Here is a 288,358-nt window from a genome sequence, read left to right as displayed (position 1 = left end):
TAGATTAAAATTACCTTATGTTTGACAACACAATCTGTGTCTAATCATTTATTTCATTCTTGACTAGTTTAATTTATAAACCATAATGTATGTATGTAGTAATGTATCTAATATTGTTTTTTTTTTTAGTTTGCTTCTAACACGATAAATAAATAAAATAACATGGAAACTAATTACTGTACAAGAACATAACTTGGTAGCATTAATGTCAAGGACATGGGGAAGAGAGATAATGCAGAATCAATTCAATTGAAACACTTTTAATGTGCTGCTACAGTACACCATACCATTACATACCAGTACCATTACTGGTGACGGTGATGGAGGCTGTTATGAAAAGCTTGCAATATTATTCAAATCTGATATGGCAAGTTAACAGAACTTTTGATCCATGTGAGTAAAATTATTGTGTAAAATCGATAGTGCAGCTTCTTACAGAAGTCTCTTCAGGGCCTTCGGAGTCTTTCACTTACATGTCAACATATTTACTCCCTAATAGTATTTGTTGTCCATAATAGGGGTAATTTTACTCTGTTCAGTGAAATGAACTTGCAAAATACTGGAAGGAAATGGAATTTCACATTCTGATTGAAAGTCTTTAAGAGGTTGCTGCAAGACATCAGGCAGCAAACTGAAAATCTTAAGATATTAATAAAATACAAAGTAAAAAAATTATTTTACTAGCCTCTCCTTCTATAATTATAATTAAACGTAATGTTCTTACTCAAGGATGCATATGATAGTTAACATTATGGTTCAAATTAACAGGGTTTTAATGTTACCATTATATGTAGAGCTGCCAGTACTCATTGTAAAATTCTGAAATGCTTTGTACAAAGTATGAGAGAAACAGCACTTGAATAAAAAAAACCATTTCTAGCTTTCAGGGTTGTGGCGGCAGCACCGTCCAACGCACGCAGGGCTGAACTACGGCACTGCCGACACAAGTAGGGGCAGCTGTACCGTTACGCGGAATTCCGGCAACGGTGCGTCGCACACCGGACCGCACGGGAACAAAGCTGCCCCCAGTGCGAGCTAGTCGACGGGACGCGACACACGTCTCCCCAGTTCTTCCGCCGCGGACCACGTGCGTCGAGTCAACGTGACTCCGCCGTAAATACGCACGCGCGGTCGTGAACGCAGTCGCCGTTGAATTGCCTTTCGTTTCTTCGCGGACGTTACGGCGCCTCCGGTCGCGCCAGGAGCAGAACATTCGGTGACGCGGCCTTTTTGCCTCGTTCGGTCCACGCGGTCGCGCCACGGCTCGTCACTGGAGTGTACACCCTCCGGGATCGGTGACCGAGCCGTGCCGTCAGTGCAGCGCACCCGTATAGACGAACATCAGCGAAGATTGTTATGTGACATTTATTGTAGCGGTAAGAAAAATAAATGTGTCCTGTCCAGAAACCGCTTTAACCGCTTATTGCCACAAAGCCTCTCCCATGAGCATAGTGCGTGGGCGCGGCGGTAAATGCCGGTTCACTGCACATGGGCGACTGTAAGTGGGAAAACCACACGTTCCCGCTTCACTGGTGACCCCGACGTGATCTGAGGCTAAAAAAACACGTGGTGACGAACGTTCGTCGGTACGAGAGACGTGGAACCGCGAGTAGGCTTGCGCGTATACGCCCGCGCCGAACAGTGCTCCGTAGTATAATTTTTTTTAACTAACTTTTTTTGTATTGTTTTTGTGTGCGTATATTTTGATCGCGGACTGCTTAGTGTTATTTTTTTTCGTGTGTTTCCCTTGTGTTATTTTCGCTGTGTACTTTCCTCTTGTACGAGGATTCGACTCTGAACTAAGATGGCGACACTAGAGGAGTTGCAAAAGACCATCGAAGAACTGCTCGCACGCAACACGAGGCTAGAGAGTGAGCTCAGTGTAGTCCCAGCTCAGGTGCAGGCAGCGATAGCCGCAGAGACGGAGATGCAGCTGGACGCCGTCGCTAACTTGGCCGACAGGGTGCACGACGCGCTGACAACGGCGCCTACCACCGCGGCTGCGGCAGCTTACGACTCCGTCCCCCCACCTCCGTGGCGGCAAGCGCCTCCCGCACCCGCATCGGATGCCGACCTGCACCAGCTAGTGCAACACTTGACCGCACAGGTGGCAGCTCTCTCGACGCAAGTCGACCGGTTGGCGCGCTCGCAGCAAGAGGGCAGCACGCGCCGCAGCGGCAGCAGACCGGGCGACAGGCGGCGCGGCTCGCGCAGCCGGCAACGCAGCAACAGCCGCTCCAACGGTACCCCGTCGACGTCACAGCACACACAAAGCGGCTACTGCTGGTACCACGCCCGCTTCGGCAACGAAGCAAACAGGTGCCGCGCTCCTTGCTCGCACCCAAACGCCAGCTGCGACCGGACCTAGGCGCACCCGGCTGCAGTATGATATCGAAGCGTCTGTTTATTGCGGAACGGGGGGCAGGCGTGAGGTACCTCGTCGACACGGGCTCGGACCTCTCGATATTCCCCCGTTCTATGTTACGAGACCGCAGGCGGGCCGAGGCACTCTGCCTTACAGCGGCGAACAATTCCGCTATTAAAACCTACGGCACACACAGCCGCAATATAGATCTAGGCCTACGGCGCACGTTCTCGTGGACTTTTACCGTGGCCGACGTCAATGAGCCGATCCTGGGCGCAGACTTTCTCGGCCACTACGGGCTGCTAGCCGACATCGCAAACGGCCAGCTCATCGACGCCACAACTAATTTAAAGATAGCGGGACAGCGCCGGCAGGCTGCATACTACAGCGTTAAACCCGTGAAGTGCCCCGGACCGTACGCCGACATTCTGGAACAATTCCCCGACCTCACCCGCCCAGCCGGTGCACCGAGAGACATCAAACATTCGACGGTGCACCACATAATAACCACACCCGGACCCCCCACATCGTGTCGCCCACGTCGACTCGCGCCGGACAGACTCGCAGCAGCAAAGGCAGAGTTCGAGGCCATGCTGCGGCAAGGCATCGTGCGACCATCGAGCAGCCCATGGTCATCGGCGTTGCATTTAGTGCCCAAGAAAGACAATTCGTGGCGCCCGTGTGGGGACTATCGCGCCCTTAATTCGCGAACGGTGCCGGACCGATACCCAGTCCCACACCTTCAAGACTTCAGCTACGCCTTGGCGGGCTGCGCGGTGTTCAGCAAGATCGACTGCGCAAAGGCGTACACCCAAATTCCGGTGGCGCCCGAAGACATCGAAAAAACAGCCATCGTAACGCCCTTTGGGCTTTTCGAAAGCCTGTTTATGACTTTCGGTCTCCGGAATGCTGCCCAGACTTGGCAGCGGTTCCTGGACGGCGTCTTGCGAGGCTTGCCATTTTGCTTCGCGTACCTCGACGACATCTTGGTGTATTCCAAGTCGCCCGAACTCCACCGCCGCCACTTAACTACCATATTTCAGCGCCTGAGTGAAGCCGACATCGTCATTAACCCCGCTAAATGCGAGTTCGGCGTGACGGAAATTGAGTTCCTCGGCCATTTAATTACGCCCACCGGATCGACACCGCTACCGGAGAAAGTGAAGGCAATACAGAACATGCCACGTCCGCAGACGCACAAAGAATTACGACGTTACCTCGGCATGTTGAACTTTTATCGTCGACACCTGCCCAACGCCGCAGCCGTGCAAGAGCCGCTGACTAAGGCGTTACAAGGTCCTACCTCAAAAGGAAAGACCCTCGTGAATTGGACAGACGCAATGGAGCAGAGCTTCACGGACTCAAAAAGGAATCTCGTGGAAGCGACGCTGCTCGCGCACCCTGTACATGACGCGGACTTAGCTGTAGTCGTGGACGCCAGCCAGGCCGCCATCGGCGCGGCGTTACAACAGCGCGTCGGCGGGAGTTGGCAGCCTCTCGGTTTTTTCTCCAAAAAGCTTTCCGATTCGCAACGTGCTTGGAGCGCTTACGACCGAGAGTTGCTTGCGGTGTACGCGGCGGTGAAATACTTCCGACCGTCCATCGAAGCCCGACGGTTCATCATTTTCACCGATCACAAACCCATTACACACGCGTTCGAGAACAACCACACTAAGTGTTCACCGCGCCAACTCCAGCAGTTAGAGTACGTGTCGCAATTCACGACTGACATTCGACACATTTCGGGGATAGACAATATCGTCGCCGATTGTTTGTCCCGAGCGTGTGCCGTTATTTCACCCCCTGTGAACTTTGAGGACGTGGCCCAAGTACAGGAGAGTGACGAAGAACTGCACCGCTTCCGTCACGACACTTCCAGCGGCCTGCAACTGGAGCTGGTGCCTGTCCCCGGCTCCGCACGGAAGATTTGGTGTGACACCTCAACCGGCACGCACCGACCGTTCCTCCCGGAGAAATTCCGGCGCAGTGCCTTCGACCGTGTCCACGGACTGTCACACCCCGGCACCAACACCACTGCGACGCTCGTGGCTGCGCGTTTCGTCTGGCCCGGGCTTCGGAAGGACTGTCGCGAATGGGCGCGCACTTGCACCGCATGTCAGCGCGCCAAAGTCGGGAGGCACACCCACGCACCCGTGGGCACCTTCCCGGACGCGACACGCCGATTTGCGCACGTCCACGTGGATCTCGTCGGCCCGCTTCCTCTCTCACAAGGCAAGCGGTACCTCCTAACGATGGTGGACCGCTTCACTCGCTGGCCGGAAGCAACGCCCGTCGCGGACGTCACAGCCGAGACCGTCGCCACAGCATTCGTCGACACCTGGGTGGCACGCTTCGGATGTCCCAGTCACGTGACAACTGATCGCGGCCGCCAGTTTGACTGCGCGTTGTTCACGCACGTCGCCAGACTGTGTGGCACCCGGTTACACAGGACAACCAGCTACCATCCGGCGTCGAATGGCATGGTCGAACGGTTACACAGGACTCTCAAAGCCGCTCTAACCTGCCACGACACCTCATGGCCAGAGGCGCTTCCACTGGTGCTGCTCGGCCTGCGAGTCACGCCGAAGGAGGAGATCGGCGCGTCACCTGCCGACCTCGTTTACGGGCAATCTCTGACAATCCCGGGCGATTTTGTCGAAGATATAAGACTCCCACGCGACGCCGTGGCACCCACTCTGGCGGAACGTCTGCGCAGTCACATGGCCGGCCTCCGAGCGCACGCACCGACGCGGCACGGCACCGGGAAGATATTCGTCCACGCCGACCTGCAGCGCTGCACGCACGTCATGTTGCGTACCGACGCAGTACGGCCACCTCTCCGACCGCCCTACAGTGGACCGCACCGCGTGATCGCCCGAGGAGACAAAACGCTGGTCATCGAGTGCAACGGAAAGCCGTCGACAGTGTCAATCGACCGCGTCAAACCTGCCTACGTCTTGCCCGCTCCATCAGCCACGCATTTCTTCGACCCGGCAGAAGATCTGATCACGGACGACACTCCCTCTGCCAGCGGTCAGACGGAACCCGCACCCGGAGCCGCCGGTGACGCACAGCTGCAGCCTGCTGTCATCGCGCCGCCACGTGCGCCTCCCACCACCACGCCCAGGCCGCTGGTACGGCCGCCCGGACCGCGCCCACCACAGGCGCACCGGTCGCCCCCACCACAGCCGCCAGCGGACTACGTCACGCGCGCCGGCCGCCGCGTCCGATTCAAACGGCCGTGCTGCGTCGCCAGCGCGCCACGACACCCAAACCGGCAATCACGCGCCCGAGCCGCCGAACGCCGTCAGAATTCGGCGCCCACGAGCCGCCGTCCGCTGTAGAGACCCGACCTCCAGCTGCAAGTGCCTTCGGCCGGTAACTCCAGTCGAGCTCCGGACACCGTCTCCTGCGTTCGTCACAGCTCCTGGACCCGCGTTCGCGTCGTTTGCCTCCGCCGCGTCGGGCGTTGAGGCCGGTTCGGCATCCGCGTCAGCTTACCGCATTCACTTCGCCGTCGAGCTCCGGACATCGCGCTCCACACCGCCCGGCTTGTCCGTAGTAGCTCCCGGACCCGCGTTCGAGTTCCGACGGCAACGCAGTCGCGCAAGCGCCTTCGAGACGTCACCACCAATGACCTGCAACGCGCGCCTTCACGCGCATCGCTACGGACAGTCGCAGCCAGTGCCTGCTGCCGCTGTCACTAGCCGCCAGCGCGAGGACACGCCCACCGCACGCTCGCCGGTCCGGCGCGCTGACGTCACGGGCTGCCGCCCTTCCGACGCCGACCGACCCCCACCAAAGCTGCCGCACTGCCATCACGCAGCGCGCGAACTTTAAACACACGCGCGCCACAGAACGATCGCCGCGTTTTCGCAGCTACGGAGCTCCGCTCTCCAAGGGGGGATCTGTGTGGCGGCAGCACCGTCCAACGCACGCAGGGCTGAACTACGGCACTGCCGACACAAGTAGGGGCAGCTGTACCGTTACGCGGAATTCCGGCAACGGTGCGTCGCACACCGGACCGCACGGGAACAAAGCTGCCCCCAGTGCGAGCTAGTCGACGGGACGCGACACACGTCTCCCCAGTTCTTCCGCCGCGGACCACGTGCGTCGAGTCAACGTGACTCCGCCGTAAATACGCACGCGCGGTCGTGAACGCAGTCGCCGTTGAATTGCCTTTCGTTTCTTCGCGGACGTTACGGCGCCTCCGGTCGCGCCAGGAGCAGAACATTCGGTGACGCGGCCTTTTTGCCTCGTTCGGTCCACGCGGTCGCGCCACGGCTCGTCACTGGAGTGTACACCCTCCGGGATCGGTGACCGAGCCGTGCCGTCAGTGCAGCGCACCCGTATAGACGAACATCAGCGAAGATTGTTATGTGACATTTATTGTAGCGGTAAGAAAAATAAATGTGTCCTGTCCAGAAACCGCTTTAACCGCTTATTGCCACAAAGCCTCTCCCATGAGCATAGTGCGTGGGCGCGGCGGTAAATGCCGGTTCACTGCACATGGGCGACTGTAAGTGGGAAAACCACACGTTCCCGCTTCAGGGTCATTACTTCCTTCCTCTGGGAAGATGAATATGTTTTGTGACTGGAAATGAGGGGAAGATCACTTAGACCACCCGTATCGAACACTTATGTGACACATTCATGAGTACTGCTCCAAAGTTTGAGATCCATGTCAGATTTAAGCAACACATTGAAGCAACTCAGAGGCTGGATGCTAGATAGGTTACCAATAGTTTCAAACTATGTGCGAGTATTATTTTGTATAACACTATTGAGAAAATTTAGAAGGCATGAGAAATCAGGGCTCGGATGATAGACAGCCTTTCTTCCCTCTCTCTATTTGCGAGTGGAACGGTACCATTTGGTTGCTTGTGTAGTATGTATATACATAAAAATACGGAAGAAAATTGTGACTGCCTACTACATTAAGAAGTAATAGTTGAACTAACCTAAAGCTTCGTGATTTACTTCAAATGTTTTGTTCCAATGACACTCTGACAATCAGTGACTTCCAGCTATAGCAGTCTTACAATTTGGAGATGTCAGTATTGCTTCGATCTATTAATATTCCCTCATTGAGCTCTTTTTATTTTAAGATCACATAAACTGGATTTTTGAGAAACTACATACAGGAAGATGTGATTGGCATATAGCTGTTTGTTTACAGAAAAACAACGATCAAAATTTAAGCATATCGGTAACGCACACAGGGCAAGAGCACATATCTGGGCACGAGCACTATACTGGATTACGCCCCCTTTTCCCTAGAAACCTTGACTGGAGTAATAACTTTATTTGTAGCATAGTCTGAGGTCTACATTAGGTTGAAAAGCGATAATTTCGTTGACAGTTGTGGAACACAGCGAATGAGAAATAAAGGTTGTGGTAACAGACAGACGTGTGTCTTTGCCTAATATTTGTTTGTGGCATATTTAAATGCACTTTCCCACATTTAACGCATTTCTCATAATAAAAAAAAATAAAACTACTAGGTCATCCCCAAAAAACATATATTAGAAAATGAACAAGAATCCGACGTGTTTTGGTGCATATTACGTACAGATATCGTACACAAACTGAAAAAAATGCAATGGGCGTTCCACTACGCATCCTTTACCATATTTGATTCGTTTTTCCGCATTTGCTACTGCTGGTATGGGTTCAAAGACAAATTCGTGCTGCAAACGTCTCAGTGGTAGTTAGCCTACATTAGTAAGCAGCAGTTAATGCGTTAAAAACATTTAGACACATTGTCCGCAATTTGTAATATGTGTTATGCTATAAATCACTCTGCCTTTCGACCAATAATTTGTAATGAGTTGGTTTCAATCGTACGGCTCTAATATGTAACCTTGACTACGCTGCGGATTTATCATGTCACCATAATACAGATTATTCGCATTTAAACCTTCTTTCTACATTTTATTCTGTTAACGGAAGCTTCATTCAAACAATCTGGATTCATTTGACATTCCAAAACAACAGCTGAAGCCTGAAGGCAAGTCTGTATAAACACTGTAGCCAACGTGTGACGTCACTTACGTCAACAGCGTTGTTTACAGGTCTAGTCCCCAGGCAGCGCTGTCACGATTTCAGCCTTGTTGATGACGTCATGAAGCGATTCCTCGGGGCCCGCGAGACGCACGTGCGAGACGCACGTTCAGTGTGAAGGCTATTTTCTTTTGATATCTTTGGCTGGCATCTGTATCTCTGGCTGACATCAATATCTTTACATGAAATCTTTCTTGCATGTGGTTTATTTACGTTTTGACAATACTAACATATGTTGGTAGGTGGAAGATTGAATTCGCAAACGTTTACGTGGTAGTCAAAATTTATATACGTAACAGGTGGTGGGAAAACTGTGTTTAGGAAACGGAGGTTTTATGGAAATCTTTTTACCAATAAAAAAAGAGGAAGCAGCTCGAAATAAGAATATAAACTCTAAGCTTCAGTATCGAAAATTTGGACAGAAGAATTGTACAAGTGTGTGACTGATGTTGTCATGGATTCCACTGAATTCAGACTTACTTATTTAGAGTTTCTCTGCCAGGTTGGAAAGTTTTCATGCTCATGTGTTAGCTGTAAAAATACAGAATGCATGATTGTCTCTGAATAAAGAATAGTGGGAATAACGAGTTATTTTAAATTACTCTGTAATTCGTGTGGCTATGAATTTTCATTTTCCTCCTCCAAAATAACACACTGTTACTTATGAAACCCATTTTAGATTAGCAAATGATCTGAGACGCCTTGGGCAGGGAAGGAGGTAATCATTTATTGTGTGGTTTTCTGAACATGCCTGATGGTATACACAATACTGCCAAAGTTTCTATGAAGGAACAGTGGAGGAATTGGTGGAAATAAACAAAAAAAAAAATAGATCATGGGGTAGATACGCACGACAGTGAAATGACAGTACTAATGTTACTGACCTGTGTGTGTCTGTAGGTGGGACCTGGATGAAAAGGGGTCACACATCTCTGTATGGAGCTGCATCTGTTACTGGTATTGACTCTGGTAAAGCTTTAGCTGTATCAAAAAAAGCATGCTCTAAAAATTATAGTGGCTCAAGTGGGGGCTGCCGCACTTGTGAGGATGTTCTCCAGATCTGAGGACCAGTATGGTGTTAGATATACTAAATAACTTGGTAATGGGGACTCCTCTTCATTCCAAACTGAAACAGATAAAAATCCATACAGTACAACAATAAAAAAGTTGAAATGTGTTGGCCACATCCAAAAGAGGCTTAGTGGTACACTTTGTCGCTTGCTGAAAGAGAAACAATGTGAAGTACTTGAAGATGGTAAACCAGTAGGAGAAAAAGGCAGACTTACTCTGAAAGAAATTGATACCCTTCAGTTATTTTATGGGAGAGCTATCAGGAAAATGAGGCGTGCTGTGTGGACAAATATTTTCCACAAACTATCCACTGACCAAACACCAATACATAATCTGTGTCCGAAAGACGATTAGCGTAACTGCAACAACAGAAATGAGATGTATTCACATAAACACTTATTACTGGAACCTGTTATGAATGCAATTAAAAACACACATTCAGGTTTCTTGCAAACCCTGATTTATTGAGGAAGTGTCTTCATGAAAAGACACAACATGCAAATGAAAGCCTCAATAATTTAATTTGGATTAGATGCTCAAAAAGAACATTCTGTGGATTTGAAGTACCCAAAATAGGTGTCTATGATGCAGTTTTATTACCTTTATTACCAATTCTATGTCATTCATTAGCCACAGCTGGACAGACAGCGTCAAGATACATTATCAGAACACATGAATACAACTCTACTATGATAGTAATTTAATAGATTACAATAATATCACAACTCTAAGATAGATACAAGTATATAATGAAATTAAATATAATGGTTGCTGTTGGAGTCATGGAACTGAGCTGCAGCTCAGGTAAACACTGTGGTATTACTAGAGAAGAATTCTTCAATATTGTAGAAGGGTTGCTCTTTTAGCTTACACAAAATAGTAGTTTTAAACTGCTCCCATGGTAAAGACTGAATGTGATCAGGTTGAGCATTAAACAATTTTAGAGCCACCATTTGGAAGCTGTTTTGTGTCTTTGCTAATAGACACCTTGGCATGTCGATACTGTCTTTGTTGTAAGTTCTGTATTTCCGCATTTGCTAATGCTGGTATGGGTTCAAAGACAAATTCGTGCTGCAAACGTCTCAGTCGTAGTTAGCCTACATTGGTAAGCAGCAGTTAATGCGTTAAAAACATTTAGACACATTGTCCGCAATGTGTAATATGTGTTATTCTATAAATCACTCTGCCTTTTGACCAATAATTTGTAATGAGTTGGTTTCAATCAATCACGTACGGCTCTAATATGTAACCTAGACTACGCTGCGGATTTATCATGTCACCATAATACAGATTATTCGCATTTAAACCTTCTTTCTACATTTTATTCTGTTAACGGAAGCTTCATTCAAACAATCTGGATTGATTTGACATTCCAAAACAACAGCTGAAGCCTGAAGGCAAGTCTGTATAAACACTGTAGCCAACGTGTGACGTCACTTACGTCAACAGTGTTGTTTACAGGTCTAGTCACCAGGCAGCGCTGTCACGCTTTCAGCCTTGTTGATGACGTCATGAAGCGATTCCTCGGGGCCCGCGAGACGCACGTTCAGTGTGAAGGCTATTTTCTTTTGATATCTTTGGCTGGCATCTGTATCTCTGGCTGACATCAATATCTTTACATGAAATCTTTCTTGCATGTGGTTTATTTACGTTTTGACAATACTAACATATGTTGGTAGGTGGAAGATTGAATTCGCAAACGTTTGCGTGGTAGTCAAAATTTATATACGTAACAGGTGGTGGGAAAACTGTGTTTAGGAAACGGAGGTTTTATGGAAATCTTTTTACCAATAAAAAAAGAGGAAGCAGCTCGAAATAAGAATATAAACTCTAAGCTTCAGTATCGAAAATTTGGACAGAAGAATTGTACAAGTGTGTGACTGATGTTGTCATGGATTCCACTGAATTCAGACTTACTTATTTAGAGTTTCTCTGCCAGGTTGGAAAGTTTTCATGCTCATGTGTTAGCTGTAAAAATACAGAATGCATGATTGTCTCTGAATAAAGAATAGTGGGAATAACGAGTTATTTTAAATTACTCTGTAATTCGTGTGGCTATGAATTTTCATTTTCCTCCTCCAAAATAACACACTGTTACTTATGAAACCCATTTTAGATTAGCAAATGATCTGAGACGCCTTGGGCAGGGAAGGAGGTAATCATTTATTGTGTGGTTTTCTGAACATGCCTGATGGTATACACAATACTGCCAAAGTTTCTATGAAGGAACAGTGGAGGAATTGGTGGAAATAAACAAAAAAAAATAGATCATGGGGTAGATACGCACGACAGTGAAATGACAGTACTAATGTTACTGACCTGTGTGTGTCTGTAGGTGGGAACTGGATGAAAAGGGGTCACACATCTCTGTATGGAGCTGCATCTGTTACTGGTATTGACTCTGGTAAAGCTTTAGCTGTATCAAAAAAAGCATGCTCTAAAAATTATAGTGGCTCAAGTGGGGGCTGCCGCACTTGTGAGGATGTTCTCCAGATCTGAGGACCAGTATGGTGTTAGATATACTAAATAACTTGGTAATGGGGACTCCTCTTCATTCCAAACTGAAACAGATAAAAATCCATACAGTACAACAATAAAAAAGTTGAAATGTGTTGGCCACATCCAAAAGAGGCTTAGTGGTACACTTTGTCGCTTGCTGAAAGAGAAACAATGTGAAGTACTTGAAGATGGTAAACCAGTAGGAGAAAAAGGCAGGCTTACTCTGAAAGAAATTGATACCCTTCAGTTATTTTATGGGAGAGCTATCAGGAAAATGAGGCGTGCTGTGTGGACAAATATTTTCCACAAACTATCCACTGACCAAACACCAATACATAATCTGTGTCCGAAAGACGATTGGCGTAACTGCAACAACAGAAATGAGATGTATTCACATAAACACTTATTACTGGAACCTGTTATGAATGCAATTAAAAACACACATTCAGGTTTCTTGCAAACCCTGATTTATTGAGGAAGTGTCTTCATGAAAAGACACAACATGCAAATGAAAGCCTCAATAATTTAATTTGGATTAGATGCTCAAAAAGAACATTCTGTGGATTTGAAGTACCCAAAATAGGTGTCTATGATGCAGTTTTATTACCTTTATTACCAATTCTATGTCATTCATTAGCCACAGCTGGACAGACAGCGTCAAGATACATTATCAGAATACATGAATACAACTCTACTATGATAGTAATTTAATAGATTACAATAATATCACAACTCTAAGATAGATACAAGTATATAATGAAATTAAATATAATGGTTGCTGTTGGAGTCATGGAACTGAGCTGCAGCTCAGGTAAACACTGTGGTATTACTAGAGAAGAATTCTTCAATATTGTAGAAGGGTTGCTCTTTTAGCTTACACAAAATAGTAGTTTTAAACTGCTCCCATGGTAAAGACTGAATGTGATCAGGTTGAGCATTAAACAATTTTAGAGCCACCATTTGGAAGCTGTTTTGTGTCTTTGCTAATAGACACCTTGGCATGTCGATACTGTCTTTGTTGTAAGTTCTGTATTTGTGAACTTCATTTCTCTTTCAGTAAATATCATGGTTTCTCTTTATGTGGAAGAGGCAGTTCAATATATACTGGCTGTAAACAGTCAGAACTCATAACCTGTTGAAAATTGGTTTACAGTGGTCTCTCTTTTTTTTTGCTTGAAGTAATGATCCTCATTGCTTTCTTTTGCAGTAAAGGCACATTCTTGCAGGCTGCAGAATGGCCCCTCAACAACAGCCCCTAACTGATGTGGCTGTGGAACATTGCATAGTACACAGTTAGAAGGTATTGTTCTGGTACTATACTTTTCAGCTTCCTCAAGAGGTACAGGACCCATGAAAGTTTGGAACATACATGTTTGGTGTGCTGTTGCCAGGTTCATTTGGTATCAATGAGAAAGCACAGAAGTTTAACATCTGCTGCATTACCCAGTGCTCCAGTATTGCTGAGGCTACATATCATCCTCTGAGTTTTTTCTTCATTAATTTTCATTTTGTTCATGATAAACCAGGCCTTAGCTTCATTGAACAAGACTTCTGCTTGTTGGACTGCCTGTTCAACGTTCTCTCTTTTTGAGAACAAGGTTGTTTCATTTGCAAACTGCAAGGTGGGCCCATTGGAGCCTATGTCATTTAAGAAGATAAGGAACAGCAGGGGACCTTTTACCGATCCCTGTGGCACACCATGCTGTAGCTTCTTCTCACCTGAATCAGCTACTTGCACGGAGACAATCTGTCGTCTGTTTCTCAGGTAGGATTCAAGAGTTTGCAGGACAGATCCCCCTATATCATATGTTTTTAGCTTTCTGAGCAGGGCCTTATGTGGGGTGCAGTCAAATGCCTTATTAAGGCCACAGAGTACTTGTGCTATGGACAGTCTTCAAAACCCTGACTTATGTTTGTAACTAAGTCAAGTACAGCTTGTGTTGTTGACCTGCCCTTCCGAAAGTCATGTTGCTCATCATAAAAGAGACTATTTCCTTCATAGAAACTTAATAGTTGTTCTTTCATTATCGATTCGATAGATATGGGCCTGTAGCTTGACACTTCATGTGGACTGCCTTTTTTGTAAACAGGCACTGTGTGTGCTACTTTCAGAAAGTCTGGAAATTCCCCTGCACGAATTCTTTTATTTATTACTACTGCTAATGGCTGTGCTATTACACTGATTACAGTATTTAACATAGTAAAGGACATGCCATAAGTATCAGGGCTCCCTGAAGATTTGTAGCTCCAGAATAAAAAACGTTTTATCACAATGTTCTTCGGCCATATACTGTGGTCCATTATTTTATCTTTTAGGTCGAATTCAACACCAATTTTGAAGCTATTATTTACTCCCTTTGTTTCCAGTTTTTCAACTGTAAAATTGTTGTAATTTGGGAAAGTGTTCTGTAAGAAGTTAGTTACAGTTTCAGCTGTGGTGCCACCTCTTAGCTTACTTAGGTGGAACCAGGCTTTTTTGTCACCATACAGCATTTCTTTTTCATCGCCAATACCTATTATGGCTTTATTTCTGTTTTTAGTACTGTCATTCACAAACATTTGTATAGTGGGCCTCAAACACTGTTCACCCGATTTTCCATTTTGTAGCATTGTCTTTGTTTTCTTTTCCTGTGTCTTCAGTGGTTTTGGCCAGTTCATGTCCTCGTTTCGCTACAGTCGAATTTCTTCTGCCTCCTCGCTTGTTTTTCACTTCTTGCCAGTCTGTATTGACGCCTTCTGAAGAGTTTTCATCCATCAGATTGTTTATTGCTGTATTTGGTTTATTTTTAATGTGGGGTTGAGATTCACTGACACACTCATTCTTTACATTTGTACTAGAAGCCACTCTAGCAATGTTTGGGTCTTCAACGTTATTTCTCGTTATAAATTACCACATGACGAATTTGTAGGCTTCTTGCTGCTGTTGTGATTGGTGATGGTGGTAGGTGCTGCTTCTCTGACACACTCCAGACCAGTATTTGAACTTCGCCTGGATTAGCGATGTTTACTTCTTTATTTCTGGCTGTAATACATGGCATGTTGTTTTCTACATCCTCTGCACACTGTCTTGCTGTGTTTCTCGATGATTGAGATGCTTCTTCACTTTGTGATACCAATATTTCTAACTTAGAGTTTGTGGCAATCACAGTGTCTAGTTTTTCTTTTGTTTGTTTGTTATCACTGGCAAGTTTTCTCACAATTTGCGTAATATTATTCACTGAAGCAACTAGATCAACACTGAATTGCTGCTTAGAGTACAAGATTTGTTCATGTTTCGCTGTATTAATGTCATCTGAGATTTCGCCAGCTAACCTCACTTCACAGTTGTCACAAACGTATTTTAAGCGACCTTTTGAGCACTTTAGAATGCTGTTGGTGAGCCCGATACATTCCGTGTGAAACTATTTTCCACACCACAGTCCACACAAAACACTGAACTCCTTATTTTTAACGTTTTTCTCGCACTTAGCACAAAGGATGCTTTCACTGGACGCCATCTTGGAACTGTTACAATTAGTGGTGGGCAGGAAATCGCGTATCTGTTAGAAATCACAGTGACTGAGAAGTCACAGATATCACAGTAGCAACTTTACAGAATCTAACTGTGATTTCAGTCACAGTTAGCAGTCGCAAGTAGTATTTTTCATTCAAAGACGTGAGCCATTTATTGGTCGAATTTAGCACTGCTTTCTGCGATTTCAGTGACAAGTCGCAACTAAAAGTCGCAAGTAGCATCTAAAAAGCGCGGTTAACAGTGGCATCTGTTGGCCAAAGTTCGTACTACGTCCATCTCTGCGGTACGCTATGGAGTCCAACTGCGATTTCCGTGACAAGTCGCAACTAAGAGTCGCAAGTAGCAACTAAAAAGCACAGTTAACAGTGCCATCTCTTGGCCGAATTTCGTACTACATCCATCTCTGCGATACGGTATCGAGTCAAACTGCGATTTCCGTGACAAGTCGCAACTAAGAGTCACAAGTAGCAACTAGAAAGCGCGGTTAACAGTGCCATCTGTGGGTCAAAGTTCGTACTACGCCCATCTCTGCGATACACTATTGAGTCAAACTGCGATTTCTGTGACAAGTCGCAACTAAGAGTCTCAAGTAGCAACTAAAAAGCGCAGTTAGCACTGCCATCTGTTGAGCAAAGTTCATACTACGCTATTCGCTACCGAGTCAAACTGCGATTTCTGTGACAAATCGCAACTAAGAGTCGCAAGTAGCAACTAAAAAGCGCAGTTAACATACTTTTCCTAGTGCCGTCTGTTGACCGACGGACGTACTTCGTAATGAGAGCCTTGTGCCTCACGAGATCGATGTGCTATGTGTGCATATGAAGGGCTTATTTCAATAGTGGTACAAGTCCATTTTTGTTCATTTTGAGATACAGAGTCGTAAAGTTAAATGAGCGCTGAAAAATCTGCAGTTGAGATACCAGAAATATTCAAGCATATGGCTTCTTGCTAGAGACGAACCTTTATTTATGTTTGCTTGGATCATTAATTTCAGAAGCATTATAGACAGAAAAGTGGAGGTAATGGACTTGTACCACTATTGAAATAAGCCTTTCATATTATATGACGACATGCACATTCAGCATCAGTTATGGTTGGTCAAATACTGCTGTGACTCTGAATCTATTATATTAATAAGAAGCAACATTGCCTTTTTCTCCTGAAAATATCAAGTAACGTAACAAATGTGTTTGATTCTGCTTCCAATGCGACAGTTTTGGTTAATACTCCACATGCCTACAGGACTTTGCAATGTTAACACAGCAGAACTCAGACACCTGTATAAGTGTAGTGAAATGAAAACAGTCATATGAATGCCTCACTTTTGTTCCGACACAGTTCAAGACTCGGGAGAAAAGTTTTACACCTGGTGTTCTACATGGCAACTTCACACACAAGAACTTTTTGCCGACACTACTACCACCCACATAAGTAAGCTTTTCCTGTGTTACTTTCAAGTAATGCACTTAAGCTATTCCCGATTTAACTGGAAGATCTGTACTTCCCACTTTCACATCAAAAGCCTCAAAATGCATATTGTAGACTTCAGGATATGTTACAGGTCAGTGTCACACCAAGATTGTGGAGAAAGGGGGGGGGGCGGCATGTCATTCTCCAACAAGTGTTTACCAATAAGTAAGTGGCGGAAAATTACAGGTATTGGACGGCTTAACATGTGGAAAATAGGATTTTTATTATTCACTCATTGTATTTAACATTTATTATGCCTTTAAAATCGCACAACAACTTCAATAAAACACAGTTTAATCATTCACACACTTATTTCACAATTATTTCACTTTTAAACAGCAAATCCTCTAAGAGCTGTCTTGAATCTTCACGAATCTCTCTCAACAGCCTTGATGTGGATAGATACGTACAGCAACCAGTAATCAGAGTCAGAACTGCGTCTGCAAAAACACAAGGATTATTAAACAATTTTTGCTGTCACTAATTACTAGCAATATAATTGACAGAGTAGATTGCTAATATTTGCTATAATGAATGTCACATTTTCAAAAACGATCTCACTGAAGTAATTAAGTCCATCGAAACGCTTAGAAACTAACCTCTCGTCTGACGAAAACGGCCTAAAGATCTGCTGACAATGATATTTTGAGTTATCACTTTACTGAGTGACTGAAATGTAGTTCAAGTGCCTGTGAACATAACAATATGTTAGAATTCATTTTCTAAACACGAACTATTACGGTACTGTACGGCTACTTACATATTAATTACACTATTAATATTTTCACAGTTGTTTCTTTAATACAAAATTAAAGCCAACAGAAGAAAAAACGTAAAACATACTTGTCAATGACAGGTTTGTTGCGATGCAATTTTCTGTGTTGACAGATGTAACTTTTTCATATGGTGGTAAGTCGCAGAAATCGCAGGAGTCACAGAAATCGCAGAAGTCACAGAAATCGCAGAAGTAGCAGAAATTGCAGAAGTCACAGAAGTAGCAGAAGTCACAGAAGTAGCAGAAGTCACAGAAGTAGCAGAAGTCGCAGAAATCGTGGAAGTAGCAGAAATCGCAGAAATAGCCGTGGCGGAGGGATACACGACCTATGTTCCTTAACTGCGACTCTTAACTGCGACAAATCGCAGTTAAGAATAACTGATACTGAAAAGTAGCATTCACTGAAATCACTGATATCGGAAAATCGCAGTTTAGCCCATCACTAGTTACAATAACGGAAATAATGGCAGAATTGAAGTGCTGAAGAGAGTTGGTATAGATCCTGGTGTATTTACAACAAAAGCATTTTACACCATCGACGAGAGCAGGGTCAAGAAAGCTAACAGATGAGTGTCTTACCTGCAAATACAGACCAGTAGATTCGAAGACGAGAGAAGAGAATCCTGGAGGATAAGGAGTATTAGTATGGAGGATTTTAAAATTGATGTAAGCTCATTAGATTTAGGAGTATGAGAAGAAAATCTTTGAACCTCATTTTCTCTGTTTTACATTATTTACGTTATTAGAAGCATTTCTCAAAACGTATATGTGCAAATGCTATGAAATTTTCAGGAACTGTTCACAACATGTTGCTGTCTCCCTGGTACTAAAATGTACGACATCCTTTAGGTACACTCTGATTTTTAGATGATTGTATGTAGAAAAAAAGTTAATTTGGGATGTGCAAAATTATACAATTTGTACCATAAATTAATAACTGTAGTACAGTGGTCTTATAACCTTCTCAGGACACTACAATAAAATTTTCAGATTAATTGCATGATTAGAATTTGAGTTATGACTTTTTATAAAAAGAGAATAAAAAATTAAAAATTCAAGTTTCTGGCAAAATATTAATCCTGAATATTTTATTACATTTTTTCCGTTAAAACACAGCTCTTTTGCTTTACACATACGGATGTGTATAACTGTAATGATTTTTTGAATAAATGTTCTCATGTTACATCGCCCTCCTTAAAGCACACTGTGTGAATGGCGAATATCCGACATCACAAAAACTGTCACAATTATAATTGAAAATATTGGTTTCAAAGATAGCACTTCCTCAATATAAATAACTTTAAAAGACGTTGGTTTCGATTATGCTGAGAAGAGAGTTTTTAGTTGAAACAAGTGACGCAGGTGCCTCACAAACTAAATCCACTATAAAGATGCGCAATACAAAAGGAGGCAGTTCAACAGTGTATTACCTTGATGAAACGTGGGTGAATCAGAATCTTTCCAGGAGGACCTGCTGAAAAATGGGTGCTGGTACTGACGGTTTTGAAGTTCACATAGGAATAGGTTCTCAGATTTATTCTGAATCATGGATCTTCTGGTTTTGTTCCTGAGAGCAAACTTGTATTTTAGGTGTAAGAAAAACAGAAGTGATTACCATCTGGAAGTGAGCGCTGGCAGCTTTGTGAAGTGGTTCCCTGAACAGTTCTTGCTATACCTTGCTTGAATAACGGTCATTTGAATGTACCATGCTAGTTATCACATAACTGTTACCACTTAAACACTAAGCACAAACACCAGGAAAGCGGATATTATGTCTTTGCTAAAAAATAAAAATATTTCACACAGTGTAAACCAGGCTCAAGTTGAACTCCTGCAGCTCATTAATTTATATAAATGACATGGTCATCCAATTTTGCATTTACACACACATCAGTCAGTATAATCCCATGGAATTAATTTAGGTGAGGGTCGAAGGCTATGTCGGACAAAAAACATATCATTTAAGATAACAGACACAACATCCCCCCTTCAGCATGGGCACAGTCTGTGCAGCATGCTGAAAACAAGAAGACTTTCATAGTGATGTGAAGATGGATATAGGTCTTTACCTATCATCTTAATTTAAAATCAGAAGGGGCTAGAGAGCAATGACTGTGGTGTTACTATGGAGACTTTGTAATAAAGAAAAGTAATAATGTTTCTCACTTTGAATGGCTCATGGTTTAAAAAATGTGTATGTTAACATATCAGCTGCATATATAGCATACAAGAATTTCCTAGGCTTTATTTCTTAGCAATTGGCATCCTATGAAGTATGCAGACTATATTATTCAACATACTGCCAAGGAGGAATTAAGCTCAAAAAAATGGTTCAAATGGCTCTGAGCACTATGGGACTCAACTGCTGAGGTCATTAGTCCCCTAGAACTGAGAACTACTTAAACCTAACTAACCTAAGGACATCACAAACATCCATGCCCGAGGCAGGATTCGAACCTGCGACCGTAGCGGTCTTGCGGTTCCAGACTGCAGCGCCTTTAACCCCACGGCCACTTCGGCCGGCGAATTAAGCTCTTCCCAGCGTGTTGTATGCTGTAATAACTTGCGAGAATGTGGCTGGATAAATTTGTCAAAAACTCCAATACTTCCATAGGGAAACCCCTGTCGTTTTCAAGGTACGAATTGAAAAATGCCATAAAATGACAGGGGCGGTTACCTGCCGAGATGTCGGTGGTTTTCGATGTTATCGATCAGCATTCCCTTGGGTTGTTTGCAGAAGGCGATTTATTTTTACTTGTTCAATAGATTAAAACGCCGTCTCTCACTGTAATATCGAACGAGTTAGTTTACACTCATGCCACCCATTCACAGCGAAAAATATGACAACTCACTGGCCATTTTTACAATAGCTTTTTATATTAGTCATTTCTAAGAGTAATTTTTTTGTGTACAGTGGTTACATTTAACTGCAATCAAATGGTTCAAATGGCTCTGAGCACTATGGAACTTAACATCTGTGGTCATCAGTCCCCTAGAACTTAGAACTACTTAAACCTAACTAACCTAAGGACATCACACACATCCATGCAGGGTTCGAACCTGCGACTGTAGCAGTCGCGCGGTTCCAGACTGAGCGCCTGGAACCGCTAGACAACCGCGGCTGGCAACTACAATCAAACAAACCCGCATACTCGCCTTATGCACTGTTTTAAAAATTCTATGGAATATAAGCATTTGCCAAGCAAAAATGATTTCAGTTTGTGCTTGAAGTTTATTTCGTTGTGTATAACATTATTACTTACAATAAAGTCCAAATTGCAATAAATGATAATTATTGCAAGCAGTATTAATGGCCTTGTCGATAGACAGTTATAATTTTGTACTTGACGTCTCCACAGAGCTGTGTCAGCTGTTCTCGCCTTCCAACATCATGAAGACTAAAACTGTACAGCAGTGGATGCAACATTGTCAATATGTGAAGTAAGATTTCTCAAGATGACTGTTCGCTATCGGTTTTAGAATTTATTATTCCCCTCACACATTTGAACATAACATACAGTGTACCGTAGGCAAATAAATCCGATTGTTGTCTGCAGCAACACAGTTCGAAAATGTGGAACTTGTTTGCCCGATCTGTGCTGCCACGCATACGCAGATCTCACCCCCTCCACGCTTCTCCAACCATTCTGCCTCTATGCCTGGAAGCGCCATACTACGTGATGCAGGCTATAGTCCAATAAAATTGCATATTGCACCATGCAAAAGCTTGGGTAGTTTTAATTTTTGGGTTTGTTGCATATTATCAGAGTCTGATTAAAAAACCCAACTTCAGCGTACTGCTTCGGGCACTGTCCAACCTTTCACATGGAATTCCCATTCTGTTCGATTTTAATGGATAATATTCTGACCTGGGTGTTTTGTCTGATTCGCATTTTTAAAAGAATGAGCATCTGAACCTCCAGATGTTGGTGTTTCATTGCTTGATAAACTGTGCAATTTAAGATGCCTAATCATGCTAGTTGTATTTTTTGAAACATTACTGAGCTTTTTAGAACGAGTCATGAAACGAACGTTATCTCTATCCTCTGTAAATTATTGCCAGCTCTATGACTTTCTTTTTTGTGTACCGGTATCCATATTGATTAGAATCATAACTTTATTCGAATGAAACCTAATACATACAAGCATAGTGAGCTGTGAATATGTTTGTGTGGATAGGTGCACACTTCTTGGGCCACATAGATACTTGCTTTGGCCACATATGACCCACGGGCCACGAGTTAGACATCCCTGGTCTAGTGTGAACATTCACTTCCAACAGTAATCGCGGTGCATGGTGCAGTCAACTAACGCACAGTACCGCGCACGATCAGCCACAACTCGCCATCCCATCACTATTGTTCGCGTCATGTAAGATGGCGGCACAATTTTCAGCCGTTCTGCCCCCCCCCCTCCCCCTACACTAGCCACTGGCGGCCAATAATATTCATTCTCTTTCAAAGCAGCTAGCAGAGAGGTACAGCTAGAGAACGAGAATCGCACTCCTACATGCTGCACTGTTGCTGCACTTTGCGACAACCGAATTATTCATTCAACTATGTATTTTTTTAGTTTCCTATCTTTTTCTTGCAGCAGTGTAGCTGTGAATGTATATCTTGTAAATGTTTAAGTCCCATTTAAAAAAAAGTCCGGTGATGGCAATAAACTTGAAGTGCTTCACAAGCTACTGTTGACATTGGAAAACACAAGAACGGACTCCAGAACCATGTGGTGTTGGCTAAGAGAAGTCTAAAGTGAATTGTACAGGAAAGTGCCAGAGCTGTAGGAACCATAGAAATAGTTGATTTCATGTCGCCTGGAAGGCATCGAAATCGTAAGGAACCTGTGACAATGATGTTTTAAATGGCTCTGAGCACTATGGGACTTAAACTTCTGAGGTCAACGATGTTTTAAAGTGCTCCATGTGAATGATGAATGCCCGACATAATGTGTTACAGTTATGCAGGCTTCACAGGTAAGCACTTTGCTGAGATAAAGAATTTTAAAAGATATTGGTTACAGATATGTTAAGGAGAGAGTTTATAGTTCTAAGAAGTGACCTTGGTGCAGTATGAACTATATCCCATTTAAAAGATTCACGATACAAGAGAAGGAGGTAGCTCAACAGTGTATTACTTTGATGAAACATGGGTCAATTAGAATCATTCCAAGAAAATGAGTGACAGTACTGGTGGTTTTAAAGTTCTCATTGGGATAGGTCCTCGGTTATTATACTGCATGCTGACTCTTCTTCTGGTTATATTTCTGAGTATAAACTTGTATTTACGCGCAAGAAAAACAGCAGTGATTACCATTCAGCAATGAACATTGTCAGTTTCGTGATTCACAGTTCTTGTCATACCTTGCTTTGAAGTCGGTTAGAGTCAGTTATAATTCCACTCTTATAGAGAAAAAAATCAAGAACAGATACCAAAAAAGGGAAAATTTTTCCCCAGCTCAAACATAAAAATATTAACCACTGTATAAACCAGACTCGGGCCGATCTTCTGCAGCTCGTTAATTTATACTGTACAAATCACATGGTGGAATGTACAAACTTGACTTCCTTGCACATGAATGGAATCACACAGTTTTGCGTTTACCCACGCATCACTGTCATTGTAGCCCCATAGAATTAATTTGGGCAAAGAGTTTTAAGGCTATGTGGGAGAAAAAAAAATTAGACATAACATAAAGTGAATCGCTTGTGCATGAGGCAATAGACAATGAGGCAACAGACAATGTCCCACTTGTAGCTTGGGTACAGAATATGTGGCATGCTGAAAAGCTTCAGAAAGAAGAATATGACAAGGAAGTCATGATGCATATTAGCCTTGAACCTATCGCTGCAAATTTAAAATCAGATTGTTCAGAAACAGACTCAAGTAGAAGCGACGATGGTATTATGGTGTAGACTTTGGAACAAGGTAATAATACTTCTTAGTTTTAAAGACTCGTGGTTTAAAAAATGTGTTTGTCAACATATCAGTTGCATACATAATAATGAGAACTTCCTAGCCTTTTTGATTAGGACTTTGTATCCTTTTAGTTATGCAGACTATAATGTTCAACATATAGCGCAAGGAGAAGGTAAGCTTCTCCCACCATGTTGTACACCTCTATCATTTTCAAGGCACGAACTGGATAAGGCCCTAAAATGACAGTAACTGTTACTTGTAGAGATATCGGTGGTTTAGATGTTTTCGGTCAGATTCCCTGGAGTTATTCGCAGATGACAGTTAATTGTTTGTTAGTTCAATGGATAATAAATGCGGTCTCTTACTGTAATATCGAACGTGTTAGTTTACACTCATAATGCCCGTTATCAACGAAAAATATGACAACTTACTGACCATTTTCACGATACTCTTTTTCATCAGTCTTTTCTACCAATAATTCTTTTTTATACGCAGTGATTACACTTAACTATCGTCAAACACACACACACACACATTACACATTTTAAAAAATTCTATTGCTTAATGTCGTTTTGAGAAAAATTGTACTTCGCGTCTTCACAATGCTGTGTCAGCTGTTCTCGTCTCTCGACGTCACGCAGAGGTAATCTGCGGAGATGAAGTAATGACGTGAATTAATATTTCTCTCACGACGATTGATCGAAATTGGTTTTAATATATATTATTCCTCTCACAGATTTGAATGTATAATAGAATGTACCGTATGCAAACGAGACTGATTGTTAACCACAGCAATGCAGTTCGGCAACTTGTTGCCCGCTCTCTGCTGCCGCGCATGTGCAGTTCTCATCCCCCCATCCCCCCAACCCCCCTGTACCTTTCCATTACGCCCCTACGCACGGAAGCGCCGTCCTAGGTGATACGGGCTTTAGTGGATTTTTTTTGGATTGTTTGGGTGAGGAGACCAGACAGCGAGGTCATCGGTCTCATCGGATTAGGGAAGGACTGGGTAGGAAGCCGGCCGTGGCCTTTCAAAGGAACTATCCCAGCATTTGCCTGGAGCGACTTAGGGAAATCACGGAAAACCTAAATCAGGATGGCTGGACGCGGGATTGACCCGTCGTCCTCCCGAATGCGTGCTTTAGTGGAGTGTGCACTGTTGTGCTTGCCAACAAGTGGAATGCAATTTGTGTCATTCACCCTTTATTTTCCTGCTGAGAGAGACTGTTCGCACCGTAGGAAATTACCTTGTTGCTTGTTCTGTCAAATTGTTTACCCATTCTTTTTACATCTATCTGTTGCTCGCGTGGTGATACTGCATTTCGTTATTCAGGTGTAACAGACAAGTATTCTTACCAACTTGACTGTTGCAGAACGAGCACAGGAGGAGCAGAGTTTTTTTAAAGGATTTTGTGGTTCCCTCTTGAGTTTTCTTTCATGATCTTTAAAATCCGTATTTGCATTATCGCAGTTCATCTGTACAAACACAGAAATCACTAATATACAAAAGGAAAAGCAATTGTCCTTCGTGTAGTCAAACAACCACCACTTAAGTGTATAACAGAGGACACTCTTCTTAAAACGTAGTAGTACTGCTGTGTACTGGACAACGAACTGTCATTTTTGGTTTGCAATGACGGTATTTACACCTTTTTACGATTCAATATAACGGTGTTAAGGTAATACTGCATTTATTGTTTGGATGGAGACAGCAGGAGAGACTGAGTCAAGTTGATCACTGGGGCAAAATGAAAAATGATTTAGTTTAAATTCCCATATCTAGGTAGCAGCACAGCATGCAAGTAAAATATAGTGCACTGACGCCGCTCGTGTCGTATCGTTCCTTGCTGTACTCTGATCGAGAATTTTCTGTGATGTACTGCAATTTTCTACATCTCTGAATTGAGACTTCGCAGACAAACAGGTAAGATATTGCTTTATACTTTGCCATACACGAGTAACTTAAACAATGTGCTTTCCATAAAGACTGTGTATATGGAACTCATTATTCTTTAAACTGCCTCAATAGTGGAAAGTTTGTAACGTTGTCGTTTGGGGCAAGTTGGCTGGGGCAAGTTGACGTGTGTGTGTGTGTGTGTGTGTGTGTGTGTGTGTGCCTGCGTATGTGTGTGCATCTGTATGTCTGTGCGTGCACACGTGCATGTGTCTGTGTGTGTGATATTTAGCCTATATAGGGCCTAGATCCTATAATAAATAGGCCTACCATAACATAACAATATTTAGAGACTATGTAGGACCTGGTGTCAGGTCGCTTATTTATTTTTAATTTTCATAGGAACGACCTGTTCGTGGTGGACGATTTAGAGAAGTTTTTAATGAAGTGAAACTAAAAGATCTATAGGGCTATGTGACAACAATAGATAAAATGTGTTTTGGAATAACGAAGCAGCAATGTAGAAGGCTTGTCTTTGATTACTCAGAGCAGTGTGGGATATTCCATCCATTCAACCCTGTTACCAGGATGGTTATCAAATTTCATGAAAAAATTTAAATTCAGTTTACAGAAACCAGAGGCAACCTCGATTGCTACTGGAATGTGTTTTAACAAGCCAAGTGTTGATAAGTTCCTCTCAATATTGAAAGAAGTGGGAAGAAATATAAAATTACTGCTTCTGCCATTTACAATGCAGATGAATCTGGACTCTCCACTGCGCCTAATAAGTTACCAAACGTCATTTCACCCACAGGAACTGCTGCGCTAATATTAGTCTTAGTAGCAGAAAAGGGGAATTTTGCTTAAATTCAGTAAAGGCGCGGTTGGGAGATAAAGTCTGGGGCCGCTGGCAGTGTGTAGTAATAGTCAGCACCCAGTAGGCCAGGCAGAGTAAACATGGCCTGGAGCTGTAGCGGCGTATTGCATGTACGCTTTGGAATGAAGCAACAGCAAGGCAGGGAACTGCAGTGTTGATTGAAGTTATTGCGATGTATGAGGCAGGGCACTAGGCCAGAGCCAGGAGTGCGGTGTATAAATGGCTGACGTACAGGAATTTACCCCTGCCATAGTTTCTGTCTCTCTCTGACACTACGTCAGAAGCAAGGGAAAAAGCAGTATAAATAGATGGGCAATTTTAGCTAAAGACAAGTGTGTGCCAGCTCAGTTTAGAGGCGGGACGGACCTGTGCTGGTCTACGCTTATAGGGGACAGTCTGGCAGCGATATTGCAAATATTCTGTGTACCTGTACTTTATTTCCTTGTACTTGTTCGGGCTGTATTCCGCCTCTGGGGACGCAAAACTGGGTTGGGATGGAAAGGAAGCCAGATACTTGGAGACTGCACAGTCTGCCTGAAGGAGGGCAGTGACAGCAGTCTGCATCAGCTCCAAGACGGGCCAAGTTCACTTCCCACCTGACGTACCAGGGTCCGGGCGAGCTATACGCTGTGGGAAGCGCTGCAGCGGCGCCAGAGGCGGTGGTGGGTGTTGCCATCTGGCAAGCACCACTAGCGACAAGTTGCGGCACCGCATCCAGGAGGCCGCGGGTTCGAGTCCAGTCCTGTCCTGGGAGCAGCGGCGGCCTGACAGCCCTGAGTGGCTAGTACAACCACATTCGTCCCACGGTCGGGCAGAGCAGACATGGATCAGGGACTGTAACATTCTCCGGAATCACAAGCAGCTACGCGGCTCAAGACGCGACGCCTCGCCGAGTGGCGACCGGGCGAGCGCGGCCGAGTCCCAGCTGAGCCGCCTTGTTGACAACAGCAGCAGCGTCAGCATACCAGGAGTTGCTGAGCTGGTTGGACTCGGAGAACAGCGCGCGGGCGGAGCACCGACATTAAGCTTCTGTAAATAATGTGAATAAAGCAATGCTACAAAAAACCGCTATATCACTCTGCACTGCCCCTTGACGCTATCGAACTTGCTCAGCCTCCTGACAAAATACAGCCCGGTGGGTCCCAGCTTCGGCTTGGCCATCTGGAGTCCAGGTTTCGACTATCGACGCCCCGCAACAGAACTAAGAGAGTCTTCAAAATGTGTCAGTGGAGAGAGGAAGGAATGTTACCATAATTTGTTGCATTACTGCCACCATTTTTGATTTTTGGAAGAAAACGGATGCGACCTGAGCTTGTGCAAAGAGCACCACCAGGAACAATTGGACACTACAGTCACAATGGATGGAGCAATGGAGATACATTTGTGATGTTTTTGGAGCATTTTAATTCTCATGTTAAGTCAACTTCGGAATCACCAGTTTTGTTGCTGGTTGACAAATCTCACATAACGCTGGAGTCTATCAAATTTTGCAGGGAACATCATACACTCCTGGAAATTGAAATAAGAACACCGTGAATTCATTGTCCCAGGAAGGGGAAACTTTATTGACACATTCCTGGGGTCAGATACATCACATGATCACACTGACAGAACCACAGGCACATAGACAGAGGCAACAGAGCATGCACAATGTCGGCACTAGTACAGCGTATATCCACCTTTCGCAGCAATGCAGGCTGCTATTCTCCCATGGAGACGATCGTAGAGATGCTGGATGTAGTCCTGTGGAACGGCTTGCCATGCCATTTCCACCTGGCGCCTCAGTTGGACCAGCGTTCGTGCTGGACGTGCAGACCGCGTGAGACGACGCTTCATCCAGTCCCAAACATGCTCAATGGGGGACAGATCCGGAGATCTTGCTGGCCAGGGTAGTTGACTTACACCTTCTAGAGCACGTTGGGTGGCACGGGATACATGCGGACGTGCATTATCCTGTTGGAACAGCAAGTTCCCTTGCCGGTCTAGGAATGGTAGAACGATGGGTTCGATGACGGTTTGGATGTACCGTGCACTATTCAGTGTCCCCTCGACGATCACCAGTGGTGTACGGCCAGTGTAGGAGATCGCTCCCCACACCATGATGCCGGGTGTTGGCCCTGTGTGCCTCGGTCGTATGCAGTCCTGATTGTGGCGCTCACCTGCACGGCGCCAAACACGCATACGACCATCATTGGCACCAAGGCAGAAGCGACTCTCATCGCTGAAGACGACACGTCTCCATTCGTCCCTCCATTCACGCCTGTCGCGACACGACTGGAGGCGGGCTGCACGATGTTGGGGCGTGAGCGGAAGACGGCCTAACGGTGTGCGGGACCGTAGCCCAGCTTCATGGAGACGGTTGCGAATGGTCCTCGCCGATACCCCAGGAGCAACAGTGTCCCTAATTTGCTGGGAAGTGGCGGTGCGGTCCCCTACGGCACTGCGTAGGATCCTACGGTCTTGGCGTGCATCCGTGCGTCGCTGCGGTCCGGTCCCAGGTCGACGGGCACGTGCACCTTCCGCCGATCACTGGCGACAACATCGATGTACTGTGGAGACCTCACGCCCCACGTGTTGAGCAATTCGGCGGTACGTCCACCCGGCCTCCCGCATGCCCACTATACGCCCTCGCTCAAAGTCCGTCAACTGCACATAAGGTTCACGTCCACGCTGTCGCGGCATGCTACCAGTGTTAAAGACTGCGATGGAGCTCCGTATGCCACGGCAAACTGGCTGACACTGACGGCGGCGGTGCACAAATGCTGCGCAGCTAGCGCCATTCGACGGCCAACACCGCGGTTCCTGGTGTGTCCGCTGTGCCGTGCGTGTGATCATTGCTTGTACAGCCCTCTCGCAGTGTCCGGAGCAAGTATGGTGGGTCTGACACACTGGTGTCAATGTGTTCTTTTTTCCATTTCCAGGAGTGTATAATTATGGTTGGATTTCGACCTCACACTACCCACTGGATGTTTCATGTTTTGGTCCTTTAAAGAGCTATTATAGCCATGCGTGTGATAACTTTATGGTCATTCATCCTGGGCAGGTGGTTACTGATAAAAATGTTGGTGGGCACTGCCTATGAGGCCCTGCCTATTGCAAAGCAGTCACTGCTGGGAATGCCGTTAAGGGATTCAGAAAATGTGGAATCGAGCCTTATGATCCTCTGGTGTTTGATGAGGACGATTTTGCTGCAGCAGACATTACAGACCATGCTCTTGCTTCCGACAGTCCTACTGAACATGTAAATCCTGCAGCAGACGTCACTAACCATGCTCTTGCTTCAGACAGTCCTACTGAACATGAAAATCCTGCAGCAGACGTCACAGACCATGCTCTTGCTTCAGACAGTCCTACTGAAAATCCTGCAGTTCAGAGTGAAGAACCTAATGTCCATTCCTGGAAAAAGCTGAATGAAGAAGCACGACCTTCAAGTAGTGCCCATACAGACAAACCAAAATTATGCAGAAGTATTTTTTACTTAAAACCAGTGCCAAAAGAAAAACCAAACATGAGGAAACGTAGAACTCACAAACAATGGGCATATGTTTTAACAATCACGCCTATGAAAGACAGTTTAGTGCAGGAAGAAGCACAGAAGATGGAACAAGAACTTCGAAAGCAACAACGGCGACAGGCTCGGAATGCAAGAAATAGAAGTTTTACTAAGAAACTATCGTTTTCCTATTGTGATGTAAAGAAAAAACCCAGAGTTTCGATAAAATCAACCAATACTTCCCAAGAAAGTTTAGTTCAGTGTCCTGGATGTGACGAGATATGTGAAGACCCTCCATCAGAAGACTGGATACAGTGCTGTAAGTGCTTTAGATGGTGGCATGAAGACTGCTCAAACTGTGAAGGAGGGAAATTTGTATATGAGTTTTGTTGATGTACGTACAACAATGTATTAATATTTATAACAATAAAAATGTATTGCAGTTTTATTAAGTGTCATCTTGCTGTGGTCAAAGTCATCTTGCCCCAGTACTGGGGCAAGATGACAGTTTGCATTACTTTCTAAAACTAACAAATAAATTCGGATAACATTACAATAATATGATATACAGTTACGAACATTGCAATACATACCAGTGTAATAATATTTGCAATGAAAAAATTTTTCATAAAAGAAATGAATTTATTAAAAACTTTTAATCGTTAACATCGCCAACTTGCCCCAGTCTCCCCTACGTATAATTTCGTACATATAAATGACACATAATGCTACATAAATTATGGTCAAAGGAATAAACAGATAAGTCAAAACAGGGTACAATCCAATAACATTTACACCATTTGACTTATTCACTAAAAATAACGAAAGTTCAACTAATAGCTGGTCTCGAAAAAAAAAAGGGAAAGCTCCAGCTCTGAGATGTTGAGCAGATTGTGCCTTTAACGTGTGGGAAGGCAAAACAAGTCTCTACTAAATTAAATGAGAGACCACTGGAAACCTTAGTTCAAAATCCGTGTATATCAGTTCAAACACAAACTGGCAACATATTGACTGTTTCCACAGCTCCAAATTCAGGCTCAATTGCACCTGGTACTGCAGGTACTGCAGACATAGCTGATATATCAGGTAACATAGCAAGAGCCAGTCATGATACTGTTGCTCAAAGGTTGTGGACTGATGAAATAAATGAAACCACAACCATGTCAGATAATTCAATAAGAAGTGAATATGATTTGGACTCTTATTAACTTCAATCAATTTAGAGTAAATGGAAGTAACCGTGAAACTAATAAAAGCGGCGTAGCATGAAACTTTTTCAATAATAAAGAATAGCGATTTTGAATATTAATAGTATTGGTAGTTCCCTAAAGTTATACAGTTCGAAAGTTTTTTTATATTACAGACATTCACATTATTTTAATGCAGGAGGTGACAAACATCAAATTAGATGACATCTGTGGATGTAATGCTACAGTAAACTTAGGGGCAGGTAGAGAATTAGGACTGTGATACTCACTAAAGAGGGGATGATCATCACCCAAATGGAAACACACTGAAGCTGCACGGATATTGCTGTCAATGAGCAGAACAATAAGGTTATTAAAATTTCTGCAACATGAGGAATTGGTAGAAGACACAACAAAGTGAGTTTTATATAAAAAAAAGATTTCGTTACCATCTTTGGAGTGCACTAAAAAAATTTAATTTTATCGAGAGATTTTAACTGTGTCTTAAATGCAAAAGCTCAAATCCCCAATGTTAGCATATCACCAGAATTAACCTATTTAAACAAGTAGATGAATTTATCTGATGCATTGGAACATAAGAATGGAAATGTGCCTGGTTTCACATTTATCATGAACATATCTGCAAGTCGGCTAGATACAATTTATATCTCTAACAACAAGGATAAACGAATCTTACAAACTGAAATGTAACTCATTAGTTTCATGGATCATGCAACATATATCTTAAATCAGACATGTAAAAAGAAAACCTATCAAGTAAAAGATACATGGAAACTGAATGCTGCACATTTGCAAGATGGTGAATGACGAACATTCGAAGAATTTGAACAAAAATACGTTTTGAATAATTCTACAATAACCGAGGGGCTCAAATGCAACCAACCCAAAATACATAAAATGTTAATGAATTACCCATATAAAAAATTATGGTTCAAGAAAACGAGTGAATTTTACTTCCAATGTCTTTGAGACCTTTACAGACTAGATACCCCAGTTATTGGGAATTACGAGAAGATCAAGAAAATAAAATCCAAAATTTTTGCACTGGAGTGTAAACATTTATAAAGATACAAAATCTGGTTGAAAATGCGTGGTTATGTACACCATGAAGAAACCTCAATATACCACATTTTGTATGAAAGAAAGAGTTCATAAATGAAAATATTGACAGAAATTAGAGGCGAAGATGGGACCACACTAAATACACAGTATGAAATACACTGAAGCGCCAAAAGAACTGATTCAGGCATGTGTATTCAAATACAGAGATATGTACACAGGCAGAATACAGTGCTGCGGTCTGCAACGCCTACTTAAGACAACAAGTGTCTGACGTAGTTATTAGATCGCTTACAGCTGCTACAAAGGCTGCTTATCAAGATTTAACTGTGTTTGAACGTGATGTTATAGTTGGCGCACGAGCGATGGGACACAACATCTTTGAGGTAGCGATGAAGTGGAGTTTTCCCATAAGACCATTTCATGAGCGTACTGTGGATATCAGGAATCTGGCAAAACATCAAATCTCCGACATCACTGTGGCTGGAAAAAGATCCTGTAAGAATGGGACCAACGACGACTGAAGAGAATCGTTCAACGTGACAGAAGTGCAGCCCTTCCGCAAATTGGTACAGATTTCAATGGCGGGCCATCAACAAGTCAGGGTACAAACCATTCAACGAAACATCATCGATATAGGCTTTCGATCCCGAAAGCCCACTTGTGCACCCGTGATGACTGCATGACACAAAGCATTACGCATCGCATGGGACTATCAACATCGACATTGGACTGTTGATGGTTGGATACGTGTTACCTATCGGACGAGACTCGTTTCAAACTGTATCGAGTGTATGGATGTGTACAGGTAGACAACCTTATGAATCCATGGATCCTGCATGTCAGCAGGGCACTGTTCAAGCTGGTGGAGGCTCTATAATGTTGTGAGGCATGTGCAGTTGGAGTGATATGTCTGGATACGACTCTGGCAGTTGACATTTACGTAAGCATCTTCTCTGATCACCTGCATCCATTAATGTCAATTGTGCATTCCAACAGATTTGGGAAATTGCAGCAGCATAATGTGACACCCCACGCGTACAGAATTGCTACAGAGTGATTCCAGGAACACTCTTTTGAATTTAAACGCTTCCCCTGGCCACCAAACTCCCTAGACATGAGCATCATTGAGCACGCCTTGCAACTTGCTGATCAGAAGAGATCTCCTCCCTCTCACGCTCTTAAAGATTTATGGTCAGCCCTATAGGATTCATGGTGTCAGTACCCTCCAGCACTATTTCAGACATTAGTGGAGTCCATGCCTCATCGTGTTGCTATACTTCTGCATACTCACACACACACACACACACACACACACACACACACACACACACACACACACATATATATATATATATATATATATATATATATATATATATATATATATATATATATATATATATATATATATAGGGTGAGTCACCTAACATTACCACTGGATATATTTCGTAAACCACATCAAATACTGACGAATCGATTCCACAGATCGAACGTGAGGAGAGGGGCTAGTGTAATTGGTTACTACAAACCATAAAAAAATGCACGGGAGTATGTTTTTTAACACAAACCTACGTTTTTTTTAAATGGAACCCCGTTAGTTTTGTTAGCACATCTGAACATATAAACAAATACGTAATCAGTGCCGTTTGTTGCATTATAAAATGTTAATTACATCCGGAGATATTGTAACCTAAAGTTGACGCTTGAGTACCACTCCTCCGCTGTTCGATCGTGTGTATCAGAGAGCACCGAATTACATGGGGATCCAAAGGGAACGGTGATGGACCTTAGGTACAGAAGAGACTGGAACAGCACATTACGTCCACATGCTAACACCTTTTTATTGGTCTTTTTCACTGACGCACATGTACATGTACATGAGGGGTGAGGTACACGTACACACGTGGTTTCCGTTTTCAATTACGGAGTGGAATAGAGTGTGTCCAGACATGTCAGGCCAATAGATGTTCAATGTGGTGGCCATCATTTGCTGCACACAATTGCAATCTCTGGCGTAATGAATGTCGTACACGCCGCAGTACATCTGGTGTAATGTCGCTGCAGGCTGCAATACGTTGTTTCATATCCTCTGGGGTTGTAGGCACATCGCGGTACACATTCTCCTTTAACGTACCCCACAGAAAGAAGTCCAGATATGTAAGATCAGGAGAACGGGCTGGCCAATTTATGCGCCCTCCACGTCCTATGAAACGCCCGTCGAACATCCTGTCAAGGGTCAGCCTAGTGTTAATTGCGGAATGTGCAGGTGCACCATCATGCTGATATCACATACGTCGACGGGTTTCCAGTTGGACATTTTCGAGCAACGTTGGCAGATCATTCTGTAGAAACGCGATGTATGTTGCAGCTGTTTGGGCCCCTGCAATGAAGTGAGAACCAATGAGGTGGTCGCCAATGATTCCGCACCATACATTTACAGTCCACGGTCGCTGTCGCTCTACCTGTCTGAGCCAGTGAGGATTGTCCACAGACCAGTAATGCATGTTCCGTAGATTCACTGCCCCATGGTTTGTGGAACCCGCTACATCGGTAAACAGGTAGAACTGCAACGCATTCTCTGTTAATGCCCATTGACAGAATTGCACTCGATGATTAAACTCATCACCATGTAATTGCTGATGTAGCGACACATGAAACGGGTGAAAGCGGTGACGATGCAGTATGCGCATGACACTATTTTGACTCAGTCCACCGGCTCTCGCAATGTCCCGTGTACTCATGTGTGGGTTCATGGCAACAGCAGGTAACACACCAACTGCAACCGCTTCTCCTGTGACAGGGCTGATACGGACCCGTTTGTGTGCTACGACCATACCTGTTGCATACAGTTGGCGGTAGATGTTTTGCATTGTGCGGCACGTTGGATGCTCTCTGTCGGGGTACCGTTCTGCATACACCCTGCAGGCTTCAGCTGCATTTCCTCGACACTCGCCATAGATGAGTATCATCTCCGCCTTTTCAGAGTTCGAATACACCATGGTCACAGTTCCTACAACACTACACTATCACAGACGTCTGGTAACACAGTGTACTACAGATGGTCTCCGTGCAGAGACGAATGCAGAATAACATTAGCAGCAAGTGCTACATGCGGACACTGCGATAGCTAGACCAAACCACAACAGTGCACTACAGCCACACTCGTAAACACGGTCGTCATCGTAAACATGTCCCTGCAGATGCTGCTCGCCGACCGTGGCCCGTGTTTGCTACAACACGCAACTGAACGTCGGAGGTTTCAAGCGTCAACTTTTAGTTACAATATCTCTGGATGTAATTAACATTTTACAATGCAACAAACAAACTCATTACGTATTTGTTTATATGTTCAGAAGTGCTAACAAAACTAACGTGGTTCCATCTAAAAAAACTTAGGTTTGAGTTAAAAAACATAATCCCATGCATTTTTGTATGGTTTGTATTAAACAATTACACTAGCCCCTCTCCTCACGTTCGGTCTGTGGAATCGGTTCGTCAGTATTTGATGTGGTTTACGAAATATAACCAGCGGTAAGGTTAGGTGACTCACCCTATATATACACTCCTGGAAATGGAAAAAAGAACACATTGACACCGGTGTGTCAGACCCACCATACTTGCTCCGGACACTGCGAGAGGGCTGTACAAGCAATGATCACGCGCACGGCACAGCGGACACACCAGGAACCGCGGTGTTGGCCGTCGAATGGCGCTAGCTGCGCAGCATTTGTGCACCGCCGCCGTCAGTGTCAGCCAGTTTGCCGTGGCATACGGAGCTCCATCGCAGTCTTTAACACTGGTAGCATGCCGCGACAGCGTGGACGTGAACCGTATGTGCAGTTGACGGACTTTGAGCGAGGGCGTATAGTGGGCATGCGGGAGGCCGGGTGGACGTACCGCCGAATTGCTCAACACGTGGGGCGTGAGGTCTCCACAGTACATCGATGTTGTCGCCAGTGGTCGGCGGAAGGTGCACGTGCCCGTCGACCTGGGACCGGACCGCAGCGACGCACGGATGCACGCCAAGACCGTAGGATCCTACGCAGTGCCGTAGGGGACCGCACCGCCACTTCCCAGCAAATTAGGGACACTGTTGCTCCTGGGGTATCGACGAGGACCATTCGCAACCGTCTCCATGAAGCTGGGCTACGGTCCCGCACACCGTTAGGCCGTCTTCCGCTCACGCCCCAACATCGTGCAGCCCGCCTCCAGTGGTGTCGCGACAGGCGTGAATGGAGGGACGAATGGAGACGTGTCGTCTTCAGCGATGAGAGTCGCTTCTGCCTTGGTGCCAATGATGGTCGTATGCGTGTTTGGCGCCGTGCAGGTGAGCGCCACAATCAGGACTGCATACAACCGAGGCACACAGGGCCAACACCCGGCATCATGGTGTGGGGAGCGATCTCCTACACTGGCTGTACACCACTGGTGATCGTCGAGGGGACACTGAATAGTGCACGGTACATCCAAACCGTCATCGAACCCATTGTTCTACCATTCCTAGACCGGCAAGGGAACTTGCTGTTCCAACAGGACAATGCACGTCCGCATGTATCCCGTGCCACCCAACGTGCTCTAGAAGGTGTAAGTCAACTACCCTGGCCAGCAAGATCTCCGGATCTGTCCCCCATTGAGCATGTTTGGGACTGGATGAAGCATCGTCTCACGCAGTCTGCACGTCCAGCACGAATGCTGGTCCAACTGAGGCGCCAGGTGGAAATGGCATGGCAAGCCGTTCCACAGGACTACATCCAGCATCTCTACGATCGTCTCCATGGGAGAATAGCAGCCTGCATTGCTGCGAAAGGTGGATATACACTGTACTAGTGCCGACATTGTGCATGCTCTGTTGCCTGTGTCTATGTGCCTGTGGTTCTGTCAGTGTGATCATGTGATGTATCTGACCCCAGGAATGTGTCAATAAAGTTTCCCCTTCCTGGGACAATGAATTCACGGTGTTCTTATTTCAATTTCCAGGACTGTATATAGTTACTAGGCAGAAGCTAGTGATTGTAAAGAGAACAATTCCCGAATATATTACTTCAACTGAATTCTTAAACACAGTTGATGTTCTGTACCAATCAGTAAGCACAATGCTGAAAACTGGATAAAAGGAAGTACAATACACTATATACTGACAGAAGAAAATAAAACCAAGGATGATTTCTAGCCATATATCACTACACAGTATTACAACCTAAGGAAAACCAAAAACATATAAGGAAAAGTCGCAAATTTCTTAAAACTTACCATTATATAACAAAAAATTAGCTCATTGAAATCGATTAGAAAAAAGAAAACTGAATAAAAGTTAACCTGGAAAGTATCAACAGATTTCCACAAATCTAACAGTTCTTTGGCCTTGGAGATGCATGAATAGCTGATGACTTTTTACAACTACATACCGTAATAAAACAGACAAAGTGTTTTCCCACAACTATCCATACTTACAGCTCAAATGTGAATGTCTTACAATGTGCTAAACGTTTCATAAACTGATTATCATGTTCTGTGCTGCTACAAGACAGTTATGTAACGAGACTCCAATATAAGGCCGATATCTCAAAAATAAAATCTTTGGTACCGAAGTAAAGTTATATATCCAATATGAAACACATGCAAGTTGCTAATCGTAATATGCAAGTATTATTTCAGATAAATGATTGTGAATCAAATTTCAAACATTGCACCAAAATAAATTTGTATTATTTCTCAAAATGTGTAACATTTCAATTACAACATGTACTTAGCACTAATTCATAATTTAATTATTCTATAGTATTAGAAAAAAAACACAATACTTGCACAGTGAAGCTACTGATAAAAATTTACAAGTTTACCAGTAGTTGTTCAGGACTAAAGTTTGATTTTTGCACCTTACTTTGCAACACAGTTGACTTTCAAATTAAATTTCTCCACTTGCCTGTGTAACTTGTTAAATACATGAGCCTTACTTGTTGATACTACTGCAATAAATTGTGAGTTAGCAAATGAAAATAGTTCTATCTTTGTAGTACACATCCAATTCATCTAAAAACATAAAATTGGTTATGTAACATTTCAAAACTCAGATGGTAATTATTACTGCATTAACTTGCAGTTTAAATTGTGTTGTTCCATGAAGATGAGTGAAGTAAAGAAGGTTATCTTACATGTAAATTAGTTAAAAATTTGTCTGATGTCAAAGTAAGTCAAAAATTATAGTGACACAATTTTAGGGTATGACCTAGTGGTTCAAAGCATTTGTCATATTCTGCTGTTACAAAGTGGAAACTATGTGACACTTTGATGAAATAGCATACTGAACAGACATTAATATAGGCAATAAATGAGGATGGCTATGCTTTCAAAGTCACCCAAATACTATAGCGCCTCCAAGCTAGGGTATTAATTGTGTAGTGCCGGCAGACTTGTCAACACTACGCACACTAATTGAAAGAGGCGGCCAAGATGCACGCGATAACTCACGAAGGATGGAGTGAGGTCTGAAACAGGAGACTTAATGAATGTGATAAAGAAAATACGTATCTTTGGAATATACTTAACTTTTAATACATCCTTGTATACATCGTTCTTGATGAGACATCTGGAGATTGTGGCGATACAAGTGACTCTTTATATACAAGCTATTTAAGGCTAATGGCGCCTTGCTAAGTCGTAGCCATTAAGTTAGCTGAAGGCTATTCTAACTGTCTCTCGGCAAATGAGAGAAATGGCTTCGTCCGTATAGTCGCTAGCAACGTCGTCGTACAACTGGGGCGAGTTCTCGTACGTCTCTCGAGACCTGCCGTGTGGTGGCGCTCGGTCTGCGATCACACAGTGGCGACACGCGGGTCCGACATGTACTAATGGACCGCGGCCGATTTAAGCTACCACCTAGCAAGTGTGATGTCTGGCAGTGACACCACAAATTGCACCTTGAAGTACAAACCATAAACAGCGGAGAAAGTATTGACAGAAACAATACGCATCCTGAACTGAGATAGTACTCTGCAGAGTGAGTACCACGATCCTGAGTGAGTATACATACACATCATGGCATGACCACATTTAAAGTTGTTAGCAACTACTTCTGTATAGAGGCGGTTTGAAACACTGCGCCGACGCGGACTCTTCGAGTATTTGCTGCACTAAATAATTATAAAAAGCGTTGTTATTAAGCTATTTTTAAACGTGTACAGGTGTTATAAATATAATATATGTGTTGTTGAATTAGTGGAAGTGTTAGTGAAGTATAAAATAAGATTAAACGGGGTAAGAAGCGTATTTTTCTTCTCGCGCCTTTAGCACGAATCCTAGGCCTAATTTCACGCGCGCGAATCGTAAGTAAGCAGTAATATAACTTATAGATAAACGTTTCCAGTTGGTATAAATATAATATAAGTGTTGTTACATTAGTGGAAGTGTTAGTGAAGTGTTAAAGAAGATATAACGGGGTAAGAAGCTTATTTTCCTTCTCACGCCTATAGCACGGATTTTAGGCTTAATTTCACGCGCGCGTATAGTAAGTAAACAGTAAGTTATATGTAATCACCAGTTTCTTTATTCAGTACTCTTTCAATTTATTTATATCTGCCTGAATAGTTTCTAGGGTCCTTTGTTTACGTTTTAGTCACTACTTAAATCAGCTTATACGATTTCTGTTTTTACCATGAGTGAGAAGTGTGTGACATGCCGTAGGATCGTTAGTTCCGGGGTATGGTGTGATGGGTGCTGTAGTTTCTTTCATTGGGGCGAATGTAGTGGCGTGGGAAATGGGGATATAAATGAGGCTCACCAGTGGTATTGCAGGATCTGCAGTAGAGATAGGAAAATACTGGAACAGGAAGGGAAAAATGCAGCTCTTCAAGCTGACCTAGACAAGGCAAGGGAGGATCTGGACAGGTTAAAGAGGGAGAAGGGTGAACAGAGGTGGGAAGTGGCAACAGGTAATAGGGGGAACAGGCAAAGGAGAGCATCAGACAGATTTGTCATAAAGCTTGAAAATTGATTTGACCTGTTGCCTCAGTCAGAATCGAATCAACCTCATGTAGCTGAAGCTGTAGAAAGGGCACAACAAGCTTTCAAGGACTTGAAAAAGGTAGGGAAATTTGTAAAGAGAAAGAAAGTTCTGTTGTGAGGTAGTTCCCATGGTAGAGGTGTTGGCCAACTACTGCAGGAAAATCTAGGTCCAGAGTACCAGGTCACAAACTTTTTCAAGCCTAGTGCAGATCTGGGTCAGGTAACAGAGGATGTAGGTGCTTTATGCAAGGATTTCACAAAGGAGGATGCCGTGGTTATAGTGGGTGGTCCGGGAAATAGCATTGGCAGAGACTCCAAATATGGGAGCACCTGCAGGAAATTATAATCGATTTTTAGATCATCTAGAAGCTCTTTTGGGTTATTTAATAGGAAGAAAGAAAGAAATTTTGATTGCTGGTGACTTTAATACAGATTTCCAATGCAATCTTCCAGTAAACATTCACTGCAGTTAGTAATGTCCTTCAATCTAACTCACACTGTAAACTTTCCAACTAGGATCACTAAATCCTCAAGGACAGCCATTGATAACATTTTTATAGACAAATCAAAAGAACAAAATCATATCATAAAACCTGTTATAAATGGACTATCAGACCATGACATGCAGCTCCTTGTTTTAGATGTAAATTCTAAGCAGATTATCCAGACTGCTAAATCTGAGTACAGGAGAGTAGTCAATCAACCAAAAATTGAGTGTTTTAGAAAACTGTTCAAAGATATGAACTAGAAAGTTGTTTATAGTGCTCATGACATGAATGAAAAATATAACACATTCATGAACAATGTCAGTTCCATGTTTGAAAACTGTTTCCCTCTAAAAGTTACTCAAATTAAACAGAAGTCTATAATAAAACCATGGATTACACAAGGAATAAAGATTTCCTGTAAGACAAAAAGGAAAATGTATCTGTTGACCAAGAATAGCTCCAATGCTGATGATTTAGCTAAATACAAGGAATACTGTAAAGCATTAAAAAAAGTAATTCAGACGTCTAAACAAATGCACTACGAGAAGAAAATAGCAATGTCAGGGAACAAAATAAAAACAATATGGGATATAGTGAAAGAGCATACTGGTAGAACCAGAAAGGAACAGGAGCAAATAGCACTAAGGGTAGATGACACATTAGTAACTGATGGGCATTGTGTAGCAAATCTATTTAACAAACACTTTATATCCATTACTGATAGAATGGGACTTTCAGGATCAGTAAATAATGCCCTTGAATATCTGAAACTAGCCTTCACAACTAGCTTCAAGTACATGAATATATCACTCACTTCACCAAAAGAAATAACTTCCATAATAAAATCTTTAAAAACAAAGCATTCTAGTGGGTATGATGAAATATCAACAAAGTTAATTAAGGCATGTTCTTGTGAGTTTAGTACAATTCTAAGTTACTTGTGTAACCAGTCAATTATAACTGGGACATTTCCTGACTGGCTAAAATATGCCTCTATTCAAGAAAGGGGATAAAGAGATACCATCAAACTACAGACCGATTTCACTTTTGCCAGCATTCTCAAAAATTTTAGAAAAAGTAATGTACAGGCAGCTGCTCAACCATCCGACCATAAATAACATATTATCAAGAACACAGTTTGGATTTCTGAAGGGTTCTGATATCGAGAAGGCTATTTACACCTACAGTGAAAATGTACTTAATTCATTAAATAACAAATTACAAGCAGCAGGTATTTTCTGTGATTTGTCAAAGGCATTTGATTGTGTGAACCACAACATCCTTTTAAGTAAATTAGAATTCTATGGTGTCACAGGCAGTGCTGCAAAATGGTTCAAGTCATACCTCACTAACAGGAAACACTCTGGGATGATCAATAGATGTCGAGCTCAGTTGGTTGTTGTATTTTTGGCGCGCGATTCAAATTGTTGGAGCAACACGGGCTCTAGTATTACTAGACCCGTGTTGCTGGAAAATTCACTTCCGGTGCGATAGCGGGAGCTGATAAGAGTCCACATCCGCTGCGTGCGCCAGGACTAATGCTATAAATAGCACACTGTTCTGTCTAGCGCATTCACTCGGTTTGAGTGAATAGCCACTGAGGCACTGCTTCTTACAATGATGCGTAAACGTTGTTTTCGTCGTCGCCGGCGAATGCCGATTTACAAATCACTTGTCAATGTGGACGGCACTCTTGGTGCTTCGACATCTTCTGCGAAGGGTAAAAAGAACGAAATAAGAGGAGTTGGTAAAACTACTCAATTTGTTCTTATTCATGGACCTACTTTATTTTGTGGTGCGAAGTTAAATTTTTCTTTAATGAAAGTTTCTTCTTCCTCCAGTTTGGGTAACAGATGGCTAACTGTAGCTTTCGTTGCTTGTAACAATGCTGGTAGAGCCGGTTTGGAATCCTTTGAAAGTCGGGAAATCTTAGCTTACCGTACTATACCGGTTTCTGAGATTATTATTGCTAGTGAGGGTTCCTACCTATTTCCGCACGGGAGTTTGTCTTTGTCTTGTCGTAGACGTTGTAAGATAAATTCTGATTGTAGCGTTCACTTATGGGTGAAGGCTAGTGGTCTTCCTTCTTTGGTGATTTGGCCAGATATAGTACTTCACATATTAAGTGGCGTAAGGTTCACAGTATAATGACGTACAGGTTTTATCATTATTTTAAGCCTCAGACTTCGTGTGATTTGGATACTGTTTGCAAAGAAGCAAATACAATTGCTGCTATAGAGCGTAATTCTAAAGTTCTTGTGAATAATCAGTTGTATTTAAATGATTTTGATGATTATTATTATGGTATTATGCTTGAGGGTACAGAACCAGGGAAAACTAGTGATAATATTCTTAGAAAGACTTTGACTTGTTATTTGAAAGTTGATTTGTATTATACATTTTGTACCAGAGAACTTGGCTCAGCTTGTTCTTAAATTGTGTTTTCAGAAATAAATGACTGCAAGAGATTTCTTTGAGTCAAATTGGGGACGCATTGTTGAATTTATACCTGTCATCCGTGATTCCCTCCTCAATCCCAAAGCACCGAACGTCGGAGAAGAGTATATATTTAATTGTGCATTGTTGTTTTATGGCAATCGCATCAGCGAAGGTGCTGCGTTACTTGTGGACGGCACTCTTGGTGCTTCGACATCTTCTGCGAAGGGTAAAAAGAACGAAATAAGAGGAGTTGGTAAAACTACTCAATTTGTTCTTATTCATGGACCTACTTTATTTTGTGGTGCGAAATTAAATTTTTCTTTAATGAAAGTTTCTTCTTCCTCCAGTTTGGGTAACGGATGGCTAACTGTAGCTTTCGTTGCTTGTAACAATGCTGGTAGAGCCAGTTTGGAATCCTTTGAAAGTCGGGAAATCTTAGCTTACCGTACTATACCGGTTTCTGAGATTATTATTGCTAGTGAGGGTTCCTACCTATTTCCGCACGGGAGTTTGTCTTTGTCTTGTCGTAGACGTTGTAAGATAAATTCTGATTGTAGCGTTCACTTATGGGTGAAGGCTAGTGGTCCTTCTTCTTTGGAAGATTGTCGCATTGTGGGTGATTGTACTCTATATAATCATTGAAAGCAGTTGTCAATAAACGGCCCTTTTAAGGGCCACAAATACTACACATTGATCTTGTCAAAAGCCGAGAAGTGATTCTTCTTGAATCTCCAAAAGTTTCTTCCTTCTAGTACTCAACACAAATGGCATACTGGGAACAAGTGTACCATATGGAACTTTTGCTAAGAGTCCTGTTGTCTCTGCTACACTCCATGTCTTCCATGTAAGAATATTTGCATCTGGAAATGCTTCAAGGCCACCATAATCACAATGATTGCCCCATACTACAGCAAGTGTAAGCCATGTACTACCACCAAACACGGCTTGTACATCACATGTAAAGTTCAAACGGAGTCCACGAAATACGTTTGGACCTCCAATTAATTGTTGTTTATTGAACTGTCCAGAAAGATCAATGTCTATCGCCTTCAAAGCACGATATACAGGAACGCTGCGCCGCCAGCGACGATGGTAACCTCGTCGCAGAGGCATTGCTGTGGCACGTTAACAAATATGAACGTACCAATTGAGCTGATTGTTTACATCTTAGTTAGTACATCATTGCTATAATATTCAAGAAATAACAGTGAGAGAACTGTAACATTTTTAAAATATCCATTAAAAATGTGAGGATTGCAGTTAATTTAAGAATTACTGTTACAACACTAATAGCATCATAAATTACACAATATTTCTTGTTGACAGAAGATGTAGACAGCCAGGGAATGTGCACCTGTACTTGGCTAGAATAATACCAATTAGGTCATTAACACTTCCATATAAATTAGCTCTTACAAAAGCAACTCGTATGTACACTATGTTTATTGTAGCTCTTAATTTATATAACTTTTCGTCATTTTCGAGACTCTTATGGTTTATGTGTGATGCAAGGGAATTCAGTCACTGTCTTAGAACTGTTGGAAGCTGGATTGACCACAGCTGTCATACTTTAGGCTGCTGCCGTGAACTACCAAGGTACTGAAGCACCTCTGGTGAAAGATGTAGCACATCTGGTGCCCAGAGTACCACTCAATAATACCATATGGCTAGATCACACTAAATTGACATATCCAGGCACTACTGAACACTGGCTCCCTCAGCCCATTTATCCTAAACCTCTGTCCTAGTTCCAAAACATCTCAGGAGCTGAGAGAGCAATCCTCAAGAAAGGACTTGGGTGAGTTCAAGTCATGACCCAACATACAGTTTGATGTCCTACGAAATTTAAAATTGAACTCACTCCATTATCGAGTGAAAGATCCATTCTGTAAACTAAAAAATATTGATAAACAATGTTTGTTACCCACCAAACACATGAATACTATCAGTTTGCGATAGATACTGAAAAACCGCAATGTTCTTGCCAGAGCTAACCTCTAACAGTAATTTTGAAGTGTTAACTGGAAATTTGTGTATAACTTTCTCTTCCACGATCTAGGTTTTCTTTCATAAATTTTCGACACGTGTTCATCATATGTAATTCAATCAGCCTTTCTTCTCATATAGTCTTGTTAAGCCATGCTCAAAATTGAGAGTATTTCTTCAAGGTGAGGAAAAGGAAATTTATTTCATGAAATGAGTCAACGACTTTGTATTCCTTAATTAGCCTTTAGGTGCATTCATCTTCCACATATTACGAAAAACGTCCAGTTCTCTTGTGATATAATCAAACTCATAAAACAGTTCAAACAATTCTGCAGCCTTATAAAATTATGTAATATCGGTTTTTCTCATGCGTAACACTTGAAGTTTTGTTAACATAAAAGTTTTAGTGTTTTATTGGGATAATCGAATACTTAATAATGACACAACATAATCTAGTTTGCTTCAGTAGCTGAGTCGTCAGGACAGCTGACCGACATGTGGTTCAAGTTTACCTGGAAGTACACTATGGAATGAAAAGTATCCGGACACCCCCAAAAACATATGTTTTTCATATTAGGTGCAATGTGCTGCCACTTGCTGCCAGGTACTCCATATCAGTGACCTCAGTACTCATAAGACATCGTGAGAGAGCAGAATGGGGCGCTCCTCGGAACTCAAGGACTTCGAATGTGGTCAGGTGATTGGGTGTCACTTGTGTCATATGTCTGTATGCGAGATTTACACACTCTTAAACATCCCTAGGTCCACTGTTAGCGATGTGATAGTGAATTGGAAACGTGAAGGTACACGTAGAGCACAAAAACGTACAAGCTGATCTCGTTTATTGAATGATAGAAGCCGTCGACAGTTGAAGAGGGTCGTAATGTGTAATAGGCAGGCATCTATCCAGACCATCACACAGGAATTCCAAAATGCATCAGGATCCACTGCAAGTACCATGACAGGTAGATGGGAGGTGAGAAAACTTGGATTTCTCGGTAGAGCGCCTGCTCATAAGCCATACGTCATATCGGTAAATGCCAAACGACGCCCTGCTTGGTATAAGGAGTGTAAACATATGACAACTGAACAGTGAAAAAACGTTGTGTGGACTGACTAATCACGGTACACAACGTGGCTACTCGATGGCAGGGTGTGGGTATAGCGAATGCGAGATGAACATCATCTACCAGCGTGTGTAGTACCAACAATAAAATTCGGAGGCAGCGGTGTTTTGGTTTGGTCGCGTTCTTCATGGAGGGGGCTTGCACCCCTTGTTGTTTTGCGTGCCACTATCACAGCACAGGCCTTCACTGATGTTTTAAGCACCTTCTTGCTTCCCACTGTTGAAGAGCAATTTGGGGATGGCACCTTTCAACACTATCGAACATCTGTCCATCTGGGGCAAGATGGCCGCCGAGTAAGTGACGCCAGAAACCATTTCCAGAAAGTTAAGTGATTTAGACAGGAATATAATTTAGTTTAACGCCGACAACAAATTAAATACGTGAATTAGTGTATCGTTTAGTCTTGCCGTTAAAGGTTTGACTTTTCTTTGCGTATTTTTTCAGAAAACACGAAAAGATCGTAACTTCGCGAAGTCGCGCTTAGGCTTAAATTTTGTAAACGTGTTTATTTCTTGTTTCACAGTAATTTAACTAGTTTCTCGGTAACAAATAAGTAAACTACCGTAAATAGCGAATAACTTCATTGTTTTACTACAGATTTCAGAAAAACAGCGTAACTTTATATCAGAAACTTGCTTATATACATTTGTTTATATACATTTGTTTATAGGTCTCATTAAAACTAAAAACAGTCTTGTAAACTGGCATTCTGCTCCTCCTAGCATATCTCCTACGGCGGTACGGCATGGCTGTGTGCTGCGTGCGGCTGCCTGCAGTCGACTGACGCAGAGACAGGAAGTGCGCCTGGACCCCAGCGCTGGCCTTATCGCTCCGTCACTTCCTGCCCGGATGTTTCGCAAGTTTGATTATAGTGCAACACGGGCCTAGTAATACTAGGGCCCGTGTTCCGCGGCTGCCTCGCTCAGCGGCTAAGTCCCACTCAAGGACACCCGCCTATAAGGCGGCGCACACAGCCACGGGCTAAGTAATACTAGAGCCCGTGTTGCCCGGCTGCCTCGCTCAGCGGCTAAGTCCCACTCAAGGACACCCGCCTATAAGGCGGCGCACACAGCCACGGGCTAAGTAATACTAGAGCCCGTGTTGCCCAGCTGCCTCGCTCAGCGGCTAAGTCCCACTCAAGGACACCCTGCACAGAAAGGGGTGAAAATAAAAAAACACAAAAAAATAAAGTTGTTATATTAACTTAAGTATGTTGTCAAATTAACCTAATTATGTCATGTATTGGAAAATTCGACTCGTTCCACATCATTACGAAATATCGTATCCATGATCCATGGAACTTGTATTAATCTAGTCTAATCTAATCTAATCTAATGCACGGCCTATGGCGAAGAGGCTACATGACAATAACATCCCTGTAATCTACTGGCCTGCACAGAGTCCTGACCTGAATCCTATAGAACAGCTCTGTGATGTTTTGGAACGCCGACTTCGTGTCATGCCTCACCGACCAACATCGATACCTCTCGTCATACAGGAATCTGTGAAGAATGGGCTGCCATTCCCCGAAAAACCTTCCACCACCTGATTGAACGTATGCCTGCGAGAGTGGAAGCTGACATCAAAGCTAAGGGCGGGCCACCGCCATACTAAATTCCATTGTAATGGCGCCACAAACTTGTAAGCCATTTTCAGCCACGTGTCAGGATACTTTTGATCACATCATGTTACTTATTCTCCTTTATCGAGAGCTTTTAAAACTACGTCTGTAAATATTGGTACAGCAGCTTCTGATCCCTTTCAAAACCTGGAATCAACTGATCATTGCACAGAAGTTGGTATTTATTTAGATAATCCATAAGTCGTTTTTTCGAAATACTTTCTGTTATTTTTGAAAAGGAAGACAGTTACGAAACTGGTCTGTAATTCTCTATATTTTCTTTATCATCTTTTTTTATGCTTGGGAATGTTTTACATGCTGCAGATAATCAGGGAAGCAATCTGATTGGAATGATATATTTGTATTGTTTGTTAAGGGTGTTTTTATGCTGCTAATGCAGTCTTTTAATAGACGCATTGGAACTTCATATAGCCCCATAGGGAGTTTACTCTTAAATGCATGTGCAGTCCTATCGATTTCCTCCCTATTGGTGGATAGAAGCAGCATTTGGTAAAGCACATAGTTATTTGTAGCTGTGTGTTGTATTTTTGGAAGCTTTTCTTGCAATTTGGTTGCTGTATTAGTAAAGTAGTTTTTTACGATGTTGTAAGGGCCTTACAGTTATCTATTGAACTATCTGTGTTTCTAATTCGAGAGTGTCAGAGAATTTTCTAATATTGTTCACTACCTAGTTCTTTCTACCACATTTTCCAATATAATGCACTACCTTAGGAAATGCATCCTCAAATTTTTGTATGAATACATTCATATATATATTTGTTGAGTTTTTCATTTACATGTGTTCTTTAATATACTTCTGACCATGTCTGGCTGATCATCTGCATTGCAGACTTCCACTTTCATGATTTCAGAAACAACCTTTGTAGCTAAGCACTCTTTTTGTTTCTTTGTGAATATTTTAAGTTCTGCAAGTTGACCAAAATGGCGTGATAGCCCAAGGTTTTAAACCGGTACCTTACAATGTTTATCTTGATATCTGTTAGAAATGGTCAATAATTGAAGATGCATTTTTGGTTATTGTTGTGGTATTTGTTACCCATTGTGAGATGCCATAAATGTACACGATATTCAAGAATCTGTTGCTGACTTCATCCAAATTCAACATACCAATATTTAAATCTCAGCAAATAATAATATTTCCTTTGTGATTACATATCTTGTCCAGCACTTGTATCAATTTAGTGAAAAATGTTTTGACATCATCATTAGGAGATGTACATAAGCACAATTTAAACTGTTTTTAAGTGTATATTGTTATTTTAATTCCACTACTGGGAGATCAAAATGTTTTTCTTCACTCAAAGAAATCATGTCACTTCTTACTATGAACTGAAGCCTTCTTTTAACATAAGTACATGAGCCTTCACACCTCATTAATGTTCTGCAGTTGTGACAAGATAATTCATAAAAAGGTAAAACTATGTACACAATTTCAGTTCCTTTGCGCCAGTGTTCTGTTATGCAGACAACCAAGCCATCTATGCCTTCCAGTTCAAGTTACTTATCTTGGGCGCTTCGTATTCCTTCCTTCCATTCAAAAATCCTTTAGCTGGGAAGAAGGCATTATCTTCCTTTCACTCACACTGCTACATGCTAATTCTTCTACAGTTGTGCTGCTACTGCTAGTGCTACAGCAGCTGTAGTTGTTTATTTCTGCTCTGCTTGTTGTAATGTATTACTTCCTCCACCATAGTTCTTCTCCTTTTATCCACTTCACTATGTCCAGGATCTTCTGTTGCAACTGTTTTTACAGTTCTTGTTGTTACTCTTGTTGTTGTAGGCATTGATACTGACGCTGATCCCTCTTCTGTCAGTATTATTATAGCTGTTTCATTTGCAACTGTTGCTTCTGTGCCATCAACATGCAGGAGGCCCAGCTTATCTTCAACAGGCAGTTGCTGGTTTCATTCTTGCGTAGAGCCTCTTCTGTGTGAGTATACTGTTGTCTCCAGCGGAACTCGATTATTTATTTCACTCTTTATATAAATCGTTTTCATTAGCTCTCCAAGGCTTTTACATAGATAAGATTTGCCTTTATTGTTTAAGTGGATTCCATGTTTTGTGATGCACATTCTCTCCAAATTCATTGTATCAAGAAAGAAAACATTACCCATCGATATGCAGATTTATTTGGTAAACCATGTTGACTTTCTGGATTTCCTTGTTTACACAAGACCATTCTGTTAAATCATGCAAGTGAGTTAAGCCTATTCCAATAGCTTTTTGATTTTTAATTCTGTTTAAGAGTATCTTAAGTGCTCGAGTAACTTCAATTATCTAGTTTTTATTTAAGTCATTTGCACCATCAAATATTACTATCCACTGATTTTGTAGTGCCTGTTTACTATAATTACACTCTTTTCAAATTTCTTTCGTACAGGCACTCCTGCTGATAAAACCTGTAGCTTTGAGTACTTCCTGATATCATAGGGTTTCAGCTAAGTCTCTTCCACTACTATATACCTAGAGGACAACATCCATCATTTTATTATTCACTACTTCTCGTCTTAATTTATCTCCATTAATATGCGTTTCACATCCAATTTGTCGAACGGAGTGATTGTTTCCATTATGAGAATTCTTTAGATATATTTTCACACAATGCGAAGTTTTTGTCTCCATCATACATAGGTGGATTAAGCGTCCTTTTGAACGATCATGACCAGGAAAATTACATTTTCTATTATTCACCGTTTTATGATTAATTTTACTGTCTTCACATAGAAAAATAACTTTCTTTTTGCATGTTAAAACACTGTTGTTTTGCTAATTATTTTGGTTCAAATAATTTTTTGTGCTACCGGTACTGCACTAGTTGTGTTCTTTTGAGTCTTTCTCCACAAGTTTCGGATAAACATTGTTGTTGTTGTTGTGGTCTTCAGTCCTGAGACTGGTTTGCTGCAGCTCTCCATGCTACTCTATCCTGTGCAAGTTTCTTCATCTCCCAGTACCTACTGCAACCTACATCCTTCTGAATCTGCTTAGTGTATTCATCTCTTGCTCTCCCTCTACGATTTTTACCCTCCACGCTGCCCTCCAATGCTAAATTTGTGATCCCTTGATGCCTCAAAACATGTCATACCAACCGATCCCTTCTTCTAGTAAAGTTGTGCCACAAACGTCTCTTCTCCCCAATCCTATTCAATACCTCCTCATTAGTGACATGATCTACCCACCTTATCTTCAGCATTCTTCTGTAGCACCACATTTCGAAAGCTTCTATTCTCTTCTTGTCCAAACTATTTATCGCCCATGATTCACTTCCATACATGGCTACACTCCATACAAATACTTTCAGAAACGACTTCCTGACACTTAAATCTATAGTCGATGTTAACAAATTTCTCTTCTTCAGAAACGATTTCCTTGCCATTGCCAGTCTACATTTTATATCCTCTCTACTTCAGCCATCATCAGTTATTTTACTCCCTAAATAGCAAAACTCCTTTACTACTTTAAGTGTCTCATTTCCTAATCTAATTCCCTCAGCATCACCCAACCTAATTTGACTACATTCCATTATCCTCGTTTTGCTTTTGTTGATGTTCATCTTATATCCTCCTTTCAAGGCACTGTCCATTCCGTTCAACTGTCCTTCCAATTCCTTAGCTGTCTCTGACAGAATTACAATGTCATCGGCGAACCTCAAAGTTTTTACTTCTTCTCCATGAATTTTAATACCTACTCCGAATTTTTCTTTTGTTTCCTTTACTGCTTGCTCAATATACAGATTGAATAACATCGGGGAGAGGTACAACCCTGTCTAACTCCTTTCCCAACCACTGCTTCCCTTTCATGCCCCTCGACTCTTATAACTGCTATCTGGTTTCTGTACAAATTGTAAATAGCCTTTCGCTCCCTGTATTTTACCCCTGCCACCTTCAGAATTTGAAAGAGAGAATTCCAGTTAACATTGTCAAAAGCTTTCTCTAAGTATACAAATGCTAGAAACGTAGGTTTGCCTTTTCTTAATCTTTCTTCTAAGATAAGTCGTAAGGTCAGTATTGCCTCACGTGTTCCAACATTTCTACGGAATCCAAACTGATCTTCCCCGAGGTCGGCTTCTACCAGTTTTTCCGTTCGTCTGTAAAGAATTCGCGTTAGTATTTTGCAGCTGTGACTTATTAAACTGATAGTTCGGTAATTTTCACATCTGTCAACACCTGCTTTCTTTGGGATTGGAATTATTATATTCTTCTTGAAGTCTGAGGGTATTTCGCCTGTCTCATACATCTTGCTCACCAGATGGTAGAGCTTTGTCATGACTGGCTCTCCCAAGGCCATCATTAGTTCTAATGGAATGTTGTCTACTCCCGGGGCCTTGTTTCGACTCAGGTCTTTCAGTGCTCTGTCAAACTCTTCACGCAGTATCTTATCTCCCATTTCGTCTTCATCTACATCTTCTTCCATTTCCATAATATTGTCCTCAAGTACATCGCCATTGTATAGACTCTCTATATACTCCTTCCACCTTTCTGCCTTCACTTCTTTGCTTAGAACTGGGTTGCCATCTGAGCTCTTGATATTGATACAAGTGGTTCTCTTCTCTCCAAAGGTCTCTTTAATTTTCCTGTAGGCAGTATCTATCTTACCCCTCGTGATACACGCCTCTACATACTTACACCGAGCAAGGTGGCCCAGTGGTTAGCACACTGGACTCGCATTCGGGAGGACGACGGTTCAATCCCGCGTCCGGCCATCCTGATTTAGGTTTTCGGTGATTTCCCTAAATCGCTCCAGGCAAATGCCGGGATGGTTCCTTTGAAAGGGCACGGCCGACTTCCTTCCATAATCCAATGAGACCAATGACCTCACTGTTTGTTCTCTACCCCCAAACAATCCAATCCAATCCAATCCATCCTTACATTTGTCCTCTAAGTCATCGCTGCTTAGCTATTTTGCACTTCCTGACGATCTCATTTTTGAGACGTTTGTATTCCTTTTTGCCTGCTTCATTTATTGCATTTTTGTATTTTCTCCTTTCATCAGTTAAATTCAGTATCTCTTCCTTTACCCAAGGATTTCTATTAGCCCTCATCTTTTTACCTACTTGATCCTCAGCTGCCTTCACTATTTCATTTCTCAAAGCTACCCATTCATCTTCTACTGTATTTCTTTCCCCCATTCTTGTCAATCGTTCCCTAATGCTCTCCCTGAAACTCTCTACAACCTCTGGATCTGTCAGTTTATTCAGGTCCCATCTCCTTATATTCCCACCTTTTTGCAGTTTCTTCAGTTTCAATCTGCAGTTCATAACCAATAGATTGTGGTCAGAATCCACATCTCCCCTGGAAATGTCTTACAATTTAAAACCGGGTTCCAAAATCTTTGTCTTACCATTATATAATCTATCTGATACATTTTAGTATCTCCAGGATTCTTCCAGGTATACAACCTTCTTTTATGATTCTTGAACCAAGTGTTAGCTATGATTAAGTTATGCTCTGTGCAGAATTCTACAAGCCGGCTTCCTCTTTCATTTCTTCCCCCCAATCCATATTCACCTGCTATGTTTCCTTCTCTCCCTTTTCCTACTGACGAATTCCAGTCACCCATGACTATTAAATTTTCGTCTCCCTTCACTACCTGAATAATTTCTTTAATCTCGTCATACATTTCATCAATTCCTTCATCATCTGCAGAGCTAGTTGGCAAAAAAACTTGTACTACTGTAGTAGGCATGGGCTTTGTGTCTATCTTGGCCACAATAATGCGTTCACTATGCTGTTTGTAGTAGGTAACCCACACTCCTATTTTTTTATTCATTATTAAACCTACTCCTGCATTACCCCTATTTGATTTCGTATTTATAACCCTGTAATCACCTGTCCAAAAGTCTTGTTCCTCCTGCCACCGAACTTCACTAATTCCAACTATATCTAACTTTAACCTATCCATTTCCCTTTTTAAATTTTCTAACCTACCTACCCGATTAAGGGATCTGACATTCCACGCTCCGATCCGTAGAACACCAGTTTGCTTTCTCCTGATAACGACATCCTCTTGAGTAGTCCCTGCCCAGAGATCCGAATGGGGGACTATTTTACCTCCAGAATATTTTACCCAAAAGGACGCCATCATCATTTAATCATACAGTAAAGCTGCATGTCCTCGGGAAAAATTACGGCTGTAGTTTCCCCTTGCTTTCAGCCATTCGCAGTACCAGCACAGCAAGGCCGTTTTGGTTAATGTTACAAGGCCAGATCAGTCAATCATCCAGACTGTTGCCCCTGCAACTACTGAAAAGGCTGCTGCCCCTCTTCAGGAACCACACGTTTGTCTGGCCTCTCAATAGATACCCCTTCGTTGTGGTTGCACCTACGGTACGGCCGTCTGTATCACTTAGGCACGCAAGCCTCCCCACCAACGGCAAGGTCCATGGTTCATGGGGGGAGGGGGGGATAAACATTGTCTCATGTAATTCAATGTTTCAGCATATGCTGTAATACCAAAAACCTCCTGTGGTCGTTCACATTCACATATCATGTTGACTTCCAAACCGTTTCCACATTTTTCTACTGCTGCCTCACAACTCGTGCTGTAGTTTTCACAGTCACATGAAAAGTGTTTTCGTTCCAGATGAGCGAAACAGTATGCATCACGACATCTCTGTGTTGCTGAACATAGCCTACTACCTTTAGATACAATATTACCACAAGAATGACATTCAATTGACTCAAAGTAGTCGCACGTTACAGAGAGATGTTCTACACCTTTGTTTCTCGTCACCATCTCATATTCAGTTTCTCTTATTGTGCCAATCCTTTTCTTTAATACTTCGAATTGTTTACAGTACTTATAGATTTTCTACCAGCAGCTTCTCGTTCTTTAATAGTATAGGATTTTACACACAAACAATTTTTGCAACTTGTCTTCAGCAGTGGCAAATAGGTAAGTTTTCGATTTCTTTTTCGTCAATAGCTCATCTGGCGATGTAGATGCTACACACATGACCTCTTTTACATTGTTTGTCTTGTTTACATAGGGTTCTCCCACTGATTCTTTATAATAGTGAAGGAAAAATACTTCCTATCATACTTAGCATTAAATCTCGCACTTGTTGATCGCTTTTTTCCGCTGTTTTTAAGTTAAGTCTCAAGGAAACACAATCTAAACTCTCACTTGGCTCCATCTTGAAAAAGTTGTTGCTCATCAAAAATACTTGGCGGTGTATTTTGGAAAATATCCTGATTTCCAACTGTGTGGTTAGGCAGGAACCTAGAGCTGGGTTCACATACGCAACAAAAGTGCCACCACAGCTCGTAGCATACTGCAGCTGCAAAGAAACTGTATGCGTGATCTCTGGGTTTTCAGAGGTGCAATTTAAGAAACGCAACTTTGTCATGCTGCAAACAGTTCACCTTGGTTGTACTTCGTTACGTCACTTTTCTTCCACCACTTCTCCCTGGTGGCTTTACTTCGAAACATGAGCACTCTGTCACACTTATCGTGGGGTAATAGCTGCTGTACTCCATTCTATTACAAAGTATTTTCTTTTCGTTACTGAAAAAACTGAAGATATCTCACAATCTTTAAAGATTTTCGGAAGCCCAAATACTTGACGGTGTATTTTGGAATATATCGTGATTTCCGACTGTGTGGTTAGGCAGAAACCTACAGCCGGGTTCATACACGCAACAAAAATGCCACCACAGCTCGTAGCATACTGCAGCTGCAAAGAAATTGTATGCGTGATCTCTGGGTTTTCAGAGGTGTAACTTAAGAAACGCAACTTTGTCATGTCGCAAACGGTTCACCTTGGTTGTACTTCGTTACGTCACTTTCCTTCCACCACTCTTCCCTGGTGGCTTTACTTTCAAACATGGGCACTCTGTCACACTTATCGTGGAGTAATAGCTGCTGTACTCCATTCTATTACAACGTATTTTCGCTTTGTTACTGAAAAAACTGAAGATATATCACAATCTATAAAGATTTTTGGATGAGCAAATTAAATGAATTAACCGCTACGTTTACTTGCGACACATCTTCCAAATGACGAAACCCGAAATTTGGAAACTGTTTCTCGCTGGACTCATACATGCACCACCACAGCAAGTGGCAAACTGCAACTGCAATTCCTTTGCATGCTTGTACTCCCAGTTTCCAGTGGTGCAAATAAAGAGACGCAACTTTTATCATGCCACAAAAAGAACAGCTTGGTTGCACTTTGTCACGCCACTTTCCTTCCATCACTGCTCTCTGGTGGTAGTATTTCGAAACATAAGCACTCTGTCACAGTTATCGTGGAGTCATTGCTGCTATACCCCATTCAATTTCACTGTATTTTCGTTTCATAACTGGAAAAATTGAAAACAGTAATTTGTCAGGCACACTTTCGCAGCTTCTGGAACTACAAGAACAGCAACCTATGTTTGGTTTTCTGCAGCAGTGTGCATATGTGTGTGGGCAATATTTGCAAATCAGTGATGTATCCCAAATGTTAAAAGATGTTTGGATGAATAGATAAGTAAAATTAATATATGTAACGAAAAAATTGTCAAGCATTATATAAATTGTATATATAAATTGTACTGTATGTAGCTGCATATAGCAGCAAATACACTCCTGGAAATTGAAATAAGAACACCGTGAATTCATTGTCCCAGGAAGGGGAAACTTTATTGACACATTCCTGGGGTCAGATACATCACATGATCACACTGACAGAACCACAGGCACATAGACACAGGCAACAGAGCATGCACAATGTCGGCACTAGTACAGTGTATATCCACCTTTCGCAGCAATGCAGGCTGCTATTCTCCCATGGAGACGATCGTAGAGATGCTGGATGTAGTCCTGTGGAACGGCTTGCCATGCCATTTCCACCTGGCGCCTCAGTTGGACCAGCATTCGTGCTGGACGTGCAGACCGCGTGAGACGACGCTTCATCCAGTCCCAAACATGCTCAATGGGGGACAGATCCGGAGATCTTGCTGGCCAGGGTAGTTGACTTACACCTTCTAGAGCACGTTGGGTGGCACGGGATACATGCGGACGTGCATTGTCCTGTTGGAACAGCAAGTTCCCTTGCCGGTCTAGGAATGGTAGAACGATGGGTTCGATGACGGTTTGGATGTACCGTGCACTATTCAGTGTCCCCTCGACGATCACCAGTGGTGTACGGCCAGTGTAGGAGATCGCCCCCCACACCATGATGCCGGGTGTTGGCCCTGTGTGCCTCGGTCGTATGCAGTCCTGATTGTGGCGCTCACCTGCACGGCGCCAAACACGCATACGACCATCATTGGCACCAAGGCAGAAGCGACTCTCATTGCTGAAGACGACACGTCTCCATTCGTCCCTCCATTCACGCCTGTCGCGACACCACTGGAGGCGGGCTGCACGATGTTGGGGCGTGAGCGGAAGACGGCCTAACGGTGTGCGGGACCGTAGCCCAGCTTCATGGAGACGGTTGCGAATGGTCCTCGCCGATACCCCAGGAGCAACAGTGTCCCTAATTTGCTGGGAAGTGGCGGTGCGGTCCCCTATGGCACTGCGTAGGATCCTACGGTCTTGGCGTGCATCCGTGCGTCGCTGCGGTCCGGTCCCAGGTCGACGGGCACGTGCACCTTCCGCCGACCACTGACGACAACATCGATGTACTGTGGAGACCTCACGCCCCACGTGTTGAGCAATTCGGCGGTACGTCCACCCGGCCTCCCGCATGCCCACTATACGCCCTCGCTCAAAGTCCGTCAACTGCACATACGGTTCACGTCCACGCTGTCGCGGCATGCTACCAGTGTTAAAGACTGCGATGGAGCTCCGTATGCCACGGCAAACTGGCTGACACTGACGGCGGCGGTGCACAAATGCTGCGCAGCTAGCGCCATTCGACGGCCAACACCGCGGTTCCTGGTGTGTCCGCTGTGCCGTGCGTGTGATCATTGCTTGTACAGCCCTCTCGCAGTGTCCGGAGCAAGTATGGTGGGTCTGACACACCGGTGTCAATGTGTTCTTTTTTCCATTTCCAGGAGTGTAGTTCCTGAGTGTGATGTTTAGCAGTTAATCTAAAAATGAGCTATTCGAAAAGCCTATATCAACCAATACAAGAAGATACTAAAATCTTGAAAGAATTGTGAGTCTGCATATGATATTTACATACCAGCAGTTGGTTAGTTTGCCATAGCAGACAGCATTTTCGTCTTCATGTGATATTTCTTTAATACATGTGTTTGTGTCACTGATATATCTCTGTGTGAAATCTATTTTCAGATCCAATATTTGGGTTTCATCTTCCCTGTATGTACTTCTTCTCACAACTCTAATGACACAGCCTGAACTATAACTAGCCTATATGATTTCAGTTGACATTATATTCAAACCTGTAGAATTTGTAGCATCCTGTGTGAGTGATAACTCAGAATTCTACTACCAAAAAACACGAGCTGTGGTGCCACATTAGTTGCAGTTTCTGATTAAGTCTCTTCACTTAAATTTTAGAGATAGGCATTTTCATGTTCAATCTAATATTTCTCGTTCTCCTTGATTGATTGATTATTCATCTTTAGAACAATATACATTGTAAACATTCTTCTTGCAGTACCTACTGCACAATAAGTAACCCTGTTCATATTAGTCGAGTATTTTGAAAACAAGTCGTAACCTGACAATTGTAAATACGTTTCAAAAACGGTTATTTGTTTACGTAAGAGCGAAAATCGATTGTGGAAATGGAAACTGGCAGCTAGAAATGGATTTCCTGAATCGATTTTGGAGTGTTGAGACCAACCAGAAAATGAGTGTTTGTTTCCCCAGCCTAAAATACATTCCATTTCAAAGATATTTGCTTCACATCGCAGTCAGACAATGACGACCGAGGTTACTATCAGCCAATGAAAACATTCTGTTTTCAAATACGAGCGGATTATTTAGCACGCATAAAGAACCCCATAAAAGATAAAATCGCTCTTCTGTAGCATGGATTTGCCAAGCAAACCTGTATACATTCAAACAATGTTTGTCTGTTTAACCTAACTGCGAAGCAAATGCAAATCGGGTTCGTGTATATTTTGAGAATAGCGTAACTACAAAAACGCAGACAAAGCAGTCCTGGCATTGACTTTGGCAATGTGTTTACAGAATGAAAAGAAAACAAGGCTCTGGTCCAGGGAATAACTTCAGATTTACTCTTAGAATCCGATGGTTACATCAACTTTCTTCGAATGTAAAATGAAACTTTTTAAAACTTATAAAAGCCATCGTACAAGAAAAAACTTGCGTGTCAAGTTTGCTCTTACTTACCTACAGATGTATCAAACAAGCTTGTATACATATTTAGAAACCTTGTCAATTTAACCACATTTCTGAAGCAGATACTTGTCTTATATGCTGTGTTTTGGCAAAAGTGGGAATTGTTACAAATGCAGATAAAGTTTTTTTAACATTTCCTCTGACACTGTGTTTAGAGAAGAAGAAATAAGACGCTGATTCAGCGAATGGTATAAAAAGAGAAACATACAACTGGAAACTTGTTAATGGAAATGTTTCACCAAAAACCTGATTATAACGTGGATGGACATTGAAATATTTAATAACTTGTTTAGCTTTTCCATCATCAGAGGTTCATTTACATGTAGGCCCAATAGGCATGAGCCTAGGGGCGAGAGCTTCAGAGAGCGGAAATTTTTGCACAGTATTTAATTTAAGATTTTACGTTTTACAACAACTGAGCTTACAAATGACAAAAATTATTAATGTTATGGAATAATTAGGTAGTTTAAACAAGCTGTGAGGTCGATAACCGACGCTATATGCTTTTAAATATTATTAGTTTACTTGGTGACTGAATAGAAATTCAAATTCTCAATTTCCGTCTGAGAGCAATGAGAGAAGCATTCAACGAATTCGAACATAAAACATTGGCAAACAATCTAAACAAGAACCCTAAAAAGTTTTGGTCATATGTAAAATCGGTAAGCGGATCTAAATCCCCTATTCAGTCACTCGTTGACCACGATGGCACCGAAACAGAGGACGACCGAAGAAAGGCAGAAATACTGAATTCAGTGTTCCGAAACTGTTTCACTGCGGAAAATCGTAACACGGTCCCTGACTTCAGCCGTCGCACGGACGCCAAAATGGAAAATATTGAAATAAACGATATCGGAATTGAAAAACAACTGCTATCACTTAGTAGCGGAAAAGCATCCGGACCAGACGAGATACCCTTAAGATTCTACAGTGATTATGCTAAAGAACTTGCCCCCTTTCTATCAGCAATTTATCGTAGATCTCTGGAAGAACGTAAAGTACCTAGCGACTGGAAGAAAGCACAGGTCGTTCCCATTTTCAAGAAGGGTCATAAATCAGATGCGAATAATTATAGGCCTATTTCACTTACGTCAATCTGTTGTAGAATAATGGAACATGTTTTGTGTTCTCGTATTATGACGTTCTTAGATAATACAAATCTCCTTCATCATAACCAACATGGATTCCGCAAACAGAGATCATGTGAAACCCAGCTCGCCCTATTTGCCCAAGAAATTCACAGTGCCGTAGACACTGGCGAGCAGATTGATGCCGTATTCCTGGACTTCAGGAAGGCATTTGATACGGTTCCGCACTTACGTTTAGTGAAAAAAATACGTGCTTACGGAATATCGGACCAGGTTTGTGATTGGATTCAGGATTTCCTAGAAGAAAGAACACAACATGTCATTCTTAACGGTTCAAAATCTGCAGATGTAGAGGTAATTTCGGGAGTACCGCAAGGAAGCGTGATAGGACCTTTATTGTTTACAATATACATAAATGACTTAGTTGACAACATAGGTAGCTCCGTGAGGCTATTTGCAGATGACACGGTTGTCTACAAGAAAGTAGCAACATCAGAAGACTCGTACGTACTCCAGGAAGACCTGCAGAGGATTAATGAATGGTGCGACAGCTGGCAGCTTTCCCTAAACGTAGATAAATGTAATATAATGCGCATACATAGGGGCAGAAATCCATTCCAGTACGATTATGCCATAGGTGGTAAATCATTGGAAGCGGTAACGACCGTAAAATACTTAGGAGTTACTATCCGGAGCGATCTGAAGTGGAATGATCACATAAAACAAATAGTGGGAAAAGCAGGCGCCAGGTTGAGATTCATAGGAAGAATTCTAAGAAAATGTGACTCATCGACGAAAGAAGTAGCTTACAAAACGCTTGTTCGTCCGATTCTTGAGTATTGCTCATCAGTATGGGACCCTTACCAGGTTGGATTAATAGAAGAGATAGACATGATCCAGCGAAAAGCAGCGCGATTCGTCATGGGGACATTTAGTCAGCGCGAGAGCGTTACGGAGATGCTGAACAAGCTCCAGTGGCGGACACTTCAAGAAAGGCGTTACGCAATACGGAGAGGTTTATTATCGAAATTACGAGAGAGCACTTTCCGGGAAGAGATGGGCAACATATTACTACCGCCCACATATATCTCGCGTAATGATCACAACGAAAAGATCCGAGAAATTAGAGCAAATACGGAGACTTACAAGCAGTCGTTCTTCCCACGCACAATTCGTGAATGGAACAGGGAAGGGGGGATCAGATAGTGGTACAATAAGTACCCTCCGCCACACACCGTAAGGTGGCTCGCGGAGTATAGATGTAGATGTAGATATCATGTTTATAAAATTGTTCAATAATATTTTAAAGTAAGGTGACCGTCAGAGTATCGCCAATTCGAGCTTCAAACGTCACTATTCCGATAATGCAGTCGGCTTCTATCTTCTGTTCATTGAGATTAGAGGAAGAGGTGAAATGAAATTATTTTGCATTGTCATCCTTGTCTTAAAGATTTTCTTTCATAGCATTGTTTGGCCAAGTAATGCAAGCTAGTCAGTGGATCACTGTGGTGTTTAAAGGAAAAATCTTTATGCTCACGACTTGTGTGGTACGATTTTGAACTGGTTACTTATTGTTTGCAAACTTATTTTCTTTTGTATTGGTGTTTGTTGACAATTTTGTGTCTTTAACTTAAATAAGTGTGACAAAAACAAATGAGCAAAAAAAGTGGGGCGAAATTCGGATATTAGCGATGGAAAAGCGAGAATGAGAAGGTCATGTTCTAATAAACGGTTGGCAGAGTGGACAACTTTTTCACAAAAATGTTGCTGGCTCGACTTTGAGTTCAAGCAGTACTGATGATAGGTCTAGCACTACAGCTGTAGTGAAAGAAGTAAATGAGAACGAAAAAATAGTTAAAATCAGGCAAAATAAAATTGTCCTTCAATTCAAGTCTCACAAAAAACTAAGAATCAAATCAGATATTACAAAGAGAAGTAACCACATTAGTGATGATCATGTAGAGTGGTCTGGTAATGGATCATCAATCTACATTTTTTTACACTATGGCATTAACCAAATTTGCATTGGTGATTTTTCTAATTCACGAAGATCAAAAGGTGTTAAAGCGAGATATTTGAACCAAAATTTATTTTATCATAACCTTTTAAATTGTGAATCAACTTTTTGTGAATATTTAGTACACTCCTGCAGCACAAGCACTATTTTTTGAGAACCATGTAAATTGTTTGGAGGTGAGACTGTAGTTGCTACTGTTAGCATTTCAAATTGGAGAAATATTTCTAATGTTTTTATGTCATAATGAAAATTCACTTTGAACACAAACATTTTGAGTTATCACTTTTAACAATAAAAAAATCACATAGAATGGATAGAATGGTAGAAAAAGATTTTGAATCATATGTTGAGACTTAAAAAAGATGTATCAGTGCAATTTGTTGAAAAGGGTGTTTGAAGCAGTGAAGAAGCTAACAAGTCATTGATTTCCCCTATGTGGGCACAATGAAAATTTTCATTCATTGCATAATAGCCAATTTATTATGTCTATTAACCTTATAGCCCAGTTTGATCCTTCCCTCATAAAGCACATTGAACGATATGGACATACTGGGCAGGGACATACATGTTATTTATCTTCAACAATCTGTGATGAAATAAAAAGCTGCTTTCTGAGAGAAAAAAAAGAATTATCATAAGTGATATCAAACAAGCCAAATATTTCTCTAAATATTAGATTCTACTGCAGACATTTCACATACTGATCAATTATCATTCGTATTAAGACATATGAACGAGAATGATGAGCCTATTGAATTTTTTGTTATGTTTTTACTAAACCTGGGACAAAAATCTGAAAACCTAGCTGAGGCCAAACTGAAATTCTGTCCACAAATTCCATTGATATTACTGACTGTAGAGACCAGTCATATGACAGTACAAGCAACTTGCAGGTGGCTACACTGGTTTGCAGGCACACATTAAAAAACGAGATCCGAATACGCATTATGTCCATTGTGCAGCATATTGTTTGAATGTATATGCCTGAGGCAGGATTCGAACCTGCGACCGCAGGGATCCGCACGGTTCCAGATTGTAGTGCCTAGAACCGCTCGCCACTCTGGCCGGCAAGGAAACGAAAACTTCAGGTTAATGAGTTAGTGGACTGTGAACAAGTTCTTCTGACTGGCAGGGAGAAATTTAGAGTTGAAACATTTTTCCCAATACTCGACAACTTGTACACTAAATTTGCTATGTGGGAAGAAAATTATAAAACACTATTAAACTCCTTCATTGTTTTCAGTATACGTAAGAATAGTTCACCAGAAATTATTTCTGAATGCACAGCAATCTCTAAGCATCATGTGAAACTGGTTTAGAACCTTCCTCCCCAAGTAATGTGTACATTTGGCAACACTTCTGAACTTTTGTGGGGTCTTTGACGAACCAGTCGAAATGAGTAAATTTGTACGAAAGGAGCGGTTGCAGTTCAGTTTTCCGAATGTTAACATTGCTCTTGGTATGTTTCTATGAACAGCACTTACAAACTGTTCAGCAGAATGCTCGTTTTCGGGTCTTTAAAGCCTGAAATAATGATATTCTGCATTCTAGTCAGAAATTGTTTGTTTCACACCACACAAATTAAACTACCATGAATGCACACATAATATATCATTTTTAATATCAGTTGCAATGTAGACAATAAACAGATAAACAAAAGACTAGTTACCCCAATATATATATATATAGTGTCCCTTGCACCCACATATTTCTCCCTACCCAGTGATAATGCAGCACTTCCAGAATGTGTAGTTTGTTGGGTGGGATGGATACAATCTGGAGTATTGGTGACTGGAGCTGGTTGTTTACGTGCGGCTGAAACAAGTAATCTGGGATCCATAGTCTTCTTATGAAATGTTGGCTTGAGTCTGTAGATGGAGATCGTCTTCTGACCAAGAGACGTTTCAGAAACAAAGCCTTTTTTTAATGTACCTGTTATGGTCCATTATAGATACATTGTACAGTTTTTCTCTGTGCATCAAGTGTTATGAGTACACGCAGAGAAGTCATGAGTTAAGGATGGATGAAGACAGATATTGTAGCATGATGTCTAACATTAATTGGTTTAAGCGACACCACATTCTGTGTCGAGTTGAAAATGGAAGTTGCAATGTCATATTCCACTGGTGTAGTATCAAAGAAATCGGCTGGAATTCTAGTTGTCATGATGTATGTCATTTCTGCAGCAATGGTATTATATTCTGGAATCAAGTAAGTACAGAGACCCATTAAAATTTTTGGTAAATTGTCAACCAAATCATCTGAAAGTCACGCACTTAATACTGTCTTCATTTTGCGATACCAACTTTGCTATTTGACACTGGATGTTAAGCAGTGGTTTTGATGTGCTATATATGTAGGGTCTTTGTGAAGAGAATTAATAATTGATACTCAAACTGCAGTCCTCTGCCATTGGGAGTGACAATATTTGGGACTCCAAAAGGTGTGATCCATCTACATTTACATTTACATCTACATCTATACTCTGCAAACCTCTGTGAGAAGCATGGCAGAGGGTATGTCCCATAGTAACAGTTATTAGGGTTTCTTCCTGTTCCATTCAAGTATGGAGCATGGGAAGAGTGATTGTTTATATGCCTTGTGCATGCAGTAATAATTCTAACCTTATCCTCATGGTCCATATGTGAGCGATACATGGTGGACCATAGTATAACCCTAGAGCAATCGTTTAAAGCCGTTCTTGAAACTTTTTTAATAGACTTTCTCAGGATGGTTTACATATGTCTTCAAGGGTCTGCCAGTTCAGTTCCTTCTGTATTCCATGACACTCTCCCATGGATAAAACAAACCTGTGACCATTTGTGCTGCCCTTCCCTGTATACCTTCAGTCTTCCCCCTTAGTCCATCCTGATATGGGTTTCCACACACTTGAGCAGTATTCTAGAACTGGTCACATTAGTAATTTGTAAGCAATGACTTTTATAGACTGATTGCATTTCCCCAGTATTCTAGCAATAAAACGATATCTACCATCTGCTTTACCCACAATGTTTCCAATGTAATCATATCCTTGTAAAGTATTACAACCAGGTATTTGTATGAGTTGGCCACTTCCAACAGTTACTCAGTATCATTATAATCATAGGATAATACAGTTTTCGTTTTGGAGGATTTGCACAATTTTACATTTCTGATCATTTAAAGCAAGTTGTTAATATCTGCACTACACTGAAATCTTATTACGATCTGACTGAATATTTATGCAGCTTCTCTCACATGGGACTTCATAACTGCTTCATCTGCAAAAAGCCTGATTTTCTTATTAATATTGTCTGCAAGGTCATTAATATACAATATGAACAGCAAGGGTCCCAACACACTTCCCTGGGGCACATCCGAAATTACTTCTACATCTGATGATGACTCTCCATCTAAGATAATTTGTTGTGTCCTCCCTGCGAAAAAGCTCTCAATCCTGTCACAAATTTCACCTGATACCTCATATGGTCGTACTTTTGACAATAAGTGTAGGTGTGGGAATGCGTCAAATGCTTTTCGGAAATCAAGAAACATTGCATCTACCTGGTTGCCTTAATCCAAAGCTTTCAGGATATCATGTGAGAAAAGTGTGAGTTGGATTTCAGACGATCGATGATTTCGAAACCGATGCTGGCTGGCACTGAGGAGGTCATTCTGTTCAAGATACCTCATTATGTTTTAGCTCAGAGTATGTTTTCAAATTCTACGACAAGTCAGTGTCAAAGAAATTGTACGGTAGTTTTATGGATCACTTCTTCTACCGTTATTATAAATGGGTGTGACCTTTGCCTTTTTCCAATAACTGTGCACGGTATTTTGCTCGAAGAGGGGCTAATTGAGATGCAAATTCGGTATAGAATGTGACAGGGATTCCACTTGGACCTGGAGCTTTGTTCAGATGTGACGATTTCAGTTATTTCTCAACGTCACTGTCACTATTGCTTATTTCATTCAGCTTTTCGGGGATAGTAAGAGAGAAACTCTTCCTGCATAATGCTGTCAACACTTTCTGCAGAGGTGTCCTTCAGTGGAACTGCCTCTGGCCAACGTGTAGGCCTGTCTATCATTGTTAAGAGATAGGTGAACCCCTGAGAGCAAGGTATTAGTACCACTAGATTAACATGTAAATGCAAGAACTGACTGTCAACTTCACTGAAAGGTCCACAATCACTGAATGTATGTTTCGAAATTTTTGCTCATTGACAGTGTACACTTATTCTTGCCCACAGCTTTACATCTTGTTACAGTGGAAGCCAAATGAAGTGATGTCGGATCATCCACTGTCCCTTTGATGCCAGGATGAACCAAGTCATGTAGGACAAGAGAGACTTGTTGTCTATAGGATAGAGAAACATATGGCCTGAGTTTACCAGTAGAAGTATCACAAAGTTGCTTTGATCCGTAAGGTAACAATACTGTTAGGAACACTAAGGACCAGGGATATGAATTCATCACTTTGGCCAGTTCTGGGTCACTGCTTTGTGTCTTTGCAATATCTTCATATGAAATGCTGGCTGGTAACATGATGCCCGCAATTTTCGAACATTTATCAGCAGGAATGGTCTCTCATCCAGGAAGATATAGTTTATCTGTGGTAAATTGAGCGAGAAATTCCACATGTCACAGCTACCTGGGTGTTGCTTTTTCTGAATAGAAGGAAATTGTAATGGCTTGTGATCTGTGAGTATTGTGAATTCTCTGCCTTCGAACAGATAATGAAAATGTTTGACTGCTGCCAACATTTCATGGTCGTAGGTGCTATAGCTAAGTCATGTGTCGGTGAAAGACCTGGAGAAAAACGCAAGTGGTTCAGGTGTGCTTTCTTGCTGCTGATATAATGAATCACCTATTGCATTGTCCAGAGTTCTTCAGTAGCACTATGGCCCCTTGGTGAGCCTTGGCTTCTTCAACAATCTTCCTCCACACTTCTCGGTTATTTGCTGTTCTTTTCACCCCCGGACTCCCAAGCTGGTGATATCCATTATTACCTAGTCAATCCATCTTCTTCTAGGTCTCCCTTTTCGCCTAACTGAATGGACCTCACCTTTCATCATTTTATTTGGAATTATATCCTCTGCCATTCTCTCCAAGTGTCCTAGCTATCGTATTCCCTGAGATTTCACAAATTTTACAATGTCCCTGCCTTGTATTAACTCTTGTAATTCGGCATTGTAGCGTTTTCTCCAGCCTTCTATTTCCCTTATTGACCCATAGATTTTGCGTAGTATTTTCCGCTCAGTGGTTCGTAGTGCATTTTTATCGTGTTCTGTCAACATTCATACCTCTGATCCATATGTGATAACTGGGCGGATTAGGGAATTATACATTAGCAGTTTAGTTTTCCTTGTAACAATGCTATTTTTGAAAAGTTGCATATTTGCAAAGTAAGCTCCGTTTCCTGCTTGTATTCTTTCCCTTATAGCCTTTCCAATACTGTTATCATTTGTTATTAGTGCTTACGCGAGGAAGACATTTTTACCTTTTTAATAAATTATTGTCTCTTATTGATGTACTCACGATAGTTAGGAAGTGCTGTAGTCTGTAGCCGGCCATGAACCGGAGAGCATTTCCCAAGCTGGCTGGCTAGGAGACGAAGCGACCATATGTCGCGCGTAGTGGGGTGGGGCTCGGCGCTGGACTGTAGCAACAAGCGTCAGACTGGGAAATATACATGACGGGAAGTACCGCCATCTTGGCGCCGAAGTCATCGATTTTGTTTATTTGTATTTGATAATTAAAGTCATTTATGACAACATGAATATTAGGATGTTTAAAACTATTTATCATAATTCTGCCTCGTTAAAATTCACACCCATTCATTAACAAATGCATACCTTAGTAAGTACGAATTTGATAGGAAATCCACGAACTGTGACGAGACTAGTAAGAGATACGGACTACGCGTCAAAGTTGGCAGTCGGCATTAAGAGCTCTTCCTATCTTATTCGATGGTAGCCATGCTCTCGGTTATGAGTAATTTGTGACATGAGTGTTTCATTATTGATCTAATAGGAATAAAAGTGATATTACGGCATTCTGAATGTTAATTTCGAGTAAGTAGATACCCCAAAGTTGATCAACAGCAATTTCAGATAATTAACTTCCACCGACAGAGACATCCAACGCGCCAATGAAGAATCTGCACAGGACCACATTTACGAAAGCTGCACCGCGCACAGGTAGGAGGAAATTCGACGACACGACCCACCAAGGCGGATTAAGGAAGGTCCGACTTACACTCGCAAATTGCAAGTGGAAATGCTGACCAGTTATACTGTACATCACGTATACCCCATTCTACAGACTCGTGGCTAAGCTGAGTAATAACAGTATCAGTTTAGAAGCGAGGGAATCTTGCAGGGCTCCCAAGTAATTAAAAGAAGACACTCCTTTGAAGCATTTCCCATTGATTTTTAGGTTTTTAGGGGTCTTCTGGCCTCAGATTGTGACATTACCATATATTTTGTTTTGTTTTCATTTACTATGAGGCCAATTTTTAAGACTTCTTCTTCTATTGTCCGGTATGTTTCTAGGAGTGTATTAGTATTTCTTCCTACTATAGCAATGTCATCAGCGTATGCACATATCTGGTTAGTTTTCATAAATATGGTGCCTCTTTTGTTGATTTTATTTACTACACTGTGCAGGGTTATATTGAATAGGACAGTGGAGAGACTATCACATTGCTTCACATCTTTGTTAAAGTCAAAGCTTCCACTTGTTCTGCTTGTCTCCGTCATTGTCAATGTGATTAGTCTTATTAGTTTAACACATATACCAACTTCTTTCAGTACTCTGTATAGTTCTTGCTGATTTATGCTGTCAAAGGCTTGTTTGAAGTCAATGAATAGGAAATGCAGATCTATATCATATTCATAGAACTTTTCCATCATTTGTCTTATCACAAATATTTAATCAGTTGTTCCTCCGTCTGGTCAAAGCCACACTGATATTTCCCTAGTATGCCTTCTACACACTTCTGTATTCTTTCGTTTAATATACTTGTGAAGATATTATAAGCTATGCTTAGGAGTGTTATACATCTATAGTTTTCACATGCTGTTCTGTCCCATTTCTTATAAATGGGTATTATTACTCCAATTTTCCAATTATCTGGCATAGTTTCTGTTTCCCATACATCTGATATCAATGTGTGCAGTTCCTTTATAACAGCCTCACCACCAGTTTTTATTAATTCAGCAATTATTCTGTCTTCCCCAGGGGCTCGATTGTTTTTTGACTTGTGCACAGCCTGAGAGACCTTTTGTAGTGTTGGCTTTCTTGCCTCATTGGTTTCATTGTCTACTTCCAGTTCCACTCTTTCCTCCTGTTCGTCTGTCTCTTCATCTTCTAGGCTGGTGCTTAGTGTATCTTTGAAATACTCTGCACATCTTCCTACTATCTGTTCTTCCTCCCTTAACTTTTTTCCCATATTTACTGGAACTGGCCATTGTTTTTGGTTGGAATCTATTCTTCATATTGCCTAAGGCATGATAGAACTTTCTTATTTCACTCTGTTCCTTTATTTCTTCTAGTTCTTGAAATTTCTTCATATTCCACTCTCTTTTCTTTCTCTTGCACAGTCTGTTAGCTCTTATCCTTAATTCTCTATATTGTCTCACATTATTTCTGGTTACTCTCTGTAGCACTTTTGTTCTTACCCTTTTCTTTTCCTCCATTGCTGACCTGCAATCTTCATCAAACCATTCCTGGGTTCTTCTATTCCTCCTTATGCCTATTATTTCCTCTGCAACACCCTTAATGGTTTTTTCAATCCTGTTCCATCTTTCACCCACTCCTACTGCAGTCTCTTCATTGCTCAACTTTCTACTTAGTGTTACTTGGTACTTTTTTATTTCATCAGGGATGTTCATTTTATCTGTATCCCATTTCGTCATCTTTCCTATTCTGTTGCCATTTGTTAGTGACAGTTTCTCTCTCAAGACTAATTTTATCACAAAGTGGTCTGAATCACAGTTTGGTCCTCTGCCGCTCTATACATCCGTAACTGACGTCGAGTGGCGTGCAATCACTAAAATATGGTCAATCTGATTGACTACTCCATTGGCTGCAGACTTCCAAGTACCCAGATGGATTCTTTTGTGTCAAAATCAGGTACTTTTAATAATCATATTATTCCTTGCTGCAAATTGTCATAGTAAGTCCCCATTCTCATTGTTTTCATCATGTATTGAATATTTTCCAGAAACTCCATATGGTTGTTCATTCCTCCCTATTTTTGCATTGAAATCTCCTATTACTAGCATCAGGTCAGATTTAGGTACTGCGCAGAATACTTTTTCCATGTCTTCGTAGAACTGTTCTTTAAGTATATCCTGTTTTTCCTCTGTTGGTGCATGTGCATTAACTATTGATACATTTCTAAATTTATCTCTTAGGCTGAGTCTGCACATCCTTTCATTTATGGGCTCAAATTCTAGAAGGCTTTTCCTAACTAGTTATTATAAACCCTGTTCCAAGTTGGCCTGTTCTTTCTTCTGGTCCACTACATACCAATGAGCACTCAGGTTTATCTATCTGCCCATCCCTTGCCATCTTATTTCCTGTAGCCCTACTACATCATATTTGAATTTTAAAATTTCATTGGCTAGTTTTTTCATTTTTCCAGGCTGAAGCATTGTCCTCACATTCCATGATGCTACTGTTAGATCCTTTATCTGTTTCCTTTGCCACGGTCGTGAAACAAGCTTTCCATCCAGTTTCCGAGGCTTCTGTTGAATTTCCGTAATATTCTTTGTTTACGGTATGGGGTTATTAGTCCCATGCCCAACCCCCCAACCTGTAGGACCAGCATTTGTATGAGGTTTTCTCCTCTAGGGAAGCTGGCTTAACTACGCCTCTTGAGCCCTCCCTGCCCTATGTTGTGGGACACACTTTATCTGGCTCCTCTATCGAGACCAATCCGGCCTGGGTGACCCTGCCAGTAGCTATACTACCGCTGGCATAGCTCTCGACTTTAACGAACAAGCAAACTCTCCCACCCGGCACTGAAGGTGCCTACTATAAGGCGGTGTCCCCTGAGTGGGATAGTCCAAAGTTGTAATATCAGAATTAAGGGAAAATTTTTTGAGGGACATGAAAGCTGAGTTGCTTTAGCCAGTTCTTCTTTTAACTTCTCGAGCGGTTTGTTTACTTCGCCAGTCCATGTACCAGGACAATTATCCTTCCTCTTGCTGTTTTTACACAAGTTAAACATATGTTGCTGGATTCCAGCAGTATGTGGTAGCGTACATCTGTAGAAATTCGCTAATTCTAAAAAACAACGTAGTTCTGCTACTGTTTTAGGATGACAGAAGTTTTTTATTGCTTTCACTTTTCTTCTAATGGTGTAAATCCTTGATGAGATACACTATAAACCAATAACGATGTCTCTTTCTGTCCAGAAATGCACTTTCCCACGATAAAGGAGTTGTAGAGCCGATGCTGATGCATTATGTGTTCTTCATCTGATGCTGAAGCAACGAGAATATCATCTAAATAGGAGTACACAAAAGATAAGTTATTCAGAATGCTATGAATAAATCGCTGGAATGTTTGTGCTGTATTTTGTAGACCAAACAGACTCTTCAAAAATTCGAAAAGCCCAAATGGTGCGGTAACAGCTGTTTTAGGCACATCTGGCGCAACGGAATGTGGTGATAAGCTCTGATAAGGTCAGTTTTGGGGAATATCTATCTGTTGGAGAGTTGACAGTGAAATCTTGTTAATCAGCATTGGTTAATGGTCTATCACTGTGACAGCCCTTAAACCTATATAATCTCCACAGGGACGCCAGGTTCCATCTTTCTTTGGAACGAGATGGAGGGGACTATACCAATAGCTTTCAGATGGACGACGTGTACCAAGGTTGATTGTCTCCTGAAATTCACATTCTGCTTGTGCTCATTTTTCTGGTGACAAGCGTCTGGCTCGTGCAAGCACTAGAGGTCGTGTTGTTGTGATTGAGTTCTGATCATTAACCAGAGGAAAATCATAATTAGGTTTCTTCGTGAGTATGTTAAGACCCCTATTTAGCAACTCTCGACATTTATGCTGATGATCAATCAAAAAACTGTCGGCATATGCGTCGACAGAGCCTATACTAGCGATTAAAGTTTCTTACTCGAGTAACTTGTGCGACTTACCATCAAGCAACGGGCCATAATGACTCAAGAAATCGGCACAACAGTTGGCTGGAGAATATCTGCAAGAAGAAATGGGCACGGAAATCTTTGTCGATGACCTATTTCGAGGTTCAGTAGTCGTTCATCATACCTGTGAATTACGGAAGAATTTGCAGCGTGGAGTTCCCGTTTCTGAACGTTTTTGTGATGTAGTACTGTTGCTGGCAATAAGGAAGCGTCTACTCCGGAATCGACAAGAAAACGAAGATGTATGTTGCGAACCGTCATGAAAAGGCGGCAAGATGATTCAGCCCCCTCGTTGTGCGTGCGTCAAGCAGCTTACTAGTTTTCCATCTGAGCATAGCAAACTGTTGGCAAATAACTGAAGATGGCAGTGTTCATTTCTTCGCGTTCTGTCGTCGTTTATAATGATACCAGCACACATAATGTTTCTGTGTAAGTCATGGTTATTTCGAGCTGTTTCTCGATTGTGTCCCAGCTCGCACTTTCTGAATCTGGGTCGTTGGTTCCGAAAACTGTCTTTCCATGTGGAAAATCTATCATTTTGAATTGGAGACAAAATCCATAGCATATGCGAATTGACTGGGCTTCGTAATCTCTACGATACTGTCAGCCAGAGAAGCCGCTTTGAGATTTACATATTGACTAGCTGCTGGCATAGAATGCACTTTGATAGATAGTCGTTGAAGATACAAAGTTCTTAAACATTCATCTGTTACTTGCGTTCTGGCAAGAGCGCATATGTCTCGGAGCAAAGTAGATGGCTTCTTGTCCCCTAGTTTTACTTTGTTTACATTTTTTGACCTTTTGTGGCTATGATTCTTCAAATTCTGCGATAAGGCGCGTTTTTTTAAAGTCTGTATATGAGGAAGCTGATAATGGTTTGGAATTGAAAGTTGGAATTAGCTCAGTAACTTCGCTATAAAGCGATACCAAAACATAAGAATATTTTGTCATCTCGTTGCTAATATTTGTTGTAGTAAATTGTGCCTCCACTTGCAAAACCCGTATGTTTACATTCCCCAAGAAAGGTGGTATTTTCACTACCATACGCAGCATTTCCATACCATTATCGTTCCACGATGAGTCTGCCATATAAAAAATGCATTTAAATTGTCGGTGTAAAACTGAAATAACGATTGGAGGGGTTCTTATGAACTCACTATCACATCAGACTCACCAGTTATGGATTCTAGTAAAAATAATTAAATATTTTACACCATAAAAAGCAAACTACCATGAATGCAAACATATCTTTTTTAATAATAGTTGCAATGGAAACAGGAAACAGATAATCAGACTAATTACTCCAATCTATCTAAAATTTTTAAAATTTACATTTCGTGTGTGTTTTACAGACATCCTGTAATAGTTCCTTATAACCGGTAATCTCGATGTCTTTCTTATTCCCTTCCCAATTATAAATTGGGTATGAACTGTTCACTCATATTATTATTATTATTATTATAGATATTTTTATTGTTTTGATCATTGGTCTACCCTTCAGGTAATTTACTTGTTTCACGACAATGTGAAAATATTAGCAGAACAGAATAAAAAACATCGATTCGTTGAAGTCCCTCGGCACGGTGGTCGCTCGTACAATGAAAAGTGAGGTAACCATTTTTTAATTAAAAAGAATCCGAAACCAAAACGGAGGGTATATTATAATTTGTCATCTTTTACCTAAAGAACTGGAACAGTTTACTTCCGGTAGCTATTTTTCCATCTTACAAAGAAAGATAAAATACATTGGTTATAATCGAAGAGACCGAATAAATTAAATTCCAGCTCAATTCAACTTCACACAATATGCAATGATAACCGAGGACGGTTTCTATGTTCTGCATGCCAATAAACTTTGCATCCGAATTGGACGGTCTAGGTATATCTGTACTATCGTTTTTTTCATTTGTTGTTCCTTCAGAGTGGCGGGCTTTTCAGAAAGATTTTGTGTCGTGTATAATTTTTGGTGCAGTTTCAAGCTGACAGCTGCTGACATTTCAGTTATGAACTTACGTCATATAAATTTTGAAAGTCCAGTAAATATATTCGCGATAGCAATATTGGTCAAAGATGTCCCCGAGAAAGCTGCAGTATTTCGCAAACATCGAATAAACAAGTTTTATACTCCCTAATTCGCTTTTTAATGTGTTTGTACTCGGTACACGTTGCCCATTGGTTACTATCATTTGATGATGAAAATTGATTCATATAAGGTTTTCAAATCTTAACACCCCCCTCAAATATTTTGGATTTTCAATTGACGCGCATTCTGTAACACGATAAAATAATTTCGCGTGTGTTTAAGACTTCAAATATAATTGCTTATCGTTTGCAGTAATTTCATTGCTTGCCGTAATTATAGTGTATTGGCAATATGGGTTCATATGTCGAAATACCTGTAGCTTCAAGCTAGTCAACATGGTATGAAAATGTTCATTTATTGGTTAATGTGGAAAAAACTTGTAGCTTATTCCGTTGTAGTTGCATATTATCAAGCTCGTAAGTTCCTTACAGCTTAACTGTTCCACATTTTTTAACATGCATTTCGAACGTGGATAAATTAATTTTATTAATTTTATATGTCTAACTGTGATAGAACTTTGTCTAAAAGAATGACAGAAAGCTGAGGTAAGGACTGCCTGACAGATATTTGGGCCCCATACAATTAGGAGAAGATTGGTCATAATTAACGTTTGATTGGGTTTGCCTAAATCACGTGAATCGAAAAGACTGTTTGCTTCTTGACTAGGGATATTAACAGCTCCCTCCCCCATCCTGACCCAGCTGTGGTAGTCAGGTTTGTATTGACTTAAGTGTTTAGTAGATGTTAAACTCTATATATCAGTGTGTCTCCTGTATATTGTGGTAGCTAGTCGTTCTCGAGTTGGTTATTTTGAAGTTTCTTCCCATGAGCACTGTTTCCATGTTGACAGTGTAAGAGTCCATTATCCATTATTTAAATTCCGTACAGTACATGTACAATACTGATGATGATGATGATGATATAATAAGAAATCAATTTTAGTGCTACATTAAAATGTGAGCAAATTAATTGTGTGTATGAAAATGAGAGTAGTGGTGTGTGTATGATCTCATAATCTCACTTATGGTGTAATTAAACGAGGAAAAATTACACTTTTGGCATTTTCTCCAATTAAGTGAAGGCTTTTGATAGTGTTAACACAAAATTCTGCTAGGGATACAAAAATAATGTAGGCCTAGCAGTAAAGGCATTCCCCTTATATGACTGGAGTGATATCTTAACAATAGAAAAACGAAGGGTCATTTTAGCGAATGATATGACAGGAATACGACTAAATTTGATGAGGGGAAAGGATTAAATATGATGCTCTGCTAAGTTCATTACTTGTCCCATTTCTGTTCATGGCGTCAGAGATTTGTGTGGGATATTGAAGGAGCTTTCAGAAAACTATGATGTTTTGTGATGACACTAGTTCACTGACGTATTCCAAACACAATATTCAACCCAGCCTGAAGAATAAAGAAACAGACTACACACCAAAACAGGCCAGGCTCTAATCTTACAGTGAATCATATAGTATACAATTCCAAAGAAATAAAAATGACATACAGGTGCCAGAACAGAGATCATTCGGCACACACTGATCAAGAATCCACACGTGAAGTTCTTAGGCATTTGCAAGCTAATAAACTTAGGTACCACCAGTACATTGATAAGTTATGCCAAAATTTCAATTCTGTATGCCTTTGCATGTAGAAATGTCTCACTGTGTTGACCTCCAGATGGGATTTCTTTAAATGGTTTCGCTCATTACTATCCTGTAGCCTGATATTCTGGAGGTAAGGTAAGAAAAATACTGATTCTACAGAAGCATGGAGTTAACAGGGCAGTCTTGCAGAAGACTCTTTGAGGAACTATAAATTCTTACAAATAATGTACCAATAAGTATGGAATTGAAATTTATTTTTGTTTTAGGGACCTCAAGATTTCCTCTGAGAAATTATAAGCATTTTTGACCTATGAGTTCCTGACACACACACACACACACACACACACACACACACACACACACACACACCTTGTGGGTCAGCTGCATACAAGTCAGGGACCTCATGATACAATCCTATCATCTGTCTTGTTAATTCCCTTGTGTAGAGTAAGGACTTAGCTTTGTTTGCAGAGAAAGGTCATTTGTTATAAAGTGAATATGTTGTTGTAAAGCAAGCAGCATTAAAGATGCCAACAGTGAAACCAAAATAAAAATGTGAAAGCATCAGTTGGAAAACCTCCATCAAATAATAGTAATGTATCTCAATTCTCATCTCTTCTCTAAGAGGAGGAGTAAAGTAAAAACCCTGCACTTGAAAGCAAATAAAACTTCTACCTTAGATGAGAATACTGATTGAAGTGCCACTGGGGTTTAAACTCTGAACTTAGGGCCTACATTAAAATCCTTGTCTGGTTAAGCAGTTGTGTGTTTCCCAATATTTCCATGAATCAGTTAAGGTGAATGTTGTGAGTTACTTCCTTAGAGCAGGATTTTGTCAATTTTCTTCTACATGATTCTTCAGTATGTCTGTAATGGCCTCGTCAATGGAAGGTTACATTGTAACCATTCTTCCTTCTTTCAGATGGGGATGGGTCCATAATGGAACTTTACACAGATGCAAAGGAAGCACCACAGTATTAAAGATCTTTACCCGTCACCTGCATGTGTACTTCAAGGGTATGTCAGACGGTATTCCTGGCACCACTACAATTTCTCTGCATCTTTCCTTCCCATCATACCAGATTATTACTCTTAGGTACTTTAGTTCTTCCATCAATGTAAGACTAGTAAAACAGATATATCTTTTTATCTATTTACGCACCGTACACTACATTTAATCATGTTTAAGGTTAACTGTCAGTCCCTGCACAAACTGTCAATCACCTGCAGATCTTGCATTTTGTTACAATTTTCTGGCATTGCAAACTTCCTATAGACTCCAGCATTATCCACAAACACATCACAGGTCTTATGAGATTATCCACTAGACCAGTTACATGTATTATAAACAGTAATGGTTCTGACACATTCCCTTGGGATACTCCCAAAATTATTTTTACATCTGTTCATTTAATGGAAATAAACAGCATGGCACCTTACGCCCCTGAGGCAAGTTCATACAAAACTGTGAGGCTCATTAATGAGAACAAGAAAATTTTTTAAAGAGTAAGCTAAAATGGATAGTATGGGATGAGGTATATGTGAAATTCACTTTATTCCATATTAAATTTGTGTCAGTATTTGAAAGTTGTTTCCTTAAAAAATTATCTGGAAGATCCATTAGAATACAGGTAAACTACAGATAATTAACTGACTTAAAATCTCATGTAAAGGAAAGAGGAAAATTTATATAAAGGCCACAAGAAGTCCAGATCCAACATTACTTGCCTAATGAAAAAGAAAATCTTTAGTATTTTATAGAAAGACATTAAAATGTCCAGAAGTACGCATGTCCTGACAAAGAAATAATGCAGATAAGATTAAGACTATATGGGACATTGTCAAATGGGAGGCAGGATAAATAGTCGTACAAGATACCATAACAATAAACTAAATGAGAATGTTGCCACTGATAAAGTCACAGATTGCAAATACTTTTAATAATCGCTTAATCCCCCCCTCCCTCCCCCAGCTTTTATGCAAGTGCTTTGTGAATATACTGACAAGTGGAAGCACGAGGTGGAAAACCTCCATCAAATAATAGTAATGTGTTCCACACCCACGAGGATGATCCCATTTTTTGGGTCAATGGAACGAAAATTGAATCTCATCTAATCTAAATATAGCAACAAAAAATAGGATTAAATGGTTCAGATAAAGAAGCAAGAGACTGTATTAGAGAATTTTACCAGACAGGTTAAAATATGCAATTGTTAAACCATTCATAAGAAAGGTGACAAGACAGACTTAGTCATCATCCAATTTCCTTAGTGACATCTTTTTCCAAAATATTTGGAAAAGCTTTGGTATCAAGCGTAATTGCACACTTAAGTAGAAACAGTTCACATAGCATATCACAGTTATGATTCCAGGTGGTTTGCTTGAGCGAGAATGCTATTTACACTCATCAAATAGTTATAGTTGTTGTTGTTGTTGTTGTTGTGGTGGTGGTGGTCTTCAGTCCAGAGACTGGTTTGATGCAGCTCTCCATGCTACTCTATCCTGTGAAAGATTCTTCATCTCCCAGTACCTACTGCAACCTACATCCTTCTGGTTCTGTTTAGTGTATTCATCTCTTGGTCTCCCTCTACGATTTTTACCCACCACGCTGCCTCCAATACTAAATTGGTGATCTCTTGATGCTTCATAATATGCCCTACCAACTGATCCTTCTTCTAGTCAAGTTGTGCCACAAATTTATCTTCTCTCCAGTTCTATTCAATACCTCCTCTTTAGTTACGTGATCTACCCATCTAACCTTCAGCATTCTTCTGTAGCACGACATTTCAAAAGCTTCTATTCTCTTTTTGTCTAAACTATTTATCGTCCACGTTTCACTTCCATACATGGCTACACTCCATAGAAATACTGTCAGAAACGCTTTCCTTGCCATTGCCAGTCGACATTTTATATCCTCTCTACTTCGACCGTCATCAGTTGTTTGCTCCCCAAATAGCAAAACTCCTTTACTACTTCAATTGTCTCCTTTCCTTATCTAATTCCCTCAGCATCACTCAACTTAATTTGACTACATTCCATTATCCTCGTTTTGCTTTTGTTGATGTTCATCTTATATCCTCCTTTCAAGACACTGTCCATTCCGTTCAGCTGCTCTTCCAGGTCGTTTGCTGTCTCTGACAGAATTACAATGTCATCGGCGAACCTCAGAGTTTTAATTTCTTCTCCATGGATTTTAATTCCTACTCCAAATTTTTCTTTTGTTTCCTTTACTGCTTGCTCAATATACAGATTGAATAACATCGGGGATAGGCTACAACCCTGTCTCACTCCCTTCCCAACCACTGCTTCCCTTTCATGCCCCTCCACTCTTATAAATGCTATCTAGTTTCTGTACAAATTGTAAATAGTCTTTTGCTTCCTGTATTTTACCCCTGCCACTTTCAGAATTTGAAACAGAGTATCCTAGTCGACATTGTCAAAAGCTTTCTCTAAGTCTACAAATGCTAGAAACATAGGTTTGCCTTTCCTTAATCTATTTTCTAAGGTAAGTCGTAGGGTCAGTATTGCCTCACATGTTCCAACATTTCTGCGGAATCCAAACTGATCTTCCCCGAAGTCAGCTTCTACCAGTTTTTCCATTCGTCTGTAAAGAATTCGTGTTAGTATTTTGCAGCCGTGGCTTATTAAACTGATAGTTCGGTAATTTTCACATCTGTCAACAGCAGCTTTCTTTGGGATTGGAATTATTATATTCTTCTTGAAGTCTGAGGGTATTTCGCCTGTCTCATACATCTTGCTCACCAAATGGTAAAGTTTTGTCAGGAATGGCTCTCCCAAGGCTGTCAGTAGTTCTAATGGAATGTTGTCTACTCCCGGGGCTTGTTTCGACTTAGGTCTTTCAGTGCTCTGTCAAACTCTTCACGTAGTATCATATCTCCCACTTCATCTACATCCTCTTCCATTTCCATAATATTGTCCTCAAGAACATCGCCTTTGTATAGACTCTCTATATACTCCTTCCACCTTTCTGCTTTCCCTTCTTTGCTCAGAACTGAGTTTCCATCTGAGCTCTTGATATTCATGCAAGTGGTTCTCTTTCTCCAAAGGTCTCTTTAATTTTCCTGTAGGCAGTATCTATCTTACCCCTCGTGATACACAACTCTACATCCTTACATTTGTCCTCTAAGTCATCCCTGCTAAGCTATTTTGCACTTCCTGGCGATCTCATTTTTGAGACGTTTGTATTCCTTTTTGCCTGCTTCATTTATTGCATTTTTGTATTTTCTCCTTTCATCAATTAAATTCAGTATCTCTTCCTTTACCCAAGGATTTCTATTAGCCCTCATCTTTTTTACCTACTTGATCCTCAGCTGCCTTCACTATTTCATTTCTCAAAGCTACCCATTCTTCTTCTACTGTATTTCTTTCCTCCATTCTTGTCAATCGTTCCCTAATGCTCTCCCTGAAACACTCTACAACCTCTGGATCTGTCAGTTTATTCAGGTCCCATCTTCTCAGATTCCCACCTTTTTGAAGTTTCTGTCATTTTAATCTACAGTTCATAACCAATAGATTGTGGTCAGGGTCCACATCTGCCCCCTGGAAATGCCTTACAATTTAAAACCTGGTTCCTAAATCTCTGTCTGACCATTATATAACCTGTTTGAAACCTGTCAGTATCTCCAGGCTTCTTCCATGTATACAACCTTCTTTTATGATTCTTGAACCAAGTGTTAGCTATGATTAAGTTATACTCTGTGCAAAATTCTACCAGGTGGCTTCCTCTTTCATTCCTCACCCCCATTCCATATTCACCTACTACGTTTCCTTCTCTTCCTTTTCCTACTATCGGATTCCAGTCACCAATGACTATTAAATTTTCGTCTCCCTTCACTATCTGAATAATTTCTTTTATCTCATCATACATCAAATAGTACAAATCTTAAATAATAATAAATAGCCTGTTGGTATTTTTTGTGGACTTTCGAAGGAGTTTGGTTGTGTAGATCACGTTACTCTCTTAGGAAAACTCAAAGTTTTATGGAATTGATGGTTTTACGCACGGCTGGCTTGAATCCTACTTAAGACTGAATACAAAAGGTTGTGCTGAATAATTCAGAGAATGTTTGAAAGGTGGAAATATTTTGGGGAGTCACGCAGGGTTCAATTATGGGACCATTCCAATTCCTTATATATATGTGAATGTTGTGCCACTTAACGTTCAAAAAGCAAAATTGGTACTTTTTGCCGATGATACTAGTATTATAATAAAACTCATTAGAGAGAAAGCAAAAGAAGATTTGGTAAATGATATTTTCCAAAGAATTAGTAAGTGTTCTCAGAAAATGAACTCTGTAAATTTTGGAAAAAAAAGACAACACCACACACTACATTCAGTTCTATACAACAAATAGTCATACCAACAATAGATGTAGTACATGAGGAGTGAGTAAATAGGGTAGCGTGCTCCAAATCTTTGGGCGCACATATTGAAAACTTGAACTGGAAGAAGCTTATTACTGAGCTGCTCAAGCTGTTAGGTTCAGCTAATTTTGCTCTTCAAATAATTGCTAATCTTGGAAACAAACTTATCAACCTTGTGATATACAGGATTAGATTAGATTAATACTGGTTCCATGGATCATGAATACGATATTTCGTAATGATGTGGAACGAGTCAAATTTTCCAATACATGACATAATTAAGTTAATTTAACAACATACTTAAGTTAATATAACAACTTTTTATTTTTGTGTTTTTTTTATTTTCACCCCTTTCTGTGCCAAAGTTAGATTTAATCTTGAATAGTGAAGATCATCCTTTCTCCTAGTACTGTAGTTATGCACACTGCTATTACTTTTGAATTGGGTTTGGTTGTTAATAACAAATGTCATAAGAGAGTATATATACTGAGAAGCTACTGTGAATATCCCTAGATCCTTAAATAAATGTCTGCATGATGATCTTGGGTGGACTCCAGCTATTATTCTGATTACACGCTTTTGTGCAATAAATACTTTATCCCTCAGTGATGAATTACCCCAAAATATGATGCCATATGAAAGCAATGAGTGAAAATAGGCGTAGTAAGCTAATTTACTAAGATGTTTATCACCAAAATTTGCAATGACCCTTATTGCATAAGTAGCTGAACTCAAACGTTTCAGCAGATCATCAATATGTTTCTTCCAATTTAATCTCTCATCAATGGACACACCTAAAAATTTGGAATATTCTACCTTAGCTATATGCTTCTGATTAAGGTCTATATTTATTAATGGCGTCCTACCATTCACTGTACGGAACTGTATGTACTGTGTCTTATCAAAATTCAGTGAGAGTCCGTTTACAAGGAACCACTTAGTAATTTTCTGAAAGACAGTATTGACAATTTCGTCAGTTAATTCTTGTTTGTCAGGTGTGATTACTATACTTGTATCATCAGCAAAGAGAACTAACTTTGCCTCTTCATGAATATAGAATGGTAAGTCATTAATATATATTAAGAACAACAAAGGACCCAAGACTGACCCTTGTGGAACCCCATTCTTGATAGTTCCCCAGTTTGAGGAATGTGCGGATCTTTGCATATTATGAGAACTGCTTATTTCAACTTTCTGCACTCTTCCAGTTAGGTACGAATTAAACCATTTGTGCACTGTCCCACTCATGCCACAATACTTGAGCTTGTCTAGCAGAATTTCATGATTTACACAATCAAAAGCCTTTGAGAGATCACAAAAAATCCCAATGGGTGGTGTTCGGTTATTCAGATCGTTCAAAATTTGATTGGTGAAAGCATATATGGCATTTTCTGTTGAAAAACCTTTCTGGAAACCAAACTGACATTTTGTTAGTACTTAATTTTACAGATATGTGAAGCTACTCTTGAATACATTACTTTCTCAAAGATTTTGAATAAAGCTGTTAGAAGGGAGATTGGGCGGTAATTGTTGACATCAGATCTATCCCCCTTTATATGCAAAGGTATAACAATAGCATATTTCAGTCTATCAGGGAAAATGCCCTGTTCCAGAGAACTATTACACAGGTGGCTGAGAATCTTACTTATCTGTTGAGAACAAGCTTTTAGTATTTTGCTGGAAATGCCATCAATTCCATGTGAGTTTTTGCTTTTAAGCAAGTTTATTATTTTCCTAATTTCAGAGGGAGAAGTGGGTGAGATTTCAATTGTATCAAATTGCATAGGTATGGCCTCTTCCATTAACAGCCTAGCATCGTCTAATGATCACCTGGATCCTACTATATCCACAACATTTAGAAAATGATTATTAAAAATATTTTCAACTTCTGACCTTTTGTTCGTAAAGTTTTCATTCAATTTGATGGTAATACTGTCTTCCTGTGTACTTGGTTGACCTGTTTCTCTTTTAATAATATTCCAAATTGTTTTAATTTTATTATCAGAGTTGCTGATTTGAGACATGATACACATACTTCTGGATTTTTTAATAACTTTTCTTAATATAACACAGTAGTTTTTATAATGTTTGATAGTTTCTGGGTCACTACTCTTTCTTGCTGTTAGATACATTTCCATTTTCCGGTTACAAGATATTTTTATACCCTTAGTAAGCCATGGTTTGTTACAAGGTTTCTTGCGAGTATATTTAACTATTTTCTTGGGGAAGCAGTTTTCAAATGCATTTACAAAAATGTTATGAAAGAAATTATATTTTAAATTGGCATCAGGTTCACGGTACACCTCATCCCAGTCTAACTGCTGTAGGCTTTCCCTGAAATTTGCAATTGTTAAATCATTGCTGAATGTACTACTTTGGAGGACTGTTTAGTATTGCTGAATGGAGCTGTGTCATATATTGTAACTAGCTGTGCACCATGATCAGAGACCATTCTCAACAGGCTGAGCATTTATCTGGTTAAACTTATCTTGGTCTATAAAGAAATTATCTATCAGTGAGCTGCTATCCTTTACCACCCGAGTAGGAAAATCAATAACGGGTTTCAAACTGAAAGAACCGAGTAATACTTCAGGGTCATTTTTCCTATTACCCTCTTTCAGAGAATCTACATTGAAGTCCCCACAGATAATAATTTGCTTCCCCCTGTCTTACAGATAGCACAACAAGGAGTCCAAATTTTTCAGAAATAGATGAAAATTTCCTGATGGGGACCTATATACAGTTACAATTATAAATGTGCCTTTATTTAATTTAAGCTCATGGGCACATGCTTCTATATGTTTCTCTACACAAAACTTTTTTGTTTCTACACTTTTTGCACAATGATAACTTTTGAAATATATGGCAACTCCTCCTTTCTCCATATTTTCTCTTATTACATGTACAGAGAGCTTATATCCACTTACATTTACCTTATCGATATCAGTAACAATGTGATGCTCAGACAGGCATAGTATATCTATTTCATCCTCAGCTTCTAAATCTTCTAAACAAACCAGAAGCTCATCTATTTTATTCTTTAAACTCCCAATATTTTGATGAAATATACTTACATTATTTTTAATTATACTTTTATGAGAACCTTTCCTTATTCTAACATTTGCAGTACTCTCCTGTTTGAGTTTCTCATTGTGCTTAGGCCTAGTTCCTATACCAGTGGTCACATGGTGTTCAGAGAGGCAGATTATGTCAACTGGGTTGGGTGACTAATTCATCAACGCAATTACCTAGGACTGAGATGCAACTTGGTGGAGATAAAATTTCTGGTGATTGGTGAAAATTTATAATTGACAGCTGTGATTGGTGATCCAATGTGCTAGAATTGTGCTGTTTAATTTCTTTCCTAAACTGAAGATTTGATTCAATCCTGACCTCTCGTAGAACTTGACATCTTTCTGTCTTACCTATCCTAAAAAAGGTGCTGCTCCAACACCTGTAACCACTGGTATTTTACCATTCATGGCAGTGCCTCCCCCCTTTAAATTTCCTGCTATTACCCCAACCAGTTTCCCCTTCCCTTTCCTGTTGAGATGTAGGCCGTGCCTGGTATAGTCCCACCTACTGAGAGAATCAACAGGAACCACACCAATATGAGCACCCGCACCCGACCCAAGCAGCCGTTCCAACTCCAGATTAACTCTCCCAACAGAAGAGTTCAAATGGGCCGGTCATGGCGTCTCAGGACAGGTACAAATTCAACATTGGTGTGTCTCGATGCCGACGCAATCTTTACCAAGTCACACTCTATACTGTACCCAGGATCTCTGTCGATGCTGTTCCCAGCGTTAAAAAAAGTAATGAAAATTTGACAAGTAGATTCACTGTAAGCATAAGAATATGCACCCCAACAGACACATGGCACATAGCTGCTCCTCAGTACCTGAGATGACCGACATGACTGTCTCCACGAAAGATCATGCGGTGCTAATAAAGCTCTTTTACAAGAATGACTGTGGACCAGTAGGCCTGCAGAAGTTCCAGACACTGAGTGGTATTAAAAAAAGGCATTGGTCCGATGTCTTACAAGCATCTGGTGAAAATTATTACAAAATTTGTAAAGACAGGTTCTTTTGAAGTGCAATATGGCAGAGAGAGGAAAGCAGTTGATCCAACATCTGTCGAAGATGTGGCCACAAAATTGCAGGAGGGGTGGAGCAGTCGTGTACAAACATGCAATACATTGCCTGAATGTTGGACGAGCCTACGCACTTGGTGCATGAAATCCTATGAAGCATCCTGCATCGCTATCCATACAAAATAATCCATATTCAGGAGTTGCTTCCTGCTGACCTGCCACCAGGGCAGATGTTTGCTCTGGAATTTCTTACTTTCATGGAAATGGGCAATGAATGACCATGGAATATTCTGTAGACAGATGAAGTCCATTTCCATCTCTAAGAAAATGTCAACACACAGAATGGAAAAATATGGGCAATGGAAAATCCGTACACACTTCAACAGATACCATTTCACTCCGCAGAGGTGACTTTGGTCCAGGCTGACGGCGTCATTTGTCATAGGGCCATATTTTTTCAAGGAGATGAGTCCGCAGGTCCTGTTACTTGTACTATCACTGGCAAATACGATGGGAGTCTTTTGCGCACCAGTGTTATTCGAACTCTTCAACAACATGGATGTGTAGGTAGGACCACTTTTATGCAAGATGGTGCTCTGCCTCACATTGCACGACCAGTGAAATGGCTGCTGGAGAGGCATTTCAGAAATGCTAGAATTATCAACCATTATTTCGCTACAGCCTGGTCATCCAAATCACTTGATCTTAATACTATGAGTGTTCTGACTGTGGGATTATCTGAAACATGTGTTCAGTGCTCCAATTATGAATCTAGCTGAGTTGAAGGCAATCACTGTGCAATGCATCCTGAACATTGCCCTCAAGACACTTGAATCTGTTGTGGAATGTGCTGTCTCTTTGATTTCAACTTGGGGCAGAAAACTGTGAACAGCATATTGAACAAGTCTTGCCATCAGTTTCACGACTATTAGAGACTGGCATCATTTTGCTTTTTGTGTAATTTTGGCCCCAGGACAATTAAAAACTGATTTTTCCCATCTGATGTGGTGCAACCTTGCAGCGGTGGATGAGCTTATCTAACAAACAGTGCCACAACTGTTGACTGCCAAACTTACAGAGTCATGCGCATTGAACAGTGTGGATGGTGTAATGCTCAACTCAAATCATAGCCGTCGCACTGTGATTCATCTGTCATTTGTAACTGACCCCACTTAGATCAAGACACTTACAGTACTGTCTATTGGGAAATGTTTTATAAAAATTTTTTGTTCTATTATGTCAGTAATATGCTGTTCAAATTTGACGTAATTCTGACCAGTGGTTCTCTCCCTACAGCATTTTGAAACTGGAACTTTAATTATGAACACCCTGTAATTGGATATTTCCACCCAATAATATCTTATAGAATAATTTTCTGGGGTAACTCATCATTTAGTAAGAAAGTACTGACAGCACAAAAGTGAGCAGTAAGAATAATATGTGGTGTTCAGCCATATACATCATGTAGGTACCTCTTCAAGGATCTAGGTATTTTAACTGTGCCATTGAAATACATATATTTGCAAATGAAATTCATCATAAATAACCCATCAAAATCTGTGAAGCACAGTGATGTCCATAAGTACAAAGCTAGAGGGAAAAATGACCTTTAAAGCTGTCCGTGGTTCAGAAAGGAGTTCAATATACAGCAAGAAATTTTGTGATCATTTGCCCAATAACATAAAATGTCAAGGAAAAAAATTTAAGGGTAGTAGTTGCAGGAGTAAGACTAAAAATAATAATGTTTTCATTAATGTTAACAGAATCATGTGTACATAACCTGTAAACTGACTCATTCCACATGATTTCCATAAAGGAATCGTTACATTTAACATGTAACTAACTTCCCACCAAGAACAGCTTGTTGAATTCTGTCTGCTAGGAAGTCCTGAATCAACTCATAAATCTTGTCTGTACTTGCTGATACTGTATTTGTTGACCAATTGATCAAGTGATGCTGCAACAAATGCCTTGTGGGTGTAAGTAAGAAAACTGCATCAAACTGGGTGCAACTGTCTACAGTACTCTAGATCTATTAGTCAGAGTGATATAACACAGTCTAGGTGTACTGCCCAAGGGGAACACAGTGACTGTTTTAGTAACAGATTCTTTTATTGTATGTCAGCCCCACGCCACACAAATAGTTTCATTACTGACTTGATTTCTGAGCAAGTCATCCTCAGATGTTTTATTTAAAAAGAAACGAGAAGGAAGAAAGTGAAATACTAAGAAACTAAATGACAAATCAAGTTAATTTTTATACAGACTTGTCTACATTGATATAGAGGAATGTTTAAGAGTTGTCGACTTTGACCGCTGACATAGGAAATGGGCGATAAAAACGCCGTAAACAATATGGTGACTATAACGTGATGTTTCCGATTTTTTTCAAACAGGCTAAGCTACAGATCAGTCTGTCTCAACAGTTAGGTTTTTTTTTCAGTATTACGCTCATTGTCTTCACCAACTCTCAGCCAAACTTTTACCTTCCAAAGTAACCTATGCCTCGGGATAAAGTACAGATCAATGTGTGTCTACAACTAGTTTTTTTTTCTTTACTTTCAGTGGCTTTGCCACCTAACAAAAAGAAACTGAATATATGTACCAAAAGGTGACATGACAACAGCCATTAACATTACATCAATGACCAAAGCCAATGAGTTGTATCAAAAATTCCGCTTCACCCAAATGCATTACATAGTAACACATCAACTGAACAGACCTGGAGAATGGTCCACAGTGAGGACATATATCTACCGTGATTGTTGCAACTAAAGGTTGCAGTTAACTACCCAGGTAAGACTGGGGTCTAACAGACAGTTACATCAAGAGTTTTAAATGCTGGTACAACAAGTGCCATCACCACAGCATTGGGCAGGTGCCACATAGCCTGGCCCACCAGAGGGATCAGTCATAATATCATAGACACAGCGGAAAGGCAGAGCTGCTGTGGCATTGGTGACCTGATTGCTTCATGTCCGAGCAGTGGTTCTGTTGCTGTTTACACAATGGGAACCGTTACCTTGGCAAAATAGGAATGAGCTAAGACCATATAAAAAATACTCATTTTTAGACAGAAGTATACAGTCTGGCAGCCACCGGTTCCAAGGATGGACCTGTGCCGGTTTACGTGCCTGCATGGTCAACTAGCCACCACCTCTGGACTCGGGCACTTCTAGCTGTGACACTACTGTTAGCACTGAGTTTGATGCTACTAACTTAGCGCCCTCCGACTGGTGCACCATCTGCAGGCCGAATTCAGCTGCTGCCAGTCTCCTACACTGGTGGTATATAGTTCGAGCCCTGGACCATGTGGCTGCCATTGTCTGTGCAGATAAACTCCTTGCTGTTTGCTTCCATTCATGTTGGAGGTGTCGCTGGCAGCATTGTTTCACCAGCCAAGTGATGCAGTAAGCTGCCAGTGAGAATAGACCACTTGTTGGCCACAGCACCTTTCGTCAGCATTGCCTTGGTAGCATTGGCTTCTCCGAGTGTCATTGCGACTGTTTTAGTTTTAATGATGCTGCATTATAACAAAAGTTGGATGACAGCAAGGCCTCCACTGATACATCACCCAGGGTGGTGCACTGCTGGCTTCTGACAACCCAGCTCCACTACACTCATAGAGACCAACCAACCCCGGCTTCTACATTTGGTAATTTGGTGACAAAAGTGTTCGCTGCCACTTCTACGTTGGCAGTCATAACTAACAATGCAACATGCAGTATGTTGAGTGCATTGGTTTTTGACTGCAATAGTTATGGAGTGCCAATGGGTTTTTACCAGGTGTCTGCGTGTGCACTATGGGGAAAGTAAACTCAAACATTTCTTAGAAAAGTAGAATGTTTGTTAGTTTGTGCCTTTGGAATGGTTGATGTATTTTGGTTTGAGCAGGGGATATGGCTCACTGTGTTTAAATATGTAAATCTATAGTAATGAGTAGCCACTCAGACAGATGGTTACATTATAATAAGTGTTACATTAGTAGGACTTTTAAGGTCTCCCTTGTTCTTCTGTTTTGTTGTCTGTTGCATTTTGTGTAATTGTTAGAGGCTCAACCATGTCACTTTCAATACTACAGGAGGCTACCCTGGGGAAAATGTGGTAAATTTTAGCAGTGGAAGTAAATGTGTTACAAGCAGACAGTGCAGCACAGCAGAGAAAGTAAAAGTTGGGACAGAAAAGAAGTTAGCTTTGCACAGTTTAGTTATGTACGACTGTGAAAGGGCTGAGCAGGAAAAGAACTTATCTTGGTGTGAAAGGGTTATGCCAGAGAAAGCAGAGAAAATATGACAAGAATCTGACAGTTGGTGGGTTAAAAATGCCTATGATATTTCTCCAGCAGCATATTAGCTTTTTGCCAGAATGTCAGAGATTAAAAGAGTCATACTTGTGTGGAAGCAGAAAGTACGGATAAAGAAGTAAGTTTAAGTGGAGCAAAAGTACAGGAGTTGTGGAATTAAAGGAAATAATGTAGAATTACTGGTCCCAATATCTTGTCAAAAATGCGGGGTCTGAGTTAGCTTTTGTGCCAGATGAAGTATGTATGTGCTGTACTGAAGTAAATGTGAGAGTAGCAACATGGGTGATATTGATTTAGGTGCAGTAATATCTATGCCATTGGGTGATAATGGTTGTTGTTTAGCAGCCATAGAGCCTGGGCCAAATGTACAGGGAAGTATGTGTGCCAATGATTTTTATGTGCAGGGTGTCACTGAAGATGGTAATTTTGCTGTAGATACTGCAAAGGAAGCACACGAAGTTATTGATAATGTTAGTTATATTGTGAAGGTTGTGAATAATGAAGTAATGCAGGCACATTTATTTCTGTAGGACTCAGATTCATTGCCATCTGTGATGGCAGTGCCTACTTAGAAGGGAGGATAGACAAAGAGAAGAAAGAGGAAAATGCCTCTAATGATTGGGCTGGCAAGACTGAATCCTTTCAGGAATGTGTGCCTGAGGATCAGAATAAAGATGATGATACTTGCAATGGTGTAGGAACTGACAGTACGAAAAAGCTTCGTGTAATTGTTCTACAGCAGTGAGGAGTGAAACTCGGACAGATTGTCTTTCAGGTAGAGGAGACTGCTGCAAATGATATATTTTTCCAAGGTTCTGTTAGCATGGGGGTAGAATTGGCTAAACTGTGCACAACATCATTAAGATTCAGTTCACATGATAAAGTGCTGTAGGGCACAGGGAGGTTTGTTTTGGTGAGCAAAGGCATAAGAAGGCATGGCACTGCAAGAAGTGGTCAATCTGTAACTGGTATTAAAGTAAGGAAACTAACTGGATTTTTCAACCAGTATATTGTGAGCAGTAGTATCATATGTAATGTTGTGAGAGCATAGTTTTAAGAATGTGTTTTCTGAGAAAATGTAAAGGAAACTTTTATTACAAAGACAAAGTTCCAGATGATGTACCATATCATAAAACAAGAAGGAATGTCAGACATAGGAACAATCGAATGAAGAGAATTTGTTAATGTTATTGTACTAATGATTCTATGGAATTGTGTCCATGCGTGAAAATGAGAGAATGTCAGTAAGCTAATCTCAGAAAATACCATTTAAATTAAGAAAACAGCTGGCAACATTATAATTTTAGCTGGATTAAGTAATGGAAAAACTGAATGTACTGTACAAAATTATCAGCTTGTTAGATATATGTTAAGACTTCACAGAATTGCCGTGAGCTGGGATCCAGGGTGGGCCAAATTTTATAAAACCGTGAGGAGCATTGTGTGACAACTCTTTATGTGGTATGGCTAAATAAAATAAAGGCGCATGCATGGTTAATGCAAGAGCCTCGTGGAAGGTAGACTGAACAGGTGAAGTTACATCAGGAGCAGTATGCTGATACAAGCACTGTCCTGTGCCATTAAGCAGGTATTGTATAGCTTGGCCCATCTGTGGTACTAGTTGTAATATCACTGATGCAGAAGAAAGGCAGTGCTGCTGTACTGCTGGTAACCTGATTGCTTCACATCTGAGCTGTTGCTCTGTTACGACCTCTCCGATGCCAGTGCCTTGGCAAAATGGATGAGCCAAGCCTGTATAAATACTACACATTTCTAGTATGACGTCTGACAGCCACCAGCTCGGAGGGGGAGCGGGCTACACCACTGTAGAAATCCGTGTGGCTCAACTAACCACCACCTCTGGACTCTGCTGCTGTTAGCTGTGGCCCTGCTGTTCTTGCTGAGTCTGATGCTGCTGACTTAATGGCCACCAACCAGTGGGCCACCTGCAGGCCCAAGTTATGCACCTAGTCTGCCAGAAGCTGCCCTTGACAACAGGCTATTTGCTGACTGCACCATCTTCTTGCCACCCATGTACGGCTTTTGTCTTGGGGATATCAGCTTCTCCAAGCATCGACATGATTGATGTAGTGTTACTGTCAATAAATGGATATTTTAACAATGCTGTTTTCATGACAAAATGTCAGATGACAACCAGTCCTTCACTCGCTGCTCCACTGCTATGTGACCCAGGTTGGTGAACTACTGGCTTCTTGACGTCTGACAACGCAGTTCCAGAAGGCCAACCACTCCTTACCTCTGCATGTTTTGCAGTGAAAACTGACACATTTTTATTCGAGGAGAATGTACAAAATAAAAGAATCTTATATTTGTTCACAGAATATTCCATTATTTGAGTGGCAGACGTATGATGAGGCTAGTGTTCATCATTCAGTTATCTGCATCTTCTGAAACAGTTAATTCATAGTTTGAAGATACGGTAATGAGATTCTCTAACCATTCCTTATGATGGATACTAATGCCATTGGTACATCCTTCAGTTTTATGGATGACAGTGCTCAACCCTAACAACCCAGTTTGTGAAAGATACCCTACAGTACAGAGTGAGTGTATGACTCAAATATCATGGTTTACATGCTCTTTTGAACTTGACTTCTATTGAATACACACTACTAAGTATCCCAGAGAAAAGATGACAGTTAAGTTACCACTTTATCTGACAGTTCTGCATTAGAGATTGCTCTCTTGAGAAATGACAGAAATGTTGATAGTCTCTTTATTTCCTTGAGCCATGTAAGTGAGAGTTATATAATTTACAATATGTTATATTGCACCTGAAGCTGCAACAACCTATGTATGATGTTGATGTGAACCATAATTATTTATTCAGTTGATCTATTAGCTAGTAGTTGTGGCCAGTTACACTTTATTCTTGCCATGGTAACTTAAATAATTCAAAGAAGGATCTGTGGTTAACCGTAATATAATTCACACAGAATTTGCTCTGAATGAGAGGAAGATGCAGTTGAAGAAGAAACATATTATTACTGGATGGACATAATGGAGTGGACACCATTAATGCATGCTGCTAGAAATGGTGAAGTGGAAACAGTTCAGAAACTCTTGAAATCTAAAGAAAAAATTCATTTAAAAAATATGATGGGTAAGAGTTCCTATTTTATTTATTTTTCAAGTTTAAATATGATTCCTCAAAAACTATTGTCGCTGTATCATAACATTTGTGTATTAAGTTTTAATAATACTGCTGTTATGATTCCGTGATTCACTAATTATCACTGTGTATCAGTGTTGTTACATTTTTGTTGTGGTGGTGGTTGTATCAGCTATATACCATTAACTGTCACTGTAGATTTACAATCAGGCAAATTGTCCATGCTGTATTGTAACAAACAATTCAGCTTTCTATTGCAATAACTACATTATAAAAGAGCTTTAGTCAAAATCTTTAGATGGTTGTGCTGTGTTAATTGGTTCCAAAGAGGAATAATCTGGTTTGGGAGTTATCTGGAGGAAATGTAGTTATGAAAACATCTCTGCTTGCAAATTGTTCTGACCAATGCTCTTGAAGCATAGTTGTTTATTAGTAAGTCTTAACCTCTACTGTTAGGACCACTTTCACAGAGAAGATATTTTAGAAGAGATATAAATGTTTGTGTCATTGTTAATTGAAATTCATCCTTGTTGTGGCATGTCATCCCGGCTGCAGTGGAAATGTTTTGGCAAGAATAATTTTAAATTTCATATTCCAGCAATATTAAGTTGTTCCATTGATTCATGACAAGGCTTTATTTTGCAAATTTGTAAGTGTATGATGTGATAAACTGCATCACTGCCATTTTTCACTTGGTAATACAGATTTCCCTTCTTTGCTCTTCATTTCAAGTGTGTATGGGTACACAGTATGGAATCAGAAGGGTGCTGCTTTCTCCTCCATTGGCAAGTGTACTGCTGAGAGATGCTGTTGACTGGAAATCATTGTATTTTCTCATGTATGCATTCCCTGGCAGAGTGCTTGAACAATCCTAGCTGGACTGTCTGTCTGTTGACACATACGAAAGCACTCTGGTGGACATTCTGGAGGACACTGGACTACTTCATATGGACACCTGTAGGGACCAACGTTCGAATTCTGTGTTCAGCAGAACCAGTATGTTATGACAAGCCATGTGTTGAGATTGCAGTTTAATGATTATATCTATGACCTCAATAACTTCAAAGATTTAAAAGCACACTTGTTGCTCTTTTTCATTGCTCAGTTGTTTGTTATTTTTTCTGATTTACTAAAATCAACTAACAGTTTTAACATTTTGTGAGTGTTATTTAAGTGTGAGAAACTGAAAATTTGTCATGTTATTTGCCCTGTTTGTTTTAAAATGAAATTTGTAATAAAATACCTGGGCACAAGTAAACTCTTATGTAAAAGTTTTTCGAGATGGCAACTGAAGTGGAAAAATGTTGAGTTCAATTATTCGATGGAACAGATTTCAACAGCTGGAAATTTAGAATGGAAACTCTTCTCAAGGAACTGGTAGCTTTACCATTTGTACAAGTGAATTATCTCATCACAAAAGTTGAAATTATGGATGGAGAGGGGGACATGCAGCGTGTCACAAAGGAAACACAATTAGCTGAACAAGATCAGAAATGTAAGTCATCTTATTCAACGCATTGCCAGTTGTCTCTTGGAATATGCAAAAGATAATATAACCTCGTTTGATTTATGGACATCTCTGTGCAATATGTTTGAGAGAAAACGAATTGCTAGTCAACTTTTATTGAGAAAATGATTGTTAACTGTAAAATTTAATGCAACAAATGACGTGCTAGTTAATCACTTTCTAAAGTTTGATAAATTGAGTCAAGATTTATGTTTCACTGGAGCAACTGCCGAAGAAATCAACATCTTGTGCCATCTACTTTAAACAGTGCCTATGAAATACAATGTAGTGGTCACTGCAGTCAAAACGCTCTCAATGAAAGAGCTGATGCTGAAGTCAAATCAGAGGGGAGTCGTCGGGAAAAACGGTAATGATACACCCTGTCCTACAGCTTTCTAGACTCAACAATATAAAAAATTTTTATCAGACACCAGTAAAACAAGAAATCAACAAGAAACTTTGGGAATTCCTTCAACTTTACTTGTCATCATTCGGAACACCTGGTCACAAAAGGGCTAACTGAAGGGTTGAGTTACCAAACAAGATTGCAGGAACCAGCAACTCATGGCTAATGTCAAAGAGGAAGATGGTTTTTATTTTGCACTGTCAACTGAAGAACAATCAGTGAACAACATAAATTGCCTTTGCAAATAGGAATGAATGTCAGCTATATGTTTTAAATTTTTGCGAAGTAAAACCTCGTCAGCTGCTTCAACTGAAACTACTGTGAATCTGTGGCACAGCAGATTAGGCCACTTGAGTTACGATGGCATTAAATGCCTCCGATCACAAGTTGATGGTATGGAACTGTACACTTCAATAGTCCCCACGGAACATTCTCAAATTGTGTAGAAGGAAAAGAATCACAGCTGAGTTGATTGTCCGAGACTTGTGTGGGCCAGTCTCACTGGAACTGTTCAATGGAAAGAAGTATATGCTTATGTTCATTGGCAACTTTACACATTTCACAGTGGCATACACATTGGAATTGAAGTCTGAGGTAACTCGCTACCTGAAGATGTTTCATGCCATGGCTAAGCTAATTTCACTTTGAAGATCAGCAAATTAAGTGTGTATACGCCCCGGGACAACTGGGAAAAACCCAAATTTTTTTAGAATGCCAGGAATTTTTCAGTGCTTTAGTTTTCAGTTAATTTTTTGTAATTTTGACTGGTGACATAGTATTACTGTTTCCCACTACTGGAGAATAGTACTGCAAAAGTAGTACATAAGTGAGGAAAAAAACCTCCATTTATAACAGAAAAACACAGTGCACACACAAGCATCTGCCAAAGGCTTTAGGACGAAGACTGTGCAATAATTCATACTGCAAGTGCAAACAAAGTTGACACTCGGTGCAGTGGCTGATGGGAGCAACCATAAAGTCACTTCCCATTTACAGCCACTCCCATCACACAAATATAAACAGCAAACTACTTCCGACGAGCATGACATCAGAATTGTGTGCATTAGGTTTGTTTGAGCACTTTCCAGCGGGCTCACACGCATGCGCAGTTGAGACGCATATGAGCAATACCTTCTCCTCCTCCTGGCTGCTTGAACTGTGGGTTTTAATGAATTTGCTGTTTCCTCTTCGTTTCAAGTTCTCACATCAAATAAAACAAAATGGATTTCTGTGGGCGGGAGTTATCAAGTGAAGTAAAATACATTCATATAATTATGGAAGTTTAAAATATGTTATTAGTTTCAGTTTTCTGATTTTATTTTATTTCCACATTTTTGGCTGTCAAGCTTTACGCACCTTGAAGAACAGTGAAGTTGTTTTTGTCGGTTTGCTAAAAAAATTTGGCTTTTATTAATATTTTCGCTGAGGCAGTCAATTTATTTGAAACAAAGTGTTTCAGTCCACTTTATTGGCTAGTTTCAACTGTTCACTGAATTTCAAGCCCACGTTTTTGTATTCTGGTATGTATGGCGTTACAATCGTTTGAAACTTAACACTTAGAGGATCAGCCATTTATAAGAATTTGGAGCCCAGAAGACCAGACATTTTTATTCATTACTTAATACTTTACTGGCACATTTGTGTGATGTAGCTTAAAGTGCAACACAAGCAAAAAATGACCAATATTATATGTAAAAGTGTAGCTCTTCTTGTAGCCACACTGTGTATGTTAATTTAAACCCTTAACTTTTCCGGTTTGTGTGTTTGCGCTACTTAAGTGTTGTTGCTATTGGCTGACTAAATCACATGGTGTAAGCTCCGAACATCTGCTGTCATTGGTTGGCAAGATAACATGACGTGAGCTGTGATTGGCCTTCAACACCACATAGCAATCTCTATTTCGGTGCTTCGGAAACTAATGTGCTGTTTTTGGTGGAATTCAAATTTATACTTTTGTAATACCAAAATATGCAGTGTACATGTTGCTGAACATCAAAGGTCTTTCCGAAACATTTTTTTTTTGCTGGGTTTCGTTTACTAAAGTGCCGGAAAATTCTACACCAGTATATAAAACATTAACCTTTCAAAGGATTGACAAGTTTTGCAGTCCCTAGGGAAAGTATACTGTCGCTTAACACAGAAAAAGTGTATTTTTAATCAGGAAATCAGGGAAAAGTCCAGGAATTTTTTTCTTTGTCCGCGATACACACTGAAGTTGCACTGTGACAGTGGTCATGAATACATGTCAAACAAGTTGAAGTAATTTTTTGCATAACAAGAAGTACAATTTGAGTTTACAATCAGATACATGCCTCAGCAAAGTGGCGTCTTGGAGCAAATGAACAGAACTCATTGAGAAAGCTCGTTCTTTGATACTTCAATGAAAATTAAGTAAGATGTTCTGGTCAGAAGCTGTTCGTACTGCTGTATACCTAGTTAATGGAAGACCTACTGCCTCCTTAGGGTTCGTGCAGTTTTGTGGTACAACACGAATCCTAACTTGAGTAAACTTCAAAGTGTTTGGATGTATTGCTTGTCTACTGGTACCAAAAAAAATGAGAAAGGGGAAGTCTGTCAAGTCCTTGAAGTGCTACTTCACTGGCTACTGTCCTAATAGCTACAGACTTCGGTGTCCAGATAGGGTGTATACAACCTGGGGGGGGGGGGGGAATTTTTTCATCCGGGAGAAAACCAAAATTTTTTAGAATTCCGGGAATTTTTCATTGTTTTAGTATTCAGTTAAATTTTTGTAATTTTGACTGGTAAGAATCGATACTCTAACAAAGGATATTACTGTATCCCGCTACTGAAAAATAATACTGAAACAATAAAACATGAATGAGGAGGGGGGGGGGAACGAAAATAAAACATAAACTGCAAAGGAAATGTGCCATATACAACAAAACATAGTGCTCCTACAAGCATCTGCCAACAGCAAAATGTATGAAAGGCTTTCGGAAAACTATGCAATGCTTCATAACAACAAATTACCTCCGATGAGCGTGACGTCACAACTGTATACATTAGATTCGTTTCAGCAGTTAAGAGCGGGATCATGCGCATGCGCAGTTGAGTCATGTACGAGTAGTACCTCTCCTGCTTCTGGCTACAGAAATGTGGCTGTTGGCAGTGTAAGCAGTCGCAGCAAGCAGCTAGATGCAACTGGAAAAAATTTACTGCCGCACCCAAGCTGCCAGATTCACGCATGCGCAGCATGCCAGTATCTATGAGGGGGGGGAGGACAAACCGAGGTATCTGTCCTGGGTGACAGTTGTGTGGGGGGGGGGGGCAGCAAATTCATATTATTGAGGAGAAAAAACCTTACTTCACAAAGCACGTAGCATCCAGCGTACGTTGGTCTATTGATTACTCATGTGATTTTGAAACGCACCCATGTTGGTTTTTGAACACACTCTGTAAGTTGATTTCTGAATGAATCATAAGTTGACTTTTGAATGCGTGCATAGTGTACGTGATGTCTCTGTTAGGGGAATCCTCGTCACATCTAGAAATAAACTTTCCTGAGGGCAAAAAGGAGTTGAGCGGAGTAAAGCCAAACAAGTGAATGCCAATTGCTGTCTGATTATGTGGTTGATCTTGTTTGCGAATGATCAGCGTTGTTATAATTACTAGCGAAATCCATAATTCAGACTACCAGAGTGGAAATAAATGACCAACAGGAATAACAAGTAAGAAAATTACGTATTATCTTCTCAGTGCATCCAAGAAAATGAAATTTTGTCAGAAAATTTTTGGCCAGATTGCTACACTAGTAAGGGCGCCGCTGTCTAGACATGTCCTCCTTTTTAGCTCTTTGTCCAGGGTCCAGTCAGATTTTTACAGTGTGCGGCTTTTTCGCAAAGTTTAGCGTAATACAGTTAAATTTACAGTTCGTCCCATTCTATTGCTCTTTTATTAAATACTTTAACTATTGGCACAGCCTTTGTGATAAACGCGCATGAAGGTGGTGTTAATAGGTGGCACCAGGATCGTCAATGTTATTGTTGATCTACCTATAAGCGAATGCAAATATCGATTATTTAAGATTTTCGTTTCGTATCTTCGCTTTGTATGTAATTTTTAACGGAGTGAGTTACTTAAAATATTTGGCTATGCCTAAACAAAAGTGTACATTTTCTGATGGCCTTTCCTGCAAATATCTGGCTTTAAGAAAGGAAGAAATCAATTTCAAGCGGAATGTAAGCTATGTGGAGCTGGAACGTATGTCTCAGTGGCCAATAAAGGTAAGAAATAACTCGACAGATTAACTGTCACGGTTGTATTTCATTGTTTCAATTTATTTGTATTCGGAAGGTTAAAGTGCAGTTTACATGTCATCAGCTGCTGCTTGAATTGTAGATGTTGGTAGCAGTGTGTCGAATGAAGGGAGGTGAATGGTCTTACGTTTTTTGCTTTGAAGACAATTATGTGTTGTTGACATAACAAAACAATTGATGCCACACTGTCACCACAATCAATGTTTTTAATTTTTTTTTACATTGCTCAGTTAACCACCACCTGACCATCAGTAACAATTAACTACTAGGTTTATCGGTAATTCCCGGCAGTCACATGACTTGTCCAAAGCTGACGGGTGGTATCCTCATCTGCAGTTGACCCGTTTGATGTGTCCTCTTTTTTTTCTTTCTTTGTCCTCCTTTTTGAAGCTGTTTGTCCTCCTTTTTAAACAATTTCATCTGGTCACCCTACTTTTACGCAAGTTGAACTATGTGCGAGAATGTACAATGAATTTCTTAAATCACAGAGCGTTTGATGATGAGCCATTTAGAAGTATTTTGAGCCCAGAAGATCAGACATTCATGTCGTTATTATGAGCAAATTGATGTGGTGCTATGGGAAGCTCTCTCTCTTCTGCAGTAGCTAATTTATTTGTGGAAAACTTTGAGGACAAGTCACTGGACTCAGCTAAAAATTTTATTGGCACATTTGTGTGATATATCTTAAAGTGTAACATGTGCAAAAAAGATCAACATTATGCATGAAAGCTTAGCTTCACTTCCAGCTTATTAACCTTAGATACCAGTATTATATGTGAAAGCTTTGCTTTTCTTGTAGCAACACTATGTATATTAATTTAAAACGTTAACTTTTCTTGTTTATGTGTCTGCGCTACCTAACGGTGATGTTACTATTAGCTGACTACATAACGTGTCCTGTGGTCTGAATCTCCACTGTCATCATCTGGTAGGATGACGTGACCTGAGCTATAACTGGCTTACAAAAGCACTTCGCAATCTCGATTTCAATGGTTCAGAAAGTAACATGTGGTGTTTGGTGGAATTCGAATTTATACTTTCATAATATGAAAATATGCAGCATACATGTTGCTTCACATCAAAAATCTTTCCACAAGTGGTTTTCTTCCCTGAGTTTCTTTTTCTAAAGGCCAGGAAATTCTACTCCTGTGTATAAGAACATAACCATTCGAAGGATTGATAAGTTTTACAGTTTCGAGGGAAAATATACTGTCACTTAATTAGATGGAAAAAATGTGTTTTCACCTGGGAGAAGACGTATTTTTAACCAGGAAGTCCTGGAATTTTTTTTCTTTGTCCGCATATACACCCTACCAGAGGAAGGAGACATAGTGACAGGAAGGAACATTTTCTGTGAAGGAAGATTTGACTTTGAAAGTACACTGATTGAGGGCTGGGTTTTGGAATCTGTATAGGTATCATCAGAGAAGGATCACAAAGACAATAATGGAGCAGAATTCACCAAAGAAAACTTCATATCAAATGATGGGGTCATGAAAGAATTCTGATACCAGAACTGACCAGTGACAGCGAAGAAACAGAAAAGAAAGCTGTTTGGAATCGTTCCAGGCAGAGGAAATACCTGGATGACAAAGCTGTTCTTGCACTGAATGCTGAATCATTTGTCAGTGATGTACTGAAAAGCTACAAGGAAATTGCAACTCGTGAACTGCAACTGGTATAAAGCTGTACTGGGAGAAAGTGATGAAACTGATCCTATAAAGGAAAACAAGACTTGGATCTGCGTTAAATTACCACATGGAAGGAAAGCCATTGGCAGTAAGTGGATGTTCAGATTTAAGGAGGACAATGATCAAACCATCATAAGACACAAGGCTAGACTTGTGGCTAAGATGTTCACAAAAGAAGGGAGATGGCTGTGAGGAAACAATGCACCAGTGACTCAACTTGCAACTGTTAGAATAATGCTAGTTATTGCAATCCAACGAAGACTGGCTTTGGAACAATTTGATGTCACCAACATTTTTCTTCAGGATTATTCAAGGAGGAAATACACATGGTTATTCCTGCAGGAGTGGCTATTCCTGAAGAACTGAAAGACACAACTGGTTTGGTTTGCAGGTTACAGAAATCTTAATATGGCTTAAAGCAAGCACCACTAGCACGAAATCATTCTATTCACACATTTCTTACCTGTATAATATTCACTCAGCCAGAAGCAGAGAAATGTCTTTCCACATAATTTTAAAGGAATGTGTCATTTACATAGTGCTCTGTGTTGTTATTCTGATGGCAAGAAATGATGGACAGAAAGTTGACAGAGTGAAATTCAAGTTAAATCAGAAGTTCAAAATGAAGGAACTAGGAGAACCACAATCATGGAAATAAAGTTTTCAAGAAACAGAGGAAAAATGTATCTGAGCCAAATGTCATATTTCGAGAGACTGCTATGATTCAGTGTGTAAGATTGAAAACCAGTCAAGACACCTATGGAAGTTAAACAGGAAATCAAAGAAGGAAAAAGGATTTGTAAGCCATGCAGGGAGATGACTGCATTGTTAGCTGCAACAGGCAGAAGACGTGCTTAGTAGGTGCTGCATGTTTTGACCGCTGCAGTGTTCTTTGGCACACCAGTGTAGAAGCTTGTACAAAAGCAGCTAAGTGAAAAAAATCTTTGCAATATCCATGTTTCTTTATAAGTAAAAGACGACTTCAGAATTTTTCTTTGTATGAGACCATGCATATGAGATTCTCAGGCTGATTTGGAGTTCTAGATTGCATGTATAACTGTTCCTGACGCTTCTACATAATCTTTCATTGATTGTATCAGTACCTGTTAGTATTGTGATATATTGTGAAATTTCAAGTCCACAATAAACTTGTACTGTTATGTCATTTGCAGGCTCAAACTTAATCATGCTCTTTTAAAATTTTTGAGAACAGTAGGCTTACCTTTGTTCAAAGCAGTTGTTCTCTGATTTCATTGTACAATCTCATGAGAAATACAAGTTACTTTTGAGGATTTTCAGATGCTTACAAGACTATAGTTTCATAAATTACTGGCATGAGTGTTTTGGATACCTAACTTATTTTTTAGCTAATCAGTGTTGGTGATTCACAATTCTGCAAAAGAATAAATCACCCCTGAATTTCCTTATATGTCAATGCAAATAAATTTGCATTTTGGAGAATTTTTGGGAGCTACCATTGTCCTTTGCATGATCTGTGAGCAGTCTGTAGTAAATAGATATTTGTGGTTTAGTTACTGCAGTAGATATTCTAACTAACATATTGTGTTACATCTAGTTTTCCCTATACATTATCCGCATTTATAGTAAATTAACTCTGTTTTCGAGTTTGCCAACAACTGTAATTAAACCCAAAATGTTTTAGGAAACTATTAATTTTTACCACAGATTTTTCTGATGCCTTAAAAGAAATCTTGTTTTGTGTATTCGCTTCAATTTTTATAGAGAATTAGCAACTTTTAAGCTCAACAGATCAAAAGATAATCAGTGGGCTTCATTTAAAGTTATTTGTTCACCACTGTATTCTACGTTGCACCAGTCAAAATGGAGACCCACTGTGAATGCTGTTATTGAACATGGGATGCATTGGTTGACACTCGTAAGCAGCTGGAAATTTCCCTGACTACTGTGAAATGATTGACAGTTGCTGCAAATCATTGTGTTGGAATAGTTTCAGAGAGTCATGTACCTGTGATAGTTATACCAGAGGTACCTCAAGTATGGATGCTGTCTCCCCTGCAGAAAGTACAGGATCTGTCATTACCCATCCACTTGACTGTGAGTGGCATGTCAGTCGTAGATCAAGGCATCTTGTACACTGTGGTCTCAGTGTGTTGTAAAGATCCCACTAACCAACAAGTTTGAGGTGCTGTGTTTCACTGAAACTGAAAATGAGCCAGTGGGACTAATTTCACCTGTTTGGGGAAACCTGTTTTGTCCAGTGTCAGGAGTCAAGTGCCAAAGGATAGAGGTCTGTTAATCGTTCGCATTTCAAATGGACGGTGCATGCTGATACCCCATAGGGAAATGGCAGCAAGGGACAGGTAAGGACACTAGGTGCACTCAGTGTTTATGCCTGGGGGCCGCATTCAGCATGTTGAAGGGGCTGTTCTAGCAGCCATTCAGGGAACAGAGTGCTAACAGCAGCAGATTGTAGCACATGTTGAAACAAATGATGCCTGTTGTCTGGGCATTAAGACCATACTTGGCTCATTCCAGCAATTGGCAGAGAAGGTTGAGAAGGCCAGCCTTGGGTATGGAGTTTCAATGAAGCTCACAATTTACGTCATTGTCCCCAGAACTGATCGTGGGCCTTTGGTTCTGAGTCAAGTGGAAGTACTGAACCAGATACTTCGAAAGTTCTGTGACAAGATAGAATCGGACTTCTTGGACTTGTGCCATAGGATTGAGAACTGTAGGGCATCTCTAAATGCCTCAGGTGTATACTACACATCAGAGACTGCTACTTATATAGCTGACTGTGTGTGTGGTGCACACAAGGGTTCTTTAGATTTGGGGGCTCTCCATCCAATCCAGGTAATGATAGCTGTAGGAAACCAAGAAGTTTCAGTGCAAGATTGAAAGAAATACCTCCCATAGTTGAGAGTATTGAAATCCTAATGGAAAATGACAAGGCATTCACAGCAAAGTGCCAGAGTTTTTAGCACTCATGAAAAGCAGGGAACCTCATGTAATACTAGGTTCAGAAAGCTTGTTGGAACTTGAAATTGGTAACAGTGAAATTTTTGGGGAAAATGTAAGTGTATGTCAAAAGTGTAGACAAACAGGAATGGAGGTGATGTATTTGTCACAATAGACAAGAAAACTGAAATCCACTGAGGTAGAAATTGAAGTTGCTTGTGAGATTGTTTGAGCAAGACTCAGTCTCAAGAGAGTGCCCAAAATGATAATTGGGTCCTTCTACTGCCCACCAGACTCATCTCCTTACCTAACAGAAAATTTTAGAGAGAACTTCAGTTCACTTGTGCATAAGTTCCCAAATCATACTGTAATCATTGGCGGAGACTTCAGCCATCCAACAATTAATTGGGAAAATTACAGTAGTGTTAGTGGTGGGTGTAATAAGAATCCTGCGAAACATTCCTAAATGCCTTCTCTGAAAACTACCTAGACCTAAACCTGCTCATGGCGGAAATATATTGGATCTAATGGCAACTAATAGATCTGATCTCTTTGAGGGCATCCACATTGAAACTGGTATGGGTGACCATGATGCAGTAGTGGCAACAATGATTACTAGCAAACAAAGAACAACTAAACCAAGTACGAAGATATATATGTACAGTAAACTAGCTAAAAAAAAATCAATAGTATCATATCTTGTTGAGGAAACTGAAACTTCCAGCTCAGGCAGGAGCATGTACAGGAATTCTGGCTCAAGTTTCAAGATTAGTTGACCATGCACTGGAGAGATATGTATCTAGTAAGACAGTTCATAATGGGAGGGAACCTCTGTAGTATGCCATCACTGTAAAAAAACTTCTAAAGAAATAGAGGTCACTGCACAACAGGTGTAAAAAAGTGTAGGGCTATATAGATATGCTGAATGAAACGTGTTTGGCTGTGGAGATGACTACCATAACAGAATATTGTCAAGTGATCTTTAACAGAATCCAAATAAATTCTGGTTGTATTGTAAAGGCTTTTAGTGGCACCAAAATTAGTGCCCAGTCTGTACAGAATGACAGGAACTGAAATCGAGAGTAGCAAAGCAAAGGCTGAAACGTTTAACTCCATTTCCTAATGTTTGTTTAAAAAGGAAAACTGAGGATAATTGCCCCAATTTAATTATTATCTGAATGAAAAGATGAATGAAATAAATAGTAGTGTCATTGGAGTTGAGAAACTGCTGAAATTGTTAAAACTGAACAAAGCTCCATGACCTGATGAAATCTTAGTCAGATTCTATACTGACTTTGCAGCTGAGTGAAGTCCTCTTCTAACTATAATCATATCATAGATCACTCTGACAAAAAACAGTTCCCAGTTCTTGGAAAAAGGCACAGCTCACATCCATCTACAAGGGGGATAGTAGAAGTGATCCACAAAACTACCATCCAGTATCCTCGATATCAATTTGTTGTAGAATCTTAGAACGTATTCTGAGCTCACACATAACATAATGAGCTCCTCAATGTTAACCAGCATGGATTCCAAAAACATCAGTCATGTGAAACCCAATTCGCAGTATTCTCACATGACATTGAAAGCTTTGGATCATGGTAGTCAGGTATTGCAGTATTTCTTGATTTCCGATAAGAATTTGACTCAGTGCCATACCTACACTTATTGTCAAAAGTACAATCATATGGGGTATCAAGTGAAGTTTGTGACTGAATTGAGTTCTTTTTGACAGGGAGGATGCAGCATGTTATCTTGGAATGTCAGAGTTAGAAGTAATTTCAAGTGTACCCCAGGAAAGTGTGTTGCTGTTTGTTGCATATTAGTGACCTTGTAGACAATAATAATCTCAGACTTTTTGCAGATGATGCAGTTATCTGTAATGAAGTATTGTCTGAAAGAAGCTGCATAAATATTCAGTCAGATCGTAATAAGATTTCAAAGTGGTGCAAAGATTGGCATCTTGCTTTAAATTTTCAGAAATGTAAAATAGTGCACATACCAAATAAAAAAATAAAATAAAATAAATAAATTAGTATCCTACGACTGTAATATCGAGTCACTGTTGGAATCGGCCAACTCATACAAATACCTCCGTGTAACACTTTGTAGGGATATGTAATGGAATGAGTACATAGGCACAGTTGTGGATAAAGCAGGCGGTAGGCTTTGGTTTATTGGTAGAATACTGGGGAAATGCAATCAGTTTACAGAGGATATTGCTTACAAATCACTTTGCTTACAAATCACTTGTGCAACCAGTTCTAGACTATTGCTCAAGAGTGTGGGACTCATACCAAAAAAGATTAAAAGGGGATATTGAACGTACACAAAGAAGGTCAGGACGTATGGTCCCAGATTTGTTTAATCTGTGGGAGAGTGTCACAGACATTCTGAAGGAACTGAACTGGAAGACTTGAAGATAGGCATAAACTGCCCCAAGAAAGTCTGTTAACAAAATTTCAAGAACCAGCTTTAAATGACATCTCTAGGAATATACTGCAATCCATTACCTATTGCTCACATAGGTGTTCTGAAGATGAAATTAGAATAATTACGGCATGCACCAAGGCATTCAAACATTCATTCATCCCGCTTTCCATGCACGAATCGAATGCGAAGAAATCCTAATAAATGGTGCAATGTGATGTACCCTCTGTCATGCATCTCATGGTAGTTCGCAGAGTGTAGGTGTAGTTGTAGATGTAGATGAAATCAGATGTTTGATGCACTGTAGTGTAATTGTGCATAGTGTAATTGCGAATGAATGATCTGTATGTAGTGTAATTGTAATGTGTCATATGAAATTGTCTTTTCAGCACATAATGATTAATTATTATCATCACAGATCTTCTTACAATCTCTTAAATTCTAAAAATGTCAACATAGACTTACAACACCCAACACTTCGGTGTGCCAAATAATAGATTATAATATTTTCTTTTATTGAAGTTACAGTATCGTGCAGATATGTTATTGCACACCAAAGCAAAAACAACATATGAACATGATCTCTCCTTGTCTCTGGGGTTGAAGCTTAAGGATTCGTATGTATTTAATTTATTAGTAGCACACCGCTTTGTTAATTTTAACTTTATATTTAGTTATAGCTTTCTCTGTAAGAGCACCTATGTGAAAAAATAATGTACTTGACATTAATGGCTCAGTATGGCAAGGTCTGCATCAGAAAATGAAAGTAGTGACGACAATATTGAAAAGGGAATCAAGAGGTTCCTCTGGCCTGTGCTGATGCAAACTGGAACAAAAAGAAAGAGACAAGATTTGCCTCTGCTTATCTGTTAGATTTTTTGTAACACCGTCTGTCGGGCAATGAAGAAACAGACAACAGTTTTTTTTTTTTTTTTTTTTTTTTTTTTTTTTTTTTTTTTTTCCCCTCTACAGAGCTAGAATATGTAGCTCTGGCAACAGCTGCTGCTGCTGCAGTGTTATTCTGGCTGAAATACTTGCTGGACACTATTCAGATTCCACTCCAGCTCCCAGTTCGTATAGTGCAGGATAATGAGTCCTGTATATAGTTACTGAAGAAATGGGAATATCATTGGTTGAGATTCATCAGCCTTAAATATAACTTCATTAGCTTCACCACTGCAAAATCACCACCACTGAGCATGTATGTTTGGAGAAGCAGATTGCAGAAATCTTTACCAAGGGCTTACCAACTTCTTGATTAACCACTCTGAAAAACGTGCAGTGTTTATCTTAATTTTTGTTAATGTTAAATGTAAAATCATTAAATTCAGGATGGCAAGTAACTTAACACATGTAAAACACTGCTTGCTGCCATTTTTTCTCGCTTAATTGTTTCAGGTTTTTTCCAGTTTAATAAATTCAACTAATAGTTACAACATTTTGTGTGTTTTATTTAAGTGTGAGAAATTGAAAATTTACCACAATGGAGTGGAAGGAGATTAAATTTTGACACTGAGCAACTTATTTCAAAGATATAAAGTAATTGTATCTAAAAACAAAGATTATGTGACTTACCGAAGGAAAGTGCTGGCATGTCGATAGACACACAAACAAACACAAACATACACACGAAATTCAAGCTTTCACAACAAAAGGTTGCTTCATCAGGAAAGAGGGAAGGAGAGGGAAAGACGAGAGGATGTGGGTTTTAAGGAAGAGGGTAAGGAGTCATTCCAATCCCGGCAGCGGAAAGACTTACCTTAGGGGGAAAAAAGGACGGGTATACACTCACACTCACACACACTCACACACGCACACACACACACACACACACACACACACACACACGAGTTTCACTTGTGGAAGCTTTTTGCAGAGCCAGTGGCTCCTTCTTCCTGCAAAGGACTTGAAGGGGAAGGAAGAGGGGTGAACGAAAACGACTGGAGAGGCTTAGGAAAAGGGGCACAGTTTGGAAAAGGCAGCCAGATCCTTGGGTCAGAGGAGACAATACTGGACAGGATGAGAAGGAAAGAATTTTCTTTCATTCTCATCTCATCAGGTATGTCTCCCCTAGCTTCTGGATGTTTCCATACTGTACCACTTGTCCTAAACCTCTCCAGTCAGAAATAGAGAAGTGTCCAATTCCACCTGTCGGCTTTGACCCATGACATCACAAATATGGCGGAAACGACCATACACTACGACTCCAATATGGTACCTATGATGTCATTACATAAACATGACAACAAACATGAAAATACATTGAAAAACCAACACACACATGTTCCACAAAAAACCTAATGACACTAATGGGACAAGCGTGGGAAATTGGGGGTTTCTGAGTGGGGACAAAGTAAATATAAAACAATTTAGACACACACCACCATACCAAACCACACAAAACAACGAAAAAAACCGACAACACCAAACTCCCTCTGCAATTGGACACTTCCCTTGACCTATATAGCTCCACACCAGCTCCCGGTCCCACAAATAGGAATCGAAAACTTCCCTTGACCTATATAGCTCAACATCAGCTCCCGATCCCACAAATTTGAATTGAACACTTCCCTTGACCTATATAGCTCAACGGCAACTCCCGATACCGGAACACCCACAGCCACAAACACAAATTGGAATCGAACACTTTCCTTGACCTATATAGCTCAACAGCAACTCCTGATACCGGAACACCACAGCCACAACCACACATTGTGATCGAACAATTCCCTTGACCCCAACACACAACAAATACACTAAGAACAAGAAAAATGAAATCTTACCACAACAAAGTTCCGGCGCCACAACCTAGGTCGGCCACTACAATCACACGCAGGCACACCACCTGCTAAACATGCCTTGGTGCACGGCCAGCACATCTTGGCGCAGTGTTACACCGTCCGGGTTATCTGGATACTTCCCACTAACACCAACCTATCCGAGCTCCGGAGATGGGAACTTGCTCTTCAATATATCCTCTCTTCTCGTTATCCACCAGGCCTCAATCTCCGCTAATTTCAAGTTGCCGCCGCTCATACCTCACCTGTCATTCAACAACATCTTTGCCTCTGCACTTCTGCCTCGACTGACATCTCTGCCCAAACTCTTTGTCTTTAAATATGTCTGCTTGTGAGATGTCTGCTTGTGTCTGTATATGTGTGGATGGATATGTGTATGTGTGCGAGTGTATACCCGTCCTTTTTTCCCCCTAAGGTAAGTCTTTCCGCTCCCGGGATTGGAATGACTCCTTACCTTCTCCCTTAAAACCCACATCCTTTCGTCTTTCCCTCTCCTTCCCTCTTTCCTGATGAGGCAACAGTTTGTTGCGAAAGCTTGAATTTTGTGTGTATGTTTGTGTTCGTTTGTGTGTCTGTCGACCTGCCAGCACTTTCATTTGGTAAGTCACATCATCTTTGTTTTTAGATATATTTTTCCTACGTGGAATGTTTCCCTCTATTATATATATATATATATATAATATATAAAACAAAGATGATGTGACTTACCGAACGAAAGCACTGGCAGGTCGATAGACACACAAACACACACACAAAATTCAAGCTTTCGCAACAAACTGTTGCCTCATCTGGAAAGAGGGAAGGAGAGGGAAAGACGAGAGGATGTGGGTTTTAAGGGAGAGGGTAAGGAGTCATTCCAATCCTGGCAGCGGAAAGACTTACCTTAGGGGGAAAAAAGGACGGGTATACACTCGCGCGCGCGCGCACACACACACACACACACACACACACACACACACACACACACACACACATATCCCAAGTTGTGTGTGCGCGAGTGTATACCCGTCCTTTTTTCCCCCTAAGGTAAGTCTTTCCACTCCCGGGATTGGAATGACTCCTTACCCTCTCCCTTAAAACCCACATCCTCTCGTCTTTCCCTCTCCTTCCCTCTTTCCTGATGAGGCAACAGTTTGTTGCGAAAGCTTGAATTTTGTGTGTGTGTTTGTGTTTGTTTGTGTGTCTATCGACCTGCCAGCACTTTCGTTCGGTAAGTCATATCATCTTTGTTTTTAGATATATTTTTCCCACGTGGAATGTTTCCCTATATGGTTATAATAGAGGGAAACATTCCACGTAGGAAAAATATATCTGAAAACAAAGATGATGTGACTTACCAATGAAAGTGCTGGTAGGTCGACAGACACACAAACAAACACAAACATACACACAAAATTCAAGCTTTTGCAACAAACTGTTGCCTCATCAGGAAAGAGGGAAGGAGAGGGAAAAACGAGAGGATGTGGGTTTTAAGGGAGAGGGTAAGGAGTCATTCCAATCCCGGGAGCGGAAAGACTTACCTTAGGGGGGAAAAAGGACAGGTATACACTCGCATACACACACATATCCATCCACACATATACAGACACAAGCAGACATATTTAAAGGCCTTAAATATGTCTGCTTGTGTCTGTATATGTGTGGATGGATATGTGTGTGTATGCGAGTGTATACCCGTCCTTTTTTCCCCTTAAGGTAAGTCTTTCCGCTCCCGGGATTGGAATGACTCCTTACCCTCTCCCTTAAAACCCACATCCTTTCGTCTTTCCCTCTCCTTCCCTCTTTCCTGATGAGGCAACAGTTTGTTGCGAAAGCTTGAATTTTGTGTGTATGTTTGTGTTTGTTTGTGTGTCTGTCGACCTACCAGCACTTTCATTTGGTAAGTCACATCATCTTTGTTTCTCCTGGAAATGGAAAAAAGAACACATTGACACCGGTGTGTCAGACCCACCATACTTGCTCCGGACACTGCGAGAGGGCTGTACAAGCAATGATCACACGCATGGCACAGCGGACACACCAGGAACCGCGGTGTTGGCCGTCGAATGGCGCTAGCTGCGCAGCATTTGTGCACCGCCGCCGTCAGTGTCAGCCAGTTTGCCGTGGCATACGGAGCTCCATCGCAGTCTTTAACACTGGTAGCATGCCGCGACAGCGTGGACGTGAACCGTATGTGCAGTTGACGGACTTTGAGCGAGGGCGTATAGTGGGCATGCAGGAGGCCGGGTGGACGTACCGCCGAATTGCTCAACACGTGGGGCGTGAGGTCTCCACAGTACATCGATGTTGTCGCCAGTGGTCGGCGGAAGGTGCACGTGCCCGTCGACCTGGGACCGGACCGCAGCGACGCACGGATGTACGCCAAGACCGTAGGATCCTACACAGTGCCGTAGGGGACCGCACCGCCACTTCCCAGCAAATTAGGGACACTGTTGCTCCTGGGGTATCGGCGAGGACCATTCGCAACCGTCTCCATGAAGCTGGGCTACGGTCCCGCACACCGTTAGGCCGTCTTCCGCTCACGCCCCAACATCGTGCAGCCCGCCTCCAGTGGTGTCGCGACAGGCGTGAATGGAGGGACGAATGGAGACGTGTCATCTTCAGCGATGAGAGTCGCTTCTGCCTTGGTGCCAATGATGGTCGTATGCGTGTTTGGCGCCGTGCAGGTGAGCGCCACAATCAGGACTGCATACGACCGAGGCACACAGGGCCAACACCCGGCATCATGGTGTGGGGAGCGATCTCCTACACTGGCCGTACACTACTGGTGATCGTCGAGGGGACACTGAATAGTGCACGGTACATCCAAACCGTCATCGAACCCATCATTCTACCATTCCTAGACCGGCAAGGGAACTTGCTGTTCCAACAGGACAATGCACGTCCGCATGTATCCCGTGCCACCCAACGTGCTCTAGAAGGTGTAAGTCAACTACCCTGGCCAGCAAGATCTCCGGATCTGTCCCCCATTGAGCATGTTTGGGACTGGATGAAGCGTCGTCTCACGCGGTCTGCACGTCCAGCACGAACGCTGGTCCAACTGAGGCGCCAGGTGGAAATGGCATGGCAAGTCGTTCCACAGGACTACATCCAGCATCTCTACGATCGTCTCCATGGGAGAATAGCAGCCCGCATTGCTGCGAAAGGTGGATATACACTGTACTAGTGCCGACATTGTGCATGCTCTGTTGCCTGTGTCTATGTGCCTGTGGTTCTGTCAGTGTGAACATGTGATGTATCTGATCCCAGGAATGTGTCAATAAAGTTTCCCCTTCCTGGGACAATGAATTCACGGTGTTCTTATTTCAATTTCCAGGAGTATATATATATATATATATATATATATATATATATATATATATATATATATATATATAATAGAGGGAAACATTCCACGTAGGAAAAATATATCTAAAAACAAAGATGATGTGACTTACCAAATGAAAGTGCTGGCAGGTCGACAGACACACACACACACACACACACACACACACACATATCCATCCACACATCCACACATACACAGACACAAGCAGACATCTGTAAAGGCAAAAATGTCTGCTTGTGTCTGTGTATGTGGGGATGGATGTGTGTGTGTGTGTGTGTGTGTGTGCGCGCGAGTGTATACCTGTCCTTTTTTCCCCCTAAGGTAAGTCTTTCCGCTCCCGGGATTGGAATGACTCCTTACCCTCTCCCTTAAAACCCACATCCTTTCGTCTTTCCCTCTCCTTCCCTCTTTCCTGATGAGGCAACAGTTTGTTGCGAAAGCTTGAATTTTGTGTGTATGTTTGTGTGTCTGTCGACCTGCCAGCACTTTCATTTGGTAAGTCACATCATCTTTTGTCACTATTGCATTGAAAGAGGGGAATTTTGAAAACGTGGGTCAAATCCAAACGTGGGGAGTGAACCCGAGTTAACCAAAATAAGTAATGTTACATAAATAAACAAAGTAGTGAAAATTCATTACTGGTGCCCTAGGAATAAACTAGGTTGTCAATAGGTGATATCTATCCCAGACACCAAATCTGAGAAAAGATATCAATTTAAAAAGTTAGAATGAAACTAAATTCATCTTGTCCTTGCTGTAGACCATATGCACTTCTTATTAAGTACTATGCACTTAGATACTCAGACAAGACATTTAACACTTTTTGAATTTTTCTACAATGTTGTGTTTATCATTTTCATAAGAGAGCTTGAATTTCCCTATTGCATTTACTTAGTTACACAGATGAGAAATGCAGCTCTCCCCCCCCCCCCCCCCCCCCCTTTTTTTTATTAAAAAAAGCAAAGGAGCCTTAATTGGTTTTAAGATTTCTCTGAGAGCAACTATTGGCTGAAGAAACCAGTTTATTTGTACATTCTTTTACTAGAGTTATTAAATCACAAAATGTTTACCTCAAATCTGGAAGATGTGCCATTGCTTGACTGTAAATTTATTTCAGTGTCCATTTTGTATTATTTTGGGAATGGATGAGTTAATGGACTAAAGCAACTGTTTACCGTGCTATCTTGATGATCCATGTTACATTTATCTTTACTCAGATTAAGTGCTGCTCAAGTCTAACATTTTCTGAACTACACTTTGGAACTGCCTTTCTATAATAATAATTCTAAAATTTCAAGTAAAATTTAAATTGTCATCATTCTACACACACACAGCAATACAGATATCAATAGTTATTATCCTGCTATCTTTACCATGTATTAAAATTATCCCTCTACAGTTTTTTGTGAGATTATCTGCATTCAGTTATGTATTATCTTCAGCCCACAAACCAGAGACCCTGTCATGGTGGAGTGACTAGTGTGTCTCAACAATTCACGCTCACCAGGGGTGCCTCAACTCTTTTGTGAGTGCATGAATGGGGCCCCAAGCCATAACAATACTTCTTTTTTTGTGCTACAATCTCACTTTGTTGTTATATCTTTTCTCAGACTTGTCTCTGGGAAAGATATTACCTGTCGACAACCTTGACTATTCGTATTGCATCGATTACGAATTTTCTCCACTTTGTTTATTTAACACTACTTACTTTGGTTTAACTTGTATTCAGTCCTCACATCAGAGTTTGACCCACATTTTCAAAGTTTTTTTACGTAAATTTGGGGAAAGTCACCCAATGCCCAGCTTCATAACTAGTCCATGTGGCCATTTGTCAGGTACCTGTATGCTGCTAGCTTTCTGACAATGCTGAGAAACACACTATTAATGCCTAAGTTGTTACTTCCCCACACGTTCTGAGCAGTTGATGCCTGTCAGTTTGGGGCCACTGGGACTTCAGGCAGCAGCCATCAAGCCAGGTGGCCATTCTGTGGCTGGGTGGCACCTGTCAGGACAGCCATCATTCGGAGCAGGCAGCCTCATGGTGGATATATCGAGCTGTGAAAAACAATTGAAGTTGTGCTGTTTGAGACTTCCCACTGTAGTAACTGCTTCGTCAGTTCACGTGTGTCACATTGAGTAATGTTGTGGAAGCTGCACAATATTTCGAGACAGCTGTTCACCATCTTCAGGTCCTTACTGATGTGTTGCTGCAATTGCTCGCCGATATATACACTGACTCGCTAGAAAAGCGCAGGTGCCAAGGGGTGAGGTTATAATGTCACTGTAGACGAATTACAGAACACGGTGACATCCAGTGCACCCTACTGGAGAAACAGTCCGTCTTCGCATTCCTGACACAGGAAAAGCCTGTATCTATGAGCTGCCATCTCATCGCAGTGGCATGTTACGGACTCTTGTTCATGGAGCTAGAATTATCTTAGGTGCAGGGAGCTTATCAGCAGAGCTTAGCCATCTTCACTCTGTGTTTGTACAAAGCAGATACTCTGATAAACAGATCTGTAATGCCATTAAATCTGCACGCACTAAAGTTCAAGAATGGACAGAAGAACTGAGAGCTCCATGAGGATGGATTTTCTACTATATATTGGTGGTTTGTTCTTTAAGATTGGGAGGCTGTTCAAAAAACATCAAATAAAATGTGTCTTCTGCTCTCCTGCACAAGTGAAAACTGTGCTGTGTTCTGTTAAAGACAATCTAGGTGTAATAAGACCAAGGATGTATAAAATCCCATGCCATTGTGGGAAATCATACATTGACCAGATATGTTGAACATATAAGTCACACCAGACTGGGTCAGCCAGAAAAGCCTGCTGTGGCTGAACATGGTCTTGGCACAAACATAGCATGAACTATGGAGAGAAAAGGTCCCTTCCTTCCGTTTCCACGTACTGGGACTCCATCGTTAAAGAAACAGACAGCATACATATAAGTAACAACTGGATCAATAGACATATGGGATTTCAACTCGGCAAAGGCTCAGCATTGACAGTACTAAGGCATCATCGGCTGCAGACAAAAAAATCCAAGTCAACACAGGTAAAGAATCAAAATCCGCACACTTAAACTGGACGCCAACACACTGCCTGCGTACGCACTGGGCCGCTATTTGTTGCCGTGCTTTTCCCTCATTGTGAATGTGAAGACTATGGCCCATTTCTCAGGCAGGGGGCACTGGATGTCGCCATTTTCTACAATTCGTCTGCGATGACATTATAGTCCCAACCCTTGGCACCTGCATTTTTCTAGCAAGTCAGCATATATATCGGTGAGCCATTGCAGCAACATGTCAGTAAGCACCTGAAGTCGATGAGCAGCTGTCGTTGAAATATCATACAGCTTCCACCACATTATCTGACATGATGCCCGTCAACCAATGAAGCATGATTAAAGTTACTACTTGGTGGCCATGGAACTCTGGTACTCTCTCCTGACAGACCTGAATGCTTCATTGTGGATTTTTATGACTCAAAGACTTACGTCCAGAGAAACAGCATCTGCCTCTGACATCTACTGGTGACAAGGTTCCCTTTAGTAACCCCTTTTGACAAATGTCTGCAGACCACTGACTCAACACCAGTTAGTGACTGAAGGAGCCAGAGACCATGGTTCTCAGTGCTGCCTGCGACATTTCAGTTCCTACTCCCAAAGCAGAAAAGCCCTCAGAAGAAACAGGAGACCAAGAAACCTCTGGAGAAGGCTACTCCAACAATCCCGGAGGCGCCAGATCCCTGTCCACCATTGACTTAAAATATATGCCTGTAGACATTGTTCTGTCTCCACTGGTGACAGACAGCGATCCTAAGGTGTGACCTGTGACCCATTGGTCCCTTTATGCCTAACCAAGTTGCTTGTAATATGATAATTCGATGGAACTGCAGTGGACATTACTGCCGCTTGCCAGAACTCCTCCTGTTCTGCGATCTGTGTTTACTCCATGAAACACCCATCACTGATGACCATTCTCCAACCCTTCAAGGTTACAGAACCATACTCTGGCTCCAAGTGGTCTATATGTTGGTTTGCACATATTTCATCAGAGAGTGGATTCCTTTCCATATCACATAGGAAGCAATACTTTTGTGAGTATGGAAGGTCCCCGCAATGAGATACCTTCAGGAATGGCACTTATGTATCTTAATACGGTCACTGTAATGCGACAACTCTATCCTTCTTGTATTAGGGGATTTTAGTGCAGTCCAGTCACCACTTGATGAACAGATTGTCTTGTTCAGATCTCTGGGGTACCAACTAGTAGTTGTATACCTCTGCTATCACTTTCATCCCTTCTCCTTCAGATTGTACCAATAAAGTTGCGAGAGACTGCTGGACTGCTATCCCTCTTTCTGTGGGCCCCTTCCATTATTGGGCAGTACCATGGTGGACCAGAGATGTTGCAATGCCAATTTAGGACTGCTGAAGGGCCCTGCAGTGCCTTGAGTGACATCCTTCACAGCCTCCCTTAATAAGGGGTTTGTGCAAAAACTCACGATCTAATTAAACACTGTAAGATAGTCCTGGGAATGCTACGTTACCTGTTTTAAAATGTCTGCTTCTTCATCCCAAGTGTGGACTGGGCTGCCAGAGATCTGTCGATGTGTGGGCTCATGCCAAATGCGTTCTGACCCACTTCGTAACAGGGTCTTCTTAACTTACCACCTTTCTGAATGCCTAAAAAACAAGTTGAAGCCATCATCCATCCTTCACATCTGGTAATCCTGAATTACGCTCAAGAGCCAAAGAAAGTGGTACACCTGCCTACTATTGTGTAGGGCCCCCACAAGCATGCAGAAGTGCTGCAACACAATGTGGCACGGACTGGACTAATGTCTCAAATAGTGCTGGAGGCAATGAGTCCTGCAGGGCTGTGCATAAATCTGTAAGAGTACAAGGGGGTGGAGATCTCTTCTGAACAGCATGTTACAAGGCATCCCATATATGCTCAATAATGTTCATGTCTGGGAGTTTGGTGGCCAGCAGAAGTGTTTAAACTCAGAAGAGTGTTCCTGGAGCCACTCTGTTGCAATTATGGACTTGTGGTGTGTTGCGTTGTCCTGCTGGAATTGCCTATGTCAGTTGGAATGGACATGAATGGATGCAGGTGATCAGAAAGGATGCTTACATACGTGTCACATGTCAGCCATATCTAAATGTATCAGGGATTCCATATCACTTGAACTGCACATGCCCCACACCATTACAGAGCCTCCACCAGCTTGAGCAGTCCCCTGCAGACATGCAGGGTCCATGGATTCATGTGCTTGTCTCCATACCCACATGCGGCTATCCGCTCGATACAATTTGAAACGAGACTTGTCCAATCTGGCAACATGTTTCCATTCATCAATAATCCAATGTCAGTGTTGACAGGCCCAGACGAGGCGTAAAGCTTTGTGTCATGCAGTCATCAAGGGTACACGAGTGGGCCTTCAGCTCCAAAAGCCCATCTTGGTGATGTTTTGTTGAATCGTTCACACACTGACACATGTTGATGGCCCAGCATTTAAGTCTACAGCAATTTGCGGAAGGGTTGCACTTCTGTCACGTTGAATGATTCTCTTCAGTCGTCATCGGTCCCATTCTTGCAGGATCTTCTTCCGTCCGCACTGCTGTTGGAGATTTGATGTTTTAACAGATTCCTATCTTGGAGATGCTGTGCCCCATCGCTGGTGCGCCAATTATAACACCACATTCAAACTTGCTTAAATCGTGATAACCTGCCATTGTAGCAGCAGTAACTGATCTGACAACTGTGCCAGGCACGTGTCATGTTATAGAGGCATTGCCAACCGCAGTGCCATATTCTGCCTGTTTACATATCTGTATTTGAATACACATGCCTATACCAGTTTCTTTGGTGTTTCAGAGTATATTGTGAACCTTTCACTGATTGAGAACTACTTCAGGCTCTCAACTTGTCACTTAATACAGCCCCAGGCCTTGATTCGATTCATAGTCAGATGATCCAGCATCTGAATGCTTCACAAAGACTACGTCTATTCGGGATCCTTAGCCGCAGATAGCTTTACCTTCACAATGGGTGGACGGTGTATCCTCTTTATCCTTAAACCTGGCATAAAAATTATGTCCATTGGCATCTAACGACCAACTAGCGTCACCAGTGTGCTCTGCAAACTGTTTGAGAGGATATTAGCCCAACGATCACGCGGAATTGTCGGATCACAGTGCCTTTTGTCTACGTGTCAGTGTGTTTCCACATCTGACTATCTGGTTAGTTTGGAAATCGCAATCCAGCAGCCTTATTCTAAATGCTAACATGTCATTGCAGTTTTTTTACCTACATAAGGCATATGACACTGCACAGTGTCTTCACATTTTACTTATCCTCCATGACTGGAGCATTTGTGGTTTACTAATGGTTTTTATTTGTCAGTTTTTATTTCTCCAATTGTTTTGTGTTAGAGTTCGTAGGTTGTGCTCAGATATCCAGAGACCCAAGAGAACGATGCCTCTGGACTCTATGCTTACACTCTCCTTATCACCATAATGGGCTAGTGACTGCCAAACCAGTGGTTGCCATTGTACAGTAAGTTGACAACTTTTGCATATAGTATAATTCCAGATCTGTAGAGTTGGCTGAGTGACACCTCCAAGGAGTAGTCATCTGGAGGGCCTTCGCTTAGACTCTTTTCATATGGCTTCCAATTTTCTTCTGTGAAAATTCAGGTCATGCATCTCTGTCGGCATACCAAGGTTCATCCTGTTCCAGAACTCTACTTCGAATACATAGTGCTTGCACATTGTTGTGCAGTGTCAATTTGAGGGACTCACCTTTGATAAAAATGTGATACGACTATCCCATATTTGTCAACTAAAGACTAGCTTCATACGAATGCTTAATGCTCTCTTGCCAGAACCTCTTGTGAAGCAGATTGTTTTACTCTACGCTGTATTTATCAGGCCATAGCCTTGTCCCACTTGGACTATGGTTGCCAGATTTATAGTGTGATGGCATTTCCATCTCTGAAATTACTGGACCCTTTATATCATGTGGAGTTGGACTGGTCACTGGCACCTTCCAAACTAGGAGGCAAATAGTCTCTTTGCCAAAGTAGTAATCTTATCACTTTGGTGCCAATGGTACCAGCTCATACTCATGCAATAGATTTGTGACTATTTCCTAGTCATTTGTCACATCTGTTTTTTTCATATTGAGGTTCGTGACAACCTGAAGCTCACCACCAGGTGAGGTTCCTAGCTGGAATGCACCTCAAGACCCCCTGCCTGGATCTCTGCCTACACCATTTAGAATGTTGCCCCCGTGCATGGCTGTGCGCTCCTCCTTGGTTAATACCCAGATAATAAATGTAGTCCAGAGACCTAAAGATTGTGATGCCCATGATCATATTGCATCTGTTCCTCACAGTTCTTCAGGAGTATTGTGGCACTACTACCACATGCACTGACAGGTGTAAAACAATGGATAGGACAGGATATGCTTTTAGGTCTCCCCCAGTCAGAAATAACAGTTGTTGAGGATCCAAGTGGGGAAAAAAACCCTAGTAGAAATCCTTGGGTAACATAAGAGATATTGCATTTAATTGACAAATAGAGAAGATATAAAATGCAACAAATGTTGTAGATAAAAGAGAATACAGAACCCTAAAAATGAGATTGACAGAATGTGCAAAATGGAAAACAGGTACAGCTAGAGGAGTAACGCAAAGCTGTAGTACCATGAATAAATGGAAAGACAGATGCTGCCTACAAGAAAAGTAAAGAGGCTTTTCGAGAAAAGAAACCACATGTACATATATCATGAGCTCAGATAGCAAACCAATAGTAAGCAAAGGAGGACAGGCTAAATATTGGATGGAATAGAAAGACTTGAAAGAAATTGATTTCAAGACAATATTATTGGAAGGGAAGAGGAATGAGATGAATTTGAAATCAGAGATATGATACTGCAAGAAAAATTTAGTAGTGTACTGAAAGACTCCTGGAGTAGATGACAGTTGCACAGAATTATTGAGGACTTTTGGAGAACATACGACAGTAAAACTGCTTCACCTGGTATGCAAGATTTGAGAGGTGGCAAATACCCTTCGGCTTCAAGAATAATGTAATTATTTCTATTTCAGAAAGGGAGGTGCTGACAGATGTGAATAATACTGAACCATCAGTTTAATAATTCATGTTTTCAAAGTACTAACATAAACTATTTATGGAAGATGAAAAAACTGGTAGAAGCTTACTCTGGGAAGGTCAGTTTGGGTTCTGTATAAATGCATGAACATGTGAGGCAATGCTGACCTTATGACCTCCTTAGAAGATACAGTGAAAAAATGTTCACTACATTTTTGAAATGTGGAGGAAGCTTTTGACAATGTTTAAGAGAATACATTCTGAAATACTGAAAATAGTTCGGATAAAATGCAGGGAGGATCAGGCGATCACAACCATATGGCGCTGTCTTCTACAGTGGATAGCTCTGTTAATGATTGCTCCTTTGGCATTTTCATTCAGCCCGAGATGCACACAGTGCATTGCAATGGGCACTCCCTACTGGTTTTGTGCCATGTATGCATTTGCAGTGTGATGGAATATGCCAGAGAAGTGACCATTAAAAACTTTCCACTGCAGTGATATTAATGCACCACAGGGTCAATGGGCCACGATCTGAAACATTTGACCTGCCTAGTTCATGACAATGATATCTTTGAGCTACTGGAGTGTACAGCAGGTTTGCAGCCTGTACCATGAGCACACATGCTGCTGCTGGTGCATGAGCTCTGGGCACTCTGGGATGGGTGTGGATCTGACAGTGTGTAGTATTTGTACTCATGTAGCAACCCTGTGATGGATTCATATGTTGTAAGAAAGGTTGTCCAAGTCGTCATTTGCATCTTCTTGGTCATCTGCACTTTTGAATGGCTTGACCAACTGTTCCTCTTCTGAATTGGATGCCAGTTGGAAAGGTGTGTTTGGATGATAGATATCATTATGCTGGCAGGATATCTTAAATGCAAAATTATACAAATTGCAGGCCATAGTCTGACACAATTGTGTGTGGAGCTCCTGCAATTGCAAAAATGAATGGAGGGAATCCAGATCATAGCTCTTGTGAAGGTTTTTGTCACCCAGGCTGCACACCAGACATCAGAAACAGCATCCACAAATAACAACCACTTTTCTCTCAGGGACTGTCTGATGGAGTTGATATGCACCCAATCCTCAGGGTGCTGTGGTTTGGGCCACGGAGAAAATCTCTGTTCCATACTGACATATTCTGGACACAGATGTTGCAGAGTCAGATTTTGTGTTCTATATTAGCATCTATGCGCAACCAATAAATGTTGTATCTTCATGTACAACATCCTCCAGTGTGATAGGCGGAGTAGGTAGAGGTTATATGATAAGAATTATGATACTACATTCCACATCTTGAACTGTCAAGAGGAATATTCCCTCCCTGATATTAGGTGAAGGTGCAAGGAATAGTGTATGGAAACCAAGGTTGGTTGTTTTAACCAGACTGCACCTACCCATACTGTGTCAACAATGGTACCCAGAAAAGTAGTGGATTGTTACATTTAGAATGAGCTGCTTTGCAGGATGTGATAGGAAATTCGTGTGACGCAAGACTCATGGATACATTGACCTGAAAACATATTGCTTTCTACTGATAAGACAGTGTCTAGGTCCATCAGTGTATGGGAGTGGGCAAAGATGGTGGTATATAGAGCAGTGTGATGATAATTTATGACAGAATGATAATTTCTATGGAATAGTGACCATTGGTGAAAATATTTTTGCAGCCTTTTCTAGGAGTGATGGCCAAGCAGTGAAATCAGGTGCTCTTGTGGTCGTGATAGGTGGGATTTTGTGCCTTAAAAGTAAATGTGCAATTCCTTGATTCAATAAACAATGGTTGGTGCTACCACCTCACTTTCAGTGTAATTGTGTTGCCCCACCACTAATATTGTGGAGGCCTTCACAATCAGTTGGTCTATTCCATTGGCATTTTGTGGTATAGAGCCATGCCTATACCATACTGCTACATGTCTGTTGTGAGCATGAGAATTGTGCCGGGACCAAATGTCCATACCCTCTGCCAAACACTGTTTCAATTGGGTAAAGGCCTTCTGGCAAACCATAGAACACATAAAATTGTCAGCCTAGATTTGTGGTTGATTCAGTGGGTAAACAATGAGAACTACCTGTGATGTAATCTTACCAAGAAACAAACACGGTTTAAAATTTTTGCGAACTGACTAATTGATTAATATATCAGCATTCCTTGCCCCATCCCCAAACTGATATTTAATTTGGAAAAAACGACTTTTGTCAAGCCGATAGCAGAGACTATTTGATTGGAGTCACTGTTAAAGCACTTCCAGATTCTGTAAGTGTTGCTCCCATGTGGACCATTTCATAATGCCATCTACAAGTTTATCCACCCTGTGGATCCCTTAAATGAGCTGCCCTAAATACTTGTGGAAAATAATGGGAACACTTGTGACTGCAAATAGTAGTGTATTGTACTTGTATGTTCCAAAAGGTGTGTTCAACACAAATATTTGTTGTTTTTCCACGTCTGCTGGCAACTACATATATACATCTACAAAAATAATTAAAACAAAAGTTATAAGCTCTATCTACCTTGGCTCGCAGTTCTGCAGGATGCGGAGTCAGACATCAATCTGTATTGTACTGCACAGTAACTGTTGCTTTGAAGTCCTCATAAGTGTTTATAGCCTCATTTGGGATTATTATTATTACTGTTATTTTTTAAATAGGTACCATGGCCTTATCCCATTCACTTGATGACACCCAAGCCTGCAGTAAGTTTTCTACTGCCTCCATTACCAGGTGAGAAAGATGAAAACATAACTGGGCTGAAGGTATCAATGACACTGTAAGGGGTCCACAGTCCCTTATGTAAAGATAAATGTAGTTTTGTCTCCCACAGGTTGAGGATAGATATCGGTAGTCTAGAACCATAAAGATACAGCAATTGTTAGTAAGTGGAGTGCAAGCAATGTGCAGGGTCAGAAGTCGCTTAGAGAGCTATAAGTGAGCAGGAAATGGTGTAATGGTAGAAGGCTGCCTGTAATACATATTGTCAACTGAGCGTATCCCTGATGCCACAAGTTGATCCTCAGCAATTTACCAATCGTCACAAGAGAGTTCATTGTGAAGTGTTTTTATTAAGTATCTACATCGTATCTTGATTACAAATTTCGCATCAACTGTGCCAACCACCTAGAATTTGATTGCAGTAAGGACTATGGTGTGTTTGTGTTAGTTAATGCTATAGTGTGTGGAGATATCAAAAAATGATCTGTGTTGAGTATAACCATCATTAAATTGTAAGATGAAGGGAGTAACTGCCCCACAATTTTGTAAGTCAGAATATAACATTTAATTACAACGGAACACCATAGTGATTATTATTATTATTATTATTATTATTATTATTATTATTATTATTTAATGTTATTGATTGTGTTACTGCATTATTCAGCAGCCAAAACACTGATACGAAACTACTCCCACAATGGTATTAGCCAGTCAGCCCCTTATCCTTAGTACACAGTCAGTATAAATCATTTATTAGGCTTCAACATGATAATTAATAATATCCAAATCAATTGGGAGTGTTTAACACATAAGCAAAAAATTCTTTTGCATCTGCCAACATAGTTTCAGATAACTGCTCATAGGTTGACACTATGTATCCTGATCATTAAATGCCATGTACTTTGAAATTAGATTAACTTTCTTGTGGATCTAGTCAATGAAATGTATTTAACCCAAAAATCTTAGTAAACCTGATGATGCTACTGCTGATGGTATAAGTGATCTACATACATTTTAATATTTAGATGCTATGCTGATTTGATCTTTGAGGGGTACTGATTGATTAATATAAGGAACTACTCACTTCTGAGGCTTGGAGCAGCAGAGCCAAGATGCCAGTAAGTGTCCAAATTGATAAGTAACTTCCTCACTCATGCCATCTTGAAATTCTGCTTTGCATGCACTGGTTTCAGTACAACCACAAGCTTGCCAATAGTTTTGGTGGGCACTGCGATCACTGGAGTGATCCTGAGCATTGGTGCATCATATTGTGGTGGTGCAGTGGGTGAATGAGACACAAGAGCCAGATCTCATTTCTTGTTGCAAATGTAGCACACAGCATTGTGATGCAGGCAGTGCTTTCGACTATGCTCGCTGTAGCACTCAGGACATAATTTTATGACAATTCTGGTCTTTGACTAAGCCCTTAGTGTGAAGCTTCAGGCAAAGTTTGAGCCTTGTGATTTGCTGGTGATGTTGCACATGCCGAATGGGAATGATAGAGGAATGCATGGTCTGTACCATGGACGTCTACTGACATTGTGGGGTAACTAAATACTGTTGTGTTGTCTACATGGCAGTCCTTTGCCAATCAAAGTGTGGTAGAGCTGCTGCATGTGAGCTTGTGTACCATAATATTGGTCAATGAATCACAAATACTGCTGAATCCTAAGCTACTGGGGTCAGATTGTGGCTGTAAAATAGCATCACTTCATACAACTGACTACAAGAAGATAGTAATAAAGCATGATTAGTGCCAGGATCAACAGCTTGATTAAACTTGCAGTGAGGTATGAAACAGTAAATAGGTTTCCCATGTCTTCTTGTCCTCATTGAAGTTGTCAAGGAAAGAGATGATGCCACAACTTTTTGTTCAAGTACTTGCTACAGTAACATTTTGTGTTGCTGCTGGAGTAGGAGCTTTGGTTGTTCATCTACAGCCACAGGGATACTCTGCAAATAACAATTAAGCGCCTGGCAGAGGATTCATCGAATCACCTTCACAATAATATTCTGTTATTCCACTCTCGAACAGCTTGCAGAAAAAACAAACACTTATATCTTTCGGTACGAACTCTGATATCCCCTATTTATTTATGATGATTATTTCCCCATATGTTAGTCAGTGTCGACAAAATATTTTCACATTCAGAGGAGAGAGTTGGTGATTGAAATTTGTTGATAAGATTCTGCCATAACGAGAAATGCCTTCGTTTTAATTATGCTCACCCCAACTCTTGTGTCATGTCCATGACACTCTCTCCCCTATTGATGATACAAAACATGCTTCTGCTCTTTGAACTTTCTCAACAGTCTCCATCACCCCTATCAGGTAAGGATCCCATACTGTGCAACAGTACTCCAAAAGAGGATGGACAAGCATAGTGTAGCCAGTTTCTTTAGTAGATCTGTTGTATCTTCCGAGTGTTCTGCCAATAAAATGCAGTTTTTGGGTCACCTTCCCCACGAAATTTTTTGTGTGTTTTTTCCAGTTCAAGTTGTTTGTAACTGTAATTCCTAGGCGTTTAGTTGAATTTACGGTCTTTAGATTTGATTGATTTATAGTGTAATCGTAATTTAACGGAATCTTTTTAGCACTTGTGAATGACCTTGCCCTTTTCATTAATTGTGGTCAGTTGCCAATTTTCTCACCATCCATATATCTAAATTGTTTTACAGTTGGTTCTGACCTCCTGATGACTTTACTAGACAATAAATGACAGCATCATCTGCAAACGACCGAAGGTGGCTGCTCAGATTGTCTCCTAAATCATTCATATAGATAAGCAACATCAGAGGGTCTACAACATTGCCTTGTGGAATGCCAGAAATCAGTTCTGTTTTACTCAGTGACTTTCCATCACTTACTACAAACTGTGGTTTCTGTGACAGGAAACCACAAATCCAGTCACATAACTGAGACAATATTCCATAAGCTCACAATCTGATTACAAGTCGCTTACAAGGTACAATGTCAAAAGCTTTCTGGAAATCTAGAAATACAGACTCAATTTAAAATGCTTTGTTGAAAGCTCTCAGCACTTTGTGCAAAGAGCTAGTTGTTTTTCTCAAGGGCAGGGTTTTCTAAATGTGTTTTGGCTATGTGTCAATAGATCATTCTCTTTGAGATAATTCATAATGTTCGAACACAAATATATGTTTGAAAAGCCTGCTGCATATTGATGTTAATGATATGAGCCTGTAATTTAGTTGATTGCTCCTATTGCCTTTCTTGAATATTGGTGTGACCTATGCAACTTTCCAGTCTTTGGGTACGTATCTTTCATTGAGCAATTATATGATTGTTAACTGTGGAGCTATTGCATCAGTGAACTCTGAATGAAACCTAGTTGGTATACAATCTGAACTGGAAGACTTACTTTCATTAAGTGATTTAAGTTGCTTCACTACTCCAAGGATATCTTCTTATAAATGACTCATGTTGGCAACTGTTCTCGATTTCAAATTCTGGTATATTTACTTTGCCTTCTCTGTCCAAGGAATTTCGGATGGCTGTGTTTAGTAACTCTGCTTTAGCAGCACTGTTGTTGATAGTATTTCCATTGCTGTCATGCAGAGGAGGCATTGATTGTGTCTTGCCACTAGCATACTTTACATATGACCAGAATCTCTTTGGATTTTCTGGCAAACTTTCATTTTGGAAACTAGTATAAGCATCCCATATTGAAGTCTGAGCTAAATTTATGCTTTTGTAAAACATCACCAATCATGGAGTTTTTATGTTGGTTTAAATTTGACATGATTTTTTCATTGTTTCTGCAACAGTGTTCTGACCTGTTTTGTGTACTGTCGGGGATCAACTCCTTCATTTGTAAATCTACTTGGTATAAATCTAAATTGCTGTTGATAATATTTCTTTGAATTGAAGCTACATCTGGTCTTCACTTACATTGTTAATTGGGAAGGAGTGGAGATCGTCTCTCAGGTAGATATCAAGCAAATTTTTATTCACTTTTTTTTAATCACTATATTTTTCATTTATGTTTGGTGGATTTGGGAGTTATGGTATTCAGTCTAGCTTGAAAACCTTGTGTTCACTACTCCCTATACCCATTTTGATGCTCGTTGATAGCTCAGGATTATTTGCTGCTCAGAGGTCAAGTGTTTTCACAACTGTTTACTACTTGAGTAGGCTTATGAACTAATTGCTTGGAATAATTTTCAGAGAATGCATTAAGCACAATTTTGGATGATGTTTTATGTGCATCTCCAGATTTAAACATGTATTTTTGTCAACATATTGAACACCCACCAACTATAATAGTATGAGTTGGGTACATGTTTAAAATTAGACACAGGTTTTCTTTGAACCTTCCAGCAATTGTATCCCCTGAGTTGGGAGGTCGATAAAAGGATTCAGTTATTATTTTGTTTCCGTTGCCAAGAATAACCTCTACCCATATTAACTCGCAGGAACTATATAGTTCAGTTTCGCTACCAGATAAACTACTTCTTACAGCAACAAACATGCCATCACTAACTGTATTTAGCATATCTTCTCTGAACACCATTAGATCATTCGCAAAAATTTTGGCTAAACTTTTATCTCCGGATTTAGCCAGCTTTCAGTGCCTATAACAATTTGAGCATCAGTGCTTTCTATTAGTGCTTGGAGGTCTGGTTCTTTTCCAACACAGCTTCGACAATTTACACCTGTTACATCTGCAATTCCTAGATCTACATTTTTCCTGTGTTCGATGTGTGCCCTTTGAGACTGAAACTCTGTCTGTGTTTTTCTGAGACCCTCTAACTACTCAGTCCATGCTACGCAGCCCCCACTACCTGTTTAGCCACCACCTATGTGTAATGGACTCCTGACCTATTTAGTCAAACCCAAAATCCCACCACCCTATGCCCCACTCCCAGAGAGGCTCGCCACTCTTTGGCGGGTTTTTGCTTAGCTACCACGGGCCCCTCCCTTTGCATCTTTTTCCTTCTGTGCTGCATGTCTACCCCCTTGGTACTCTTTTTCCCCTCCCTTGGGGTACATGTCTGGGTTGTTTTTGGGAATGTGTTTCACATTTTCAGTAGCTGACTTGAGGAGAGTCTCACAACCATTTATCATTCCTTTTTTCCTTTCTTCATTCACCTCCTATCCTTCCACTGCTTTGGTGTTTAAAGCTCTTCTTTTTCTTCTCCCTCCCTGTGCGATCCTGAAGGCAGGCACACATGTCTTATGTGTAACAGGTGACTGGGTAACATGTAATTCTCAGCCCTGGGTCAACAGGTAGGGTTCGCATGTACCCCCTGGAACAGGCCAGGCCCAAGGAGGGTTGACTGCCAGAGCTGCAACCTCCCCAAATTGCTGATTGGTCCCTCTGTCAGGTGTTCAGGAAATGTTCCCTCAGGTGTGAACAATCACCTTAGGTGGGTGAGTCCCCTCTGAGGAGGGGGCCTCCATTTGGAACGAGCACACCATTGGAGATATTGACAGTCATGAGGGATTTTCTCACAATGAGCCAATCATCATCTTCACAGTCCACGTCTACCAAATGTAAATGTAATGAAGCTCCCAATTCAAAGACCCTCCCAGCTGCACCACAGTTCCTCATGGTTTCACATACTGAAGACGGTCACTTTTATTCATGCAGTTGCCGGCTCTGTGAAATCCTGCTCTCGTTTATGCAATGGCACTATGCTTTTGGAGACTACTTCTGATTCTCAAGCACAACAACTGCTTGCCACTTTGCTTTTCCACAGTTATCTTGTTCTTGTTCTTGTCAAGGGCCATAAAACTCTGAATTCTTCCTGTGATGTTATTTACACTAGGCTGCTAAATGGTCTGACCAAGGCAGAAATCCAAAGGTACCTCTATGATCAAGGTGCCATTGCTGTCCATCGGGTGATGAAAAAGGTCGATGCATCCTTAGTGCCCACATGAACTCTTTTTCTCACCTCTGATAGAGTGGTGCTTCCATCCAAGATCAAAGCAGGCTATGAAGTTATCAGTCTGACCATGCATTGTGAACCTGTTGCACTGCTACCAGTGTCATCATTTCAACCACACTCGAATGTCTTGTCGACACTCGACAAAATGTGTAACCTGTGGTAGGGATGCACATGAGTGCAATTTTCTGCCTCCTTTTCCCCCTCTGTATCAACTGCAAGGGCAACAATGCCACCACCTCTTGAGATTGTCCCAGGTATCTCGATGAGTGGGCTGTCAATGACATCCAATTAAAGGAAAAACTGCCTTACCCGGTTGCCTGCAAGTTAATGGCTAGTCGCAAACCCTTACCATCTGGCACTTTCAGTACTTTTCTTGCTACATCTTGTTCCATGAAGGACATGGTCACACAGACATGCGACCTCAAATTTAGCACTGAGGTTTTGAAATTGCCCACTGTCATGGTATCATCACTGTCTCCTTGTCCAGCTGTGCAACAAGTTACCAAACATTCGCCTCCCAGGGTGAAGTCACCTGCTACACAACTGGCAGGCCAGAAGGAGTACTCCCATGAAGACTGCCTATGTCCCTTCAGCCAACAAACATTTGAGTCTTCCTCTGCCAACCGGAAAGGCTCCAAGAACCCAAACAAAGGCAAATGGTCTTCTCCTTCACTGACTTGGAGATCCTCTTCAATGGTGTCACCACGTTATACCATCACCCGACCAACTTCCGTGTTGCCGGTGCGCACCGCAAACCAGCCCTTGACTCCGCAGACCGACAGAGGGAGTGGCGATGCATCTTTAGATCTCCTGGAGCAGGATCCTCCAGCCTCTGTGCCCTGTAGCAGTGAGTCTTTGAAGTCTGGCACTCGGGAGCTGCTGAGGTGACACCCCTTCATTTTTCCCCTCCTCCCCTTTCCTCGTTATGACTCTCCTTCAATGGAACATTTGTGAGCTTCAATCAGAGAAAGAGGATTTACGGATGCTCGTAGAATCACATGGTCTGTTTGTTCTGTGTCTCCATGAAACAAAACTGCATCCTCATGACCGCTTTGAGCTTTTGCATTTCTTCTCGGTCCATTTTGACCTTCCCCCCCGAGGATGGCATTCTGTCTCATGGGGGAGCCATGCTGCTCATCCAGGATGATGCTCATAGTCAACTCAACTCCCTGACTACCCGCCTTCACACTGTTGCAGTTCATCTTTTCCTCCCTCACATGACTTTTTCCCTTCGTACCGTTTACATCCCTCCATTATTCGATGTCACCAGGGCAGACTTCCTCCAGCTTATTGGGCAGCTACCTCACCCCTTTCTGCTGCTCAGTGACTTTAGTGCACACCACCCCTTTGGGGTTCTCGCAGAACCTATCCAAGACGTGCCCTCTTGACTGACCTTCTCAATCGACTTAACCTCCTCAGCCCTAACACAGAACCACCCACATTCCTTTCAGACTCCAAGCACACCTGTTCCCATTTGGACCTACCCTTCTTCACTGCCCAGCTTGCCCATCATCTCCAGTGGTCCATTCTCTCTGACACATACTTGAGTGACCATTTCCTGCGTGCTATCTGATTGCTGACTCCTACCCCACCTACATGCACACCCAAATGGTGGCTTTCTAAGGCCAACTGGAGGCTTTACTCCTCCCTGGCGACCTTTGACGAACAACATTTCCTCACTTGGGATGACCAGGTAGAATATCTTACAAATGTTATCTGTACTGCCGCAGAATGTTCGATTCCTTGAACTTCCTCTTTACCAAGCCATGTCCCAGTCCCTTGGTGAACTGAGAGGTGCTATGATGCAATTCATGCATGGAGACACGCTCTCCGCATTTGTAAGCATCATCCTACAATGTCAAACTGCATTCATTATAAACAGTTGCGTGCACAATATAATCGCATCCTTTGGGATAGCAATAAAGATAGCTGGATTTCATTCAGTAATTCTTTTAACAGTTCCACTCCTTCTTTAATCGTATGGACCAACCTTCAACAGCTCTCTGGGACCAAGATCAAATCCCAATTTCCAGTGTGGCAGTAGCAGATAAAGTCATAGTGCACTCTATTGTTATCTCCAACAACTTGGACCGCCATTTTGTGGAGATTTTGAGCTCCTTCCCCTACCACCTTGCTTTCTTCCATTGGAAACGAGATGAGGCAGCTCAGGCCATACCCTTCTCTTGTCAGAATTGTGAGTGCTACAAAGCCGCCTTTACTATGAGGGAGCTAGATCGTGCTCTCAATTTATCCTGAACCTCCGTGCCAGGGCCAGACGATGTTCACATTCAGCTGTTGCAGCACCTTTCTCTTGCAGGCAAGTACTTTATGTTTCATATGTACAACCACATCTGGGCAGAGGCCATGTTTTCCAGACACTGGCGTGAAGTCATTGCCATGCTCATACCTAAGCCCAGTAAGGACAAACACTATCCTTGTAGCTACCGCCTCATTTCTCTCACAAGCTGTGTTTGCAACGTGATGGAACGTATGATTCGAGCCCGGCTGGTATGGTGGCTTGAGTCTCGCAATTTTCTAACCACAGCACGCTGTTCTGCGGTTGACCATCTTGTCACTTTGTCCACCCATGTCATGAATGGTTTTCTGTGAAAATCCCAGACTTCGCCATGTTTTTTTCAATTTCAAGAAGTCTTAAGACACCTGCTGGAGGACTGGTATCTTCCATACTCTCTACACATGTGGCTTCCATGGCCACATGCCCCCTTTCCTTCAGGAATTTTTAAAAGACCGAGTTTTCAATGTATGTGTGGGTTCTTTCTTGTTGAACACTTTTATCCAGGAAAACGGTGCGCCTCAGGGTTTTGTCCTGAGCATAATCTTCTTTGCCATCGCCATTAACCCTATGATGACCTGTCTCCCAGTGGCCATCTCTGGCTCTCTTTTCATTGACAATTTTGGCATCTGTTGCAGTTCTTCATGGACTTGCCTCATCGAGCAGTGTTTTCAATGATGCCTCGATTCTCTTCACTCATGGAGCATTGACAATGGCTTTCATTTTTACACTGACGAAACCATTTGTATGAATTTCTGGCAGCACAGTTAGTTTCTTCCACTGTCTTTACATCTTGGACCTGTTGCTCTTTTATTCTTTAAAACTACGAAATTCCTGGGGCTCTTGCTCAATAGGAAACTTTCTTGGTCCTCCCACGTATCTTACCTTGCAGTCCACAGTATGCGGTCCCTCAGTGTCGTACATGTCCTCAGTGGTACTTCCTGGGGAGCAGAGCGAACCACCCTCCTCTGTAAGTACCAGTCACTTGTCCATTCGAAAGTAGTCTATGGGTCGTTTCGTTTATGCATCTGCATGTCTGACCCTCTTACACTGTCTCAAAACTCCTCACCACCGTGGCATCCATTTGGCCACTGACGCCTTTTACACTACCCTGGTTGAGAGTTTATATGCAGAAGCTGCCAAACTACTGCTGTCCTCTCGCCGTGACTTTCTCCTCAGCAGATATGTGTGGCCATCCATCCTGTACCAGGGGGCGCATCTCTCTTCTCTGTTACCTCCTGGAGTTTGCTTTCGGCTCTTGCTCCAGCAGCTTAACTTCACTCTATCTGTCACTTTCCCAATGGGTGTGAAGCTTTCACCACCTTGGCTTCATGCGGCGGTCTGTGTTCACCTTGGCCTTCATTTACTTCCTAAAGACACTATTCCAGCATTGCTGTGTCGCTGTAAGTTTCATGACCTTCACACGGAACTTTGCAATAGTACCTTTGTGTACACTGATGGCTCTCAGACTGACCGTGGTGTTGGGTGTGCCTTCATCATCGGCACTAACATTTTTTGGTATCAGCTTCTGGAACACTGCTCAGTATTTACAGCCGAGTTCTTTGCCCAGTATCAGGATGTGCAGTCCATGTGGCGACACAGTTTGTGCAATTGTGTCATCTGCTCTGATTTGCTCAGTGCCCTTCAGAGCTTCAGTGTGCTGTACACCAAATCCCTTAGTGCAATGGCTACAGAAAGCTGTCACTTGCTCACTCTTGTTGGAGCCACTGTGATATTTATGTGGGTTCTTGGTCATGTCGGTATGCCAGGAAACAAGGCTGCCGACGCTGCTGCCAAGGCTGCAGTCCTCGTACCTCAGCCCACTAGATCTTATATTCCCTCCAATGATATCTGTGTTGCCATCTGCCAGGAGGTGGTGTCACTTTGGCATCACAACTGCTCCTCCATTCATGGGAATAAGCTCCAAGTTATTAAGCCTCTCCAGTGGCTTGGATGTTCTCCCCATGGCCTCTTGCTGTGAGATCATTTTAGCTAGGGTGTGTATCAGACACTAACTTTTTTCCCCATCACCATTTCTTAAGTCATGCTGCCCCACCACTTTGTGCTCTTTACGTTCAACCTTTGATGGTCTGCCATTTCCTGATGGAATGCCCTTTTTTTAACCACTTACTTTCTCATCTGTGTGTGCCATCTGAGTTATCGGATGTTTAAGTGAATGATGCGTGGGCTGTTGACCACATTTTACTTTTAATCCACCGCGGCAGTATGGCGAATGCTATTTAATTTTTATTTCAGAACCTCCATTTCTCTGCGTCCCTGTTTTTAGCTGTCTTCTCTTCTGTTGATTGGGATTAACGTGTAGTTGTTTCTAACTTCTCATTGTCTTCATGTTCCACAGTTCTGATATGAGTGCATATGATCCTAGTTGTTTTTGCACCCTGAAACAAAACAAAACAAACCCTATGGCCCAAGTAGAAGAATCTGCAGCCTACACAGTCGCAGAACCGCTTGAACCTCTGTTTCAGACCCTCCACTTGGCTCTGTACTAGAGGTCTGCAGTCGATCCCATCAACTATGCTGCAAATGGTGAACTTTGCTTTCATCTTGCAAGGAAGACTGGCAACCTTTACCTCTCCTGACAGCCACTTGAACCAGAGAGAATCTCTTACAGTCTGAAGTGGCACACATCATTGGTACCAACATGAGCCACCACCTGCAGTTGGCTACACCCTGTGCTCTTCATGGCATCCGGAAGGATCTGATCCACGTCTGAAATGACTCCATCCAATATGAACACAGAGTGCACATTGGCTTCCTTCCCATCCTTGGGAGCCATGTCCCTAAGGAGACCCATAAAACGTCTAAGATTGGAGCTCCCAGCTACCATTAATCTCACCCTCCGTGCCCCGAGCTCACCTGACTAATAGAGAATATAAAACAAAACTTTGACTTACACGAATAAGTCGCTGCCAGTTTTGCCATTCAGGAATGCCTCATAGTTTCATTCTTTCGTACTTTTCCAGTCTAAGCATTGTACTATTTCCACATTTCCTTTAAATCAGAGTTATTGTTCTGTCTCAACTTCTTAGTCCATTGTTAAACAGTTCTGCCACACTCATTATGCAAGAGCTGCTAGTTTAGTAGGGTATGAACAAAAAGCAAGAAAAAGATATGAGAGGAAGCTGCAGTTGGGCTCAAGGTATACCCGTATATCTCAGCCATTGGAGTATTTCCTAAAAGTTGAAGAGTCAAGTTTGAATTGAAATTTGGAAATCATGGCAGAAAGTGAACAACCTCTGTACAGCTTAGAGCGACATGTCTCATTATGATGGATAGTGTGCTGGATTGATTCAACTGGGTTCCATGCATTTACTAAATGTCTATAACTATGGGGGAACAATATTATGTGCATTATTTTTTAAGGGGCGGCACTCAGGGGGAGAGAAGGGAGAAATCTTGGATCCTGGCAGTAAATCACAGACCTATAGTTCTAAGTAGAGGTGTAAGCAGTCAAGAGTTATGTTCTGTTTTGATTTCTTTGATTCATTGTTTTTACTCATTTTCAGTATTCTTGTCTGTTCATCTCAATTTTTCTCCAGTTTTTTCTCTGTTTTGTTTGCTTCTGCTCTCTGGTCTATTTTTTTTCTGTTATACCAGGCTCCACTTTTCAGTCATGAGGTTTTACTGTACCATTGATTGTAGCCAACCTGCTGAGTAATTTCTGCTCATTATTAATATATTTTATTATTTGCCTATATTTTTCTTCGTGTATTCTTTTATGCTTATTTTGGTCTGGTCCACCTCTCCCTGTCCAACATAACCCAATCCCCCCTTCCTCCCTCTCCCCCTCCCCCTCCCTCTGTGTGTGTGTGTGTGTGTGTGTGTGTGTGTGTGTGTGTGTGTGTGTTCAAGTAAGCACTAATCTCCTACAACCAAAGTTATGAGATCATTATAGACCATCGGTCACTCAATAGAGGTAACTATGTCCTTATTTGCAACATTCTGCAGGAAGATTTGTGTAATTTTTCTATGAATTTATTGTCTAATAGTTTGGTTTGTTCTTGTTCACACTTGTGATTTCTCTCATTCCTCTTTCTTAAAAAACAGGAGCTAATTTACTTACGTTATCTGCTGCAAGTGGCAATAAGTCAGTTTTTAAAATGATACTTGGAGAAATGAAGAACATGTCAGCTGAAAATACGGTGGATCTATCTTGTGGTTTGCGGGTTGCTGCACTGTTTGGCCACACAGATATTGTCCAGTTCATACTGAATGCTAAATGCGACCCCAATGCAAAAGATCCTGTGTCTGGTAAGTCTATGTTTCTTCGTATTTTCATTGCATTACTGTTTGAAACTGCGAGAGATGTATTTTAATTTACTTTCTCACATGGAACATGAAATATAGTGATAGCTGTTTCTGAAGAAAATGAGTTGGTAACATATCTAAACAGCAATGAAAAAGAACTGTAGAAGAATTGTAGAAATAGTAACATTGCTGTATCTTCCATCCTCCTGTATCCCACAAACAAAAACTGCATTCAGTAGTTGGAAGAAAGCACAGGTAACACTCATCTGTAAGAAGGTAGCAGAAGTGTCCAATATCATTGACATATATTTTTGTAGGATCTTAGAACATATTCTCAGCACATACACAATGAGATATCTTGAACAGAACGACCACCTCCAAGTCAACCTCCATGGATTTGTAAACATCAGTCACGCAGAACCCAACTCGCACTTTTCTTACATAATATTTTCCTGAAAGCTGTGGAGCAAGACAGTCAGGTAGATGAAATATTTCAGGATTTCTGACAAGCATTTGAGTAATTACCTTATAAATTCTTATTAACAAAAGTTTGATCATATTGGGTTGTTGTTGTTGTTGTTGTTGTTGTTGCAGTTGCAGTTACAGTGGTGGCAGTGGCCTTGAGTCCGAAGGATGGTTTGATGCTTATCCTGTGCAACTGTCATCATCTCTCAATAAATATTGCAGTCTGTATCCATTTGGACCTGCTTACTGTCTCCATCTCCTGATCTCCCTATACATTTTTTACCCTCCATACTTCCCTCCAATACTAAATTGAAGTTTCCTTGGTGCCTCAAAATGTTTTCTGTCAACCGATCCCTTCTTTTAGTCAAGTTGTGCCACAAATTTCTTTTCTCCCCATTTCTATTCAATACTTCCTCATTAGTAACATGATCCGTCCATCCAAACTTCAGCATTCGTCTGTAGCACTGCATTTCAAAAGCTTATATTCTCTTCTTGTCTAAACTGTTTATCATCCGTGTTTCACTTCTGTACATGGGTAGACTCCAAATACTCCCTTTCAGAAAAGGCTTCCTAATACTTAAGTATTATTTGATATTAAAAAATTTCTCTTCTTCAGAGATGCTTTTCTTGCCATTATCAGTTTATATTTTATATCCTCTCAGTTATTTTGCTGCCCTAATAGCAAAACTCATCTATTACTTTAAGTTCTCGTTTCCTAATGTAATTTCCTCACCATCGCCTGATTTAATTCAACAACACTCCATTATCCTTGTTTTTCTTTTGCTGATGTTCATCTTATATCATCCTTTCAAGACACTATCTGTTCCGTTCAACTGCTCTTCCAAATCCCTTGCTGTCTCCGACATAAGAACAATGCAATCGGCAAACCTCAAGTCTTTTATTTCTTCTCCCTGGACTTTAATTCCTACTCCAAATTTTTCTTTTGCTTCCTTTACTGCTTGCTCAGTATACAGATTGAACATCAGGGATAGGCTACAACCCTGTCTCTCTATTCTCAACCACTTCTTCCCTTTCATGCCCCTTGACTTTTATAACTGTCGTCTGGTTTCTGCACAAGTTGTAAATAGCTTTTGCTCCCTGTACTTTCCCCTGCTGCCTTCAGAATTTCAAAGAGAGTATTCCAGACAACATTGTCAAAAGCTCTCCCTAAGTCTACAAATGATATAGATGTAGGTTTGCCTTACCTTATCTATCTTCTAAGGTAAGTCACAGGGTCAGTACTCTGACTCACGTGTTCCTACATTTCTTTGCAGTCGAAACTGATCTTCCATTAGGTCAGCTTCTACCAGCTTTTCCCTTCTCTTATAAAGAATTTGTGTCAGTACTTTGCCACCATGGCTTATTAAACTTTTAGTTTGGTAATTTTCTCATTATCTGCAATTTATTTCTTTGGAACTGGAATTGTTACATTCTTCTTGATGTCGAGGGTATTTCGCCTGTCTCAGATGGTAGAGTTTTGTTATGGTTGGCTCTCCAAAGGCTGTCAGTAGTTATTACGGAATGTCATCTTCTCCTGGGGCGTTGTTTTAGCTTAGGCCTTTCAGTGCTCTGTCAAATTTTTCTCGCAGTATCATATCTCCCATTTCATCTTTGTTCTCTTCCATTTCTGTATTATTGTTTTCGAGTTTATCTCCCTTGTATAGACCCTTTATATACTCCATCCATCTTTCCCTTCTTTGCTTGGGACTGGTTCTCCATCTGCTCTCTTGATATTCATACAGCTTCTTCTGTCTTCTCCAAGAGGTTCTTTAATTTTGCTGTAGGCAGTATCTATATTTGGCTTATGAAATTCGCTTCTGAATTCTTACATTTGTCCTCTAGCAAATCCTGTCTACCTGTTTTCTGTCAATCTCATTTTTTAGACATTTGTATTCCCTTTCATCTGCTTCATTTACTGCATTTTTATATTTTCTCCCTTCATCAACTGTATTCAACATCTCTTGTGTTGAAACTTCCTGGCAGATTAAAACTGTGTGCCCGACCGAGACTCGAACTCGGGACCTCTGCCTTTCGCGGGCAAGTGCTCTACCATCTGACCTACCAAAGCACGACTCACGCCCGGTCCTCACAGCTTTACTTCTGCCAGTATCTCGTCTCCTACCTTCCAAACTTTACAGAAGCTCTCCTGGGAACCATGCAGAACTAGCACTCCTGAAAGAAAGGATATTGTGGAGACATGGCTTAGCCACAGCCTGGGGGATGTTTCCAGAATGAGGTTTTCACTCTGCAGCGGAGTGTGCGCTGATATGAAACTTCCTGGCAGATTAAAACTGTGTGCCCGACCGAGACTCGAACTCGGTACCTTTGCCTTTCGCGGGCAAGTGCTCTACCATCTGAGCTACCGAAGCACGACTCACGCCCAGTCCTCACAGCTTTACTTCTGCCAGTATCTCGTCTCCTACCTTCCAAACTTGCCCGCAAAAGGCAAAGGTCCTGAGTTCGAGTCTTGGTTGGGCACACAGTTTTAATCTGCCAGGAAGTTTCATATCAGCGCACACTCCGCTGCAGAGTGAAAATCTCATTCTGGAAACATCCCCCAGGCTGTGGCTAAGCCATGTCTCCACAATATCCTTTGTTTCAGGAGTGCTAGTTCTGCATGGTTCGCAGGAGAGCTTCTGTAAAGTTTGGAAGGTAGGAGACGAGATACTGGCAGAAGTAAAGCTGTGAGGACCGGGCGTGAGTCGTGCTTCGGTAGCTCAGATGGTAGAGCACTTGCCCGCGAAAGGCAAAGGTCCCGAGTTCGAGTCTCGGTCGGGCACACAGTTTTAATCTGCCAGGAAGTTTCACATCAGCGCACACTCCGCTGCAGAGTGAAAATCTCATTCTGGATCTCTTGTGTTATTCGAGGATTTATACTAGCCTTGTCTTTTTACCTATTTGATCTTCTGCTGCCTTCACTGTTTCACCTCAAGCTACCCATTGGTCTTCTACTATATTGCTTTCCACTGTCCTAGTCAACAGTTGAGTAACACACCCTCTAAAATTCTCAAAGACCTCTGGTACTTTCAATTTATTCAGGTTCCAACCTCTTAATGTCCTACCTTTTTGCTATTTCTTCCATTTTAATGTACAGTTCATAACTAATAAATTATGATCAGAGTCCACTTCTGCCCCTGGAAATGTGTTACAGTTTAAAATCTGCTTCCAAAATCTGTCTTACTATTATATAATCAGCCTGAAATCTTCTGGTGTCTCTACATCTCTTCCACATACACAACATTCTTTCATGATTCTTAAACCAAGCATTAGTGATGATTAAATTGTGCTCTGTGCAAAATTCTACCAGTTGGCTTCCTCTTTCATTCCTTTCCTCCAGACTATATTTCCTTCTCTTTCTTTTGCTACTATCAAATTCCAGTCCCCCATCACAATTAAATTTTCATCTCCCTTAACCGTCTGAATAATTTCTTTTATCTTGTCATACATTTCTTCAGTCTCTTCATCTGCGGAGTTAATTGCCACATAAACTTGTACTAGTGTGGCAGGTGTTGGCTTTGTGTCTGTCTTCGCTACAGTATGTTCACTATGCTGTTCATAGTAGCTTATTCAAATTCCTATTTTCTTATTCATTATTAAACCTAATCCTTCATTACCTCCATTTGATTTTGTATTTATAACCCCATATTCACTGACCAGAAGTCCTGTTCCTCCTGCCACTGAACTTCACTAATTTCCACTGTATCTAACTTCAGCATATCCATTCCCCTTGTTAAATTTTCTGTCCTGCCTGGGCTATTAAGGGATCTAATGTTCCCTGCTCCAATCCATTGAATGCCGCTTTTGTTTCTCCTGATGACTACATCCCCCTGAGTAGGCCCAGATCAATCAATCATCCAGACTGTTGCTCCTACAACTACTGAAAACATTTCTGCCTCTCTTCAGGAACCACGTTTGTCTGGCCTCTCCACATATACTTCTCTATTGTGATTGTACCTACATTGTGAGTATCTGGATCATTGAGGCACACAGCCACACTGCCTCAGTAAGGCCCATGGTTCATGGCAGATCATAATGGGTATCAAACAAAATTTGTGACTGGGTTGAGGTTTCTTGTTAGGGAACAGCACAACATGTTGTGAATGGAGAGTCATGCACAGATGTCGAAGTAACTTCAGCTGTAGGCCAAGAAAGTGTTGAAATTCTTGCTGTTAATGTTGTATGTTAATATCCAGGCAAACAGTATTAATAGTGAAACCAGATTTTTGCAAATGATGTAGTTATCTATCATGGCCAAAGGCAGCAAAAATGTCCAGTCAGATACTCACAAGATTTTTAAAGTGGTGTAAAGATTGGCAACTTGGTTAAATGTTCAGAAATGCAAAATTGTGCACTTCACAAAATGCAAAAACATAGTATTCTATGACTACAGCAACAGTTTAATCGATGAACTCATATAAGTACCTTTATATAACAGTTTGTGGTGACATGAAATGGAATGCTTGATTAGGCTCCATCATAAGTAAACCAGGTAGTAGACATTGGCTTGTAGCTGGGATGCTACAAAAATGCAATCAGTTTTCAAAGAAGACCCATCCTATAATATTGCTTAAAAGTGAGAGACCCATACTAAATAGTAATAACAAGGGATATTGTACGTATACAAACAAGATCAGCATGTATCGTCACAGTTTTGTTTTAACCATTGGGGAGAGTCATGGAAATGCTGGAAAAATGAAACTGGTGTATGCTTGAAGATAGACAAGCCATAAAAGCCTACTTAGAAAGTTTCAAGAATCAGCATTAAGTGAGGAAAATATGGACATAGTAGAACTCCATATACCTCATCCACAACAAATGCAAAGACAGAGGCTTTCAAGTAGTCTTCTTCTCCACACTCCACATGCAAATGTAATGGGCAGGAACACTACTATGTTACACAATGGGAAGTTCCCTTTACCATGTGCACTTCACTATGGTTTGCAAAGTGTGGATTTAGGAGTGATATAGAGTCCAGTGAGGATATATAATTAAAAAAAAGTATAATTAAAAAATCTAGAGTACATTGAATCCTACAATAGAATAGGGGAAGTAAATGAGACTCATCAGTGGTTTTGTAGGATTTGTAGTAGAGATAGGAAGATACTAGAACAGGAGGGGAAAATTGCCGCCCTTCAGGCTGAGTTAGACAAGGCCAGGGGAGATCTTGACAGGTTAAGGAGGGAGAAGGGTAAAGAGAGGTGGGAAGTGGCAACAGGCAACAGGAGGAACAGGCCTAGAACTTTGTCTGACAGCTTTATGGTGAATGTGGAAAATAGATTTGACCTGTTGCTTCAGTTAGAAGCTGGTGAGCCTCAAGCAGTTGCAGGTGTAGACAGGGCACAACAAACTTTCAGCAGCAAATTGAAAAGTAAGAATGTAGGGAAATCAGTAAAGAGAAAGAAAGTGTTGTTGTTAGGTAGTTCCCATGGAAGAGGTGTTGGCCAACTTTTGCAGGATGAACTAGGATCAGAATACCAGGTCACCAATCTTTTTAAACCTAGTGCTGGTCTGGAGCAGGTGACAGAGGATTTAGGATCACTTTGCAAAGATTTCACTAAGGAAGACACCGTGGTTATAGTGGGTGGGGCAGGTAACAGTATTGACAGAGATCCTGGGTACAGTATAGAGTGTGACCTGGCGAAGATTGCGTCAGCATCGAAGCATACTAGTGTTGAGTTTGTATCTGTTCTTGGGCGCCATGACCGACCTCATTTGAACTCTTCTGTCAAGAGAGTTAATTTGGAGCTGGAACGGCTGCTCATGTCGGGTGCGGGGTCACACATTGGTGTGGTTCCTGTTGATTCTCTCAGTAGGTGGGATTATACTAGGCATGGCCTTCACCTCAACAGGAAGGGGAAGGGTAAATTGGCTGGGGAAATAGCAGGAAAGTTAAAGGGGGGAGGCACTATCATGAGTGGTAAAATACCAGTGGTTATAGGATTCAGAAAAGACCCTTTTTTAGGGTAGGGAGGACAGAAAGAAAGCAAATTTTAAGAGAGGTTAGAACTGAGACAAATCTTCAGTTTGAGAAAGAAATCAAAAAACATAATTCCAGCTTATTACATCAGCATAAACAGCCATTGGTTAAGAATTTTCAACTGTCAGCAGATATTTTAACTCCACCCAGTCTTAACTCAGTCAATGAGAAATGTCAGCTATCTTTATTGCATCAAAATATTCGAGGACTGAGAAATAAAATTAATGAATTAACTATCTGCATAGATGAATTAGAGTCTTCAAACCCAGCTGACATAATCTGCCTCTCTGAACATCATGTGACCACTGGCATAGAACTTTTAAGTGTTACAGGGTTTAGGTTAGCATCTCACTTTTGTAGTGTGGCGGCGTGTGTAGATATCCGCGATTTTACTCCAAAAACAAGTTACAGTGAAGCCGTTAAAAATTCGTGTGTAAGGTGCAAAAGTGAATTATTAAAGTATAATGAGCGTATTGCTAGTTTACAATGTGTAATCAGCAGTCTAAGAATAGAAATCGACAGCCTGAAGTCCGAAAATATGGAACTGAAGTCGAAGCGAAACATGGATCCATTGCTTCAAGACAGACAGAAGGACAAAAACTTTCGCCAGAACATGGCTACATCGGTGCAAAATGACGCTGACAAATCATCAGAATGGAAGGTAGTACACAACAAGCGTCAAACAATCGGCACTAAAACTTCGTCTACAGCAAATGTTTCGAGGTTCGAGAATGTAAACAATTTTGATGTACTTTGTTCTAGTAATAGTCTCACTGAAAGTGAAAACAATCGTAAGAAGAGTGTACCGATAAACTATCGGAAAAAGGTTAGGTTTGAACTTCCAACGCCACAACGTTCAGTTAACAGCAATGAAAGTGGCAGTGGTGTGATCCAGTCTGCTGTGAGTGAAACATCAACAAATCGTTTTCACATTTTCACTGATAGTCATGGTAGAGGCATGGCTGATATAGTGAAAAGCAGTTTTAATGCTGTCGATGTTTGTGGAATTGTGAAGCCAGGTGCTAAACTTCAAGAAGTTGTAGCGGGGTGTGATCCTGAAAAAGTAAAAAACGAGTGTGTGATCTTAATAGGTGGCTCAAACAACGTTGCCTGCAACGAAGGGAATGATGCCATACAGTCGCTCAGGAAGAAAATATCGGCGCTTCATCAGTCTAAGGTAATTGTTGTGAACATTCCACAGAGACATGACTTAATTCCACAGTCCTGTGTAAATGAGGCTATCTCACAAACGAACTCTAAGTTAGCAAAGTTGTGTAAGCATTTTAAAAATACTTGTGTTGTAGATGTAAGCAGTTTTGGACGAGAATTATTTACAAGACACGGTATGCACCTGAACAGATCAGGAAAAAAAGCATTAGGTACCCTCTTAAAAACAAAAATATTGGAAGAAGTCCACAAATGTACCCCAAAGTTGGAACCAATCGCACTTGAATGGCTCCAACCTTCAAGTCAGACTCGGTTTCAAACTCAAATGTTTCAGGAAATTGTTAGTAATGAACGTACTGTGTCTGTAGCTACAGATAATTTTTTAGGCAAAAGTTTAGATCTGTCTCTAATTCCAAAGAAATGACGATTTTTCACCAAAATGTGGGAGGACTTGGTAATAAAGTAAATGACATTACTGTTCTGTTAGAGGAACCACAAGGAATAAAAGATACTGATGTATTATGTTTTAGTGAACATCATGTGAAAGATATTGAAAGGTTACAGCTAAGTGGTTACTGTCAGGCAGCGCATTACTCTAGAACCATCATGGAAAAAGGTGGAGTGGTAATTTATGTAAAAAACAACATATCTTACAATGCATTAGATTTAAAGAGCCATTGTATAGAGCAACAAATTGAAGTATGTGGTGTTGAGATTACTGTAAATGACTTCACGGCTGTAGTGTTAGCACTGTATAGATCTCCCTCAGGGAATTTGAATATATTTCTTAAGCACTTAGATTCTTTATTATCCATACTGTACTCAAAGTCCAAGAACTTGATAATTACTGGTGACTTTAATGTTGATTTCCTAAATGAGAGCAATAGTAAAGCTGATTTAGTACATTTAATGGAGTCTTATAATCTGATGGCAATAGTAGATTTCCCAACTAGGGTTACTATTAACAGTAAAAGTCTGATAGATAATATATTTATAGATAAGTCTAAATGCAATGAGATCACTGTACATCCAATCCTTGGCCTTTCTGATCATGGTGGTCAATTGCTTAGGCTCAATTACATCAGTGTGTGCAACAGTTCCGAGCATTCTTGGAAATCTTTTAGGGTAATAAATGAACAGGGCCTTAAAAAATTCAATGATAGCCTAAAAGAGATAGACTGGAGCCAAGTTTATAGGGAAACAGATGTAAACAAAAAGTACAATTCATTTTTAAATGAATTCATGTCTGTATTTGAGTCCATCTTTCCAAAAAAACTAGTTAGAAATAGTCATATAGGCAATGCCAAGAAGTCTTGGATCACTACAGGGATAATAACATCTTGTAGAACAAAGAGGATGTTATACAGTTCTCTCAGGACTTTTAATGATCCAAAGAAACGAAAACACTACAAACTTTACTGTAGCATTCTCAAGAAGGTTATAAATAAATCTAAAAGTATGTGCATAAAATCAGAAATTGAAAGCTCAGAAAATAAAATTAAAACTCTATGGAATGTAATAAAGAGGGAATCTGGCAGGACAACAGGGAACATGTCTCAGATAGAGATTAAAACAGGGGACAGTATCATAAAGAAACCTGAGTTGGTTGCAGAAATATTTAATAACCACCTTTTGAGAGCAGCAGAGAAGACAGGCTGTAATGGTTCTATGGAAGAATCATTGTCCCTCCTACAGAAAGCTATTAGCAACAGAATCCCACAGTTATCCTTATCTCCAGTTACTGTAAGCGAAGTCATAAGAGTAATTAGATCATTAAAAAATAAAAATTCTGCTGGTGTGGACAATATTTCTAGCAAAATACTGAAACACTGTTATAAATTTGTTAGTCCCGTCTTATGCAGCATATACAATGCATCCCTACAAGATGGAATTGTCCCTGACAGACTTAAGTTGGCTGTAGTGATTCCTCTCTTTAAAAAAGGGGATAAAAGCATTGTTACAAACTATCGCCCAATATCCCTATTAACTATCTTCTCGAAAATTCTAGAAAAACTCATGCACAGGAGGATTGTAGACCATCTCAACTTCCACAGTATCTTAAGCAAAAATCAGTTTGGTTTTCGTGCCGGTCTTTGTACTGAACAGGCAATATTCTCTTTCAGCAACCAAGTTTTGGAAGCCATTAACAAAAAAATGTCTCCAGTGGGTATTTTTTGTGATCTTACGAAAGCCTTTGACTGTGTAAACCACCAAATTCTTTGGAAAAAGGCAGAATACTATGGTTTAGGTGGTACTGTTGGCTTGTGGCTACAATCATATCTACAGGATCGGAAGCAGACTGTAATGCTAAATGGCTCTTCTGGAGAACCTGCCTCGTCTGAATGGGGCACGATAACGTGTGGTGTGCCTCAAGGCTCCGTTTTGGGCCCACTGCTTTTCCTCATCTTTATTAATGATCTTCCTCTTTGTTCTGAGACAAACAGCAAATTTACCCTGTTTGCCGATGATACCACAATTCTAATTGACGATTTGATTGATCATGATCTTGAAAAAACTACAAATACTGTTTTTAATGACATCTTAAATTGGTTCTCCTCAAATGGTCTCTCACTCAATGCAGATAAAACTCATTATATGAGGTTCCATACATCACAAAGTAATCCCGATGAAATTGACATAAAATGTAGAGATCAACCAATACAGAAAGTTGAAGACACAAAATTCCTGGGTGCTTACATAGACAGTAAATGTAATTGGTCAGTTCACATTCTTCATCTATGTAAAAAACTTAGCTCGGCAACATTTGCATTACGGGTAATTTCTTCAGTGGCTGAAGTTGACACTATTAAGGTTGCCTACTTTGGCTACTTCCACTCATTGATGTCATATGCTATCATATTCTGGGGGAACCAACCACTTGCAAAAAAAGTTTTCACCATCCAAAAAAAAGCAATCAGAATAATGTGTGGGGTCCATCAAAGACACTCTTGCAGGCACTTGTTTCGGAAGATAGGTATCCTAACAACTGCCTCACAGTATATTTTTTCCTTGCTGACTTTTCTGTGCAAAAATTATTCCATATACCAAGACAACAGTAAATTCCATGGTTATAACACCAGAAACAAAAACAATCTACATTTAGAAATGAAACGTCTCACTCTGGTACAAAAAGGAGTTTACTACTCCAGCATTAAGCTGTTCAATGCTCTACCACTACATATCAAATGTGTTCATACAGAACTGCCAAAATTTAAACAAGTTCTCAAAGATTACCTGACAGAGAAATCTTATTATACTGTGGATGAATACCTGAAAGAAAATGTATACCATCACTAAACTTATTGTGTCTAGAAGTAGTTCATTTGATTTTATTGTGCATTTGGGCATTAGCACACTTTTTGTAATAACAGATTGGCTGTACATGTATTTACTCTTGTAGGCCTAATATCTGATTTAACTTTGTGCTCTTATCTTTAACCTTTATTTGAAACTTCTTTTTCTGTCAAATGGTTGTTATGTTATCTAGCTGACATTGTATCTGTTACTGTATTTATAGTATGTCTTACTTAAACTATGTACAATTTGCCATTGAATTGCCCTTGTATTTATTGTAAGTTTAAATTGAAACATGTACAATTTGACACGTTCCATATCCTTGTGATTGACTCACTAACTGGATCTACGGAACAAGAAATAAATAAATAAATAAATAAGTAGATCAGAAATGGAGAAAGGAGGAGTTGCCACATTCATCAGGAACTGTCATAAATTTAAGAACATAGACATTCATAAATTTTGCCTAGAACAGCATATGGAAGCATGTGCAACAGAATTAGAATTTCACAAAAAATCCTTCATAATATTAAGTGTATATCGAGCACCTGCAGGTAACTTTAATCTGTTTGTCAACCACCTTGAAGCTGTACTGGCCCATTTAACAACCAAAAACAAAGAAATAGTGGTTGCTGGTGATTTCAATGTAGATTTCCTTAAAGACTCTCCCAATAAAAACTTGTTTGAGTTAGTAACACTATCATTCAACTTAATTCCCACAGTAAAGTTCCCCACTAGGATAGCCACTTGCTCACAAACAGCCATTGATAATATCTTTATAGAAAAGTCCAATGAACAAAATTATATTACAAAACCAATAGTCAATGGCCTCTCAGACCATGACATGCAGTTCCTTCTGTTAAATGTTAATACTGAACAGGATATAAAATCTGTTAAATCTGAGCTCAAAAGGGTAATCAGTAAGCCAAAAATTGATTATTTTAGGACACTCCTCAGAGACATTCACTGGACTGATGTTTACAGCGTTCATGGCATGAATGAAAAATATAACATTTTTGCTAATAAAGTGCTTACCTTATTCGAACACTGCTTTCCCCCAAAACTTACCAAGGTTAGAGCAAAGTCTACAAAGAAGCCATGGATTACTCGAGGAATAGGGGTATCTTGTAAAACAAAAAGAAAACTGTATCTGTCACTCCGAAACATTTCCAATGTTGATGCTATAGCACATTATAAGAAATACTGCAAAATATTAAAGACTGTAATACGGATGTCAAAGCAAATATATTACAAGGAAAAGATAGTCATATCAGATAACAAAATAAAGACAATATGGGATATAGTGAAGGAGGAGACCGGTAGAACCAGGCATGAAGAGGAACAAATAGCATTAAGAGTAAATGATACATTGGTGACAGATGTGTATAGTGTTGCAGAACTTTTTAACAAACATTTTATAACTGTTACTGACAAGATGGGGTTGTCAGGTTCGGTAGATGCTGCTATGGATTACCTTAGACCAGACATTTCAAGTAACTTCCTTAATATGAATTTGACCCTCACTACCCCAACAGAAATAATGTCCATCATAAAATCTTTAAAATCAAAAACATCTAGTGGGTATGATGAAATATCAACAAAGTTAACTAAAGAATGTGATTCTGAGCTAAGTAACATATTAAGCTATCTGTGTAACCAGTCGTTTATTAGTGGAATATTTCCTGAATGGCTGAAATATGCTGAAGTTAAGCCACTGTCTAAGAAGGGAGATAAAGAAATAGCATCAAATTTCCGTCCAATTTCACTGTTGCCAGCATTCTCAAAAATTTTCAAAAAAGTAATGTACAGTCGTCTTTATAACCATCTTATCTCAAATAACATACTGTCAAAGTCACAGTTTGGATTTCTAAAAGGTTCTGATATTGAGAAGGCTATCTACACTTACAGTGAAAATGTGCTTAATTCATTAGACAAAAAATTGCAGGCAACTGGTATATTTTGTGATCTGTCAAAGGCATTTGACTGTGTAAATCACAATATCCTTTTAAGTAAACTAGAATATTATAGTATAACAGGAAATGCTGCAAAATGGTTCAAATCTTATATCTCTGGCAGGAAACAAAGGGTGTTATTAGGAAAGAGACATGTATCAAGCTATCAGGCCTCATCCAACTAGGAACTAATTACATGTGGGGTCCCACAAGGTTCCATTTTGGGGCCCTTACTTTTTCTTGTGTATATCAATGACCTTTCATCAGTAACATTACCAGATGCCAAGTTTGTTTTGTTTGCCGATGATACAAACATTGCAATAAATAGCAAGTCAAATGTAGTCTTAGAAAGATCAGCCAATAAAATATTTGTGGACATTAATCACTGGTTCCTAGCCAATTCTTTGTCACTAAACTTTGAAAAAACACACTACATGCAGTTCAGAACTTGTAAGGGGTGTCCCAAGAGTATATGTCTAACATACGATGACAAGAAGATAGAAGAAGTGGACAGTGTTAAATTCTTGGGATTACAGCTTGATAATAAATTCAACTGGGAGGAGCACACCACAGAACTGCTGAAGCGTCTTAACAAATCTCTGTTTGCAATGCGAATTTTGTCAGACATAGGGGATATAAAAATGAAAAAGCTGGCATACTATGCTTACTTTCATTCCATAATGTCATATGGGATTATTTTTTGGGGTAATTCATCAAGCCAAGATAAAGTTTTCCGGGCACAAAAACGTGCAGTGAGAGTTATATGTGGTGTGAACTCAAGAACATCCTGCAGAAGCCTGTTTAGGGAACTAGGGATACTAACTACTGCTTCCCAATATATTTATTCCTTAATGAAATTTGTCATTAAAAATATATCACTTTTTCAAACCAACAGCTCAATTCATGGAATCAATACTAGAAATAAGAATAATCTTCACAAGGATTTAAAGTCACTTAGTCTTGTACAAAAAGGTGTGCATTATTCAGGAACACACATTTTCAATAACTTGCCAGCAGCCATAAAAATCTTAACAACCAATGAAATTCAGTTTAAGAGAAGCCTAAAGGATTTATTGGTGGCCAACTCCTTCTACTCCATTGATGAATTTCTTAGTAAAACCAACTGATTTGTATATAAGTACAACATAACTTCTGCACAATTTCAGTGCAGTAATGTGTTCATTGAAAATTTGTGTGTGTGTGTGTGTGTGTGTGTGTGTGTGTGTGTGTGTGTGTGTGTTAGTATAATCTAACTTCTGCACCATTTCAGTGCAGTAATGTGTTCATTGTAAATAAGTATTACAGTAGTTGTATTACCTTATAAATAAATAAAAAACTTTTTTATTTTAAATTCAGTGCATTAGTATTTGTAAAATTACTCTTAGTGTTCATTAAAAAATGACGATCATTCCACTTGGGACCTGTGGAATGGTACATTAGCTTATTTGTTTTAATTGTAAATATTTGTCATGTATTGTTGTTTTTCTGACATGTTCCACATCCTGGAGGACCTCCTCACTACGGATCAATTGGAATGAAAGTAAATCTAATCTAATCTAATCTAAACTCTGTCTCTACAGCAGTAAATAAACATATTTTCACCTACTGTATTTTCTGGCCATCAAACATTAATACAACGTAAATCACTGGATTCTTGTACCTTTGAAAAATTAAAAGTTCACAAGAAACTAAATGAAGTGCAAGGAACTGACATATGGAGTTCCAGAAATTCAGAGTCGAACACTTGTTATTAACATGAGCGTGTTCACAATTTTCAACAACACATATGCCACAGAAGCAGATATCCAGAGAAAATATTTCATTGTCTATCACCTGTAGTCGATCATTGTTGACAGAGTCAAAGTCCTGTTGCATTGCAGCAGGGCAAGATGACAAGTTAGTCAGAGTCCAGCTGAGCACAGCGATTTCATACTCAGTACAATGGCCTTGATGGTCAATATAGGCTTGGCATAGCTAGTGGTGATCTGCTGCTTGAAGAGAAGTGATGTCTGCAACTTCTGTGTCTGGTTATATTACCACATTCTAGACCAATTAGAGAGACCAGTAATCACACAGGATAGCTACCGTCACTTGTGGTGCAGCCACTAAACATACATTCTGCATGGTCTCCAGCACCAATGCATAGTCATCCGTCAGTGCCAAATATATAAAAAAGTGGACCCATAGAAACCTTTTCGCTTTCTGTACAGTTAACTTAGAAAAGTCACATTATGCACTTTTGAATGTTGTGACAGACGTACAGAAGAAATAGTTCTCCATTACATAATGTGTGGAAATCAATTGTATACAGTATTTTAATTTTCCAGATGGCAAAAATGTATAAGCTGAAGCACAGCTGACATACACTAAAAGTGGCAACTGATTTTAATTTTAGTATTTTTTTTTAATTCCTTCATCACAATAATGAGAAATGTAGAGGCAGGAAAATTTTTGGGTAAAATGTACATGTACTAGGGGGAAGGGAAGATTCAAGAAGAACAATGAAATAGCAGCTGACATTCAACTTCCTGAGTAGTAGTAATCAATAGGACTAAGATTAGAGCTCAACTCAAAAGAATTCATAGTGTGAAAACGAAAATAAAAGAAACAGGATGTGGAACTGAGAAAAATGAACTTATAAAAGTAAATTTTCTAGAAGAAAGATGGATTCTTATTTGTTTTTGCAACTTCACCTTTAGACATTCAGGTTGAAGTACAGGCTTGGGAACATGAAAGGTTACTTTCACTTGAAGTGCCCAATGAAGACAGCTAGGGTAATCATAGCAATAATATGTACAATATGTGCATCCAACTTCCGCACAATGTCACAGTGTGCTCAAATCACATGTTTAATAAGTGCAGTATTTGTCAGTGTATGCTACTGAAACTAAAATGCAGTACAGATCTGTACATTACGACAATCGAAATACTAATGTGGAACAATATATAAAAATGAGTATAGTCATTCATCTGCAGACAAATGGTGTTTGTGAATAGGCACACTTAAATCATCATGCTGACTATCAATGTACCCAATATTTTGGATGGTACATGTAATTGTGCCTCAGAACAAGATCCTGTGACATGAATGACTTCATGGTGTTTACTAAGGGGTCTGATGATGGAATTTAGTGATTCTGAAATTGATCAAGTTTGAATATATGATCATCAAGAGCACAGCTGCTACTTGGAAATAAATTGTGTGAATAAAGAGAGAGAAATAATACCATAGTTGTGGAGCTCCAACATGTTTTTCTTTGGAAACCCATAAAATAAAAACAAAGAAAGGCAACCACTCACCTGTATCTGATTCCTGTGTCGTGCATAGATGCACAGACTGTTATAACTTAAAGTTGAACAAATGTATTTCAAGGAAGATGCAATACATGTAAGTCACATATCAAGTAAATAGAGTAAGACGTGCGTACACTTTAACGGTCAAATCATAACTGAGTCCGAGTCTAGCGGCCGCTGACTGGCTGGCCGCTTAGGTGGCGCTGCTGCTGCGTGGCTGGCAGACAGCGCCGCATGTAGAGGACGCGCGTAACTGCACTTTGAAAGATCGGCGAGTCACAACACTTTTCCCCCCTTTGAAGTTTTTGCACAGGTCTTGATGGAGGTGGCCTGTAGATTGCTAACATCCATAGATGTTGTTTGACTGGCCATAAAGCCTCGAGGAGGAGGCTTCCCGTACGGACGGAAGTGTCCCCGATGATAACGGGTCGAGATGACAGGAGACGTGGGGGTTGAATCTGCTGGGGTCCCCTGCATCAATCTGCCCGTTGCGGCAAGTCCGGTTGTTATAACAGGAGACAAGGGCGATGTGTCCGCGTCCGTAGGAGAAGGAGGCGAGTAGAGTTGCTCCGACAGATGATGGTCATCTGGTTTCTGCATGGGCACGTCTCCTGGTGGCGTCAGTTCTTGTGCTGGCACCGATATGATGGTGAGAGGACTGTGTTGTGAGTAATGAGATTCCAGTATCCCGAGCGTCAGGTAGAGCCGAAGGTGGTGTAATGGCATCCGGAACAGGCGTTGCTGACACACGAGGCTGAAGCTGGTCCGAATGACGCACTGCAACACCCGTGTCCGTCTGGATTTCATACAGGCATTGGCCACAGTGTCGTAAGATGTGGCCAGGACTACATTGGGGCTGCCTGCCATATCCCCGTACCCATACAAGGTCGTCGGCGGTGAATCGGCCAAGCGAAGGCACCTGCGGCCATGACGTGGAAGGCCGCAGAAGATGAAGTAGCGTGCGGGGCTGTCGGCAAATTAAGAGCTCAGCTGGGCTGTGGTCGCCCATGGGGGTGAATCAGTAAGAAGCCAGAAATTGGAGAAGCGCATCATCAGCAGCAGAAGAAGTCAGGAGTTTCCTCATCTGAGCCTTAACTGTGCGGACCAGTCGTTCAGCCACACCGTTTGACTGTGGATGGAACGGAGGGGCCGTTACATGCATGACGCCGTGATGGGCACAAAAAACCCCAAAATCGGAAGAGGCAAATTGCAGACCATTATCAGTAACAAGATTAGAGGGAAGACCTTCCAAAGAGAAAATGCGAGCTAGAGCATTGGTGGTTGCCGCGGTGGTAGGCGACGTGCAATGGACAGTGAAAGGAAAGTTAGAGTAGACGTCAATAACGAGAAGCCAATAAGTACCTAAAAAAGGTCCCGCAAAGTCAGCATAAATACGCTCCCATGGCTTCTCAGGCGAAGGCCACGGTGACAAATATGACTTCGGGGCAGCGGCCTGTGACGCACAAGGGCCGCAGGCAGCGACCATGTGTGCGATTTCAGAGTCGATGCCGGGCCAGTACACATGACAGTGCGCCAGAGATTTTGTGCGAGAGATACCCTGTAACCTCCCCCTCACTTATCGACCTTCATGACAGTGAAAAATTAAACCGCGTGCACCTAATGGAAATTTGGGAAAAGCAATCGTCACCGAAGCTAATTTGTCAGTAAAGAGGGAGGGAAGGGTTACATCTAAATGAAAGGAAAAATGCAAATGAAATTGGTGGAAATTGATTTTGAGAAAAGGGTAAAATTAATAAAGAAAGTAAATGTGCGGTCGTTACATTAACAATTAATTAGCGTTAATTAGGTATTTGAGATTTGGGGAAAATTACGGTCGCCAGTCCCATGGACAACTATAATAACTGAAAATGAAAGATTAATGCACATATATTTAGCACTAAAAGCGTGGCAACTGAAGGTTGACACATGGTGTGTGAAAACTGAATGTTTGTCAGAAGTAATAAATTTCGCTACACTCTGACTTAATTTAGCAAAAGAATTAATAAAACCGGAAAATTGAAAGTTAATTTAGTGACTGAAATTAATAGTGAACTTTGTTTCTAAAGCACTACGAAATTCAATAAAATAAGGTTAGTCTTGGGCTACCTCAACTATCATTTCAAAAGCTAATTGAATTTACACAATTTAGAAATAAGACATTTAACTTTGAACTTGAATTAAATTATTCTGAACAATTAACAAAAGTAAAATTTAGTACGAACCAAGCTGGGCTGCAGTCACAGGTAAGCTAAAATATGGTAACAAAACTCACACTCTTAATTTGTGCTTGTGTAATCTAAATATTGTAGCCAGCTATGAATACTTTAACTGAATTTTGAAATTAAAGCAGTGAAATGGAATGATATTACTTTAATGCTGGCGTTTGTATTTCAACGACACTTGGGTTCATTCCGGGAAAGGAAGGGACCCTGCTTGGTAATGCAATTTGGACAATGAGCAACAAAGGTTCATGCTATGTTGCTGTAATTTTGAAACAGTTTGAAAAGCTGAGGTCTGCCATACAGTTCTAAAACTTTACATGCTTCCTTGTTGGTTGATTGAAGGTTTGAAGTCGTCGATCGAGGGGGTGGCGACAGTCACTCATTGTCGGCCGTCGCTGTTGCAGAAGCTGGATGTTGGCGTGCCTTCTTCTCGACACGGTCACCAGGTGAAACGGACTCTTGATGTGCGCCAGCTAATGCTTCCCGTCTGCGACACCGTGTCAGAAACTATCATAGCAAGTCAAGCGCAATTACATGCTGCTAAACCCCGAAATCGCGGCAGCTCATGGGAGCGTCACACAACACACCTGCTCCACCGCCCTACTCCAGCCAGACTCTCCCTCTGCCCGCGCTCCTCGCGGCAGAGTTAACCCCACCAAAGGTCCTACACAGTTTGGTTTTTCACACGACCTATCGATGTAATCGTTCAATAGCATAGTTATCGATAAAATTCTTCTCGGGTATGCAGCCGGATCATGACGTCTTCAAGACACAATATTTCTGCGGTCCAACTGGCCGCCATCATCAGGTGAGAGCGCTGGTGCACAATCTCGCCGGAACTGACTTCCCAGCGCAAGCGGCAGCCCATATATAGGCCGCAGAAGACCCACAACGCGTGCGCGAGAAGGTGCCGTAGCTGCCCTCTAGTGCAGTAAACATGCCGCGCCGCCGGTGGTGGAAAGAGGCGAAATCGAGATATTGCTGTCAAAAATAAAAGAAATTTAAAAAATTCTATTCCGACGATTGAGACGCAAACCGTTGTTTTTTAATGTCGGATAACACCGGGTCCCAAGTCTTACTTAAAAGATAACCCTTGTCTCTATTAATAAGATTGTCAGATAAACGAATCTCTATTGGTTCTTTTAAAACACAGTCCCAATAGCGAGATGCAGGGGCAACCATTTGTGTCGCATCATATTGCATTCTGTGTCCCTGGGTGAGACAGTGCTCCGCCACTGCGGATTTCTCGGGTTGAAGCAGCCGTGTGTGCCGCTGATGCTCAACACATCGGTCCTGAATGGTCCGGATCGTCTGACCAATGTAAGCCTTCCCACAGTGGCAAGGGATCTTGTACACTCCGGGCTTCCTCAAACCCAAGTCATCCTTAACAGAGCCAAGAAACGCTCTAAGCTTGGCCGGCGGACGAAAACCGCCTGACCTCTTGGTCAGGCAAAAGCATGGCAACATGGCACATCCTTAAATCTTACACTCTATATTTACATACTGTACAAATTACCCATTATGTGGTATTAATCAATCCTAGGTTGGTACAATTTCAAGTCTATAACATTCCGTATACCTAATAGTTTTCCAGAGCTTGGATACTCTAAGCAATAAGCATTTGTGTGAGGTATACCAATGACTTTATATGGTCCATTATAAACAAACTTAGATTTAGAGATTTCATTGTCTATCTCGCTCGATTTCTCATGAGCTTTTACAAGTACCAAGTCTCTGATTGCAAACTTTGCAAAACGCGCTTTAGTGTCATGACGACTTATGCGAGCAGCGGCTTTTAGCTTCATTACCTCTCGCAAACGATCTTTTTTCCACACCAATACTAATGTCAATCAGTGGAGGGAATTTGATTATCTCATCTACCTCCCGTTGCACTACTTCCTTTTTGGACAGCGATATAGCATACGGTCTTACGAAGAATGGTTCGTGTGGAATTACATGCAACTTGCATTTATATCCTTCCACAAGTCCCGGTCTCTCTGAAAACACACTCTTATTCCTCATTATTACTTCATACTGGCCTCATCTTTGTTCGTGTGTTACGTTTGACACACCGTCTACAATACTTTCCAATTCACTTTCTACACTATTGTCAATGCCGAGATTCCTCACGTTACAGTAGTTCAAATTCATAACTATGTCAATGGCATCCGGAGAGTTAACAATGTGTATAGGCTGGTATTGCCTATGCACACCATCTCCTGCCTCGTCAAAACTAACTACTATTGTTTTATCTTGTGACGTATATGTCAAAGTTTTGCTTTCGCAATTAATCACTGCACGGTACTTTAATAGCCAATCTAACCCGATAATTACGTCCGTAGTTAAGTCTGGCATGACGACAAACTCTTGTTCAAATCGTGCCCCACATATCTCGAGCCGGCCGCGGTGGTCTCGCGGTTCTAGGCGCGCAGTCCGGAACCATGCGACTGCTACGGTCGCAGGTTCGAATCCTGCCTCGGGCATGGATGTGTGTGATGTCCTTAGGTTAGTTAGGTTTAAGTAGTTCTAAGTTCTAGGGGACTGATGACCACAGCAGTTGAGTCCCATAGTGCTCAGAGCCATTTGAACCATTTGAACATATCTCGAAGTTGACAAAAATTTGTTTTGTTACCGGTTTACTGGCCTTCCCAGTAGCACCGATAATTTTGACTCCTGTTACTGGCGTAACTACGATATCAGGTCTGTCTTTCAGTAACTGAAATATTTTTCCAGATACAGCACTCAATTCTGCACCGGTGTCAATCAACACGTTTAGTTGTAGGCCGTGCATATTAACAGACACTACTATCTGTCTACACTTATCCTTGACTGTTTCTTTATTTTACCACAATAAATCCTCGTCTATATCCAGGTCATTCCAGAAAAAACCATCCGGCTTTGATTGTAAATCCGGCTTATCTGGCGGCTTTTTCAGCCTCTGTTCACATACAGTTTTAATTTCAACACATTTGTCCTGAGGCTTAGTCTGTAGCTTCGCCTCCAATACCGAAACCTTTTCTGTAACTCGTCAGCCGGCCGCGGTGGTCTCGCGGTTCTAGGCGCGCAGTCCGGAACCGTGCGACTGCTACGGTCGCAGGTTCGAATCCTGCCTCGGGCATGGATGTGTGTGATGTCCTTAGGTTAGTTAGGTTTAAGTAGTTCTAAGTTCTAGGGGACTGATGACCACAGCAGTTGTCCCATAGTGCTCAGAGCCATTTGAACCATTTTTTTGTTACTCGTCAGCTAGTGAGTGTTGCTTTCCTATCAATTCACTAATTGTCACCTTCGTTGATTCCTCTTTGGTCAGATTGATCTCATCTGCCAATCTACCTGGAGGAATGTGCCCAGTAGTATCAGCAATTACTTCCTCTGGATCTGCACAACCCACACTGCTACCGTCTGACCGTATAATGTCTGCTCTAACCTCATACACGCTGTAGTCTACGTGTTTTTGTACCAATCGTGTCTGGCTATCACTAAAATTTTCGTAATCTTTCTCCTTAATACTCTCGCATTGTTTAAACTGGAGTTTTGCGTCGGATGGGTCGGCTACTTCTACCACTATAACTTTCGGTAAGGTCTGCCGGTTAGGGCCAGAACTTTCTGTTACTACTTCAACATCCAACTCCTGCGGGATGAAACACAACGAATCTTGCTCGTGTTCCCCATTAACATCAACTACTTCTGGTAAAGTCTGCCGATTAGGGCCAGAACTTTCTATCACTTCACAAACACTATCTCCCTGCGGGACGAGACACGGCAAATCCTGCCCGCGCTCCCCATAAACACTTCTCACGTACAGGCTCCTATAATCTCTTAGTTTGTCGTATAAGCGACCGAACTGCCTTAACCAGACCTCATCTCTTTCTGCATCCCCTCGCTTGATGACGGACGTGTTATCCGACATTTGATCTTCTCTCAACAATTGCGAATCATTCTTAAACTCAATCTCCAGTTCCGCTGTGGGTGTTACAGCTGCCACTTTATAATCGATTTCCAGCACACTACTTAAATTGTTCTCACTGACAGTGAATGTATTTTCTACTGCCGTGTCTACAGCTGATCTTCTACTTGTGGGCGCACTCCTTTCTCTTAACAGTGGCACACTCTCCCGCCGTTGATTATTCCATACCGAATTTTCATAACGACACCTGGGTTTTCTCCTGTTATTGGGCCGCCAAAATTTCTCCACTCCCTGTTGGCCGCTCACCGGCGCAACTAATGGTCTCCCTGTTTCGTCCCAGCAGATCTGCTCCTCGGATGCTGCTGAGGTGGCTTATCACACCCTCTGGCGTTATTACTATTCTGTGAAGCCCGTATCACGTTAGTATGTTACTGGTTTCCGTCATTCCTGTTATTATTTGCATTGTACCGATTGTTATTACGGTCGGAACCATTATTGTTATTGCTGCCATGGTTGCAATATGCATTATTCCCATGGTTATCGTTGTTGTGGAACCCGTTGCTGTTACCACGGCCTCTACCACTGTCGCGATTATTGCGCCAGTTGTCCTCGTCCTCAACTCTTTCCAGAAAATCATTGATTGTCTTGTAATTGCTTCCTGTGTAGCGTTTTGTATCATCTGGAAGTTTCTTGTAGAGTTCCCAGACTATTTCGGATTCCGTGCGGCGATCACGCAAATATTCCAAATTGCGGATCCAGCCCTCACGAAACTCCTTCATCGAGCCACGCGAATTCGCATCGAAAGGCCTCGATACGACAAATTCACGCCAGACACTTTGTTGTTTTTGCTCTGACCAGTATTCAGCCAGAAACAAATTTTTAAAGTCGTCAAAAGTCAGGTTCATAATGTTGAGGTTTAAGCCCCAACGCTTGGCATCACCAGCCAACACGTCAATAACCGCATTAATTTTTGTGTCATTAGTCCATGATCTGGGTAAAACTCTTTCACAATTTTTAATGAAATCCGTCGCGAGTATACCGCCTTTTTTCAAGGGGTCGAACTGCTCCTCTTTCGTCAACAATTCCAAACTGTGTGCACAGATTGGCACATAGCTCTGTTTTTCGTCAAGTTTCTTTTCTATTTCCGACACTCTCATAATTACTTGGCAAGTGGTTGTTGCAAGCGTTTCCACTTCCCTCTTTTTCTCTTCACTATTTTCGATGATTGGAGCAACTACTTCTCCTACACTTTTCTCGATTCTGCTAATTTCGGAATCAAAACGAGTATTTATGCTAGCAATTTCCGCCTGAACGCCTATCATTTCCTGTTTAAGATTACCGATTTCGGTATTAATTACAACAATATCCTCTTTGATTTTATGAACTTTTGTGTTAACAACTCCAACATTGTTGTTACAACTTTAATAGCTTTGTTCTGATTGTCTAGCTTCCTGTCAATTTTTTCAGACTGAGCTTCTTGCTTGGCAGACTGCGTTTCTTGCTTGGCAGACTGAACCTTGATTTCGTTAATCAAAACATTCAATAAATCAGTTAAATTCCCGGAAACTACCGGTTTTACTTCCATAGCGGCTTCCTCTTTAATTGTACCCCCGTATTTGTCATCAAGGGGTTCAGATTTTATTTTCACTTCCGATTCCGAAACATTTTCTAAAGTTTGGAATTCCATTTCTGCTCTTTGTTGCGTTGCGGCAGTCGCGTCTTTCATGCTAGCCACCTGCACCTGAACAATAGATTCCGCGGTGTGCGTTTCCCACTATTCGACCGATTGTTCCGCATCCAAGTCTACCAAATTTTGGTAATTGTTGCCTTCACTCATTTTAATAATTTTCAATGTAAATGCCAAATCTCAATCTAATTAGGTTTTCTCCCACTACTTATTCTCGCTGACGTAACTACCTTTTCATAACCAGTACTTTGTTACGAGATTTGCCCAATGCAAAATTCGTGTCCAGAACAACCTCAAATCCGAAGATTGTCCTGTCACCAGGTCGCCACGTGTAACCTCCCCCTCACTTATCGACCTTCATGACAGTGAAAAATTAAACCGCGTGAACCTAATGGAAATTTGGGAAAAGCAATCGTCACCGAAGTTAATTTGTCGGTAAATAGGGAGGAAAGGGTTACATCTAAATGAAAGGAAAAATGCAAATGAAATTTGTGGAAATTAATTTTGAGAAAAGGGTAAAATTAATAAAGAAAGTAAATGTGCGGTCGTTACACTAACAATTAATTGGCGTTAATTAGATATTTGAGATTTGGGGAAAATTACGGTCGCCAGTCCCATGGACAACTACTATAATAACTGAAAATGAAAGGTTAATGCACATATATTTAGCACTAAAAGCATGGCAACTGAAGGTTGACACGTGTTGTGTGAAAACTGAATGTTTGTCAAAAGTAATAAACTTCGCTACACTCTGACTTAATTTAGCAAAAGAATTAATAAAACCGGAAAATTGAAGGTTCATTTAGTGACTGAAATTAATAGTGAACTTTGTTTCTGAAGCACTACTAAATTCAATAAAATAAGGTTAGTCTTGGGCTACCTCGCACTTCCAGTCTTCCTTGTTGGTTGATTGAAGGTTTGAAGTCGTTGATCGAGGAGGTGGCGACAGTCACTCATTGTCGGCCGTCGCTGTTGCAGAAGCTTGATGTTGGCGCGCCTTCTACTCGACATGGTCACCAGGCGAAACGGCCTCTTGATGTGCACCAGCTAATGCTTCCTGTCCGTGACACCGTGTCAGAAACTATCATAGCAAGTTAAGCGCAACTACATGCTGCCAAACCCCGAAAGCGCGACAACTCGCGGGAGCGTCACACAACACACCAGCTCCACCGCCCTACTCCAGCCAGACTCTCCCTCTGCCCGCGCTCCACGCGGCAGAGTTAACCCCACCAAAGGTCCTACACAGTTTGGTTCTTGAAATTAGTGGAGGTTGAGGCCTGGTGGGTAACGAGAAGAGAGGATATACTGAAGTGCAAGTTCCCATCTCCGGAGTTCTGACAGGTTGGTGTTAGTGGGAAGTATCCAGATAACCCGGACGGTGTAACACTGAGCCAAGATGTGCTGGCCGTGCACCAAGGCATGTTTAGCCACAGGGTGATCCTCATTACCAACAAACTCTGTCTGCCTGTGTCCTTTCATGCGAATGGACAGTTTGTTGCTGGTCATTCCCACATAGAAAGCTTCACAGTGTAGGCAGGTCAGTTGGTAAATCACGTAGGTGCTTTCACACATGGCTCTGCCTTTGATCGGGTACACCTTATGGGTTACAGGACTGGAGTAGGTGGTGGCGGGAGGGTGCATGGGACAGGTTTTACACCGGGGGCGGCTACAAGGGTAGGAGCCAGAGGGTAGAGAAGGTGGTTTGGGGATTTCATAGGGCTGAACCAAGAGGCTACGAAGGTTAGGTGGACGGCGGAAAGACTCCTTTGGTGGAGTGGGGAGGGTTTCATGAAGGATGGATCTCATATCAGGGCAGGATTTGAGGAAGTCGTATCCCTGCTGGTGAGCCACATTCAGAATCTGATCCAGTCCCGGAAAGTATCCTGTCACAAGTGGGGCACTTTTGGGGTTCTTCTGTGGGAGGTTCTGGGTTTGAAGGGATGAGGAAGTGGCTCTGGTAATTTGCTTCTGTACTAAGTCAGGAGGGTAGTTGCGGGATGCGAAAACTGTTTTCAGGTTGTTGGTGTAATGGATCAGGGATTCTGGACTGCAGCAGATTTGTTTGCCACGAAGACCTAGGCTGTAAGGAAGGGACCGTTTGATGTGGAATGGGTGGCAGTTGTCATAATGGAGGTACTGTTGCTTGTTGGTGGGTTTAATGTGGACGGACATGTGAAGCTGCCCATTGGACAGATGGAGGTCAATGTCAAGGAAAGTGGCATGGGATTTGGAGTAGGACCAGGTGAATCTGATGGAACCAAAGGAGTTGAGGTTGGAGAGGAAATTCTGAAGTTCTTCTTCACTGTGAGTCCAGATCATGAAGATGTCATCAATAAATCTGTACCAAACTTTGGGTTGACAGGCCTGGGTAACCAAGAAGGCTTCCTCTAAGCGACCCATAAATAGGTTGGCGTACGAGGGGGCCATCCTGGTACCCATGGCTGTTCCATTTAATTGTTGGTATGTCTGGCCTTCGAAAGTGAAGAAGTTGTGAGTCAGGATGAAGCTGGCTAAGGTAATGAGGAAAGAGGTTTTAGGTAGGGTGGCAGGTGATCGACGTGAAAGGAACTGCTCCATCGCAGTGAGGCCCTGGACGTGCAGAATATTTGTGTATAAGGAAGTGGCATCAATGGTTACAAGGATGGTTACCGGGGGTAACAGATTGGGTAAGGATTCCAGGCATTCGAGAAAGTGGTTGATGTCTTTGATGAAGGATGGGAGACTGCATGTAATGGGTTGAAGGTGTTGATCTACGTAGGCGGAGATATGTTCTGTTGGGGGCTTGGTAGCCAGCTACAATGGGGCGGCCGGGATGATTGGGTTTGTGAATTTTAGGAAGAAGGTAGAAGGTAGGGGTGCGGGGTGTCGGTGGGGTCAGGAGGTTGATGGAGTCAGGTGAGAGGTTTTGTAGGGGGCCTAAGGTTCTGAGGATTCCTTGAAGCTCCACCTGGACATCAGGAATGGGATTACCTTGGCAAACCTTGTATGTAGTGTTGTCTGAAAGCTGACGCAGTCCCTCAGCCACATACTCCCGACGATCAAGTACCACGGTCGTGGAACCCTTGTCCGCCGGAAGAATGACGATGGATCGGTCAGCCTTCAGATCACGGATAGCCTGGGCTGCAGCAGTGGTGATGTTGGGAGTAGGATTAAGGTTTTTTAAGAAGGATTGAGAGGCAAGGCTGGAAGTGAGAAATTCCTGGAAGGTTTGGAGGGGTGATTTTGAGGAAGGGGAGGTGGGTCCCTCTGTGACGGAGGACGGAACTGTTCCAGGCAGGGTTCAATTTGGAAAGTGTCTTGGGGAGTTGGATCATTAGGAGTAGGATTAGGATCATTTTTCTTCGTGGCAAAGTGACATTTCCAGCAGAGAGTACGAGTGTAGGACAGTAAATCTTTGACGAGGGCTGTTCGGTTGAATCTGGGAGTAGGGCTGAAGGTGAGGCCTTTGTATAGGACAGAGGTTTCGGATTGGGAGACAGGTTTGGAGGAAAAGTTAACTACTGAATTATGGTGTTGTGGCTCCAGACTGTATTGATTAGAATTTTGAGGTTTTGGGGGGAATGGAGCTGGAAGTGGGAGATTGAGTAGATGGGAGATTGAGTAGATGGGAGATTGAGTAGATGGGAGATTGAGTAGATGGGAGAGACTGGGTCTGTGTGCAATGAGAGGAGGTTGAGGTTAGCTGGAAATGTTGTGAAGGGTGAGTGAGTTGCCTTTCTTGTTTGTGTGTGTATCAACATGCCAGCGAGGATATGCATTTCCGGCGTTACAACCCCAGTGCCCTTGGTGAAGGAGGCGCAAGACCGAAGCATCCAAAGATGCAGGTACCACAACATGCAGCATTGTCGGTGGAAAGGAGGATAACACCACCCCTAGCCGTGAGGCAGTAACGCAAAGCGCAGTAGTTCTGTAACAGATCAGAAGTCTTAGCGGATGGACGATCTGGCCAACCCTTCTGAATACAGCGTAAAACCCAGGAGAGGGTATGGTCACAACCCTTAGCAGCTGCCAGCCGGTCCCCGGTGATGGGGAACCGAAACACAAAAGTTCGTCCCTATCGAATGCCAGATTAGGACCCATGGGAAGGCGAGACAGTGCATTAGCATTCGCATGTTGAGCCGTCGGCCAGAAATGAATCTCATAATTGAAATGAGACAAGTAAAGAGCCCAATGCTGGAGGCGGTGTGCAGCCTTGTCAAGAAGTGACGTTAATGGATGAAACAAGGAAACATGTGGTTTGTGATCCGTATAAAGATGCAATTTGGATCCATAGAGAAAAACACCAAACTTATGAAGAGCATAAATAATGGCCAAAGCTTCTTTTTCAATTTGAGAATACTTTTGTTGGGCATCTGTGAGCGTTTTGGAGGCATAAGCAATGGGTTGTTCAGAACCGTCAGAAAATCTGTGTGCAAGGACTGCACCGAACCCATATTGAGAGGTGTCCATGGCAACAACAAGATGTTGGCCAGGTCGATAAGTAGCCAGGCACAGGGCCTGTTTCAGCATAGTCGTCAATTTGTGGAAAGCCACATTGCATGATGCGGACCAGTGAAAAGGCATGTTTTTATGCAACAGGCGATGCAACGGCTGAGCCACCGAAGCAGCAGACAGTAAAAACTTGTGATAGTATGCTATTTTCCCCAAGAAGGCCTGCAGTTCCTTAACAGATGTAGGGTGAGGAAGGGCATCGATCGCAGTGACAGTTTGCTGAAGCAGATGAAGACCATCCCGAGAGAGTTGAAACCCCAAGTACATGATGGATGCCTGAAAAAATTTAGATTTCTGAGGATTACACTTAAGACCGGCAGTCTGTAAGACATGAAAAAGTGTGTGGAGATTTTGAAGATGTTCGTCAGTGGTAGAGCCAGTGACAAAAATGTCGTCCTGGTAATTTATACACCCAGGGACAGTGAGCAATAATTGTTCCAAGAATCGCTGAAAGGGAGCAGGGGTGCTGGTAACCCTGAATGGCAATCGTTGGTATTGATAGAGGCCGAAAGGCGTGTTAAGGACCAGAAACTACCAGGAAGCAGCGTTGAGAGGAAGTTGATGATAAGCTTCTGACAGGTCAAGTTTAGAAAAATACTGGCCTCCAGCAAATTTAGTGAACAATTCTTCAGGTCGAGGCATAGGGTAAGTGTCGATAAGGCATTGAGTATTTACAGTGGCTTTGAAATTGCCACAGAGATGAATATCACCATTTGGCTTAGCCACGACAACGACAGGAGAGGACCACTCACTGGAAGTGACAGGAAGCAAGACCCCTGAAGCAGTGAGATGATCCAGCTCACGTTTGACCTGATCACGAAGGGCCACAGGAATGGGCCGAGCCCGAAAAAACTTAGGCCGAGCAGTGGGTTTGAGCGTGATAGGAGCTTCAAAGTCGTTTGCACGGCCTAACCCAGGAGAAAAAAGGGACAAAAATGTCGATGACAAGGAATACAATTGAGCATAAGGAATAGCATCAGAGATGATATTGACAGAATCATCTATGGAGAACCCTAAAACGCGAAAGGCATCGAAACCAAAAAGATTCACTGCGTTACTATGGTCTACCACAAATATGGGAACAGTGCAAACGACAGATTTGTAAGATACCTCAGCATCAAATTGTCCCAAGAGAGAAATCTTCTGTTTATTGTAAGTCCGTAATTGCCTAGTGACAGGTGACAGAATTGGAGAACCCAACTGAAGATACGTCTGAGAATTGATGATAGTGGCAGCAGAACAAGTATCCACCTGCATGCGAACATCTCAACCAAGTATTTGGACAGTGAGGAATAACTTCCCTGAAAGGGACGAAGTACAATTGACGGACAACACACAATCAGAATCAGCGTCATGTTCATGAACATCATGTATGCGGTCAGATTTGCAAGCGGATGACACATGACTTTTTTTTTTTTTTTTTTTTTTTGTGGCACACGGCCCAACATTGTGGACAATCTTCTCGTGAATGTTTCGTAAAACACCGCGGACATGAAGGAAGTTGCTGTGGGTTTTGCTGCAGTTTATTAGAGGTTTGTTTACAGTTAGGCCGAGGCTGTGCTTGGGAGCATACTGCGGCCACGTCGGTCGGCGGGGACACGCCACACACTGCGTCAACATCGCACAGAGGTCGTAGTTCCCCGACGTCGCCCCACGCCTCTATTTGCGCTCCAGCGGTGCGAGAAATTTCAAAAGACTGAGCGATGGATAGGACTTCATCTAGAGTCGGATTTGCCAACTAAAGGGCACGTTGCCTAACTTCTTTGTCAGGCGCTGATCGGATAATAGCATCCCATACCATGGAATCAGCGCGGGATTCTTTGTGAACTTCAGTAACAAATTGACACTTTCTACTGAGGCCATTAAGTTCAGCAGCCCAAGCGCGATAGGATTGATTTGTTTGTTTTTGACAACGATAAAAGGCGACACAAGAGGCTACCACATGCGTTTACTTTTGAAAATAGATGGACAGAAGTGAGCACATTTCAGCAAAGGACAAAGATGCAGGATCTTTCGAAGGAGCCAATTGCGACAACAACCGATACGTTTGAGGTGAAATCCATGAAAGGAGCAGAGACTTACATTTTTGTTCGTCCGCGACATGTAATGCCAAGAAGTGCTGTCGAAGACGTTTTTCGTAATCAGACCAGTCTTCCGCCGTCTTGTTGTAAGGAGGAAAAGGAGGTAGAGACAACGACGAGAGAAGCCCCGAATTTGATGCCGCAACGAAATCATGAATTGCATTTGTGAGAAGCATTTGCTGATCTATGAGACCTTGCAATAGTTGCTCTAAAGTAGCCATGGAAACATGTGAGTCAACAATGGAAAAGAAAAATCCCCTCCTCGTCACCAATTGTTATAACTTCAAGTTGAACAAATGTATTTCAATACATGTAAGTCACAGATCAAGTAAACAGAGTAAGACATGTGTACACTTTAACGGTTAAATCACAACTGAGTCCGAGTCTAGCAGCTGCTGGCTGGCTGGCCGCTTAGGTGGCGCTGCTGCTGCTTGGCTGGCAGACAGTGCCGCATGTAGAGGACGCGCATAACTGCACGGCGGCACTTTGAAAGATCGGCGAATCACAATACAGACTTAATTAGCTTCTTAGTTATCATTCCTTTTTTTAAATATGAAACTTGTGCATGCATGCCAACCTTGCTGCCCCCCCCCCCCCCCCCCCCACACACACACACACAAACCATATAGATACCAAAAATAACTACACCACGATAATGCAGACAGATTAAAGGCTTGCTCACATTGACAGGAGTGAGCGAAGGTGGAAGATATGATGGTTGAGAGGGGTAAGATGTCAGGAGCAAAGAGTGGGTGGGGAGGTAATGGGAAACATGACAGGGCAGAGGCAGGTAGATCTCACCGTCAGTGTTATTCAAAGTAAAATATTGATGCATTGCATGTTGATAAAGTTATGACCCTTCAACTGTCTTGGGAAATAAGGACTTCAGATACATTTCCAGCATCAGCAGGCTCAGCTTTAAGTATTAGTCTTTTGTCATAGTTTTTTTCCCTGCAAAATCATCTCCCAAAAGTATTATTGTTTCTTCCAAATTCAGTCTTATATGGTGAATCCTACTGTAATTTTTTGTCCTAACGAACTTCACATTAATGGCTTTGTTTCTGGCACACAGTGGAAAGTGCATGGACTTATTTTGGTTTCTTTTGTTGGTTTTCTGAGTGGAAAATATCCGAATCACGTAAGAATTCTGGCAGATGAACTCAAAGTAATAGCAAGACATTTTGGCAATGTACTGCCTTCTATCACCAGTCCAATTTTACCTGCTGAACCTATGACTTGCAGCGAATTACACATATACTCATTTTAGTATTGCACTCCCCAGCTTCACATAGCTATGGCCAGAGGATTTGTCTGATGTAGTGGCAATAATTTATATACACAAACCTTCTTTGTGAATCAGTTTAGCTATTAGTGAAAACTGTATCAAAACTGTTACAGCAGTTCCTGAGAGGTTAACCTTCACAAACAGAAAAAAAAAAAAACTTTGGGGGCCTTTAAATTACAACAGTTATAGATTCAGAGTTATAAACTGGGATGAAACAGTCATTACAGATACTAGTGACTCAAGAAACAGAATTCCAGAGAACTTTTCATGGGCCTCTGATTTCGAAGCCTTAGCCATTGTAATAAATTGACTCATATTAGTTGACATTATAGTGGATGGAAAAAGCTCACATAGAGCAACACCTCACAGATCAGAGTATCTCAAACCGTCCTGGCAATTATTTTGCCTACAAAATACTGTAGATAATCTTTGAAAGTGATCTCTGAAGGTAGATTGATTTATTTTATATATTTATTAGACTTTTTTACAAATAGTTATTAATAGCTGATGAATTTACCTCACTGTGGATCTGAGAATTTATTATATGAATTTGCCAGGATATTCTTCCAATAATAATTTATTTTTGTTGAAATGTCAATTTAGTTCTAAAGTTATGAGAAAAATATTATGTAACTAATGTCTAAGTACCTATTCAGACATTACACAAAGCATTTCTAATCACACTTTTTTTGTACGGTTTCCTCAGTGGATTAACATTTAGAAGAAATTGTTTTGTTGTTTGTTTTTAGATGTGTAAACTGTTACTAGAGGCAGTATAGTGTAATAGTAATTATACATTAGTTACTACTTCGTTTGGAGTTTTGTTACTATGTTGCTGTCACATAAGTTTATTCTTAGTTTCAATGATACTTTCTGATTTCAGCTGTTCCTATACCATAAATAAGCCGCACCATGCAATATTATTTCCTGGTTTACGATGATATTTGTAAATTTTAATCTTGGAACAAGTGAAAATATACTGACAGTTATTAGAGACAATTAATGTAAAAGTTAAAATTCATTTAAATAATGCTTATAAAATCCAAGTGATTCACAGCTCTCTATTTATTGCAGGAGCCACAGCACTGATGCTAGCAACATCATGTGGACGCTATTCTGTTGTGAGACTGATTCTGGCATATGGTGCACTCGTTGACAGTACAAATGTGTTATGCCAGTCAGCTATTGATATAGCTGAATCAAAGCAGTATAATGATCTTGTAGAACTCTTGAAAACGAAAGTAGCACATGATAGCAAAAAGTTTCGTCCCAACTTCTTGATGCCTTTAGAAATGCCAAAAATGGATTATAGAGTCAAAGAATTAGATACAGTTTCAGGTGCCACAGATATCCTTTCAAAGATAGCTGCTTCTCCTACAGCTAACAGGTTCAATTTTGCAACAGAGGAATTGTTGTCTCCTCAGACTACATATATGCCAGAAGTACCAGACACCGGTTATTTGTCACCTATGACTTCGCTGCAAATGTGTGGCTGTGAAACTTATAGTCCTGGTGACTCCATCTTTCTTTCTGAAAATCAAGCCTGCGAGAAAACAGATGACAAAACGAAACAAATTGTTTCTCAGCCTGGTAAAGCAGTGGAAATGGAGCGTTCGTCAAATGATGTGCGTTATTACCTCAGTCCACACAATTATCATTTCCCAAAAAAGTTTGAGGTTCCAAAAAAGCAAGAATTTTCAAGAAACATTGAGAAAAGCATTCAGGAAGAAAAGTTTCAAGAAAATTTTGAACTTTCTTATAACAAAATGTTTCAATATGACACGTGCAGTCAGCCCAGTTCCCCATATTCTCCTTCACCAAATTCTCTTTCACCAACATCAAGAAATGTATTCTCACATAGTGACCCTTCTGTAATTCATGAACTGAATGGTGGAACTGAGAGACAGAAACGTAAAAAGAAAGCCTTTTGGCATGTTATAAGGAGAAGGTTAGTTGAAAGTAATTTTCTTTCACTTTGCAACCCTCAGAGACAAGGTTTTCATACTCAGCATTACTTGCAGGGTGCGCAGTCTTGCACATGATAAAAATGGGTATCATTTTTACCATCCTTACTGTGATTCTGCTGTTTCTAAAAAAAACACAATATCATCTCCTCGCATTTGGATAGATGATAATCTGAAATTAAAGTCTACTGAGGCAAATCCAGAGGGAGAAAAGGATGAGTCTACTTGTAAAATGATAGTATCTCCACTTTCTTCCAATGTGGAATCTGAAAAAAGGTACCAATTAACAACCTTAATATATATTTGAGACACAGTACATACTTAATACAGTGGCAATTTGTAAATAATATTAGCTTAGTTTTATTTAGATAAAAAGTGTTGTTATAAATGAATGCAGAAAGACATTTCCTCATTATCACAGATCTAACTGGGTCTTTTGGATGGCCGAGTAAAATGTTATTGCGTCCATTTGCTGTTAGGATGGGATTTGTGGGCGGTAGTTCCGGGTAGTTCAGAATGTGGCCTATGATAACTGTTGGCGGACAGGCATTCTATGTACTATGCACACATGGGGCCTTCGCGGTCATCTTCCCACTTTCATCGGGGAATTTTTAACAGACCGAGTTTTCTGGGTCCGTGTGGTTTCCTCCTTATCCCACACCTTTTCACAGGAGAATGGGGTGCCTCAGAGCTCCGTATTGAGTGTCATCCTCTTTGCCATAGCCACAATCCAATTATGAAATGCCTTCCAGCTGGCATTTCCAGCTCTCTTTTCGTTGATGACTTTGTTATTTATTGCAGCTCCCAGCAGACATGTCTCCTGCAACACTGTCTTCAGCATTGTCCGGACTGTCTCTATTCGTGGAGTGTCACAAATGGTTTCTGCTTTTCTACTGCCAAATCCATTTGTGTCAACTTCTGGCGGTACAAGGCGTTTCTTCCACCGTCCTTGTGACTGGGCCAAAATGCTCTCCCGTTTGTGGATGCAACGAAGTTCTTAGGGCTTATGTTCGATAGGAAACTCAGTTGGTCTCCCCACGTGTCTTACCTAGCTGCATGCTGCACCCTGTCCCTCAATGTTCTTCGTGTATTGAGTAGTACCTCTTGGGGAGCTGACCGGATTGGCCTCTATCAATCTCTTGTCTGCTCCAAGTTGGATTATGGATGCATTGTCTACTCCTCTGCACAGCCGTCTATCTTATGCTGTCTAAATACAATACACCATTTGGGGATTCATCTCGCCACTGGTGCCTTCCGTAGTAGCCCAGTTGAGAGTCTCTAAGCAGAAGCCAGTGAACTACCACTGTCATACCAGCGTGACATCCTACACAGGAGGCATGCGTGTCAGCTTTCTTCCATGCCGGGCCACCCAATCTTTGACCCTTTTTTTTATGACATTCTTGACTACGAATACGAGATGTACGTTTCTTCTCTGCAGCCTTCCAGTGTCCGCTTTCGTCACCTGCTTCAGCAGCTGTAGTTCACACTTCCTGTCACTTTCCGAATGGGTGAGAGCCCTTCACCACCTTGGCTTCAGGCACAGGTTTGTATTCATTTTGACTTCAGCTCGTTCTCGAAAGATTCGACTCCCGAGCTGACCTATTGCTGCAAATTTCTCAAACTTCACTCACAACTTGCCGTTAGCATATTTTTGTACACTGATGGTTCCAAGTCAGCCCATGGTGTTGGCTCTACTTTTGCCGGCGGGGATGATAAGTTTCAATACTGGCTTCTCAACCAGTGCACACAGTTTTTACCTCAGAGCTTTTTGCCATCTATCAGGCTGTTCACTACTTCCGGAGGCACCAGCTTACTCGCTGTGTGATCTGCTCTGACTCCCTCAGTGCCCTTCAGAGTCTGGGTGATCCAGATCCAGTCCACCCCATCGTTCTATGGATCCAAGACTGCCTCCAATTGTTCCCGGATGGGGGAACCAAAGTGATCATGTGGCTTCCTGGCCATGTTGGTATGCCTGGGAATGGCGCTGCTGATGCTGCAGCCAAGGCCGCAGTCCATCTCGGTTGGCCCGCCTCTTACTCTGTTCCCCCACAAGATATTTGTACTTTTCTCTATCGGCGTATCACATCACTTCAGTATGACCATTGGTGCTCCCTTCATGGAAACAAACTCAGAGGAGTTAAACCTCTCCTAACCGCCAGGTCGAGTTCCTCCCGGCCGTCTCACCGTGAGGAAATAATGTTAGCTCTGTTGCAAATAGGGCACTGCTGCTTTAGTGACCGCCACTTGTTGAGTGGCGATCCTGCACCCAGCTGCCCTTTCTGTAGCCAGCCATTAACAGTCAGACATTTCCTGATCCTCTGCCCCTATTTTAGTCACTTACGTCTCAGGGTCGGGCTGCCGACCGCTTTGCCGGACATTTTAGTGGATGACGTGTGAGCTGTGGCTCGTGTTTTAAGTTTTTTGAAAAGCAGTAATATGACAAAAGAGATCTGATTTCTACCTGGTGACTCCGGTGTCTTGCCGATGTCTTTTAGATACTCTTCCCTAATGTTTTGATGTTTTAGATTTGTTTTTTCTTCCTTTCTGTATTGGACCTTGAAACGGTTTTTTACCCTCGCAGTCCCAGCATTCAATGGTTCTATACTGGGCGCTTATGACCTTAGATGTTTTGTGACCAAAACACCTCCCCCCCCCCCCATCCAAAAAAAAAAAAAACATAATTAAGAGAGAGACATGCTGTGTATGGACAAGCATTGTCCTGTTGAAGAATTCACACTTTTTTCTTTCTTTCTTTTTTGCATGAGAGGTAACATGAGAATGCAGGATATCTGTGGTGTAATGTTGTGCCATTCCCTCAGTCATTACTAGCTCTAACCTGAAGTCATATTAGATGACTCCCCAGGATATAACTCCAGGAGCAATGTACCTCTCCAAAACATTGGAAGAATGGAACTTCTCTCCAGGTTGCTACCATACTCACTGACAACGGTCGTGTGGGATAATGCAGAACTGTGATTCATTGCTGAGTGCAGAGTGACACCATTCAGTAGTGGTCCATGCTCCCAGTCATGACACCATTCCACACTGTTTGTGTTGTGGTAATGGTAGGCTATGTATGGGACAGTAATTCTCTAGTCTGGCTGCTGATAAGCTCTGACCTATGGTGCAGGGTGCCACAAATGTTGCAGAGAATCTATTTCTAGTTCTCGGACAGCAGGCAGTGCAAATTTGCTTGGTGTGAAATACAGAAATCCTCCCTTGTAGTGATGATCAGAGATGGTTGACGGGAATCTTGATGATGGGCATGCCTGCTCCTGTGCTCCCCAATCACATCCAAATCCACCAAAAATATAGATATTTCACAATCTGAACAGCCGGCAAAATGGAGACTTGCGCTGAGGCCCCTTTCAAACCTTCAGGTGCTGATAAGACTTACTCACATAAGTACATAGCATCTCTGTATCCATTACAGTTCTTGCTCAACATCTGACACTATTCATGCTCCTTATATTATACCCTATCAGGCCTGGCAACAAGACTAATGCACCTTGGTGCTCGTTCTACATGTTGCAGAGAATTGCAATTCTAACCATTTACAAAGGGGCTATCCAATGATTGTATGTACAGGGTGTAACTAAATTACCTTTTACAGACTTTGATAACTGGTTTCTTATAACAAAATAAGAAAAAAAAGTTCAATAAACTTGGGTTCCAAAATACATGTACCTTAAGAGCTATGAGCACTTGTTCAATGGAAGAGATATTTCGCAGTAGCAAATATAAAAAAGTTTTAGAGCCCATGCTTACTGGACATTTTTGCTTGTTGTTATCCATACTGCCTCCTCCCAAAATGTGGAAAGCAAAGAGCTTGAAGCGGAAGATGTATGTTTCATAGTATCGAAAATGAACTAATCCTTGTAGTTCATAACCCTCGAGTGGGCACACCATTCTTCATAACACGTGCAGGTGTGTGGCACACATGTACGCATGTAAAGAATCACTGTCTTTTTTGTTGGCAAGGTAATCAATATGAGTAAAATCATAGTTTAATCACAATTTAATTAAACAACAATAAAGTAAATTTACATTACAGAGCTAAATCACTATTTAAATACACAATTCTAACGGGGTCTTTTGTACGGCCGAGTAAAATGTTATTGCGTCCATTTGCTGTTAGGATGGGATGCGTGGGTGGTAGTTCTGGGTAGTGCAGAATGTGGAACATGGAAAACTTAGTTTTACCATTTATTAATAAAGACGGTGCGACAATGCATTACGTGCGTCTGGTAACCCATCATCACTGTGTCGAGAGCGATACATGTTCACAACTGGCCGGTCTCAGACTGCTCTTTGTAGCCAGTGGCTGTGTACACGCCACGGCGCGCAACTGGTGCTGTCCGCTACGGCCCCACAATTCTGCCATTACAATCACCCTTCCTCATGAAAACAAGCTACCGAAGGTTGCTCGAGATGACCTCCTGGGCGTCATGCGTTTGTCTCGCCAATGGCGGCATTGGGGGGGCACTTCAACATTTATTCTGTTTGCAGACACAGTGATGATGGGCACTAACGAGCGGGTTTTCAGGACAACAATTTTGTACATTACATACGCTGTACATACAAGAGACATCTATAAAAGCACAAAGAACACGACACTGACAATCAAATATGGATTAGCATTATTGCAAGATTCAGTAGACTTAATTTTAGTTGCTACTTCTAAGAAATTTAACTCATTATTAGTATTTATTATAATTCCATGGATAGCCACAATTAAAATGTCATCCTCGGGTAAGCCGGACAGAGAATGATTTGCATAGGTCAGTAAGTATGATTCATTGTAATAAACAGGTAACATCCTTGTTAAAGGGAATATTGCATCTGCATAAAAGGTGGATAGTAATACAGAAGGCATTTCAGACAGATCACATGATAAATCGCAGTGCGTAACATTCAGAATTAATCCACTACTAGTTAATTTAAATGTGAAAGGTAGTTCAGGTGTGTCAAACGTTTTACAGGTAAATGTGATTTCGAGAGTTGAGTTAAACAAATATATTATACCTTCAGAATATCTTTTAAGGAATGATTGATGAAGATGCATTAAAATCCTATGGCAATCACCGACACTTACGAACATCATGTTCATTCAGGGATACAAAATATCTTCTATCTTTACTGATTAATAAATAATCCTTTAGCTGATAAAATTGTGTGAATACCTATTGGCTCCATTTCACAGGGTAAGTATGAATTTTATACATTTCAAAATTATGCTTGGATCTGGCAGTCGGTATAGAAACAATTACAGTTAATTGATCTTCAATCATAAAGAATATGTGGTAGTTAATCTGTAATAAGCATATAAATTGTAGGAATTGACAGGGTAAATCATGGTAGATTATGCATCTAGCTTATGTTCAATCAACAGCAACAGTTGTAAAAATTGGTCTGGATGCAATAAAACACTATTCAAGAAATCATTTGAACTACTTTCTAAGGCTATTCTTAAATTGAGAGCATCAATTCTTAACAGTAGAGTGTTTAAATCTAAATGTGCACTCACAGCTTGAAGAATTGCATGTAATTCATGGATGGTTGCATTCATTTCACCATGAATTGTGTTAAAATGCATAATGAACTCTTCCACAATTTGCTCAATAAACAATGTGTGGTTAGTAACAGTCTTTTGCATATTTCTTAACACAATTATTTCATTAGAAAGGTTAATTGAATTTGCGTTAGACTGCTGCTCTATAGCTAGTATTTTATCCTTTATGTCCAATAGATCTTGGCTAGTTAAGGCACCAAATACAGTACAAAGAACTCTACCTCCAAAATCAAACCAGGCATGTTTGTGCCTAATCAAGCTTTTATGTGGCAAGAGTTTTAAGAAACAGTTAATCTCTTGCTCATAGCTAGCGAAAGTGGATTCTGCTAGCATTTTTGCAGTACTCCAGTTGCTATACCAAGAGGTTCCAGTTTCCAAGACTGTATCATTATTCTTAATTGAACGGATCAAATCAATTTGTTTTTTAACAGAATCAAATTGTTGGTGAATCTCAGACAAATTATATTTAAGCACAATTGTAGCACTGTGCGTTGAGACTACAATGTCTGATTGTGGTTCAAACAACACACCTGCATTCTGTGATACTATGTCTACAGCATTAATGGAACACACTAACATAACAAAGAATGGAATTACAGTAAATGTGGTTAATAAGTACTACACACTAGAATTAAACAATGAATATGAAGAAATATGCGTCTTCGGCGACCTGTGGAACAGATGTTATTTACACTTGAGCACCTTGCACAATAGCTGCGATTTAATGTTGCACAGCACATTCACATACGCACTCGGCTAAACGCAACACACCTTGTATTCACTCACACTACACACGCTTACGGAGGTTGTAAGTGTGCCTTGGGCTGGATTGCTGGGTTGGCGGCGGTGATGCCTCGGGCTCGAAGTCTGGACTGTGAACTCGCGGTGCTCGGCTCCTGGATTTTGGAGCAGCTGGTCTGCCCCTTCGTCGGTCCTCGTCGTCGTCCTGCGTTGCTACAGGAAATCTACCCAGGTAGGGCTTTACACAGTTGACATAGATGACAACTGAACAAAAAGGCAGTTGGAGCTTTAGAGTGACAGGTGACACCACCTCCAATATCGGGTATGGTCCCTTCCAAAACTTCTTAAACTTTTTGACCTGCGACTTCATTAGCACTATGTTGCTCAGGTAGACAAAGTCTCCCACTCGATACTGCGGCGCGACTGCTTGGTAATCATGTTGCTTGGCTTGCGGAAGGAAGGACTGATGAGTCCGCTGTTTCACTCCCCTCCATGCGTTCTTCAGTTTGCGAGCTAACTCCCTTACGTGTTCATTGCTGATTCCGGCTGTCGATCGTGCAAAGTCCAAGGGTGAATGCATCTTCCATCCATATACAATTTCACAGGGACTGAGGCCCGTTGATGAGTGCATTTTAGCATTGTAGGCATTTAAAACATATGGAAGATAGACATCCCAATTATCGTGTTTGCTGCTTACATAGTGGCTAAGCATTTTAATGATGGTTCTGTGTACTCTCTCGACGCGACCATTGCCTTCAAGGTGTGCTGGTGTGGCTCTCAACTGCGTATTTGCATCAGCTTACATGTTTGTTTAAGTAAATCACTCATAAAATTCGTCCCTTGGTCACTGATAATGCTTAATGGAGATCTAAACTTTGGAATCCATTCCTTCACAGAAACTTTAGGTATGGTTTCAGCACTTTGATCAGGTATTGGTACCATCATAAGATATCTGGAGAAACGATCTAATATCATCAATATGTACTTGTTTCCATCCTTAGTCTTCGGCAGGGGACCGACGATGTCTAACCCAATTCTTTCAAAAGGTTCACTAGTCTCCGGCAGTTCTTGTAATGGTGCCTTAGTTCTTCTCGAATTATTCCGTCTGTTGCAGGAATCACATTGTGAAACAAACTCAAATACTTTTCAGCTACTTTGATATTCGTTGCCTTTTTACCGCAGTGTTCTGATAGTAAGGAATCATGTTGTTCAGTTAGGATTTGCTCTCTCATGCTTCCTGGAATAACTAGGTGATTCCCTTTATTAGTAACTTTGTACAGCAATCCATCTATTTCAATGAACTGTTGATCATTTTTCCATATTTCACATTGTGGATCTTCTTCTTGCGCTGCTTTTAATTCCTCCTCACGGCTTATGGTGACACAAACACGAACCTTATGACTCATCGCATCAGCATTCACATGTTGTTTCCCAGGACGATGGATAACTGTGAATTGGTAAGCGCTCAGTTCTAATGCCCATCTTGTTAGTCTCGAACTGGGATCCTATAAGCTCAACAGCCATTTAAGTACGGTGTGGTCTGTGATTACAGTAAATTCTCTTCGTGTTAAGAAACATCTGTTTTGTTTGATACCAAAGACCAGAGCATAAAGTTCCTTTTCAGTGGTAGTGTAGTTACATTCCACCATATTTAATTGCTGGGAAGCAAATGATACTGGACGTTCTTGACCATCAAATTTTTGGTACAAAATAGCACCAACTGCAAAATTTGAAGCATCTGTGGAGAGGATGAAGGGCTTACTGAAATCCGGATAGGCCAAAAATGGAGCTGTGGTTAGAGCAGTTTTCAGTTTCTCCATTGCATTTTTGCATTCTGTTGACCAATTGAATGTGGTTCCTTTTTTAATTAACTGCGTCATTGGCCTTGCGATATCTGCATAATGGGTTATGAAGCAACAATAGAAATTCGATAAACCCAAAAATGATTGTAGTTCTTTGACTGTTTGTGGTTCAGGAAAAGTTTTGACAGCTTCAATTAATTTTGGATCAGGGTGGACACCTTCACTGGTTATAGCATGTCCAAGGTACTTCACTTCACTTTGTGCGAAGTGACATTTATCTACTGATAAAGACAAGTTCGCACTTCTGATACGCTCAAATACTACTTGAAGTCTCTCAGTGTGTTGCCTCATGTTTTCACCAAAAATTATCACAACGTCAAGGTATACAAGAGCTTGTGATGGGGTGAGCCCACGTAAAACAGAATGCATTAGGCGTTGGAAGGTAGCTGGGGCGTTACGTAGTCCAAAGGGCATACGGAGGTATTTGTACGCTCCTGTTGCAGTTACAAATGAAGTTTTTGCTTGATCATCTGGATGCACTGTTAATTGGTGATATCTGCTAGTTAGATCACAGACTGAGAATATGCGACATCTGCCCAAATAGTCCAGGGTTTCTACCAAGTTTGGTAACAGGTAAATATCTGGTGTGGTGATGGCATTTAAAGCTCGGTAATCAACGCAAAATCGGAGCAGATTTCTTCTTTACTAGAACCATTGGTGATGACCATGGTGGATCAGCAGGATCTCTTGGTTTAATAATTCTGGCCTCTAGTTGTTCCTTGACCATATCTTCAACCAATTCTCTTTGACTGAATGGAATTCGGTAAGGCTTCTGTGTGATAGGTGCTGCATTTCCAGTGTGTATGCGATGCTGAACTAAGTGAGTAGCAGGTAAATTTGAACGTTCTCTGAAAAGATCTGAATACTCTAACAAAACAGGTGCTAAAATCTTCTGATTATCAGCTGACAAATGTTCAGTCTTCTTCCAAATTTTGTTCTTTAATTTGATTTCATTTTCAGCTCCTTGTTTCAATGTTTCAGTATTACAAGAATCTGTTTTTGTGACATCTGCTGCTTCGTTTGGAATCGGTATTACATCATCATTACTTATGCTTGACACTTCAGCATCCTTCGTTCTTCGTGGCAAAACGACATCTATATTGCTCATATTCGTTATTGTTATTGGGATTCTTGCCATGTTTGGCCTCACCATTGTAACTACACCTATACTTCAGGCAACATAACAATGCATTGTGTCCAATAATTCACAAAGTTCCGACCGTTCGGTCAACAACAGAGCTCCTTTTCTAATCAGTGGCTACTTTACTTCAACATGGATTGTCTTTCCTGTTCCCTGAGGAATTTGCTGTGGCTGAGTAATTTGTACTTCGACTTGGAGGGTTCCAACTGACGCGTCTGTCGGGGTGATTGGTCCCTCGACGTCAGAATTTCGGCTCCTTTGAGTGTGACAAGAAGAATGATTTTCCAGATTGTAATTGTTATGCCCTAGTCTGATCCTTCCTTCTGCAACAAATATCTCTGCCCCATTAGCGGACAAGACATCAGATCCAAGTACGCCATCGTAGCACGTTTCATTATTAGAAACCTCTTGCACCGTTGCTGTGTATTTGCCCTGGACTAGGCACAATTCTACATCAACTTCTCCATAGTTATGTAGTTTCCCACCGTTCAGCCCCCACACATTAAACATTAGCGGTCTATAGAACACCACATCAATGAGGTCTGTGCTCCTGTGGCAATCAATAATTTAATATTTTTTCCACGATAAAGAGCACCTATCAGGAAGTCATTATCGAATTGATTTTCAGCTACACTAACAGGAATCACTGCCTCGGGCAAGGGGCGGACGCTGTGGTGGCACGTACGTCCCTGCACTCGTTTAAAGATCTGCCGAGTTGTCTGCTGCTCACATTTGGTTTCTTTTTGTTGCGACAGTTCCTCACTAAGTGACCCTGTATCCCACAGTTGTGGCAGATCCTGTTCTCCTTACATTCATTGCGCTTGTGACCAGGCCTATTGCATCGGTAACATTCTACATTTGAGTTGAACACACTACGTTCTTCTTTTCACATGTCATTTGGGCGTCTCAATGCTTCGACAAAACCAACAGCTGCCTCTGTTGCTTCTTGAAATGTTTTACAGTGTGAGAGTGCGACAGCTTTGTTTACTTCTTCCCGATACAACCCATGGATGAATGTGTCAAGTTCTCTCTGATTGGCTTCGAAAAGCTGGATCCGGTTCTCATTTTCGTCCTCTACAAGCTCGTAAGTCTGAGCATTTATGTTTCAGATTCTATCAGCGAATTGCTCAATAGATTCGTCGCACCTCATGCGCAAACTATGAAGTTGCTCATGGTAGAATCTGATAGCATTTTTGCGTTTGAACCTGTAACCACTACCATTTTAAAATCATTGTAAACTTCTGTTTTCACGCAAATCAGCTCTGTGCTCATGAAATCTTGTGCAGCTCCTTGGATTCTCAATTTAGCAACTGCTAGCTTATCTGAATCAGTCATGAACCCAACAGAGCTGCGCCTTCGAGATTCCAAAAAAATACTTTCACATCTTCCTCAGGTTTTCCACTGAACACTTGCACAGATGGCAACAGTGAAAAATAAAAATTCTTTATTGGAACAGAAGTGCCATCATGTGACAAATCAACCGGGAGGCTACACTCGCTTTTATCTGCTTTTAATTGTTGAATCTCTCTTCGTAGTTCTTCTATAACGGTTTGGAGATCGACCGTGTTACTCGCGTTTGCGTCTACCATTTTGAATGCAGTCTATACCAGTCACTCAATACAGGGAAATTTAAAATCCATCACTGCCTTTTGTTTTAAGCCAATCTGAGTAGACTAACCTGAATTCCAGCACTGGATGTCCCCGTGTTGTCGATCAATGTCTTTGGCTGCTGCTGCAGCTTGCTGTGTTGTCATGAAGATGCTCCGATGTTAAGTTTACACATCGCTGCACTTTTCAGGACAGTAGGTTTTCTGAAAATAATCCCACATCTGTGACCACTTTTCTAACGGGGACTTTTGGATGGCCGAGTAAAATGTTATTGCATCCATTTGCGGTTAGGATGGGATGCGTGGGCAGTAGTTCCAGGTAGTGCAGTATGTGGAACATGGAAAACTTAGTTTTACCATTAATTAATAAAGATGTTGCGACAATGCATTATGCGCATCTGGTAACCCGTCATCACTGTATCGAGAGCGATACATGTTCGCAACTGGCCGGTCTCAGACTGCTCTTTGTAGCCAGTGGCTGTGTACACGACAAGGCCCGCAACTCAGATTGCATTTCCCGTCAGCATTCCATGTGATAAGTGCACTGCGTGGCAACTCTGGTGCTGTCTGCTACGGCCATACAATTCTGCCATTATACACTAATAAAATAACCTTTCATTGTATCACTCCGCTGACACACAGAATTGTTACTCCACAAAAATGACCAGCTTGAAGCATTAAGCAGTGCAGTTGTATCAGATGCCTTGCAGTCGCTTATTTGATCACTAATTATCTTGTAGATAACTGACCTGTTGTGGGATTGTGCTGCTGGCTCAGAATCTGGATCATTTCCTTGCATGGATTGTACATTTTTTCTCACCTAGTTTGCTGTTTATTTTGTATTACTGCTGCTCACTTGGACGTATGACAACAGAAATTATTACTGTCTCAGCTAAAACAATAATGAAGGAGTAAATATGGGTATGCAGTTGTAAAACAACAATGGAATGCTACAAGACAATGTTATTTGTGATTGGGACATTTTATACATAGGTGTGCCTGCTCAGGGGTTACAGTATACATCTTAGAGCCCATGTTTGCTACACATTTTTTCTTCTTTTGGTATTAGGAACCTCAAAATCTATAAAGGGAATTTAGTTATACCCTGTATGTGTGTAAGGTTACATCGGCATTCAGTCTTCTGAGTGCTAATCACCCTGTAAGTAATTTAGAAGGGAAGTTAACAACTTATTGGGTAGTGAAGTTTTTGACTCACTGACTCACGTACAAATGAGACTGAAAACTTTATTTTATGAGCACGTTAATTTTTTCCTACATGCTTTTGCATTGATATTCCTATAAAATTTAGAACTGTGACAATCATTCTGTATAGGAAATGTGAATACTAACAGTATAATTACTGGCATACAGTTTTGGAACCAGATTTTAAAATTATCATTCATATGAAAGCTTTTGTAGGAATGTTGTTTACTGTTAATGTTTGCAATCATTTTTCAGCTATAAAAATACACCCATATCTGTTCAGAAAGAAAGGCCGGTTAAAAGCGAGTTTAAGGAGTTCCTTTGTGCAAATGGGCTTCATCATTTTATTGACATACTTTTTGAACATGAGGTAAGTGGTGTACTGTATATAGTATACTGAATAAATGGTTAGTTCTCATCATTACAGTCCTATTAAATTGTGGAATACTAAATCATTCTGCATATCATTAAAAATTGATGTTTGTAGTAGGCAAGAGTAGATTGCAGATGTGACGTATTCCTAGCGCTCACAGGGAGATATTGAACCTACCAGTTACTTATGTCCACATGGAGTAGTACATGACTTTTGTAAACTCAGTTTGCTTATTAATATCTTCTGGATACTCCGATCATCTATAAATTTATCTTGCAGAGATGGTCCTGCTATAGTTGGAGTCACGAACGATGGCAGTTGAGTTTAGGCTTGTTCTGCGCACTTTTCATGCATACTCCGATAGTCAATGAACGTTCAGTAGTGTTCTGAGCACTCTGCTCTGAATGCCATAGCTAATGTGAGCATTAAACGTGATGGTTGCTAGTTGTTTAGTGAATTTACATTTCATTTGTTGTGAATTGTCATTGCTGATGGTTGTGGTAAGTGATGAATTCTTCATAAACAAGTGAGAGACATAATTTGCAGGATATATGCCTTCTTCAAGTGGAAAGCACCCATTTGCACTTACTGCAACTGTCGCTTGAAATCATCAAATATGCCATTTCTGTCCATGACTTGACATGCGCAAACTGCCACCGTTCGTGGAGCAGACTATAGTCAGTCATGGCTAATGACCTTCGTCACTTTGCTCAGATCATCTTACTCTGAAGATTTCGTGCATCAGTTGGAAAAAGATCTCATTTTGCATCCTTAACTACGTAAATCATTCATTTCCAGAATTCCTCTGTTTCAACCATCTATTGTAAAAATAATGCTTGATACAATTCGCTTTACAATAAGACTAGCCTCCTCCTCTCTGGTCCATACACAAAAGAGTGAGACAGTTTCATTTTATATTAAATCAGCCAAATATTGCAAAAATAATGTTTCATACTATGCACTTTACAATAAGCGCTAGGCTGCTCCTCTCCGGTCCGCGTACAGAAGAGTGGGTCAATCTCATTGCATACATTCAAAATCCATTATGGCCACCTGTTAGTCATGAAGGTTGTCATGTGCCCTCACACTCATAATCTCCTCACTACTAACTACTGATGCCTTAGTTATAACTTCCCTGTGCACTCTGAGGAGTAGGTGCTGTCCAGTCAGAGGTCCTGGGAGTCCAGTCAGTGTCTGCTAAGGAGAGCAGCTGGTGAGAGTGAATGGTGTTAGGGTGAATGAACCATAGTGAAATAGGTCAAGCTCCGCCGGACTGATGAAAATGCTGATACAGCCATCTCTTCAGATAGAAAATAAAATTTCAATGCAGATAATTAAAACCCTCTGGCATTCCTCTCTTTGTCCAGGTCGTAAGATGAGGCTAAGACAGTAGAATATGGAGTCAGACAATGCATTTAGTACTTGGTGCACTCCAGAACTGATGAATTTTTGGATATGTTGAAGCCATTGTTCTTAGAAAATATTGAGGATAAATTTGAACAAGTTGCAATTCAAAAAAATTAGGAAAACATGGAATACTAGTCAGTCATAGGTACTTTATAACTGTGACAATCTCGGGGATGTATCAGTTGCCATCTCTCCATATAAAAAACTAACATCTAATATGACTTGGCTTCTCATATTTCATTGGGACCTCACATTACAAAGTGACACCAGTTTGGAATAACACAGAATCCATTTTGATCAGTATGTTCAGAGTGAACCAAAAGATAACTAGATGGACACTGATGTTTTTATCCTTGCCACTGAAGAAAACTTTTTACTCAAGATTGATGCAGTTATGCTATGCAGATGCAACATCAAACCTTGTTGGTATCTGAGGTTTGGAAATATGTCGTCTAACGTTTGGAAATATGTCATCTAACTGAACTGATGAACCTATCTGTGGGGGCTGTGGAAGGAGAGCACTTGAACAGACTTTGCAAACTCCCCCCTGTATCCACAAACTGCCCCCCTTCCCCTTGTTTGCCAAAATACTTACACACCGTGCAATGACAACAAGGGTGCAACTCTTCCAATTCCCAATTCTAGCTACATGTCAAACCAGTTGTGCAACACAGGAAATGTCATCAGCCTCAAACTCATCAGCCTAGATTCATTGATTTCTTCTAGACTCACCAGAATGGACAACTGCTGTTGAAGTGCTCTCCAGCAGTGAAACAAACCAGCAGTCTCATGCTATCCAATTGATGAAAGAGCCACAGGTTGAAGATCAGTGTAACCATCTTTCATAATCAAACTTACAGAAACTGAAAAATCATAGGGACAAGTTAAAAAAAAACTGAAACCTAGTCCAGTGCCTCGGACCAACTTGGACATTGTCCTAGCTGAAATTGACCCTTTGAATGGTGATGTAGTATCACACTCACAGATGGAACATAGATTCTTAGCGAGGTAACTGCAACCACTCTTTACCACCACCGCTTTCTTTAACCCAAATCTAACATTATTTTACTGGAATTGTAATGGTTACCATTGACACATGGTTGAGCTTTGCCAGTTAATGGCTGTCTACTCCACTACGTGTGTGAATTTATAAGATATGAAGTTTTTAGAAAATTGAAACTACCAGAAATTGCTGTTTCTACTATAAAAGCTGGACTAATACTAAGAGTGTATCTGGAAGTAGGAGTCTGAATGGTAATGTTTTGGCTTGACCTGTTAGACAACATTTTTCCACACAAGTGACACCATTTGCTGCCCCTCCCCCCCCCCTTTCACCCTTCCTCTCTTTTCCCTCATACACTATCACTGGTGTCAGCTTTTGCAACTAATTGTGATACTCCCTGCATAAAAATTCCATACTTGGACGCCCGGGGCACCTGTCTCAGCTTGACGCACCAAGTGATTGCTACTAATTGTAATACATTCTGCATATAAATCTTACAGTTTTGTTTGAAAGAGCAATGGTATGTAACATTTATGTCGCCCCCCCTCCCCCAGCAGAGCAGCAGAGAGCTAACATAAATCATGAGACAGTGGTCTAATTGAAACATTTGAGTCCACCTTCTCTATTGCTGGAGGACGTCAGTGCTCTCAATACACTGTGGGGTAACATACACACATTCCATAGAGGCAAGTTAATAAAGCAAATAATTTTTAATTTATTACTCTACCTACATAACACTGGAGCTTCAACACTTTAACACACATCATGATACATATTCCACTAAAGGTCCTTCAATCTATAGCCCTTAGTCTAATGGAATTTCCATTGTAATTGTACATACTGCAGAAGTAATGATCCCTTGTTCTTCAGACCCTCCCCACCGGAACCTGACATATCATTTGGAAGAAAAAAACATGGCATCTATCAGAGTGCATCAACAAATGCTCTAATCACACAAACACAGACTCCACACATAATGCTTACCCTGTTGTACCAAGTACGCAGGCAAGATGTCTGCAATAGTTCATAACAATGTTTTGCTCCACTGTCTATTTTCTGGAATTATTATTCTACTCTCCTGGTTCTTAAATGCTTAGCAGAGCAAAGCAACTTAACCTTCCATGAGCAATGTCTGGAACCATTGAGCATCACATTTAGTGAGTAATAACTCCACAGTACTTTAGCAACATGCCAAGACACACCTCACAGATCTCCTAAAAATCCAAAATAAAATGCTTAAACACCTTGGCAATGACACTAAACATGTCCTTGAGATTCCAGGCAGGAATAATACACTGTTGACATCCTAGAGATTTTTGATCATATTTGGTAAAGAAGAGAACATTGTTCACAGTGAAACAGGAGAGTATTGTCAGTCCTATCCTGAGACCAATAAATGGACCTTATACCTTGGACACCTACAACCCAGTCTGCTATAAGCTGTTTAAAATACTGGTCAGTCTAGGACAGTGTTGCTGCCTGGAGACAGATGCCATCCTACCCAGTTTCAAAGTGGATTTTGATAATTCCAGTCCACCATTGACGATTTTATATGACTGGAGTTAGCAGTTCATAATGCTTTTATGTACTGCTGACACCTGGTCACTGTGTTCTTCAATGTGTGACAGTTGTATGGTACCACTTGGCATCATCATATCCTGTCCACACTTGATGAGTTGGTTTTGTAGAGTTGCTTACTGATGTTCATACACCTCAGGGTGTCCCAGAAATGTTGCAGAAACAGGGAAGGTGAAGCACATCATAAGAATTGAGAATTATGTGGCAACCAATGAGCAGCAGCAGGGATTAAGATTGGAAAGGAAATGAGAGTGATTCATTCAAAACATTTATTGAACATAATACGTACATATGGTGTATGACATGAGTACAACTCTGGTGTTACAACAGATGCTCGAAGTTTGCTCTGTCAGATGCCACACATGCCTGACACAAACAGAGCATTCACTGCTGGACACACTCAAACACATCAGGAATTTCTTTGATTGTAGCAGATTGTGATACATGAGAGATTTCATGGCTCTCCGAAAGAAATCAAGACTCAATAAATCCGATTAACTTGGAGATCAGGAAACTGGTCCACCAATCCCAGTCCATGAGTGCACAAATGACCTGTTTAGATGTAGATGTGTACAAACAGCCAGTTCACAATGAGCAGGCACCTCATCATGCTGGAACTACATGTTGCACCTCACACTTGTTGGAAGATCTTCAAGTAAGCCAGGAAGAACCTGTTGCAGAAAGGTCTTATAATTTGCAGCACCCAAGTGGGATGGTAAAACGAACTAAGTGACTTAGCAGTCACTGACCAAACCTCCACACGTTAACTGCGAAGCAATGTTGTGCTGCATGATACCTCACACTGTGGGGGTTTTCTGGTGCCCACAAATCCTCACTGTGGTGATTGAATCCACCGTCCGTAGTGAATGTGGCCTCAACAGCGAACAAAACATAAGCTAGGAAATGCACGTCTCAGCCAGTTTGTTTTAGAAACGACTCTGCGAAATGCACATGTGTAGGATGGCCATTGGGTTGCACTAACTGCACCCCATGGAGGTGAAAGCTGTGTAAGGACACTCTATTCAAAACGGGATACTACTACAGGACGTTCTTTAAGTCCAAGGCAACAGCATGTATGCTGTAGGCAACAGCATGTATGCTGTACTTGGATTAGTCCCGATGCCATCCAACACACTTTCTTCCCTAATGACCAAACATGCTGACACATTTTAATGACTCATTCTCGCACAAATTTCAATGCAGAAGTGCAAACAAACTGTGGTGCGGTTGGTGTCTTTCTGGGATCTGTTCTCAATAAAAGTGTCCAGCAGCTCATACATTGCACTCAGTTATTCCAAAATTATGTTCATGCCTGCGAGCTCATCATTCCATGCTCCTCATATGCTGGCTAGCACTCAAATGAGGAAATCCTCATGTTCCTCTCCAGTACATTAGTGTTTAGCACCACCTAATGGAGTTCTCCTCCATTGCTCTCATGTACAGCACTACCTAGCAGCATATGATTACATTTGTGGCCATGGGTTGCTATGCAATTATCAATCCTTAGGATGTGCATCATCTCCCCTAGAAGTTAATTGCAACATTTTTGGGACACTTTGTACATGAAAACAGTCTATCATGATTTGTCCTGAGTGTTGCACTCTTTGCTATCACAATTAATAATATTATGGTTGCCATTGGAATCACATCTCCTCTATAACCATAAGAGGATGACTTGTGTACACATTAGTTTCACTCCTAGAATTTTTGGCTTCATGAGAGTGCGCAAAACTGAACCTGAAATTCATTAGTGACGAAGTTCCGTGGACATGCACTGACTGTTTGCAGTGGGAAACATTAGAACTTGTAAGTACCATAAAGTCAAAAGAAGAAATAATTAAAGTGCTACAAAGTGATATCGGAACTCTCAAAAAAGAGATTCAGTCTCTGAAAGAAGAAAATGTAAAACTAAAAAGCAAATTGGCAAGCTGCATATGTGGTAACCCATTGCAGAACAAAGCAAACAAGTGTGCGGACTCTTGCGTGCAAACTCCGTTACCAAGCAAAAAACAAAACCGTGAAAACTTATTTGTGCATATTCCAGCAAAAACAGTGGCAGGAAGCGAAACATAGTAATTCCGTAAACTCCCGCATGCAAACTCCGTTACTGAGAAGTAAACAAACCTGTGTAATTGCGCATGTGCAAATCCCAGTGAAAACAGTGGCGGAAAACGAATTGTGCAGTAAATCTATAAGCAAAACTGTGATGTGTAAGAAAAAAGATAAATGTGAAAGCAATCCAGCAAAACAGATTGACAAAAGTGATATCTTTGTTATTGGCGATTCCATGTTAAAAAATGTATTGTTTCCGAACTGTTCTGATGTTTCGTCGCTACCGTGCGACTGCAGAGCATGCGACTGCAGAGAGAAGTAAATTGGACTTAGGTTCTAATTATTCCGATAGTTACAACTCTCCCTTCTCCATGTGGGAGCTGTCTGACACTTGTGATACGGCACCTGGTCATGACCACATCCGGTACTGTATGCTTAGACATTTGCCAGCAGCATCGAAAAAAATCCTCCTTGAATGTTTTAAACTTATATGGCAGACTCGTGGAGAGAGGCAGTTTTGATACCTCTTCTCAAACCAGGAAAGGACTGCAAGTCTTCCAGTAGTTATGGGAGTATCACCTTAACTAGCTGTTTAGGAAAGACCCTGGAGCGAATGGTTAACTGGCGTCTGGTCTGCCTGTTAGAGACCAGGCAACTCCTTAGCTGCTCCTGTGTGGATTCTGAAGATTTCAATCCACTGTTGACAACCTGACTCTGCTCGAGGTGGCTATTCAGCAGTCTTTCCTACGTAGACATCACTGCATTAGAATACTCTTCGATATCAGTAAGGCACACAATACTAAATGGCAACACAGTATTCTCGCTCAACTGCATTAATGGGGCTTTTGTGGCCATCTCCCCACCTTCATTCGGACCTTCCTGTCTCAGTGCTATTTTAGGACCCAAGTTGGTGACTCACTGTCAGATCATTTCAAGCAGGAGAATAGTGTCCCTCAGGGCAGTGTTTCATGTGTTACCTTCTTTGCCATAGCCATCAATAGTGTCACGTCTACAGTATAGAGTCTAGTGCAGTGCTCCTGTAATATCTCTTTATATTCGATGAATTATTCAGATACAATTCTACCCTTGAATGACGTTTACTAATTTCTATCTTCATACTCGCAGAATCCATGCGAAAAGTAGTTCATACAATAGCTATGCCATGAGCGCATAAGTATTCTTTGTAGTACTCTCTCTGGTGGTTGTTAAGAAAGGAGCTTCCGAGATTGTCTTCGTGCCGGTTAGCCTGAGCTTTGTTTGAAGAACTGTAATCTGATTATTGAGATTTATGACAGAATATAACGGATACGAAATTGTACGATTAAAAGTGAAATATATATATATGGCTCCTTCACACAAAAGGTGTGTATTTGACTTTTGAGAATTAATGATATTCATCGATATATTGCGTAGTTGTTAATCAGAAGGGAACTTCCGAAAGACTGGATACGAACGTGCATTTAATAATCCAAGAGCTCCATTACTTCTTCGGAAGGTTAAACTTCATCAAAGCCAAATATCCGCTTGATCTGAGGTTTCCCGACTGATTATACCACACTCCCAAAATTACGAGGCATTTTATTTGTACAGGTTAGCAGACTGCCGCAAAGCAGGAGCCTGCAGAGAAGAAGAATCATCGCCTGATTTCATTCTAACAAGTAAAATTTCTGAATCATTTTTAGTGACTGAGATATGACTGTGTTTCCTATCATGAATGATTGATTGCTCAAACGAATTGAGAGCTATAGAACTACATAGATAGGAGGAAAAATTACACTCCCTATTTGTAGATGATTTTGCTGTTTTCTTTCCTCCTCCAGTTTTGCATCAGCAAGCCATCAGTTGCAACTTTCTGTGCGGCAGTTAGAGGAGTGGGCTGCAAAGACAGGTTTCCAGTTTTCTGTGGATAAGCGTGTGCATGTTCATTTTAATCGTTCTCATAGTATTTTTCATTTATCTGCCTTGCGTATGAGAAACACCATTCTAAGTTTCAGAAATTCAGCGCGGTTTCTGGGCCTCATTTATGACTCCCGATTGTCATCTTTACCGCACCTGCAAGGCATGAAAGCCAGAACCCTGCGGGCACTGAATATCTTAAAGTGCCTTAGTCACAGGTCTTGGGGAACGGACAGAGCGTGTCTCCTCCAGTTTTATAGGGCTTTCATGCATTCATGGCTGGACTATGGGTGCACAGTGTATAGATTGGCGAAGTCTTCCTATTTGAAGATCATTGATGCTGTCCACCATGAGGGGCTTCTGCTGGCCACAGGTACTTATCAGACAAGTTCCATACCCAGCCTTTGTGCTGAGGCAGGGGAACTGCCACTTACCATCTAGCAGCAGCTCCTCCTGGTGCACCAAGCGTGTAAGTTTCTTGCAGCTCCAACTTCACCTGCTCACCATCTTGTTGCTCCTTTGTCTCTGGACGGAGGTTTTTTTTTTTTTTTTTTTTTTTTTTTTTTGCCGTCTGTGAGCCACGATGCTGTTTGGGAGATTCACATGCAACATGTGCTGGAGTCCCTTGGTGTGGAGCCCGTACAGCCACAAATCTAGGGTTTTAACTTCCTGCTACTCTGGTTATTGGAGAGGCCCAGAGTGATTTTAGATTTGGTGAGGTACAAGAGAGATTGCACTCCTGCATCTGTTTTTAATGCAACATTTTCTGACGTTTTATCTGAGCACCACAACTATGTAGCAGTTTTTACAGATGGGTCGAAATGGGGACTTTGTTGGTTGCTCTGTTGTTTTTCCGGATCGTATCCTCAAGATCCGACTGCTTCCATCATTTACTGTCTTTGATGCAGAATTATCTGTGATCTTGCGGGCTGTGGAGCAGATGAGACGTTCTTCCCATCCTAAATTTCTTGTCTGTTCCAATTCACTCAGTGTCCTTCACTCGTTGCAACATTTTTATCCAGCAGTTAAAATGGTCCAGACCATCCAGGATGCCCTCCTCCAACTATGATGATAGGGGAAGGAGGTGGCTTTCTGCTGGGTTCCAGGGCACATCGGCATTGCTGGGAATGAAAGTGCAGATCTCGAAGCCAAGGAGGCGTGTGCCATCCCCCTGCACACTCTCATCTCACTGTTGAGCTAAAGAGTCGTGTGTTGGTGGGAGGATGAGTAGCTGGAAGTGACTGACAATAAGCTCCGTTTAGTCAAGCCCACAACATGTGTGTGGTCTTCTTCCTTCCAGCCATGTAGACGGGATGACGTTCTCCTCGCTCATCTTCAGATAGGCCACAGTCCTATGACGCATGGCTTCTTGCTCTGGTGAGAGGACCCTCCAATGTGTGGTGCTTGTGGCATCCACGTCACCGTGCGCCACTTTTGTGACCAGCAGGCCACGGCTGATTTTCCGACAGATCTGCCAACTCTTTTAGGTAATAATCAAACGAATGTGGTTAGAATTTTAAAGTTCTGTGCCTTGTCCGATGTTTTTACTAAGATTTTAGGGAGAGGGTTTTAATTTGTTCACAGGGTGACTGGGTCGCCCATATTTTATGTAAGTGTCCAGCCAGTGACAATGTCCTGTGGTGTCCTTGAAGCTCCTTTTTCGTTTCACTTACATTTTATTCTCTTTTTCGTCTTTTCCCACTTTCATTGCATGTATGCTCCTATTTTACAAATGTTGTTCACATTCATTTCTTTTACTGTGTGTCAGGGCGCTGATAACCTCAGTGTTGAGTGCCCATAAGCCCCAACACACACTAAAGCTGTATGTCCCACCAACCATGAAGTGCTTTTGGTGCTTGTGATTTTGTGCTGCCATTGTACAGCTGGCCATTTGTGTCGTGTTGTGGAGACCCACTCCTTGAGGGGATCCCCTGTATTCTGCCACCTGTGTGTCAATTGTCATGAGTGCCACTCCCCTCTCTCTCCTAATTCCCCAGCTTACAAGAGAAAAAAGAAGATCAAAGAGAGTACAAGTGCCTGGATCGCCTGTCTTATGCTGAGGCTCATCAGAAGTATGGGAGACTCCATCCAGTGTAACTATCTTCAACGTTTGCCTCTGTTACATTCTTTCCCTCTCCTACTTTCTTCCCCCACCCCCTTCTCCTCTCCCCTTTCCCTGCAGTTCCCACAACCTCCCATCCAGGAGCCAGTCCCCCTGCCCGGCTGAAGAAGTGCCTCCCCCCCCCCCCCTTCTTTGGCACCTGTCGGTGATAAAACCTCCCAGCTCTGGACCTCTCCCCCAGTGTCTCTCCGGCTGGGAAGCCTCCACCACAATTTGGCCATGAGACGCACCATCTGCATGCCCCAAGGTCGCCCCACTCTCTTTTGGTTCCAGATTTTGCAGACTCCGTACACCCTCTACACCCTGCCCTGCTCCACCTCTGAAAGAGGAGAAGAAGAAGAAACATAATTCCCAAGACAAGCCCCCCCCCCCCCTCCCTTGAGGTGCCATCTCCTCCCTCGCAGCCTCATTCTGACGTCTTATTTACGGATGTCACACCATCCTTGTTGGTGACGACCATTGATCGAGTGACATGACATCCTCTCAGCTTCTTTATGTCTGACTCATGCCACACGATCACCAGTGGAATTGCAATGGATACTATCATCACCTACCAGAAATATATTATCTTGTCTTCTCCTTTTCTGCGTTCAGTTGTGATCTTCAAGAAATGCACTTCTGTGATAACCATTCTCCAACATTTTGTGGTCATCAGGCATTCTGTCCAGGAATGCTGATGGGCACTGCAGCGATTTAAATGATACCCTACACAGACCAACTTCCTCACTTTTTAGCATCTCTGTGATAAGGCATGTTACCTTATTAGGCAGAGTAAAAAGGAATGCTGGGAATGCTATGTTTCCTCCCTGGGGACATATTCCGCTTTATCGCAGGTGTAGTCCGAGCTCTGTAGCCTTCTGGGCTGCAGCGACAGTCAACTGTCCAGGGTCTTAACCTCCAACGTGCTCTGTGCACTAGTTCATTGGTCCTTGCAGAACACCTTGCGATGGCATCGGCATCCTCGTTATTTTCTGCTACCTTTTTCTGGCAGAAACACTGAGTTGCACAGACCCCTCTCTGTTTCTACCTGGACAACAAGACACGGCCCCAGGTCCAGATTCCGTCCACAACTAGATGATCCAGCACTTGGACGTTCCGCAGAGACAACATCTCCTCAGGGTCTTCAGCCACATTTGGCTCATGGGTGCTTTCCCATCACAATGGGTATAGTTATCCCCATCCTTAAGCCTGGAAAGAACCCAACGTCTCTCAACATCTACTTCCCGATTAGCCTGACAAATGTACTTTGTAAATTGCTCAAGAGGATGGTTAGCATCAGATTGTGTTGGGTACTCATCTTGGGGCCTTTTGTCCCTGTATCAGTGTGGCTTCTGGGCAGGACAATCTCCAATTGACCATTTACTCAGATTGGAAACAGCAATCCAATAGGATTTTACTAACCACTGGCACCTTGTCGTGGTCTTCTTTGACCTACATACGGCATACAACATTGCTTGGCGCCATCACATTTTGGTTATCCTCCATGGCTGGGGCTTCAGTGACTCTCTTCCAGTTATTACCCGCAAATTTTTCTCTCACCGGCTCTTCTGGGTTCAAGTTGGCACTTCACTCAGTGCCTCTCGGATTCAGCAGAACGGTATCCCACAGGGTTCTGTGCTAAGTGTCACACTATTCCTCATAGCCATCAATGGGCTTGTAACTCTGTTGGGCCTGTGGCGATCCCGACATTGTATGTCAACAATTTTTGCATGTGGTACAGCTCCCACTTGGTAGCATCTACTGAACGCCAGCTCCAATGTGCCATCCGATGGGCCACTGTGTAGGACATCTCCCATGGCTTCCAATTTTCTCCCTCCAAAATGCAGGTTATGCATTTTTGTTGTCGACCCACAGTACACCCGATCCAAAACTTTATTTAGGCGACCAGCTCCTCGATGTTTTAGCACAGTCTCATTTCTTGGGCCTTATTTTTGATAAAAATCTAATATGGCTGCCCCATGACTACATTCATGCGGAAGCTTAATGCTCTCCGCCTCCTAGCCCACACATCTTGGGGTGCAGATGGTACCACTCTTCTCCATTTTTACTGTGCTCTGGTCTTGTCCAGACTAGATTATGATAGTCAGGTTTATGGCTCAGTTGCTCCTTCCTCTCTGCGACTACTTGATGGTAGGATAGATCTATTCCAGGGTCCTATGATCTCTGTTGCCCCTATGGTTTTCTGGCGTCTGTTACATGCCATAACCCTTTGGTCTCTGCTATCCATGACTTCTGTGCCCTTGGCCATGCTGCCTGCCTAGTTGTCTTTCTCTGGGTCCCAAGTCGTGTGGGCATCCCAGGGAATGAACAGGCTGACCATTTGGCTGGAGAAGCAGATATTTACGCCCCCATTCCCTTTCATGATTCCAGCTGCAGGTATGCAGAGCTAAATCAGATCTCTCTCTGCCCAAAAGTGGAATGAGATCTGGTGCACTACTGCTCATAGTAATAAACTCCGCACACTCAAGGAGTCTACTGCAGTTTGACGCTCTCCCTTCAGCTCCTTTCAGAAGAAGTCCGCTGTTTTATACCATCTATACATTGGTCGTATCTGGCTCACCCATTGTTTGCTTCTGCATAATGAACCACCCCCACAACGTGGTTGTGGACCCAGACTGATAGTATCCTTCATATTGGTAGAATGTCCCCTTCTTTTGGCTCTTTGTGCTAAGTATAGTCTTCCAGTTTGCTTAATTTTAATATTAGCAGATGATTCACGGATGGTTGACCTGGCCCTCAGTTTCCTCTGCAAAGTGGTTTTGACTTTCAGATATAATGGTGTACTTTACACCTGGAGCAGCGGCAGGGTGGTTGTGGTCCGGAACCTCTCTTCATATCTTCTTGGTCTGGGATCCCATGAACATAATTTGACTCCCCTGACTGGATCTTTCCACTTTGAGTGACCCTCTTTTTTCTGAGAGTAACTTCGGAATCGTGGGACTGATGACCTCGCCATTTGGTCCCATAAACCCTCTCAATTAATCAATCAATCATAACACTCATCCATGGCAGTTGGGTTGATAAATAGGTCATTTGAACTGACCTGACACTGCTGCAAAATTGCCTCTGCTGCCTCAGTTTGGCAGGATTTTTAATGGGTGTCGAGCAGTCACAGAATCCAGCAGGTGGCAACCTTCTCAAGTTCAAAATATGCAAGATTTTGGAAACTGATCCATGACTGATTTTCAGTATCTGTATAATATTGCCTTGATTGTGACATGCTATGGCTTCCACTTCTCTTGATATTTCTGATTTTTCACAGAGAGACAGTCTGCTGCTTTGTTCTTCACATCATTCAGACTTTTTCAACCATACTGAATGGATCTGCACCACATGACCATAAAATGGTGCATTGGTACCATATATTTCCACAATTTCAGCATGGTATCCTTTAAATATCAAGAATGAATTGCCTCACAATACTCCACTTCATTAACTGGCTGCACCGTTTTTGTAAAAGTGTAATACAAAGTTCTCCTCACACTGCCATGTAAAAAAGCAAATTCATTATCGTACAAGCTTTCTTATTCTTTCCTTAGTCATAATTTTGAAGATATAGGAAGGGTGAAAATTACAAAAAAAAAAAAAAAAAAAAAAAAAAGCTCTGTTTTGAGAGCCATTTTCAAATTTAACCAACTCTTCCCATTTTCCCATTTGGAATTCTGAAGTTGCATATGTTTTCTCCATTTTCCAGTACTTTCTAAGCAATTTGAGGTTCACCAAAAATGCAATTTTCGTGAAAAAGATTGAAAGCACTATTTCCAAGGAAAATTGTGTTATGCTTTACATTAAGACTATTTTCACTGCCAACATTAACTCAAATGATATGTTTCTTTGATGGATGTATAGTATGTTGCTTAACTATTTCTTGGTATTGTTACCTAATTTCTGTCCATGCATATTAGTTGTTGCAGGAATATTGATTTTTACCAAAGCTGTTTCAACACACAAATGTGCAAGTCTCCTGAAAACACACACACACCAGGTGTCTTTCTTAAGAGTCATCATGCATATTTCTCCGATGTTTTGACAGATATTTGGAATTTTGTTTTTGCAATGTGTAGACTGAGGTGGCCCAAACATATTGCTCGTAACGTCTTTCATGTGATGTTCAGTGACACTGGAAAATGTCAGTTTGTTCCCTGTTACAAACAAAATTATTTTTTAAGCAAAATGTGATGTGCCCATTCAACAGTGTGTTTCCAAATTAGTCAAGTGTTACATATGTTTCAGTAATGTATATTAACAGGGACTGTAAAACATGAAGAATACCTAGTACTCTAGCAGCGACTTGCAAGGCAAGGGGAAGACCTCAGGGAAGACCAACCGATTTGCCTTGTATTTGACAGATCACTTGTGCACAACCTAAACTGAAAGATTTTAAGATATTTTGGTTCAACAACCCCCCTCCCCCAATTTTTGAGAAAACTACCCCTGACATTCATGACACACAATCCACTCAGAATTGACAAGATCAATAGATGATTGAAAGCTGAGCATTTTTCATCAGCATATATGGTGTCCACAAATGCAAATTTTCCCAGAAATCAAGAAAAGAAACGTTTTTGAGTACCACTTATGTATTGATATGGTAAGAGCTGTTCAGTGAAAGTGCTACTGATGTAGCGACTAAGGCATCTGGCTGCAGAGTGGAGAACTTGTGTTCGATTCCCATTTGCTTTCTTCTTTTTCTTCTCCTCCTCCTGTCTTCCTCTTCTTCTATTCAAATTTTGTAGACATAGGAGGATTGATAAGGTAAATAAATCAATAGGGAATAATAAGGCAGGCTAATAAATTTCTCAAATGACATGGTTTAGTAAAGAATTAAAAACTTAATCCTTGTCAATTTACAAGGTCTCTTTCACTCATTCTGTTACATATCCTCGCCGCGCGGGATTAGCCGAGTGGTCTAAGGCACTGCAGTCGTGGACTGTACGGCTGGTCCCGGCGGAGGTTCGAGTCCTCCCTCGTGTGTGTGTGTGTGTGTGTGTGTGTGTGTGTGTGTGTGTGTGTGTGTGTGTGTGTGTGTCTGTCCTTAGGATACTTTAGGTTAAGCAGTGTGTAAGCTTAGGGACTGATGACCTTAGCAGTTAAGTCCCATAAGACTTCACACACATTTGAACATACATATCCTCAGTTTCCTTCCAACAACTGGGTGGATGGAACTTGTCATATAAACTTTGGAGGTGAATACACTTGTGGCTTAAAAAACAGCTAACAGATGCAACTTCATGTAGCTATTTCACTCCCTCCAAACATTCTGAAGAAAACAAACTTGGTTTATATTTAAAAATATTTCTTTTATGGGAATTAATTTTGATCCATATCACACATTCAATAACATTTTCTGAAAAAACTGATACTGGAAGTGCATCATGAATTATGCTGTGGATCATTACTACATCCATTCAGTTGTGCAATTCCCACTCGGTTTCCTGAAGGAGACTGTAATTTTGAAGTCTCTAAATAAAGTTTTTAACTTGGTGATAAAAATAAACATCTCCTGGTACACAGGTGTGCCGTTTGGTGGTATTATTTCTACCATGCAAGTCAGTTAGACCTTGTCTCATGTAAACATGCTATCACATGTGATGATGTTAGTTTGTCCATCCCAGGACTTCAGTATCAGACAAAATTTGTTATCAGTGTCATATGACTTTAAAAATTCTCAAGATATGTTTTGCAAATTGAATTCGTCTACTTCCAACATTTGGAGTACGTGAAGGTAACATTTATAACGAATTGATTAAACAATTGACCTCTTCTATATCCCAATAAACAAATTAATCATTAGTTCCTTATAAGCACAGGAAAACTTGTGGCAACAGTGCTACAGACACTGTTTTTGAATATTGCAACATGTATGAATGCATTATTTCATCTACACTACCAGCTGAGAGAAGGGTTAGTTTTTATCCCTAACGTGATAACGTGTCAACTGCTTGCCATCACAGCAATCTTACTTGGAATGAGGATTAAAATTTTAATTCTTTGCTAGTCCAAATTGTATGAGAAATTTATTTGGCTATTTGTTGTTATTGCTTATTGCTCTTCTTAGCTTATTGAGCCTATTTCCACAACTTTTGGTGTGGGGAAAATATGCGGATGGGGGAGGGGGGGGGGGCGGCAGATTGTGGAATACAGTTGGGAATTGAACAGAGATTCTCTGTTTCCCAGCAAGATGCTTTGGTCGTATGCCAACAACACTTTTGTTTAACAGTGCATACCTCATAGATACACAACTGGCAGTCAAAAAGGTTTTGTGAAAATACGGATCAGCTGACCCCATATATGTTAGTGAAAAACACTCATTTTTAAATTATATATCGATTCTGTTAATTCTCAGTTGATTTTGCCACATGAACTTTAGTAGGAGTCTCAAAAATGGGGGAAGGGAGTTAAAATATCTTAGAATCTTTCATTTTTTTTTAGGTTAAAAAAGTGACTTGCAAAGTGTGCGGATTTGGTTGGCCATGTCTGTGGTCTCCTCCTTGTGAGTAGTGTTGCTTTGTGACACACAAGGCAGCAGCAGCCAATGTGGGGCGGTCAATATAGGATCTTCAAGATGTACTGCAATTGTATGTACATGTGTGGCAGGACATGCCTCAACTTGTTATTATTTTGACAGTTGTGTGGTTGGCTGCAATTTGTTCTTCACAAGATGAGACATATACCGGCATACTTTTATACATGTTTATCTGTTGTAGGCATCTTACGACCATTCGTGTGTCTTAACAGTGTGTCACTGAAGATGGGCATGCAGCTCCTATATCAATTGGGCATAATATAATTTTAAAAATAAGTATTGTGTAGCTGATATTGAGTGCAGCCCATGTACCAGTCTAGCATAATAGAATTTTAAAAATAAATCTTATGTATCTGATGACAGTTTTAGTAATAAAAAATGAAGTTTCTGAGATTTCATATCACTAACAGTCTAATGCTCGTAGACATTTGTGAGGGTTTGTAGAAAATTCAATGTTGAATGCAAAAACAAAATTATTAAATATACCCTCTAACTGTATAGTTCAGGCCTTGAGCAGTTGACTGGCTTAAAATAAAGAAGCTGAATATTGTAACTAATTTTTAAGACTGGTGTTCTGCATAATGTGGGAGCACTCTCCCCTCCCCCCTCCTCCTCTCTCTCTCTCTCTCTCTCTCTCTCTCTCTCTCTCTCTCTCTCTCTCTCTCTCACACACACACACACACACACACACTCTTCAGGAGCTATTGCTTGACTGAGATTTCTGTTTGCACATTCTTTTAAATAATTGGGATATACAACTTTAGTTGAGTGTTCTAGATACTGTAGCTTTTTCTAGACAGTTTATAGAACAATCACTGCAGATGTTGTTTTCCATTTGCTGAATTACGATGACAATATACATAATCTACTCCTGTTGGCTTCACCTTAGGGGAGGTTGGTTCAAGTTATAAGGTCTCCAATTTTCTTTCACAAGACTTGGAGCAAATAGAAAAAATTGATTTGGCTTAAAATATGTGAGCACTCTTTTTGTATGTAGGACACAGATAATAGCACTGTACGGCACACAGAACAGTGTCTGTAGGGAGAGTGAGGACTGATCTGTGTACAAGAAACAGCGAGATTTTGTATGAATGCATGCTTTCACAGTGATTTCACCAGAAAACAGCTGGATACAAAAGGGCGTGAGCTTTTGGCCATTCACCTGCAACTGACAAGGTCACTTTCAGCTTTGGATTGGGACTAGATCGACACAGCAACAGTTGCACAGCAAACATCATCGAGACAGAGAGCAATGGAGAAGCAGAAAGGGAAATTCAATAGACTTTTGCTGCAACAACATGGAGCAGAACATAAAGTTACGGGACGTGCTGTGATCAACATGACAGCAAGAAACATTGATGCAGGTGCCATCTCAGCACTTAAGAAGGGACTTGACTTTGCTCCTTCACCATGATGCATCCCCTTCACTGACATATTGAGTGGTGTTGAACAAGTGGTTCATAAGTTTCCAAGTGATGTGGCTGAGGAAATTCGTAGAGAAACAGGCCGTATCCTTTTAAAATCCAAACCACCAGTTTCAAATATGATTAGAGCTGAACACAGTGACCTCCGTGCTCTCCGGAATGATCCTCTCACCGTCGTCCTACCAGCTGACAAGGGCAATGCTGCTGAGTTAATGGAACGAGCCGACTATGGCGCAAAAATCAGACAGATGTTGGAGGAAGACACATACCAAAAATTACCTCGGGACCCAACATGCAGAATAGTGAGACTTCAGAGCTTCTCAAACGATCATCACTGGAAGAGAATACTATTAAGAACCTCTTCCCGAAGGCACCAAGACCGCCCATGTTCTATGGTCTGCCGAAGGCGCATAAGAAGGACACACCGTTGACACCGATAGTGAGTACCATCGTATCGCCAGCCTATGAACTTGATAAACATCTGGCCAGCCTCCTCTCTACACACGTTGGACACTGTGGACACCATATAAAGAATACGGTGGACTTCATCAGTTGGATTAAAGGTCTGCGACTTGCTGAAGGGGATATTCTGGTTAGCTTCGAAGTGATTTCTTTATTCACGTGTGTCCCCATCGCAGACTCTATTGACTTGCTGTCCCAACTCTTTGACGACACCATCGTGGATTTATTTAAGCACACTCCGTCGTCGTCATATTTCTTACATGATAGAGAACATTTTAGTCAAACTGACGGTGTGGCGATGGGAAGTCCATTAGCTCCAGTAGTAGCCAATCTCTTTATGGAGCATTTCGAAGACATCGCCTTGGACACAGGTCCTGCAAAGCTGAGCTATTTTTATCGCTACGTCAACTATACCTTCGTCATTTGGCCACATGGACAAGAAAAATTAGAAGAGTTCCTGGAGCACCTCAACAGCATCCACAACCACATCAACTTCACAATGGAAGTAGAGAAGGAGGGTTCCCTGCCATTCTTGGACATGCTTGTCTGTCGTAAACCCAATTGGTCTCTAGGTCATAGCATTAACCGCAAGCTCACCCACACGGATCGATATCTGCACGCCACCAGCTTCCATCACCCAGCACAGAAAGAGTCAGTTCTGAGGACCTTAGTACATCAAGCTGAAACCATCTCAGATGCTGAAAACTTGCCGAGAGAATTGAGCCACTTACGCAAAGTTTTTAAAGAAAACGGTTACAACAACAAACAGATCTCACAAGCAGTGTCATCCAAGCCTCAAAGGAAGAAGACCTCTTAAGAAGACACCAAGCAAGTTGCATTCTTACCGTTTTGTGGTTCGACAACAGGGAAGATTAGTCGGCTCCTGAAGAGCCATAAAATAGACACAATCTTCAGGCCTCCAGCAAAGATCCGGCAACTAATGAAATATGTGAAAGACAATGTAGGCCTCAGAACACCAGGAATTTACAAGATCCCATGTGGATGTAGGCAGTTTTATGTCAGCCAGAATGTTCGCACTATTGAACAGCGCTGAATAGAACATGAAAGGTGTTACCATTTGTGCTATCCCGAAAAGTCAGCTGTAGTAGAACATGCTCTGGAAAACGGACAGCGAATTGCTTTTGATGAGACATCTATTATTAAATGGACTAATGGCTTCTGGGACAGCGTGATAAACGAAGCCATAGATATTAGAATTTCTGACTACACCTTCAATAGAGAATGGTGGATTGCGGCTGAGTACAGTGTGGGATCAGGTGTTGAAACAGGCCCGGCAGTCGCACAGCCAAAACATTACCATATATGGTGCGCGACCGAGCACCAGTGACGTCACAAGTGACGGTGCGGCTATATAAGCACGGCAGTGACAACCACACGACAGTCATCCACTTGACAATGGCAGAGGAGATCTCTGCCGAAAGCTTGTGGGCAGTAAACCACTTGACGCAGCTTGAAACCTGAGAATGTTTTATTAGCAAGATTTTCATTACAAGAGCAGCAGGTAATCATTCGTTTTCTCCACTGTGTTTTGTGATACCCTTTGAAATTCATCGCCTGTTGAGTGAGACTTGCGGTGATGATGCCATAAATGTGAAGAATGTGTGTTCATGGATGGATAAGTTCAAAGAAGACCAAACTTCATATGACAGTGAACTAAAACTATTTTGGCTTCGAATCAGTCCATTTGATAACATAGTCATGCAAGTGCAGACAGTTGTTTTGGAGAATTGCCAATTGAGTGTGAAAGCTGTTGCCTCTGAAATTGGCATTACCCTGCGATGTGTGCACATGGTCCTGCATAATGACTTGAAAAAACTGTGCTCCATGTGGGCGCCAAGAATGTGGACATACAGGAGCTGTGCATTTGGCAATTTGCTCAATAATGTTCACACATGACGATGACATGAATGGGACTTTCCATTAACTATTGTGATGGTGGATGAAACTTGGATGCCAATTTGCAGTTTTGAAATGAAGTGCTTACAGGTACCATGAAATCAGGGCATTGATGCTGTGAAAAGTGTGTGTGGCTGCCGGGACATTACATTCAAAAATGGCAGAATTTCCAGATTTTGTTTGCAACTATTTTCTGATAAAAAAAAGCAGGAGGCCTTGGACCCTCAATCCACCTTGTGCACTACCTAATAGAAACTGTAAAGTACCCATAAGGGGAAGATGATACTAAATGAAAATTCACAGGTTGAGAGGGTATGTGATGTTACTTCAATAATTACAATCAAGTCAAATTTATGTAGAACTTGGCTGTAAGAACCCACTTATCATCATGATGTTGCCCCTCACTCCTGGATGCATCCACTGATCCAGTTGGGAAGTCTTTATTAAAGTCGTCATATCCTCTCTCCACGGGGAAGCTGGCTCACAACTCTTGTAACTGGACCTTGATATCCCGAATACTGACTCTGGGACAGAGTTGACATCCAAGTTAGTGCCAAACAAAATCTATCAGGACAAATCTGGAGAGCTTGCAGGGCACCAGAGTACCTCAAATGAGGATGCCAACAATATGCTGTTGTACTGTCAGACTTCCCTCAGACACTACCAGCTGAGACCTGAAGCCATACCCAATGGTTCCCCACTGTATGATGCCTGGACCCACACTACTGTGTTACTCCAGAACATAAAAAGAATGGGATCCCTCCATAGATTGCAGAACTGTTATTCTGTGCTGAAGGCAATGTAACACCATCCGTCAGTATCCCAGTCATGACACCACTCAAACATGGCCATTTGTGTTGTGTTGATGGCAGCCTATGCATGAGATGGCAATTTCCTAGCCTGGTTGCTGATGGCTCACCAATGATTGGGATGGCACAAATGTTGCAGGGAGTCCATTACTTGTTCTCTTATGGCAGACAACCATTACTTGTTCTCTTGTGGCAGGCACAGATGAGAAGGGGATACAATATGCTTGGTGCACAATGTAGTGATCCTCTTCTTTGGTGACTGGATGTGGTTGGCCAGACCTTGACAACAAGTATGCCTGCCCTCACATTCACATGCAGTCCAACATCAGGCCACTGTCATGTTGGAATGACCCCCACAAATCTGAATATTGCACAACTCAGACAGCCAACCAAATGGAGAGCCACAATGAGGTCCCATTCAAACTGTGTTAAGTGCTGATAAACACTGTCTTACACTCAGCATATTAGTATCCTTCACACTGATCATTGTACGTCTGATGCTCTTCATGCTTCTTACATATTCTAACAGGCCTGGTAACAACACTTAAGCACAAACAAAACTAATACACTAAGGTGGCTTTTCTACCTGTAAGATAGAATTGTAATTCTGATCATTTACATACCCACAATGGAGCATACCAAGTTAGACTGATATCTGACCATGTCTTATGGGTGCTTCTTTTTTGTCAAGCAGTATATTTTCCACTTCTGTCCAAGTGAGAGGAGACTAAGTCTGCTTTGGTATCCTGGCATTCAGTCCAGATATTTTCACAGTTCATCATATTTCAGTGTAGCATCTCATTCATTATTGATCTCTTCATGCTCACAGTTATGTTTATGCATTTCCATAGCCACAAAGACACTTGTCAGTTGAAAGTTGTTTCTGTATGCCTCATTAACTGATTTACACAGGGTGACTGAAAAATTCTCAATCCACCCAATAAAGGTTGTCAGTAGCCAAAATGGTTATGTCTATTCTTCGATACAGTCCCCTTTTAGGGACACACCCTTTGCCACCAGTGCTGCAGGCCCATTATACCCTTCTTGTGGAATGTTTCTTTCTGAATGACAAAAAGAAAGTCCTCTACCACAGCCACGGCATCATCATCTGATCAAATATGGGTTCCAGCTAGATGTTTCTTGAGCTTAAGGACGAGATGAAAGCCGTAGGGGGACAAATTGGGTGAATGTTTAAGCAGTTGGAAGCCACAGGACTCGATGGAAGGCTTTTCAATGACGGGTATGTGTGCAGGCGCATTGTCCTGATGAATGTTTTATCCACATTTCACTTTGATGGCCTCCCTCAAACACATTAGATGAACAGCATAATATTCTCCATGTACTGTTTCACCTTTTTTGAGGTATTCAGTCTGGGTAACCCCCCCCCCCCCAACCCGAAAAAACAGAGGCTATCACCTTGCCAGCTGACATGACTGACTTGAACTTCTTCGGGTGGGTGAGGAGTGGTGTTTCCACTGTTTCAATTGGACACTGGATTCAGACTGAAAGTGGTGAGCCTATGCTTCATCCATTGTCACAAAACATTTGAGAAATGTCACAGGAACTGCCTCAAAAGTGGTCAAATTTTCGGTACATATGACATGTGTCTGGCATTTGTCTTCTGGTGTGAACATTCTTGGGATCCATCGACATGAGACCTTTGGCATAAGCACAACTCTTATGATGTGTCCGGCACATTCCTGTGTTATGCCCACTCTCTTTGCAAAGTAGTGTTCTGTCACATGCCAGTCTGCTATGATGATATCCTGCAATGCAGTAATATTTTCCTCTATGTTGGTCATTAATGGATTTCCACTAGTGAGGTGCATCTTGACCAGAAGTGTTGCCCCACTTGAATTCTGCCACCCACTTTTTCACATTCAAGTAGGAGGGGAATCCGTTCCTAATGTCCTTGTCAGGTCATTGTGGATCTCCTGTGCACTCATGGCCTTTTTCAGCAAGGACTAAATGACCGCATGCTTGCACTCTATCCATTTTTCAACTGTGTACACCTTGGACACTTCAAGCTCCAGTATATGTAACAAAAAAGATATTAAGGAAAAACTTGGTATGTCACCATGTATGAAAACTCCACCACCTGTCCAAACAATAAAACCATGTTTTTATTACTGCACACCACTTGTTTAAGGTATTTCAAATTAGTTAACATATTGTGCCAATCTTCCGTTTCCAAGTGGTTGCCCTGGATCACGAGGTGCATTTTCAGGTTTTCCATTTTCAAACAGCTATGATTATTGTTGAGGATTGTTTTGTGCCTGGAAAAGCTTCTCTTCCACATAACAGGATGTCACAGGAACACATTTGAAGGTGGGGTCACTACAGGCCAGCTTTAGTTTGTTATCTTCAAATCTTGTGACATTCCCAGAAAGACTGCCACAAATTTTGTGATTGTGGATTATCCAGGACTCTTCTGGAGAACACTTTGCAATTGATTGTTCACTTTGTCAGCCACAGGACCATGAGCTTAACCCAATTCACTCTGCACATGAAGCACAATATCCAGGCCATCACACAGCTGAGTACCAGCAGCTTCCACTCATGTGATGTCTTTTGATACCACAGAAAAGTTGATACTGATGTATGCACACCTTTCACAATTTTGACAGCATCTGATTTGTCACTATCAAGCTCACAAAATATTGTCTTTATTTTGGTACAGTTGCTACAATAATACTCAGCAGCATTAAGCCAAGAACCACACATGTATGAATGGGCAGAGTCGGAATCGGCAGTGGAGATGCTTGTTCCTTGAATTTCTGAAACTGTAGCGGAGCTTCCACATACATTTTCTTGCCACAGGAAATTAAATTTGTCAACATCATGGTAATTTGATCACACCTCTTCTGCTGCTCTGTTTAACACATGTGCAGAGTAAGGCAAGGGAGGTACAATGTACTGGGGTAGAGAATCTGAAGCTCCTTGGCCACTTACGTAATGTATCAAGCATCCTCTGTTACTAGCAGTAGCACATTCAGTGTTCACACCATGTGGTCACATAAGCCTCATAGAGTCATCAAACAAAGTGGCAGTTGTCAAGTTGTTTACTCTCTTGAAAGCTTCACATGTCAGGAGGAACATTTCTCCAGCCCTGTCGACTTTCAGAACACCAACAAAACCATTTGCAACTTAGTGCATACACACATCGGGTATGTCATCTGTGAACACACAGACCATTTGATCAGCTACACTAATTATTATTTTGTTGCTTACCTCCTCATAGCACATTGAGAAGTAGTTCTTCTCTATGTAGACTCATCTGGAACTGGGCATTTCATGTAAATCTCCGAGAACTATCTGAAGTAGCGATTCTTCAGTTTCTCCAATTGGATGTTGCAAGACACCATCATCTCTCACACGTGCTTGAAGAATGATTTCAGTCTTAAAGATGGACCTCTCTCCTCAGATAACAGTGTTTGTCTATTGTCGTTTTCAGCACTTTTCTTCACACAGTTTGATGGTATTACAGTGTTGTTGCACATTCAAGTCCTTTTCTGCACTAACTTTAACTTCGCATAGTTTGCAAAATAATATTTTCCCCATCAGTGCTGAAAAATTTATCTTCAGAATCACAAACAAAACATCGCAACTTCTGCTTTTGGAGCATCATACTTTTGACATGTTGAAGCAGACTGAGATTGTATTCAAACTGAACTGTGTGACAATGTCCATCTTTGTTGGGTCAGAGAGAATTTTGTCGATCCTGTGCCAAACTGTCTTACGTCAGCGAACCAACTAGTGTGTTACACTACTTGTCTACTATAATCCTGATAAATAAAGTACTGTAGTAATTGTTGTGCTTATTTGTGACAATATCACCTGAAACATTGTCATGTGAGCAACATTTTTGTGTTTTTATTCTTGTGGCCTGAAAAGAAAGACAAATATGCATTTTGGAAAAAGGTTGACTGAAATACGACCTATTATGGCAAAAGTTAGCTGAAAGTATCTATTACTAAAAACAGTGTACATATGGGGTTCATATGCACAGTAGAAATTCATTTTTCTGCACTGCAAAGCCTGGATACATGTGTAAATTGTTGTAGATTTCACCCTGATGTTCAGGAAAAAATATGAATTCTCAATAAAATCCAAGCTCTATTGAACACAAATGCATTCAGTTTAATAACTGGTTTTGATTACTGCAATCATCATCAAGTTATCTAAAAAAGAACGGATGTTAATATTTATAAATAAAAGCATTAGATAAGTTACAACACTGTGATCACATGACCTGAGAAGCATTTAACAAATAACACACCTGATTTCATAAATTTAGCAAAAGAAGCAAATCAAATTTTTAGCAATGATTGGTATCATCACAAAATATAGAAGCATGTTGAAACTGTGATGAATACACGTAGCATGTGTTGTTGGGCCATCATTAGCATGCTTCCTACCATGAAAGCCTAGTGAAAGAATGGCTAACATAAGGTGGAAAAGCCATTGAGCATCAGTTGAAATGAATTGAGACATGCAGTGCATCATTATATGCATCCAAAGGACATGCTCATAAATCAGCATTACTTAAACATCTCAAGGTTCACATGATGCAAGTTGGTCAGTGGTGATGTGCCACTAAACCTTTGTTTTCTTTATTATTGTGAGCAAGTTGCAGTGGATGTCTACATGAACTGTATTTTATTCTCAATAATGCTACTCTTCAGTCTTACAGAAAATTATGGTGGGTTTTAGATGTACAGTGTTTATCCTTCCCTTTCCATCTAACTTAAAAAAATCATTCAGCTTATCTATTTATAACTAACAGTATTTAACTTTTGACAAAATTTTCCTGTCACAAATCTAAGTTTTTCAGATTTAGTAACTAGTGGAGTAAAGGAAACACTCACCAAATAGTTGAGGTACTGAGGCATCAGTTGGCAATAAACGAGACTGAACACTTTGCTAGCTTTTGGGAAAGGCAGCAGGTGCACAGGATAGGAATGTGGCACCATTGAAATTTTTGTGGTGACAGATGGGGAGTTGTGCACAGCCCATAATGACATAGAGGATTGTATTGGTAGGGGAGATGACAATGACCAGGAGGAGGAGTATCTGTGGAGAAGATGAAGTGTGTACTGGATGACTGAATTTAGGTTCCTGGGGCAAGGTGTAGCTGGGTTTGGGGAAGGGGCTTGCAGAGATTAAAGCCAGTTGGATAACAGGAACAAGGAATGTGTTGCAAGGACAACTCTCCTCCATATAACTTAGAGGAGGTATATGGGGAAGGACCCAGATACCACTTGTTATGAAACAGTCATTGAAATAGAGTCTATTGTGCTTGGTTGTGTTTTGTCACGGAGTTGTCAGTTCTGATCTTGGCCAGTTTTGGCAGCAGCTATTCACATGAGGGGACAGCTGGTTGGTAGTCATGCCCACATAAAATACTGTGCATAAATTACAGCAGAGCTGACATGACATGACTGATTTCACAGGTGACTCTTCCTCTGACAGGATAAGATAAGCCTGTGACAGGACTGGAGTAGAATCTGCTGGGTTGGTGTATGTGATGGGTCTTACTCATTGGTATTTCATAGCGATATTATCCATTCAGAAGGGCTTGAAGGTAGGTATGGTGTAACAATGGACTATCACATTGTAGAGATCAGGTAGTTGTAGAATAGCTCTTCGGGAGGGGATGGGAAAGATTGTGGTTAGGGTGTTCCTTATTTCTGTGCTCAATGATCAGTTGTCATGGCAAAGGATATGATTCAGTTGTTCCAGTCCCAGACGATGTGAAGTGGCAGTGATAGGGAGGGGGGGGGGGGGGGGGGGGCAGGTGTGTTCTTTTGCAGGTGGTTCCAAGGATGGTTGGAGGATTAGTGGCATGTGTGAATACAGCATGGAAAATGTTTGGAGACTAGGTTTGGTGGAGGGGTAAGGGGTGTAATGCCTGGTGAAGGACATACTAAGATCTTCAGCATACTGGGTAAGGGGTTGTTTACCACTAAAGATGTGCGATCCATAAATGGCCAGAATGTATGGGAACTTACTTTGTGTGTGTGTGTGTGTGTGTGTGTGTGTGTGTGTGTGTGTGTGTGTGTATGGGTGGGTGGGTGGGTGGAGGGGATGGCAGCTATCAAAATGCAAGTGCTCTTGACAGTGATCTTCTTATGGAGAGAGGTGTGGATTAGAGAAGTGGAGGTCAACATCTAGGTAGGTGGCACATTGTGATGTGCAAGACCAGGTGAAATGAAAGGTTGTGATGGAATGTGGATACTGTCCTGGCCCTGGGTGCAAATCATGAATGTGTCATCAGTGAAATGGAAAGAGGCATGAGGTATGGAATTTGGGTAACTAGGAAGGTTTCCTCTTGATAGCTCAGAAACAGATTCGTATGGGAACTTTCCATGTGAGTGCTATGGGCTTGCTATGTATTTGTTTGCAAATTCTCCTTTTAATATAGAAGTTGTATAATGTAAAGATGTAGTTAGGTAAGTTTATAAGGAATGAGGTGTAGGAGAAGGCAAGGCCATGAGCATGAGGGTACGTTGGTGGTTGATGTGTACAGAGGTAGTGTCAGCAGTGACGATTAGGGAGACAAGTGGTAATGGAGTGGGTGTGGCTGACAGTTGGTGAAAGAAGTGGTCCATATCTTTGATAACAGGAGCCTTGCAACAGGCAATGGGTTTAAGATTTTGATAAAAAAGAGTAAGTTTTCTTTGAATGATAAGACAGTAAGCAGCTACATTGGGGCCCTGGTTTGTTAGATTTATTTATGGATTTTGAAAAGCTTAGGTATTTAAGGTTATGTTGGACTTATGGGATGGGATCACTATAGCAAGGCTTGTAGGTGTAGAGTCAGACAGTTGGCAGACACCTTCCTCCATGTAAGCATTGTAGTTCACCATTATAGTTGTGAAACTTCTTCTGCAGGGCCTATTATTAAATCAGAGTCTAATGTGAAATTGTGGGTGACTTTTCACTGTCGAGAGATTTGTGTACTTGTGAAGAGACATATTAAAGCAAAATGAGGCCAAGTTGGAATTAGGGAATTCCTAGATGATGACCAAAGCCTCCATCCAAAACCGTCCAAAAACCAACATTGCTCAAAATTCTGAAAGCCTTAAACTTGCATTACCCCCCCCCCCTTTCCTGCCCCGCCCCTCCCCCAAACCTAGCTGCAGACATTTCCTGTGTCATATTCACACATGCCCTTAACCTCTGACTGCCCTCAGGAACCAACTTCAAAAGAGCACCCCTCCTTTACCTGCATCATCCTGGAGTGGAAAACCTAAACCGTGTCTTTTGCCTGGACTTTGACAATTTGTCATCATTCCCATAAATGAGGAGCATCTTACTCAAAATCTTTCCCCCCCTTCCCAAAGTACTAATATGCCACCCACCCAAAAGGCACTCTGTGCTACTCCTTTCTTACACAACACCTACTTCCACACCTTGCTACATGGAAAATATCCCTGTGGAAGATCCAAGTGCGAGACAATGCAATCACCGAGCAGATACTGCTCCAGTCCAGTCACAAGCTTACCTATCTTATCACAGGCAGGGCCATCTGTGAAAACAGCCATGTCTTATATCAGGTCACAGTATGTTTTGTGGGCGTGATTACACACTAGCTGTCCACCCTACTAAATAGCCATTGTCAAACTGCAGCCAAGATCAGATTTGACAGTGCAGTGGCACAACACTGTTGAGCACAATATGCTTGATTTCAGTGGCTACTTCATAACCTGTGCTTTCTGGATCCTTCTCAACACTAAATTGCCTTAAGTATGTATATGTGAGTCATCCTTGCAACATATCCTTTGTTCCTGTAATCCTCCTGGCCCAAATCTACCTATCCCCAAGCCCCACACCCACCTGCAGCCCTGCCCTATGACACTGACTTCAGTCATCCTGTATTCAAACGCTCTTCTCCAAGTCTGTCCCTTAGTCTATTCTATCTCTCCCTCCCCACTCACTCTTCCTCCAAGTCATAACTCCTCGATCCAGCCAGAACGAGCCCATGCGTGTCCTATACTGTGCACCTGCCTGTCCCCTCGCAGCCATCAGCCCCCCTCTCCCTGCCCATTTGTTCGTGTGAGTGCACGTGCGAGTGTGTGTTTTGTTTAATGAGTTTGATCTGTAAACTTCAAGACAATCTACTGTATTTTATGATACTAAATATGCAAATTTTGGAAGAAAATAACACAAGGATCAGTTGCGCGGTCTGAGGCGTCTTGTCACAGTCTGCACGGCTCCCCCCATCAGAGGTTTGAGTCCTCGCTCAGGCAGGGATGTGTGTGTGGCATCCTTAGCATAAGTTAGTTTAAGTTAGATTAAGTAGTGTGTAAGCTTAGGGAGCAATAACCTCAGCAGTTTGGTCCCATAAGAACTTACCTCAAATTTCCAACACAAGGATCCAAACAGGTGACGAAAATGAGTACCATAATGTAGATTAAACATGGTAAATAGTTAATCAACAAATAAAAAAGGGATATTTGAAGTGACTGTGACAAATCACATCTAAAATCAAAAGGCCATCATGCAAATACAATTTTTGTGGTAAACAAGGGCATAAAAAAGTGAGGTACTTTTTAGGAGACACTGAGTGAACCACATGCAGTCACAAAGCTTATTTTTGCTTATTTATCGGTTGGCCACTTCCAAAATATGCATTAAAATCCTTTGCTGCATGAACAGTAGTTGCATATCACACATTTTAATAATTTAAATTACTGAAATGAGATTAATTCTAATTTTTAATCTGGAGTAATACTGACAAGCGACATCAAAGAAATATTGTTCTTTTATATACACATGTTTGTGTGAATGTGGAAGTAAGTGTAAGAAAGAGTTAATAACATGTTTTATTTTAAAAAGGTTGAATACCTGTGCATCATTATCTAACTGAAAATTACAGAAAGCAGTATTAAAATTTGGTATGTTCATTTGGCCTCTTAAATCCAAGAAGCGGCAGAGTACTACCTACACTGAATGAGGTCAGTACTAAAAGATGGGGATGTGAGATGCTAGAATTAGTGGAAACAGGAAAAGGAGAGTGTACATACCTTCAACCAGTGAGAGGTAGGAATTTATCCCTGATGCTGATTTTTGAAGTGATGAGGAAAGTAATCCTTCAAATAAGATATTAATTAGTACGGAAAGGTGACCACTAATAACTCTTTTTTGTTTTTCATCCATCTTCTTTTCTGTTTTTTGCCTAGTTCTTAATTGTGATTCTCATTTCTCTTCTTCTTGGTCAATTTCTACATCTCATTCTGTCCTTCTAACTGAATTCATAACATGACAGGGTGTCAAAAACTTGATCTTTGAGTCTAGAATCCAGAATGTATGATTTAGTCCTTTATTCGCACTTGTCTTTAAAAATTGGAAGAGCATGGCAAGATTTTAATTATTGCTGCCATATGTTATTTTATCACATGTGATAACAATGTTTGCCTGCAGTTCTGGTTAGTCTAGCTTGCTGTAAATGATGAATAAGGTTGTTAAGTGACTTCTCACTACCCCGTCATTTCATAACATCCCAACACAAAAGTTACACAGGTCAGCTTGCTTTATACTACCATAATGATGAGGTTTATAGTTTATCATAATACAATTCCTTTCCACTTTCCAGCTTGTTTAATAGTATAAGGATGTCAGTTTGTCTTTTTTTCTGTGAGATCTTTACATTCAGGAGTTATGGCTGTGATATTGATGTTGGTATTTTAACTTTGTTTCTCTTTCCATATATTTTCTTCAGTGCATTATTCTTCCTAAGCTCAGACTTGTGGGGGTGGGGAGAGATTTGTGCGGGTTACAAGCCCAGATGAAGGATACTTATGTGCCTGTTCACTGCTCTGTGTCTTCTGTGTTTGGTGAGAAACATACTCAGTCATGAATTTTCCAGCAATACAAAAATTTTCATTTGATCTATTTTCCAGCTTGATTTGGAGACATTCTTTGAACTACGTGACATGGACCTTAGAGAAATTGGAATAACCAGCAGAGAGGACCGCAGGAAGATTCTGAATGTTATTGCTTCCCAAAGCCATTACTGTACTTGACTTCTGTGAATAGATTTGTGTAAAATATTTATTGAATAACTCTGGACAAGGCATAGTCCTTTGTGTGTGCGTGTGTGTGTGTGTGTTTGTTTGTTTTACTTGTTATGTTGTATATTTGATTTAATTTTTAGATGGCGATTGACTATAATGTAATTAAAAAATGGACAGTAGCAAAAACATGATGGCGATTGACTATAATGTAATTAAAAAATGGACAGTAGCAAAAACATATAATGTAAAACTACTAATTAAAAACTCAGTAAATTGTGGATAAATTTCTCCCACTTTGTTGCATCCAGTATTTTTGTAATGTGAACCCTAACAGAAATAGGAACTGATTGTCGGTTCATGGTGTCTACTAGCACCATTATCAGTGGTTTTATTAAAGTATTTTGAAGAAATTTGCTGAAAATACCTAAAATTAATTATTTAAAACCTGAGGATGCTAGAAAATTGAGTGCCAAATGAAGAAATTGGAACAGTTCAGACATATTCTTCTGTTTGAGTTCAGTGGAGAGGTGACAGCAACGGAGGCAGCCAGAAACATTTTTACCATGCACTAGATAGAACACAGCAAGAAAATGGTTTTCTTTTTTTTAAAAGAGGACTGTTTTGACATTAATGACTCTCCATACTTTGGATGACCTTCGGGGTTTGATGAAGAATCAGCAATGATCCATGTCAGTGTACTCGACAACTGGCAAAAGTGACGAACTGTGATCACTCCACATTTATGCGACATTTGCATGCAATGGAAAAGGTTGAGAAACTGGGTGTAAGTCCTCGTTAAAATTGAAAACACACTTTCTCAGCCTCTGACATTCACACATGTGTATAATACGTAAAACTGGTACTAATACTGTCAAAAACTGTGAGGGGAGAATGAGGTAATGCTTGTGACTTCCACATACAGGTCCTACAGGTCATGTTAAATTAGGAGTGCTTAATGAAATCCAGTCAGTTGGAGATGAGTGCAAGTTTGATAAACCCTTAGTTTCCAAGCTTGGTGCTGATTAGCATTGACAGCTCTCTATTACAGTTTTCTCTGGACATATTTCTGTGACCATCATTTGGCACAACTGTGAGATGATGTCAAAGAGAATGGACTGTTATACTAACCGCTTGGATTGTGAGTACAGTACACACCTCTACAAAAACAATCAGCCACAAGCACTTCACTGGGTAAGACATTTTGGAGGAGTGGGGTTCAACTGTCTGTCCAGCCATTGACATGTAGGTTTTCTAAGATTTCCATAAATTACTGGAGGTAAATGACAATATAGTTCTGCTCAAAGCATGCAGCTGATTTTCTTCCCATGTCCCAGCTGATACTGTCCTTTTTCTACAATAACTTCGTCATAAATTCACAATAAATTTTAATCCTCCTTCCTTTCAGTTTCAGAGTGAACATGTACCAATTGCATGGATAGCTGTTGAGACAAAACTTTACTGTGATTCAGTTTGTAGTACAGTTAAGCTGGCAGGTACATTCCCCCTTCCTCCCAAACACTCATATTTGTGAGGCTGGTAATGTTGTATCCCGCAAACATAAGTCTGGAAAGCCAGAAGAATTTTCAGCCAGACAGTATTAATGTGACATAGTATATCTATCAGTAAATACTCTTGTGGTAAAACAGCCCTAACACTGCTACAAATGGAGTGAAGGAGAGAAGAATGTGGCATGTAAGGTAACTGATAGCAGCCAATATTAGTGTTGAATATATAGTCATCAGGAGAAAGAAAACTGGCGTTCTACGGATCGGAGCGTGGAATGTCAGGTAGGTTAGAAAATTTAAAACGGGAAATGGATAGGTTAAAGTTAGATATAGTGGGAATTAGTGAAGTTCGGTGGCAGGAGGAACAAGACTTTTGGTCAGGCGAATACAGGATTATAAATACAAAATCAAATGGGGGTAATGCAGGAGTAGGTTTAATAATGAATAAAAAAATAGGAGTGCGGGTAAGCTACTACGAACAGCATAGTGAATGCATTATTGAGGCCAAGATAGACACGAAGCCCATGCCTACTACAGTAGCACAAGTTTATATGCCAACTAGCTCTGCAGATGACGAAGAAATTGAAGAAATGTATGATGAAATCAAAGAAATTATTCAGATAGTGAAGGGAGACGAAAATTTAATAGTGAAGGGAGACGAAAATTTAATAGTCATGGGTGACTGGAATTCGGTAGTAGGAAAAGGGAGAGAAGGAAAAATAGTAGGTGAACATGAACTGGGGCTAAGAAATGAAAGAGGAAGCCGCCTGGTAGAATTTTGCGCGGACCACAACTTAATCATAGCTAACACTTGGTTCAAGAATCATAAAAGAAGGCTGTATACATGGAAGAAGCCTGGAGATACTGACAGGTTTCAGGTAGATTATATAATGGTAAGGCAGAGATTTAGGAACCAGGTTTTAAACTGTAGGACATTTCCAGGGGCAGATGTGGACTCTGACCACAATCTATTGGTTATGAACTGTAGACTAAAACTGAAGAAACTGCAAAAAGGTAGGAATTTAAGGAGATGGCACCTGGATAAACTGACTAAACCAGAGGTTATACAGAGTTTCAGGGGGAGCATAAGGGAACAATTGACAAGAATGGGGGAAAGAAATACAGTAGAAGAAGAATGGGTAGCATTGAGGGATGAAGTAGTGAAGGCAGCCGAGGATCACGTAGGTAAAAAGATGAGGGCTAGTAGAAATCCTTGGGTAACAGAATAAATATTGAATTTAATTGATGAAAGGAGAAAATATAAAAATGAAGCAGGCAAAAAGGAATACAAACGTCTCAAAAATGAGATCGACAGGAAGTGCAAAATGACTAAGCAGGGATGGCTAGAAGACAAATGTAAGGATGTAGAGGTTTATCTCACTAGGGGTAAGATAGATACAGCCTACAGGAAAATTAAAGAGACCTTTGGAGAAAAGAGAACCACTTGTATGAATATCAAGAGCTCAGATGGAAACCCAGTTCTAAGCAAAGAAGGGAAAGCAGAAAGGTGGAAGGAGTATATAGAGGGTCTATACAAGGGCGATGTAGTTGAGGACAATATTATGGAAATGGGAGAGGATGTAGATGAAGATGAAATGGGAGATAGGGTACTGCGTGAAGAGTTTGACAGAGCACTGAAAGACCTGAGTCGAAATAAGGCCCCAGGAGTAGACAACAATCCATTAGAACTACTGACGGCATTGGGAGAGCCAGTCCTGACAAAACTCTACCATCTGGTGAGCAAGATGTATGAGACAGGCAAAATACCCTCAGACTTCAAGAAGAATATAATAATTCCAATCCCAAAGAAAGCAGGTGTTGACAGATGTGAAAATTACCGAATAATCAGTTTAATAAGCCACAGCTGCAAAATACTAACGCAAATTCTTTACAGACGAATGGAAAAACTAGTAGAAGCCAACCTCGGGGAAGATCAGTTTGGATTCCATAGAAATATTGGAACACGTGAGGCAATACTGACACTATGGCTGATCTTAGAAGCTAGATTAAGGAGAGGCAAACCTACGTTTCTAGCATTTGTAGACTTAGAGAAAGCTTTTGACAATGTTGACTGGAATACTCTCTTTCAAATTCTGAAGGTGGCAGGAATAAAATACAGAGAGCGAAAGGCTATTTACAATTTGTACAGAAACCAGATGGCAGTTATAAGAGTCGAGGGACATGAAAGGGAAGCAGTGGTTGGGAAGGGAGTGAGACAGGGTTGTAGCCTTTCCCCGATGTTATTCAATCTGTATATTGAGCAAGCAGTGAAGGAAACAAAAGAAAAATTCGGAGTAGGTATTAAAATCCATGGAGAAGAAATAAAAACTCTGAGGTTTGCCGATGACATTGTAATTCTGTCATAGACAACAAAGGACTTGGAAGAGCAGTTGAACGGAATTAATAGTGTCTTGAAGGGAGGATATAAGATGAACATCAACAAAAGCAAAATGAGGATAATGGAATGTAGTCTAATTAAGTCGGGTGATGCTGAGGGAATTAGATTAGGAAATGAAACACTGAAAGTAGTGAAGGAGTTTTGCTATTTGGGGAGCAAAATAAGTGATGATGGTCGAAGTAGAGAGGATATAAAATGTAGACTGGCAATGGAAAGGAAATCATTTCTGAACAAGAGAAATTTGTTAACATCGAGCATAGATTTAAGTGTCAGGAAGTCGTTTCTGAAAGTATTTGAATGGAGTGTAGCCATGTATGGATGAGAAACATGGACGATAAATAGTTTGGACAAGAAGAGAATAGAAGCTTTTGAAATGTGGTGCTACAGAAGAATGCTGAAGGTTAGATGGGTAGATCACATAACAAATGAGGAGGTACTGAATAGGATTGGGGAGAAGAGAAGTTTGTGGCACAACTTGACTAGAAGAAGGGATCGGTTGGTAGGACATGTTCTGAGGCATCAGGGGATCACCAATTTAGTATTGGAGGGCAGCGTGGAGGGTAAAAATCATAGAGGGAGACCAAGAGATGAATACACTATCAGATTCAGAAGGATGTAGGTTGCAGTAGGTACTGGGAGATGAAGAAGCTTGCACAGGATAGAGTAGCATGGAGAGCTGCATCAAACCAGTCTCAGGACTGAAGACCACAACAACAATAACATATAGTTTCCATTGGGGGTACAATGTACTTAGCACCCATAGATGTGTTGGGTGTAGAAGGGGGTGAGGGGAATTGGGGACATAGAAAAAGAAAAGTAATATTAATGTAATATCAATAGCTTTTGGGAGTTGTTAGCTGACTGATGTTAGTCCTCATGAAGTCACCTTTTAGCCAGCAACTGTAAAGCCTAATATCAAATCTGAAGTTTACAATATCCAATGATATTTATGCCTGTCAAAGTTTCAGCTAAACATATAGCTGCATAGTTTGTTTACTTTCCTACCAGCATTCACCAGCCTTGTCGCTATGTACTGCCTCAAAAATCATTCTTCACTGCTTCCTGCCCTTCTCTGTTTCCTCACAATTGACTCCATTTCAAAGCTTCTGTATATTTCCATGTCATCTTCCCATCTGCTTCTTGGCCTATCCAGGGGTCTTTTTATTGTAGTGTGGGCAATGAAAGCTTGCTTTGGAACTCAGGTCTCTGGCATAGAGATTACAAGGTCTCTGGCAAATGGATTACATGACCTACCCATTTGTGTCGTTTGTCCTTTTAATATTGTAAAATATGGGACTATTCCATGATCTCAATTTTTTATTGCCCTTTCTTGTCCTCCAAGTATCTCCATCTCTCACCGAGCTCCAGATGCTTCTCATCACCTTTCTTTCAAATATTAGAAGCTTTCGCATCTCCATTTTATTAGGTTTGTGTGAAAGTTTGTAGAGTTTTTCCATAAGTTTAATAAACACAATAGACACACACAACAGAGACTTTAGTTATCGGTAATATATTCCCGTTCATTATTTGCAACAGTCGTACAATGCTGGGGTGACTTTACAATTCCACAACTGTAGAAACCGTGTGGTTTTGAGGCAAAGAACTCATCAAACCATATTTGGAGCACATTTTCACCCGACACCCCAGTGGGCTTGCCACTCTTTGGCAGGTTAGTGCTTGGCTACCACGGGACCCCAGCCTATGCAGCATCGTTTCTCTTCCATGCTGTATGTCTATCGTCTTGCACTTATTTTTCCATTCCCTTGGGGAACATATCTGGGATGTCTTGGAAATGTATTCTGCACATTCAGTAGCTGATATCAAACAGTCTCCCCACTTTATTTTCATTCCTTTTTTTCTTTCTTTGTACCCCTTCCCTTATCCTTCTTCCACTTCAGCGTCTAGTTTTTCTTTTTCTTCTTCCTCCCTGTGCAGTGCTGAAGGCCAGTCCATATGACTTACACATAACAGGTGATTAGGTAATGCGAAATACCCAGCCCCGCGTTGACAGGTAGGGTTCACACGTACCCCTGGTACAGGCCAGGCCCAGGGAGGGGTGATTGTCTGAGCTGCTACCTTTCCAAATTGCCGATTGGTCCCTCTGTCAGGTGTTTGGAAATTGTGACCTGAGGTGTGAACATTCACCTAAGGCGGGTGTGCTCCCTTCTGAGGGGGGTCCCCAGAAGGAGAAGTGCACCATAGGAGACGCTGGCAGTCGTGGGGGATTTTCTCGTAATGAGCCAATCATCATTTTCACAGTCAATGTCTACCAAATATAAAAGGAATGAGGCTAACAATTCAAAAACCCTCTGAGCTGCACCACGGTTCCTTGTGGTTTATATACTGAAGAGGGGCAGTCCTTTGCTATGGTAAATTCTTTTATCATTCAGAAAGCTGTTAATGCAGTTGCTGACCATGTGAAACCCTGCCCTCTTTTATGAAATGGCACTTTGCTTTTGGAGACTACTTCAAATTCCCAAGCACAACAACTGCTTGCCACTTCACTCCTCCATGGCTATCCTGTGTTCATATGAAGGCCCATTGAATGCTGAGTTATTCCCATGGTTTTATTTACACTAGGCTACTCGATGGTCTGACCGAGGCACAAATCCGAAGGTATCTCTCTGATCTGGGTGTCTTTGCAGTCCATAAAGTGATGAAAAAGGTAGTTGCATCGTTAGTGCCCACATGCACTCTTTTTCTCACTTTTGATAGAGTGGCACTTCAGTCAAAGATCAAAGCAGGCTATGAAGTTATCACAGTCTGACCATTCATTCTGAATCTGATGCGCTGCTACCAGTGTCATTGTTTCAACCACACTCGAATGTCCTGTTGACACCCGGTCAACTGTGTAACCTGTGGTAGGGATGCTCATAAGGACAAGTGCCTGCCTCCTCCTTTCCGCTGTATCAACTACAGTGGTGACACCACTCGCGCCCTCCTGAGATTGTCCCAAATATCTCAATGTGCAGGCTGTCCAGGAGATCCAGGTAAAGGAAAAACTGCCTTACCTGGTTACTTGCAAGTTTCTGGCTAGTCAGGGGACTGATGACCTCAGTAGTTAAGTCCCATAGTGCTCAGAGCCATTTTTTTGGCTAGTCGCAAACCCTGTGTTCTACCATCTGGCACTTTCAGTACTGTTCTTGCTACATCTCGCTCCATGAAGGACATTTCCATGCAGACCTGAAACCTCAAATTCAGCACTGCGGTTGTGAAATTGCCCAGTGTCATGGTAGCATCCCATCTCCTCCTCCAGCTGTGCCACAAGCCACCAAACTTTTGCCTCACAGGGTGAAGTCACCTGCTACACAACTGGCGGGCTTGAAGGGCAGAAAGAATACTCCCATAAAGACTTGCTATGACCCTCCAGCCAACAAACATCTAGGTCTTCCTGTGCCAACCAGAAAGGCTCCAAGAAGTCAAAGTCAAACGGTCTTCTCCTTTAGCGACTTGGAGATCCTCTTTGGCAGTGTCGCCACTTAATACTCTCACTCGGCCAACCTCCTTGTTGCCGGTGTGCACCACCAACCGATTTTCTGCCCTGGGCTCCAGACGTGGACAAAGGCAAAATACCGACACCTTTGTACGTCTAGTGGAGTAGGATCCTCCAACCTCTGTGCCGTATAGCAGTGAGTCTTCGAAGGCTAGCACTTGGCTGCCGCCATGGTGATACCACCTCATTTTTTCCATCTTCCCCTTTCCTCATTATGACTCTCCTCTAATGGCACATTCGCAGCCTTTGATCCCACAAAGTGGACTTCGGCTGCTTGTTCTTTGCCTCCAGTAAACAAAATTGCATCCTCACGACCACTTTGAGCTCTCGCGTTTCTTCCCGTTTCGTTTTGACCTTTCCCCTGAGGACGGCATCCCATCTCGTGTGGGAGTCATGCAAGATGATGATCATAGTCAACCGATCTCCATGACTACCCAGCTTTGTGCCCTCTTGGCAGACCTTCCCAATCACCTTAACCTCATCTGCCTTAACACGGAAGCACCCACATTTCTATCAGACTCTCAAACACTTATACCCATTTGAACATTTCCTTCTGCACCGCCCAGCTTGGCCATCATCTTAAGTGGTCTGTTCCCTATGACATGTACTCGAGTGACCTTTACGCATTCTATCCAATCGCTGACTCCCACCCCACCTATGCACACCCAAATGGTGGCTTTCTAAGGCCAACTGGCAGCTTTACTCCTCCCTGGCGACCTTTTAAGAATAAGAGTTCCCTGTTTGTGATGACCATGTAAAATATCTTACAAGTGTTATCCACCGCAGAACATTCCGTTCCTCGCACTTCCTCTTAGCCGCGGCATGTCCCGGTCCTGTGGTGGACTGAGGCATGCCGCAACACAATTTGTGCACGGAGATGCGCTCTCCGCATTTTTAACCATCATCATACAATGCCCAACTGCATTCGTACAGACAGTTGCATGCACAGTGTTGTTGCATTCTTCGGGACAGCAGAAAAGCTAACTGGATTTCCTTTACTAGTTCTTTTAACAGTTCAACACCATCTTCTGTCGTGTGGGCCAACCTCCGATTGCTCTCTGGTGCCAAGGTCCATTCCCCAGTTTCCGGCCCGACAGTAACATATAATTTCATAGTGGACACTGCTGCATCTCCAACTCCTTGGGCCGCTATTTTGCAGACATTTTGAACTCCATCCTCTATCACCCTGCCTTCCTCCATGGGAAATGAGTGATTGAGACTCAGGTGATACCCTTCTCTTCTCAGAATCATGAGTGCTACAATGTTGCCTTTACTATCAGTGAGGTAAGTGATGTTCTCACTTCATCCTGATCTACCGCCCCAGGGTCGGACAATGTTCACGTTCAGATGTTGCAGCTTTTGTTCCTCCATACGCAAATCGCATCTGGGCAGAGGGCACGTTTTCCAGATGCTGGTGTGAACCCACTGTCATACCCATAACTAAGCCTGGGAAGGACAATCAGCTTCCTTCAAATTGTCGCCCCATTTCTCTCACCAGCTGTGGTTGCAAGGTGTTAAAACATAGCCGGCCGGGGTGGTCTCGCGGTTCTAGGCGCTCAGTCCGGAGCCGCGCGACTGCTACGGTCGCAGGTTCGAATCCTGCCTCGGGCATGGATGTGTGTGATGTCCTTAGGTTAGTTAGGTTTAAGTAGTTCTAAGTTCTAGGGGACTGATGACCACAGATGTTAAGTCCCATAGTGCTCAGAGCCATTTGAACCATTTGTTAAAACATATGATTCATGCCCAGCTGGTATGGTGGTTCCAGTCTCCCAGTTTATCAACCACTGCTCAGTGTGAATTTCGAGTGTGCTGTTCTGTGATTCACCATCTCATCCCTTTGTCAACCCATGTCATGAATGGTTTTCTGCAGAATCTGCAGAAATACCAGACTGCGGCCATTTTTTTCTGATTTGGAGAAAGCCTGTGACTCCTGTTGGACAACTGGTATCCTCCATACTCTCTACATGTGAGGCTTCCATGGTCGCATGCCCCATTTTCTTCAGGACCGAGTCTTTAAGGTATGTGTGGGTTCTACCTTGTTTCACCTTTATACAGGAAAATGGTGTGCCTCAGGGTACTGACCTGAGCATCATCCTCTTTCCTATCACCATTAATCCTATTAAGCCCGTCTCCTGCCAGGAATCTCCAGCTCTATCTTCATTGACAATTTTGCCATCTATTGCAGTTCTCCACAGACTTGTCTAGCTTAAGTGGCATCTTCAGTGATGTCTCGATTGTCTTTAGTCATGGAGCATCGATAATGGCTGTCATTCTTCCACTGACCAAACTGTTTGTATGAATTTCTGGCAGCGCAACAAATTCTTCCACCATCTTTACATCTTGGACCTATTGCTATTCCATTCGTTGACACTGTCATGAAATTCCTGTAGCTCATGCTCAGTAGGGAACTTTCTTGGACATACTGTCTGGCCACCTGCTGTACGCGGTCCTTCAATGTCCTACGTGTCCTCAGCAGTACTTCCTGCAGAGCAGACTGGATCTCCTTCCTCCGTTTTTACAGGTCCCTTGTCCATTCGAAACTAGGCTATGGATGTTTCATTTATGCATCTACACATCCATCCCTTTTACACTGTCTCAATACAGGGTGATTCAAAAAGAATACCACAACTTTAGGAATTTAAAACTCTGCAACGACAAAAGGCAGAGCTAAGCATTATCTGTCGGCGAATTAAGGGAGCTATAAAGTTTCATTTAGTTGTACATTTGTTCGCTTGAGACACTGTTGACTAGGCGTCAGCGTCAGTTGATGGTAAGATGGCGACCGCTCAACAGAAAGCTTTTTGTGTTATTGAGTACGGCAGAAGTGAATCGACGACAGTTGTTCAGCGTGCATTTCGAACGAAGTATGGTGTTAAACCTCCTGATAGGTGGTGTATTAAACGTTGGTATAAACAGTTTACAGAGAATGGGTGTTTGTGCAAAGGGAAAAGTTCTGGATGGCCAAGAACGAGTGATGAAAATGTAGCACGCATCCAGCAAGCATTTGTTCGCAGCCCAGGAAAATCGACTCGCAGAGCTAGCAGAGAGCTGCAAATTCCACAATCAACTGTATGGAGAGTCCTACAAAAAAGGTTAGTTATGAAACCTTATCGTCTGAAATTGGTTCAAGCACTGTCTGCAGCTGATAAGATTAAAAGAATCGATTTCTGTGATTTTATCCTTGCTCAAATGGAAACAGATGAATCTTTCGTTTCAAAGATTGTGTTTAGTGATGAAGCAACTTTCCACACTAATGGGAAAGTCAACCGTCACAATGTCTGTATACGGGGCACTGAGAATCCGCGGGAAACAACTCAGTATGAACGTGACTCGCCTAAGGTGAACGTTTTCTGTGCCATTTCAGCCAATAAAGTTTTTGGTCCCTTTTTCTTCGAAGGTGCTACTGTAACTGGACTACAGTATCTGGAGATGTTAGAGAATTGGCTGTTCCCTCAGCTCGAACAAGAAGCACAACAATTCGTATTTCAGCAGGATGGAGCGCCACCACATTGGCACTTATCTGTCCGTAACTACCCGAACGTCAACTACCCGAGGCGATGGATCGGCCGCCAGGCTGACCGTGACAGAGCACTTCATCACTGGCCTCCAAGAAGCCCTGATCTTACCCCCTGCGATTTTTTCTTATGGGGGTATGTTAAGGATATGGTGTTTCGGCCACCTCTCCCAGCCACCATTGATGATTTGAAACGAGAAATAACAGCAGCTATCCAAACTGTTACGCCTGATATGCTACAGAGAGTGTGGAACGAGTTGGAGTATCGGGTTGATATTGCTCGTGTGTCTGGAGGGGGCCATATTGAACATCTCTGAACTTGTTTTTTAGTGAAAAAAAAACCTTTTTAAATACTCTTTATAATGATGTATAACAGAAGGTTATATTATGTTTCTTTCATTAAATACACATTTTTAAAGTTGTGGTATTCTTTTTGAATCACCCTGTATAATCCACCATCATGGCATCCATTTGGCCACTGGCGCCTTTTACACTAGCCCGGTTGAAAGTCTGTATGCCGAAGCAGCTGAACTACTGCTGTCGTACCGCTGTGACTTTCTCCTCAGCAGATAAGCATGCCGTTTGTCTGCCATGCGTGGCCACTCACCCTGCATTTCCTTCTTTGATGATTCCTTTTATTGCCAGTATGGGGAACGTCCCTTTTCTCTGTTACCTCTGGGAGTTTGCTTTCAGCTCTTGCTCCAGCAGCTCAACTTCACTCTGCCTGCCACTTTCCTGATGGGTGTGAAACCTTCACACCTTGGCTTCGTGCAGGGGCCTAAGTTCACCTTGGTCTTCATTTATTTCCTAAAGACACCACTCCAGCCTTGCTCTATCGCTGTAAGTTTCACGACCTTTGCATGGAACTTTCGCAATAGCACCTTTGTGCGCACTGATGGTTCTTGGACTGACCATGGTGTCGGGTGTGCCTCATCATTAGCACCAAAGTTTTTCTGTATCAGCTTCCTGAATGCTGCTCAGTATTTACAGTTGAGCTCTTTACCCTGTATCAGGATGTGCAGTACATCTGGCGACACAGGATTTTCAATTGCGTCATCTACTCCGACTTTCTCAGTGCCCTTCAGAACCTCGGTGGATTGTATACTGTCCATCCCTTAGTGCAGTGGCTACAGGAAAGCTGTCACTTGCTCACTCTTGATGGAACCACTGTGATGTTTATGCAGATTCCTGGTCATGTCATTCCAACAGGAAACTAGGCTGCTGACGCTGCTGCCAAGGCTGCAGTCCTCGCACCTCGGTTCTTCCACTCCCTCCGATGATCTCTGTGTTGCTGTCTGTCAGCAGATGGTGTCACTTTGCCATCACAACTGATCCTCCCTTCATGGAAACAAGCTCCAGGGATTAAGCGTCTCCCATTGGCTTAGACAACCTCCTCTTGGTCCTCTCGCCACAAGGACCTCATTTTAGCTAGGTTGCATATTGGGCACTGTCTTTTTAGCCATCGCCTTTTGTTAAGTGGTGTTCCCCCACCCCAATGTGCTCATTGCCCTCAATCTCTGGCGGTTTGCTATTTCCTGATGGAATGCCCTTTTTTTTAACCACTTATGTTCTCATTTATGTTTGCAATCTGAATTATTGGCTGTTTTAGTGAACGATGTGCAGGCTGTCGACTGCGTTTTTCTTTTTATCCGTCGTAGCAATTTGCGAAGGACATTTAATCTTTACTTCAGGACCTCTGTTTCTCTTTAGCCACAGGTATCTTGCAGTGTTTGATGGAAAGGCATTTTCCAAGAGTTATATGATTCTCTGCAAAAACTAAGGTTTTATTTAACTCACCAGCAATGCTCAGACAACAATTGTTAAATACTGTACATATATCTGACTTGTCAGCAACATAAACATTTTTACTACGAACTGACTTTATATTGTTGACCTTATGCTGCTGACCAGATACTTCCTTCACGACTGATGATAAAGGTTTTAATTTTATCCTGTGAATTAGCTGTTCTATTTTTGCCTTCCTAATAGCATTTTAAGTACATTACAATACTGTTTGTAATGGGTTACTGTAGCTTGGTTGTGACTACTTCTGACATTTTGATATAATTCCCTCTTTGTTCTACATGATATCCTTATCCCATTAGTCAGCCACCCAGGCTGCCTTTTATTGCTAGTACCCTGTTTAGAACATTCTAATGGAAAGCAACTTTCAAAGAGGATGAGAAATGTTTTAAGAAAAACATTAATTTTGTCTTCTATGTTATCGGATCTATAAACATCCTGCCACTCTTGTTCCTTAACTAAGTTTAAAAAACTCTCTCTTGCTGTTGGATTGGCTTTTCTACATAGTTTGTAATTATATATAACATTTGTTTGAGTACAAAAACCTTTTAGTGTTAAAATTTGTGCATCATGGTCTGAAAGGCCATTCACCCTTTTACTAACAGAATGCCGATCTAGTAATGAAGAGTGAATAAAAATATTGTCTATGGCTGTGCTGCTGTTCCCGTGCAACCTGGTCGGATAAAATGCAGTCTGCATCAGATCATGTGAATTTAGGAGATCTTCCAACATCCTTTTTCTTGCACAATCACTTACAAAATTAATACTGAAGTCACTATGTATAACTAATTTTTGTTACATCCTATAAAGTGAACCAAGAACCATCTCTAGCTTGAGCAGAAATGGTCTAAAGTCAGGGTTAGGGGACCCATAAATATCAACAATTAGAAGTTTAGTTTCACTAAATTCAGCTGCCCCTGCACAGCACTCAATACCAGTTCAGTGCAGTGCTGTGATACGTCTACAGACTCAAATGGAATACTGTTTTTTACATATAAGGCCACTCCTGTACTCAGTACAAAGAACTCGTTGAAAAAACAGCTGGCTAATATTTATCCTGGTAAAGGAATTCTCTGAATTATTTAAGTGGTGCTGCAATACACCAATAATGTCAGAGTCAACATCTATAAGTAGTGCACTAACTTTATTTCTAATACCTCTTATATTTTGATGAAATATGCTAATTCTTTTACTACCTGGATACCTAACCTCCTCTGAAGGTGATTCTTTTGTTAGACAGTTCTGCTGTGTATCAAATAATATATGCATTGCTGGCAGAAAATTGCAGCACCAAAAAATAATCAATGTATAGTAATGAAGTTTCGGGAATACATTAGTTAGATTACATATTTAAGTGACACATGTAATGTAAGCACGAGATAAGCGATTGCAAATGAGAAATGCTGGTACACAATAACCATTGTAACTGCCAGAATATTGAATACAAGCATGCAAAGCTTACATTGTGTTGTAAGTGTTTCAGATGTCAGTTTGTGTAATGGAATTCTACGCATGTTGCACTTGGTCGGCAAAAACAGAAAGGTTTATATTGTTTGTGGATGATGCTGGAGTTGTTGTCTGCAGATGTCCCATATGTACTTGACTGGGGACAGATTTGGTGATTGGGCAGGCCAAAGCAACATGTCAACAGTGTGTAGATCATGTTGGCTACAACAGCGGTACGTGGAAAACACCCCCTGGAGTGCTGTTCATAAATGGCAGCACAACGGGTTGAATTACCATACTTACATACAAATTTGCAGTCAGGGTGCCTGGGATAACCATAAGAGTGCTCCTGCTGTCATACGAAGTCACACCCCAGACCATAACTCCAGGTGCAGGACAAGTATATCTAACACACAGACAGGTTAGTTGCAGGCCTTCAAGTGGCCTCCTTCTAACGGCACTGAGGCAGAACCAACTTCCATCAGAAAACACAACAGACCTCCACCATGCTCTTCAATCAGTTCTCACTTGACACCACTGAAGTTAGAAATGGTGGTGGTTTCGGGTCAGTGGAATGTAAGCAACAGGGCATCCGGCTCAGAACTGTCCTTGAAGTACCAATTTGTAATGGTTTGTTATGCCACTGTGGTATTAACCTCTGCTCAAATCACTGCTGCAGATGCAACACAATGTGGCAGAGCCATATGCTGAACACAGAGGTCTTCCCTCTCGGTAGTGCCATGTAGTCACATGGAGCCCAGTCTTCTCACAACCATACATTCTTGTGCCAGCAATCGTGTGCAGTTGCTACACTTCTGCCAAGTCTTTAGCAGTATCACAGAAGGAACACCCAGCTTCTCACAGCCCTGTTACGTGACCTTGTTCAAACCCAATGAGGTGTTGATAATGATGCCTTTGTCATGTTAAAGACATTCTTGATTAACATCAACTCACCACGTCCGATTTCGAAGGTAACTAACGTCCATGGCCGTTATAGCATGTTAAAGAAAACCTGATTTGCATCCTCATAGTGGCACTACTAACAGCACTCGTGCAACTGGTATGAAATCTGAATAAACATCATCTTTCGCATGTAGAAACACATCTACCAACTTCTGTTTGTGTCGCTTAACTCCTCCTTGGTGTTGCAATCCTTTTTTTGTCAGTGCATGATCAAATCACAGCAAAGACATGCTAGGCACAATTACTTGTACATAATATTGATGTAATTAAGGGGAGGTTTACCATCTTTGACCGAAAAAAGCATGTTCTTTGAGAATTTTTTTCTTGGTACGTGTTATAGATATCAATGTCAAATTTGGTCAAAATGTTTATTGATATTTCCTCTACACACTGGAATTTTTTCAACCGGAAATGTCGAAGAGCAAAGGCAGAAGTGCCATCAGAACGAAACAAAATGTCGATGTAGACCTCCACACGCGGTATGTTACAAGTCAGCCGGCTCGTCTGAAATCAAAATTGAGTTGACGTTAGCGAAGTATATAAGATTCTTTAGGAGTTGTACCTCACTTAAGTTATTTGGACCATAGGAAACAAAATGGCGGCCATTTGAAGAAAATCTGGGTTTTTTTCATTGATTTTTCAATTTCGTCGGCCAGGTAAAAATATTTATAGGTGATGGATGGGAATAAAAGTGGTACAACTCCTAGACAATTTAATTAGCTTCGTCGGAAACAAAGAATCATGCCCATCGGTTCAGTAGATTTGAAGTTACCATACCGCGCAATAAAAAAAGTCATTTCAAGAAAAAGGCGTTTTGAAGTTTTGACTACATATAAATGCAATATTATGCAACTTACGTTCATATGCTATTCCAGGTCCATAAACTAGTCCTTCCTCTTCCTCACAGAGGGCGTTCTGCTTGATCTGGCCATCCTGCGCTGCTCCAGAGCCACTCGTACGGCTGGTGACAAGCTGTTTTCGGCTGCTTGAATCTGGTTGTCGTCCAAATGCTTGGCGAACTGCATCGAATAGAGTCCCAGGGTGAAGTCCATTGTTTTCATGGTCTTCAGAATTGCTGAATACCCTTCGTTGAAGCTACTCACTGCCAGGAAAGTCTCAATCTCCACAGTCTTCTCACCAGAATGCAAATGCTTGGGGGTTAACTTCCAAATACACACGTTCAAACTTTCATTTGAATTTTGTGTGTTTCCTCCCAAGCACAGGTACAATAACTCGACCTCTGAAAGAAAAAAACTGGTGCGTGAAAAGGGCCGGTTTCAGGCAGGTGCATTTTTTTGGTTCAACCGCAAATAACAAACATTTCCATTCCGTATTCGGAAAAACTGTTTCAGGGGTGGATTCAAAACACTTTTATGGATCCAAAAATGCAATTTAAAAAAATCTATTTTTTGAACCAAAAGATAGTAAACCTCCCCTTAACATTTTTATGTAAAGCACTGTTTGGATAAATCAAATCTCATATTTGCATTAGTTAGCAAATGAATTTTTGTTACATTATTATCACACATGAAAGTTCATACAATAATATGTCTGGATTCACTAGTGAGCTATTCTAAAAATGTAAAACCCTAATTGTAATTTGTAAAATTACTGAAATAAAAATGCATGCATCTGATTTCCATTATTGTAACTTCATACAGGCACCAGTGATGGCATCCACAGATCAGTCTGCCAGTCGGTGTTGTTAAAGATTTTTTGGTGTCAAGACTGTATTACATGATGCTTAAATATTGTAATACATGCATTGAAGTTAAATTCTTTGTTTCATGTAGATCATTTCACAGTCAGCACATTACAAATTGCATGACACTCAAGGAAATGGACCAGAGACAACATCTTTAATGGAGGAGCAACAAAATCAAATCAGTTAAACCACAGTTTATTTCAATGACAGATACCAAGGTTAACTGCTCCATTCAGCCTAGGCACATTTCACCATCTTAAAATTGCTGGTTTATAAATTCTTCCATGACAAGCTGAAAATGCTGTCAGGACTCTGCACAGTTTCTTACAGGCAGTCACTTCATTCTCAATTTGAATACAATGTTGAATTAATGGTATGGCAGGGAATGGTCCAGGAGGGTCCAATAACCTTATGTACTCATCTAAAAGTCTCTCCATGTCTTCGTTGTCTCAACCATATGGAGGTGTAACTTTCTTTGTCACTGCGTTCAAACTGACAGACTGTCCCAGTGTTGTGTAGGTGGTGTGACAATAAAGAAACTGGACTTGTTGTTGTGTGCTTTTCCACCTTCGTTGATGACAGAGAAGAATAGGGGATAACCTTGGAACTCTCCCTGACAAACATACAAAATTTCACGCTGCTGTGGTGGTCAGTCAGGCAGTGAGCCTTCTTAGAAACAGGTTGTTTGTCTAAGCTCCATCAGAATTATGCTACACATTAAAGTGGAACAATATGTTAAAATCAAATTACTCACAAAACTTGGAAAATCTGCCACATAAACTTATGATTTCTTGAAACAAGTTTATGCTAATCAGCATCTATGTAATACTAAAGTTTTCGAGTGAGTTAAGAGGTTCAAGGCCAGTAAGGAAGACTTTGAAGACAATCCAAAATCCACTTTTAAAACTGAAGAGAATGTGGGGGTATTCAGTAGAATTGCTTGAGATGACTGCTGCCTAAGCATTCAAGCAATTTCAGGACTTGTCTGCATAAATAAGGGGACCATTAGGCAAGTTTTGCATGATGATCTGGGCATGACAGTTTTGTGCTAAAGTAGTACCAAGAATCCTCACAAGTGAGCAAAAGCAACCTCAAATGGACTGCTGTGCTGACACTGTTGAAACATTGAAAATGACCGTAATTACCTCAGAAAAGTAATTAAGTGTAATGAAACATGGATACTCTGATATGATCCAGAGACTAAGCGACAACCTATGCATTGGAAGAGCCCTCAGTCCCCTAGGAAGAAGAAAGCGTGTGTAAGTAAATCACAATTCAAGGCACTGATGACGTTTCCTTTGATATCCGAGGGGTTATCTACATTGATTGGGTGCCTGAAGGTCAGACTGTCAACCAAGCTTATTATGTAACTGTTTGGAAAACCCTCCGTGAATGTGTGTGACAAAGACCATATCTATGGAAGAATCGCTCATTGATTCTTCATCAGGACAACATGCCGGCCCGTAACACGATGTCTGTGAAGAGGTTTTTGGTGAAAAACAACATTCCAGTGATGGAACATCCACCGTATTCACCTGGCCTAGCACCATGCAGCTTCTTTCTCTTCCCAAAACTAAAGTCTGTGGTCAAAGGAAGCAGGTTCAAGTCCATGGATGCAGTTAAGGAAAAGGTGAGGAGTCTCCTCAGTGACATAACAGAAAAAGACTTGCAGCACTGCTTATGTTGAAGTGAAAAACATTTCAGTTGTGTAAGTTTTTTCATTAAAGAGCTAGAGCATGAGTCGGGTCTCTTTATTTGCCACACCTCATAATGTGATGCGAATTACTTGTGCAATTTGTCCTCACCTACTACTTCTGAAGTAGCTGTCATAGTACCATGTGATCTTCAAGTCTAAAATTATCGATACTGACCAGCACAACTCTTTTTCATTTTCCTTTCAATTAAGCAGTCAGAAAAAAATCTGTCACTGATTTCAAACAGATGACCTGTGGTAACCCTTAGTGGAAACAGTGTACAGTATCCACACACACCCCTCCACCTTTAATGGTAGAGTACAAGGACCACCCGGTGACCATTGTCCACACATCTGCAGATATCTGTTATTAAAGACCATCCGTAATGTCTAATATGTTTACAAGCCCAATACCATTATTTTCTCCAATTTCTCTTCATATGATCCCAATGGCCACATCTGAAACATTTAACATCTGTATTAAATACCATCTTTTTCTCCCATGACTTGTTGAGAACATCTATCTCAGCCAATGCTGCTGCAGCTTATACTGCCTCATTCAGCGCTTTTCAAATTCCACATGAATTCTGTGTGACATGTCTGAGGGTAATCTTCAGAAATATACATCAGGTGCCCTTAGAATGCTAACTGTTTGTAAGTGGGATAAATCACAATTGAAATCGTGCAGATATCACTGAAGGAGAGCAAGAAGTTCAGCGATGGTGAACCATGTTAATATGCAGTACAATGTGACAAAATATACCACAGAGTACTGCAAGAATAAGTGGACCTCAAGTATAAAATAATGGCTGTAGGTTCTGAAGGAGAGGGTGCAGATATGCGTGTGAGAGCATGTTGAGTGCACATAATTGTCGCATCACCAAATTTTTGCTTCTCAGTGGATTTAAGCTGCCCAAACATAAAATAAATCTATACAGATAATTAGTGATGGTTAAGACACATGTTCAATAAGAGAACTCATTTAACCCAATGTTAACACTATTATTATCATTATTATTATTATTATACTATTGCTAGTACTACTATTATTTATTAGATGTACAAAATGGCGATCCTCCGTTTAGAGAGACAGAAGAAGTAGTAGTGAATAACGAGGACAAAGAACAATGTAATAATTCCATTGACTCTAACATATTGAGTTCAAAGAACATACATATTTTTCAGCAGAGAACCACAATCCACAACCAACCATCCTAGGAAACACACTGTAAATGGCACTGCAGAAGCCAACTGCCCACTGCACCATTATAATTAACAGATGCAATATCCAGGGCTGCTCTCATAACTGGCAGTACAATGTGTCAAATTTTAGTTGGCAGATCATTCCCTAGTACTGAATTGGTAGAAGTCGGTAAAACTCAACATGGCTTTTCCGGATACTCATTTATTTTTGGCTGCAACCAACATAGCTGTTCACGGTACCGTGTGGGGTAGCCATTGCTGTCTGCTGTCATTTTGTTGCACTTCACTGTATTTAGTACTGTTCCCTTTCCTTGCAACAAGTGCACATAATTACTGCAGTTAGGATCTTTATTAAACATTACAATATGTATGAAAATTTCAGTTTTATTTACAAAAAAGCATTTAAGTGATTCTTTTCTTCATTGCATGATTTCTGCTTTTGCAGAGGTATGAAGCACAGTTTATGGTGCTGGCACTGCAGGGGCTCGGTATGGCTTGTCCCCATCCCCCCCAACCCCCCCTTCCCCCTCTCATACAGCTCCTAACCTTGCATTTGCTATGTGAGGCCAGGCTTGCTCCCTCTGCTCCCCACTGTCCTCTTCTGAAATCTGTCACATTACTGTTATTACGCTGTACAATGAAGTGACAAAAGTCACTGGATAGCAATATGTACATACAAGATGGCAGTAGTATCATGTCCACAAGGTACAAAGAGGCATTGCATTGGCAGAGCTGTCATTTGCACTCGCATGATCGATGTGAAAAAGTGTCGGATGTGATAATGGCCACACAACAAGAATTAACAGACTTTGAAGTTGGAACGGCAGTTGGAGCTAGACACATGGGACATTCCATTTCAGAAATCATTAGGAAGTTCAGTATTCCAAGATTTAATTTCAAGAGCGTGCTGATAATATCAAATTTCAGGGTTTACCACTCACCACTGACAGTGGCCAATGGCCTTCACTTAGTGAGAGCAGTGGGATCTGCATAGAATTGTCAGTCCTAAATGACAAGCAACACTGCCTGACATAACAGCAGAAATCAATATGGGACATACGAAGAATGTATAGATTAGGACAGTGTGGCGAAATGTGGCATTAGTGGGCTATGAAAGAAGATGACTGATACGAGTGCCTTTGCTAACAGCAATACACCTGCAGTACCTGTACTGGGCTCATGGCCATATCGCTTGGAATGAGTCCTGATTTCAATGGATAAGAGCTGAGTGTGACACAGACCCCACAAAACCATGGACCCAAGTTGCCATCTAGGCACTCTGCAAGCTGCTGGTGACTCCAAAATGGTGTGTGTTATGCTGCTTAGTGTGCCGAATGATATGTGACCAAGTGGTAGACATGCATACAAAATACAGTTCTGTTGAGGAAAGTACACATGAACTTAAGCATAAATCAAACATTGAATGAATAAACAAACATCACTGTAAACTGGTTGCAGTGTGAATACTCAACTTATACAATGAAGATGTGCCTGTGGTGCAATACAAAGTCCTTTTGCAGCTGACGGTGTGTGGACATGCACAATTGTAAGTCTCTGTACAACAGTTCTGTTGCACCTGACTGAAGATAAAGTTCCACAAAGCTAAATGTCCTAGCCGTGAGTTGATGTCTCTGAGGTGAGGTAAACACTCAATAGTAATCTACGTCACTGTACTGCAGACTGTCCCTCTACATGCAGTTGAGTCTCACGCCTAATGGTGCAGTCACACAGGGGGCATGGGTCTGACGCCACTCAGGGTTGGGCGGCACCTGTTACAGTAGTGACTGACTGCTGGTAGATGGCTGCTGCAATTGGCCACAAACTTTTGAGTCTCCAACGATGACTGTCCCCTGAGCAATATTTGTTTTGCAACAATACTACACTGTGGGCTGCGTTTACTTGGAATGGACTGTGTCCTCTTGCGTCTGCTGCTATGGGAGTCAGCATCGACACAAAGGAGGCGAGAAGTTGTCATGGCCGGTGGCAGGAATCCAAAAAGATCTGTACAATACACTTTAAAAAGAAGAACTATTTTTAAAAAGGAAAGAAACATAACTTAACTTCTTGTTATAAAGTGGATTCCTGTGCCTCCTACATGCAACTGCATTACTCTCTATGACCACTCGCAGAATGCAGGCTAAGTATTGTCTTCCTATTACTCAGTACTAATGCTCTTGATGTCTGTGACCAAACTGGGGCCAACCAGCGGTGGTTAAGTCAGCACTGACAGGGGGCACTGAACTCTGTCTTCCTAAAGGTGTGGCACTGCCAGTTCTTTCCATTGGCGCATGGGCCAGTGCCTTCTTGATGCCATTTCACTGCACAGAGCTGGTCGGTGTGCAGTTGATGCTGTAGGACTGCATACCTCTAGTCTAACTGTACTGATCATTGGCTGGAAATGGTTATGTTCATCTACTTGGAGAATATTTGCAGCCATTTGTGGACTTCATATTCCCAAACAATGATGGAATTTTTATGGATGCCAATGCGCCATGTCACTGTGCCACAATTGTCTACAATTGGTTTGAAGAATATTCAAGTGAATGATTTGGTCATCCAGGTAACCCAACATGAATCCCAGTGCATAGTTATGGGACACAATTGAAATGTCATTTCATGCACAAAATGCTGCACCAGCAACACTTTCACAATTATGGACAGATGAGAGGCAACGTGGTACAATATTTCTGCAGGGGCTTCCTAAGACTTGTCGAGTCCATGCCACATCGAGTTACTGCACTACGCCAGGCAAAAGAAGGTCCAGTGCAATATTAGGACATGTGACATGACTTTCCTGGAAACTAGAAATCTACTCTGTAGGAATCAGCAGCGGTTTCAAAAAAGACGATCGTGTGAAACCCAGCTCGCGCTATTCGTCCACGAGACTCAGGGCCATAGACACGGGTTCCCAGGTAGATGCCGTGGTTCTTGACTTCTGCAAGGCATTTGATACAGTTCCCCACAGTCGTTTAATGAACATTGTAAGAGCAGATGGACTGTCAGACCAATTGTGTGATTGGATTGAAGAGATCCTAGATACCAGAACGCAGCATGTCATTCTCAATGGAGAGAAGTCTTCTGAAGTAAGAGTGATTTCAGGTGTGTCACAGGGAAGTGTCGTAGGACTGTTGCTATTCATAATATATATAAATGATCTTGTGGATAACATTGGAAGTTCACTGAGGCTTTTTGCGGATGATACTGTAGTATATCGAGAGGTTGTAACAATGGAAAATTATACTGAAATACAGGAGGATCTGCAATGAATTGACGCATGGTGCAGGGAATGGCAATTGAATCTCAATGTAGACAAGTGTAATGTGCTGCGAATACATAGAAAGAAAGATCCTTTATCATTTAGCTACGATATAGCAGGTCAGCAACTGGAAGCAGTTAATTCCATAAATTATTTGAGAGTAGGCATTAGAAGTGATTTAAAATGGAATGACCATATAAAATTTATCATCGGTAAAGCAGATGCCAGACTGAGATTCATTGGAAGAATCCTAAGGAAGTACAGTCCGAAAACAAAGGAAATAGGGTACAGTACACTTGTTCGCCCACTGCTTGAATACTGCTCACCGGTGTGGGATCTGTACCAGATAGGGTTGATAGAAGAGATAGAGAAGATCCAACAGAGAGCAGCGCGTTTTGTTACAGGATCATTTAGTAATCGCAAAAGCGATACGGAGATGATAGATAAACTCCAGTGGAAGACTCTGCAGGAGAGACGCTCAGTAGCTCAGTACGGGCTTTTCTTGAAGTTTCGATAACATACCTTCACCGAAGAGTCAAGCAGTACATTGCTCCCTCCTATGTACATCTCGCGAAGAGCCCATACAGAGGATAAAGAGATTAGAGCCCATACAGAGGCATACTGACAATCTTTCTTTCCATGACAGTACGAGACTTGAATAGAAGGGAGAACCAATAGAGGTACTCAAGGTATCCTCCGCCACACACCGTCAGGTGGCTTGTGGAGTATAGATGTAGACATATCCCATGACTTTTGTCACCTCAGTGTTTGTCAGGCAGTATTAGTGTTTGTCAGGCTGTAGTAGCTTCTTGAAGACTGGCCTGCAGCATGTGCAGGTCCAACAACACAGAGGCAGTTGCTTCTTGACAACAACAAGTAACTCTCAACCCACTACAAAGTTAGATCAAATTTATCTTTAGATCCATATGTAAAAGTTATATGTCATTAATATTTTATAAAAGTTTCATTACAAATTCTACTTCATTTATAATACAAAAATTACATATGTAAACATAATTTTGATAATTTCAAAAATATTCCCCAAAATTAAAGCAAAATATCTTTAACACAACTTTTAGTGGTTTGATTCTTATTTTGAAACAATTTCTTATTGCATGCCTTATATTTGTACCTAAATAAAATGTTACTGTTCTCTCTCTCTTTTAGTGATCAACCCTGAGGTTTCAGCAGAGCGCCATTCTTCGTTTCTGTCTGCCGTCCTCTTGATTTCCACATATGTATTACATCCAACATCATTCATGATCTGTTGCATGTATGATATCCTTGGTCACCCCCACTGATTCCTTCCCTCAGTAGCTCCTTTAGCTATTGCTTCAGTGATGTTGTTGTATCTTAGGATGTGCCCTACAAGTTTGTCTCTTCTTGTTTGGATGTTTCTCCACAGAGATCTGGTTTCCTGTACTTTTCTAAGCACCTCTTCATTTGTTACTTTGTCTCTTCAGTTGATCTCCATCATCCTTCTATAGTACCTCATATCCATGGCCTCTAACCTTCTCTCTCCTCTTCCCATTGTCCAAGTTTCACATCCGTATAGGGCTACACTCCAAACGATAGCTTTCATGATACCTTTCCTTATTTTCAGTCTGATACTCTTGCTGGTGAATAAGTTCCTCCTCAGATTAAATGCAATTTTGGCCTGTTGTATTCTGCTCACAATTTCTTTCCAGTTTCTACCATCCCTTATGATTTTGCTTCTCATGTAGGTAAATTCCTCTATCACCTCCAGTACCGCTGTTCCAATTCTCATTCTCAGAGGATCATATTCTGCTTCTGTATTGCATACCGTCACTTTAGTCTTTTTCTTGTTTATTCTCATTCCATACTGATGCATAGCACCCTTTCCATTGTTCTGAGGACTTCCTCTGGATCTTCTTTTGTCACCATGACTACAGCAATATCATCTGCATAATGTAGTGTGTCTATCTTCTGCCCACTAATTTTGATCCCCACCTCAGTAGTTTCTCGAACTTGGTCTATAGCTTCCTGGATGTAAGCGTTGAATATAAGAGGAGAGACAGCACACCCTTGTCTTACCCCTTCTCTAATATTTGCTTCTTTTTCCTGGTGACAGTTCCTAATCACTGCCACCTCATTCTTATAGAAACTGAGTATCACAAGGATGTCTTTGTAGTTCATTCCACTTTTCTGCTGCACTCTGAACGTCTCTTGCCAGATAACGTTATTAAATGCCTTTTCCAGGCCTACACAGGCAATATAAGTTGGTTTATTTTTGTGTAATTGCTTTACGATAAGGAGTCTTGAGTGCCAGAATCCATTCTCTTGTTCCCAATCCCCTTCTGAAACCAAACTGATCTTCACTCAGAGAATTTTTGATGCATGTGATATTAGTCTTAAGGTTTGGTACTGTTCATATTTTGCAACTGCTGCCTTCTTTGGTATAAGAACAACCAAAATTTTTATGATCTCTGAAGAATGTCCATACATCAAGTAATAACATTTATTTCAGTGTATCGAACAGCCCAAAACATAACGAAAATGAGCCATTTATGTATCATTACAATATGCACGTCTAAATATAGTCCATTACAATATGCACATCTAAATATAGTTAAGAATGTAAGAGTTTCTTGTGAAATACATGTATTCGAAAAACAAGACAACATATGTCTCACTGAACTGGGCTATTATGCAGAGGCATTATTCTCAAAATTTGTGTTATGTGATCAAAAATATGTATTTTCAATCATCGATAATGAACTGCAAATTTCAGTGGTATCTGATAGACTTTCATACTTCATTTACACACTTTTTGACACAATATTGTTAAGTGCCCTCTTATCCCCCTCCCCCCCCCCCTCCCCCCAGAGTTGGTACTCAGTAAAACACCTTCCTTCTTGATCTTGATCATCATGCTCAAAGTAAGTGACAACATGCCTCCAACCACTCAGAATAACTTTTCATGTTGTTGAGGTTAAGCAAACAGTTTAGCTTCTTTGCTTGTATTGCGAATACATCCTTCCAGTGGATCTCAGCCTCATGGGATGCAATGTTTGGCACCTGTAAAACTAAAATGGATGTAACAGAGAGTTCCTTGGGAGGACAATTTAAGATAAACAGTAGCAAAAGTAAAGCAAGTGTAATGGGATGTAGTCAAATTAAACCAAGAAGACAGTGCCACATTTCCCATAAATCGAAATCGTAAATCAACACACACGTGCTGTACTATCAAATGTAGCTAATAATGGAGGTTTAAACTTTGAAATGTGTCATGAAGATTGAACAGTGACTGGTAACAGTAAACTTGTTGTTTCATTTGATATCAATAACAGTCACGGCAAAGCCTAACCTAAAATGCTGGCATTTAAAGTTGATCTGCCCAGTCATGCAATCAAGCCTATTTTCGCATACAAAAACACCCCAACTCTCTCTCTTCCTCTCACCCCATCTTTAGTCTTTCATCCCTATCTCTGAATCCCAACCGAAATTGTTCTTTATAATTTTATCACTGTTGGCAACGCAATTATAATGATACTCTTTTGCTATATGTTCTTTCCACATACTAGTTTCCAGACGCCATCTCTGTTTACAAAATAAGACAGTTTACATGTGATGTGTTACTACAGTGAAACGGACCTTGACCACTGGAGGCAGACATGCCACACATTCCCCCAAAATCATAACACAACACACACACGTCATACTAACAAATATTAAGTTCACATGATGATGGAGGCTTAAACCTTTGGAATGAATTGTAGAGATAAATAAACAGTTACTGGTAACACTAAACTTGTTGTTTCATCCGAAAGCCAGGTGATGTTGAGGGAATTTGATTAGGAAATGAGACACTAAAAATAATAGACGAGTTACGCTATTTGAGCAGTAAAATAACCTATGATGGTTGAGGTAGAGAGGATATAAAATGGCAATGGCAAGACAAGCAGTTCTGGAGAGAAATTTGTTAACATCAAATATAGATTTAAGTGTTAGGAAGTCTTTTCTGAAGGCACTTGTCTGGAGTGTAGACTTGCACAGAAGTAAAACATGGACTATGTGCAGTTCAGGCAAGAACAGAATAAATGCTCTTGAAATGTAGTTCTGCACAAAAATGCTGAAGATTTAATGGGTAGATCACACAAATTATAAGGAGGTGCTGAATTAAATTAAAGAAGGTATCAGTTGATAGGACACATTCTGAGACCATAAGTTATCATCAATTCATCATCGGGGAGAAGTGTGGGGTGTAGAAATTGCAGTGGGCGAACAAGGAGTACAGTAAGCAGGTTCAAATGAGGGTTGCAATCGTTACTAAGAGACGAAGAGGCTTGTACCAGATAGAGCAGCATGGAGAACAGCATCAAACTGCTTTACAGGTTGAAGCCCACAACAGCAACAACAAGCCTAAAATCTCATTAATTGCCTCCTTGTCACCGCCCTCCTCTTCTAACTTATATTTATTCCCAAAATGAGAGGAAAGATATTTTGGAATAATCTTATCTTTCTAGTGATTTATTTCTGTTGCAAAACTTAGTGTTAAAACACCAGTTGTGGATCAAATAGGAGAAATGGCACTGCAATACTTGCAGTATTGTTTTGACACTTGGCATACAGCGAAGAATGAAATGCAACTTGGTATGGTAAGAGACTACTTTTCACATTATGGTGAATAATAAACCAAAATAAAAACAAAACAAATCGCATGAAACAGCAAAGTATTCTCTGTTATTCACGTGAATGAATTTCAAAAATTTTCGACATGACAGGCTATAAAGTTTATCTGTTGTAACAAGAGACCGCATTAGATGCATCATAAAAACCTTAAAATATGCATGAAAAGTGCCGATATATGCTAGATCAAATATAAAAAGACTAGTAGTTATTACGACCATATCTCAAAGGCCAGGTGAAAAATCGGTACATTTAGAACGCTGATATCATATTCTGAATACTTTCTGGTAGAGGTTTGGAAGGGAGCATTTCTGGGATTATTTTCCAAACATTTGCAAAATGGGGACGCATCATATATTAACAATTTGTTCCTTCTTCTCTATTGTTATGAATAACGAGCGGATGCGATGCGATTGAGTCGCAGCGAAACAGTCGATATGTACGGGACCAACTTCGAGATATATCGCACGCTCAAGAACTCCCAATATTTTATTTAAAAAAAAAAAACATAGATTCATCAATTTTTTGAACAGCATTAACTTTTAACTAATACTATTGGACCAAAGCATTTACAATTTATTTTACATTTTTCTACTAATTTAAACATAAACGACCAAGTACTGTTCCAGGCGTTCGGTAGCTAGATTGTGTCCTCGAATACATCTTTATAAGCAGAAAAGGACCTGTTCTACATCGGCTGAGGCAACTGGGCGGTATTTGAATGTGGGTGCTACGTTGGCACTTATTGTTTCTGGTAAAAGTTCACCCATCTCATTAATAAACCTATCAATTTGGTACAACGGTTCAAAGCCTGGGTTATTGTTTAAAATGTTTTCAAACTCCTCTTTAAATTTTCTTGGGAATACCTCTGGTAATGAGGAGTTCACTACAATAATTTTATTCATTAACTGAATAGATACGTTCAACGCCAAACTTTTGAGTTTCAAGCTTCTTAATACTTGCAGGTATATGGGAAAAATGTCTTTTTTAATACCGGAATCATTAAAAGCTTCCTTGCACTGGCAAACTGTAAAAGCCTCTACACTATCGAAGTCGTTTACTGCCCCTCTAATGGCCTCGAAATGTTCATTGTAAAATAACGCATCTTCGATCCTAGTAACCCAACCACTGGTACGGGAGGTAAAGGCACATTTGGCAGTTTTTCTTTGTAGGTCTTGATGCGAACAGGAGCCTTTAGAAACACTCACTTTGTGGATGATTCAGTTTATTTACATTCACAAACGTGGAACGTACTTCTTCAGCAAGGCGATGAATCCTTCAGTCATATGAATCAAATCGGGATAAATTACTCGGAGGGCTTTTCCTGCTTTGATAATATAGGAAGCAGCATCTGAAATAAACACAAACACCCTTTATTCTGCTGAAGATTCAGGAAATATTCTTTTAAGGCATCAACAATTAAATTTGCAATGTAACGGCCACAAGTGTCTGTAGTATCGTCAACTGAAATCCAGATAATGCTGTCCTTGAGTTAAATGCGTATTTCTTCCAGAACATTTTCGTAAATTATCAGAAAGTTATTTTTACGCAATGTTGATTCATCTGGTATATTTTCATTTAAGAATTATTTGCACAGGAAGCCTTTGAGGACAGAGTTTGTAAGTCGGGGAAGAGGAATATTGCTTGCAATGAATGCTTCACATAGATCCATGTTAAATCGACTTTTTTGGTTACCTTTGGACAAATCCCTGCTTCTGCAACTAGCTGTTGTCGGAAGTTCTTGCGATATGAAGACATGTCTTGACATGCTGGTCTATCTGAAACGTTTTTCTCACAAACCAGACAATATAAAACAATTCCGTCATATGTAAATGTTCCAGGATGGTCAGCTGCCCACGAAACGACGAAACGCGGCATGGTGCACAACACGTTACACACTACACGTCCAACTGTGTAAAAGTAGAAATCTAAACTGAAACAATGGACATGTGACTAAAAGCTTGCGTAGTTTAATTGTTGTCGACGCGTATGGTATGGCAGCGGAGGGGATTAACCTGTTCTTGTTCCTCTTCTGTAATGATTTCGCCAGGCAGTGGCCTTTCGGTTAACGATTGCACGCAGTTCTAGGTCGCGGTCAGTCTGTGAGACATCAAAACTAGATGCCCGACAAACCCATCACCAATCACCCATCATCAAAACTAGATCGAGGTAGAGACCGCCCATCTAAATTTTTAAAATGTTGTAAACATAGAGTGAAAATATGCATTGTCACTAGTTTTTAGTTAAAATATGCAATAACCGGTGAAAAGGAGCCAAATATGCTAATGCATATGCAACATGCAAATGTATATAATCTAGTCTCTAGATATAACTATGGCTGCTATATTAATTGCTTGTAGGATGCTTGTCTATTGACCACTCTATGAGCAGAAGTAGTTTGATGATCAGTATGTTAAAAACAGTGAAAACGGAGCTTTTGCAGCTAGTGGTGCTCTTCTTCTTGTTTAATTTTTCTTTTTTGTCTGTGTCCCACATACTTAAATCTGGAATGAGTGCTGGGAGAATGTACACTACGTGATAAAAAGTATCCAGACACCTCCAAAAACACGTTTTTCATATTAGATGCATTGTGCTGCCACCTATTGCCAGGTACTCCATATCAGCGACATCAGTAGTCATTAGACATTGGGAGAGAGCACAATGGAGCGCTCTGTGGAACTTATGGATTTCGAACATGGTCAGGTGCTGGGTGTCACTTGTGGTTCAAAAATGGCTCTGAGCACTATGGGACTTAACATCGGAGGTCATCAGACCGTGGAACTACTTAAACCTACTAATCTAAGGACATCGCACACAACCATGCCCGAGGCAGGATTCGAACCTGCGACTGTAACAGTCGCGCGGTTTCGGACTGAAGCACCTAGAACCACTCGGCCACATCGGCCGGCAAGCCACACATAAAGCCAGTAAACGTCAAACGACGCGTCGCTTGTGAAAGGAGCATAAACATTGGACGATTGTACAGTGGAAAAACGTTTTATAGATTGACGAATCACGGTACACAATGTTGCGACTCGATGGCAGGTTGTGGGTGTGGTGAATGCCCAGTGAACGTCATCTTCAAGCGTGTGTAGTGCCAACAGTAAAATTCGGAGGCGGTGGTGTTATGGTGTGGTCGTGTTTTTCATGGAGGGGGATTGTACCCCTTGTTGTTTTGCGTGGCACTATCACAGCACTGGCCTACGTTGATGTTTTAAGCACCTTTTTCTTCTCACTGTTGAAGAGCAATTCGGGGATGGCGATTTCATCTTTCAACACAATCGAACACCTGTTCATAATACACGGCTTATGGTAGAATGGTTACATGATAATAACATTCCTGTGATGGACTGGTCTGCACAGAGTCCTGACCTGAATCCTATAGAACACCTTTGGGATGTTTTGGAATGCTACTTCTTGGCTGGCTTCACTGACCGACATTGATACCTCTCCTCAGTGCAGCACCCCGTGAAGAAAGGGGTGCTATTCCCTGAGAAACCTTCCAGCACATGATTGAACGTATGCCTGCGGGAGTGGATGCTGTCATCAAGGCTAAGGGTGGTCAACACCATATTAAATTACCCGTTACCTGTGGAGGGCGCCATGAACTTGTAAGTCATTTTCAGGCCAGGTGTCCGGATACTTTTGATCACATAGCATATGTGATGTACCTTCACCCATGACATGCGCAATTTCAGAGAGTGTGTGTCCATACAGTTCACAGGCTCGCTTATAGAGGCCATCTCTGTCATGTAATATATGTAATATGACAATGTCATGTTAGAGTAATTATCACAAGAAAGAGAAAGCAAAATTGTGAGTAGTGGAAACTTGTTCCGAGCTGTGGGCACAAGGAGGAGAGAAGTGTATGCTCCTGACATCCACCTGTGTCAAACATGCGTCACACTATAGTAAGCTACCACCATCTGGCGGCAAAGTGCTTACTGGGTGATGCCCAGTAGTGGCTAAATATTGAAACTAATAAATTATTTCTTATGTTAATTGTGTATAAACAGCTACTTACAATAATATTTGAATATGTGAAAATAGCATCAGTTGGCTTCAAGTAAAGATGGTGTATTGTACAGAGAACATCCGTCAATGAGAGAAATCAAGACATTGGCATTCAGAATTCTGGTAGTATCAGACAGTAATGCGACTTTTATCAGAGAAACAGTAGTGACAAGGCTCTCCAAGTCCATGTTTTAACAAGTGAACTTTTGTGAGCTAAAATTGCTATGCCTTAGGCAAGGTGTTTATCATTGCTACTGGTAATGGTTTACAACCCAGGAAAGCTGTGTCTCGATTATAACTAATGTTGGTTCATATTCAACCAATGGTGTGGTTTCTGTGCTGTTCCACATCTTGGATAACACATGGCATTTTTGTAAGCTTCTGATGAAGGAGGATCAACTGCTTGATATTACAGCAAGTAATATATGTGGACTGAAATAGCATCACAGCTTGGAAACAGTGTAGCAGTCTCCAGTAAGGTGCATGGCAAAGCTCACTATGATAGTAAAGTATTCTTTTCATGTGTGATTGTGCCAGTAACGGACGCTAATAATCCGGCATTAGATGCGGTATTATTTGTGCTAGTATTTCTTAAAATTGTTCACATAAGTTTTCTTTGGTTTGCATGTTGTACATATTACTGAATAATAAAAAATGGCTCTGAGTACTATGGGACTTAACTTCTGTGGTCATCAGTCCCCTAGAACTTAGAACTACTTAAACCTAACTAACCTAAGGACATCACACACATCCATGCCTGAGGCAGGATTCGAACCTGCGACCGTAGCGGTCACAAGATTCCAGACTGTAGCACCTAGAACCGCTCGGCCACACCGGCCGGCTTACTGAATAATAATGTTGTTCCAAAAGTTTAATTAATGCTGTGTGTTCTCATATAGATGAAGTAATTCAATACAATGTTCATATTCTATGGTGTGCTAAACCATACCAAATTTGCAGTGGTTCCTATGTCACTGGATGCTATGGCAAGTAGCGACATACAATGTCTACACAAATTCTGAGTTTCGTATTTACCTTTGTCTCTGAGACCATCTTTGAGCAGAGATTATTGCAGTAGATTGAAGACCACAGGTATGATGCCACAGCTTATACTGTTTAGAATTGACATTGTGACTTTGCAATTAATTTCAAAAGTAAACCAACATGTGATGATAGTGCAATGAATATTTAGTAATAGTAACTGCAACAATGAAAATCGGCTGCACAAGCAAGCTAAATGTTGTTTTCCAGTCAGACAATTTGCAGCAACCACAGTGCACATCGTGTCTACAACACAATGCAGGTTAAGCATTACATTCTTAACTCATACAGAATTCCTTGTCATAATTTGTTTTGGAAAGTGGATTAAGTAGCATGGAATTCATGGCTTCAGCACATTAAAGAATATGTAATCTTATGAACCTTACTACATTTAATTGTATTTCCTGCAATATTATTCTATGTATTATGAAACGTCATGTTTTGAGCACTATCTTGAGAACTGAATTAGTAGATCTATTTCAGTGTTTAAAAATGCTGCAGTTTCTCCCATTGTCCAGTCATCTCAAAGTGATTAGTCATTAGTTAGTACTGTTACAAACTACACTATTGTCCATCAAATTATTAACAGTTTTCCAATTTGTACCATGTGATAGCTAAACAAAAGCAATAAAACTATTCAGCTATTAAACGAGTATGCCCCTATCCTGAAGTCTGGAGCCACAGTGCCAATTTTAATATCAGTTATTTCAGGGTGGTGCATCACAGTCAGCCTTCTGGCGCACTGTGGTGAATCGCCAAAGAAACAATATTACTTAAGTGATGCAAACGAAAGCTCGGCCTATTCTGTAACATGTCTTACTGTTGTCCACTCAATATGTTCAGTGCTATGCACAACCTGTACTTCATTGTATCTTCCATCAGCTCTATAAAGTGCTATGTTCCATAAATCATAATTGTTCCTGCTATAACAAACTTGGCGACGAGTGAGGGTAACGTTTTTTCCGAGTGTTAGTGTCAGTGCTAAGTCACCTGACAAACATCTCAATGGAAGAAATACTCCAATGAATCGTTGCCCACCAGGAAGCTCTCATGAAACAACAGCAGTGTCTCACCATTCTCTCAATCAAGTGACATTTGAATGTTTGCGACAGGCTACTCTTCTGTCTGTGCAGCCATCACTCTTTCTGGCATATGATGAAATGGGTGGAGACTGGGACTCCTACAAGACATGGCTATGCCAACATTTCCAGGTTTTTCGCATAGGTGATGCAAACCTGTGTAGGACTTTCTTTCTTTCCTGCCTTCTGCTGCACATGTATCAGTTGTTGTGCTAGCTTGCGTCATTGCAAGAATCGGCCAGCTTATTGTTTCATGAAATGTCCAAGCTTCTCTCAACCTACTACTGGGGCAGAACGTATGTAGTTGCAATGCATGTAGAATTTTTTTCATTGTCAATAACCCTTAAAGCAATCTTACAAATCTTGGGCTGCAGAATTACATGGGTTGAGCTGTTGTAAATTTATCACTAACACCTGTCATTAATCCTATGCTGATTACATCATGTGTGATGTTTTTATTCGTCTGACCCCAGATAGGAAAGTCTGCGAATAAGCAGTTCAGTGAGAAAATCCAACACTTACGGATGTGTGCAATATAGCACAGTCCTTTGAAGTGTCACGAGCCAAAAGCCAACAGATTGCTGCATCAGGGAAGGTATCGGAAGTTGCTCAGTCATCCCCTGTTAGGCACGATACAGGTGTCCAGCCTGACAGGGAAGCTGTTCCAGCAGTAAAGCCTTTGACTCAGTGTTGCATAGGACAGTGTCTGCTACAGCCAAAGCAGCAACAGGCTGCGTCGCAACAGCGGCCACGTATCCCCTTCCATCTTGCCCGTACTGCTCCATCCAACAGAAGTGTTTTCCTCCATGCCCTAATCAAATGGTTCAAATGGCTCTGAGCACTATGGGACTTAACATCTATGGCCATCAGTCCCCTAGAACTTAGAACTACTTAAACCTAACTAACCTAAGGACAGCACACAACACCCAGCCATCACGAGGCAGAGAAAATCCCTGACCCCGCCGGGAATCGAACCCGGGAACCCGGTCGTGGGAAGCGAGAACGCTACCGCACGACCACGAGATGCGGGCATATGCCCTAATCAATGGCATATTTACAAGTGTCGAAAAAAAAGGCCATATTGGCTCAGTAACTCCTCGGCAGATGTGTCGGGCACAGTAGCGAAGTAGTACCGATGGACATAAACTGTCTCCGCAAACAATTTGTTTAATGACTTGCGCGTGTTTAACAAACCGCTGAAAATCTGAGTGGTCGCAGGAGCTGTCGTAACTTTAGTGAACATACAAATGTACGTGGACTTGGGCTCTCCTTCCCTCACACAGGTTTCATGGATGTTGGTTAGCTATAATAAACGTCAGATTCCGATCCTAGGTCAGTTCTCCACTTCTGTTGTTCACCCTCTCTCCTTCCTTGTTTTGGATCATTCTCATACTGCAGACCAGTTCGGCTTAGATGCGTTAAAAGCTTACGGTTTCTCCATTGCCGATAAGGTGAATTTAGTGTGAGATCAAGTTCTGTATCAGCAACTGTAGGTGCTACCAGTTTTCAGACCCACATTACCATGAAAGAGCCCGCCTTCACTTCTTTTTTTTTTTTTTTTTTTTGGTAGGGTAGATGCCTGTTGTGTTGCACGACTCTGTCAAGGCCTAATTAGGCCATGAGACGTCGCTGGATGTCATTCGGCCTATTTCTTCTAGTGTACCACTGGTCATCATTAACAAACCGATGGGTAACCTTCTACTCTGCGGCGACTTCAGTGTCATGATTAGTTCACAGTCCATGATAGAAACGCACCTTTGCCCAACCCTGACGAGGTGCTCGCAAGATTATCAGGCAGAGACTGCTTTTCCAAGATTAATTTGTCGGAAGCTTATCTCCAACTTCCCTTGGTTGAGGCCACTAGGTGCCTTCTCATTGTCAATACTCCTTTCAGAATGTATTTGCGTTTTGGCATCGCTAATACGCCCGCAATTTTTCATCATTTTTTAGCTGACAGCCTCTGTGTCTGGCTGCATTAATTACCTCAACAATATCATTGTCTTGGGTTCTTTCACTGAAGACCACCTTATGAATCTTTCATCGATGTTTTCTGTTTTGCAGTCTGCAGGTCGCAAATGCAGTCGTATCAAATCTCAATTTTTTCAGCCAGGGTTTGAGGTTTCTCACACAAGGTTTAAACCATTGCATCATGTTGATATAATTGTGGCTTTGCCACAGCTGACCTCTGTTAATGAACTGCAAGTGTTTGTAGGTAATGTTGCATACTAGCGTATGTTTTTACTGGGCGCATCCACTGTTGCTCAGCCATTGCCTGGGCTTTTGTGTAAAAATGTGCCCTTTTTTCTGTTCCCCAGCTTGTAACTGAGCGTTCACTTTGCTTAAATCTAAGCTTCAATCTGCCTCATAGCTGCCCACTTTTCAGCTTGGCCACATTATGTGTTTAGAATATTGCATCCCTTTTATGATATGACATTTTTGCACCAAAATATTTGTTGAGTGCGTGAATGTGTTACTTAAAATAAGTTTTTCTTACAATACTCACTATTTGACAAAGGCATATCCTCACGTTCTCATACTGCCTTTTTCTTTCTTCTAGATCTTTTCTTTTTCCTACTTTCTTTTTTGATTTGAAGTGGGATATTTATAATTAGAAAGCTTTGTGTATTTAAACAGTATTTGTTATGCTATACTTTATTGCAACGTAGTAGTCTGATGACTGACCAATCCTGAAGCAACATTTTATGCAGATCTCTCTACAAAAAAGATGAAAAATTTTATCACGCCAAATTTTCTCAGTAATTAAATAAAGGAATAGGTAATGGATAAAAGATACCGAGAACATGATCGTATATCTCCATGCACCTGTCTGCCTGTCAGAAAATTAGTGTATTATGAACTCTCCTACAACTGCATTCACTATGTTATCTGAACTTACCAAACATTCCAGAATAAGCAAATTTTGTATATTTTTGAGGCCTTTTATCTTAAAATTGGCTCATCTGGTTTCATAATTGTTAACAACACTGAAGAAAATTCATCTGAGTTTATCATAAACACATATTTTCATTTTGATGTCATTTCAATTAAGCTGGAAAAATTTGGCTTACATTTATAAAGAAATTAATCATATTAACACTTGAGTTAGTCCATTGTGGCACAGCCACATGAATGATAACGCCGTCATAAGGGGGCCAGATCTAATAGCCAAGCAAGATCAGCCATGGATGAGTCTCTTTACTGCAGGTTCCCATGCAAGAATGTGAAGATTTGATTAATTTACAAAGCAAAATTTAGTTTCCTTTTGGTTCCCAGGCCATGATTCTTACTTATTCATTTCAACAGCCAAAATTTGTTGTTGATATCCTATAAAATTATATTCTCATTGTTGAACCTGGAGCTGAAATCATTGTAGTTATCTGCTATCCCCTAATCCAGCAAACATATCTCTGAGCAAATTAGGAGGAGGATCTACCAGTCCATTGAGGATGCATGCAATAGAAACTGGTTAGTGTATCTTTGGCTTCATTTTCGACTGCATTGATTTTTCCAATCGACAACCCACATAAACAAACAACACACTGACTAGACCGCATTTTAGTTATATCAATATATTTTTATATTGCTTGATGAAATTGGTCAACAATGGTCACGAAGGATTGTTAATCTGAAGTCTTTATTTTGTCAGTTGGAACAAAACAATGGTTATGATCTCTTGTTCCAGACTTTACATCCACTTTCAAATCACTTTTTGCGATGAACATCGACTCTTTCAGTTACTTCTTTTTTAAAGAAAATCGTCCGCAGCTCGTGGTCGTGCGGTAGCGTTCTCGCTTCCCACGCCCGGGTTCCCGGGTTCGATTCCCGACGGGGTCAGGGATTTTCTCTGCCTCGTGATGACTGGGTGTTGTGTGATGTCCTTAGGTTAGTTAGGTTTAAGTAGTTCTAAGTTCTAGGGGACTGATGACCATAGATGTTAAGTCCCATAGTGCTCAGAGACATTTGAACCATTTGAAGAAAATCAATTAAACACCATATATATATATATCTTTTGAACCATAGTTTGGTCTAAAAAAAGTTAACCTTGCACTGATGATAAAATCGCTTATAAGATCGAAAATATTGAGAAAGTTCTTAAAATTTTTGTACTGGCAATTGGAACAGTGAATATGCTTCATTTCTATCATGATGCATTTAAGCTGCATGACAGACCAACAAAAAGACATGCACTGCAACTGTATTTTTTTATAGACATTCATTGATTATAGAGTAGCTGGTACTTTTTAATCTTTCATTATTAGTTTTTATCACGTTTCCAGAATGGAAATTTCATTCTGTAGCTGAATGTACACTGATGTGAAACTTTTTGGTAGATTAAAGCTGTGTGATGCACCGAGGCCCGAACTCGGGATTTCTGACTTATGTGGGCAAGTGCTCCACTGACTCAGCTATGCTTAGTTAGCTCTGTCGGTAGAGTACTTGCTCATGAAAAGCAAAGTTCGAATCTCGGTCTGACACACAGTTTTGATCTCACAAGAATTTTCATTAACACATTAAATGCTAAGAGGCTGCAGGTGGACACAGAAGACGTTCACACCCGGTGGTGTGTGCCCACAGGTGGCCACACACTTCCAAGGTTATTAAAAAGACACACTCCACTCTGCTTAGTATGTTATATCTTTGGATGGTGTAAAAATTCTTCATTTAAGTCCAGTACTGTCAACTGTGTGACTCCAAGTGTGACAATGTCAGTGTAAATCCTTTGCTTGATTGACTTGTGTGTTCAGAATTACTATTTACAAGTTTAGATCCACCTTCTATATATTTTTTTAACCTCTGTCCCTTGACATGCTTCGCAGCAATGAAGCATACAGTCTTTTGATTCCAAGCTACAACATCGACTAAAATCTAGATCAGGGGCAGAGGCAGCCAAGGCAGTGATTACCTACTGCTCATAGGTTGGCAACACATCCGTTTCACGCAGCCATTAGGATGATTCTTTGACAAAGCCAAGGTGAGAATAGAGGCTATGTATTTTTAGCGCAGAAATTTAAACCATGCCTTGTTTCCTATTTTTCGGTGTATTTGTGAGTTTTTAGAGAGATGTTTTATGGTTATGGCAGCGATTGCTGTGAAATGGGCTTATTTAAGTTATTTATTTCTGCATGGCAACATCGTCTGCTGGTGCATGTCTCATGGATTATTTGCAAAGACACGAAAATGTATCAAATGTGTTGATGAAATGGCTCATAGAGTGTCCAAGGTTTGTGTGGATGGAATCTTCTGGAACTGCAACAAAAGCCGCCACTTTGAGTATACAGAGGAAGGAGGTAGATGATAAATGTTTGTTACTGATAGAGTCTCAGGTTCGATACGCGAGGGTCGTTCAATAAGTATGTAAAGCTAGCGCCCTTAAACGGACGTGCGTTAGCTGTATAAAGCCTGTACTGTAATAAGTTCACGGGCTTCACCTTATAACCAAGGATTTTAGTACATAAATTGACCGCGTGTACCTAATAGAAGCAAGATCGGACTTGTAATCAGTCAATAACTACAGTGATTCATCAAGCATATGTAAAGTATAATTGCTCGTTCGCATGGACGAGAAGTATACACAGTATATGCGACCTATAATTACTGATTCGGTCGCCAGCCTACTTAGGCAATGAGTGAGCTTTTCCTTGTACAAGTGGGTGCATGAACAAGCATAGTAACACGTAGTAATGATGCGTTATATGGCAAAGTTTGGACCCGGAAAAATCCACTGAACTAAAGATTTCTCTTTTTGTACTAATTTGGACGAGCTAAATTCACACAACACCACACAGCAATGATTATTGCGAACTGCCTTTCGTATCTTGATCGGACTGAAATCGGGCATAGATTTTCCTAGAGTGCACAGTTTTGAAAACACACATACAATGTCACTATTGAAATTGGGAAAACAACACTAATACACTTAGGTTCAATAAAGGACTTAAATTTACTGGTCAAATATGATCAGCACATTTCAAGGTTTGAAAGAATAAACAAGAGAAGGGGGGGGGGCCTGAAACTGTTTTGGTCGTTATACTGAAACTGTTAAGTACTAAAAGGCAAATTAACACTCAAATTTATCAATCATTGGATAACTACTCTTTTGCCTTACTTCTGAATAATTTAACTGTCATTAGTTCTGCCTCAAGTTAATTAAATAGCATCGCTAACTCAATTCAAAAAACTCTCTTTCCGTTTAGTCATACTTTTGTCTTTTACCAACATTTGCAATAATTCACAGAACTTTTAAATTTCTTTATAGCAAAAGTTTGACTGCTGATAATTCTCATTTACACTAATTATAAACTTTCAGTTCAGGATACTCGGGTTGCACAATACGAGGTAAGGATCCTGTCTAGGTCAGTGATCAGGATAAGTCATGGCTAAGGCAATTCTGGTAAAAGTCACGTTATTATTGAACGGTTAGAAACATTTTCGACCCTGGTCCACACAAATACACTTCTAAAGATGAAATAAATGTTTGACCTGTGCAAGTCGGTGCGGCGGTTGGTGGGCAGCGAGGTAGCGGGCAGCACGGCACACATACAAGCGCGGCTAAGGCTCACGCTACATAGGCACTTTCCATCTTCTTAGCGTCGTAATCTTCCCAATTTTGTGCCTCAGAATATAGCCATGCCAAGTAGTCGTCGGAATCGGTTCATCCGAGACTCAATGGAATCCACTTTTCCTAGGTAGCCGCCTCGGTACAGTACGTGTTCCTCTGACCAATTCACCACTCCGACTCTTACTGATGCTCGCCTCCGACTGACTACTGATGAGCCCGTTGTGCCGAACCGCGCCCAGTGTGCGTTTTCCCGCGCTCGCCTGCCTCCACCTTTTCCCGCTCCCCTACAGGTAGGGTATTCACCACAGGTTTTCTGCTACACATATCCTAATGCATTACCTACGTATGGACCAAGTGTTTAAATTACAATTTCCACATTTTACAATAGTTTTAACATTAAGTACACTTTCTTTTGATTATCACATCATTTGAAATCTAACATAATTAATAATACTCATTTCAAAAGTTACTCACAGTTTCTTTAACATCACGAAAAGAGCAAGAAATTAAATCAACCATTTTTCACACTAATTTAGAGAAATTCATAAAGAAGAAAATTATTATATGTACAGTTGTCGTTACAAGTAATGCCCCACATTTTTTTTAATGCCATTACTATACATGTACAAACGTCCTTGTTAGTGCTTCACGTTTGATGTTTTTCTGTGCGCCAGTGATGTTTCGAACCGTTCTGGCAGATGGCAGAGTCGTAGTACAGATGGCAGAGTCGTACTACAGCGTCAAAATGGCGTCTACATACGACTTACGTTACAAGCAACGTGCTGTTATTGAATTCTTGTGTGCAGAAAAATAAACCTTGGTGAACATCCATAAACGTTTGTGTGCAGTGTATGGCGATGCTGCAGTTGATTGGAGTACAGTTTGGGGATGGGTAATGAAAGTTACAGCCTGAGGAAATGCAGAAACAGAGCTCCATGATCAGCCACACTCGGAACGTCATGTCACAGCCACTTTTCCAGACATGCTGAATCCCATTATTGAAGACGCCGACCATGAAAGCCTACACAATATGATCATGCTGAATCGTGCAAATGACATTATTCCTGCCGACCGGCGCATTTCAGCTCAACAATTGGCTCTGCAGTTGTCAGTCAGCATTGGAAGTGCGGCTGCAATGAGCGAAACTCTCGGGTATTCAAACAGTTGCCCACCATGGGTTCCACGAATGCTCACGGCGGACCACAAGATTCAAAGAAAGGCCATTTCATCTGAATTGTTGGATCGTTTTGAGACTGATGGAGAGGCCTTTCCTTCACAGGTCGTTGTGGGGGACAAAAGCTGGGTGCCCCACTTTGCGCCAGAAACAAAAAGGCAGTCCATGGAGTTGCATCATCCTCATTCATCACAAAAGAAGAAATTCAAGACAACCCCCTCTGCCGGAAGTCATGGTGTCAGTGGTTAATGTTTAACGTCCCGTCGACAACGAGGTCATTAGAGACGGAGCGCAAGCTCGGGTTAGGGAAGGATTGGGAAGGAAATCGGCCGTGCCCTTTCAAAGGAACCATCCCGCTTGTTGAGTAGTAACATTGCCCTTTATTAACAATTTTGTAGGGTGAACGCTCACTGTTTTGAAACAAAATATTCACGATGATATGGAGTCTTTGTTTTGGAAATGATGTACTGTTTCCAGTTATACTCCACTGGAGTGTCTGAAAAGAAAAGAGACAGTTTTGGTTTTTATTTTTATATTTTTAAATTTTATTGTCTTTTTCCTTTATCTAAGGCTGTCTGCCACTGGATACTATGCAAGCGCATGGATGCGGATAGGGGTGTGGCGAGGAATATATGTTGTGCACCATAGAAGTAACGAAAGTTAGCTTCCAGACGAAAATTTCTGGGCTTCAAACGGCTACTGTCAGTATTTCACAAAGTCCCAATCTTCAGAGTATTACATTGTGAAACGCCGAAACGCGTATTCGAAGAAATAAAAATATGCGTCTGAATGTTGACTTTATTTTTTGTATAATCATAAAACAAAACTGGTGCAAGATAAACACTGAAACCAGTACCACTGCCAAGATTCTGAAGATGTTCCACAGTTCTAATAACTTACGCAGATCGTGAGTTTTGCCAATACTTGCTGTGACTGAAATCATGCACAGAAGTATCAATGTTTGATACATGCACGTAACAGTGACGCTTACGCACATTTTGGTATCCTATTAGTCTCGTTACGTGAGGTAAAAAGAACGCAACAGCTGTTTTTTGTAGATTATTTTATTTTTTCACACTACTGGTTTCGAGTCCCATTGCACATCTTACGCATTTTACTAACGTACAGCTCGTGGTGAAACAGTAACCACTTTAAAACGTAAAATGTCCTCATGATGTGCCTTCCTCGCACACAGTCGCCGACGCACGCGAAAATAATGGCATGCACAAGAATTAGTAGAAAGAACGCATGTAGGCATGCGCGTTCTCGTGTCCAGACATTGCCTAATTGTGGAAGAGGTCTACTGTGTAACTGCCAAATTGTGGAAGAGGTCTATTGTGTAACCAACAGAGACACGAGAAATATAAAGTGATGACAACGTTTTATCTGCATATGTCAAAAGGAGGTCACAATGAGATTTTAGATTTTCTGCTTGCGAAACTGCAGCGACAAGGTTGGCAATAAAATTTTGTTAGGTAATAACACGCAACTTATATTCTCGTTTGAATTATTTATTCCTACTTTCAATTCTATCACATTTGAGGCTTGTAATGTCGAAGAATGGTAATTTATTATTTGATTGTTTTATACCTCTTTTCACTGCAGGAAATGCCTAAGCTTGCAATTATCAGCGTATGTTGCTCCTATACAATATTAAAATTTGTATGTATTATCATCTATAAGTACTTTTCTTTCGAATCATTGTGACTCGTTCCATATCCATGCAATTCTCATTTATACTGAGTCAACAGAACGTGAATAAATAAGAAATAAAGTGATTCTTCTTAAAACTGAGAAATTCTTATGGGAGATTCTTAGTCGTTGTGTGAAGGTTAATTTACTTTCAGCGTGTCAATTGTATTTAATTATGAAATGTGATATGAAGAGTAACATACTTGGACTCGACAGATTTTGGAAGTTCATAGACGGCAGAATCCACTAGAACGAAAGTTATATTATTCAGTTTCGTGTTTTTTGTATCATCAGTGTACTTCTTCAAGAGCTACACACACCCCATCACTTCTTTTCTTCAGATGTCAGGCTCCTTAGTTGCGCTTTCATGTCGCCATAGCACTATTTTATTTTTTCGCAGTCCTGGTTTAGAGTCGCATTGCACCTCTTAAGCACTTCACTCATGTATAGCTCGTAGTGAAACACTAAGTACTTAACAACGTGAAGGTATGTCCACACGATGTGCCTTTCCTCATGTGCAATTGCAGACGCAAGGCCAGTTTCCATATACCCTTTTCATAAACTTTTTGCTTATTCCATTTTCCTGTTTCGAAAGTTATCGTATCTTATTCTTTTCAGTGATATGATCAGAGACTTTTTATCTAATAGATGATGCTCAGGGCAACACAGCTCGAATTTTTATTCTAACAGTCTTCAGAAGCAGGCATTCTACACAACTTTTTTCTTTGTCTGTAATCATCACTAAACTTGAGTGTGCTTACTTTAGAGTCAACAGACATTATTGTACATATATCGCTTTACAGCATCTAAACTCAACGTACTTCACAATCAAATACATATGGGCCCCAGCTGCCTGTCCTGTGCCAAAAAGCGCAAAGATTCCCAGCGAAGACGGGCAGCAATGCACCTCATGCATGGCCTCCATTTCCACATTTCCAGGGAATTACGCATGCACACCTGCACATGCGTTGTTGCGCTTCTGAAATGTTGACGCATGCGTGAAGTTGAATGGAAAGAAGACATTGTGTACTGCACCATGCCGTTTTAGACACCATTGATTAGCAGCAGTTGCTAGTAACACGAAACCTTTCTGAATATTGTCAGCGAGTTGTGATCAGTACCAGGAGGCAGCGGCTGTTAATAAAGGGAACTGTTTTAATGTATGTCCTGAGTTTACAACACAAACTAATAACTACTTCATAGGACATCATTGAGTGTATAATTTCATTTTTATGCTTATCTGATTTACAACAGAAAAGAATAGTTACATCTACCTGACTGATGAGCGAGTAAAGTTTTCATGAACATGATGAATGCTCAATAAACACAGTCATGCAGTACAGTAACTTAACAAAATTACTGTAGAGGTAAATACGAGGGTCACTCCAAAAGAAATGCATGCTATTTTTTTTTAAATCCATCTTTTATTCTACATGTTTGAAAGTTTTACAGTGTGTAGATAAATCCTTTAGGAACAATATTTTCATTTCTCCACGTAATTTCCATCCCTCTCAACTGCCTTACGCCATCTTGGAACCAGCGCCTGTATACCCGCATGGTAAAATTCTGGACCAACCTGTTGGAGCCACTGTTTAATAGCGTGCACAAGGGAGTCATCATCTTCAAACCTTGTTCCACGAAGAGTGTCTTTCAGTTTCCCAAAGAGATGATAGTCACATGGAGCCAGGTCTGGACTGTAAGGCGGGTGTTTCATTGTTGTTCATCCGAGTTTTGTGATCGCATCCGTGGTTTTTTGACTGACATGTGGCCGCGCATTGTCATGCAACACCAAAATTTCCTGCTTTTGCCGATGTGGTCGAATACGACTCAGTCAAGCTTGAAGTTTCTTTAGTGTCGTCAGATATGCATCAGAATTTAAAGTGGTTCCACTTGGCATGATGTCTACACAGCAAGAGTCCTTCGGAATCGAAAAACTCCATAGTCATAACTTTTACAGCATAAGGTGTGGCTTTGAATTTTTTTCTTGGGTGAATTTGCATGATGCCACTCCACTGATTGCCTCTTCGTCTCTGGTGAAAAATGATGGAGCCATGTTTCATCACCTGTCAGTTCTTCCAAGAAATTCATCTCCACCATTCTTGTACTGTTCCAAAATTTCGCTGCATACCGTTTTTCTTGTTTCTTTGTGAGCTACTCTCAACATCCTGGGAACCCACCTTTTTTAACGCCATCACTTTCAGTATTCTGCAAACACTTCCTTCCCCTATCCCAAAGTAGCGTGACAATTCGTTCACTGTGATGCGTCTGTCAGCAGTCACCAATTCGTTAACTCTCTGCACATTGTCTGGAGGAGTGTGCAGTATGAGGCCTGCCGCTGCGAGGACAATCCTCAATATTGCCATGGCCGCTTTCATCACATAACCTGCTTGCCCACCGACAGACTGTACTGTGATCGACAGCAGCATCTCCATACACCTTTTTCAACGTCTTGTGGATGTTTCACACTGTCTCGTTTTGACAGCACAGGAATTCTACGACAGCACGTTGCTTCTGACGAACGTCAAGTGTAGCAGCCATCTTGAAGACATGCTGTGATGGCGCCACTCTCGGGAACAGGTTGAACTAAGTTTGAAAACAAGTGGGAAGGATGTATCTACACACTGTAAAAGTTTCACACATGCAGAGTGAAAACTGTATTTTTTCAAGAATAGTGTGCATTTCTTTTGGAGTGACCCTCGCATGTATAATCACCTCATTTTTACTGAAAAAGTCTGTTGATGTCTGCATTTACTGAAGATTACCTAAAATCATATATTTGTTAGTCATGCAGAGTGAGATGCTTATCGCTATTTGGTAGATTCTGCAATCCTTGTTATGAGATTTTATAGCAGATTTAACTGTTAGCTGTGACTTAAGAAGTGAAGACCCCATCCCATTTTGTTCGGTTTCTCTCTTTTTTTTTTTTTTTTTAGTTTCTGTGTTTGAATTCGGAAGTGTTAACACAATCTTTGCAAGTGTAGAAATACACTCCTGGAAATTGAAATAAGAACACCGTGAATTCATTGTCCCAGGAAGGGGAAACTTTATTGACACATTCCTGGGGTCAAAAAAAAATGGTTCAAATGGCTCTGAGCACTATGGGACTCAACTGCTGAGGTCATTAGTCCCCTAGAACTTAGAACTAGTTAAACCTAACTAACCTAAGGACATCACAAACATCCATGCCCGAGGCAGGATTCGAACCTGCGACCGTAGCGGTCTTGCGGTTCCAGACTGCAGCGCCTTTAACCGCACGGCCACTTCGGCCGGCTCCTGGGGTCAGATACATCACATGATCACACTGACAGAACCACAGGCACATAGACACAGGCAACAGAGCATGCACAATGTCGGCACTAGTATAGTGTATATCCACCTTTCGCAGCAATGCAGGCTGCTATTCTCCCATGGAGACGATCGTAGAGATGCTGGATGTAGTCCTGTGGAATGGCTTTCCATGCCATTTCCACATGGCGCCTCAGTTGGACCAGCGTTCGTGCTGGACGTGCAGACCGCGTGAGACGACGCTTCATCCAGTCCCAAACATGCTCAATGGGGGACAGATCCGGAGATCTTGCTGGCCAGGGTAGTTGACTTACACCTTCTAGAGCACGTTGGGTGGCACGGGATACATGCGGACGTGCATTGTCCTGTTGGAACAGCAAGTTCCCTTGCCGGTCTAGGAATGGTAGAATGATGGGTTCGATGACGGTTTGGATGTACCGTGCACTATTCAGTGTCCCCTCGACGATCACCAGTGGTGTACGGCCAGTGTAGGAGATCGCTCCCCACACCATGATGCCGGGTGTTGGCCCTGTGTGCCTCGGTCGTATGCAGTCCTGATTGTGGCGCTCACCTGCACGGCGCCAAACACGCATACGACCATCATTGGCACCAAGGCAGAAGCGACTCTCATCGCTGAAGACACGTCTCCATTCGTCCCTCCATTCACGCCTGTCACGACACCACTGGAGGCGGGCTGCACGATGTTGGGGCGTGAGCGGAAGACGGCCTAACGGTGTGCGGGACCGTAGCCCAGCTTCATGGAGACGGTTGCGAATGGTCCTCGCCGATACCCCAGGAGCAACAGTGTCCCTAATTTGCTGGGAAGTGGCGGTGCGGTCCCCTATGGCACTGCGTAGGATCCTACGGTCTTGGCGTGCATCCGTGCGTCGCTGCGGTCCGGTCCCAGGTCGACGGGCACGTGCACCTTCCGCCGACCACTGGCGACAACATCGATGTACTGTGGAGACCTCACGCCCCACGTGTTGAGCAATTTGGCGGTACGTCCACCCGGTCTTCCGCATGCCCACTATACGCCCTCGCTCAAAGTCCGTCAACTGCACATACGGTTCACGTCCACGCTGTCGCGGCATGCTACCAGTGTTAAAGACTGCGATGGAGCTCCGTATGCCACGGCAAACTGGCTGACACTGACGGCGGCGGTGCACAAATGCTGCACAGCTAGCGCCATTCGACGGCCAACACCGCGGTTCCTGGTGTGTCCGCTGTGCCGTGCGTGTGATCATTGCTTGTACAGCCCTCTCGCAGTGTCCGGAGCAAGTATGGTGGGTCTGACACACCGGTGTCAATGTGTTCTTTTTTCCATTTCCAGGAGTGTATTTGCAAAAACAGTTTGTCTTCCAAAAATTTTGATTGACGACAGTTTACTCTGAAAGACTTAAATCAATTGGTTTTGTAATATCTCCTTGCCTCTTTCATCAAAATAGCAAGGTAATAATCTCCATCCATTCTGTAATGAGACAGTATTTGGTAACAAATGCCGATACTTTTCAGAATGGATTTGCAGATTTGGTATATCTATTCTCTTTTCATCGCTAAGAGCAACACCTGGCGTAACAAATTGAATCTCGAGGAATAGTGGCTCTGCTGCTGGTAATCTATACAGCAATTCGATTACATCAGTCTGGTAAAATTGGAGGCACCGTAGATTGAAATTATGAATGTTTTTTTCGATTCATTGGACGTATTTAACAATCATTCACATTCACATTCAAAGGTAGATTTGGTCTAAAGGAAGTAAAGTTTGAGCATTAGGACAATTTCATTTACCAATTCGTTTAAAGGAGACAGACTTCATAAAATTTTGACCAAGTGTTCTGACTAATCTCTGGCTTTGTGGATGTAGTTGCACTTTTAAATTCTGCTTACTTTAAAAAGAGCGTTTGTAATGTTAAAAAACCAAAAACATATTTCATAAACTCGAGATAAGCCTTTGTGTAAACGTTGTTCATCTCACGATTTGTCATTTTTGCCTGGCCTCTGTCATTTAACCTGGCTGCAGGAAATAGGTGTTGCAGAAGTGTTACTGCTCTGATACTCGCTATACACTGCTGTAATGCTAGCCACCTTGTTTCAGAGTTTCAGAAGTTCTTAAAATTTTATGTTTCTCTTAGTTAATAAGTTCTTGAATCAGCAGAACATTGGTTATCTTTTTCCTGCTGTGGCTAAAGTAGGATGCTATATTTGTTATTAAATCTTCTACATTTCTTGACAGCTTTGTTGCAGCTTTACTGGTAGTTATGTGCAAATAATGACTTGTACATTTAATAACAGAGAACGAGTTATCTGTCTCAGCTTTCAGTTTTGTCATCAATGAGCAATTTTTCCCTACCATCACTCATGCGTCATCTGCCACTATGGGAATAATATTTTTAACTGGAATATTTTTCTCACTGAAGCATGTGGTGGCTGCATCACACAGAGTTTGTGTGGTGCAATGTAAGACATCTAAACTCATGATTTCCAACAACTGTGTAGTAGTTCAGGGTACACATTCTGTCTAGATAAATACACTGGCAGAAAAAATCGCAATATCAAAAAATAGTTAATGTAAGGTAATGAAATTTCGGGAATACACTTGTCTAGGTAACATATTTAAGTGATTAACATTGTAAGATCACAGATTAATGCAAGCATGAGATAAACCACTGCAAATGCAGAATGTTGGTACATAAATAAGCAGTGTAACCGTCAGAAAGTGCCCAATGTCAGCTTGTGGAATGAAGTTACATGCCTGTTGCACTTGATCGGTAAAAACAGACAGTTAATGCTGTATGTGGATGGCACTGGAGTTTTTATTTGATGACATCCCATATATGCTCATTGGTGAGAGATCTGGTGATCAAGGAGGCCAGGTCAACGTGTCGACACTCTGTAGAGCATATTGGGTACAACAGCAATATGTGAGTGAGTGTTATCCAGACGGAAAACACCCTTGGAATGCGGTTCATGAATAGCAGAAATAAGTCGAATCACGAGATTGACTTACAAATTTGTAGTCAGGGTGTCTGAGATAAACATGAGAGTGCTGCTGTTTTCTTATGGAATCGCATCCCAGTCCACAGCTCCAGGTGTAGGTCCAGTGCATCTAGCACTCAGACAGGTTGGTTGCAGGCCCACAATCAGCCTCCTCGTAACCAACACATGGCCGTCACTAGCACTGAGGCAGGACCAGATTTCATCAGAAAACACAACAGACATTCACTGTATCTCCAATGAGCTCCCACTTGACACCACTGAAGTAGCAAATGGTGATGGTTTGGGGTCAGTGAAATGCACACTAAATGGCATCTGGCTCAGAGCTGTCTTTGAAGTAGTCTATTTATAACAGTTCATTGTGCCACTATGGTGCCAACTACTGCTCAGATTGCTGCAGCAGATGTAGTTCGATACATCAGAGACCCACGCTGAACAGATGTTTCTCCCTCTTGGTAGTTCCATGGGGCTGTCTCAAGCCCAGTCCTCCTGCGACTGTACATTCTCGTGATCATCGCTGCCAGAAATCACTTACAGCGGCTACATTCCTGCCAAATATTTCCGCAATATCGCAAAAGGAATATCCAGCTTCTCGTAGTCCTATTACACGACCTCATTCAAACTCAGTGAGTTGTTAATAATGGCATCTTCGTCGCCTTAAAGGCATTTTTGACTAACATCAACTCTCCAAGTCCAACCTCAAAGCCAACTACCGCTCATGGCCGTTACAGCTTGTGTTTAAAGCAAAGCAAACCTAGTTTGCATCCTCACACTGGCGCTACAAGCGCCAATCTTATGCGACTGGCGCGAAATTTGAATGGACATCATCGTTCAGATTTAGAACCACATCTGTCAACTTTCGATTATGTCGCGAACTCCTACTTTTATGTTACGATTTTTGTTTCCGTCAGTGTATCTAACAACTATTCACAATAATTTTTTACTGGAAATGTTAGTATCATCCTCTGAAAATAATGAAAACTTGTGAGTTCACAGAATATCATTCAATTTATCAGACTCTACTTTAGCCACAACATATTGTAAAATAACTAATTGTTTATTTTCTTCTATGGATTTTCTTATTTTGAGCAATTTTAGAATCGATTGAAATGTATTTTATTGGCTCACATTTATGACCCATTGTTGACATGGATAGTGAACGCCCAGAAAATACTGTCGCCAATCTTCTTTCAGCAGATTTAGCGTCCTCTTTGAGCTTAAGATGTGTGTAACGTAGTAACTACACTACGTAGTACTGTATAAATATACCCATCCCATTTTGCAATTTTGTTTAAAGGCTTAAATAGCGTTTTTAATAATAATAACATAAGGGCTTCACCCAAATGTAAACCAAAGTAATTCACGCCACCCATAAGACGACGTGATTTAATATAAATTTCGTTATTAATCAAAGTAAATGTAAATAAGAGAATGCAGAAAGTAGTGGGTAGGCATACGTCGAACGATCGGTATACAAGCTTTGAGTCATCTCGAGCGGAAAGCCGCACTGGTTGATAGGGCCAGCTGTAGATGGGAGTGCCACTTACGAGAGAAAATGATAGGTTTCTAGTACCTCCTAGAATAATTTCAGCATAGTAATACCGTTCCAGTATCAGAAAGCGTGCAGGATTGTGAATGATGAGGGGAACCGCCTATGGAACTTCGAGGGCGGTATTGTGAGATATTGTTGTCGAGAGAAAATAGTCCTCCTTGTTCTTAACCCTTCAGGTTAAGAAATAATACATTTTAAATGTAATCTAAAGCACGTAAGGAAACAATCTCCTCTCTTACTATCAGTTTCTTTCATTAGTTTATAATATGAGTACCGACGTGGAGTTATGAATAAAGTAGAAGGGAGCGCTAGTTTTGACGTTGGCGCTTTCGCTCTGGAGAGTTGCTCTGGGTCATTCATGATGGACAGACCCATATCTGACCACTCCTTGTAATGCTAACTTTATTCGGTCAGTAAGTACTTTTACAGTACAAATGGCTTTCCAGGAACTGCTCCGAGGGTCTGGAATTGCAGTTGAGCTGGAACAGTTTGTTTCACAATTTAATATGCCAGTAAAAGTGTACACGAGACAGTGATTTTGATTGTGTGGTATGAAGTCTAATTGGGACAGTGATTAACTTTAGAACGTCGGTAGAACCGCATATCGCGATCAAAATGCGATCTCATCATCATGGGTAACTGATTTCTTACATGGCTCAGCGCTGGTGTGAATTTCCGAAAGTCTTCAAGATTTTACTGTACGCAAGATGGCCATAGAGTCAAAGGCAGTTAAATGAACCTAAATTCATTGTGTAAAGTGATAATGTTCAGGCGAGCGAGTGTTTGTTGTAGTTGCATCATTAGAAGTCCGATGTGGCAGTGCAAAATTAATTGTTTAACTCTGAGTGAAACTGGTATTTAAGTTCTATGTACGTAAGGAGAAAACAGATCGTTCTAGAAGGAGTTAATGTATATTGCATTGTTCTGATGGATAGAGCCTGATTAACTGTGAAAATAATTTACAAACATAAATGAGAGATGTGTCGTCATAAGGCATATAAGGGAAGATGTTAGCCTGATACTCTGCCATTTGGGTACTCCCAGATTAATTACAATACTGTAATAGCAATCCCTTACAGTTATAACATGTGCTTTATCGGAGGACACTGTGCTTCTGAATTATATTTTATTTATCATGGTAGGTCTGTGTTTTTACATTTTCATTTGTTGCTTCCCAAGATTGGTTACAGTGAGTAGCATCGAGAACAGGAGTATTTTTGGGAACCAAACATCTTTGATAAATATAAAGGTCGTGGTCTGCGGTGCTTATGACACGTAACAAACGTTAGGAGGACGTTGGCCCTCTGCACGCCCTACTTAATACAATCCATGTGGCACCAAGGCTCTCAAGTGACTATCTACTGGCACTGATACTTTAATAATAGTATGCAACTCATGTTATATCACATTACAGCATTCGGTATAGTCATAATGGTAGTCAGGTGGAATAAATCTCAGAATAATAAAGTGCTCCACTGACCCTGCTAACATCCAAGTTCTTGCAGTAGGTTCATCCATCTGCAATGAAAATACTGATTTTCTATTAAATTGTGACACTTAACTTCTGTGGGAATTGTGATGTGCGTGTTTCAGAAGTTTGCTTCTTCCAGCACACAAACTAATATCACACGCTTTGCAACGAGAATGATAACTGTGTTTGGGATTTGCAGTTAAATACCCTTTAAACTTTTCTTCTTCTTGCCATAGTTCCCTAAATATGTGTTTTCGACTTTGCCTGTCATTGTTTTTTAACTCATTTTTCTTTTTCTGTGCTGAAACCATAATAGAAAAATACTAATACTACTGTTACACATAAAAAAAGACTTTTGAAGCTTTTGTTGGGACTATAGTACCTGAACTGATCTTCTCAAGCTGTTTATCCTTTATTTTCAACATGTGAACACACAACAAAGACAGAAACACAATAGCTGCCACGAAAGTTAAGAATATAACTGAGGAAGAAACAAAGGTGCAGAGATTACAGTAGAAGCGCTAACAGCTGCCTGATTGGCCCCTAGTTTCTGTCGTTGCATGTCGGCCCCATTTGGAACACTGTGTGTTGATTTTCTTTTATTCAAGATGGTTCCTAGTATCAGGGTTGACTCAATAGTGGCCATTTTTGTTCTAATCATTGCGTTGTATTGCTACTATTTTAGTTTAATTTACAATGTTTGTTACAAATAAGTACTGCATTTGAAAATGATCGACTTGTTCTGTGCATTCCCAAATAAAATACTTTCATTGTGTACCTCGTTTCATCCCTGAGGTAGACGCTCACACGCCAATCCAAACGCGGTGGTGACAGATGTTTCAAATGTTTGAAATTCGTACAGTTTGGCAACTTTTTCTTTCTAATTTTTTATTTTATAAGTTTCCTTCCTTCGACAAAAAGTCCCTAAGTTTTACAGAGGGATCGGAAATCCGTTCCTATGCCACTATGTTTTGCAAAAAAAAGAGCCAAAACCCCTTACATATAGCGACATGTCACTACGATTGGCAACTGTACTTCAAAATACGTCGTCTGCCTAATGCTCTTTTATTGTCTGTAACACAAATAGCTAACACACCTTCCCTTGTTTCCATCGTATCTCATGGCAAGCACTGACACCTTATAATCTCCTGTTATGGGCTCTGTACCAACATTAGTTTTAGTTTCTGATGTTTGTAGACACACACACACACAGAGAAGTGCAAATTTGCTGCAGTCATACTTTCTAATTCACAAAATTGGAAATCTGACTTCAGGTGGTTTCTGTTTTGGTAGGTGACAAACTGCTCAATATTATTTTTATCTTGTTCTTTTTCTCTGTCTACTAGAGTGAAAACGCAGTCCTTTGTGAATAGACAAATTTGACAAAATTATTTACGCTTAAGAAAATTTATAATCGTTTGCAAGCTTGCTTTTTGGTGTAAGACTGTTACTTTTTTCATCTCCAAACCAAATCGTTTTTCGCTTTCAGATACCTGGCCTCGCTTATGGTAGAATACTCAATGGAAAAAATATCCATGTAGTCATGGAACATTTGCAATGTGTACAACAACTGAGCAAAACATTAAAGATCAGTAAGACACAAAGGTACAAAATCCACATCTATATCATTAGTGAGCACTGCGAAAATCGATTGATTTCCGATGTTAGCAGACGACGATACAGTTCCTTAATCAACGTCACCCTGAAAAAAAGGATGTTAGAATGATGGAGGTAAAAAAAAGAAGAGAGGTGCACTACAGACTTAACGCTACATGCTGTTTTTGAAGCCAGAGTGTGTGGGGCCTTCTAACATTTTAAGTAGCCCGAAACATAAGGAGACTACTGTTTACGACTGATTCTTGTTCATTATTTCTGTCTTGTGCACGCAACAATTGTTTTAAATACTAAAAATTGTAGAGCTTACATGAAGGAAATTTCGGACATTTTCTGTTCTTAAATGGGTATTTACTCTTGTAATACGACACAGTTAAGTGACGTCCCAGGGAAGTGTCACAGCAGTGAACCATGGGGATATGAATGCGGTGAATTTTCTCGAACTTAACTGTGCTTGCCAAATATTTGACCGTGTACGGTCCAATTTGACGTGTTTGTCAAACATAGGTCGTGTCTACGTATTTGAGAGAAATTTTGATTGCCAGAAAGTTTGCCAAGATGGCGGACGTTGTTTATGTTGAAAAATTGTTTTATTACGATTTCTGTCAGTATATCGTCAGTTTCCGCTACTATGATAACTACGAGCAAGTATAGAGACGAAATAGCACTGACAGTTACCAAAAGTTAGACGTACCACATCTTTCCCTGCCATATATTACGCATCTTCCCCCATGAACCATGGACCTTGCCGTTGGTGGGGAGCTTGCATGCCTCAGCGATACAGATAGCCATACCATAGGTGCAACCACAACAGAGGGGTATCTGTCGAGAGGCCAGACAAACGTGTGGTTCCTGAAGAGGGGCAGCAGCCTTTTCAGTAGTTTCAGGGGCAATAGTCTGGATGACTGACTGATCTGGCCTTGGAACACTAACCAAAATGGTCTTGCTGTGCTGGTAATGCAAACTGCTGACAGCAAGGGGAAACTACAGCCATAATTTTTCCTGAGGGCAAACAGCTTTACTGTATGGTTAAATGATGATGGCGTCTTTCTGGGTAACATATTCCGGAGATAAAATAGTCGCACATTTGGATCTCCGGGCGGGGACTACTCAGGAGGACGTTGTTATCAGGAGAAACAAAACTGGCATTCTACAGGTCGGAGTGTGGAATGTCAGATCCTCTAATCGGGCAGGTATGTTAGAAAATTTAAAAAGGGAAATGGATAGGTTAAAGTTAGAAATAGTGGGAATTAGTGAAGTTCGGTGGTCAGGTGAATACCGGGTTATAAATACAAAATTAAATAGGGGTAATGTAGGAGTAGGTTTAATAATGAATAAAAAATAGGAATGTGGGTAACCTACTACAAACAGCACAGTGAACGCATTATTGTAGCCAAGATAGATAGGAAGCCCACGCCTACCACTGTAGTACAAGTTTATATGCCAATTAGCTCCACAGATGACAAAGATATCGATGAAATGTATGATGAGATAAAAGAAATTATTGAAACAGTGAAGGGAGAAGAAAATTTAATAGTCATGGGTGACTGGAATTGTATAGTAAGAAAAGGAAGAGAAGGAAACTTAGTTGGTGAATATGAAATGGGGGTAAGGAATGAAAGAGGAAGTCACCTGCTAGAATTTTGCACAGAGCATGATTTAATCATAGCTGACACAACAAGAAGGTTGTATACATGGAAGAAGCCTGGAGATACTGGAAGGTATCAGATATATTATATAATGGTAAGACAGCTGTTTAGGAACCAGATTTTAAATTGTAAGACTTTTCCAGGGGCAGATGTGGACTCTGACCACAATCTATTGGTTATGAACTGTAGATTATAACTGAAGAAACTGCAAAAAGGTGGGAATTTAAGGAGATGGAATCTGGATAAACTGCCAGAACCAGAGGTTGTAGACAGTTTCAGAGAGGGCATTAGGGAACAATTGACAGGAATGGGGGAAAGAAATACAGTAAAAGAAGAATGGGTAGCTTTGATGGATGAAGTAGTGAAGGCAGCAGAGGATCAAGTAGGTAAAAAGATGAGGGCTAGTAGAAACCCTTGGGTAACAGAAGAAATATTGAATTTAATTGATGAAAGGAGAAAATATAAAAATGCTGGAAATGAAGCAGGCAAAAAGGAGTACAAACGTCTCAAAAATGAGATCGACAGGAAGTGCAAAATGGTTAAGCAGGGATGGCTAGAGGACAAATGTAAGGATGTAGAGGCTTATCTCACCAGGGGTAAGATAGATACAGCCTACAGGAAAATTAAAGAGACCTTTGGAGAAAAGAGAACTACTTGCATGAATATCAAGAGCTCAGATGCAAACCCAGTTCTAAGCAAAGAAGGGAAAGAAGAAAGGTGAAGGAGTATATAGAGGGTCTATACAAGGGTGAGGTTCTTGAGGACAATATTATGGAAATGAAAGAGGATGTAGATGAAGATGAAATGGGAGATATGATACTGTGTGAAGAGTTTGACAGAGCACTGAAAAACCCAAGTCGAAACAAGACCCCAGGAGTAGACAACATTCCATTAGTACTACTGATAGCCTTGGAAGAGCCAGCCCTGACAAAACTCTACCATCTGGTGAGCAAGACGTGTGAGACAGGCGAAATACCTTCAGACTTCAAGAAGAATATAATAATTCCAATCCCAAAGAAAGCAGCTGTTGACAGATGTGAAAATTACCGAACTATCAGTTTAATAAGTCACTGTTGCAAAATACTAACGCGAATTCTTTACAGACTAATGGAAGAACTGGTAGAAGCCGACCTTGTGGAAGGTTAGTTGGGATTCCGTAGCATTTGTAGACTTAGAGAAAGCTTTTGACAAAGTTGACTGGAATACTCTCTTTCAAATTGTAAAGGTGACAGGGGTAAAATACAGAGAGCGAAAGGCTATTTACAATTTGTACAGAAACCAGATGGCAGTTATAAGAGTCGAGGGGCATGAAAGGGAAGCAGTGGTTGGGAAGGGAGTGAGACAGGGTGGTAGCCTATCCCCAACGTTATTCAATCTGTGTATTGAGCAAGCAGTAAAGGAAACAAAAGAAAAGTTTGGAGTAGGTATTAAAATCCATGGAGAAGAAATAAAAACATCGAGGTTCGCCAATGATATTGTAATTCTGTCAGAGACAGCAAAGGACCTGGAAGAGCAGCTGAGCGGAATGGGCAGTATCTTGAAAGGAGCATATAAGACTAACATCAACAAAAGCAAAACGAGGATAATGGAATGTAGTCGAATTAAATCGGGTGATGCTGAGGGAATTAGATTAGGAAATGAGACGCTTGAAGTAGTAAATGAGTTTTGCTATTTGTGGAGCAGAATAAATGATGATGGTCGGTGGATATAAAATGTAGACTGACAATGGCAAGGAAGGCGTTTCTGAAGAGGAGAAATTTGTTAACATCGAGTATAGATTTAAGTGTGAGGAAGTCAAGTCGTTTCTCAAAGTATTTGTATGGAGTATAGCCATGTATGAAAGTGAAACGTGGACGATAAGAAGAGAATAGAAGCTTTTGAAATGTGGTGCTACAGAAGAATGCCGAAGATTAGATGGGTAGATCACATAACTAAGTAGGAAGTATTGAATAGAACTGGGGAGTAGAGAAATTTGTGGCACAACTTGGCTAGAAGAAGGGATCGGTAGGTAGGACATATTCTGAGGCATCAGGGGATCACCAATTTAGTATTGGATGGCAGCATGGGGGGTAAAAATCGTAGAGGGCGACCAAGAGATGAATACACTAAACAGATTCAGAAGGATGTAGGTACCAGAAGGTACTGGGAGATGAAGAAGCTTGTACAGGATAGAGTAGCATCGAGAGCTGCATCAACCAGTCTCTGGACTGAAGACCACAACAACAACACATATTACGCATGAAGAGGTTGTGAACAATATCAGTATTTTAGGCATATAGTGACTAACAGGTGCAGTAGAATGAGATAAAAGAAATCGATGTTCTCCGTTTCTTCCACAGACGATATTCGCTATACGTTACAATGCTGTGATATTTTAATGACCTGTCATTAGAGGTCGATGTAGAAGAGAACAAATTTTCGCCATCCATCTGCAGATTCTTAGTGAAACGTTTCCATTAACAGTGTGCAGTCGCATATTTCTCATTTTAAATCATTTCCTAGTCCACCATCTTGGTTTTTTCTGCTTTAAACACAGTGCCAAAGGCAATGTTACGAATGCTTTATCTGCATTTGTAGCCATTCCCACTAGTGCCAAAACATAGCATACACGAAAAGTATCTACTTCAAAAGTAAGGTTAAAATTGCAAGCTTTCTTAGAATGTGTATGGGCTTGTTTGACCTATCATGCCTAGACAAGAGCGAACTTGCCAGGAAAGTTGGCTCTTTTAGGAGGGACTTTATAAGTTTTAAAAAGTTTCATTGTCAATTCAAAGAAAGTTGATATAGTCATCTGGTTCATGAAGTAATAGGTCCTTTAGCGTATTTTCGTGGGTGAATTTCTCATTTTAAGCCTTTCCAATGACCGCAGTCTCATTTTCTTCTTCTTCTATAAACACAGTGCCAAAGTCAATCCCAGGTCTGCTTTGTCTGCATTTCTGGCCATACTCAATATGCTCAAAATACACACGAACATGAATAAATGGTGGACATCGGTTTTAAGTTTGTGATGTAATTCCATCTCCCTTCTGTTTTTACATCCATGATTAAAATACAGGTGAGATTGCGTTTTGTATACTGAGCACAGCTGTCAGTTGAAGCCAGTGGGGTAGCAGTCCGCCATCTTGGGGAGTCTTAGACGTCTGTTTCTCGATTAAAGACCTGTACTTACCCTCATATCGATAATGCGTTGCGTTGACAGCCAGTTCTCGGTATATGCTTTGAAACAGTCCACTTTCTGTGAATGACTACTCATAATCAGACAGCTAAAAGTTAATTTATTTAACGCCAAGCCTGATGTACATTGTGCAAAACAGTCCTGTTTCAAGTGAGATCGAAGTGCCAGCGATAGGAACTCTTGAGTACACTCAGAACAAGACCTTTCTAATCTTCTGACTTCCAGACATCAAATTTATATTAAGATTTTTGACACTGAGGTAACGGTTTTCACAAGGAACAAGGCGGTATAGTATGAAAATTATTGCTACAGATTCCAGACGAAGAGGGATTTGAATTGACAGTTCCGAGTATTTGCTTCGGAATGGTATACTTTCATGTATGAATACTCACATCAGATAGCTGTAAAAATTTCTTTAATGACAGTTCTCTCGTGGTCGTGCGGTAGCGTTCTCGCTTCCCATGCCCGGGTTCCCGGGTTCGATTCCCGGCGGGGTCAGGGATTTTCCCTGCCTCGTGATGGCTGGGTGTTGTGTGCTGTCCTTAGGTTAGTTAGGTTTAAGTAGTTCTAAGTTCTAGGGGACTGATACCATAGATGTTAAGTCCCATAGTGCTCAGAGCCATTAATGACAGTTCCAGTTCTCATTATTTTGTTCCTGTTTTAAGTTAACTCGAAATGTCAACAATACTTCACTTCACTGCCAGATGTAATAATAATCTCGACACTGATGTGGCGGTTTCTTGGAAGAACAAGGCAAAATTGTACAAAAATTATTAGTTTACCTTCCATACCAAGAAGCATTCTTTCTAAAATAAATTTTAAGGCACTATCGCATGAGGTATTTTTCTTTGTCTTTTCTGATTTATAGATGCCCATATAATCAGCTATAAAATCTGTAAAAATAATTGCTGAAGTGTGCACTTAGATGATCATTTTATTTCAAAACAGCCACAGGTAACACAATAGCTTGCAACATAAATGAAAGATGAGATTAAATAATATCACTGTATTCACATAAGATTACACTAAATTAAATTACATAGACACTTCCATCAATTCTTTTGCTGTGTGCAACTGTGGGTACACCTAGTGAGATTGCATCTCATAGAATAATGGTGATGTCCCAAATAATTGTCTGTACCGATGGCAGAAATGGGTTCGATCAGGACGGCTTCCAGAACAAAAAAGGTCCCATCTTCTCAGCATTGAACTGCATAATTATTCTAATGTTTCAGCAGTTGCACGCCACAATCGATACAACCGCTTATACTAATTAATATCTTAAGTAATTTTTTATTTATATTGTTATCATATATCTACGTTTTTGTGATATATTCACGTCCATCCTGCAAATGTACCTTTAAACTGCCCCCAACTGATTCACTTGGCTCCACATTGCTCTCCAACTGGACATTTGGCCATGCAGTCATATAGGTGGACAAAAGCTTGCCCACCAAATAGGGTGACCAGGGTGGCCTCAGTTCTAATAATTCACCACCTAGGTCACCAGTATTTGCTCCTAGCCATCCCATTTGGTTCTAGCTTCTCTGCTCGCCTGGTTCAAATTTATTGTGCTTTATACTCTCATGTATATAAAAAATGTTCACAAACTAGTGACCATGTCATTGTGTTGCTAAAAGGATAAAATGAAAGTTATATAGAACACCGTACTGCTAGTCACTATGATTCCATATAATCAATAAACATTCTCAGAACTTGATGACTACAACAACTTTCTTCAGATTAACATTCAAAAGTTTAATAATTGGTTAAAGCCCTTGTTAAACAGCACATATGTTTGCCAAATCTGCTCTTCTCTACACAAAGATGTGTCAAACAAGCCTGTGCACATACCAACAAAATTTGTCAGTTTACCATACTTTTGGAGCAGATGCTTTTTGTGTGCACTATATTTTAACACTAGTGGCAATGGCTACAAGTGCAGATAAAGCATGTCTTACTCTTGTGTCTTTTTCTCCTTCGACATTAACTAAAGCAGGTAATTAAAGTCACCACAGTTTCAAGAATCACACAAGTGATTTATTGTACAAAAAAGTGCACACAACATACAGACCAAACATATTATTAAGAATAAATAGTAGACATAGAAAATTAACAGTAAAGAGCACATATAAGAGCAGAGGCATGGATTCTCATTACCAACGCTCCCACTAGAATCAATGTCAAAAAAATCATACTATCAGTCCACATCTTAATCATTTGATGATGTCTTGTTCTTGCAAATGACTTAGTTAATACATCAGCGAGTATTTGCTCCGTTAGGACTTGTTCCACTATGAATTGCGCTCAATCTAACATTTCTCTAACAGAATGATGTCTGATATCGACATGTTTTGCCCTTAGACTGCAGCCACTTGTTTTGGATCATCATTTGCACATTTGTTATCGCAATAAATTTTTATGTGATCACTTTCAGGGGATTGGGAGGCTTCTTTTTTGGTCTCTATAGCCAGAGTGCTTCTTGACAATCTGAGGCAAAGGCGATGTTTCCAGCTTCAGTAGTTGATAAAGCTATTGTGGGCTGTTTCTTGCTGCTCCAGGAAATGATAGCTCCTTATGATTTAAACGGAAAAGCATTGTGTGACCTCCTGTCTTCTTTATCTGCCCAGTCTGCATCACTACATGCTGTTACATCTTGATTTTATTTTTTAGGAAATTGTAGCTTGAAGTCCTTAACCCCTTTCAAGTCTCTCATGAGTATTTTGACTGCCTGCCAGTGAGGCATACCTGGATCATTGTTGAAGCAACTTTAACTGCTATTGCATATGCAAGATCAGGTCTTGTTCCCAGCTGTGTATACATCAAACTACAGACAGCTTTTCTGTAATGAATATTTCTCATATCTTTCCTCTCTTTGGCTGTCTTGGGGCACATATCATGTGTAAGTACTCGACTGATATCCAAAGTTTCGACACTGTTTGCAATTTTCCAAGTTGTATTTAGTTAACATTTGTTCTACATAATGAGACTGATACATCCATAATAGTCCCCTTTTACGAACTCTTGATATTGTTATGCCCAAGAAATTTGACAGTTCTCCTAGCTCTTTCAATTTAAGTTGTTCTTTGGGTTTCTTTTTGAAGATTATCTTATTGATTATTGCTAAAAATTAACATTTTATCAACATAAATTGCAACAATCAGTATGTTCTTTCCTGCTATCTTCTTGTAAAGTTCAAGTTTAAGAGTGCTTTATTTAGCTTAATATTCCAGTTGGGACTACCTTGTTTTAATCCATAAAGTGCTTTTTTAAGCCACACAATGCATTTGTCCTTAACAGTTCTAGTGTTAAAATCAGTCTCTGGAATATTAACATAAATGCCCTCTTTCAAACTACCTTGCAGGAATCCTGTCACAATGTCCAAGTGATCTATGTCTAGGCCAAGTTTGCTAGCTAAATCAAAGACATATTTCAATGAATTATAGCAGATCACTGGGGCATACATCTCTTCACAGTTTACACTCTTCGTCTGTGTGCTTATTTAACCACCAGCCCAGCTTTGTACTGAAAATGTGTTATTGGAGATTCTTTTTAGTCTTAAAAATCCATTTGGTTTATAGCTAGAGGTAAAATTGCCTTTTTCCTTGTCTGATTTTCAGCATGTGACTGCAATTCTTCTTTAACTGTTTGAAAACGATTGTATGACTGGTTTCTTTGTAAAGCTTCTTCTAGGGATGATGGATCTGAATTCTCTGTCTCTGTAGAGTAGTAGGTCACGTAATTATTCATTTTCATTGCTTTTGGAATGCTCGATGATCTTGTGAGAGTTTGGCTTTGCTGTGAGAAGTCAGAGTTTTTATTTGCATCTGATGAATTTGAATTTTCTAAGCTGCTTTGATTGAGTTCATCTGTAATGTGCTGAGATTCAACTATTTCTGTTTCATGTTGCTTAACTGTGGAAATAATTCTTATGAATGGTATTTTCTTTAAATATCACATCTCTCGCTTTTATTAATTTTTGTAGATTGGGTTGAAATAGGCAATATGCATAGGCAGTATGCATTCATTGCTCTTCTTTTCCCATTTACATCTGGTTGCTTTGGATACATGAATGATAGCCTCACTGTCAAATATTCTTAAATGCCAAAGGTTTGGTTTTCTTCTGCAAATGCTTTTTGTTGCTTCATGCCCTTCAAAGATTTTGTAGATGATTTAGTAATGAGGTAAATAGCTCTAGGGACTGCTTGTCCCCCTCCCCACATCGTTCCCCCCAAATATTCAACATTCTTTTGGTAAGCCTATGAGATTAAAAGCAACTGGTTTTGTCTACTAATGTTCTGTTACTCCTTTCTGCTACTGCATTTCGTTCTGGTGCATAGGGTACTGTTGTTTGGTGTATTAGTCCTTCCTTCTATAAGAAGTTTGCTTGTTCATGGTTCACATATTTCTTCTCATTGTCTGTGAGCAATGTACGAATGTTACAACCAATTTGTTTTTCCAACAAATTCTTAAAATGTTTAATGACTTGCAGTACTTTTAGTGTCATGTAGTATGTATAAAAATATCTGCCTCGAATAATCAACTATTAGCGTTAGGAAATACCTTGCACCCCCAATCGATGTTGTTTTCATCAGTCCACACAAGCCTTAATGTATTAATTCAATGATACCTTGTGCTCTTAACTCAGACTGTTGGAAGAGTAATTTTGTCTGTTTACCTTCTAATCATAATGGAGAATCAGTAGTGCACTTGTAACTAATGCCACAGGCCATACCTTTCTGTAAAGCTTCCATCCTGTGAGGATTTAAATGTCCTAATCTCCTATGCCACAAATTCACATAATTTAATAGTGATACTCACTTGGCTTTAATGAAACGATTATCTGGTTGGTCCAGTCTCTAAATACCGTTATAAAGCTTTGTTTTTGCAGCTAGGTGATAGAATATTCCTTTTCCACTATCTTACTTACAGAAAGTAAATTCGTACTTAAATGTGGCATATAACGAACATCAGTTACTTTACTATTTGTTATCTTTCTACAAATTCAATGGGTAAGTTCTCATTATTTGCCACTACCATTTGTGAAGTCAATATCGTTGTACATGAATTCATTTCACAAGGGAATTTAGACATACGTACTGAAGCACCATAATCAGTAGACCAGTCATTATATATAGCTTTACCTGCTATAGTGGAGAATGTCTGATTATTTGAAGTCCCTTCCAGTTACTTGCTATTTCCCTTGGTTTTGCTTCGATAATTTCCTGCAATATGATCATACTTATTACAATTATAGCATCTCAGTTCCTTAGAGGAATTGTGCACAAAATTTCTATTGTTTTTCTTGTTCACTAGAAGAGCCACATCACTATTCGTGGAACAGTAATGCTCATCCTTCACTTCTTGCAGAAGTTTCATTTTAAGAGACTTTCCAGTTGGTGGTATACTGAAATTTTCTATACTTATAATCGTTGGTTTGTAGTCACCCAGAATGACCAATAAAATGCACCATACCCAGTTGTCTTTCTCTTCAAAATTCAAACTATTTAACTTATTCTAAGTAGAAATTATTTTAGACACATATTCTTCTACTGATGTACAGTTCTTCTGTCGAGTTGTAAGGAGTATGGCCAGAAAAATAATTCCACTGTGTCCAGGGTCTTCATATATCTGTTTCAATTTGTCCCAGGCTTCCTTAGCAGTCGTTGTGTTTGAAGGTGCAAGTGAATTGCTGGATCAACTGATAACATTATTTTTTCAGATACTTTTGAATCATCCTTTACTTCACCTGAGACACATTCCTGTAGTTTCTAATGTGAAGAAAAGTTTTGATAGCTAACTGCCACATATTTTAATTCTCTCTATCTTTCAGTTTCTCTGTAATCTCTGAGCTTCGTTATGTTTCGTGACCTTTAGCAATCTGCATTTACTGGGTAAACTGGGTATGCTGGACGCATAACCTGTTGTGTTTTCTTTTGCTTCGACATTGACTTAATCAATTAAAGCGAGTGTAGTTTGAAGAAACATACAAGAAGCCTTTTATTGTGCAATAGCGCGCAACAATACACAGAACAAACATATTGCCAAGAAGAAAAAGCATGCATGAAAAATTACAAGTAAATATATATGTAGTAGCAGAGGCATAGATTCTCGTTCCAGCACTAACACTGTGTTTAAAGGAGAAGAATAAAATAAGGCTCCAGTTTAAGGAATGGTAAACTTTCAATTACTTGTTTAGAGTTACATGCCCTCAGATTGAAAAAGAAATGACATATGTATGCGAAAATTTATCCTCTTGTATTTGGTCATCTAATGACAGTTCAGTAAAGTACCATTCCACAATGTGGTGACATATGGCTCTCATCGTCCATGGAAGAACCAGTGAACTCATTTTTTTAATTTCATTGCACTCATACTTATATGTTATACATCGAATATTGATTTTCTTCTTAACCTCTTCCTGCGTGATATATGGCTGGGAAAGATGCAAAAACCTCTTTTAGTGTTAAAAGAAAAGAAAAAAATTCCTTGACGTCTATATTTACGTGCTGCTTCATGACTCTGCTGTCAGTATCTTTATTTTTGGCTTGCGTGTAACTTCTGTGTTTTTTTCTTTCAGTAAATGTGTTTTTTTTTGTATCCAGGGTGTAATTACAAAGCTAATAAAATGTTTTCTTGCCTTTAAAATAATATTTTTCATCAGGTTATGGGCCCAGTACACGTGTAAAGGCAAACAACATAGTTTAGTTAAAACAATATTTGAAATGAACCTGTGCCTGTAAAGAAACATGACTGCTAGCGGCGATTATAAGGCCAGCATTGATAAGCTTGAAGGACCTGACGACTGGGCCAAATGGAAATGGCATATTTCTATGGTGCTGCGTTCATATGGGCTAGAAGATATTATTAACGGTACACGTGGACGTGTAGAATTACCGCAAGATGCGACAAGTGCACAAAAAGAAGCGTATGTGGAATGGCACAAGGACGACGCAAAGGCAGCAAGTCTTATAGCAAGTGCACTAAGTAAACCTGTTGCAGAACTCGTCTTAATGCGCAAGAATGCTAAAGAAATCTGGGACAAATTACGCGCCCGATTTGAACATAGCAGTACTCAGCGTTTGAATATGTTGATTGAAACATTTTTTCGTGTTAAACATGATGAAACGGAAGATATTAGTGCACATGTGGCCAAACTGCAAAAGTTATTTGTGGACCTGAACGATGAATTAGCAAAACATGAAGAAAATACGCTATCTGAAAGAATCTTAAATGTTCGAATTTTGTCTGCACTGGGAAAAGACTACGACAATTTTAAGGATCTCTGGGATACGATACCGACAGAAAAGCAAAGCTTGAATTTATTGATTGAAAAACTCTGTACTATTGAACTGCGTGAACAAGACATTAATGGAAGTGCAGCTTTTGTCGTTTCTAAAACAAGAAAACGGCAAACAAGTAATCAGCAAGTAAAGATGACGAAGTCACAATTAAAACAGAAGTTTCCGTGTAATAAATGCAAACAATTAAGTCACTGAGCAGCAGAGTGTCCACAGAACACTCGTGAAAGCAATAAAAGAAAAGAGAAGAAGCGAGTAAGTGAACACGCTGTATTTACTTCATACGCTATGGGTGTGTGTACCAGTAATCACAGTGACCCAAATAAATGGTATTGCGACAGTGGCAAATCATATCACTCCCAACAAACAGTATTTTGTTTCGTATAGTGCATTTGATGTTCCTCAAGTCATTTCATTGGGAAAACAAGATGTCAAAATGTGTGCGTACGGTCAAGGAACAGTTTACATCCAAATTCGACGAAACAATAAATGGTACAATGCTAGAATGGACAATGTTTTGTACGTCCCTGATGCAAGTGCTAATTTGTTCTCTGTGAGAGCCATTGCCTGCAGAGGCTACAGTACTAATTTTAGTTATAATAATGTCTGTGTTCGAAAACAAGTCAGTGGCAATATTGTTATGACAGGTTATGTGAAAAATGGACTTTATGTGTTGAACATGCGTGTCGTTAGAAATGCAAAAATGAATCATGTGAACTTGATAACTTCATCCAAAACATTGTAAGTGTGCCATGAAAGGTTTGGTCATCAAAATAAACAACATCTGAAGAATATTTTAAAAGGAATGAACATTAATGTGGAAGATGCCAAGAGTGAATTTTGTGACGGCTGTGCGGTTGGAGAGATGCACAGGCTGCCATTCAAAACACGAACGATACGCGCTACCAGTACTGGTGAATTAATCTACACGGATGTCAATGGACGAATGAGCACGAAATGTTTTGGAGGTAAGCATTAATATGTATGTTTCAAAGATGATTTTAGTAAATTTCGTCGCATTTTCTTTTTAAGACAGAAAAGTGAAGTGTGTACTGTGTTTAAGCAGTTTTTAAATGAAGCACAAACTAATGGACATGCTGTCAAACAACTTAGATGTGATGGTGGCAAAGAATTTAACAATAAGGATGCCAGTGAACTGCTTGCAGACAGGGGAATAGAGCTACAGGTTCCTCCTCCTTACACTCCTGAACAAAATGGTGCGGCTGAATGGGAAAATAGGACCATTATTGAAGCTGCCCGGTCAATGCTAAATCTGAGTAAATTACCTGAAGGGTTGTGAGCAGAGGCATGTAACACAGCAGTCTACCTAATAAATCGTACTGGAAAATCTTCAGTTGAAAATAAAACCCCTTATGAACTATGGTTTAATCGACCAGTAGGACGACTTGATCATCTCAGAATTTTTGTCACAGGCTGCTATGTTCACATTAACAAACAATTCCGTTCCAAGTTTGATGATAAGGCAGTTTTTGGACGACTTGTTGCATATGCTAATGACAAAGATAGGTTTAGAGTTAGGATTCCATCTAAAAGAAAAGTGGTGTTGAGTCACGATGTGAAATTTAAGCCAGAAATTGTTTGTGATTTACATAGTGATCATGTTGAATTTGAAGTCCCTCATGAAAAATTTATTGATCCGAATTCATCTTAAGATGACCAATGTAAATCTCCTAGGCTGTACACTTCTGGAGGAAGCCAAACTCAAGAAAAAATTGGCATTCTCGATTCTAGAGAAAGTCAAGAGTCGAGTGAATCTGATGAAAATAAAGAATTAACAGAATTTCTAAAAGCAGAAGCTGCTGAATCTTCTAATGAAGAGAAACAGAAGAATAAAAGACAACGAAGAAAACCAACCTGGATGGAAAGTGGTGAATTTTGTATGGCAACAAAAGTTGATGCACTTAAATACAAAGATAGAAACTGTTTTTCAGAAATATTGCAGTCAAACGAGAAGGAAGAATGGATGCAAGCTATTAGTGAAGGACTTCAATCACTAAAGAAAAACAATACCTGGATGCAGGTTGACCGTCTGAAGAATGCCAAAGTATTGCAAAACCGCTGGGTTCTACGACGAAAGGTCGCAATCAATGGAGGAACTCGCTTTAAAGCCAGATTGGTTGCAAAAGGCTGTATTCAGAAAGCAGGAATTGATTATGACGACTCCTTTAGCCCTGTGGCACGTTATGACACCATACGAACTCTTTTGGCTGTAGCTGCTTCAAAGAAAATGCTGCTAGAACAATTCGATGTAAAGACAGCTTTTATGAATGAAATACTTGAAGATGAAGTATATATGGAACAACCAGAAGGTTTCGGAGATGGTACAGGCCGAGTATGTTTCTTAAAAAAAGTCTTTATGGGTTGAAGCAAGTGCATCGTTGCTGGAACAAACGTTTTGTTGAATTCATAAAGAAAGCTGGTTTTTCAAAGTGATGCAGACCCATGCCTATTTTATCGTAGACAAAATGGAAATAGCCTTTATGTGGCAATCTACATTGATGATGGCCTGATTGTCGGCAGTAACAAGAAAGAAATTGCTGTTTTTATGGATGTTTTACAACATGAATTCGAAATAACTGGCAGTCTTGACAATTTTCTAGGCATAAAAATAAAGCAATATGAAGATGGAGCAATAATGATAAGTCAAGAGAAATACACAGAAGAAATTCTGCAAAGATTTCGAATGGCAGAATGCAATACAATCTCAACTTCTATTGGACTGAGGACAATAATCAAAACGAAGAAGTTTCGTCATCTGTACCCTACCATGAAGCAATTGGTTGTCTCATGTACCTTTCGACAGTTACTCGTCCAGACATCACTTTTGCAGTCAATAAAGCTGCTCGAGCTATGGAGAAACCAACCACTGAAGACTGGAATAGAGTAAAGCGCATTTTCCGGTACTTGAAAGGGACCTTAAATTTTGGAATTGTATATAATAAAAAAGAAGAGTTAAAGATTTACGCTGATGCAGATTTCGCAGGCGATAACCGGACAAGGCGCTCAACAACTGGAATTCTTGCGAAGTACTCAGGTGGTGCAGTGTCATGGACAAGTCAGTTGCCGAAAGTAGTGGCCACATCCACAACCGAGGCAGAAATAATTGCAGCTAGTGATGGAGCGAAAGAATTAGTTTGGTTACGTCGTCTGCTATCAGAATTAGCAGAATTAGTGGAAATGTCGGGGCAGCCTCCAGTTCTTTATATTGACAATGCTAGTGCATTGAAGTTAGCAAAAAATCCAGAATATCATCGACGTTCTAAACATATAGAGGTCCGACATTTCTATGTTCTTGAAAGATATCTGAATGGTGAGATTTTCTTGGAACACATTGACGGACACAACCAGTTGGCAGATATTTTGACGAAACCCCTTGAACGAGTTCGATTTAATTTTCTATGTTCAGAAATTGGCATGCAAGAGACAGAGCAATAATTTCATGATTTTTTTCTTTTGGAGGAAGTGTTAAAAGAAAAGAAAAAATTCCTTGATGTCTATATTTATATGCTGCTCCATGACTGTGCTGTCAATATCTTTATTCTTGACTTGTGTGTAACTTCTGTGTTTTTTTTCTTTCAGTAAATGTGGTTTTTTTTCGTATCCAGGGTGTAATTACAAAGCTAATAAAATGTTTTCTTGCCTTTAAAATAATATTTTTCATCATTTAGAAATCGCCAGTGCTATTTTGTTTTTATCCTTAGTCATATTTCCATAGTTGTGGAAACTCACAATACAATGAGATGAATTGTAGCAAAACTATTTTTCTCAAAACATATACGGGGAAACAACGATACCAACAAGTCCGCCATCTTGTAAAACTATCTGTCAATTAAAATTTTTGGCAAACACGTTAAACAACATTTTAATTCCTCAGACATAGGAAAGTTTGCCCAACTTTTCGATCGTGTACGGGGGCCTAAGAGCGAATGACAAAAGAGTTTGATCATTTATGAGGGCCTTATAAATCGGCCTCTGATTGAGTCACAACAGAAAAAAGCGCGTAACACTAGTGCTTAGTACACGCATGCGAGAGACTACCACGTTCAGAACAATCTTCGAACTTGTTTTACCATATGTAACGGTTCGTGATGGGTTTGACCTTTGAAACTAGTTTCAGATTGCCAGTTTCCACCGTGCTAGCCCATGATAGTAGATTCGTTGAAGTAAACCTATCACCACCGAGTACAAGTATTTTCAAACTGTCTGTACTGCGCAGGCTCAGTTTCGTGAGTAGCCACCATCAGAACTCTGTGAGTTTACTCGAAAGCACGTTTCGTCTGTTTCGTTGTGAGACCACCTTAAAGCTAGCTGATGCCACTATGGTGTTCGCACTACACATATGTTTCTGGTTTAAGTAATAAAGTGCACTGGATACGTACTTTTTTATATTTATCACTAAGCGTTTCGAGATTTTATTCTCGTTGTCAACTGAAAATATTTACATAAATATTTTTTGTGCAGTTTGTATGTGTGTTGTGTGTCTCTTCCACTGTATTGTGTCGTCTTTTTTAGGATAAGGTACCATCGTCCGGCTACCACATTATGCAGAAAAACACACGCACACACACACACACACACACACACACACACACACTGTAAATTTTTACAAACAGTATGAGTAGTGGTGCAGGTGTGTCTTTTTTCTGCATAATGGAGAAGGCGCAGAATCTTATGACCACAAAAAGGTAGCTACTGCGAAAGACAGGCAGCACATCACACAAACACAAATGCAAGTATTTGATAATGACGATTAGACATGTTAGAAACATCGTGTGAACTACATAGCTGTCGCAGTGATTCATTACCGAATGACAGTTGCAGGATTTCCAAAAACATCGATTGTGATGAATGAAGTTGAGTCCAACGTTTCTGAATCCCACTTGTGGTTTGAACTTCTTGGAGAACCAGTGATACAAAACGATAACTGAAGACGTCTGTAATTATTCCTGACACCACTTTCCTCATCAACATCCTGTTTTCTGTTACTTATTTTGATGATATGCATATGATGAAAAAAATTAATCAGTGTGTGTCATTAATTTTGGTAACACAAGTGTTGTTGTTGATTGACAATACATTGCAGATTATTAGTACCAATGTTAATAAACAACAAGGTAGTAAATGCCCAAACATTACAAATGCCGGTAACTATGTAATTTGAAGAATTGTCGTTGGTGTAATTGGTAGGAGTGGCCGCAATGTGTCCACAGGTTATGAATCTGGTATGCAGTTTAATTTTACTAATATATGTGTAGCAGCATAGCATGTTAATTTCATCCTATACCACCTCCCCTCTAAAGTGCCTGTCTTATTGTTGCAATGAGTATAGTACGTGACACCTAATTATCGGCTCTTGTGATTGGATCCTTGTCTGGAAAAGAAAAATTTATTCATTTTGAAAGTAACAGTGAGATGTTTTTACTTTTGATACCCCAGGCTACATATATATGCAACGCATTTCTACAGAAAAACACCTTAAGGGAATAAAATTACTCCATGATGTGTTAAATTATCTCAAGTTTGAGATATACAGTTCCTTTAAAGGCCTGATCTTCTACGAGAATACTACGAGACTGAACACATCAACACAAAATGCTCTGCACAAGCATGTGATGATCTCCTTGAGGCAGGCTTGTTGAAGTCTTGGCTGTCAGTCAGAAGGATTTTCCTCTGATCACATATGATTGGCTTCCTACTGAATGATAACAAAACGCAGCAGATGGTTTTTAGTCTAAAAGACAAGCCTCCATCAGATGATACTAGTTGTGTTAAGTTTTTAGTGGTTAATATGCATGAAAAATTATCCTGGTCTCAACATGTACAATACATTAGTGATAAATTGTGTAGAGTGATGTATGTGCTACAGAAACTTATGGACTGTGTACCTCAAAATTATGTTAGAATGTCGTATATTGAATTTTTCCAAAGCATCCTAACATTTGGTATTATTATAGGGGGGAACTAGAGATCAATGTGTGACATCCTAATACTACAAAAGAATACCATTAGGATAATTACTGGTTCTCCATACAAAGCACACTGCAAATCATTATTCTGTGAACAAAAAATCATAACTGTTATAACCCTATATATGTACTATGTTTTACTCTACACAAAAAAGAAGTTACCAGAAGCATAACATAGAGAAAATGTACATTTCTACAACACAAGAAAGAGCAGATGAATTTATACTCCTTACCACAGACTGTCAAAGTCACTTAACAGCTATGAACTGATGGGGCACAAACTATTTAATTAGCTTCCACAATATGTACAAGAACTACCTGAACAAGTATTCAAACAAAAATTGTATGAATGGCTAGTTGCTCACCCATTCTATGAGATAAATGATTATTTCAAATGTAATATAATGACATTTTGCTTGTTTTCTTTGAATTACCAGTTATATTGTATTATATGCCTGACATTATCTATTGCTGTAATGGCCGAGTGACAATGAAATTACTTTTATTATATACAGACCATTCTGTAATATGCATAAAGGACACTACAAAGTTTCAAGACGCGATAAACGATATGTAAGATTGGTGTGTCGAACATCACTTCGAAATAAATGTGGTGGAAACAGAAATGATGGTACGATACTCGTAAATGGACGAAGAGCACCTACACCAGATGAGATCTTCATATAGGAGAGAAAGGGTAGGAAACTATAGTCCTCTATCCTCCCTTCCATCTTTATCAAAATTTTTTGAAAAACTGATGAAAATTAGACTCATAAGCTACCTTGACACCTTCAATCTTCTAAATTGTAATAAACATGGTTTTCGTACAAGTCACTGCACAGAAACAGCTATACAGGCCTATACGGAAGAAATTATTAGAAATTTAGACAATAACAAATGCATGGTAGGAATCAACCTAGATCTTTCCAAGGCCTTCGATACAGTAGATCACCAAATTCTTCTTGACAAACTGGAGGAATTAGGTATCAGAGGAATTGGGAGGAAATGGTTTGAATCCTATCTCCAAGATAGAACTCAGGTTGTGGTACTCGCCTCATCTCAGAATAAGCAAAAAATAAAATGGGTTTCTGATGCTAAGAAAGTGGCAGTAGGTGTCCATCAGTGTAGTGTTCTTGGCCCCCTATTATTCCTAATCTATATAAATGACATTGAAAGGCCCAACACATCATCAAAAATTATGTTATTTGCAGATTATACAACCATAATTTTAAGTGATGACAGCAAATCCTTATTCATTACAGCTGAAAAGGTTCTGCAGAGTGTGCAACAGTGTTTTTACACTAATAAGTTGTCACTCAATTTAAATAAAACAAATTACATACAGTACACTAAAGTAAATGAGAAGGATGATCACTATTTATCATTGAGTCCCCATGAAATAGAGAAAGTCTGGTCTACAAAATTTTTGGGGATGTTCACATTGATCAGCACTTGAGCTGAAAAGACCATGTCACATACATATCCAAAAAAACCCAATTCAGCATGTTTTGCACTGATGATAATTTCTAGAATTTGCATTGCAGAGTGTACAAGATTAGTGTACATGACTTATTTCGATTCTATTATATCCTATGGAGTAACATTCTGGGGTGCAACTAAATGTCGCTTGAGAGATGTTTTTAAATTACAGAAAAGGGCCATTAGAATTATGACACACAGCTCTGCACAAACACTCTCCAAGCCCTTGTTCATGCAGCTAAACATACTTACAGTACAATCTTTGTACATATTAAAAAGCATATTGCATACAAGCAAACACTTGAGTAGTTTACGTGTAAATTCAGATCTTCATGACTACAATACATGTATCTCTAAGAATCTGCATGTAGAAAGAACAAGAAAAACAAAAACTCAAAACTATGTTAGCCACTATGGAATAAAGCTTTATAGTGCTCTGCCACTCTGCATCAGGGGAACAGAGGCTAAAGGAAAATTTAAGTCAGAATTAAAAAAAAGTTTCTGATAAATAAATATTTTAATAGCATAGAGGAATATTTTGAATCCTTAAATTACTAACTGATAGTTGTATTGTCAATATCATATTGTTCTCATTGTCAATTCTATGTCTCGTTTATACTCTTTTAACTCTAAATTATGTGTAATATATGTTTTTCAAAATATAAAAAATATATATAAATCCATCACATGTGGTAGATGTTGAAAGAGCATGTAAAAGAAGAACCCATTGATTCAATGTTTTAATTTTCAACATAATGTTAATTTTATGTGTTTGATAGTAATTTGTAATATTCTGCTGTGCATATTCTGGGCAGTATTATGACAATTTCTATATCATGTACATGATGCAGAGGATGATAATAAGTATAATGAAATGAATACAGAAGATCGTATCAGACTTAAGTACCTAGGAGTCACAGTACTAACAACTGCAAAATGTTTCACAAAACGTATCAGAGAAACAATGGAAGCAGTAATGGCAATCCATGAATCACAATATATCAGCTCCCTTAGCCTAGAGACAGCAATGGCATCATTCAGAGCCAAAATCTTCCCAATACTGACGTATGGCATAGAAATTATCGGACCATATTTTACAGTGAAAAACCTAACGACACTAGAAAGAGTGAAGGTCACCTATATAAATAAAGAATTGGAGTGTCGTAAACAACACGATCCTGAGTTGCATACTTACTGGCGAGGTAACCCTTCCTCACTGAAGACCAATGGACAAACCTGATGCTACCCAACAGCAGCGCTTTGGAAAATATACTTGAAACATTGAATGAAAAAATGGAAGATGTACCTTTAGAATCTTACAGCATTGGCGGCATGATTGACCGAATATGGACGAAATAAAACTTCGAAATGAGACACGTGATCACCAGAATGGCAGTCCATTATTTCCATTGTCTTATTTGCATGAACACGTTATATCATGAACCAAACGCAATTGGTG

At 41.0% G+C, this 288,358-nt stretch overlaps 1 protein-coding gene across 3 annotated transcripts; it reads left to right on the top strand.

Annotated features, from left to right (window-relative positions):
• The first annotated feature begins 74,344 nt into the window (after window positions 1-74,344).
• On the top strand, window positions 74,345-237,424 carry LOC126263156 (uncharacterized). 3 transcript variants are annotated; one of them, XM_049960191.1, is made up of 7 exons: window positions 74,345-74,828; window positions 92,841-93,007; window positions 135,507-135,710; window positions 168,601-169,474; window positions 169,548-169,766; window positions 181,872-181,986; window positions 213,091-213,387. In XM_049960191.1, the coding sequence occupies exons 2-7, from the start codon at window positions 92,896-92,898 to the stop codon at window positions 213,211-213,213; spliced, it is 1,647 nt and encodes a 548-aa protein (XP_049816148.1). In that variant the 5' UTR covers window positions 74,345-74,828; window positions 92,841-92,895; the 3' UTR covers window positions 213,214-213,387. The 3 variants fall into 3 exon arrangements, with proteins under 3 accessions (XP_049816148.1, XP_049816149.1, XP_049816147.1); XM_049960192.1 differs by lacking the exons at window positions 74,345-74,828; window positions 213,091-213,387 and adding exons at window positions 75,006-75,204; window positions 237,351-237,424; XM_049960190.1 differs by lacking the exon at window positions 74,345-74,828 and adding an exon at window positions 75,006-75,204.
• The last annotated feature ends 50,934 nt before the right edge of the window (window positions 237,425-288,358 follow it).

The sequence above is a fragment of the Schistocerca nitens genome, chromosome 6 (assembly GCF_023898315.1).
Source record: "Schistocerca nitens isolate TAMUIC-IGC-003100 chromosome 6, iqSchNite1.1, whole genome shotgun sequence".
Lineage (NCBI taxonomy): Eukaryota > Metazoa > Arthropoda > Insecta > Orthoptera > Acrididae > Schistocerca > Schistocerca nitens.
Note: the sequence above shows the minus strand (reverse complement) of the source record. Positions and strands in the feature narration are given on the sequence as shown.

Excerpts from the sequence above, each read along its gene's own strand:
- LOC126263156 (XM_049960191.1), top strand. The coding sequence starts at position 92,896 with ATGGACATAATGGAGTGGACACCATTAATGCATGCTGCTAGAAATGGT. Across the intron at positions 135,711-168,600 it reads TGCAAAAGATCCTGTGTCTG|GAGCCACAGCACTGATGCTA; the intron begins GTAAGTCTATGT and ends TATTTATTGCAG. Across the intron at positions 169,475-169,547 it reads TGGCATGTTATAAGGAGAAG|GGTGCGCAGTCTTGCACATG; the intron begins GTTAGTTGAAAG and ends CATTACTTGCAG.